This window comes from Erithacus rubecula (assembly GCF_903797595.1).
Source record: "Erithacus rubecula genome assembly, chromosome: 16".
Classification (NCBI taxonomy): Eukaryota; Metazoa; Chordata; class Aves; order Passeriformes; family Muscicapidae; genus Erithacus; species Erithacus rubecula.
Genome location: NC_136668.1, coordinates 7,062,023 through 7,309,529, shown reverse-complemented (window position 1 = coordinate 7,309,529; position 247,507 = coordinate 7,062,023). Strand labels below are relative to the sequence as shown.

At 48.4% G+C, this 247,507-nt stretch overlaps 11 protein-coding genes across 34 annotated transcripts; 6 read left to right on the top strand and 5 right to left on the bottom strand.

Moving 5' to 3' along the window:
* Positions 1 to 4,212: 4,212 nt before the first annotated feature.
* On the bottom strand, positions 4,213 to 10,713 carry LOC306809057 (protocadherin-10-like). Its single transcript, XM_079320171.1, has 4 exons — positions 7,243 to 10,713; positions 6,043 to 6,101; positions 5,850 to 5,938; positions 4,213 to 5,644 (listed from the first exon to the last, which is right to left on the bottom strand). Exons 1-4 carry the CDS (start codon positions 9,715 to 9,717, stop codon positions 5,397 to 5,399), a joined length of 2,871 nt encoding a protein of 956 aa, XP_079176297.1. The 5' UTR covers positions 9,718 to 10,713; the 3' UTR covers positions 4,213 to 5,396.
* Positions 10,714 to 19,415: 8,702 nt separating this feature from the next.
* Positions 19,416 to 29,117, bottom strand: ZMAT2 (zinc finger matrin-type 2). The gene is made up of 6 exons (XM_079319511.1): positions 29,009 to 29,117; positions 25,182 to 25,275; positions 24,617 to 24,740; positions 23,499 to 23,572; positions 21,688 to 21,833; positions 19,416 to 20,226 (listed from the first exon to the last, which is right to left on the bottom strand). Exons 1-6 carry the CDS (start codon positions 29,024 to 29,026, stop codon positions 20,083 to 20,085), a joined length of 600 nt encoding a protein of 199 aa, XP_079175637.1. The 5' UTR covers positions 29,027 to 29,117; the 3' UTR covers positions 19,416 to 20,082.
* Positions 29,100 to 34,602, top strand: LOC306808686 (histidine--tRNA ligase, cytoplasmic-like). The gene is made up of 12 exons (XM_079319501.1): positions 29,100 to 29,343; positions 29,424 to 29,543; positions 29,787 to 29,882; positions 30,668 to 30,793; positions 30,948 to 31,055; positions 31,470 to 31,568; positions 31,863 to 31,956; positions 32,082 to 32,209; positions 32,291 to 32,533; positions 33,247 to 33,363; positions 33,671 to 33,817; positions 34,013 to 34,602. Exons 1-12 carry the CDS (start codon positions 29,146 to 29,148, stop codon positions 34,067 to 34,069), a joined length of 1,533 nt encoding a protein of 510 aa, XP_079175627.1. The 5' UTR covers positions 29,100 to 29,145; the 3' UTR covers positions 34,070 to 34,602.
* A 59-nt stretch (positions 34,603 to 34,661) lies between these two features.
* Positions 34,662 to 46,725, top strand: LOC306808687 (histidine--tRNA ligase, cytoplasmic). Its single transcript, XM_079319502.1, has 13 exons — positions 34,662 to 34,820; positions 35,481 to 35,570; positions 37,227 to 37,346; positions 37,525 to 37,620; positions 38,340 to 38,465; positions 40,400 to 40,507; positions 42,173 to 42,271; positions 42,739 to 42,832; positions 42,958 to 43,085; positions 43,167 to 43,409; positions 44,963 to 45,079; positions 45,450 to 45,596; positions 46,218 to 46,725. The coding sequence occupies exons 1-13, from the start codon at positions 34,740 to 34,742 to the stop codon at positions 46,275 to 46,277; spliced, it is 1,509 nt and encodes a 502-aa protein (XP_079175628.1). The 5' UTR covers positions 34,662 to 34,739; the 3' UTR covers positions 46,278 to 46,725.
* Positions 46,726 to 52,926: 6,201 nt separating this feature from the next.
* On the top strand, positions 52,927 to 57,357 carry APBB3 (amyloid beta precursor protein binding family B member 3). 4 transcript variants are annotated; one of them, XM_079319499.1, is made up of 12 exons: positions 52,927 to 53,112; positions 54,030 to 54,220; positions 54,528 to 54,604; positions 54,825 to 54,882; positions 55,064 to 55,204; positions 55,544 to 55,671; positions 55,882 to 55,996; positions 56,083 to 56,170; positions 56,306 to 56,389; positions 56,518 to 56,633; positions 56,735 to 56,917; positions 57,005 to 57,357. In XM_079319499.1, exons 1-12 carry the CDS (start codon positions 53,064 to 53,066, stop codon positions 57,224 to 57,226), a joined length of 1,452 nt encoding a protein of 483 aa, XP_079175625.1. In that variant the 5' UTR covers positions 52,927 to 53,063; the 3' UTR covers positions 57,227 to 57,357. The 4 variants fall into 4 exon arrangements, with proteins under 4 accessions (XP_079175625.1, XP_079175624.1, XP_079175623.1 ...); XM_079319498.1 differs by having other exon boundaries at positions 55,544 to 55,996; positions 56,735 to 57,357; XM_079319497.1 differs by having other exon boundaries at positions 52,987 to 53,112; positions 54,825 to 55,204; positions 55,544 to 55,996; positions 56,735 to 57,357.
* On the top strand, positions 57,284 to 58,957 carry SRA1 (steroid receptor RNA activator 1). The gene is made up of 5 exons (XM_079319509.1): positions 57,284 to 57,438; positions 57,687 to 57,812; positions 57,978 to 58,192; positions 58,366 to 58,474; positions 58,581 to 58,957. Exons 1-5 carry the CDS (start codon positions 57,414 to 57,416, stop codon positions 58,772 to 58,774), a joined length of 669 nt encoding a protein of 222 aa, XP_079175635.1. The 5' UTR covers positions 57,284 to 57,413; the 3' UTR covers positions 58,775 to 58,957.
* Positions 58,958 to 59,592: 635 nt separating this feature from the next.
* LOC306808682 (ankyrin repeat and KH domain-containing protein 1-like) lies at positions 59,593 to 158,318 on the bottom strand. Of its 19 annotated transcripts, none has more exons than XM_079319488.1 (38): positions 157,917 to 158,307; positions 143,359 to 143,512; positions 123,476 to 123,632; positions 122,049 to 122,196; positions 121,101 to 121,248; positions 119,797 to 120,030; positions 118,279 to 118,373; positions 115,602 to 115,839; positions 115,221 to 115,412; positions 113,683 to 113,792; positions 105,418 to 105,505; positions 104,683 to 104,810; positions 104,379 to 104,522; positions 103,640 to 103,742; positions 94,442 to 95,185; positions 87,618 to 87,763; positions 87,379 to 87,490; positions 86,479 to 86,624; positions 84,879 to 85,021; positions 83,873 to 84,086; positions 82,478 to 82,653; positions 81,543 to 81,705; positions 80,347 to 80,442; positions 79,940 to 80,056; positions 78,827 to 79,001; positions 78,189 to 78,642; positions 77,685 to 77,762; positions 76,798 to 76,944; positions 75,344 to 75,454; positions 73,711 to 73,860; positions 71,788 to 73,406; positions 67,061 to 67,255; positions 65,734 to 65,988; positions 64,638 to 64,813; positions 63,556 to 63,720; positions 63,058 to 63,104; positions 59,953 to 60,126; positions 59,593 to 59,821 (listed from the first exon to the last, which is right to left on the bottom strand). In XM_079319488.1, exons 1-37 carry the CDS (start codon positions 158,193 to 158,195, stop codon positions 59,973 to 59,975), a joined length of 8,001 nt encoding a protein of 2,666 aa, XP_079175614.1. In that variant the 5' UTR covers positions 158,196 to 158,307; the 3' UTR covers positions 59,593 to 59,821; positions 59,953 to 59,972. The 19 variants fall into 19 exon arrangements, with proteins under 19 accessions (XP_079175614.1, XP_079175615.1, XP_079175598.1 ...); XM_079319489.1 differs by having other exon boundaries at positions 67,076 to 67,255; XM_079319472.1 differs by having other exon boundaries at positions 65,734 to 65,985; positions 67,076 to 67,255.
* Positions 158,319 to 158,427: 109 nt separating this feature from the next.
* SLC4A9 (solute carrier family 4 member 9) lies at positions 158,428 to 171,370 on the bottom strand. The gene is made up of 19 exons (XM_079319896.1): positions 170,606 to 171,370; positions 168,457 to 169,099; positions 168,162 to 168,319; positions 166,463 to 166,547; positions 165,966 to 166,202; positions 165,822 to 165,897; positions 165,361 to 165,610; positions 165,009 to 165,183; positions 164,644 to 164,777; positions 164,258 to 164,529; positions 163,509 to 163,564; positions 163,231 to 163,413; positions 162,976 to 163,089; positions 162,228 to 162,389; positions 161,924 to 162,102; positions 161,604 to 161,676; positions 160,658 to 160,726; positions 159,625 to 159,798; positions 158,428 to 159,259 (listed from the first exon to the last, which is right to left on the bottom strand). Exons 1-19 carry the CDS (start codon positions 170,872 to 170,874, stop codon positions 158,963 to 158,965), a joined length of 3,606 nt encoding a protein of 1,201 aa, XP_079176022.1. The 5' UTR covers positions 170,875 to 171,370; the 3' UTR covers positions 158,428 to 158,962.
* A 2,109-nt stretch (positions 171,371 to 173,479) lies between these two features.
* HBEGF (heparin binding EGF like growth factor) lies at positions 173,480 to 179,904 on the top strand. Its single transcript, XM_079319510.1, has 6 exons — positions 173,480 to 173,637; positions 173,850 to 174,020; positions 175,927 to 176,104; positions 177,983 to 178,138; positions 178,252 to 178,344; positions 179,425 to 179,904. The coding sequence occupies exons 1-5, from the start codon at positions 173,595 to 173,597 to the stop codon at positions 178,322 to 178,324; spliced, it is 621 nt and encodes a 206-aa protein (XP_079175636.1). The 5' UTR covers positions 173,480 to 173,594; the 3' UTR covers positions 178,325 to 178,344; positions 179,425 to 179,904.
* A 1,647-nt stretch (positions 179,905 to 181,551) lies between these two features.
* PFDN1 (prefoldin subunit 1) lies at positions 181,552 to 212,698 on the top strand. 3 transcript variants are annotated; one of them, XM_079319514.1, is made up of 4 exons: positions 181,552 to 181,707; positions 181,897 to 182,063; positions 196,891 to 196,975; positions 212,530 to 212,698. In XM_079319514.1, exons 1-4 carry the CDS (start codon positions 181,675 to 181,677, stop codon positions 212,611 to 212,613), a joined length of 369 nt encoding a protein of 122 aa, XP_079175640.1. In that variant the 5' UTR covers positions 181,552 to 181,674; the 3' UTR covers positions 212,614 to 212,698. The 3 variants fall into 3 exon arrangements, with proteins under 3 accessions (XP_079175640.1, XP_079175641.1, XP_079175642.1); XM_079319515.1 differs by lacking the exon at positions 212,530 to 212,698 and adding an exon at positions 203,010 to 204,379; XM_079319516.1 differs by lacking the exon at positions 212,530 to 212,698 and adding an exon at positions 199,069 to 199,334.
* A 2,088-nt stretch (positions 212,699 to 214,786) lies between these two features.
* Positions 214,787 to 237,654, bottom strand: CYSTM1 (cysteine rich transmembrane module containing 1). Its single transcript, XM_079319517.1, has 3 exons — positions 237,518 to 237,654; positions 226,253 to 226,494; positions 214,787 to 215,225 (listed from the first exon to the last, which is right to left on the bottom strand). The coding sequence occupies exons 2-3, from the start codon at positions 226,473 to 226,475 to the stop codon at positions 215,119 to 215,121; spliced, it is 330 nt and encodes a 109-aa protein (XP_079175643.1). The 5' UTR covers positions 226,476 to 226,494; positions 237,518 to 237,654; the 3' UTR covers positions 214,787 to 215,118.
* Positions 237,655 to 247,507: the final 9,853 nt, after the last annotated feature.

The following is a 247,507-nucleotide window of genomic DNA, read 5'->3' as shown; positions in this document are numbered from 1 at the left end:
GGCACATCTGGAGCTATTTAATGATATTTTCTCTTGTAGGAATTATTGAAATGGATGGATTGGATGTGAAGACCTTAGTGAACCTTCTGGGAATCTTCATTCTCTCTTAATTTCTTCTGATGCATTTTTTTTTCACCTGTTGTTGCAGATATTCCTAGCAATGAATTAAAATAAATATCTCATCAGAAATGCCTGCAGATCCTCTGAATGTATTTCTGATAGTTGACTGCACAAATGTTTTATTTTTCAATCCGTTTAACATGAACTTGTTTGCCTTGCTTCCTGGCCCTGGAGAAGCACTCTGAATTCCAAATGCTGAAATAAAAATCCCTGCTATTGTTTAAAACATGCAAAAATGTATCATTTATTCAAATGTAAGATTTGTAAGTCATTGAATTTCATGGGAGACGAATCATTAGTCAAAGTGCAGGCTGCACTAGGGGTCATATTTAATTTATTTTCCAAGCCTTCATTCGTGCTTTTTGGTCCAGTGTGTCATAAGTTATTCAATACACAAAGGTGTCTACTTATGTCTCAAAGTAATTAAGCTGATTAAGTCATATTATCACTAACAAGAAGCATTAATTCCACTTGAGTGAATGCTGCAAAACAGAGCCAGTGACATTTCCACCACTTAAACTGAAAACACATTATAGGCTAACAGGGAACCAAAAGCTTCCCTCAGCCCTGGCCTGTTCTTCCATCTGATCTCTGCGGAGGAGTTGGCAACTGATGTTTTCAGAGCAGTGAAAAAGGAAAAGGTGCAAAGGAGCAGAGAAAAGCAGCACGTGACAACCATGCAGACACTTTTCGGTGTGGCAGAGGCTAAGTTATTGTGACAGAAGCTAAAGGATATTTATTTCTACAAAACATCTACTGAGATCAAAAAGGAAATAGGAGGAAGGGATCCAGCGAGGAACAGGCTGCTCTGTTGGTGGGTTCAGGGAGACACTTGAGAGGCAATTTGAAAAGAAGTCTGGATGGATCTTGACCCAGTCTTGATAAATTAGGGCGTTTCAACATGGAGAGGAGAGGAGAGGAGAGGAGAGGAGAGGAGAGGAGAGGAGAGGAGAGGAGAGGAGAGGAGAGGAGAGGAGAGGAGAGGAGAGGAGAGGAGAGGAGAGGAGAGGAGAGGAGAGGAGAGGAGAGGAGAGGAGAGGAGAGGAGAGGAGAGGAGAGGAGAGGAGAGGAGAGGAGAGGAGAGGAGAGGAGAGGAGAGGAGAGGAGAGGAGAGGAGAGGAGAGGAGAGGAGAGGAGAGGAGAGGAGAGGAGAGGAGAGGAGAGGAGAGGAGAGGAGAGGAGAGGAGAGGAGAGGAGAGGAGAGGAGAGGAGAGGAGAGGAGAGGAGAGGAGAGGAGAGGAGAGGAGAGGAGAGGAGAGGAGAGGAGAGGAGAGGAGAGGATAGGAGAGGAGAGGAGAGGAGAGGAGAGGAGAGGAGAGGAGAGGAGAGGAGAGGAGAGGAGAGGAGAGGAGAGGAGAGATAAATTCCTAGCATCTTTGGAGGATCATATTAATCACTGAGTGCCAGACTGGGCTGGATCTGAGGCTCCATGCAGAGGCTCCAACTGCTCCTCATAGATTTTGGCTCTGTCCTGCCCTCTGGGAGCTGAAACACACCTGTACCCGTGGCTGTCCCCAGCCTGACCCAGCTGTGTGCAGAGTGCTGTGTCCATGCTGAGGCTTTCTGGGGAATTTGCTGGCTGCTTCTTGATTCCGTGCCTGGCAGATGGGAGGAGAATTGAGCATCAGCCCCTCTGGGTCTTTCCCTCTGGCCTCTTTTCTCCCTACACTGGATCTGTTTTGTCTCTCTGGGATACATTTTCAAGTCGCTACAGAGGTACAAGTGATGTTTTCATCTGAGCAGTCTATTCAGGAGCAGAGGAGCACAGCCCCGGTTTGTGCTGGTGCCCAGAAGCTCTGTGTGCCTGCCTTGCATGGCCTGGAGCATTCTGCAGCCAACTGCACCACATGGCAGCTTTCCCACTGCCCTAGAAGCAAATCTCAAGCTGGCTGGCAGGTCCCTGAAAGCCAAATTTGCCTCTGGATCTCTGAGAGAGCTGGGACGTGTGAGAGGGGCATCCAGAGAGTGTTCTGCTGAGCACATCTCCAAAGGAGCTCTCATGCCCAGTGCATTACCAGGCTAGAGAAACCAGCTAATGCTCATCGGCTGTGCAGGAGTGTTAGCACAGGGAGAGTTGTAAAAATAACTAGTTGTAGGGCAAAGACCTTGCATTTTTAATGAGACCTTGTCCCTGTGGGAGATCTTCAAAGGAGATCTCATCTATCAGATGGACGATTCTGACCAGACATGCCCTTTGAAGAGGGATAGTAATGTTGTTGAATTAGATTTATGCAAGTCCTCTCTTCCCTAAAGCAAGTCCCTTTTTATTGTCCTTTTTATCAATATGGTGATTGAAATGAAAAATTGAAACTGAGTTCTCTTCAGTGCAGGTTTTCCTTCAACTAAGCAAAAGCAGATGCTAGGGGATGTGGGGTGTTGTGGGCTGAGGGCTGTGCTGCTCAAATCCCTTTTGGAAGATGCCTGAACTGAACATGCAAACCTGGGGATCAGCAAGAAATGCAGATGTGTGTGTGTGTGTGTGCGTGTGTGTGTGTGTGTGTGTGTGCGTGTGTGTGTATCTGTCTTATCCCATGGGTTGATGGTCAGGAGTAATGGAGAGAACATGGAGGCAATTCAGTGGGCATCAGAGAACCTTGGTAATAGGAATTCAAAAATGCCAAGAAAATACACTGGAGAGTGGCAGGGGAGGTGTCAAACCTGTTCCCTTGGTTGCTTGACCCCATGATTTTCTGAAGACAGAAATGAAAAATGTCACTGTCAAATGCCTGTGGTTTTTGGGGGGTCAACTTTGAGATCAATTTCCCTTTGGCAAGCCACACCTGGGAATCTGATACAAAGCACCACTTTCATGTTTTCATTTAGCTCTTGGATGCCATGAAAGATGGGGTGTGCTGGCTGCTTTTGCTGTGTGAGCTGAAGCACAGGGAGCAGCTCAGCCCTCCTGCAGCCCCCAGGCTCTCTTCAGAGGGGCTGCAGTCCTCTCCCAGTGCCTGACCAGCACCAGCTAAAAATACAGGGGAGATACTGCCAGAGCTAATCCAAGGGAGATACTTGCTGCCCTGCAGGGACTCAGGTTCATTTGATGCTTTTATTACTTCTTGAGGCTGTTATTAATCTTATTGTATCACTTCACATAATTCCCTTGTTCTTTTGAAGCAGTGGAACAGGCTAATGCTGTACAGAGGTCTCAGGCAGTAGCTGTTTGGGGTTCTTTTTCACCCTTAACACTCTCTGGAGACCCTTGAAGAATGCACTTGGCAGCATAAAATCCTTCATCCTACTGTCTAATTGGGAGAGGGAATATTTCATCTACCCGCAGTCAGGCAGATGTGAGCTGGGACTGAAGTCACCAGAAGCAGCCAGGTCCCTTTCATGTCCAAAGCACTGTCCTCCTGGGCCCCTGACTCCCACGGGGCCCCTTTGAGTGCTCCCTGCTTCCACTCAAGAGCACCTTGCCCACTTGTAGACAAGGACTTTTCTGAGTTAATCCCAAAAGCTGCATTGCAGCCTCCCCAAACCAGCCACCAAGCAAGTCCAGGCTATGAGAAGGACAACCATGGCCTGGCCACTGCAGGACTTCATCTGAAGGCCAGGTGCTTCTCACATGAAACCAAGAGACATCCCACCAACAGATCCAGGCTTGCCTATCCCCAGGGAACTGGCCCCTACACCTGGCACTGATCCAGGTTATCTCTGTGGCTCCTGAGGCAAGCTGCTGGGTGCCTATCCAGGGGAAAGGGTAAATTAACCACAGAAAGCACCCTAACAACCACGAGTTGTTCTGCCATTAGTGCCACACCCAGCCCCTCTCCCCAGCAGCACCTGGATACCCACACCATGGTGCAAATTCCCCTCTGCCTGGGCTGGAGCATGGAGAAAGGAGCTGTGTGACAATTCCAGCTCCTTCTGGCTATGACCCCAAAATGCTCCTGAGTCCAGGGAAGGAGAGAAGGGACCTTCAGGCCCCAGAATCCAGATGAAGTGAATAAAATGAGCTCTCTGCATAAAAGGATCTCTCTGCTCCAGAAGTCAGAAGGACAGATGTATTTCTGGGAGCTGGGAGTACTGCTCCAAGAGCTGGGCAGCAATCCCTGCTGCTGTGTGCAACTCAGGGACAGCCAGGAGCCAGGGTGAGCTATTAAAATACAATTTATTGGTACAAATCAGACATAGTGAAACAAACTCAGTTTAGAAAGAGCTGTCATGTTCTGCACAGATGGATTCAAAATGAACTGTCCCATGACCGGAGCAATTGGCAGTGCTGACAGACAGACTGGTGGACAGGTGCAGGGTGCACAAGGCAGGGGAGAGACTGTTCTGGGGCCAGAGTCTTGCCCTTGGGGGCTCCTGACTGCCAGCTAAAAGTTCTCAAAGAGAAAAAGGGCACACTTGGAGATGTTTGTCCTGTGCAAGTGGGGCCCCCAGTGCACCAGTCAGTGTAGGGGTTCCTCCAAGCATTCAGGACTTGGGGAAAATAGAGGTCTGAGTGAGGGCAGGGGCTGGAGGGAAGAGTCTGCCACCTGTGCTGGGGTCACTCCAATGGCTGGAAACTGTTTTACTTTCAGATGATGTTGCCTTGGGCTAGAGAGCTGCCCAGCAGGGCCTCACCTTGTGCATCTCTCAGGGGCTTAAGCTAGCAGTTCTGGCCATCCAAGTAAACGTGTGCACATGCTGTTCCTGGAACAAAAGCTGTCTCTGCCCTGGACCTGGGCTATGTCCAGCCCTGCCAGTGTTGGGTCAGGGTTTGAAGAGAAGCACTCATGGGCTGGGTTTTGCACTCACTTCCCAGAGAAAACAGACACCAATTGCTGCTCTAGACATGCAACACATCCCACTGCATCTCAGGGGCAGAGCAATGGTCACTGTCCCAGTGTGTAAGGTCAGGCTTGGCTGAACCAGGCTTGGTCTGCATACACTTTCCATGGGACAGAGATACAGGCATGCAGCTCAGTACATTCACACAGCCAGACAAGACAAAGAAGTGACAATGTTTACAGAGATGAATGGTCCCTAAGGGGACATGGGAATGGGAAAACTCAAGGCAGATTTGCTTAAATCTGGTCATATGGACCTCAAACAGCACCTGCTGCCAATACAGCTCTGCAAGATGAGATGGGAGAAATTCCCCCTGCCACCACCCCCCAATCCCTGTAATTTTCAGTCTCTCACTCCTTAAATCCTTCCCACATGCTCTCTTGAGCCACTCTCCCAGCAGTCTCAAAAAGTCTTGAGTGGTCCATACATGGAGGTGTGTGCTGTGGGTGGACCTGGCAGCTGAAATAATGCAAAAGATTCCAAGGATAGAGCCATCCAGGCTATTTCAGGTCGTTGTTGATAACCACATTGTCATGCATATCACAGTAAGTTGTCATCTTCTTCCTCTTGCCAAAGGTGGAGAAGCTGTTTTTGTTCTCCCGGCCTGGGAAGAGGGGCCCATCCTTGCTGGAAAGCAGAGTGGGGGTGCCTGGGATGTAAACGTTGTGCTGATAATCCAGGGCTGGGTACAAGGGGCTGTACTGGGGTGTCCAGATGCTGTTGGGACCTGCTGAAGCCTTCTGAAACTCTGGAGAAAAGATGAGCATAAGATTGGCTCAGGTCACATCCACATCCCAGGATGCAAGTCCCATGTCACCAACCTCCATCCTGGTTCCTGGACACCCCTTCCACCCACAAAACTCCAGCACTGCCAGGAACAGGGATGTGATACCCTCACTGCACCTCCAATAGTGACCAGAGGGTCTTCCCAGCCCCAGTATCCCAATACTAACCAGAGACAGGGGTCACCAATGTGCACAGCCTCTCGTGCTCCTTCTGGAGGGCTCGATGGATTTCCCCCACATCTTCCAGGCTCTGGGAGCTAAAGAGAAGAGACTGGTTCAAAACTGTGTCAAACACAACCTCCCCATTCCCATATCTCCCTTCCACCTGCTTCCTCTGCTCCCCCAGTGCTGGATTCAGTACCTTTTCAGGGCAGCTCGCTGTGTGCTTGAAGGCAGCCAGTCTGTGTTGGGCTGCTTGGCCTGGAAAACACAGGGAAGAGCAAGGCTGGTTACTGGAACCCTCTGTCAATCAGTCCTGGGACCCTTTGTCAAAAAACCCAGCCCTGCCAGCACAAGGCTTCAGCAGGCAGGGATTCAGCACCACATCTCCACTTTCCCTGAGCCCTTTGTAGAGAAGCAAGCAGCAGAAATATTCCTGTTTTGGGGAAACTGAGACAGCATTGAATCAGCCTGTTCCTTTCTGGCCGTTCCTCACCCTCCTGAGATATTGGGGTGGTTTTGGGCTTCTCTTCTGCCTCTGGGAGTTTTAAGCCTGTCACTCTGGGGAGAGACAGGTGGTTTTCCTATTCATGCTAATTTTCAAAAGCCTTTTTTACATGTGCAATATTTACATAGCCCACATCTGAGGCACCAAATGATGAGAGATGCAGAAATTGGCTGCATGCTCGATGTCCCAGGAGGGTTGCAAAAATTGTAGGAAAATCTAATTAAGTATTAGGGAAGAGAGTCCAGGGGTGCAAGCAGATACGTGGAGAGACTGTCTTGGCAGAGAGAAGGGAAGGGTTGGTTTATTAAAAGTCAAACGTAAGTGGATTAGACGCCTCATCACTCTCCATCCTTGTAATCGTGTTTTGGAGAGTCTTTCATTGGGAAAATTAGACATTCCTCACTTCAATACCTAACAAGTGTTGACATCAAAATCCTGCCCCAAAGACCCCACTCCCTGCTGCTGGCACAGCCTGGTGCAGAACAGCAGCCAGGCCCGGGACACTGCAGCCCCTGCCAGCACAAGGGAAGCAGAGCAGCAGCGATGCTCAGACCGTCCCAGAGTGAATTCCTTACCCACGCAAAGGAGAAGCCGCCCCCACCATCCCACCGCCCCAGGGCACTGGAGCATCTCTGCTGCCTCTAATGGGTACAAAAGACGGTGAGAAGGGATTTCCTCTCGCCTCAGCCGAGCCTGGCGCTCCCCCGGTAATTAGACCCGTCGGGAAGCTCGGTGGAGATCCCGCTGCCTGACGGCTCCTAATTCCCGCACTGATCAAAGGCTGCGGTTATTCCCTGGGAGGAGCCGTGCCTGGATTCCCTCGTGGCAGAGGCTGAGGGAGGGGGCTGGGGGGACCCGCGGAGTGCTGCTAAGCACTGCTGGGCATTGTGTTACCTCTTTGGAGACCTGGAGATGCTGCTCGGGCCGGGATCTCTTCCCGGGATCTTTCTCGTTGTTTCGGGGGGGGCTGCAGGGTTTGAGGAACATGAAGTCGCTCTGAGCAGACTCGGGACCAAGGCAGACCTTGTAGCAGTAGCCTGGGGGGCCGCCCGCAGGCACATCAAGGCAGGTGGCAGCCGTGGTCCCTGCAGGGGCCTGTGCCGTCAGGTTGGAAGTCTTCAGGCCATCAGAGGAAGGTCTGGACACGGGACAGCAGTGGCAGCGAGGCGGCGAGCAGCTGTCCCCTTGGCGGGAGAGCCGCTCTCCGCGGCAGCGAATGGCCGTGAGAATGAGGATGGCGAGGAGGAAGGTGAAGGAGATGGAGCCCAGGGAGACGAGGAGATACAGGGTGAGTGGGGAAGATGAGGAGGCCTCTGGAGGGAGGCTGAACTCGCTGAAATCGGAGAGGGTCTGGGGCATGGTCTCCACCACCGAAAGCAGGAGGGACACAGTGGCAGAGAGGGCTGGCTGCCCTCCATCCCGCACCTGCACCACCAGCTGCTGCCGGCTCGCATCCTGCTCCAGAAAGGAGCGGAGGGTGCGCAGCTCGCCCGTGTCGGGCGCCACGCTGAAGAGGGTGAAGTCAGTAGCCTGGAGGAGCTGGTAGGAGAGGCGAGAGTTCAGCCCCGCATCCGCGTCCACCGCCGACACCGTGCCCACGAGGTAGCCAGGCCGGGCCGATCGCGGCACCAGCTCGGTGGCAACGGAGCCGTTGCGCGGCATGGGGGAAACGATGACCGGAGCGTTGTCATTCTGGTCCAGCACAAAGATGTGGACCGTGACGTTGGCAGTGAGTGGGGGAAACCCCGCGTCCTGTGCTTGCACCTGGATCTGGAAACTGCGGATCTGCTCATAGTCAAGGGAGCGCAGCGCGTACATGTGCCCGCTGTCCGAGTTGATGGACACGTAGGTGCCCACGGGCATGCCATGGATGTGCCCATCGGCAATGGAATAGGACAGGTAGGCGTTCTGTTGGCAGTCAGGGTCTAATGCACTGACGGAGCAGATGGAGGCACCCGGTGCGTTGTTCTCCATCACATAGACACTGTATGAGGGCTGGAGGAAGCGCGGGGCGTTGTCGTTCACATCAGACACGGGGATGGTGAGGGTGCTGCGGGTCAGCAGCGCAGGCGAGCCCATGTCCCGCGCCGTGATGCTGACGTTGTACTCAGGCACAACCTCCCGGTCCAGGGCTTGCGTGGTGACCAGCGTGTAGTAGTTCCGGAAGGAGGAGCGGAGCTCGAATGGCACATTTGGGCTGACCTCGCAGCTCACACGCCCGTTGTCCCCAGAGTCCCGGTCCAGAACGCTGATGACAGCGATCACAGTGCCAGGGGGGGCATCCTCCAGCACGGGTGTGGACACGGAGGTGAGCGTCACCTCTGGCGCATTATCATTGACATCGAGGAGGTGCACAAGCACCCTGCAGTGCACAGCCACAGCTGAGGGCCCGCGGTCCTTGGCTTGCACGTAGAGCTCGTGGATGCTGGCCCGCTCGTAGTCCAGGCGGCCCTTCAGCAGCACCTGCCCACTGCGGGGCTCTACGTGGAAGAGCTCCCGGACGCGAGGGGGTGCGTGCCCACTGAAGGAGTACTCGATCTCCCCGTTGGGGCCCTCATCCAGGTCAGTGGCATTGAGCTGGATGACCAGAGTGCCAGCGGGAGCATCCTCAGGAAGGCTCACACCGTAGGAGGGCTGGTCGAAGGCAGGCACGTTGTCGTTGGCGTCCAGCACCGTGACGAGGATGTGCGCTGTGCCCGAGCGCTCGGGGACGCCGCCGTCCAGAGCCGTGAGCAGCACCCGGTGCACGCGTTGCTGCTCACGGTCGAGGGCACGCTCCAGCACCAGCTCTGCAAACTTGCTGGCATCGCTGCGTGTCTGCACCTCGAGTGAGAAGAAGCCATTGGGGCTGAGGCGGTAGGTGTGCACAGAGTTGGTACCCACGTCAGGATCCTGGGCGCTCTCCAGTGGGAAGCGAGCACCGAGCACGGCAGACTCGGCCACCTCCAGCACGTATTCTTGCCAAGGGAAGGTGGGTGCGTGGTCGTTGATGTCCAGCACCTCCACCTCGACGCGGTAGAGCTCCAGAGGGCTCTCGACGAGGAGCTGCAGGTGGAGCAGGCAGGTCCCCCCGGCCTCGCACACCTCCTCCCGGTCAATCCGTTCGTTCACGAAGAGGATCCCGTTCTCCAGGTTCACCTCCAGGTGCTGCCTGGCCCCGGCCCGTGACACGATGCGGAACCTCCGCGCTGACAGGGTGGACACATCCAGTCCCAGGTCCTCACCCAGGTTGGCCACGAAGGCTCCGTGCTCCAGCTCCTCCGGCACGGTGTAGCGCAGCTGCCCCCGCGCCGGGGGCCCGGCCATCAGGAGGAAGAGGAGGGTGCGGAGGAAGAGCTGCCCCCGCCCGGAGCCTGCCCCGGCCCCCATGGCCCCGCGGCAATCCCGGGGACGAGGAGTCGCACCCGCGCCGCCGCCTCCTCCCTCGCCTTCGCTTGCCTCTTGCACTTTCAAAGAGTTTAGGGCTCCCGGGGGCGGCGGAGGAGGGCCTTGCCCGGAGCTGCGGGGCCGAACCGCGGCCACCGTCAGTCGCTTAACCCTTTCTTTGCTGGTCCCCGCAAGGGGCTGCAATCCGGGTCCCAGTGCCACAGCAGAACCTGTTTACCGGAGCCGGACGCACCTAGGGAGGGGATCACCTTCGGGCAGATCCCGTTAACGGCGGTGAGAGCTCCAGCGAGACCGATCTCTGCCCGGGGCAGCGGTATTACCCCGCAGATGCTGCGTTCGTCCCCGCGGTAGATTAAGAGGAGCCCAGATCGCGGCTGCTGCCAAATCCCCCGGCCGCGTCCCCAGCCGTGCCGGTCCTAACCTTTACCAGATGGTTAAGCCCCTCCAGACTTGATTACATTTCCCTGCACACCGTTTTCCTTGTAATGCGGAGTTTTTAATTACAGGAGCAGGGGGATTACAGCCCTGGATAAAGCTGAGCCCATCAGCGCGGAGGCACAGAGACCCCCCCCCCCTTCTTTCCCTGCCTCCTTCCCACCCCTCGGCACCTCGCTTTTGCCCACAGCTCCGCGTCCCAAATCCGGCTCCCCCAGCGAGCACCCCAGTGTCAGCCCCCTCGGGCTCTCGGGGCGCGATCCTGCCCAGATACCCCGGGATCTGCCTCCCCACACCCCCAGCGCTGCCCCCACCGCGGGCACAAACTTTCGGCCCCCCGCGGAAGGCGAGGGGGAGGCGTGAGCAGAGCGAGCCGAGCGAGCCGCGGGTTCCCCGCCGGCACCCGAAGAGCGACAGACGGCGGCCCCTGCGCCCCCCTTCCCCTCCCCGCCCCGGTACCGCTCACGGTCCCTCCGCTGGCCGATCCGTTCTCCCCGCAGACCCTTCTCCAGCCGCCGCCGCGCCCGGGCAGCTCCGTGAGTCGCCTCCCACCGTCGCCGTCCCCCGGGGTGCTCGGTAACGGGACGGGGCGGCCGCTGCCCCCGCCCCGCGGCTGCTCAGGGTGCGGATAATCCCCTAACGATCCAGTTAAAGGCTCGAAGGGGCTCGGAGCCGCTTTAGCCGGTCACTGATATTTCACCGCCTTTGTCTCTGCTTATCGGTCCCCGTTGGGAAGGGAACCGCCGGCCCAACAGCTCCCCCCACCTTGCTCCCCACGGGGACCCGAGTGGGAAGCAGGATCCAGAGCCACCGGGAGACCGGAGGAGGCAGGAGGCGGCGGAGCTGGCGGGGTTTGTTGGGCTGGGAAAAGGATGTGGTGCCTGGGAGTGCAGCGAAACCCACGCGGGACGTGCCGCGCTCGTGGGGTCGCCGGTTGGGGAGGAGGGCAGGCAGGGGCGGTCGGGTGGAGGGAAGGGAGCGCCTGGGGCACGCGTGGGCTCGGGCCGCTCACGGGTGGAATCGGGACGGCTCCGGGTAAGTGAAGCCCAACCTGCATCGGCAGCACCGGTCACTACCAGCCTGTCCCCCGCGCCATCTCCCACGCCAAGACCACCCTTGGCGGCGGCGTTGTCCCCCCCGCCCAGATCTGTTTCTTTCTAATCCCCCTCCAATCCCCGATTTGCGCCCCCCTGCCCGCCCCCCCTCCTTCCATCACCGCCCAGCCCTCCCGGAGCGGACACCCCCGGGCGGTGGGATGGAGCGGGTCGCGCTCCTCCGGGAGCCCCCTCGAGCGCTACTCAGGCCAGAGGGGGATTGAGGGTGGGGCTGAGACGGGACACAGAAAATTTCGGGGGTCTTATTTCATTCTCTCCAGTCCTTTCCTCGTCTCCGACCAAACGCATTCTGCAAAATCATTGGAGCGGCTCCGGTCCTATTGTTTGATTTAGAGTAAAATATTCACCACCACCTCCCGCTCCCCCAGGTGCACCGGCAGGATCCGAGCCCCCCGCGACTCCCGCCCTTCTTCAGCTCTGCTTGGTAATGCAGCCCCCACCCCCGCACATCTTAATCGCTGTTTCCTTGGGGGGAACCGTGTCATGTCCCCCCTTGCTTCCCTCCCCTAAGGGACATCACAGGATAGTCCCATTCTGTTCATTTTCTTCATCTCCCTAGACCTTACAGTCTCTTCTAGCTCCCCTCCCAGACCCCACGATTCCAGGGGACCAAGGTCAAACGGGGTGGGAGGGTGGAGGGGTTAGGGAGAACAGACTTGTTCCAAGGATCCCTTTCCTGAAGGAAATGGCTTAGGCTGGGGGTGCTGCAGAGGGGTGAGGAATCCACAGAAGAGCTTTTTATGGGGGAACATAGGAGAGGAGGGTGAGCAGCAGGATGGGGAGGATGCAATGGGGACAGTGCGCCACTAACACCCCACCTCATACCCTGTAGATTTTAAAGCCCCTCTTGTGGTGCAGAAGAGTGTTCAGCTGCCAGCCCTGTTCTCTCGGGGTAGGGAATCAGGATGCAGCTAGGAGCTTGTTTTTGGAAAATGCTGGAAGCTAGCAGGGTGTATGTCTCTCTGAGATGCCTTGGCACAGGCAGGCGGGTGGCCAGTTGCCGCAGGTCAGCACTGATGTGCCTTGGCAAGGCCAGCTGGAGAGATCAGGGTGGGATGCAGCAGGAGATGCCGCAGGTTGAGCTGCCTTGGAAAAGTCACGCAGAGAGCAAAGAACCGGGGAGGGGGGACCATCACTCAGCTGCCTGTGGGCACTAAACCTTGCCCAGCCACCACTGTCACTCCATTTTCCTGCCTGCTGCGTTCTGGGGCAGCAGAAGGGGCTGCAAGAAACGCTGTCCCTGCCAGACCACACAGCCCTTCCCCCAGCTCCCCAGGGCGCCCGTCTGCCCAGCCGTGCATGTGGCTTCCCTGCTCCCTCCTCGCTCCAAGCGGGAGCAGTTACAGATTGTGGTGCCCAAGAGGGCAAACACAGTTGGAAGGGAGGGATCTTCTGCTGGGAATGAGAGCAGCCCTGCCCCTGCAGCTGGGAAGTCACTCCAGGGTTGCCTCTGTAGGGTCAGGTGCTGGGGATTTGTGAAGCCACAATGCTCTCTGCAGCAGGATGCCCTGATCAGTGCTCCTTCCGCTCCAAAGCTTTGGTTCTCTACCTTCCCTTGGGAGGAAAACCCATGCCCTGAAGGGGATGGTGGCTGTCTTGGCATGTTTATCAGGGCTGGTGGGCACTCTGCCTGCCCTGTGTGCTGGGATGCAAGATATGACACATGCCCATCTCCTTCCAGAAATGCACAAGGACAGGATGAGAAGGTAGAGGCATGACCTGGAGAAAGGAAATTCTTATAAAGGAAAAAAAATCATTACCGTGAGGGACCAGGAACCAGACTGGGTAGGGATTGCCATCCTGGAGATCCTCCTGAGCTGCCAGATCTAGTTCTGATGCCCCAGGGTCCTCCAGATGTCCCAAGAGAAAAAATCCCTTGTGAACTTGGAAAGTCCCAGTCACTGAGCAGAGGTGAGTAGGTCACCAGGACAAAGGAAAGAGCACCCCAGAGAGCTCAGGCTTCCAGATCACAGGTCCCAGATTTGTCAGGAGCCACTTGTCTTCCCAGGCACCATGCCCAGGGCTGGATGGAGCAATGAAGGATGCCAGGACTCTATTCCCGTTGGAAGTCCTTATCCATGGGCTTTGCTCTGTAAGGTGTTGGAGTTGCTTACCACCCTTCTCCTCCTCTGCAGAGGTGCAGGAAGAATGTTTACACCAGGCATGACGTTCATGAAGGTCCAGGGCATTTGTAGGTGAGAAGATATTGAGGTGACCAACCCAAGGCTCACTTCTGGTTCTTTTGGCCAGCCACACATAAGGAGAATTCCCCCAGTTCCTTTGTCTGGGACAGATGGAAAACTGAAACAGCCTCAGCTCTGAGCAGACCCTCTGTAGCTGTCATCTCCTTTTGAGCCTTTTCAGGACATGGGGCCCAGTCCTGCTCAGCCTCTGAGGGTGGCAGTTCTGACTCCCTGTAGGACACAGACTTCAATGGCAGCTCAGGAAGCCAAGGCTCCCCTCCTGTTCTGGAGGGTGGGGGAATTTCTTGGAAACCTGAGCTGCCAAAGGAACTGCTGTCAAGGCAAAAGAAGGGGTGTGTCCCCATTATCCTGAGAGCTAGGACTACTCACCTTGCTGTGGGCATCCCCTTAGAGGGTCTCCTTAAAATGTCCAGAGGGAATGTCTCCTTTCTGCTGGGAAGGACAAAGGAACAGGAGACCTGGAAAGAAAGGTGGGCAAGAGTATATGATTGGGGGAAGAGCAGAAGCTTTGTGAAAGAGGAGGTGACACCTCTCCTCTGTCAGGCACCAGTGTGACTGGTGTTGGAATATTATGCTCAACACTTGCGCCTGAAGTTCTCAAAGGTTGAAAACCTGATTTAAAGCTTGGAACAATACCTGACAGGGAGAAGTGTAAGTGAAACTGCCTGAACTCTGTGGAGAAAGAAACCAGAAGAGAAATGATGGTAGGGCCAGGGAGGTGTTACCAGGAGGAAATGCTTTGGACAGTTAGAAGGAATGCAGAGCCATGGCTTGAGCCTGACAGCTTCATGTATTAGGAAATGAGAAGGGATCAAGCTTTTGGTGTCCACAGATCCACGTGGAACAAAAGATTCCCAAGTTCCCCAGTGTATCATGACAAAGTGGCAATAATGGGTCTGGGAAGAGTGGCTCTGATCTCACTTCCTCCAGCAGAGAAGCCACTGCAGCTCTTCCATTCATGTTGAAGCTGGGACTCCAGTGAGGAGGCCAAGGGGCAGAAGTAGAACTGGATGTTTCCTCTCCCTACAGACATCTTGCATCAACACCCAAAGAAAAACTGCAGTTCACGTTGAAGTCCCACATCCCTGGGATAGGTTGGTGGTTTCAGAAGAGAAAGGCATGAAAAGACATGTTCTCCTTTATCCCCATTTCTAAAATCCATTTTTTCCAGTCCTGGACAGCTATGGGGGTGTTTCCTGCTTCCCTGTCCCTTCTTTCACTTCATTTCTCTGTCTCCATTCCCAGGATAGGGACCACCTCTACCCTCCCACTCTCCCCTGACCCGTACCAGGGACTTTGTCTCCCTGAGACACACCCCACCATCCCCATCTTCTCCAGGGAGCTCTGCAGATCCTCCAGGCCTCCCTTTTCTCCCCCACCAGCCCTACTTCTTTCCTCTCTGTCTGAGAGATCAGTCATCGAGGGTGTCAACGCACACGCACCCGACTCCCCCGGGAGGATGGGGAGCTGGAAGCTGGGGGTGGTGTTCTGCTGCGAGAAGGCAAAGCTGCCATCAGCAGCCGCTTTGATCTGGAGACAATTACAGGCGAGTGTAGGACCCTGCTCCACTCAGCCAATAAATAATGGAATCTGTGTGTTGACACAGACAGATTTCCCCCAAACTGTCAGGGAAGGGGAGACAGTGAGTGAACGGGAGCCCGAGAGGCTGGAGGGAAGGGGAGAGAAGCAGGAAGGGGAAGGAATGAAGTGGGCCTGTGGGAAAACAGGGAGAAGGGGGAAAAAAAGAAGTTTGGGAAGGCAGCACTGATGAGAGGAGCTGGGCAGGGTGGAGAAGGAGCCTAAGGAACACATATTTGTAGAGGGGAAGGAAAATCAAGACAGGAACTGTGGGTGGAAAGGAGGAGGGGGGGAGCGCTGCATACGCAGCTGGAAGCAGAGGGGGAAAAAAATCTGAAGGTGGAAAAGAAAGAGAAGGAGGAACAAAGGCATGGCAGTGTCCCCGGGGCTCCCCGGCTGCCTGGCAGATCACACGCTCTCCGAGCAGGGACCATATTCCCGCAGCCCTCTGCAGAGCGGCCCTGACCCCCCCGAGGCGCTCAGCACTGCGGAGCCGGCCATGGGGAGGCACGCATCACTTGGTGAAATGGTGCCACTGGTGTGCAGCCAACAGCAGAGATTTGCTCTGAGATCACAAGTCCCTGAAAAACCTCCTGCGGATGCCCCTGTCCCCATGCTCCCCCTGCTCCTCCCCATCTCCCTCTCCCTGCTCCCTCTCCAGCCTGGAGCTGTTTGTTCGCTGGCTGGTGATGGTTTTGTACTTCGCTTACGACAAAGCAAAACCTCCCTTGTGCTCAGGAGCCCCACACTGAGCCCAGTAGAAACCATCCAATCTGGATGTGACAACAGACCTGTCAGTGATGGGGTGGCACTGGGGTTGTCTCCTTCCTCCCAGTTTGGAACACTCACTTGCCATATTTGTTCCCTCTTGGCCCCATCTGTGGTCTGAGCTGGCTCAGCCCCAGAAATTGAGTGTGTGGAGTATGGCCCAGCTTGCCAAGGTCTCCAGGCCAAGCACCACTTCACTGTGGGTGTCCCTGGCTCCCAGCTTGATCCTTTTTGCGAAAGCTGGCATCCAAGTTGGCTTCAAATATCTCCCAACCCAGATTCTCTCCTCTGTAAATCTTCACCTTGCCCTAACTCTGCCTCCCACCCCTTCCTCAACCAATGCCCAGAGAAGCTGTGGCTGCCCCGGGATCCCTGGAAGTGCTCAAGGGCAGCTTGGATGGGGCTTGGAGCAACCTGGTCTAGTAGAAGCTGTCCCAGCCCATGGCAGTGGTTTGGAACCAGCTGATCTTCAAGGGTCCTTCCAACTCAAACCATTCCAGGATCCTGTGATTCCTGTTCTCTTTTGCAGCTACCTCAGCTTTAATCAGGAGCTGAACCTTTACCCTTGCTCAGAGCAGATTCCCCTTTGAGGACACCTTGTTGTCCCCACTCAAGGAAGGCAGGACAGGATACAGACTGGGCCAAGCATTGACTGATTCAGGTGGCTCTCAGTACACAAGGTCTCTACAGAACTGGGAGAGGCAGGAATTCTGGCTCTGGAGTTGTATGGGGTGGTGCCACAGCACTGATGGGAGACCCAGGAGCTTTGACAGAGCAGGGGTTGGTGGCACAGACTCCCAGCACCACTGTACCCAGCAGGAGGGAGGGTTCCCAGGGGGATTGCCTATGGATGTTGTTTAGCTTTAGCCTGGTAAATGGCAGAAACACCCTAACTGGGGCAGTAATAGCTTGTGGCCTGAGCAGTGGGAGGACTGGAGCTCCTGCCAAGTGCTTAAATCTTTTTGGATATAAAACTGGTGTAAATGGCTGAAAAAACAAGTCTTTCTGCTAATAAAGTCACAGGGAATGAACCAACTAGCCCAGATAGGGTAACACACAGGGTCAGGCTGGGACCCCTTCTCCAGAATCACTTCAGGTCTCCAGTCCCAGTCATTTACTGGGATGGTGGGAATGCTTCTGCTGCTTGTCTAGTCCCAAGTAGAATATGTAGAGAGTGAGGGAAAGGTGGATCAGCAGGAGAGGGCAGGGTTGAGAAGGTGCCCAGAAGCCTTCCAGGGTGCCCAGGAAGGAAAGAAAGGAGAGCAGCTGGGTATTTGTGCTCAGCCCCTCCATGATGCCTCAGCCCTTCATCCCAGGATGAGGCCAGGGAAGATGTCTGGGAGAGAGGAAGTAGAGGTAGCAAGACAGATTTATGTTTTAATGGGGTCTGCTGTGGTGCCTGAGTTCTTCTCCAAACACTGCCATCACTGTTTAGTGGGATGGAGATGAGGGAGGCCAGCTCAAGCTGAGCACAGTCCCCAACCTTACTCCAGGTCCTGCAAGACACAAGTCATGAGGAACTTGCACCTCCGTCCAGGCACTGGGAACAAGCACCAAGCTGGCTTCAGGCACCTCAAAGCACTTTCACATTGAGAGCAGGCAGGAACATCCCAGCCTTGATGAGCAAACCATGCAAAATGTCCCTCCTTATTCTACCAAATCCCAGTTTTAACTTGTGGAAGAGCTAATGAGAACCAGTAGGGCCAGAGCACCCTGGCCTTGTTCACTGGTGAGAAGGGGAGCTGCAGAGCTGGGTCTTCTCTCTCTCCAAGTAAAACCACAAGTCCTGACCCATATGGGTACATTCAGCACCTTAAATACAACATGGAGATAGTAAATGCTAACAAGGAGTCATGGAGAACCACTGCTCCAGCACTGGGGGCTGAGAGCCAAGAGTTAACACCTTGCTGAGCAGTGGTGGGAGCAAAGGGTTAACACGGCTGGTACAGGGAATGTTATCTGTCTCTTCTCTAAATATTATTTCCTCCCATGAAACCAGCTTTTCATCCTTGGCTAGAGGCAGCTCCCGCTGCTGGGAATCCAGCAGGAGCTTGTATCTGCTGCTGCACACACCACTGCTCCCAGCAAGCTGCCGAGACAAAGAGCTGCGCTCCCCCGGCGCCAGCAGCCCCAGCGTGGGGAGCTGGGGCTGGGGCTTTGGCCCCAGGGTGCAGGTGGCCTCGGGATGGGCTCGGGGATGACAGGCTTTACACCAAAGAGGAATCTCATTATTGAAAGCACTGCACTGTGGAGGGATTTCCTCCCTGTCTTGCAGGGACAGGCAGGACCCGGTGGCAGGAGGCTGTGCAAACCTCACCACCACCCCAGGAAGGTTTCTGGGCGGGCTGCTCATTTCACACCTTGCCCCTTGGGTGTGCCAGGATGGACAAGAAGATCAGGATACACAATGGGAAAATCAAGACAACAGTCACCAGCTCCAAGGTCACAAGCTGGAAAAGATGAGGGGTGCGGGGCAGCCTCTGCCCCCTTCTCAGCAGCACCAACTGAACAGCTGCATTGAGGGGCCAGGTGCCTGCAAAGCTGGTGGCTGGAATAAAATGGCTGCTGCTAAATCTTCTCTGAAACATCCTAAACTTTTAATGTGTATGAATCCACGGCAGCATCCCTTTCGCATCCCGGAGGGCACAAAGGCGCGAGCGTCTCCGCTCTCCCATTCAGCCAGAGCCACGTGCTGCAGCCTGAACAGCGCTAGGAACGTGGCTGGAATGAAAGTTGCCCTCCCAGCCCGTGTGCTCAGAGAGCCAAAGTCAAAGGATTGCCAAGTTAAAAGGGTCAAACCTCCAAGGACAGCTGTATCTGACTGGCTATATATCATTTCAATAGCATCTTCAACGGGGATTATAATCTGAATTGAAGCGGAAAGACCTGAGGCAATGAAGCTGTCAGCAGGCTAAGATTAAGGAATTAAAACAGCAGCACAACATTACAGGATTTGTTCTAGATGTATTAGAAAGAGCAGGCTAAACACTGCAGCCTTCCCCAGGCTGGAAATTTCATACGAGCACGGAGAAGGGCAAGCACAAGGATTTCATCAATATACATAAAAAGAGAGAGGAGAGCGAGACAGAGCTACCAAAACCCAGCCATGCAAAATATAAATCCTAACTGCAGACGGAAATGAGTCACACAAGGTTTGACTGAGGTAAATAAAAGCAGAAATGAAGTGGATTTAGGGGAAGGCAGAGGTGAAAAGACACTGACAGCCAGTAGACAGGAAAAAAATGGCCCTTAATATACTAAGGCTGGTAAAACCTGGAACACAGCCCAGCCTGTCTTGGATTGCCTGATGGGAATGAAGGTCCCCAGCCCTTAACTCCCTTCCCTTTCCATATTCTTACACCCATCTCCAGAATTACTTTAAAAAGCTAAGAATGATGGCAATGGCTTGCCTAGGGCAGCTGGGAACTGAGCCAGGAAAGAAGGGCACACACCCCACCTCTGCCACCATTGGGGTCCCCAGAAGGCCACCCCTGCTCTGTGCTGCTGGGAGACACCAGCAGCTCTTCTCAGTGGAAAAAGAAGCTCTCAAAATAAAGAAGGCAAAAACCCCACCAAAGGACCCATTAGAACGTTCCATTTATTTCTGGCAAATTGTACACACCTTTTGCTCATCGGCTCTATCCTAGACCAGCCATGGGGAGGAATTTCTCCCCTACCTTAATGATACTGAAATTATGGGATAAAACACAAAGAAAAGGAGGGAAGTCTCCCTTGCAGATAAAACAAACAGAAAAGTTTCAGCAACCCAGACTCCATGCAGCCACCAGCTCTGCTCAGCACAAGCCATAAAGATGCACCTCTCACACTGCTTGCTGTGGCACATTTCCTTCATTATGAGCCTAAAAGCAACTGAATCCCTCCCAGCATCTCAAACAGCTTGGGTGACAAGTAGGGCCTGGTTGACAACTAGATTAATCCTGAACCAGGCCACCTGTGCAGAATGTGCACTTTATTGACAAAAAAATGTACCCAACAGAGCACTTCCCTGCACACACACGGCCACAGAGCAGCTGAGCAGCCAGATCTAGGACACACAAGGAGAAGGGAAGCTAATGAGAGGCAGAGCTTGATCTGCAGCACAGGTAGAGCATGGAATCGCTTTTCAACTCTTCCAGCCAACTTTTACTGGGAGATTTACATACAAGTCCTCAAGTCCTTTGAAGAGTTATCCAGAGTTCCCTGGGTAAAAACAAGCTGTTAAGAGAAAGAGAAGAGTCCGGGGCTGCTCAGTGGCTCTTTTTGGTTGAGCCAAAACCAGAGAAACCCATCACAGCTGCCATTTCATCATCCTCTTCAAAGGTCAAATCTTCCTCTGCCCGCCTCTTCTTCTCTCTCTGTTTCTCCTTCTTGTAGGCTTTGGCCTTCTCCTCCTGCAGCAAGGGACACAACAGCAAAATAATTTACACCTCCTGAGCTGAAGGAGTTTTGAGACACCAGGTACTGCACAATTAACACAAATCCTGCCCACAGTAGCCAAGCTGTGCCTGAGGAAATAAACAAACAGCAGAAATCCTGGCCTGCAGTCTTCAAGGAGGAAATTCACCTGTGAATCCAGACCACCCCATTTCCAAAAGCAGAGCCACACACACAAATAGACAAAATGAAATGTTATCAAACTCTCTTTTCTGAGCAAACATCACAAGTTTGTCCTGGAATCAAGGCTGAGACAAGAAGGAGCTGGTTTGAAAGCAGGAGGCCATTCCCTTGTCCGATGCTTCGTGCCAGTGACTGTGATGCCTGCTGGCTCTCAGCCTGGCAGAGTGACAGCTGCTCACTGCAGAAGCTCTGAGCAGCTTTGAGGGGGGTTTTGGCATCAAAGAGTTTGCGCTGCTCTAATCAAAGTGTTTTTCTCTGTGAGGATCATGAGCCCTGGAACAGAGCCAGGCTTGTACTGGGTGACACCAAAGCATGGCTTCAGCTCTCAGCTCAGCAACTGCTCCCACCATTCTCATCACTGTCCACTGTGCTCCTGAACACAGCCATGGCCCGGAGAAAGCTACAACCAGGAGTTGCTGCTTTCTTTTCTGCCATACATTGACTGGCAGCAGCTTTTCAACCCATGGCACTCCCTTTGCTCCTGGGACACCTCTCTCCTATCCCCCAAACAGATGGGGCTCAGCAGAACCACAGCCTGCCTGCGAGCTGAGCATGTGGCTGCTCTGTGAGCCGCCCAAAGAACTCCCCTGTGGTGAAGCAAAGTTTTTGGGCAGGGAGACTCAAACAGGCAGGGATTTGTAACCTTGGGTTATGTGGCTGCTGGTAGAGGAGAAGCACCCATAAAAACTTCTCAGCTGTCAGAAGTTTGTTGGGTCTTCAAATAATTGATTTTTATGTTTATGAACACCTATTTGAGAGAAATTCGCTGTCCTTTATCACCTCCTCACATACTGTGCACAACAGCACGCTGTCCACAAAGCCTTTCTGCACTTGGGGAGGCCACACAGAAGCAAGTGCCCTGTGGAAGGGGATTCCAGCAATCCTAAGGGCTGTGGAAGATAATGGATGAAGATGCTGATCTGCTACTGGACCACACAGGCTCCAATGCAACTAGCGGCAGACAAAAAATGGACTTGTGCTGTTCTCAGTGGAAATCTGAACCATCAAAAGTTATTCTCACACAGAAAGAGGAGGAAAGGGTTGCCAGGGACAGCAATACAAACATTTCAAAAGCAGAAAAACAAAACTTCATGCATATGAGAAGAAGGAGCAGATGAGAAGCCCATGCTACCAAGAACAATGTTTCTGAGGAACAAGAATAGCAATCAGGGTTGATTTCCTCCAAAAACATGTTTCTGGGGAGCTTTGCTTCCTCAGTTGTTGCCCAGACTCACCTCCTCACGGAGTTCCTTCATCCTCTCCTCAAAGTCATAATCCTTCTGCTTCTCCTCCATCTTCTTCTTGTTCACCTCAAAGCGTTTCTTCACCTGGTCCAGCGTGGAACGCTCCACCCGCATGGACATGCCCAGATTCCTCTGGTCTGGAGGACACGAGTGGAATCAGCAGCGCTCAGCAACACTTCAGGGTTCTGCACAAAGTCTCCATCTCTGATCCCAATTTAAACAGCACAGCACCACCTTCCTGCCTGACTCACCTGAAAGCATGTTCCAGGGCCAGACTAAGGATTTCTTAGGCTGGGGAGGTGGGCTTATTCAGATACTCCCTGTCATGTTGGTGCTCTGACACTTCAGGAAATTTAATCTTGGACCAGTGGAATAAAGAAGAGTTGGAGTGTTGAAAAAGGAGCCAGAATAAAACTGACAGGCTGGCATCTCTCAGCTGTGGGCAATGCTAAACAAGACATGAGTGGCACTCAGAGATCCTGATTACACAGGACATTTCTAGCTAAAGCACAGAATATAAAGTCAGGCCTCTGATTCAGTGGCTCTTCAGAGCAGATTCACAGTTTTTCACTTGTGGGTAAGCCTATGCTGATGAGACCACCCTCAGAAATGCCTCCAACCCACCTTCCTGAGTGGATCCAAACAGCCTGTTCACTCCAGCAGCCCTGCACAGGTTAGTCCCAGGGATGCAGCAACACTTGGAAAATTAAACTAAACACCAGAAATTTGTCAAAGGGGTGCCTAGAACAAACAGACTTACTGACTGGTTTAAAAGTTCCCAGACATACTCATACTAAGGTATTGTGCAACCAACCAAATTCCAATCCCAGCTCAACCCTACAACTCATGCCCATCCACACAGCCATGCCAGGATTTTTGATTCCAGATTCTCTCATATGAGCTTCTTGCTCATCTCCCAACATGTCAAACAAGGCATGGCACTTTCCTCCCATTTACATAAAAGCACAGTTTTTTAAACACTGTGTTTTCTTTTCTCAGCTACAGAAAACCAGTCCTCAGGTTTCTTCTGAACCTCCTGCTCTCAAACAGTCCCATATACTGGTCCAGAGCACATACATCCCTGCCTTTTTCTAAAGGGGTGATTTTCTGACTTCCACAAGGAGCTAAAAACACCTTCAAGAGCAGGAACACCATTCAAAGTGTGTCAGTCTGTCCTGCTGCTCCTTTACTTTTGTCTACATTCCCCACTCTCTGAACAAGGAGAAGCAATATCCACAGTCAGATCAATGAGGATATAGTCCTGATCCACACTCTGGAGCTCAGGTCCCAGCAGTTCTGAGCTTTATACTCAACTTCTACAAAGAGAAGTTTCTGATCCAAAAATGGGCCAGACCCAGATCTTTTATTTATCTAAGTACTTTGTTACAGTTTCAGTGCTCTAAAAAGCCTCTCTCCAGATTTACAGAGAAGACATCATGATTCGGGGGGGGTGGACTAGAGGACCTCTAAGGGTCCTTTCCAACCCAAACTATTCTAGAATTTTCTGACCCTGGGTTTCTCACAACACTGACATGATGGATGAGGAAAATATGTCCACCAACCAGAGTACACCAATCACTGCTTCTGCTGGGCTTGTTCCATGAAAGTGGTCCAGCACTCCAGAAAGTGTCAGAAGACAAGGGCAGCACCTCCACAGCTCTCATGATGAGCTTCTACATCCTGATCTCCTAAGCTTTCTGATCCATGGGTAAGTATTCAGGCCTCAGACACGGATGATGCACAACAGGAACAGTCCCTCCAACTCAACCAACCCTCCAATAAGGCAAAGACATGGTCCTTACGTTTTTTGCCGTTGATGTGATCCAAGAAGTTGATGGAATCTTTCACCACACAGTCGCATACATTACAGTAATACCTGTCAGGAGAGACAGAAAAAATGAACCCCAAAGCATGGCACAAAGCTCAAGCCACAGAGCAGCTATTTGAGACAATCTGCATGTCACTGGGGTGCAGGATACTTCTCCAAGACAAGAGGGCCCCAGCCAAGAGCAAGGGAAGGGCACACCCAAAGGACAGGGCTGCCATGGAGGTACTGACCCCTGTACCAACACCCCTCTGATATGACAGAAACCAAATTCTGAGCTGCTCTGCAAGATACCAACCACAGCCCCTCCCCCTTCCAGTGACACCCCGCCAGGTAGGATGGACTTTGTGACACAGCCTGTCCTCCCACAAGGCAGGGCTGGCCAGCAGCCCAGGTTTCCACTCCCCAGCCTCTCACCTGGCTGCAAGGTAAATGCTACCATCCCAATCACCCCACAGTGCAACTCTCAGACCACAGCTCTGCTTTCTGCTCATTTTAAGAACTACAGAAAAAGTCCAACCAGGGGCTGAACTGCCATCCCTGGATGCTGGTCAGGGCTGCACATCTCCCTGGCACTACTGCCCAGGGAGACACTAACAGGTTCACTCCTGAGGTGACACCAACTCAACACATTCTTTTCATGCTTTTGATGGCTTATGGTGAGCTCAGAACCCTTTCAGACTCTGGTAGAACAAAATTCTCACAAGCAGTGGCCAAACACTGTTCCTAAGAACAGTTATCTGGATGTTTCTCCCATTCCTAGTGCACAGATAGCAAATTAGCAGCAGTCCTGGTCTCAGTGCAAGCAGGCCTGGTTAAAGACACCCAAGCAGGCAGCAGACATCTGCTTCTGTTGGTCCTACAGGTGGACAACACTGATACCAAGGAATAATGTCCAAAGGGGCTCAGCCTGCTGGGTCTCTTCCAAATGTTACACCAGAAGACACAGTTTAGGTGTAGAAAAATGCAGCCCCACCTTCTCAGGCTTCAAGCACAGGACAGCAGCTCCTGGTCCCCTGAGAGGGGTTCCTGCTATGTTACAGCTTCCCAGTCTAACCAGCACGACTCTGAGACTTCAAAAAGACCACAACATACCCTCCCATCTCTGACTGAGGAGTAGTTTTGGTGATGACAATGGTTTTCCCCAGCTTGGACTCCAGATCCACTTTATAGTCTCGGTGCCGCAGCAGTTCCCTTTTGACGGGCTGAGCTGGTTTGCCTAAAACATAAACAAAAGGTTAAGCTTGACATGCTGGATTTCATGTTCCCCTGGGTACAGAGGGACCTGCTGGGTACCTGATCCATGCAGAAAATGCACCTTTGTTTTTAAATCAGTAAGGGATATATTTTCCTCCTCACTGTTTCCTGGTTCCTATTAGCACCAGGTACATCTCTGACTTGGAGTAATATTCTGAGATCTTGTTTCCAGCAACTGTTCCCCTCCTTCCCCAAAGAAGAGTCAGTCCCTGGAAAGGTTCCCAGTGATTTCTTTTGTCAAAAAAATATTCTCAGTGGCAAACAAAGGAGAAAGGGTAGGAGCAAGCCAGCTCTTTTCCTTTGGGATTTGACTTCTCACTGCTGTCTCCCTCCCAAATTCCAAGGGTTTGGGAGCCTCACTGCCAATCCAGCACAGCTTGCCTGGAGCCAGCACACTGCTCACCATCTTTCTTTTCCCTCTCCTCTGTGAGGCGCTTCTCTGCGAGTTTCTCATATTCATCCTTGTCCCACTTGCGGCGGAAGTCCAGGTTCTTGGTCTGGGATAGAAACAAAGTTCATGAACATTTATTATACAGTCTGATCACCTCTGAGGGGGTAAAGAGGAGGAATCACTTGGCCTGTGAGGCCAGTGCAGCAAATTAGGAGAATTATATCCCTCTGTCCTCTGTTTTCCATCCAGGAATTGGGGATGTGGTTTAAGATAATCACTCTCAGTATGCCTCTAGCTACTACTATAATAATTTCAGAGCACTAAAAGAAGAAATGAGTTGATCTTAACAGCTCCTGAGATGATCATCCAGGCTTTTGCCTTGAAAATCAGACTCAAATGGGACTGAAACTGATGGATCTCGGACCTGGGAAATGTCCCCTGACAAACACAGCAGGAGGACTACACCTCCTTCTTCCAGAAGTCAGAAGAATCCAAGCTGTAATGTCAGACAAGGAAGCTGCAAAACACAGCCCAAGCTACAGAGAGTTTGATTACACTGCAGGAGCAGTGAAGGCTGTGCCTGTCTGCTCTCAGCAGTGTCTCTATATGTTGCAGCCATCAGAGTGCTGAGTTTGCCATGAAATCACAGGCACCAGTGTGGGATTTCCAAATGAGCACATGTACAAGCAAACCAGAACAAGCTCTAAACCCTGTCTGTCAAGGCAATGCTTGGAGGTACCAGGGAAGCACCTGTACCAAATGCACAGGTTTTGCTGTTCTGCTCCTGCTGTTTCACATAGGGAAGGATAGAAACACCTCCAAGGCATGCTGGCCTTTTGGGAGCTCCACAGAACTATCTGGCAGTGACAGGATACATTAATAGAATCCTGGAAGGGTTTGGGTTGAAGGGACCCTAAAGATCATCTTGTTCCACATCCCCTACCAGGGGCAGGGACACCTTCCACTATCCCAGGTTGCTCCAAACCCCGTCCTACCTGGCCTTGAACACTTTCAGGGATGGGGCAATCACAGCTTCTCTGTGCAACCTGTGCCAGGGTCTCATCACTCTCACAGGGAAGAATTTCTTCCCAGTACTGAATCTAATGCTGCCCTCTGGCAGTGGGAAACCATTCCCCCTTGTCCTGTCACTCCATACCCTTCTTCAAAGTCCTTATCCAGCTCTCATGGAGCCCCTTTAGGCACTGGAAGATGCTCCAAGGTCTCTCTGGACAGAGACAGGTGTTCAGTCTTCCCCAGACTGAGCAGCCCTAGCTCTCTGTCTCCACAGCAGAGGGGCAGCAGCCCTTGGAGCATATCCATGGCCTCCTCTGGGCTCACTTCAACAGGTCCATGTCTTATGCTGGGGCCCTGGAGATGGACACAGCATGTGCATGAAGACAGGCTGAATTCAAGTGAAGCTGGCATTGAAGAATACAAAGAATACTTTTTTTTGGGTGGATTTCACTCAACCCCCAATGCTGAGGGCAGAAGTGATCGGACAAGAATTCCTATTCCACTCACATCCACTCTGAGCTCAAGCTCTTCCCAGCATTTGCCCCATCTGCAGCTCAGGCCCCTGTACCTGGGATCAGTCACGGTTTCACTCATCCATTCCTGAATTTCCTGAGCAGATAACCCTCCTCTGGATAGAGCTGCATTTCCCTCAGCATGGCAGGGAGAGCCTCTCAGTTTCACATTAAAGAAAGGACAAGATGTATTTAAAAACACCTCTGGGGGAGAACGACCCCCCCCACTCCCACCCCACCGCCTTCTCCGTTCAGCCAAATCAAGAATCCAATCACAATCCAAAGGACACAAATCCCATTTGGAGCTACAGCAGCAGCACAGCCATTTAAAGTTCTCTCCTCTGGCAATCCTTCAAATGGAACGAACAACTACTGATAGGGATGAAAATGCCTTGGGGAGGCGTAGAAAAATTCTCATTTATTCCCAGAGCTTCTTAAGCACTTTAAGGATGTCGTAACAGGTTTTATTAACCACCCTGAGCAAAAGAAAAGAAAATATCACTGAGTGTAAATTAACGTTTGGGGGTATTTTCCAGACTCTCCTGCATGCCAGGCATTATCACAAATTGTAGCTGGTGGGAGCCTGCAGAGGGGGAGGTTTATTAGCTGCTTCTCTTTCCTGTTGCAATAAAAGGAAAAGAGTCTTTTGCAGCTCTTTTACCAATCTGCCTCATGCAGGCATGGGGAAAGAAATTAAACTAAACTGCGTGACAAGATCTTGGTTGGACAGTATTTGAAGGGATGTTTCTGAATTGCTCTGGTGGAGGCAAACGGGCTGCAAGCCCCCAAAATCTTTATCTCAGAGCTGTTTTTGGTGACAAAATTAATAACCCAAAATTAATAATAAATATTAATAACCAGAAGTGCCCCACAATCTCCTGTTCCCTCTGGAGATGGACATCACATGTGCCCAGTATCAGCACCAAAGCATGTTAAACAACACAGGCTCAACCTAAGCCAGGCTCAATCCAACAGCCTCAGCTGACAATAAGCCACAGGCTGACATTCTGCTCCTGACCTCTCCCACTTCATGGAATCAATGGTTTGGATTGGAAGGAACGTTGAAGATCAGCCAGTTCCACCCTCCTGCCATGGGCAGGGACACCTTTCACTATCACAGGTTGCTCCAAGCCCCATCCAGCCTGGCCTTGAACATTTCAAGGGGTGGGGCAGCTACAGCTTCTCTGGGCAGTGCCAGTGTCTCACCTCTCAGTAAGTGGCTTCAAGGAAGGAAAAATGGCCAAATTCCCTCAGAAACACAGCCCCTGTGCTGCTGATAGCTTTGGGATGTCACTGGAGGTGTTCAAACAGCCTGGTTCTCCAGTCAGGCTACACCTGCAGCATCTACCTTATCCATCCCATTTTAACACAGAATAATTGAGGTTGGACAAAACCTCCAAAATCATCAAATCCAAGCTGTGACAGATCCCCACCTTGTCACCCACTCCAGAGCACTGAGTGACACATCCAGTCAGACCTTGAATACCTCCAGGCATGGTGACCACCAGCTCCCTGGACAGTCCCTTCCAAGGCTGAACAGCCCCTTCTGGGTAAAAATCCCTCCTGATTTCCATCCTAAACTTCCCCTACTGCAACCTTTGAGGCTGTTTCCTCTCATCCTGTCGCTGGTTATCTGACAGCAGAGCCCAACATAGAGCAGGCTGCACCCTCCTGTCAGGGAGTTGCCGAGATGTTTCTCCACCGGGACAGGAAAAAGGCAAGCGCACCTGCCGAGCCATGGCCCAGCCCCTGCAGACGGGCGGGGGTCCCTCCCAGGGGGCTGAGCTCAATCTCCTGCTCCCCGGCTGGACAGGCGGAGCTCTGGCCCCCGGCTGGGAGGATGAGAGAACCACTGCGATTGGAAAAGTCCTCAGAGATCACCGAGTCCAACCTGAGACCCAACAGCACCGTGTGAATCAGACCAGGGCACTGCGTGCCACGTTCGGTCGTGTCTTAAACACTCCGGGGACGGGGACCCCACCGCTCCGCTGGCGGGCGGGATCGCGCTGGGGCCACCCAGCTTCCAGCCCTCAAAGTATCGGGGCGTCTCGGGAGAACCCCAACCTCCCACCGCCCATACGAAAAGGTGTAAAGAGCAGGGATGAGCCCCCTCCCAGCCCCCACACACCCGCCCTCCGCGGCACCCCCGGGCCCGCCACATCCCTCACCCCGCGGCCTGGCAGCGGCCCCGAGCGCGGAGCGGCGGGGCCCTGCCCCCGGCCCTGCCGAGCCCGGTATGAGCAGCAGGGGCGGCCGAGGGCACAGTTCGAGGGCAGCACCGGCCCAGAGGGCTGCCCCGGCGGCGGCACCTACCCCGCTGCCCGACGCCATGGCGAGCTCAGGGCACAGCACCGGGAACTGTCGCACGGCGCCGTAAAGCGCGGCCTCCCGCGCAGTCACGTGTGCCGCCGCGGTCACGTGCTGCCGCTCCCGGTGTCCCGGTGCCGGCCATGCTGCGCCTCGCTTCCTTCGCCGCCGCCGCCGCCCGGTGCCTGCCGGCGGGGCCCCGCCTCGGGCCGCCGTGCCTCGCTGGGAGCCGCGGCAGCTTCGCCCGGTCCCGGCTGCCGGCCGGTGACCGAGGCCCCCTGTCCCGGCAGGTGCGGGCGGCGGCGGGCGGCGAGCGGGTGCCGGTGCTGAAGACGCCCAAGGTAAAGGCGGGGAGTGGGGAGTGGGTACCGGGTGTTTCCCCGCGCCCTTGCCTCTGACGGCCGCTCTCTGTCCCGGGCAGGGCACCCGCGACCACGCACCGGCGCAGGCGGCGCTCCGTGAGCGGCTGCTGAGCGCCGTGGTGTCCTGCTTCAAGCGGCACGGCGCGGCCGCCATCGACACCCCCGTGCTGGAGCTGCGGGTGAGGCGCGCGGGGGCTCTGTGCCCCCTCTGCTCCCTCCTGTGCACTGGGCAGTGCCCCCTTCCCCGGGCTCCAGGACAGGATTGGGAGCTCCGTCTGAGTGGGGCACGGCCAGGGCAGCTGCACGGGGCTGGAGGGGGGATGTGTAATGCCCGGTATGTGGGGACCAAGGTTTGTGTCCCATCTCGGGTGACCCTTCACCCCAGAGCCACTCTGGTCACCAGCCCCATTGCCCTTCTGCAGGAGGTGCTGGTGGGGAAGTATGGGGAGGGCTCGAAGCTCATCTACGAGCTGCAGGACCAGGGAGGAGAGCTGCTGGCCCTGCGCTACGACCTCACCGTATCCTGTGCTCCCAAGGGGATGGTGGCACCCTGAGGGAATGGCGGCACACCAAGGTAGTGGCCACCTCTGCCTTCAGGAATCACTCTTACCCTGGCCTGCCTTCAGGTCCCGTTGGGGTGATGGCAGCCCCCTTGGCCATTCCAGCTGGTCTGGCTGTCATTTTCATGACTCCACACCATCCCTCAGCCAAGCCAGGGCCCACAGAAGTCCCTTCCTGATGTGGACATGCACCAGTATGCTCCACTCTACTGGTTTTATCTCCTCCCAGTTACAGTCCCCACCTCTGCTGTGCCCATCTGGAAAGGTGTTTGGTGCAGTTGTCCATCCCAGGCCTTCTCAACTTCCACATCTCAACAAAATCTCTTTCCTTCAATGTCCATATAGCTGTGCCATGCATTGAATTCACACTGATCACACTGTGAGAGGCTGGAATGATGAAAGAGGGTCCTTGTGTGTGTGATGTTGTCACACTGTGGGTCTGGAGGAGGAAATGGAGCTGTCCCAGCATTGAAGGAGCTCAGGTGGTTCATTTTACTCATCCTCAGTCTGGGAGATAATCTCCCCAGAGGTCATTGTTATAGAATATCACAAGTTGGAAGGGATCCACAAGAATCACTGAAGTCCCATTCATGACCCTGCACAGGACACCCCAAGAGTCTCCCCACGATTGTGACAAAAATTGGGAAACAACTGGCAAAGGGAATGGGCAGTGAGAGGCTTTGAGGTTCAGCTTCTACAATGCTTGGGATCTCCATGTTCCATCCTTAACTCCTGGGGCCCAGGTGCCCTTTGCTCGCTACCTGGCCATGAACAAGATCACCAACATGAAGCGCTACCACGTCGCCAAGGTGTACAGGAGGGACAACCCTGCCACCACCCGGGGCCGCTACCGCGAGTTCTACCAGTGCGTGAGTGTTGTGGTGGCCAGTGCTGCCACCAAGGCCACAATGCCAGGAGGGTTTTCCCAGCTGGAGGGCGTCCAGCTGCTGCAGAGCAGCAGGGTGTGCCTGGCTAAGGCCTCTTGGCTCTGCCAGGAGCTCCCATCACTTCTTCTGCCCCCAGGATTTTGACATTGCTGGGCAGTTTGACCCCATGATTCCTGATGCTGAGTGCCTGAAGATTGTGCATGAGATCCTGAGTGACCTGCAGCTCGGGGACTTTGTCATCAAGGTGAGACTGGGCGGGTTCTCTGTGCCACAGTGGAAAGAAGGTCATTGTTCTGTGGTAGTAGCTCTGCCCGTGATCCAGAAGTTCATCCCACCTCTCTGCTTCCTCATGGTGTATATGCAAAGGGTAGACTTCAGCTTGGACATGCCTTGAGCTGGGAATACTGAGGCTGCAGTCAGCAGAGTTCTCTCCAGACTGTGTTCTCTAACCACAGTCTTCTGCAGGATTCCAGCAGCTGACTAGATCCATAGAGTCATAGGATGGTTTTAATATCTCTATAACTCCTCTTCCCGTGGAATTTCGGTGCTGGGGAAAAGGCACAAGGAATTGCCAATAACTGCACCTTCTCACACACTAGGAAAAAATGAATTACATCAGGGGGTGCCCTCAAGGTCAGTGTGCCTCTGCCTCCCCCAGGTCAACGACCGTCGGATTTTGAATGGTGTGTTGGCTGTCTGTGGTGTTCCAGAGAACAACTTCATACCTGCCTGCTCCACCGTGGACAAGCTGGACAAGGTCAGCATTGGGCTCATGGGGAGACACTTAGGTCTTGGAATGGATGTCTTAGGCTGGGCAATCTTGCTGTGATGAGTTTCACAGCAGCTAAGATGGGGTCTGTGAAGAATTTGGGGAGTTCTTGGGCCTGGTTAAGAATAAAGCCTGTGATTTGTTAAAAAGTCCTGTGAGAGAGAGGCATGATTAGTGAGATTGCTGACTGTTGCTCCACACAAGTTGTGCACATCTGGGCTGATGGAGGCAGCAGGTGAGGAGAACATCCTGCAGCAATTGATGCCCTTCTCTCCCCTATAGATGCCATGGGAAGAAGTGAGGAGAGAAATGGTGAGAGAGAGGGGGGTCTCTCCTGAGGCTGCAGATCGCATCGGAGAGTATGTCCAGCTCCATGGTGAGCACCACCTTGGCCTTGTTCTGGTCTGGGGATGGAAGGTGCAGGGCACACAGCCAGCTGGCCAGGGCCTTGTGCCAGGTGCTGCTGCCCTGGCACACCTGAGGCATGGCTGGTCCCCACAGGTGGGCTGGACCTGATCGAGCAGCTTCTCCAGGACCCAAAGCTATCCCAGAACAAGCTGGCCAAGGAAGGGCTGGGGGACATGAAGCTGCTGTTTGAGTACCTGACCCTGTTTGGCATCACAGGCAAGGTGAGGAGCTGTGGGGGCAGGAGGGCGCTGCCCTGGCGGGCCCCGAGCAGCCGGTGACGGGGCGGCCCCTGTGCCCTGCAGATCTCCTTCGACCTGAGCCTGGCGCGGGGCCTGGACTATTACACAGGGGTGATCTTTGAGGCTGTGCTGCTGCAGCAGGACAACGAGCACGGGGAGGAGCCGGCCAGCGTCGGGAGCGTGGCTGGAGGCGGCCGCTACGACGGGCTGGTGGGGATGTTTGATCCCAAGGGCAGGAAGGTGCCCTGTGTGGGGGTCAGCATCGGCATCGAGCGCATCTTCTCCATCCTGGAACAGAGACTGGAGGTAGGTGATGCAGGCAGTGCATTGGGGAAGGCTCTAAGTAGCAAAATGTTGTTTATTAGTGGTCTCCAGCTCCACAGTCCTCAAGAGAAAATAATTTTGGGAGAGAGGGTGGCTCTTCCCATGCCAAAATATTGATCAACAGGTGACAGAGTCCTTTTCTGCAGCCTATTGGGATGCAGGTGTGGGCAGCTGAGGGCAGCATTCCCTTGCAGATGTCAAGGAAATGTTAAGAGACAGCCTTGAGCTCTGGGCCTGGCTCTGAGCTTTGTGCCCCAGTTACTCTGTTCTTGTGTCTTGCCTCTGAAGTTTTCTGTCCTGGGGATTCTGAAGTAATGAATTTGGTAACAGTTGGGAACTCACTCAAATAAACCCCAAGAGGGCCTCTGTGGAGATTCATCATTCTGTATTTGGTTCCAAGCCTATGATTCCTAGCAAGTGAAGCTGAGGCAAAGTATTTGTACCTGAAGAATGAAAGGAGACTTTGGAAAGCTGTCCTGGTCTCATCCAGGAGGTTGGCCACGGTCCCCTAGGAACAGCAGCACACAATGAAGTAGTGTGACACAATGCAGAATCTCTGAGGGGCTCATTAAAGGCGCCCAGGTTGTCAGTTGTCACTGACTGAATTAAGGTCTGGAGATAGATGAGGTGAGGTGTTGTGAGCTGCAGGTTGCTATGGAGTCACCCCCATGGATGTCCCATGTCTGTCCCTTCAGGCTTCTGGGGAGAAACTTCGAACGACTGAGACTCAAGTGCTGGTGGCTACACCGCAGAAACACCTGCTTGCGGCCAGACTGAAGCTCATCTCTGAGCTGTGGGCTGCAGGGATCAAGGTAAAGGAATGACTTGGGCTTGCCAGTGTCCCAGGTGAGGGAGGGAGAGCCTGAAGGGAACTGTAGCACAGCAACACCAGATCCATTAGTTGTGTCTCCCCAAGATCTGGGCCTGTCTGAGATCACAGTCATTCAGGTTGAAAAAAGACCTCTAAGATCATCAAGTCCAGCCTTTAGATCTAGGCAGGCAGAGAAGAGCCCAGAGCAGTAAAGTGGTTGCTGCAGGGTTTGGTGCTATTGGTGCTTTACTGCAGTATTCATCAGAGCAAAGTCAGGTTAGTGATTCACCCTTCCCACTCCCTCCTAGGCAGAGATGCTGTACAAGAAGGATCCTAAATTGCTGAAGCAGCTGCAGTACTGTGAGGACACAGGGATCCCCCTTGCTGCCATTGTGGGAGAGCAGGAACTGGCAGATGGAGTCGTCAAGCTGCGAGATGTTGCAACAAGACAGGAGGTGAGAATGCCCTTTTACACCAGTTTTCCAGACTAGAGATTACTGAAGAGCTCTGGGTTTTCCCTCAGCCTTCCTTTGGGAGACCATTGCACCAATCCATTGGGTGACTACAGAAAACCAGTCACAAACTGCATTGTTATCCTCACTTAGTCCTTAAAAATGCTCTTCTCTAATGCTGCTCTGTTTTCTTTGCAGGTTGATATTCCCAGAGAAAAGCTTATTGATGAGATCAGGAGAAGGCTGGAGCCCTGAGGATTTCTCTGGCTGGAGCTGCTTGGCTGAACTGCTGCACAGTTGGAACCCTCCTCCAGCACCTCAGCCATTCACTGCCAGCTGCAGTCTGGGTAACATCCAGCAGCCTGGGGCTCATTGCCTGGGCTAAGGCAGTGAGAACAGAGGAATAAGAGGCATTTAAAAGCTATGGACGGTGCAGTCACCAGGTTAACCTTGTGGTTAGCTTGTCTGAAGGTCGGATTTGCGAGTTCCTGCAGTCCCTGTACCTGCACAGCCATTTCCATCACTGTAGGTGGTGGTGGCACAGATGAATGGGGTGCGGGTCAGTAGGATCAGGTGGAGCTCCAGATTTGGGAGGGGGATCCGTGGTGTGTTGGGATGTGCCAGCTCAGGAGTGGGGCGAGGGGCCGTGGAAAGGCGCCCCCGCCCTGCCTGGGCTGCGGGCGGGCGGAGCTGGGCAGCGCCTGGAGGAAGCGAGGGACACAACGAGCGGCTGCAGCAGCTGCGCAGACTGCGCCGCGCGTGGAGAGGCCGTATTTTTATATATTAAACAATAATAAATAATAATAATAAACCTCAAAAATAAACCAAACCGCAGCCTCCGGCTTTTACTTCCCGCGGTGGCGGCGCTGCGCGTGCGCGGCGGCAGCGCGGGAGTTGCGCATGCGCGGCGCGGGCGGGACTCAGCATGGCGGCGGAGGAGGCGGCGGTGCGGGCCCAGGCGGACACCGTGCGGAGGCTCAAACAGGACAAGGCCGATCCTGACGAGGTGCGGGGCTGCGGTATCGCTGCGAATGGCGTGCGGGGGGAGCGGCAGTAGGACTGGGGGCGGCGCGCTGGGACGGGCGGGGAATGAGAACTGGGGCGCCGGCGGTGTGGCGGTGTTGGGATGAGGACGAGGGGCTTTGAGGGAAGTGAGGGCACCGGGGCTGCGCTGGGAGAGCGGCTGGGCGGTGGGAGGGGAACTGGGAATACTGGTGCAGAGATCACTGGGCTGGGGGCATCGGGAAGAGGGGTGTCGGGAAGGGCTGAGGGTGCAGGGGAGACTCGTGGTGGTGATAGCGGTGTTAGATTGAAGGGAAGGATGCTTGGAGAGTTAGGATTGGGAGGAGGATGCTGGAAACTGCTGGTGCATGGAGCAGGAGCTGCTGGTGGTGGAGATAGCTGTGGATGGTAATGGAGGTCGTGGGAGTCAGGGAATGGCGGGGGTGTTTGCTTTCTGAAATAGGGGTGCTTGTATGAGAAGGGGGAAGTACTGGAGAGGGGCAGGGAATGTCCTCTGGTTGCTGAGAAACTGGGAATAGTGGGTGTGTTGAGGTTGTGGAGTCCAGGTGCGCTGGGAATACTGAGGTTGAAGGTATTGGGGAAGGCAGTGGGCTGAGCCTGGCGAGTGGTCTTATCCCCAGCTCTCTCCTTGCTCCATCCCCAGATTGCAAAGGAAGTGACAAAGCTGCTCGAGATGAAGGCACAGCTGGGGGCAGATGAGGGGAAACACAAGTTTGTGCTCAAGACCCCGAAGGTAACTCTCCAAAGCACACTGCTGTGCCCCTCTGTATGCATTTCCTCCCCCCTTACACACACCCAGCACACCCCTCACATCTGTGGGCAAAAGTCCAGCATGGCCACACCTCTCTTTGTTCCATTTCTGTTTCCACTTTCAGTTTTAACAGCAAGGGGGAGAGGGATGAAAACATCCTGTGACAGTATTTAACCCAGATATCCACTACCTTAGAGGCTCCTGGGTGCTTCTGTGATGTTCTAACCACTGCTGGTATGGTCAGGAAATTCCCTTCTTATCAAGCATTGTAGCTGCCCAGTGTGAGAGGGCTCATATCTGCCTTTAGTCTGAGGGGCTGAATAATCCTGTCTACTGAACAGATCTGGCCAGCTGTTGGAATTTCTGTGTCCTCTTGTGGATGGACTCTTCCTTTAGAAGTAGTTTTTCAGTCTCCAAGCCCTTAAGAATCGTGTCCCTAATGCAATTTCTGCTGAAATACTTTGTAATGGGATGCTTCATCACTGGCAGCTGATCAGAGACCACTTGCTTCCATGCTGTAGCATGGAGACAGTTATGAATATGTTCACAAACCAGGCTATGGTGATGCCACTGGCACAGGAAATCCTAGAAATATGGGATGGTTTGGGTTGAAAGGACCTTAAAGCTCATCTCGTTCCACCCCCTGCCATGGGCAGGGACACCTTCCACTATCCCAGGTTGCTCCAGGCCCCATCCAGCCTGGCCTTGGACACTTCCAGAGATGGGGCAGCCTCAGCTTCCCTTGGCCAATCTCACAGGGAAGAATTTATTCCAATATTTAAATGTCTCAAAACTCCCCCTTTGTCCATTTCATTTATGATAAGTTTTGTTAAACGTAATTGCAGTGTGATACCTGGAAAGAGGAAGGGTGTTTCACTGTTTAAAAGTGTGGAGAAGGGGATTTTGCAGACCTGCTGAGTGCCAGAGAAACTCAACTGAGTTTCCAGCCCATCTCAGGCTTGTCATTGATAGCTGAAGGCCACCTGAGGGATCTGTGGGAGGGGGTGCTTCCTTCTGCCTAACTGGTTTTATAAAGTGGAAGTTGGAGGTCTAGCTAATTAACAATGATTTATAAATTACTGAGAGTATAAAGATGGTCACAGAAATAATTCAGTGATCCATGACACCAAAGAAATGGAAAGGGTGCATGGCCCTGTGAATTGTAGACAGACATTTCACAGGTGCTGCATTTTGAAAAATTATTTGTCTCTGTGTTTGGAAATTGCAGAGCTGATGGTCATTCCACATTTTAAGAATGTGTCTGTCCTCTGTTTCCACCTTTGGGATGGCTCCTTGGGCAGGAGTCTGGCTAATAGGTCTGAATCAGACCTGAGGACAGGTCCTGGTTGCACTGTCAGGCTCTGAACTCTGACTGCTGGACCTGTTTTATCTCCTTTGTTTCCTGTACTGTGAGACTCCTGGCTTAGGTTTCGCTCCTCAGACCTTGGCAGACTCTGTCTGAGCTCTGTCCTGATGTTTTTCAACATTTTTTGTGCTGTTTACCAATATCTGGTGTCTGGACCTGGTCTCTCTGACTTTGTTAGCAGTATGGCACCTTCTTCATATTGCTTCAGGCATTTTTCTCATTTCATGCCTCTAACCCAAAGTTCCTTTGCTCCTTTTCCTCCCTGATGCCAGGGCACACGGGATTTTGGCCCCAAGGAGATGGCCATCCGTGAGAGAGCCTTCAGAGCCATCATCTCGTGCTTCAAGCGCCACGGAGCCGAGGTCATCGACACGCCCGTGTTCGAGCTGAAGGTGGGTGAGGACACTGCAGGCTGGCTCAGCTGGTGAGGCTCCTGCAGCTCAGAGTGTTGAGGCTTGAGTTTCCTTCTTCTGTTCCTAGGCATTCTCCCTTTCTCTCCTTGTTTTTTCTATGCTCTAGGGCTGATCTCCTGTCACTGAAGGTGCTGTTTGTTCCTCTGTTTTGTTGTAGGAGACACTGACAGGGAAATACGGTGAAGACTCGAAGCTCATCTATGATCTAAAAGATCAGGGAGGAGAGCTGCTGTCCCTGCGCTATGACCTGACAGTATCCTGCCACAGCTGGTGCTGAGGGGCCTTGTCTGTTCTGCTTTTGGGGCAGTGCTGTCCTGAGGGGGAGGGAGGACCCCAAACTGACAAGGAGAGCATGAGCAGGCAGTGTGGTTCAGTGGGTACAGAACCCTTGCTTGCTTATTTACTCTGCATTGCTTCTGGTCAGTGAAGGAATGTTAAGAATCATGGAATATCCTAAATTGGAAGTGACCCCAAGGATCTTTGAGTCCAACTCCTGACCCTGCACAGGATACTCCAGCCAAGTACCTGAGAGGGTTTTCCCAATGCTCCTTGAGCTCTGTTAGGCCTGGTGCCACAACCACTTCCTTGGGGAGCCTGTGCCTGTGCCCAACAACCCTCTGGGGGAAGAACCTTTTCTTGATAACCAGCCTGACCCTCCCCTGACACAGCTTCATGCCCCATGTGTGTGGAAGTACAGAAGATCTGTACCGAGTGTGGTTTCTCCCAGGAAGGGTTCCCAGGCCAGGCTGCTGCAGCACACAGCCCATGTGAGTCTGAGATCCAGCCTAAGGTGCTGGAAGAAGCCTGAAGGGACACTTGGAGGCAGCATGTGTGGAGACCCTGGGGAGCTGTGATAAGCTGTCTCTAGGCACTTCTTTGCCCCAGGGAGACAGTGAGGACTCAGCACTGCCTGTGACTGATAACTGGGGAGGATGATCCCTTCTTGTTCCCATCCTTAACTCTCTGTCTCAGGTGCCCTTTGCTCGCTACCTGGCCATGAACAAGATCACCAACATCAAGCGCTACCACATTGCCAAGGTGTACAGGAGGGACAACCCTGCCATGACCAGGGGCCGCTACCGCGAGTTCTACCAGTGTGTGAGTCTGGCTGGGGCTGGGCAGCACCTGTGGATGCATAGCACTGTCAAATAACAGCTGTGTTACCCTTCCCCGTGGCTGTGGGAAGCTTTGAAGGATCTACTCATGTCCTTAATGTGTCCTTATGAGTGTGAAGAACAACTGGAGATGTGACAGTTGTGACACAGGGCTGGCATGGTGTGGAACTTTGTCCTAAAGCCCCCAGGTGTCTCCTCATTTGCTCTGTATGGGAGAGCAGCTCCTTGCTCCATCCCACAGTGCTTGTTGGATGGGTGGTGGGGAAGAATTTCCTTCTGATCCCAAATCTGGCAAAAGTTCGGCTCTGGGTGTGTTAGCAGGACGTACAAACCAGGCAAGGCAGTAACATACGCTACTTCCCTTCCATGTTTACTCAATTTCAACTTCAAAGGAAGGGAAAAACCAGAGGCCAAATTACAGAACAAGTAACAAAGTAATTTCCTTCCTGGCATTCTTGTAGTAGCCCCAGGGAAGAGTTTTGCTCTGCTCTGCTGATACAGTCCCCAGGGACTCTTATTGCAAACAATTTTTTTTTGTTGTTGTTTGGGAATATTTCTACTTCATTATGCAACCCCTGGGAATACCTTCTTCCAGCTTTGGCTTGGTGATTCTTGTTTCCAGATGACTTTGGGTCATTGCCTCCTATCTCATCTCTTACTCCAAGATCTCACTCCTAGGATAACTAGAAATAGTCTTGTAATATCCAGGCTGAACTTATTTGTATCTGATTGTTTTCTTCCTCTCATTTAAAAAGTTCAGCTCTTAAAACAGTAGCTGTCCTGTATTCTTCCCCTTTCCCAGGTAAACATTGGAAATGTCCCCTCCTTAAACCACGTAAATCAAGCTCTGTTACCTTTTTCACTTTCTCTTCTTGGAGGTGTTTTCATTCTTTTCTGAGCTTAGCACCTTTTCCTGTAGCTTTTCTTCAAAATAATTCACCAGCCTGTTGGGTTTTTTTTTCAGTGAGGTTTCATCTGTGCCATTTACAGTGATATCATCACTTTCCTGACTTCCTGTACACTTCCTGTGCTTCCTCACCCAATTTTCCCAAGGATTGCATCAGCCCTTTTTGCACTCAGCTGATCAGGAATTGACTATGTGATCCCATCTCTTCCTGGACTTCCCCAGTTTATTTTGAGAACTTGGTGAAGCCCTGTTGAAATATATCCACATAATGAAAATTATTCTTGTACCTAAAATCTCACTGAAGACTTTGAAATTGGGGATTCCTAAACAGGAGTTGAACAAGGGCTCTCTTGCTGCTTCTTTGTTTTATTTCTCTCTGAAGACTGATGTTTCCAATTGTGGGAGACCAGCCTATTAAAGCATCTTAATGTTGAGCTTTGTTTCTTCTATGTGCTAGTTCTGGTAGTCCCTGGTGGGGACCACTCAGGGTTCCTGATTCCTTTTTCTTTCTTAGCAGTTGAAACTCTGGTTTTGCTTCTCTTGCCTTCCCTAATCATTAACTTGATTGGCACGTGTATTAAAAAAGCACCCTAAGAATCAATGTGAAACATTTGGCATTTAGTAAATATAATAATAAATTTAGCAAATGAGAAGCAGTTTTTTCCTCCCCTTCCTGGTTCTGTTTATTTACTGCTGCTCCTCCTTTCTGTTGTTTTTTGGGGATCTCTGTTTCATAGTGTCACACAGCAACTGCTGGGTCAGGGGAGCAGGTCAGAGTGAACAAACTCTTTGAAATGCAGTGGACATGAGATCACTGCTGCCTTCCATGGTAGAGGTCCTAACCCACATCCTGTCCCTTCTGGATTGAATCTGTAAAGGATAGTGCTCCCTCACATCCCAGTTCTGCTGGGTTTGTGTATAAATTGCTGTTAGCAGTTGTGTATTGAAGCTGTTTTTCTGCAGCTGTGCTGTGGTGCTGAATTGCTCACTGCCTTTTCCTCTGCCCCCAGGATTTTGACATTGCTGGGCAGTTTGACCCCATGATTCCTGATGCTGAGTGCCTGAAGATTGTGCATGAGATCCTGAGTGACCTGCAGCTCGGGGACTTTGTCATCAAGGTGAGACTGGGTGGGTTCTCTGTGCCATGGTGGGAAGCAGTGGTCATTGTTCTGTGGTTTTACACAGTAGCACCTCTTCCCACTCTAAGGCTTACCCAGAAGTTTGTCCCTCCTCTCTGCCTGGAAGCAAATGTGCTTCCCTTTGTGCTAAAGGTTGGATCTCCACTTGGATTTGCTTTGAGCTGGGAATGACAGGAGTTTTTCTGAGGCTGCAACTGATAGTGTTCTCTCCAGAACTAACTATGGTCCCTTGCAAAATTCCAACAGCCAGCTAGAATGATAGAATGGTCTGGGTTGGAAGGGACCTTAAATATAATCCAGTTCCATTATTCTGCCATGGCCAGGGACACCTGGCCCTAGACCAGGCTGCTCCAAGCCCTGTCCAGCCTGGTCCTGAATACTTGTAGGAATTGGGCAGTTACAGCTTCTCTGGACAACCTGTGCCAGCGCCTCACTGCCCCAATAATAAAAAATATCTTCCTAATATCTGTCTAAGCAGTGATTGTCATATTCACTGCCTGCAGTAAAACAGGTTCTGTTGCAGGATTCCTGCCCTTATCCCAGCTTCTGACGTCTCCTTAGCAGGCATCTGCTCGGTGTGTGTGGTGTTGCCTGCAGATTCCTGCCTTTCCACCAAGCCCTTTTTACAACTGAAGCATTTCTAGACCAGGAGTTGTGCCCTACTGTAGACTGAGCTTGCTATTTTCTTCCAGACACCTCTGTTCCCTTGGGATGGCACCAAATGGTGCTCAGATGTGTAAGTGAGGCAGGATGGGAAGGGTGCACAGGAGAGCAGTGGGTAGGAGTGCTGGATGCACAGGAAGGCAGTGGGATCTATGAGGGGCCTGGAGCTGGGCACTGCAGGCTGGATGCTGTGTTCCTGTTGCAGCCCCATGGGACAGGGTTTGGGTACTTCCCCTGGAACCTGTTTGGGTGAGATGAAGGAACTGGGTGTTTGGGCAATGATAAAAGTGGGGCCTTTGAGGATGAAGACACTCCTGCAGCAGGGAGCAACAGAATAACTTGCCTGTGGTTATCTTTGTCTCTCACAAGGCACTTTCTGGTTCATGTTGATGCTGGATTCCAAATTCCTGTACAGTTGCTTTGTTTCTGACTAATTGTAGATATTCTCATTACCCATGGAAGTGTTGAATCCAGCTGAGTCTTTGGCCTTAATTACATACTCTTACAGAGCATAATTGAGCTACAGAATTCACTATACTGTTATTAAAAAAAATCCTCTTTGAGGATTTAACATAATCAGATGTCCCTTTATCTTATGCTGATAATGTAGGGTAATACTCAGAATTCATCTCTTTGGCTGTGGTCTGTTCCTGAGCTGTTTTTACATGTCCATATGAGGAGACTCATAGGCCCTGATGGTTTGGTTTTTTTGTTCTGTTGAGTGGAGGTGTCTGTGGGTCTAGAATGAAATTTGATGGCTCTGCCCAGGCTTGGTGGATGTCAGTTGTGCTACTTGGTCTGTTTTGGGAAGCTCAGCTCCCCAAGAATGGGAAACAGAAATTACAAATAGTAAAAAAACTCCCTTGACAGACATCTCCTATGTTCTCTTCCATGCTTAAAATTACAAGGGAATGAAGCAGGACACTGCTGAAGCATCTGCTTGAGTTGATAATTCCTGATGTGCTGCTCCCTTTCCCCCAGGTCAACGACCGGCGCATCCTTGACGGGATGTTTGCAGTTTGTGGGGTCCCAGACAGCAAATTCCGAACCATCTGCTCCAGCGTTGACAAACTGGATAAGGTATGGGCTGGAGCCCCAGGCTGCATCTGCTGCTGCTGGAGTCTCAGGGAGTGAACCATTGTCCATGAGAATTGGCTGGAAAATGCTGCTTACTTTGGGGTTTTTCCATTACCCAAGCAATACCTCACACTTTTCCAGGTGATTCCATGACCAGCAGTGCTTTCCTGGGTGGTGTTTATGACTAAGTACCTAACCAGGGAAACCACAGCAGCAAGATTGCTTTTAGACTTGGTGGTTATACAATGCTAATATTTGATTCTGGCCAGAAATCAAACTAAAAGTATTTTTATAGAGTTGGGGTACAAACAGGTTGTGGAGAAGTATAAGAAATTGAGTTATGCACACACAACTGCTCTGAGAGCTGCTGCTTCTCTCCTGCACCTTCTAATCATGAGAATGGGATTCTGCCATACAGAGGAGAGCCTGTGACACTGATGCAGTAACTGATGCCCTTCTCTCCCCTACAGATGCCATGGGAAGAAGTGAGGAGTGAGATGGTGGGAGAGAAGGGGCTCTCTCCTGAGGCTGCAGATCGCATCGGAGAGTATGTCCAGCTCCATGGTGAGCACCACCTTGGCCTTGTTCTGGTCTGGGGATGGAAGGTGCAGGGCACACAGCCAGCTGGCCAGGGCCTTGTGCCAGGTGCTGCTGCCCTGGCACACCTGAGGCATGGCTGGTCCCCACAGGTGGGCTGGACCTGATCGAGCAGCTTCTCCAGGACCCAAAGCTATCCCAGAACAAGCTGGCCAAGGAAGGGCTGGGGGACATGAAGCTGCTGTTTGAGTACCTGACCCTGTTTGGCATCACAGGCAAGGTGAGGAGCTGTGGGGGCAGGAGGGCGCTGCCCTGGCGGGCCCCGAGCAGCCGGTGACGGGGCGGCCCCTGTGCCCTGCAGATCTCCTTCGACCTGAGCCTGGCGCGGGGCCTGGACTATTACACAGGGGTGATCTTTGAGGCTGTGCTGCTGCAGCAGGACAACGAGCACGGGGAGGAGCCGGCCAGCGTCGGGAGCGTGGCTGGAGGCGGCCGCTACGACGGGCTGGTGGGGATGTTTGATCCCAAGGGCAGGAAGGTGCCCTGTGTGGGGGTCAGCATCGGCATCGAGCGCATCTTCTCCATCCTGGAACAGAGACTGGAGGTAGGTATTAGTAGCTAGATTTTTTTTTTTTTTTTCCTCTGCCTTCAATCAGTTAGGATTGAAGCACAAGAGACAGGATTTTCATGTTCAGAGTTAGTTATTCAAAGGCAAACAGTCCAATTAAAAACTAACATATTATTTATATTTTTGACCCAATGACCAAACACCTGTGACCCACACTGCAGTACTTTCTATCCAACCAAAAACTCCTACTTAAAACCAAGAAGAAGGAATGAGAAAGAAGAAGAAGACACTGCTCTAGAACGTCCTTCTTGTCCCATACTTGTTACTATATTCTAAACCCCCAAATTCCAAACCCTTCACCATGTGATATTACACACTTTTATCCAAACTACACACCAGTGATCCCAACTCCATCACTTGATTTTGGACACCTCCAGGGCCTCAAGTCAAAAGCAGTGTTCTTTTGGGGATCAGTGTCAGAAAGGACAGAAGGTTGAAAACTCCCACACTTCAGGGTTCCAACAAGTAGGTGCCTAAGCATGGTTAATCCCCCACTCCAGCAGATGCTGAAGTGAGTGTACCTTGCCCCAGGCTTTGGAGAAGCCAGCCAGGCCTCTGCTGTGCTCTGCATCAGGAGTCAGAACCAGGATATAACCTCCAGTTCTCTCACCTGGCCTGGTGATATCTGGGGCTCCCACTGGACACAAGACCCTTCTTCCCACAGCCCTTAGGCAGCTTTAATCCTCAGCAAGGGCAGGTACCTAGGGCAGGTACCATAGTGTTCCCCAGTACATTAGGCATTGTTCTGCAAGGGAGGCAGCAGCCTCACACATCTATTCATGCTGCCTATGACACTACAGAGACCAGACAGGGATCACATGTTCCAGGGCAGGAACTGCAGTGCTTCTAGGGGTTTACCAGATAGCTTTTTCCTCTCCCCTCTCCTCAAAGTTGTACTGTTCTCTGTCCCAATCAATGGGTATTAAATGGCTCTTTGTGAGCTCCCAGAATGTGGCTACACATTCCTTTTCCCCAGAAGTCTGCTGTTCTCTCTTGGCAGCCAGACACAACTGGAATTTCCAAATAGAAGCTGAATTCCTCCCCCACCACCTCCAGTCCTGGCCAGGTTTGTTCCTTTGCAGGTGACCTTTTAAAGGCTGGTCCCTTCAGCAAGGCAGCAGGGAAATGCCACATGGAGTATGCAGCATCTGCCACAGGGGCTGATAGAGTGTTCAGCTTGCTGCTGTTTAACCCATAGTTAGAATCTCAGCTGTAGAGCAGGCAGCTGCCTGTGTCCATCACCTCCTGGGTGTGTTGCTTCTGAGCTGCTCGGAGCAAATATTTAGGAGGCCCTTGGGTGTGGAAAAATATCAGGGAAGCTAAGAAATATCAGTTAAGCACACATCATGGGGAAATTGATTCTGCTCTAGGATGGGATCTGTGGGATCTCCCTGACTCTGAGTTAATTTTGTTGATCCCTCTGAGCCCAGTCCTCTTCACTGCTAGATTGATGGAGCTGAGTGGTGACTGATCCTGCTGGTAGAATCTCGGGTGCCTGTGGCATTTTTTGGGTCTTGTCCCCACTGTAGGCCTCTGAGGAAAAGGTCAGGACAACGGAGACACAGGTGCTGGTGGCCTCTGCCCAAAAGAAGCTCCTTGAAGAGCGACTGAAGCTCATCTCTGAGCTGTGGGATGCTGGAATCAAGGTATGACTGGGTGATGGCAAAGTCAAGAGCTGCCTGGTTCACTCCCTATCCAGGAATGGACCAGATCTGGCTTTGCTTAGGGAAGGAGTTGTGGGCAGCAAACTGCCTTCCTGAATGGACCTTCCTTTTCTCAGTGTCCCAAATCATGGGCTCTCCAGGAAGGGCTGGGCAGCAGGGCTTGGTTAGCCCTATTGGTTAGCCTTGTTGAACTTGCAGTTCAGGATGGAACTGTGCCCAGCCTTCTCCATGAGTCTGTCCTGTCCCCACCACACAACCCCACACTCAGCAGACCAGTCCAGCAGTGCCTGGTTGAAGGGGTCCAGTGAAACTTCCAGTTTGATGATGGTGTTGTGCTCTGGCTTTTTCCCAGGCAGAGATGCTGTACAAGAAGAACCCCAAGCTGCTGAATCAGCTGCAGTACTGTGAGGACACAGGCATCCCTCTTGTGGCCATTGTGGGTGAGCAGGAGCTCAAAGATGGAGTCGTCAAGCTGCGGATTGTGGCAACCAGGGAGGAGGTATGGCCTGTGGCATGGTGGGGTTGGCTGTGTGACCCTTCAGCCCAGCTCAAACCAGCTCCAGACCCAGTGCTGTTTCCAGCAGCTTCTGTAACAACCCAGTTCCTTGCCCCATGCAGATTCCTGGAGTCATGAAGTGCTGTTGTCTGTAGCTTTGGAGTGTTTCCCATCCTGTGTGCTCCTTGAACCCCTCAGTTCAGGAGCATGGAAGGATGATTCATGGTGCTCTTGGAATGAGTGAGACAGAACTTGGTTTGCACTGAACTGCAGGGCTGCTCTGTGCCTGTTGTCTCAGGACAGATTCCAAAAACAGGCAGCACTGGAATCAGTACATAGGTCACTGGCTAAGATCACCTAGATCAGTAGCTTTGGAACCAATAGGAAAGTGTGGGAAGAGCATCATTCTCATAACCATTATGCAGGAAAGGGCTTATTGGGGTTGCTGGTGCATGCCTGCTCTTACAGGTTCAGCTTACAGGTGGCTGCTGCAGCCCACTCAGTCAGTCTCTGTAGAGAGACTGGTGACAGCTATGTGTGACCTCCTGAGACACAGGGCCACCGCTGTGGTGACATGCCAAGCTGCTGGACTGTATTAAAGCAACTTTTTGCTCCCCTGTGTAGGTGAATGTTCGCAGGGAGAGCCTGGTGGAGGAGATCAGGATACGAACGAGTCAGTGTTAACCCCTTCGGGCACATCTACTCCTTTGCTGGATTCCGGCTGGCAGATTTCCTTCTGTAAATGCCTTCAGCAGGCTGTGCAGCAGTGGGTGGGGTGTCAAGGTGACTTTGAAAGCTGTATTTATTCTTGTCTTATGCCCTTCATTCCCTGGTGGGAACCAAGAGGCTGCACTGACTCCTGTGCCGTGCCCTGGCTCTTGGGAATGTTGCTGGAAAGATGTTGTGGAAGTGGCTCTGGCAGACACCAGCCACACGTCTGCCACAGTGACCCATGGAGCCCCATGTTGGCAGCAGATCCTGGGGGTTTGGCTGTAGCTCCTTCTTCCTGTCTCTTTGAATAACCATCCCACCCCATCTATCTGCTCTGGCTGCAGGGGGTGACCTTATCCCCAGCAAAATGTAATGGCGCTGCTCCCAGAAACATAATAAATCTGTCTGTCCCCTGCTGTGACTCCTGTCTCCACTTGCTGCTCCGGGCAGGGATTTGCTCACCTGCCTCATTAAGCCAGAGCTGTTCTTTAAAGGTCATTGTGGATGTTTCTGCAGCTGTGATGTTTTCTCCTCCCTCTGGGCACCCCTGGTGCTGCCAGCCCCTGTGACAGGTGCAGAGCCCAGTGCCCACAGCCGGGTGGAGCCCCATGAGTGACCTTCCAGTCAGGGTGTGACAGCCCCCCCAGTCTCCTGTGGGTGGCTTGGGGTTCCCCCAGCCCTCTTTGCTGCTGAGCCATAGATTTTGCTGGATGTCCACAAACAAGGTCAGTTTTTAAACCTGTGGCTCCCTAAAAAAGAGTTAGACATAAATAAAACTATACATCTTTTCTGTGCTGAAAAGGGCAAGACGGGGGCATAGCAGGGAAAGCAAGGTAAGAAAGGGCTAGGAAAAGGTAGATCAAGGAGGCAGAGGCAGAACAAGGTAAGGGAAGGAAAATTAAGGCAAGGAAGGGGTATGCAAGGCCTCCCTTGTCGCGTGAGCTGATGGGTTCTGTGAGGGGCCTCGGTGCGGCGCTACACCTCCCGCCTCCACACGCATCCGCGCCGCCACACTGGCACCAGCCCTAGCTGTGCACCATATTTATACCCTCCTGCCGGCGCGGCGCAGCCAATCACAGCCTGTGGGCATGTCCAGCCCAGCCAATCCCTGCCCCGCTCTTTTCCCGAGGCCCGCTTTGCCCTCCGGCGCAGCTCCCGCCGCCGCTCCGGGAGCCGATCGCGCCCGCTCCCCGCCGTCCCCTCCTGCCCCGGGGAGAACTCTCGGCCGGGACCTGAACGGGGAGCCGCCGCCGGCCCTTCTCGGGCCCCAGAAGCATCTGCGGCGCGCTGCCGCAGCGAAGCCGCCGCTCCGCCGTGTCCTGGAGCAGCGTCTCAGGCGAACGGGGCGGTGGGGCCGGGCTGAGGGGCCCACCAAGCAGAGCTTGGCGGGACAGGGGCCGGATTGAAAGGGCGGCTGTGATTGGACAGAGCGGAGAAAGGCGGGCCGGGATTGGCGGGGCCGGGCGCTGCCTCAGCCCGGGATGGGCGGGGCTTGCGGTCCGAGGGGATAGCGGGGGGAGCCGGAGGCGCTGAGGCGGGGGCGAGTCCAGGAACCCTTCCCGTGCGTCCGGGCACCTCCGGGCGAGGCCAGGAAGCGCTCGGGAAAACATGGAACAGGCTGGCAAGGGAGGGATTGGTAGAGCAAGGCGGCAAGGGAAAGGAAATCAAAGCCACGGGAGGGGTAGGGAGGAGAAGGCACGCGAGGCATAATCAATGGAGGGACAAGGGAAATGCAGGGTAAGGTAAGGTAAGGCGGTGTGGGGGAGCGGCACAAGCTGGGGGCAGCACGGCTGGAAAGCTGCCCTGGTGGAAAAGCCTTGGGAGTGCTGGTGCACAGTCGCTGAACGTGAGCCAGAGCGTGCCCAGAGGGTCGGGAGGCCAAGGGCGTCCTGTACCTGCTGTGGTGTCACCAGCAGGACCAGTGGCCTCCTCTCTCTCCAGGGTGAGACACACCCAGTGCTGCATCCAGTTCTGAGCCTCTCAAACAGAGACCTTGAGGGGCTGCTGGATGTCCAGAGGAAGGAACGGGGCTGGGGAAGGGTCTGCAGTGCCAGTCCTCTGAGGAGCAGCTGAGGGGGCTCAGACTGGAGCAAAGGAGGCTCAGAGGGACCTTCATGCTGTCTTCAACTCCCTGAGAGGAGGGGGGACATCAGATCTTCTCCCAGGGAACAAGGAACAGGAAAAGAGGAAATGGCTTCAGGCTGCACCAGTGGAGGTTCAGGGTGGACATGGGGAAGAATGTTTTCCTGGGAAGGGTGGATAAGGCTGGAACAGGCTGCCCAGTACAGGAGTGAAGTCACTATCTCTGGAATTGTGCACAAAATTGGACCCAGCACCCAGTGCTCCAGTCTGGTTGACAAGGTGGTGATTGGTCACAGGCTGGATGATCTTGGAGGTATTTTTCAACTTTAATGACTCCATAATAAAAAGGGCAAGGAAGAGCATTGAAAATCACCTTTGCTGATCTCTTTTATTTAGAATGTTTAATTACGCTTTTACACATTAATTTCTGTTTGCAGTTACTCTTTTCTAAAGGTTGTGCATGTCAGCCTGAGGCTGCTGAAATAAAAGCTTCCAGCAGGGTTAAAACTGGGAGCACAAATAGTAAATATGAATTGAACCTTTTTAGTAAATTAAGCATCTATTTTCATCATTAAAAGGAAAACAAACCCAGATTTTTTTTCTTTTGTTAGGTGGCTCTGGTAGTAATCAAAGAAAAAAGAACAAACCTAGTGCAACACAAAATATGAAACCATACCATGATTTCAGATATTGTCTCAGTGGGCTGTTTGCAAATGCTTACATTTGTGGAAATTTAGGTGATAATGTGTTTTATCTCCATGGTAAAGCCAGTGGAGCTTCCTCTTCATAAATGCTGAATATAAATATATTGTGTAGTCTTCAACTTAGAAAATTAAATAGTGTCCTTATTAATAACTAAGTAGTAACACCAAACATTAATTCTTATCTGGTTTAAATGAAGGCAAAAGATATTTCTGTAGTTGAACTTTGATGCTGATGCAACATTTTCCCCCACATATTTATACAGCTTAAGGTTTACATGTTTCCTTGTAATGCTTTTTAGCACGTACCTCAAGCCTTTACTCATCATAACTATTAGGTGGTGGAACTAATTGAAAAGAGAGTAGCACTGCTGCAATTGAGGTCATTTAGATTTTAGTTTTAAGCAGCAAAAATATGCTTAGAACCTCTTGATATCATTTCACATCACTAGAAGGAATCCTGTGAATTAGCAAAGGAAAGCAGCCAATTAGTGCTGGTGATCCAGTGGATAAAGAGTTGCAAAGTTCTGATTAATTCCCTCACTAATGAGGTAGCTAAAGCTGTGTGGTGGCCTGAGCTGCTGGTTCTGGGAAGCATCAGAACTGTCCCCAAGAAATTAGATGAAGCCAAGGGCAACATTTACTCATACTAACACTCAACATTTTAGCTGTTGATTTTAAGTTCCTTTGAGAAGGTTCCTCATATTAATTGTTTGTGTTCCAGTGTGAGTGTGCTTCAAACTGGCAGGGAATTGATTTCCTCATCCTCAATCCCCACCCCCAGGTTCTCTGAGATGAATTAATGTGGGTGACAGCAAAATTTAAATGTGTTATCTCAGACTGTGTGAAGCAGCTTGAGAAATTGAAACTATGGATACTTCTGCACTCTGTGCAGAAGAGAGGTGTGAAATGATCAGAGGATATTAACAGCATTTTTAAAAAAAAACTTACAGAAGAGGTGGTGCTTCGGAGAACTCTGTGGGATATGGGATGGAACTGCATGTACCAATTAAATCCATAGTGCCAAGAGCTCACAGCATCTCTGCAAATCAGTGCTGTTTACAGAAACCCAACAGTAAAACAGAAAAGAAACGGAAAAAAAGAAAAAAAAAGGCTTATTGGAATTACAGTTTCAAATATGAAACTCTGGGATTTTTTTCTGCTTTTCAGTCTTGATTCCATAGATTTAGGGGGTAGATTTGCACCTGTCTTATTTCATCCTGTGGCCTCTTCCTTTCGTCTCTGCTTGACTTGCACAGCTGAGGTGGAAATAAGTGATGGTGAAAGCACAGAAACAGCTTAAACTGTGGTTTTTTCTGCCAGGTGGGGTGTTGGGACAGGGATATTTGATAACTACAGATAACTGAATCTGGGCTGCATAGCATGGCCTTGCTTTTCCAATAGCTGGGAGGAAGGTAGTGGAAAAGTAGAATTGCTCCCTAATATTTCACTTGATTTCTTTTATGAAGGGTTTTCATAACCTGAAAATTATTGATATGTCACATCAGAAACCTGCAGAATGAATGAACACATGAACCAGAAAAATTACCTGATGGAAAGTGGCTATTTTCTTTGAAGAAGATTGTCTTTTATCTTAGGAGCAGTGCAGAGAGAAACCTGATATGTTTATCCCCTGGAAATATGGCATATACAAAAGATCTGGTTAAGAGTCAAGTCTCCTATTTTGTTATCTTAGGTAAAACTGAGCTGGACCTGCTGAGATCTGAATCTGATTTCAACTGTAGAGTGTTTTCATGACGTTTAATGAGCCTCTTTAGGAGTCTTTTGATCTGCAATTGAAATATCTGAGAACCCAGACTGCTCCAGAGAAGCCATGTGAGTTGTTTTTGTATTTTTGAGGGAAATGTCAGAGGGGCTGAGAGATCCCCCTCATATTGTGAAGAGATCTAGCTGATGATTGTACTAGGAAGATAAAATTAAATCTTTACAAGGAGAAATCTTATTCTCCCTGTCCAGGATTTCATTATTCAGGCCAGAAGAGAGTTTTGGTTTCTAGTGCAGCACCAAAAATGACACTTGTCACTGTACTTCTACTTCAAGCACAAACCAAACCAAACCCAGATCTCTCGCTCTGCAAGGCCAACACCAGAAAATGATGAAAGTTGTAGGATTACAAGTTGTATCATACCTTTCCTTTAAAAGTATAATGGGTGTTTCCTTATCCTCATCCTTACACTTTCCTTATCTTTTACCTCTTGTGAACTACCAAAGTCTGCCCCACTCTCTCCCAGGCAGCTCTGAACAGGGAACACCACTGCACAGAAAAAATATTATTTAATGAGGGTCTAGGACAGCCTGCAGTGCTGAAACATGCTGCTGAGGCAGGCAAGCATATCTACCACTGCCTACACACCATCACAACATTTTTTCTCTCTTCTGTCTTCCTATGCTTGTTCCTCCCCTCGTCCCTCCCTTTCCCCTTCCCATGGAACATCCCATATGCCATTTTGTACAATCCATAGGTTCTGCTCTGCACCATCCCCAAATTCTCCTCCCTTGCTGTAAGTCTTATATCACCAGGGCCATCATCATCCTTAAGCTTCATCACATTGCCAAGAGAGAGTCGCTTTCACCTTGGTGGTTTTGGATGAGCCAGAAAAGGAGTGGGACAGTTTGTGTTGGGGTTGTTGCCTCCCATCTGATCAGCTGAGTGTGGTTTTTGTAAGTGAAATGTGTGTTAAGGACAAGGAGAGAGGTGCAGCAGAGGATACCACAGCAGTACCTGTCACCACAGTAAACTGGTTTGGGGTAGAGGGAAGCTCACTCCTGGAAACTGGAGAAGGTGGAAGTCTGGGAAAAGCAGAAGTCAGGGTGAGACCTGTGACCTCTCAGACACAGGGAGCCACAAACCTCCTCTGTTCTGCTGTGTGGGGTTGGGTTAGATAAAAAATGGCCCAAGGACACAGTGCTTGAATCAGGTGTTAGAAATCTGAGTAACTCTGGACAGATGCAGAAGAAGAAGCCTGTATCCAAAAAAGCAGCTGTCAGCGGGAGACAGAAATTATGGTGGACAACTGCAAAACTGGATTATGGGGCTGGTGCAATTCTCAGGTCAGGTAAGATTAAAATGCATAACGGAGAGGAGAGCATCTCACAAAATCAAGGGAATGTTATCCCATGGAATGCATGAATGAGGCCAAGCAAAGAGGCAATGCCTCACTGAAAGAGAGGGACCAAGCATGGAAAATTCATTCTGCTCATCCAAAAACTGCTCTGAAGAAGAAAAGGTGAAGAGGCCATGATGAACTTACTGGACAAGCCACCTATAGCGACCCATTTGGAATATTTTATCAGGCTGTAGCTTGGAAGAACTTTTTCCTGAGCAGTACTCAAGGAGCTCCATGAGGAATTCAGTTGTACAACAAATGCCTCCAGAGCTTCTGTCCCTGTGTAATGAGCATTAACCAGGACAGAATGGTAAAACGTCTCAAACAGGAGATGCAAAAGTCTTGGCCCCTGGAGAGAAGGGGAAGGTAACCAGCACGGACACCTGGGTGCCTTCAGCGCTGACTGATGGAGGCTGGACACAGGTGTGGGAATGGGCAGACCTGGGCATGAATGGAGAATGAACGTGGGATAAGTGAGGGTGGAGAGGAATGATGGTGATCTGTGGGAACAGGGAAGGGAATGGAGGAACCCTAGGAGTGGGTGCAGGGGAAGGGAACGAACCTGAGGGCACAAGGGGCTGACTGGGCTCTGCTGTCTATCGCACTCAGAAACCTTTCCAGCCCCAAAAGCCCCTTTCCTCCCCAGGAACACCCCAAGGGCCCCGGACACTCACAGCCCTTCCCCAGCTCCGTCCCCGCTATCCCCCGCGCCCCCCCGGCTCTCTCCAGCCCCCGCCCCCGGCCCGCCCCGGTCCCGGTCCCGGTCCCGCCCCTCCCGCCGCAGCCGCCGCGGCTCCGGGGCTGGGCAGGCGGCGGCGGGGGCGCCGCGCCGGGCGGGCGGCGGGGCCATGCTGGGCAAGGACTACATGCTGGCCATCGTCCTGGTCAACTGCGACGGTCAGCGCGGCGGGCAGGGCGGGCACGGGCACGGGCACAGCCCGCGGGGTCAGGGACGGCTGGCAGGACCGGGGATGAGCTGCGAGGCCGGGCTCGGGTTGCGGGGCCGGGGTCGCGCTGTGGGGCGGGGATCGCGCTGCGGGGCCGGGGCCGGGCCCCGAGGGTGGGAGCGGCGGCCGCGCCCGGAGCTGTCCGCGGTGCTGATCGGGGCCCGCGGCGCCCGGCCCGGCCCCGCTGCTTCCCGCCCCGCCAAGGTCGCCGGGAGCCCACCCGCTCCCGGGGCACCTCCATATCCAGGTCTCCTCACCCCCGGAGCATCTCCACCCTGCCAACCCGGGACCCCCATCCCCGGGAGCCCCGCTCGGACCCACAGCCCCGGCCGCTCGGAGCGCGCCGCCCCCGCGGGCCCGGGCTCGCTCCGGCCGTGCTGCGCCACGGGCTCCAGTCGGTGTCCGCGCACGGCTGGGGCTGCGGGGGCCACGGCTACCGCACCCTCCGGCTGCAGCCCGCGGGGCACAATCCGCTCTCCGGGCCCCGGCGTCTGTCCCGGGCCCTTTCCCGGCCGAGGCCAGGGGAGCACTGGGCTGGCGGCCGCGGGCCCAGCCCGAGCCTGGGCGCCCCGCAGGGTTCCCGGCCTGGCAGGCCCAGGCTGCCCCTGCCCTCTGTGCCCTGCCGGGGTTCCGCTCTGCCCTCGGGAGCCAGCGAGGCAGTTCCCTGCACTGGGGTCTGCCACCGCTGCAGCCACGCTGGCATTGTGCCATGCTCCCTTGCCAGGCTCCTCTCCCAGCCCATGTACCCAGCCACCCACCTAGAGGCCACTGCAAAACTCCTGCTGCTGGGCAAAGCTGTTGGCTCCTCAGGGCAGCTGGGGGATCTTCCTCTCTACCCCATGTCTCACACACTCTCTCTCTGCACAGACAACCTCTGGAGCGACCAGAGCCTGGAGACAGACCCTGACCTTCCCCCAAGCTGGAGGAAAATCTGTGACTCTCTGGGTACCTATTACTGGCATGTGCCAACAGGCACGACACAGTGGCAGCACCCTGCACGCACCACCGGCCCAGGAGGGCACACGGAGGCTGATGGAGAGGAGACACTCCAGGGAAGGGTAGGGAATGTGGTCAGGGATGTGAGGGCTGGTGTTGGATTCCACCCCGGCAGAATTCTGCTGAAGGGTCCTTTGGACTGGTCCAGCCCTCCCCTCTGTCTGTGTGACCCTGAAGTCCTGCTCAGCCCCATTCTGGGGTTAAGCCCTTTGAAAGGCTCCAGCAGGCCCCATCCTAGGGCTCATCCTAGTTGGAATCATCTTGACTACCCAAGATGCTCACAAGCTTGTTGCTGTCCTGGAAGAGGGGTCTCCTACCTGGTGCCTCCTGACTGCCTCTCTTGCAGCTGTCACCCCTTTTCTCTCCCAGGAATGCCAGGGCCCTGCAGCGAAGCACTCGGCGAAGGACCGGCCTATTCCCAGCCCCATGGCTTCACTGTCCCGGAGGTAGAGCTATCCTTCTGCATTGCTGGCTTGTTTGTGGGGTACCATTGATCCTTGACCAGTGCAGGGCGCTGGGCCCTGGTGCTTCCCCCCAGAGCAGCTGAAACCAGCACCCCCATGGGATGCTTCCCAGCTGCTGGTTCCAGGGCGTCCTGATGCTTCCCTGGGTGCCCCAGGAGCACGTGGAGGGAGCTTCCCCTCACTGCCCATCCCTCTTCTGCAGGCACTCGCTGTCTTGGCATGGAGATGACTTCCAGCACAGCGCAGAGCCCGGCTCCAAGGTACTGCACCCGCCAGCTTCACTGCCGCATCGTGGGCTGTGCTGGCACAAGAGGAGGAGGGTGGCAGCTGGCAGGGATGTGGATGGGAGCCAGAGCAGGGGTGACCACTCTGGCACGGCGAGGCGTGCGGGATGGAGGGGACTGTGCCAGTGGCACTGGACCCTCTCATGTCTCTGCTCAGTGCTTTGCTGTGCGCTCTCTGGGCTGGGTGGAGATCCCCGAGGAGGACCTGGCACCTGGCAAAAGCAGCATCGCCGTCAACAACTGCATCCAGCAGCTCTCCAACAGCAAGGGCCAGGGCTCTGCGGAGAACCAGGGCGAGGTGAGAGCCTGGGATGGTGCTGCCAGGCAGGGTCCCACCCCAGGGCTGCTGCTGCTGGGGCTGGAGGGGAGCAGGTGGTAGAGTCAACTCTACACAGAGCATCCATCTGATGATCCCAAGTCTAGAGCAGGTGGGTCTGACAGGGCTGTTCCTTGGAAACAGTGCTGGGTGGGTCCCCACACATGGAAATGGCAGCTGGGAAGGGCAGGGGAGGAACAGGGCTGACCCCACAGCTGGGGTGGAGTAGGTTGGTGGGGAAGGGGTTTGCCTACACAGAGGCTGGGTACTGGGGATACCCAGGCTGTCTGCCAGGCTCAAGGAACCACTGCCCCTCTGCAGGGCCAGGACCTAGTGATGATTCTGAAGAAGGACACCATGAGCCTAGTGGACCCCCTTGACCACAGCCTAATCCACCGCCAGCCCATCCTCAACATCCGTGTCTGGGGTGTTGGCTGCAACAATGGCAGGTGCCAGGGGCAAGGGCAGAGCAGTGCAGGGGCCAGGGGGGTGGCTCTGCCCTCTTGGGGGGAAGGCAGCCCAGCAGTGACCTGTCCCCTCTCCTCCCTCCCGACTGCCACCACGGCTGCAGGGACAGGTAAGGGGCCACAAGGCTGGGGGAAATACAAGCAGGGGGCTGCCTCTCTCAGGGTCTCACTGCCTTGCTCGTGGCCTTGCAGAGACTTCGCCTTTGTGGCCAGTGACAAGGACACCTGCGTCCTGAAGTGTCACGTCTTCCACTGCAATGTGCCTGCCAAGGGCATCGCCAAGGCTCTGCATGAGATGTGCTCCAAGGTGGGATGCAGGGGCCCCGCAGGGTGTGAGCATGGCTTGGGGATCTCGGGGGTGGGGGGCGGCTCCGGGACCCCCGTCTCTTGCAGATCGTGGCCGAACGAGCTGTAGCGAGCAGCAGGCTGCCCCGTGCCGCCACGCTGGAGCCCATTTCTGCCGAGGACCTGCCACTGCAAGGTAGTGGCATTTCTGCCACGGCCCACCTTTGAGCCAGAGCCCTCTGGCTTGTCTGGCTGTTTCCCCGGGTCCTTGGGGATGGTGGGGACATAGTGAGGGACAGAGGTGTAGCCCCCACCTCTCCCGTCCTGGCAGTGGATATCCTAGAAGCGGTGCGGCAGTCGATGCAGACCTACGAGGCGCTGTACATCGGCAGCCTGCCCGTGCCCAGAGCCATGGGTAGGTGCCGCTGCTCCCCCGAAGCTGGGGGACGCCCAGGAAGCCCCTCCATGCTCTGGGGCCGGGCGACCCCTGCCCGCACCATGCCCGCAGTCGGGGCCGTTGCGATGGAGTGTCCCTCTCCCCAGGGATGGATGTGTTGAACGACGCCATCGAGAAGCTGACGAGACGCCCTGGGCGGGAGAACTGGACGCCCTCCCTCATCTACGTGTCCGACACGGCCATGAGGGTGCACCCGGCGCAGGTGGGGAGGGGGGCTGTGGCCGGAGCGGGCACGGCGCTGCCCCCGGCAGAGCGCACCTTTGGGGGGCGGCAGGACTGGATGGGCCCGCGGGGTCCCCGCAGGAGCCCGAGGAGGCGGCGCACATCTGGGAGTGCCAGGTGCGGTACGTGACCTTCCTGGGCGTGGGCCGGGACGCGCACACCTTCGCGCTCATCGTGGACACGGGGCGACGCTTCCAGTGCGCGGCCTTCTGGTGCGAGCCCGACGCCGGCACCATCTCGGAGGCGGTGCAGGCCGCCTGCATGGTGAGCGCCGCTGGAGACGCGCAGCCCCGGGGCGGGCGGGGTGACCCGGGGGCCGAGACCCCCGCGCTGCCTCTCGTGTCCCCGCAGGTGCAGTACCAGAAGTGCCTCGTGGCCGCCGCACCGGGGGCGAAGGCGAAGAGCGCGGCTGGCCGGGGCCGGGCCGGGCCGGCGGCCGCGGGGGACGCTGCCCGCGGGGCGGCCAAGGCGGGGGGCGGTGGCGGCGGCGCGGGGGCCGGGGCCCGCAAGCGGGGACTGTTCTCCTTCCTGGAGGTGTTCCGCCTCCGGCGGGCCCTCCTGCACAGCCCGTAGCGGGCCAGGCCGGGCCGGGGCCGGGGCCGGAGCCGGAGGGGAGGAGCCCCCGGCCCCAACCCCGACCCGACCCCGGCCCCGGCCCCGAGCGCGGCCCCCGGCGGGGCGGGACAGGCGCGGCCCCGCCCCTCCCGCCCCGCCCCGCCTCACGGGCCGGAAGGGGCGGGGCCGGGCGTGACGTGGCGGGATGGCGGAGTCCTACGTGAAGCCGGGTGAGGGGGCGCGGGGCGCGCGCTGCACTTCCGGTGCGGGGGGGTCCCGGTACGGGACGGTGCCGGGTCTGCCCGGGTGGGGCCGCGGGGCCGCGCCCGGGATCAGCTCCTCCGGGGGTCCGTGTGTGGGGGGTCGCCGGGGCAGTACCGGCTGTGGGGAGCGCCGGGAGGGACGTGCCGGGGGGGTCTCGCCTGGCGCGGGGGCTCCCCGGTTTCCTCCGGTCTCACCGCGCCCTTCACTGCTGCAGGGAACCAGGAGCGCGGCTGGAACGACCCCCCCCAGTTCTCGTACGGGCTGCAGGCGCAAGCCGGGGGCTCCCGCCGGACCCCGCTCACCCGCCGGGCCCCCGCCCCGCCCGCGGGGGCACCCCCAGGTCAGCACCGCGGAGCCCCCGCCTGCCCCTCACCCTGCCCGGCCTCCCTCTGCGGCTCCCGGCGGAGCTCCAGGCGCCGCTCCCCGCCGGGATCCGCAGCGAACCGCGGCCCGGCTCCCGCAGCCGCGGTGCGGCTCTGACGGGCTCGGCGCCTCTGCCCCGCAGGTGCCCCCCCGGACCCGCCCAGTGCCCCCGCAGACGCCGCAGCGCCGCCGCCCCGGGCGCTGGGGCCGCCCCCGCAGGGTTCTGTCGGCGCTGCCCCGCGGGCCGAGGCCCGGCCGAGCGCGGCGCGCCCGGAGCAGGAGGAGTGCAGCGTGTCCGCCGACAGCGTCCTCGCCCCGCTGCGGGCAGCCCTGGACTCCTGCCGGGCCACGGTGCAGGTGAGGCTGCGGCCCCACCCTCCACCTCTGACCCGCGGGGCAGGAGGGACAGGGACGGCAGCCGGGACACCAGGCAGGGGCTGCCGGCTTCCAGGAGACCGCAGGGGGCAGAGAGCAGCCCCAGAGCTGGTAGGGGCACATCCCCCTCACTCCCAGCTCACCTCTGCTTCCAGAAACAAGTGTGCAATGACATCGGGCGGCGGCTGACAGTGCTGGAGGACGCGTGGGCTCAGGGGAAGCTGTCGGCACCAGTGAGGAAGAGGATGAGCCTCCTGGTGCAAGGTACGGGGGTGCAGGGGGCTGCAGGCGCCCCAGCAGCAGGCACTGGGGCAGAGGCACCGCCGGACGGTGGAGCCTGCACCCCTGACGGGGTCCCCTGTCCTGGCAGAGCTTCAGCAGCAGCACTGGGATGCAGCTGATGAGATCCACCGCTCGCTTATGGTGGACCACGTGAACGAGGTGAGCCAGTGGATGGTGGGCGTGAAGCGCCTCATCGCTGAGACGCGGGACCTGCCCACCGGAGAGACGGACGGCAGCGCTGACACCGAGCCCGCGACTGAGCCGGAGCAGGAGGAGCCCTGACACCGGGGACGGGGCTGTGGACTGTGAGCGGGGCAGCCCCTGCCCAGGGCCACCGGCAGGAACAGGGCCCCTGCTGCTGAGGCACCCCCTCTGCCTCCCAATCCTCATCCAGGAAAAGGGGATTTTAATCATTGCGACATTTTAGTGGCGATTCATTATGTTTAATAAACAGCACCAACCTGCCCCTCCCACAGTGTCCCTGAGGGTTCTGGCACTGACAGGTCCTGGGGCTCCCAGGGTCAGCAGGAGATGGGGGATTGCTGGGTGAGGCCATGGGGCTCTGGCCTTGGCAGGATGTTCTTGGATGTTCAAGTGTTCTTGTCAGGGGAAGAATTGGCAGCATCTGGGTGGAGCATTCAGTACTGTGTGTCCAAGCTGCACTGGCTGGCAAAGCTCGGCCCCTCATCAGGCAGTGGGGGGCCTACAGCAGACCCAAAGCCCAGCCCTGCTGCAGGAGGGGGCCAGAGAGACCAACGTGCCAACAGCCCCTGGCATGACCAGGGTTTGTGCTGCAGCCACAGCTCTGGCTCCCTCTGGGCTCCTGCTGTCCTGGCACAGCTCAGAGTTTAGTCTGGAATCCAAGAGACCTGGGTGACCTTAGGGACAGGGAGGTCCAGGGACAGACACAGGCCTAGTCAGGTGTTGTGCTATTCTCCCCATGTTCACAGGATGACCTCACCAGCTGCCTCCACCACAGCTGAGAAGAGATGCCCCAGGCCCTCACCTGCAGTGTCACCCTCTGCACCCTTCTGGTGCTGCTCATCTCCCCTCCCTGGGGGTGAGAACCCTGCTGAGCCCCAACAAAGACACACACCATGTTAGCACAGGGGTTTCACGGTGTTTATTGATCAAGCATGAGCTCCTAGGCAATTGCACCAGCCACTTGTGCTAGAGCCTGAGGTGTCACACGTCCATCCCCAGCATCAGAGAGGGCTGCAGCCAGCTGGTCACGGTGCCAGCACCTCCACGAGGCCCAGGAACAGGCCCAGCCATGGCCTGGAGACAGGGAGATGGAAACTCAGATGTCCATCTCAAACTGGTCTTGATCTGCAAGGGCATGGATGGATACAGGACCAGGGTTAGGATGGGGCTGGCTTGGCAGACATGGGCAGGCAAAGGGAGCAGGAGCTGGAAGTGGGGCCAGGCTGGGATCTGGCCCTGTGCCCCAGGCTGCTCACCTGGCATGGCCTCTTGGCTCTCATTCCGCTCCTTGAGCTCCTCCAGCTTGACGAGGCTGGACTGGGCCAGGGATGTGACAGCGGGGGTCTGGGGCAGGCAGCAGGGAGGGGTCCTGGCCGCGGGTGAATTCTTGCACTCCAGCAGGAACTTGCGGTCGCAGATGATGCGGGTACCTGCCAAAAGCGGGGGCTGTCAGGCACTGCCGGCCCTGGCCACCCCCCGAGCACCTCAGCCCAGAGCAGGGTGGGACCCAGCGCTCGGCCACGGCTCACGGACACATCTGCCTCTGGAGCCCACAAGGCAGCCTGGGACACCCATCCTGCCCAGCAGCTGTTCCCCACATTATTCCTCCCCTTCAGGCTCCTGGAGCTCTGCAGGATGCAGCACAGGGGGTCCAGCCTGCCAAGGGCTACCCCATGGTGGCCAATATAGGCCACACCTGTGCTGCCTGGAGAGCAGGGCCAGTCCTGGGGCACACAGCCTGCTGGTCAGGCAGCAACAGCTTCGTGTGGTGCTGTTCCATTGTCTCAGCCAGCCACCTGTTGCTCCCTGCAAGAGGACAACAGCTGGGTTCCATGGGACATCTCCTCCAGCCTGCTGGGTGTGCAGTGTCCACCCAGGGCACACTGCCTCTTGCCCATTGCCTGCCAGCAATGCCCGAGGTCACACCAGCCTGTGTGCCACATCCGCAGCCCTGCTGTTCCCTGCCCATCCCTCCCTACAGCCCAGCACCAGTTCTCTTGCCAGGCTCTGGCAGCAGGTGCAGCCCAGGGTTCCAGGGAGCCCAGAGCTGCTGCCTGAGGTGTCAGTGAGCCCAGAGCTCCTGCTGGGCACTGTGAACACCTTACACAGCCCACACCTGCCCTGGCCCCCCAGCACTGGGCTGGGCTCTCTCACCCCAGAGAAGCTTAACTGAAGGCACAAGATGGGGCCAGTGCCCACAGGGCAGGCACCTGTGGCTCCACCCAAACATGGACAGCTCAGGAATGAGGCACATGCTCCCCTGAGGACTGACAGCAAAGAAAAGGACCCTCTCAGTGGCTGACCCAGGGGTCAGAAGGGGGAAAGAGGACAGGTCTGGGGGCCCCCTGCCACGCAAGTTCACTTGGTGAACTCAAGTGGGCACAGACACTGGTGTTACACCCATGCTTTCCCTGGATCCAGCCAGCCTGCCCTGAGGGACCAGCACTGCACTCACCAGCCCCTGGCACTGCCACCAGCCTGCTCCCCAGAAGCACAAGGCCCTGCCTGTGCCCCCCTGTAACCATGGGAGAGTGATGGTCCAAACTTTGAACAGGATCTTCCTACAAAATTTTGTGGTTCCCCTTTCCAGTTCAGTGGAGGCTGCTGGGGCCACTCGGATCTGATGGCCAGAGCAAGTGCCCGTGTCCTCAGGGAAGGAGTTGTGGCAGAACCCAACAAGGGACCTGTGCAGGAAGGGCTGGGGTGGCCAAGGCTGTTCCAGGGACAGTCCCATCCCCATCCCGGGTCTTGCCCCTTGGTGTCACAGAGTAGACTGTGCCACCTGCTCTGGAACTGCAGCTCTCCAGTATGGGGAGACAGTGGCTCCCCAGGATGTGGCAAGAGGAGGTGGCACAGAAATGGACACTCCACCCCTCCCCTGCACCTCTCCCCCAGAGCACACACCTATTGCTCCACAACACTGCTTGTCTGAAATACAATTGCTTCTGACACCCTGCCCAGAGCAGGGCATTGGACTGGAGTGATCTTTAAGGTCACTTCCAATACAAACCTTTCTGTGTCTCTGATTCTATGTGTATCTCCTTTGGTGTTGGCACTACCACTGGGGCATCAGCAGTTCAATTTTTTTTGCATTTCATCCTCAAATAACAGGAAAATATCTGAATGTGCCATCCAGTAGTGCTTCTGAGGTTGATTTGCCTGTCGTACGTGGCTAATGCTTGTGCAGTTTGGGTTTTCAGTACTTCTTTTTGCTTTTACTGGGGAAACTCTGTTGCTTCAAGTAAGGATTTGTCTGGATAAGGTGGAAGAAGGTGAAGTCTCCACCTGGTCTGACATTGATTCATTGGATTAGACACGATGTGCTGTGGAGTTTCCTGCTTAAGGAATGGATCCAACGTTTCATGCAGTTACTGCATTGCTTAGGAGGAAAAGCAGAACTAAGCACAGTCCAAGTGCAGAAAGTGGAGAACTGGGTCAGTAGTTAATATTCATCTTAAGCAGTGTGCAAAAATCCTCTTCTTCACAGAAAGGACTTGAGGAGCTCTTAGCAGATTTACAGCATTACAAGAAGCTTAGAACTGAACCAATTACATTTTCCTCTAATGGGAAGCACTTTTCTAAGATCTGTTTCTGGACAGGTGAAGGAGCTCTGCATTCACCCAGCACTGTTGTCAGCCATTCTCTGCAGCCCTGAGCAAAACCTGATCTCTCAGGTGACCACCTGCCAGAAGCAGCAGAACTAATCCAGAAAGTAAAAAACCATAACACAGAAGCAGGTTCACACCAATAAAAGGCTCACAAGTGGCAGGGGCAAGGACTCTGCAGACTGTGGCTCCAAACCCTCCCAAACCTGCCTGCACCCACGTGCTCAGGGAGATCACCAGGCACAGCAGCAGCTACTGAGGACAAGAACAGACAGCCCTTTCAAAATTCTCACACACAACCTAGAAATGCTGTTTGCCTTTTATTGAGTATTCAGGTAAATATTTCACATTAATACAGGCTACATAAAGTAGAGCCACTATACCACATGAAATTTACTCAGCTTTTCCTTTTAAGTCTGTAAACAATCATACAGGTATTTACCACCCTAAAAGGTTGAAATCATGTATCAGCTAGTTCTCTGCTGCATACAAGGAGCATTCAGTAGTGTTTAGCCAAAAGCACTAGTTTTGTCTGATTTTTAAGTTTGAAGTGGCTAAACTAACTGGAGAACAGAATCAGTTTGTATAGGTAAGTCAATTTGTTCTTATACAATGGGCAATTGAGATTCCATTGTTACAGCCCACAGAAAATCATTTAGTTAGGCACATGAAAAAAATCCCCAGGGTTCTTCAAGGTCATAAAGATTCCCAAACCAGGCTAAAAAAGGACAGACCCCCTTAAATCAGTTGACGTACTTGAGATGCATGTTTCCAATGTGAGGTGCCCAGGTGCCAGGCCAAATCTACAGCAAGAAATAAAAAGACAAATCTATTATAAAAACAAATAAAGGTTCCTTTAACAGTGTTTTACCACTGAGGGCAAGCATAAGGCTTCCCTCAAAATACAACCAGACTGTCCAAAGACAGGAGCTCTCCAACTCTGGCCAAGGTCTGACTGACAACCTGCAAGGTGCCAAGTATGGATATAAACCCTCTCACTTGTACCAGTCCATTACCTGGCTGAGAAGTCTTGAAATGCTGCTTGTTTTACCTGGAAGTTTTGGTACCAATAGCACCATGGATATTTTATGAATACACACACACACACACAACAGACTGTAGGGGAAAGTCATGCAAACAATCTTAACCCTAGTTTACAAAAACTGAAAAAAACAAATGTGTCACCCAAACTGGGTAGCACAGCACCTTATAAAGCCCCAGGAAAGCACATGTGGGAAAAGGCAGCCACACTACCTGCTGAGCATCAGTACATTCTGTTGAGTTCTGGACAACTTTGATCATGGGATTCCAGGCAGGATCTGGAGTATGGAGCCCGTTAAAGAGGGGCCCTCCTGGGCCATCTGCCAGCTGGGGGTGCGAGGGTATCAGAGTGCCACCGTACATGGAGATGGGCAGGCCCTGAGGGGACAAGAGAGCACGGGTGAAGGACATGGGGAAGGGTGGCTGTAGGACCACAGAGAGCCACAGGTAATGCTCCACTACTGGCAGGAATCTCAGCACTGTCAGGAAACACTGTGGCAGAGTATGGAACACAGCAATTTCAGAGCTGGAGTTTTAGCCAGCTTAGCCTTTTTTCTGAACTTACACCTAGCAAAGGCTGCAGCACACACAGAGTTTTCAGATAAGCCCACAGAGCCAGGCCAGCAGCTGAACACTGTGACCTCAGTGTTCCCTCCTCTCTGCAGCACAGGATAGCTGCAGTGCACACAGGGCTGCACTGAGCCAACCAGTCTGGGTTGAAGATTTTCTCTAATTCCTAATGGCCATCTAAAATAATTTTGCCTGTTCAGAAAGAGCAAGTTGCAGAGCAGCCTTTTGCAATTAGAAGAATTCTTTTCCTATGCATGAATGGCTCTGCTTTGCCATGCAGATGCCAAGACCACATGCTGTGGCTCTTTCTGAAATATGCTGGGAGTCCTCTCCTCCTGCCACTGCCCTAAGGAAGGTATGTGGTATTGTGGCCATGATTTGTGCTGAAAGCATTAAGCATGTAATCACCCTCAAGAGCTGGGCAAGTTTTGTGAAACGTTTCCAGGAGACTGAACTTCTGAGAGATGAAACACTGCAGAGTGATGAAGACCTTCAGCTACTGACCAGAGAATATCTGCAACCTACAGATTCTGGCTTTGTTTAGACCTGCCTCTAGGCTTGGGCACCTATTCTAGTCAGTTCTGGGATGAAAGAAGGTTCAGAACTGGGGTGACAAGCAGTGGCAGCAGAGTGACACACGCATATTCAGGGTGAACAGGTAGAACAGGAGGATGTAATAAAGTCAGACCCTGGTCATTTCATAAATCCAACTCTCTGTAACTTACTTTAGAAAAATCCACAAAACTATTTGGCATAGGTTGGTGGAAAATATTCGAGGGAGCCACTATTCCAGAATCATCTCTCTCCATTGGCTGATGCTGAGAAAACGTGCCCGGGTCCGACAGCTGCTGATGCATTGGATGACTTCCCATGACAGGCTGAGACCAACCTGACAAACCTTCTGCAAAGAGATTAACAATGGCTGATTAAATTCACTGCAGACACTTGAGTAGAACTCAGCAGCTGCACACACCTAAGCACCCAAAGTGTCACCCAAAGGCACCCTGAAAACACACAGCCACAGAGGGATCTCAGGTATCCAGACAAGGGTGGAGAAGATGGGGACTACCACAACTGTGAGTTCCACAAGTCCACTGCAAAATGGCTAAAATCCAACAGAGCTCTCAACACTACCTGGTAAGCACATACAAGCTTTTCTTGAAAACACACAGCAATGCTGAGACATGAATTAACCAGAGTGTGGAGGGCTTCACTGAAGCATGTAACAAATGCAGGACTCAAATATTTGTATTGAAAGTTACCAATGGAAACACTCTACACCTCAAATGCTGCACCTCCTCCTTTCCACAAAATCCAACTACCAGGAAACTGAACGTAAAACTTCAGCTGTTTCAAAGTCATTCTTTGGGAACCAAGGCTGCCTGGAACAGAAGTTATCCCATACTGTTCAAGAGTCATGAGGAAATCAATGCAAAACCCAGCATCCACAGCTCTGTGTCCCTGGGTGCATCAGCTGCACCTCAGCTGACACTGTAAAATTTGAGTGGAAAACAAGAGAGAAACCTGGACAGAGGGAGCCAACAGTCAGGGCTGGAAACAGCCCCCTTAGCAGATAGAAATTGTTTACTCTAAGCTCTGCATCAGAGGACTCTGTACGAGGTCTCTGCGCCATTTCAGGCTCCCATTGACCCAGGCGGGGTGAGAACCACCAGCGTCAGGAGGGGGAACCACAGAGCTTCCACCGACCTGAGCTGTCCCACCAGCTCTCCCTCAGGATGTCCTCCACAGAGCGTGGAGCTTTCCTGCTCCTCTCCACCCCAGTCCTGCTGAGAGGCAGTTCCCTGCAGCACAGGGACTCACCAGACACGCTGTTGACCCCGAAGGACCAGATGCCGCTGTGGCCCACGGGGGCAGTGAAGTTGGTTCCCAGGGGCGTGGGCGTGCCGGAGCCTCCCTGGCGGATCCTGGCGAGCCGCTCCGTCCCGATGGGAGGGGGCACCTTGCGGTCCTGGCTGGCGTTACCCGTTTTTGGCTGGCCCAGGTTAGCAGGTGCAGAAGCAGCTGAGAGGGGCGAAGATGATCCTGAGGAAACTGATGGAATAGGAGATTCACCTGCTGAAAAGAGTATTTCTCTTGCTTAATCACACACAAAGTAGCAAGTGCAAATACCATCCCACTTATTTCCCCAAAGCAAATCATAAAATGTTTTAAAGGCTTTTTTTGGCAAGCATTCTTCAAGTCTTTCACAGAAACTCTGTCTAGAAATTATTTTAACTCTAAAATCAACATTATAACACAAATGCTTTCAGCCATCACAATCATGATATTCTCATGACGTAGCAGAGTATCTAAATTAATTACAAGGAAGAATAAGAAACATGGAAGAGTTTCAGGAAGAGGTGAAAACATCAGCCAAAATACCATAAATATCTAAACAGCCTGGTTTTGGTATCCACCACTTCCAGCAGAAGAGAAATCAGACAGCTTCCCAAAGCCACAGGTGTGACCCAAGAGCATAAAGTCCCGCCAACTTCAGAAGTGTCACTGACTCTCCCTGGGAAATCCAACTTCCTTTGAGCACTCATTTAACATTTTAGTTCTTAAACTCAGAGTGGCAATGAAGTTGCATGCAGTGACATGAAAAACTTCTTCAGCTAAGATTCTGAATCAAAGACCCATGTTTTCTGTAAAGCTACTTCCATGTTCTTTCCATTAGGAGGAAAATCCACTGTTACCTTGGATGATGCTTAGAGATTTTGGAGCATCTTAAATATAATTCCAGATCCCAATTAAAAAAAATATAGGAAAGGAAAAAAAAAGAAAGAAAAAAGGCAACTAAAACTTTAAACCACAGTAAACATGACATTTTCACCTAATATTGCACTCATACTACTTAGAGAGGAATCTTTAGCTTGGTGTAATCACCTCCACTCCCCCACAGCTTCATGCCCTCTACTCTCAAGAGCCTACAATGACTCTTTTTTGCCCAAATACGCCTTTAGTAATGCTACCAGAACTAGTGGCATGGGAAAAACCCCACAAAATAGCACAGCTTGGGATTTGCACGCCATCCTCACAGCTGCTAAAAGCAATTGGAAAGCATTTTGTGCATTACTGGGCAAGTTCCCCTCAAGTTAAAAATCTACTAAAGACAATAGCTATGAATTTATAGTTAACTAAGACAGACCCATGAAGTTCCTACATGAATTTGTTGCGCTTGTCCAAGGATGTGGTGAAAAATGCTGTCTGTTAAAGCTGGGAGTCCCAACAGGCGCTGGCCCTTGAAGGTAAACCCGTGCTCCTTGTATGTTTGCTGAAAAGCCTGTCAAAGGACCTGAAGAAGAAGTTGTAGAGCTGTTGGATGGATCTAGAGAGGGTAAGCCTGAAATAAACATAAATTTGATTAAATATCTCTCTTTGGGTACCTGCTTCAAAGCACCAGAGAAAGCTAGTGCTCCAAATAAAATTAAAGCATCTCATCACCTTTGGGGGCATCTGCACATGGTAAGGTCATTTTACAGGTGCAGGATTCTCCCTTAGAAACCACAGAGGCATCTCTGGTTTGGCCTCAAGTTTTTATAAAAACAGCCATCCCTTTGGCCACTGAAAGAAAATTTTCTTAGCAGGGAGGGCAGAGCAGGAAAGTTGGGAGTGGCCATGATCTTTGCTTACAAAAAGCCACACAAATCCAACAGGGATCCAGGGCTGTGTGAAAGTCCCAGGGGAATCCAGCACCAGGGAAGCAGTTCTCTGCAGGATGGGCTTTGCCATCCCATAGGTACCTTCATATAGAGAACAGTCAGAGCACACTGTGGCCACAGAGACAGGGCTGGTGTGGCACAGCACCACTGGGGAGGGGGCAGCTTCCTCCAAGAATGTGAGAGAGGAAGAGAGAGATGGAGAAAGAGTTCAAAGTCCCACAAAAAATTACTAGCAATGGTGAATTACAGCTTTTTTTTAATAAGCCAAAGCTTTTAAGCACTTTTCCAAAATGTTGTAAAAGCTCTTTTCACACATTATTACCTGAAAGCAGAAATGGGCATGGCGGTATGTTCACCTGAGTTTAGGGTTTAGTTTCAAGGGCCTATTAAACAAGATTAGTTTCAAAACCATTTAAACAGTTCCAAATGACCACAACCAGGACCAGCCTATGTTGCTGTAGAGTGAGGTTGAAGGTTACATGTACACACAGCCCACCACAAACAGCAGTGCTGCCAGGCAGTACCTTAGGCCAGAACCTAGAGGGGCACCTTCCAGTGCCTGGGTAGTTCCTGAAAGCCAGGTCTTTTCCCCAGTATTATCAACTGAGTCAACCTGATTTACTCCTTCCAGAAGTGCCAGATCCAACCTGCTCACATGGACAGAAATGATTTTTTGGAGTTGAAGGAGGTGCTTTTCTCACTAACCCAAAGGTTGAAAAGAGAAATCTCCCTTATAGTGAAGGAAAAACACATCCCCCTGCTGCTGGAACACGGGGTGCTCAGCTGAGGGACTCCCAGCAAGGGAGGACATTCCTGGGTTTGTCACAGCACAACTCCATGGCTCTGAGGAGGATGCCAGTGCCTGTGGCTGCAGTGTGGTTGAGCTGGCAAACCACACAAGGTCTGCCCCAGACAGAAGGGTAACAGAGCTGCCCATGGGTGCTGCTGGGTTCCCAGACAGAAAACAAGGCAGGGATTGTGACAAAGCAGCTCTCCTGCAGGAGAGGGATGCCCAGCTGTCTTCTGATGGCTCAGGAGGCTGATGGGTACACAGCTTTTGGATACACAGCCTGTAAAGTGCAATGACTGGACAGTCAAGACTGCTTCAGCACAGCTGGATATGCTCCATGGGCTGAAGGGAGTGTGACAGCCAGAGATGCACAAATCCAGAATCAGGTCACAAAGAACACTTAACATTATCTTGTCTTTCATAAAAGTGGATGAAAGCCTTCACCTGATATTAAAAATAGCTATTCTGAACAGCAACTTACCAAATCCTGACTGCAATAATGAGCTACCTATTTGTGTACTTACCAACAAAATCAGGTTTCCTAATACTAAAATTTTCTGCAATACCTTACTCTGCACTTACCTGGGTTACAAACTCTAACTCCTCATTATGCTCTGAATGCATAACTGAGCTTTTGAGAGGAATGTATTGATCTCACACAAACTCTGCTCAAAATTCAGCTTATCAAAGACCCTAGGCAGATGTTGGTTACTGAAATGTTACTTGCACCTTTAGAGAAAGTGCCTCAACACTTGGTCACTCTGTGTGAAACAGACTCCAACCATTTCATGCTGTTTCATACTCATGTGCTGCTTCCTAAGCTGGCATATTTCAAGTTTGTGACACCTTTTAAGAAGCAAGGTCTCCAACTCCTTAAAATACAGAGGACAGAAGTAACAAGTAGATTTATTTTGGCCCGCTCCTCTCATGGTTGGGCTAAGCCTGCCCTCAACTGCAAACTGCCAGGACAAGAGACCTAAAAAATGTGAGACAAATAGGCCATTTCCAGAATGGATCCACAGGCAGTGAGATCTGCAGAGATATCTGTGTCTGATACCTGATGTGTGCAGAGACAGCTGTGTGATATTCACCAAAGGAACTGGTAGATGAGAGAAGACTTGAGCTGCAGCTGAGCTCACCCATGAACAGGAAAAGCAGACTACCTGAACTTGACCCTGAGGTGAAAACTGGTTAAGAAAAAGCTGGTTTAGTGCACAGCCAAACTATATTAAACCTTCACCAAATAAGTTTAGAGATGATCCCTCAGAAATGCTGATTTGTGGAAAAGAGAGATCAGAGGATGGGTGTCCACCTGCTCTGAGGCCATGACAACCCCTCTGACCCCCCTGAATTGCCAGGCCAGGCCCTGGCTGCTCCCTGTCCATTGTGCTGCTGCTGGCCAGAGCATGAGCAGTGATCAGTCCTTCTTCCCCCTACCCCCAAAATCTCATGAATCCTGTCACCAAACCCGTGGAAACAGCCATGGAAGTCCCCAGTTCTGCCAACCTGTGGGACAAGGTGAATGAGAGGTGTGGACAGACCCTACTTAGCTCTGAGGAGAAGTCCTCAGCCTATTGTGCTCACTCCTTTCCTCTCTATTACACCTTCCAAACACCCTCAAGCTCCCTTAACTCCCCTACTCCTAGACTCTGGAAAAAAGGTGACCAAAAGCAGGATGAAGTAAAATGACATTGAATGCATCAACTAAGGACCTGACTAATCACATTCTGCCAGACACAATTTTAGCAGCACACTACCTATTTGCAGTTTTTCTTCACTCTGCAATATCCTAATTAGATCCTAACTCAGTAAAAGTGTGTTCTGCCCAAATATTTTTGAATTTCAGTTGAGAACTTCACACATATCTCCCCCAAAGTTAACTGTTGAGAGTTTTCCATGGCTATCTACCTAACCTTTCTAAGGACAGAAACAGATTTACACTGTTTTAAAAATACCTACAGTAATTTAAAGATATATAAAGTATGTAAAGTAGAAACAGGAAATTTTTTTCCATTACAAACAGATGATCTTAACATAAGGGAACAGCAAAATACTTTGCTGCTGTGGGAAGTCCCAGTCACCCATGTTTGCACATGCAGGGTGCCATCCTCAGGGAAATCAACAGATCCCATTTGCCCTAAGTTTCCTTTCCCAGGAATTATTTCAGCCATCCCCAGTTTAGAGCACTGCAGAGGAAAAGCTGAGCCATTGCCAAGTGGTTCTGGAACCTGTTGGGGGTCTGGCAGCTCTTTATTAACTGATGAACAAGGTTCTGTTACTTCATCTTACCCACCTAGTTCTGCTTGCTTCACTGAGGCTGGATGTGGCACAGAGTTCTAGGTGTGCCCTCACTCTGCAGAGCTATGTAACACAAATTTAACAATTGAGAAAACTACAGACAGAGCAAATACCCCAGTTTTGTAGTTAAAGCCAGTCAGAAAGAAGCGTTCTGGTTTGCAAAAGTCCTGCACATTTGTCAAGCAACTGAGAGAAAAAGGAATGCTGAAGATCTTCTATTCCTACCATTACATCTTCCAAAAGCTACCTTCTCCTTTAATCTGAAAGTGAAACTACTTGACTTGTCCCAGCCCAGCATTCAAGTCCTGAAGCTTTAGCCCAAATATCCAACACACACTGTGTGGGCAAGGATGACTCCAGAGCAAGGCTCTCCAGATACCCAGATTCAGAACACCCCACAGCCACTATGGCAAGAACAAAAGGGTGGCACAGAATAGATCTCCCAGGGGTCCCTTCCAACCAAATGGGTGCACTTGGTTGTTTGCAACATAGTTTGAACACTGAGAAGATAAAAGTCCTGCAGGCAGAGCACAGCACAGGCAGGGAGCGCAATGTCAGTGCTCCTAACACATTTCAAACAAATCCAGATGTGCTAATACAGCTATACTGAACTTCTGAATAAAACACCCCATGCAGTAGCACACCAGTGAGCTTAACAAAGCAAGCTTATTAAAATCCCAGAGCCACATCAAGTACCAAAAGGCACAGGGAGTTTCCCCTCACCGAGTCAAGCTGGAGTCTCACACACAATATGGAGCACCTGCAGTCAGTCACTGCTGCAGCTGGAACCTCCAGGAGTCCTCAGGTTTGGTGTCACCCCACACTGTGCTCCATTCCAACCCAAAACCTAAAATCAATGCTACACTACAAGCAAGTGGGAGCATTCCTGTCTCACACAGAGGGCAAGCAATGCAACATCTGCAATCTTCCCAACTCTTGAGAGCCTAGAAGAGCTGAAGAAAAGAAATCATCCACTTTTTAAAGAGCACTTGGAAAAAACAGGCTATCCTCATTACATTATTTTTCTCCACCTGTCATTTGTAGACTACTTCTCCATCAGTATGATGATCAAAGTGCAATGGTTGAAGAAATAATTTTGTCCAGATCATGACCTTAATGACTTACCTACAGGACTAGTTGAAACCCGTTGGGAAGGTGGCCTGAAACCAGGAGCCTTGGAGTTGTCGGGATGGACGTTTTCCACATGTCCTAGCACAGAGTTATTCAGAAAGGTAGACTGAACAGTGAAAGACGGGTCAGCTGCTGCTCGGGTAGAGAGTGGACAGTCTCCCCATGCTTGGTTAGCTGGCACCTGGTTGCTATCAAAAAGACTACTAAAGTGATTGAAGAGCGTTGCTGGCCCAAAGGCAGGAGGCAATGATTTGTTTGCTGGGTTAATGTGCATCTGAGAACCGTTCATAACGTTCATGGCTGACGAAAGCTGCACTGCAGCAGGTGGACCTTGAGAAGGTGTTAAAGGAACTTGATTTGTAACAAAAATAGACTGAGGATCTTGATGGAGGTTTGCATTTGGTACCACTGAATAGAAAGAACCTCTGGACTGCATCCTGTGAGTAACTCGAGGTGCTGGTACAGCTACTTGAGGTAAGTTACTGTTGTCCTGATTATCTGCAACAACGGACCTGGGCGACGCTAAGCTTAAAGGAGCAGTTTCTGAGCTGGATGAAAAAGGCATCGACATGGAAGGGCTGATCTCAGACATGCTGGTTGGCAGAATTTCATCCTGGGCGTTGCTGAGCGGTGCGGGGCTGCTCGCCGGGCGCGTCTCGGTGCCCCCCGAGCTGCTGCTGGCTGACACGCTGCAAGTGCTTGCGGCTGAAGCTGGCGGGCACGCGCTGGTGGGCGGCTGCTCGGGGGCCGACACCTTCTCCTTGGGCGCGGAGCCGGCCGAGAAGGAGTCCGCTTTCAGGGCAGAATGCTGCGCTTGCGGAGCAGGAGGCGGCAGAAACGCTGCGGGCACTTGCCCGTTGTTTGGGGGGGCAGAGGAAGCTGAGGGCAGAGTGCTACAGGTGCTCGTCACAGTTGAGATGGCTGTGGCTGCAGCACTCGTCTTGGGGACGCACGTAGCAAAGAGCTGCTTCCTGACCGAGGAGGGAGTCCGGTTACTGGTCACACACAGAGGCTGGCTGGAAGCAGCGACAGACGAGGCCGTGACGGGACAGCTGGATGTAGCTAACCCAGGAGACTCCGTCTGCAGAACGTTTCCGTTCTGACTACCTGCACGACTTGAACTGTTATGCTTTGGAGAGCTGTTCGTGCTGCCAGGGTTAACTGGTCTCACTGGGAATGGTCCCCAAGTGTTTGGTGAAGGTGAAAAGGTTCCTCCAAATTGGGCCATAGGTAAGCGAGGGTGCCGGATCTGTTGCATAGTTTGGGCAGCCAGCAAGGCAAAATGAGGGTGAGAATAAGCAAGAGGAAGAGACACCGGAAAAGATGAGCGCACGTTGGCTGGGACATTCTTGTTTAATTTGTTAGGAGGCTGGAAAGTAGATAGTGTTGATGACTGCGATGTGACCAGGGGCGGTGCTCCGAGAGGAAACGAGTTCTTGTTGGAAGCAGTCGCAGTGCTGACTCCAGATGAAAAGTTTGAGTGGATTGATTTGGTACTCGAAGCAGGTGTTCTTATATGAGTTTTAGGAATCAAGTCTTCCAGTTCCTTGGCAGGATCTTGAATAAGGGCATTGATGAGTTGCACTGCGTATCGCGTGGACTCTGTACCTCCCCTAGATTAAACACAAACAGATTTATCTTTTGCAAAAGGAAACCCCACCTTGCGCAATGTTCCGGAGCTTCAATCTTACACTGATCTCTAAGTCTATTCTAAGTTCACTGCAGTAAGTTACTTCTTGACTTCTGTGTATCTTAAGGATTATCCCTGAAGTCAACTGTCAGCATATCTTGGCAGCAGGAATGTATGTTCTATTCTAGAACAAAGAAGCTAAATAGATCCTGCCTTAGAAAGCAAACAAACTTTTCAATAAATGACACTGTGAACTAACTCAAGACTTTCATTTTGAGATACCGTACCTTATAGTGATCATTCTCTCTCCATTCTTATCTTTTTGCTTATCCACATCAATGTGGGCACCAGTGACATCTTGAATTGCTGTGATGTTGCACCCACCTCTTCCCATTATTCTAGATACAACAGAAGCTGGGACTGATAATTTCTTTGACCTGTATCACAAAGATCAGAAATCCGTGAAATGCATTCAATCTTTGAAGACAGACAAAACCCCTCTGCTGTCTGACAATGGCTGAAGTAATATTCTTAAGTGGTTTTATGCTGACCCTTTCTTCACCCTTTGGAGCCTCTTTTGAAGTTCCCCACTCGAAACACTCATCATCCTCAGTACCTGACAAGGATTCTCCAGTAGCATTTATTCCACCACTATTGTAACACAGATATATGAGCCTCACAGTACTTCAGAACCCTTTTGAATTTTATCTTATCTTGGGTACCTCTCCAAAGTGACACAAATCCTTATCAACCTGAATCTATGCAAGCAGCATTGCTTCAAATGTAAAAACCCATGGCTTAACTATTTTGACTACTTATAGCAAGGAGAAGGTGGCTTTCCAGTGTTTTCCCAGTGATGAGTTCTGTAACACCACCTACATCCACAACCTTTTAGTATCCTCCTTTCAGACCTCAAGATCTGGAAGTGCAGCGTCACCAATAAACAATGGTGGGTGAAAGCAGGTGAGGCTGTGCAGTGCTGTGATTTAGGGAGCTGCTGGAAGCCCCTGTGATGGCAGCCTGCAATTACAGAAGCAGGCTCACTGTCATGCCACAATGCTGTCACCAAGTCAGTTCAGGGTTTTCCTGATTCCCATGGTACTGGTGGGTCAGAGCAAGCACACGCTATTGGGAAGTGTCAGAACACAAGCTCTGCTTGCACACAGACCTCAGCTGAGGTCTCTGGGCCACCATTGCCCCCAGACTTCAGGGTGTGTGTGACCTCTTGCACCCATAAATTGCTTTCAAGCGTGCTACTGATGTGCACTGGCTTGATGCTGAACTATCAGAGAGGATTCAGAGGGGTTTCAGAAATCACAGCAGTGACAGGTACCCACCACCCTGTGGGAAGGCTGCCAACTTCACCTAGCTATTCCAGTCTTGGAAATCTTTAAGTAACTGAATCCTCAGGGAATTGTTTGTCACTTAACAGGACTTAGAGGAAACCTGTTTAATTTTAAACACCTAAACACATGGAAATGTTCTAAAGCAACACCTCACGTTGCCAAGGTGTTATTTCTTTCCCCCATTCCTCCCAGGACAGCACATTACTACACTTCCCATCCCCAGAACCCCCAGTGCACGCACCCAGCTCTATCCCAAGGCTGTTTCATGCTTTGGGTTTTCTTCCCCATCTCCAAGGCTCCCCTCTCAAGACAGACATCACAGCTACTCCCTCCCCAAAGCTCCATCATCACCTAAGTTTCAAGAACACCTGTACTGCTCACAGAGCTCCCGACTGCTGCACCTTGGTCTGCTTCCACCCCTGCCCACTGGGGACCTCTGGCAACCACTCATGGAGGCATTTCTCTGCCAGGACAGCCCACCCTAGTGCCCAGCCCCCTCCCACCCATCTTCCAGAGCTGTTTCCCTCCCTCCCAAGGGTGATGGTTTTGACCTAGAGAAGTGCCCCAGAAGTACCTTTTAGCTCCGGAACAGCAGCGCCCTCCTCTCTGCAGCTGAAATTGCTCAACTGGTGTTGGCTGCAGAGTGTTGCTGGGGGGAGGGTCTTTCAAAACTCTGCCCACTTGCCTGTCAGGGGCAGAAGGGATGCTTGCATTGGTTACTCTGATAGACACCCCTTCAAGCTGGGGGTCACTCACAGGGAGAGGGAAGGAGCATTCTTGTTGAGACCAGGAGAGGCTTTAGCAGAGGGAGCTCCTGGGCACAGCACCCACACATCTATGGGCACCAACAATGCTCTCTGGAGGGACATGCTTCCATCAGTCAGGGCACAGCAAACACCAGTGCAGAACACTGAATGGAATGCTCTCCATGGCATTCCTCAGGAAAGAGGACAAGGCAGGTTCTGGATGCAAGTCTAGAACACTGCCAAAGCCAACACAAGAGCAGGTAACACGCATGTGGAACATTTGGGCTGAGGCAAAGAGACTCAGAAATCCCAGGTCAGAGCGGGGTCAGGGCTGTCTGAGGGGTTCCTGCCTGCACCATTCCCCAGGTGGTGGCCAGGCTGCCACCACACACCCAGTAAGATCACTGTGGAGAGCCTCATTGGTGACCACAGCAAACAACTCTTAAGAGTTCAAACACATGAATTTTCATATTAAACTGCCTTTTTAACCTTTATTAAGAACACTCTGTGTATTCCAGTAATCCAAAAGCACTAAGCCCCCTGTACAATTATGTTCTTTGCACACAGCCTAAAATTTACCAAAATGGGCACATCTGCCACCGCAGAACACAAAAGCAGGAAGGTTTCCTAAGAGAACCCAAAGCAACTGACACTGGTATGTCCTGCTATATTCCTTTTGGATAAAGAACAAAAAAAGCAAAGCCAGATCATTCTAGTTCCAAGCAGTAGACAACACAAAGGTTACAGAAGAGATACTGGGGTGTTAATGGCCATACAGTAAAACCCAGTACATTTTCAAAGGAAAAGATTGCTTTATAGTAAAACTTTAAATCTCACTGTATCTCTAAGCACTCACTGTCAGGTAACACAATTTTCCACTGAGTCAGTGATCAAGGTCACTTCAAAGTAAAATGAATTTTATCCTTGAAGTGGCCATATGCCTCTCATCTACTCACATCCATTCAGCCTTTAGTTCATGGGCAATCATCTGCTGTAGGGCTTTTCACTGCCCTCTGCTCCCTTCCCCCACTAAAGTCACGGGTTTTCTTTATTTTCTCATGCCAGATACAATGTTTATGTCATGTTCACATTAAGTTAGCAAGAAGTTACTACAAATTAGGGCTGCAGTTGGTTTCCCCAGCACTGCAAGAGAAAGTGGAGTAGATTTTCCTATAGGTTAATTCTTCAGTTATATAATCTTGCTGGACATTCTGTATTTGAGAATAATGTACAAGCTAAAAAGCTCACAGACAGTTTTAAAACATAGTAATAAAATCTTTACCTTCTAACCACTTCTTTCCAGCCTTCTTCTCTTTTCTGGCCTCTTTTTGGGCTGGTCAGATTCAGCTTTACATTTGGAGAGGTCAGAGGCAGGGAAACAGCCTTATAAGTGGTCGACAAAGAATTCGAATGACCTTCACCATCAAGTCTGGGAACAGAAAGGGGCTGATTACAAATTACAGAATAAACTGTATCTCAGCATACAGTTTACATTCCTGCAGCTTAAAACTGGTAGCATGAAGTGTTTCCAGAAGAACCACCTCTAACAAGGAGTCAGAAGGATGCATTTAACTTGTCCTGCTGCAGTGAACTGCAGCAAACCTTGGATTAAAGGTCCAAGGCAGAAACAATCTATGTCTGAAGAACAGAACAGAGACAAATTCCAATTTTTAACACTCCTAATGGGAGCCTAAAACAACATCCTATAACCACAAGGGTTGATAAATCCACTCATTCTGCCTCTGACTTGAATCTGGGGAAAAATAGGTAAAAGAAAAATATCCTCTCTTCCCACTCCCAGACAAGTGTCTCGATCAGTCTGACAACAGCCCTGTCTCACTGTCCTTCTTGATGCCACAATGTCTGTGCTCTTATTGAAGCTGGCCTCTCTGTCAGCCCAGTGACCTGCAGATCAACCTCCCTGCCCTCTTCCCTCCCTTAGTGCAGAAAACTGAAAGAGAGAACAAAACTATGGGGGATCTGACTTGTATTACTTAGATGTAAAAATAAACAAAGACTACAGACCCATACATGATCTATGTTTTCTGACCAATGACCTCTTCAGAAAGTGCTGTTGTAAAAGTTATCAGCACATTCCCAGGCAATTGCATGACCTTTTGAACCATTTATGTGGCCCCTGGAAGTTCCCTGACTTGTTCTGACTCTCACCTCTGGCTTGACAAGGTTATATCAAACTGGCCATCAACCTGGCAGGTGAAATGCTCAGAGTCATCAACTTCCTCTCTCCTTAAAAGAAAGAGATTGCAAGTCAAATGAGTTAATGATGAAACCATAAAATAATCAAAAGGTAACAAAACCACTTCTGTATGTGGATGATAAGCAAAGCTGGCACTTCCTTATTAAATTCTCTGCATATTCACTTTTAAGGTCTATTACAACAAAGCTGACAACACAACATGGATGCTTAAAAAGAGCAGAGAGAAAAGGCCATTTGGCTCAAGTAGTATTAAAAACTAGCCAATGCCAAAAAATCTTGTTCTTACAAGATTTTTAAGAGATTGTGTTCAACAAACTTAACACACCTATGCAAATAACACAGCCTCAGTCTCTCTAGGCTCTGGGAATGTAAAGCTGGTGCAGAGCTTAAGCTGCAGAAAATTGACACAGGCATAGGTGGAACCTTGTGAAACCACAGGGAAGGAAGAGTCTCACCTTGTTGGTGTTTTGGAAGCAGAGGTGCTGTTTTTTTCTTCCTGAGAGGGGATGAGCAGTGAGGCATAGCGCCGCTCCGAGGAGTTCGTATCCATGGTGAAGTTCAGCTCCTGGCTTTTCCCTCCACTGCTGCTTTCACTATTGCAATCTGTGCTATCCAAGTTATCTGAATCGCTGTTCCCACTTGCACCACCACCTCTTGGTTCTCCATTTATTTTGTTTTTATCTGCTTTTTGCTGTGCTAGAGATATATGCTGATCTGGCAAAATTATCTGCATATTCTGAGGAGTCTCTTTCGTTTTATTTTTCTTATTTTTTCTGTTTGTGCTGGGGGTAGTCACCACATTAGCTCTCTTCTTCCCAAAGGCATTTGTGAAGGTAGTTGAAGTTGCAGAAATTCCAATTGTAGTTGTTGTAGTTGCACTTGGAGGCTCTATAGGAACTTCTTGCTCCACTGAAAGAAAAGCAGTTTATATACAATCAGAACCCACAAAATAGAGAAATCAGTGTCCTCACTGAAGACTCTACAGCTGAAGTTATGCTCCTTACTGACTATCTTTCAAACAGATTCCTTTACCTTGATGGTTAAAGATGGCACTCCCACAACTGCATTGTTCATAAAAACATTTGCTCTTTACCTTCATCATCGTTTTCTTCTTCATCATCATCTTCTTGTAGTTCCAGAGTTTCCTTAGGTTTGTTTTCTTCATCTTCTTCTTGTTTTCTTTTTTGTTCCTCTTTTTTCTTCTTTCTCTTTTCCTTTCTTTTCTCCCTTTTGGCTGCAAGAGCTTGTTTTCTGCTCTCCTCTCTTGACTATGTAGGAGAAAAGAATCCAAATTTAAACATTTTCACACAGATTAACTTATACTTATAATTCAGATCTTCCCTAGAAATCTGGGGGGAAGAAGAAAGGAGAGAGTCCAGTGAACTAGAATGACTTTGGCAAATACTGAATCATTACACAGAAACTGGACCGACCTTATGCAACATAGGACTAGCTGATCCCAAAACTTCTAAGGAATGATAACAAAGTAAAAACCAAAACAGAAGTACTAAAAACATACAGTTTTGCTGGAAGATCTTTCCCTCTCAGTCCTTTCTCAAACATTTAATAAACTCAGCGATATTTTTGGTGTGATGTTCATATCTTTGATTCAAAAGCCAGTACTTAATGGCTCTAGTTTTAATCTTTTTTTCTTAAATATATGGAATCAGTCATCTACTGCACTCTTTGTGCACAGCAACTGATGTGTGCTTAACAAGTCCACAACTTAGAAAATTCAATAAACTAATGTGGAACTTGTAAAAACTGTAAGAACCTCCATTAAGAGAGCTCAATCAAGAATGTCGTACTCTAGAACCATTTGCAGTATTCTCAGCAGAGAAACAAGGGGATTTTCTCCACTATCTGCTCAACTCCAAGTCCATAAAATTCTTATGGACTATGATTTACACCCACAAAAACACACCATGAGACTGGACACCTCCCTTACTCACACATCCTCTGTGCTGAGGAGCTCCCAGAGAGTTACTGCCTAAGGAACTACTGGAAAGTCCAAGCTTTCCTAAAAAGGACAATGGAGTGGCTGAAGCAAAGTCAGTTCTAATTTGTCAGCCTCACTTGTATGATAGATTAAGGGAAGGAACACAGACACAGTCAGAGCATGAAGACAGCCTGAGAAGCATCAAATGCAGCCTAGAGATTCACACACAGTTCAAACACAGTTACACAACAGCAATTATCTACTCACTTTTTCCAGGTCTAGCTCTTTCAGCAGTATAGTTGCATTTTTATTGGCTTCTGCAGCCTGCTGGTCTTTAGCTTTCACAATTGTCTCTACACACTGGTGACACTTTTTCAACAGGTCCTGAAATGCAAACTTGTCTTATTACCATCATAACAACAATTTAGGAGAGAGGCTTGCTCTACAAACATGGGATTAGCTCCCCTATTCACCAGCATACAAACTATTTCACACAATGGGATCTAATGCTGATTTACTTTTTAAGTGCTGTATTAAAAAGGAGACACGCAAAAATCTCCAAAACAGATATATGTGAGCAAACATGTGTATTCAGTTTTTGAACACTTAAGAATTTCCCTTGGATATTTTTGCTGGAAATTCAGGCCAGGCTCTTGTCCCCAAGTCCAACTCACCTTGTCTGTGATGGTCGCTATGTAGCGCATGCACTCAATGTCTGAAGGAAACTGGTTCACTTCTTTCACCAGGAACTGAACTACTTTCACATGCCCCTAGAACACCAAAGAAAATTCTCATCTTTTGTTTACAACTGGCAACATTCATAATCAAAAATACAAGTTTGATATCCTTAGTTCTATGCAAAACACTGAAAATAACAAGAACATTTTTGGTTAAGCTGCTGTTTGGGAAGAATGGCAGTTTCTGCTTGCTCAGTGCTGACAGCACAGCCACTGCTCTGCTTCAAGGTGGCAAAGACATGCTCCTCCACAAGTTACTTTTTATTTTAAAATACAAGGACCAGAGGCAGATCTCCATGGTTTTAGTAGCAACCAAGACACAAGACAACCCTCTTTAGACACCATTTGTCACCCAATCCACTCTCTTGCCACTCACCCCATGGAGTTGACTTAGACTGTTCAATTTCAGCCTATGTCAGATCAGTAAACTGAGCCACCTGAATGCTATCCTGGCAAGCACATTGCTCTGCTCCCAGGGTACACTGTGCAACCACACAAAGCACCCCAACTATTGCTTCTGAAGTTATGTGAAAACAAGGCAGTGTCACAACAAGGGCAAGCTCAGCAGTTTTGTTTGTCAAAAAAGCCACACATTTATTTGCTATTTTGTTAAAGGCAAAGCAGCTACAGCTAATAAGTTCCTCTGCTTATGCTCCTTGCATCCAACACCACAACTGATGGAACCATCCCAAAGCAGTGTTCTTCCTGCCAAGAAGAGGCAGTGGGTGACAGAAGAGCTGACTACACAGTGCCCCATCACAACAGATTAGGAACAGAATGAGAGAAGCACAAAGGAATCAGGACGGCTTATTGCAGACTGGTATTGTGTTCATCTCCAAAGCAGGACTGAAACGAGCAGTACAGACTGCAGAAATATGGAAATCTCAAACAGTCGAAGATTTTGCACAGTGTACAACTGGAAATGAAAATGCTAACATCATTCATGGAACTAAGTTTTTCAACTCTCCAAAATTAGATCTCTGTGAAGTACAGTAATTATGACTTTGAAGTAGGTATTTTATCAAAGTAGTAATTTTGCCACGTTATATTCGATTCTTCCAAAACCAAGCACTCGGACTCAAGATGAAACGAGAGGCATTGTTTTGAAAACATAAAAAAAGCTGGTCTCCTACCTTGCGAAATGCTGACATAAGAGGGGTGATTTTCCTGTTATCTGCAGCATCCACATCTGCCCCTGCTTGCACAAGCAGCTGCACCACGTCGTAGTGGCCCCCGTTGGCTGCCAGCCACAGCGGGGTGTTTCCTTTCTTGTTGCGAACATCAATGTGTGCCCCTCTGAAAACACAAATCCAGGAATGGCATGAGTAAAGGTGGAAGTCAGAGACCAAGATCACAAAACATCAGAGTACAACCTGGACACAGAACTTTTGTAACTGAAATACAGTTATGAGATATATATGAGAAATTCTGTCCCTGAATGTTGCTGTTTCATCTGTAGAGTAGCGACACTGGGAATATTTAAACTTCCCTGACAGAAATGAACACATTTCATGTCACCTACTGCACCAGAGATATGCAACTAGTAACCTTTAAATTATCAAGTGTGGTGACTACCCACAGTCTTTTGAGATTTTAGCAACACACTGGGTTATGCTTGAAAAGCTCAAGAGCTACTTCCAGGCTTTGCCCCCTAAATGACAGTGAGGAAATTCTCATGTGGGAGTTGCTGGATTCATACACAAACAAGCTGTCCAAGCCAGACACTGTCTGCCTGCCTTTGGTCCCAGCTGCCTGCTTTGCAATAGTGAGATACTCCAGGGTAACACTGAAGAGTAGGGGACAGATTTAACATCCTATTTTCAAAGCTTCCCATTCCCTTTGCTCTCAGGTGCATGAGGTAATATGAACAAGAGCAGTATTACCACAAAGGAATACAGAACAAATATACCACTAATCATTAGTCATAACAGCTTGGGGTTGGAAGGGACCCGAAAGCTCATCTTGTTTCAATCCCTGTGCCATGGGCAGGGAAGTCACCCACGAGATCAGGTTGCTCAGAGCCCCACCCACTCTGGCCTTAAGCACTTAATGAGCAGAAATGATTTACCGATTAATGAGGAGCTCGCAGAACTTGTAGTGACCCTTATCGGCTGCAATTGTTAAAGCAGTATCTCTCGAGGAAGGCACAGGTGGGGCATTCACATCTGCTCCTTTATCAAGGAGAACCCTTCCAACCTCTGCATAGCCTCCTGAAGCTGCTTCCATCAGAGGTGTGAGACCAGTCTGTGCAAAGAGAATGAGTTACTCTGTGAAATCTGCACAATATACTTCAGATAAGACATAAATGATTCCTACAAAAGGAAATCAGATTTTTATTTAGCTGCTTATATTTAGTTTAGGAGCCTAACTTCAAGCAGTCTCTTCCTTAAAAATGACCCCAAAAACCCAGACAAAAAATCCCCAACAACAAAACAAAACACCCACACGCAAACCAACCAAACAAAACCAACCCAAAACCCAAACACTCTTGGGCTTTGACTTATACAAACCCAAGCAAACTGTTGACTAAGCACCACCAGATACCTGTCTCAACAGCAAATGCAAAGTTTATAACAACATCTCTACAACAGAGGTTAGAACAGATTCAAATGAAGACACAAGTGTTTCTACAAAAATACTCAGAAACTGGCTTTATAGCTTTTCTCTAGCCTCCCTTGGCACTGAGACTGATCTGGGCCCAACTTAGTTGCCAGGTCAGACTGTTAAAAAAACTTACACCAGCTGCTAACATGCCCAACTGACCATTTGAGAGCTGGCTTTTATCCATATCCCCTTTTCTCCAGCCACAGTCATTCCAGAAGCAGGCGGGGTAGACAGACACAGCAATTATTTCAGCAGCCTTAGGAGTTACCAAAAATTCCTTTGTGCTGGGGAAATCAGTCTGGCTGTCTACACAAGCTTTAAGCTTGCTTTATGGCAGGAGACACAAAGCTGTCCCAGAGCACCAAAGGATGGGACCTGTGGAGCATTTCAGAGGCACAGAAGGTCACAGTACTGAAGCCACGGGTTCTACAGCAACGTAAAAGCTTTACAAAGTTTGACTGCACTACTCTGGTTGTAGACAAGAAGTCTGTTCTATATGAGAATCACAAGCAACACTATTCTCTTCCTGCCTAGACTTCACTTGCATGTAAAAATATCTGTAGCTGTTCTGTTACTGAGTATCACGTCAAGTTTAAACCTGAAAAAGTCTAGACAAGAGTCAATCTAAGTTTCATTATAAACTCAGAAGGACCAGTCAGCTTTTCCCTAGTGCAAAAAATACATCATCACTGATGCTGTTTTTATTTTTTAAAAGAAACCACACTTATTTCAGAACATTTAAGTGCTCTGATGTAATAACTCCTCTAAGCCCAGAGAGGCTCAAAGTTAGAGGAAAATTTGAAGAAACTTGATGACTCAGAGGCAGTAAGTCATAAGGAAAGGCATATCCCCCACTTACCTTTGCCCTGTGCTCGACATTGGCCTTCCTGTCCAGGAGCAGACTGACCACCTCTGCCCGGCCCTGGAAGCAGGCCAGGGTGAGGGCTGTGTTGCGGTTGGTCTCGATTTGGGCGTTAATATCAGAGCCCATATCAAGCAGCAGCTTCACGGCAGGGACGTGGCCATTCATAGCAGCCAACATCAGAGGAGAAATCCCCAGCTTGCTGCCAGTCCTAAGGGGAAAAAACAAAACTGCAGTGCCCACGGCTGAAGAAAAGCTCTGGGAAATGTAAGTGTATCCAAGAGCAATAAAATGTTTTGTTGAAAGTCAGAAAGGAACATATAACCCACACAAAATATGGGCACTGACCTAAAATAGTAGTATTTTTAATTGATTAGGAGAAACCACCAGAGGAACTATATGCAATAGACAATTGCAATTTATAAACAAGGAAAACACATTTCAGCTGTTAAGACATTCTGATGGCCAAAGCAGACATAAGCCTTAAGCTGCATCTGACTTTTTCAAAGAAAAACTTGCTTCTAGCACAGCTGCAGCTTGAACTTTCCCTAGTTAAGAGTTCTCTTGATCTGTCTAGTGTTAGAATAGATGCAAGTTTTTCATTAAAATGAATAGAGAGCAAGCTTAAGAGAACTGCTGTGTAAATTTGTTCTCTGCCTGAAAAAGACATCTTCAAATAAACAGAGCTGCCCTGAGCACTTGGCTGCTTCTCTGACATGGTTCTATTGGAAATAGTTTGACTTTTACACCTCAGAATGGTGGAAAAGGGAAAAAACAGGTTTGCAAACTAAAATCCCTTAAAATTTAGGTATAAGATAGATGAAGTTTGTGATAGTAAAGGATTTAAAAGCACTAAGATAACATGAACTTAGAAGCCATCAGTGTAAAAAGATTGTTGCAAGGTGGTCTGAAAACACCTGAGATTCCAACCTGTGCATCAGGATGGAGCCAAAAGGGAGTGCCTGTGCCACACTGCAGCTCAGCTGGCCACATGGTACATTACCTGGAATTAATTTCTGCCCCAGCATTGAGAAGAATCTTGATGATATTAACATAGCCACCAGATGCAGCAAGGCTTAATGGCGTGTAATCAGACACATTCCTGTGTTCTTTATTTGCACCCCGGGCCAACAGCAAATCAACAACCTGAAAAGACAGAAAAAGCATTAACAGACACTCCAGGGAGTGAGAGGATGCCATCACAATCTTTCCAATGTGCAACCAGTTTCCTATGTCAACAGATAAGATTCCATAGAAAATCTCCACCCTCTTCTGCTTGACCTTTCCCTATCTCTGTACAGCCCCCACAGCCCATGAACCCAGCAGATGAGCACTTGTCTGCCAGAAAGATTGTTTCACCTAAATGAAACTGCAAGGCTTTAAAGTGAAGTCTTCCTGGGAATCCTAAGTTTGAAAACATTAAATCTACCCTATTCCCATAATGTCTCACAATGTCTGAGCATCTCTTTCAGAAAAACTCATCTCACCACTTGAATTCAAACGACACTTGAGCCAAGTTTGACTATCTGCATTATACAAACTTAAAAAAAAAAAGTGGTAAAAATCAGAGTGACTGATGTTAATGGAACCAGGATGAGGAAGGACTCCTCTATCAGAAGTTGCTTAAGAGAAATAAAAGGGGAGAAAATTAAAACATTTTCATGATGTACTGTACTTAAGTGGGCCTCAATTTACTATTAACATAAGCTAGGTCATTTCCAAACAAGCCAGATTAAAAGGCTCTCTTGCTAAGCCAGAAATATAAGAGGTAGATTCTGGCATAAAGAAAAGAAAAAAAAAAAAAAAAACAAAACAAAGAGGAAGAACAGAAGACTTCAGTTGTTCAATATATAATGCTACTACAACAGGCCATGCTGATCTTGCCTTTTTTTATGAGAAGCACTTTTGCTGTTAAAGACCTGCAATTCAAAAGTAAAATAGAAACTTTCCAATTTTGGCTAACTATTTTAATCCTTATATTAATCTACTCCAGAGCTCTTGGCTATCTCCATGCCATCTTCTAAGGTACTATATATATATATGACTGAAACAGGAAGGATTTCAGAAATCTTATTTGGATAACAAGACACATATACAAATGTGACAGAACTCAGAAAGATCCTTAAAAGACAGACACAATGTGTCTTGCATTGAATCTGTACTTAGCCCTGTGCATTGTCACTAAAGCCACTACTGCCCACACAAAATCCCAGTTTTCCTCCTTGTGCCTGCACTAGCTGTTTCAGGTTTGAAAACAGTGAAGATGAGTAAGGGAAGTGCTCAGGGAATAAAGTTATTCAATAAATCTCTGCCTCCCTCATAGAAGTACTTACCATGTGAGGATACACTGACTGAACAAAGACCACAAGTTATCACAAGTGACTGTGACCACTAACTAACCAAATTGGGATAGACAAGGGAGAGAAGAAAAAAAGTCTTAAATTTCTTCTTCTTTTCTTGGAAGAGGAAAAACCTTAAATTAGCTACACTGAAACAGCTAAAAAACTTTCCAGAAAAAAAAAAAATAAATCAGATGTAACAACAAGAGAAGAAACCCAATAGTGTACAAAACCCCTTGAAGCCCTGTGAGGGCAGGTGTGTACCTCCTGGCGCCCCCCGGAGCATGCCAAGGAAAGCGGAGTGTCCTTCGTGCGCTCCGACTGCGCCTCTATATCCCCACCTTTGTCCAGAAGGATTTCCACAACACCAACATGTCCAGCAGTTGCAGCCAGAATCAAAGGTGTAAAACCTAGTAACAGGAGATTGCATTAAAAAGCAACCTTAAGTGTCTCATAAGTATTATTAAGGAGCAGAAATGCACAAATGGATTCACAATGACTTCTATTGACCACATCTCTTCCTCAGACTGGGGGTTTCCTGCTGGATGCCACAATCTCAGAGACTTTCTCAACCCTCTTCTGACCCTGTCACATTGAGGCTCTGATTCCAGCCAAATGCTGCTCAGAAGAAATTTAAACAGTGCTTGCAGTGATCAGCTTGGATTAAGTTAAGTTCTGACTAACTCCTCTCCTTGGAGAAGTGACAGCTTTCTGCATAATTACTGCTAAATTAAGCTCCAACCAGTGACCACATCTGCCCTGCATGTGTTGCTGACTGCCAGTGGTCAATGTGAGCTCCAACACATGTGGCATGGTGGTTTAGTTCTCTCAGCTCTACAAGATGTGAGATTTTGCTGAACTCTGTTCCTGAGAACAATGATACCCAATCTGACAATTGCCACCGCTCAGCTCTGACAGCCAAGACTGGCTGGTTACCCCCATCAGCTCCTCCATCCAGCCTGCTGAGCTCATTTGTAGAGGGTGAGTAAGGACAGAAGTGCCTCACATTTCACAAATCTGCTTAAGATCCCACTCAGATGCAGACAGCAGCTCACTGGCAGTGTATGACCAAAGTGACTACGTGAAGTGCAAGAATGCAGTTTGCATTTTGAAATTCACTGTTTCAAGGTACAGTTCAGGGTCAAACTGTGCTATGTCACTTACCCTTCTTGTCTCTGTGTTCAATATTGGCACCACGGGCGATCAGCACAGACACGAGCTCCTCGTGCCCCCCTGCACACGCCAGGGTCAGCGCAGTGTCGTGATTACTTTCAGTCTTCACGCACAGGAAAGAAAAAGAAACAGATGTTCAGAAATTCAAAACAAAGACAACTTTAACATTTCTACAACAGTACTAGACTTTTTTAAAGCAAATCCACTCCAAGCCAACCTCAACTACTCACATGTGCATCGATGTCCACGGATGGATACATGGGGAGCACAGACTGTGGGGGCACATTGCTGGCTGCCTGCGGGCACGGCTCGGGCGTCGGCGACTCCGTAGTGTGTGAGGAGCTGGTGGAGCCACTGGGCACTCTGCTGTTCACAGCTGAAAATGAACACCACGTTATTAATCCACTCTTAGGAATGTCCTATTTTATATGAAAAATATTAAGTTCCATAACAGTGCAATGATCTAATAATAAAACAGTAATGGGGGAAACAAATGAAATGTTCCTAAAAACAAAAAGCAGCTTTGAGGCAGTTAAACAGTGTAAGCATCGTCTCCAAACTGTGATAAGTTAGAAAATAATTTTATTAATTAGTCTGTATGCATTACAAGTATGAATTATGAAGGTGATTAGTTACCCTTTCCTAATTGTAACTTTCACTGTTAAAAGGAGTTCAATCATATGCTCAGTTTAAGCAGGCGAATTACTTATCACTAACACACAAAACTATTCAAAAATATAGTCTTATTCTGCAATCCCAAATTTTTTCACATAAAGGTTAGTGCACACTTAGTCTCCAGAGAGAGTTTTCAGAGCAAGATGACTCACAGAAACTCACACTATTAATCATGTCTCAGAGTTAAACCAACCCAGGAAAGCAGAAGGGAAGCAGACAGAAGGGGGCAGTCAACAAAAATAAGAAAGCTGAAAACTGTCTGTGCTCCCTAAAATTTATTCTGATCGATGCACAGCCTGTAAAAGATGTCATCTTGAAGATCCAGCATTGCTCAGGGACACAAGGAATGTACTTTATCTTATATATTTTTTTAAAATACATAACAAGCAAAAAAATTAATAATTGAGAACCAGATTTTTTTCACCTAGTTTTAAATCAACAAGCAGAGAAATCTCCCTGGACATCCACTGCAGGGCCAGGACTCCAGCCTGCCTCTGTAACCTGATAAGAGTCCAAGTGGAGCCCAGATCTCTGTAATCAGCTGGGATTGCCTCCAGGAAGGTGTAACACACCTACACACTGACTCCCTGTGTGCTTTAGCCTCAGTAATTCCTGCTGATAGAGCAGCTGGATTTGACAAGAATTATCACTGCTGGGTTGCCCAATGTCTCTGTTGTGTAGCCTCATTAGCTGAGCACCTGGTGAGCTTCAGTTACTACAAAACATACAGGATTTAGCAGCATTCCTGGAAGAAGCAGCTAAAGGAAAACACTAACAGCTACAGGTAAGAAACAAGCAGCAGCAGCATTTTGCTTTTGTCCAAGTGTTAAAAGAAGATGAAGGATGAACTCAAACCTGTGTATGACTGAGAGAAAAAATTTTGCAAACCAGTTCAACCTTCCTCATTCCATTGACAGATAACGTACCAGCAATTACTCACAGGAAAATGGTGTAGATGAAAAAGTCTTAGAAAAAGCCCCAACATGATCATTAACAGCACTAATTCAGCCTATAGAGCTGCCAGTGCCTGACAAAGAAACAGACTGATGCAGGGCAGGATGGGTCACTTCCATTGGCTTCTGGAAACATGGCAGGGGGGTTCACTGAAATTTGGGGAGGTTCCATTTTCAGATGTATTTTTTAAGCAAACGCTTCTCCTTGGTGCATAGGCAAAACCAGCAATAACATTTGGTCACCACATTTAAGCAATGAAGTACCAGATCTGAATTCCTGCTAGAATCTTCATGAGCAAACCAGATCTGTATTAAAAGTTTCAAATACAAAAACTCACTATGGATTATCATTTACAGCAGCAAATGAGCATTAATTAACATAACATGATTCTTTTCATGCTTAATGCATTGAAGGGCAAGATAATAACTGGATTTCTACAGATTACTCCTTCCAAAATACAGACACCATATCACCCTGTTAAGGACTTACATGAAATCAAGCTGGTCCTTCCCAATGGAAGATACTGGCTCAATTTTTTCAGCTACACATAAAACCACATGCATGTGCTGTGCATGCAGAGCAGGGTGTGCAGAGGGACTCCACTGGAGCCAGATTAAGGGTCTTAAAGTAATTAAAGTAATACATTCAGTGTTCCTTTCACAAGTTCCACAAATTCTCTGTATTTCACAACCATGACTGAAAATATCTAAGTATTTCTTGCATACTTTAGATTTTCATCATGTCTTTGAAACATATGAATGTGCACTAAACACTTCATGTGCACAGTAATAATATTAAACATGAGAGAGAACACCAAAGGCAGTAGAAATAAAGATAAATGCTGCACTGATACACTAAAATCTGGTTTAAAATAAAATCTAACAAATATTCCTACAACACTCACCAATTATTCAACCCCTGTATAACTGCTGAGTTTACAAAACGGCAGGAATTTAAAAAATGCTGGTTTTTATTTCCTCAGTGTAGTTGGCAAGCTGGAGCCATGGAGCAGCAGTATAATTTGCAGTCTGTGGAGCAGAAAATGCCTGAGAACTTCTGCCTCCAGTTTCATGGGGCTGATTTATCTCAGCTCTAGATACACAGCAAAATACAGATTTTAAACTTGAAAATGACCTTCCAGCAATGGTTCCAACATGGCATTAACACAGAACATCTGTGGTACCACAGCTTAGCAGCACTGACACTGCTTGCCCTTTACTCCAGGGAAATACCAATTTTGTGACAGAAGCTTTAGATATGTCCATAGACTCCAATATTCAAAAGACTTCCTTATAGAAAAAAAAAATTATCCTACATGCAACAAAACCCAGGTTTCTCATGCCCTAGGAAGGGTTTGCAATGTTCCAAAGGGTCTGTGTTTGTATGAGTTGGAAGCTGAATGCTGGCCTTTAAAGACATGGATGACTATTTTCAAAGTTAGGAAAAAATATTAAAGGAGTAAAACAAAAAGTAAGAACTTGGTATTTTATCCAGATACAACTCTGGAGCATTGACAGCACCTGGAGCAAGCAGCTCTGGAGGAGATTTCAGCTGCAGGCTGAAACTGTGGCTTACCCAGCTGCTGTCATGACAGAGCCTTGGCATTCAGGAATGCTGGACTTAGATTTCAGTTCCTCTTTCCTCAAAGGAACTGGGATTTTCAGGACAGAGATAACCATCCTTTTTCAAGCCTGAGCAGCTTTTCAGCCTGTCCAGGCAGCTTCTCTGCTACTGCAGAGGCTTGTGCACATTGGTAACTGCAGCTCTTTCATGGTTCACCATTCCTCAGTCCAGTTTGTCCCAGTAACCAGTTTTACTCCAAACACCAATGCTCAACACAGCGACTCAGATGTCACCTTCCAAATCTTTACCTTAAAATACCATAATTATGTATCAACAACTGCAACCAGAATGTCAGAACCAAACAACAAAGTCTCTCAGAACACAGCTGAAATTTCAGTTTGGAAGCACCAGCTCACAGGACGAGTGGGACAGAAAAGCACACACAGTCTCTTGACTAAAAATACCCATTGAGCAAAACAAAGAAAAACAAAAATATTCCAACTAGACACAAACCCCAGCAACACACAAAAGTTTCTCATCTTTAATAACCTAAACCAGAAAAAAGCCTCAATTCAGATACTACAACTAAAAAATTTACAATGGCAAATGCAGAAGGTGAACTGAAATAAAACTCCAAATATGCAAGACAAGATGCTCCAAGAAACCAGATAGATATTGAGTAATGGAAATGATAGCTGTGTTCCAAATTAATATACTGGTTTCCCCACTCTAAACTGCACCAAGTCTGTCTCTTTTGTAAACCTGGTTAAAATTTTGACTGCAGTAAGTCACACTTTTAATGTACTATTAGGTGCAAGACTTTTACAGTAGAGCATCAAAATAAACTCCATTACAAATAAAACATTCTGGAGTGAAAAGAGCTGCTTCAGTTTTAGGTTTTAACTGACTTTCCAAAAGGTATTTGGTTACTTCTGTGTAGTTCTATGAAAGAGGGGATGTGTGCCATGACTCACATTGCACCTTGACATCCACCACCTAAACACCTCACAGCTGACACATCCTGCCAGCAAAATTGTAAGATAAATACACAATTTATGTATGTTGTCACTGTTAAGTTTGTCAGCAAAATACAAATTTGTAGCTTTATAGAAATTGAAGTTCTCCCTTAGAACTGGTCTCAGATAAGGCTTGGAAAAATTTGCCTTCTCCATCACAGAATCCCAGAATGGTTTGGGCTGGAAGAAACCTTAAAGCTCATCTCATTCCACCCCTGCCATGGGCAGGGACACCTTCCAACATGCCAGGTTCCTCCAAGCCCTGTCCAACCTGGCCTTGGACACTTCCAGAGATCCAGGAGCAGCCAAAGCTTCTCTGGGCAACCTCAGGGCATCATCACCCTCACAGGGAGGAATTTCTTCCCAATATCCCATCTAACCCTGCCCATGGCAGCGGGAAGCCATTCCCTCTTGTCCTGTCCCTCCAGACCCTTGTCCCAAGTCCTTCTCCTGGAGCCCCTTCAGACACTGGAGGCACTCTGAGGTCTCCCCTGAGCCTTCTCTTCTCCAGATGAACATCCCCAGCTGCCTCAGCCTGGCTCCAGAGCAGACAGGCTCCAGTCCCTGGAGCATCTCCATGGTCTCCTCTGGATATCACCACTGCTAAAAGCAACACTAAAATGTTTTTCAGGGCAGAGGGAAAAATAATTTCTGTTCTTCTGAAGCAGTCTCCACCCAAACTGAAATACTCAGAATAAAAATGCTCATACCTCTTCTAAACCCAGAGTCACCCACTAACATGACTGCAGCTCCAGCAGTGGGATCAAGGGTAGCCTTCAAAAACATGAGTGTGGGACACAAGCTCCCTAAAACTCAGGCTTCCCATGCACCAGGCACAGGCTCTGAAGCATTTTACCTGGCATCTGTAAGTGGGCATATAAAAACAGATCTTGTAATAGTTTTTATTGCTCAAAATTCTCTATAAAATTAAGGACTAATGGGTAAGCTTGTGGGAAAAGTGCATTTTAGATATGGATCAAAGAGTTTGTAGTATGAATAGATAAATGCATAGTTTGTTTTTACATGTCTTTAAATCTGAGATATAGTAGGAATATAATTTACATGGAGGCCACTTTTACACAGTCTGGATTTACAAAGTGAGAAAGATATCTATCTTCTGATGAATTTTTTTGGAGGGGAGGGAAGCGAAAGAAACTTATGAATTTCAGAAGAAAATATATTTCAATAAAGCAACATCAGCACATTTTTGCAGAAGCCTCTGGAACTCAGTATCTAAAGACTCCTCAAGTTGCATTTATGTAAATGCAATTTCTAATGCAGAAGAAGGTGCTATTTTTAGTGATTTTTGAAATAAGTAAATCTCATGTCTTAGCAAAAAATGTCTAATTACTTAGCAAAACCGTAGTTGTTTTCAGAAAGCAAACCAATGTCTATTCAACAATGTCTATTGCAATCTTTTTTCCCACAGCACAGTTCTCACACTCAGCTGGACTGCAGCACTTTTCACAGTGGGGACAGAGTCTGTGGCTGTAGAATAGGCTGCTGACCACGAGAGGGTACAGACTCCATGGCCTTGTGCCAGACATGTTCAACTCTCAGCAACAGCAACTACTCCAAAAATCCCTTGTTGACTATGTTTTGTGTTCAAATTTTCCTCATTATACACTCCAGCAATAAAATTTTGAGTAATAAAAATTGAGAAAGTTTTAATGTTGGCTGAGTATTCTGAAGAGCACCACAGAGCAGGGAGAGAGGCTTGCCATGCCAGAACAGAAGGAACTAAAACTGATGCTCTATAAAACAACTGGAATTACAGCAAGGAGAAGATGGGAGCTGGTACAACCATCCCACTACTCCACCAACTCTGGGCTCCATGGGAGGTTGCAAAGTCACAAGTGGTCTTGACTTGCATGAGCTTGATGCAATTACCATTCCAAAGGCTCCCAGGAATGGCTGGCCAAAGATCTCACTGCACACTTCTACAAGCCTTGACATCAGAGGACACGGCAGTGACTACGAAACGGGAGGGGCGGGGGGAGACAGACAGGAAAATAATGGGCAGGGGTACAGCCACAAGGTACAAAGAAAAGTTGAAAAACACTGAATAAAAAAACCAAAACTACAGACCAAACAACACTGGCTATATCCTACATACCTCCAGCAGCAAACCTCAATCCTAGTCAAGTCCACGAAATGAAGACACCCAAAGTGATCCCTGTTTCTGCACAAGGGGACTCACACAACCCGATGTGTGGGCATTCCCATTCCTCTTCACACCAACACGTGGAAGGATGTTGGGGTTTCTGCTTTTCATCCAGCTAACAGGACATGTTTTTGCCATGTGGAACATCTAACCAGCAGATATTCCTGTACAACACCTGGGGTTTAGCAGGGATTCTGCAAACACAAGCCATCACAGAATGGAGCGGTTGTGCACGGAGAGCAAGGAGAGGGACGTGTTTGTCCATAAAAGTGACAACAATTTGGCTCTTTCTAGAGATGGCTACCACATTGAAGAAAGTCACTGATAAGCCTGCACAGAAAATTCTACAGAAGATATAAATCTGTCATGTTTTTGGGTTTCCTAATGGGCACTACTAATTACTCATGATGAGGCTTTTTAAAGAAGCACAGAAAAAGATGAGGCCAAAGGGGCTAAAATAGGTGTCCAGTACAGGAAGTTTTGCACTTTGGAAACAAAAGATTTTTAAAAGTATCATGTTAGAATTGGAAGTCACTGTTAGAATTAATAGCACTAATCAGGAACTTTATTCTCAAGCAAGTATTCCCAAACTGGAAAACCCCAAGACGTATTTGGAGGGAAGGAGAGAGAGGGAAACTGAGCACACAAATTAATGCAAAAATAGGTATATTTCTTAACCCACCTGCTATTAGGTCATCAAGAGTGTCGGTAAGCGTCTGTGCTGGAGTGGCAACCATTAATCCGTCTGGTTCTTGAACTAAGAGCCCCTGCCCAGCAATTTGCTGCTGCTGTCCTACATTCTGCTGATTCCCTAATGCTTTCTGAAGTTCAAGAGACTCTGTCCCATTATAACCTAAGTTACCAGAAAAATTACATTGCGGTGCTGGCAAAGGCTGGATAGGGACAAACTCTATTTGTTCAGCAGGTGGTGGAGACTGGTGTTGCTCATCATCTTTAGACAAGATTGTGTCAACCTGAGGTAACCCTGAAAAGTTATCCTCTGGCAGACCCTTATCAGCTTCCACTTCTGGGAAGACCCCTGTAAGTGAGCACTGCTGCTGCAGGGCAGGTGGTGTGTCTGTCTGACCTTTGGTCTCCAAATATTCTTTGGTAAACTGCTGTTGGGTTTTCATCTGCAACTGCCTTTCCACCTTCTGCAGCTCCTTCAATATTTTCTTCTTCTTCTGTACTTGTTCTTCTCTGTTCTTTTTAAGTTCTTCAATCTTATCTTTATTTAAAGGTTCACCTTGAATTAATTCCAATGATTTAAGTTGTGCTTTTTCAATAGCACTAATTCTCTGTCCAAGTTCATTCAGCTTGCCTTCAGTCTCTTCTACTATGCATTCCAAAGGCTGGTATGGGTGAAAAGGTGGCAGTAGGTCCTTATCTGCTACCTGCAGGGAACTTGACTTCTGCTTGGATGCACCTAAGCACATGAAAAATGTTTGAAAAAATGCCATGCTGAAGATACCCCAAACCTCCCCTCTCACCCACCAAAAATAATGATAATAAAAAAAAATAAAAAAAATCTTTACAACTAACACTGCACATCTGTCAAAGCATAGAAAGGCAAACCCTACACTTCTTGTTAAGACAAGAAAGGACAAAGCAGATAGATGGAATTTTCAATATTTGATCCTCATATCCCTTTGAGCACAGCTATGTTAATGTTACAAGGAACTTTGACAATTTCTGACATAGGTGACAATGCACTTAGGAAGGGGAATCAGCAAGAACAGCAAGGCAATTTACATGATTTACTGAGTTCCCAAAGTTCTTCTCTATGTGCTGCAGAGCTTAAAGTAAGAGTATTTTCCAGAGGCTGACTTCCAACAGAAAGTTTAGGAGCAGAAAGACTCTATGGTTGAGAGCAGACTAACCTGACAGTAAGATGATACTTTGAATTAGGATTTCTCCAAACATTCACATTATAAGCAGAATCCTGCCACTGCAAACTTAGTGCTTTCAAATGGAGTGTGAAGTTTTAGCACCTTTTAAAAAATTCTGGGACCAAACTAACAACTTGCTCACTTCCTCTTCCAGTAACAAATGAACAATTCTGTTCATTAAAAAGACTTTACAAATAACCTTCACCAAAGGCCCACCAAACCTGGGCAGCCCTGTCCCAATTGCTGACTGTCTTCAAGCAACCCATGACTGCTTTCCCAAGAGCCACATCTGGGAAACTCTAGTCACATCTTACTGAAAGGAATCTATTAAGTGCTGAAATTTTAATTATTACTTCAATGTCAGAACTTTAATTAAAATTGTGAAAGGTTTTAGCCTGATTAAATAATTTTTTACACTAATACTCCTTTGCTTTACCCAAACACTGATATATAAAGCCTTCCAAAAAAAAAAAAAAAAAAAAAAAAAATAGAAAAAGAAGGAAAACTTGAAGTTTTACAAAGCAAACTCACATAATTAATCTTTAAAAGGGGAACTAAAATGATGTACAGTTTGAGCCATGGTTTAATAAAGTTACCTAAACATTACACAATTAAGTGGAAGTCTGGATGCAAGAACTGAGTTGTGGATCAGCCACCAGCCCTGGAAGGATTAAGTTTCCTGAAACACAGATTTATTTCTCCCTGGGCCATCCTTCACCAATACATTAATTCACAAAAAACTTCACTTTGCATTGCTGTCAAAACAAGAGTCACATACACCTCACTTTGAAACAAATCCTTTTTGGAGGAACTAATTGCAAACCACACAAACATGAGATTTTTCCCTTATAAAGAGAAAGAATAAATATGAAAATAGAATTGAACCAACTCTGTACTGCATACCTTCAGCACACTTCTGGGAAAGCAAACCAGATCTAATTATATGAGGAAGAACATGAATTCTGCTAATCCCAGGGAACAGCCCAGAATCCCATAGCCACCCTTTGACAAGCCCAGGAGACAGCCCAGCATCCCAAAGCCCCTGGAGCCTCCCTTCAGGATGCTCCTCCTGCAGCTCCATCCTCTGTGCAGGTCAGCAGCTCCAGCTGAGCACCTCTCCCCACCACTGCTGTTACTTTGCCTCTGAACCATAAGTGAGTCCCCAGCCAATTCTAAACAGACAGTGAGGAATTTGGGGAAGTTCAGCCATTCCTGGCTCTCTGCTGCCTGTGGCTCTTCAGCCTGAGCTTGCTCTAACCCATGGCCTCTTTGGCTTTGTCATGCACTCTGGGGTTATCCTTTAATTTTAACAAGTATAATTTACAGGTTTTTGAGACCACTCTTGAGAAATAGATTTGCACTCACCAAAAAAATCTCTGAAAGGTTTGTCTATATCATTGTTTTGAAACTAAGCTGTGCTCTGTAGTTACAGAAACCAAACTGCAAATGAACCCTGCCTTCAGCTGAGATGAGAACCCTCTGCCCTGCTCTGCTTAATGTCACCCCCAAGGTTCCTGTGACTTTCATTCCCATCCTCACACAAGGCATTCCCAAAACCAGCAGCTCTGGACACCTATCACTCTAGGAAGGAAAACTGCAGTACAAGGAACCTCCCAAGAATAAAGTATCAATGTTGTCCTTATCAATTAAGTCTGAGCTGGGGAGAAAACAAGCCTGCCATGGGAAAGCTTTTCCAGGAGCACATGATGAAGGAAAAAGCAGGAGCACAACCCCACCTGGAGAGCTGGGCTGAGGAGCCACAGCTGTGCTCAGAGAGCAGCCCCAACCAGGAATCATCACAGAAAGGTGGCACAGTTTCTGAAGACAGGTGCTAGGAGACCAGCTGGGCTCTCAAGTTCCAGAAAAGGTACAGAAATTTACATTAATCAGATGCTAATTAGATAGCAGGGCCACTTTCCAGGTTCAAAATCACCCTTTCTATGCCAGGAAACACTTGCAACCTGCAACTGGAGATACTGGGAGAGGACAAGCGGTAGGAAGAAAGATCTGCTAAACCTGACATGTTCACCAAAACAATCAGGTCAAACCAGAGGTGGAGAAGCTAATATGCAAATATTGGATATAAAAAGTAGCATTTCCTGGTTTATCCAAATCTCCTCTATATTACAATATCCTGAAAAATACCATTCCCATTTTAGTACATAATTATGAACACACGCTTTACACTTTCACTTTTGAAATACATAAATACAATAAGATTTAAGAATCAAATCACAGGCCAGATCTTAATCATGTCAACCTTTTTTAAAATTTTATTTTGTACATTTATTTTCTGGGGGCAGCATCAGTCATCTACACAATCAACCTACTACCAAATTCCACCTAGAAACATTAAGCTGTCAATCTGGCCTCTAAAGCAACTATTTTCATGACTTTCAGAAGACTTGTTTAATGTGAAAGTAAGTTATTTAGACTTAGAAGTCTATAAGAATTTATTTAGAAGATGACTGAAATCCAGGTGTTGCTACACAGATGCCACCTGCCACCCAGTATCATGATTACAGGGAAAAAAAAGATCAGGAAACCCAGTGGTTCTGGGCATGCTAGGAAAAGACACAGAGTAAAGAAGGGACTGATTCCCCAATTATTTTGTGAACACTATCACCAACTGCTCTTTTATTTGCATTTCCACATTCCTACAAGTTCTGGTCCCTACCTTGTCCAACTCAGCCTTCACCACAACTCCTGCAGAGCATGCACAGATCTTCAGCCAGGTTTCTGAGCAGCATTTATGATTCAGGCTAAGACCTACTCTGCCCAAACACAGCTTCCCATCCACTTCTCTGCAGGAAGTGACAGCTGTTTGCTATGGAAATTTCCTGTACTTCTCCTATACATTTAAGATCATCTCCCACAGATCTGTTGTAACAGCCCTCTCACCCCCATGAGCCTCTTCCAGGCATTACTCCTGGTCTCTTGAGCAGGCAGTAACATGCAGAGAGGACACTATGACCAGGTTTTAATGCTTCTGACTGCAAATAACATTTAAAGTCCCTAAACACTGTGAGCAAAAACTTGGAAGATATCTTTCAGTTGTAGTCCTCAGGTGGCTTTCTCAAGCAATTGAGTTCTTCTAATTTAATTTTTCTTCTTTGGTATTTATACACTTGCTGCCAACAAACAAGTCTGATACCGTATTTCCTCATGAGTGGTTATGATTCTCAAGGAAGTTGCTCTTCTAGCTCTGATTTATAATCCATAGGATGTCACTTCTCCCAGGAAAGAACTAATTTATATGCCTTTCAGTTGTACTATACTTTATATCTCCTTAATTTCTACTGTCATTGTCAAATGAAAAAAAAAAAAAGTGGATTGAAATCCAAATAGTAAAGTCCAAAACATTTTTTCCAGCAAAAAAAAAAAAAAATCACAGTAACAAAAAAGTCAGCTGTGTGATACACATTTGTATATTCAAATACATCTTCTATGCTGGAGACCCTGTTACATAAATCTGTGTGAATCACCATGTCATTTGTGTGCTCTATAACAGAATTCCTTGTCCATTGTTCTTGCACTTGAGATTTCTTTTTGTAAATCTGATTTCACTCAGAAGCTGAGAGTTCAATTTGCAGCCTGCAATTAAAACTCACCAGCCTTACCAACATAAACAAAATGAACTTAATACTGAATTTTCATAAAAATTCTGTGTTGAACTATTATTTGTATTAGTAAGAAACTCATCTCTAAGGATCTGGAGAAACAATCATTTGCTCCATACACACACAAATGCAAAGTACAATATTACATAATCTCGCTAATTTGGAAAAAAAAATAAGCCTACATTTCCCAAACAAATTCATCTGATGCATGATTTTTCATATATACTGAATTCTTCTTTATAAAGAAGAGGTTAATTGGTAGAAGGCTGAATGATGAGTTTGAGTATGTTCACAGTATCCCTCCTGGAACCATGGAGTCATTTTGCCAGTCTTTATCACTCCTGCAGCTGTTTCTATGGAAAATTGCAGGGAATAGGTTCAATGCTATCAAACAGGCAATGGCTACACAGCTGAAACCAAGCCAAGCTGAACTCCATTTTCAGCCATTCAAAAATTTGAGTTTCTTTCCAATCTTAAGTCTTCTTCCCAAGTTTCCTCTGGTGGGTTCATGGTATGTAATTGGAAAACTGCTAAAATGTAATTGAATTAGTTGGTGGCAAGCAGGTGACTGAAGCTTCAAAGGAGCAGAATTTCACAAACCACCATGAAAAGATTGTTATACATTTGTGCTCCTGGGGACCTACACGTGTCTGGGTGTCAAATCACCTGTCTGCACTGCTGAGGATTTGCAGAAAAAAAAAGACTTTAAGCCTACAAAGAAAGTGTTAGTAGAGTTCAGAAGTCAGGAGACATGGATGGTGAAATCTCCCTTGGGAACCCATCCCAGATATCTGGGCTAGTTGCTGACTCAGACAGGAAGTTTCCAGGAGGAAATGGCAAGAGTTGATCAGAAGATATTGAAGCACTTTAAACCATGAACAGGCAGCGGGGACTGTGCAGTAGAAAAATCTGGTAAAAATCAGAATGCAAAAACTGGAAAAGCAGGAATATCAATTTGCCTTATTAATGTTTTTACCTTCATGAAAGTCATTTAACTTCCTAGTTTTACTGTTAACTTGGCCCCTATTTTTATTAAACCACACAATGCATAAGATCTCTGCTGGGATATAACACTGAGTATCAGGCATAGAAGTCAGATATCAGAGTAAAAATAGTTATTGAATTTGTATCTATTGAAGTTACATTGTTTTTCTTCCCCTTCTCCATGCCATCAGATTGTTAGATTTAGCATGGGGATCCAGGAAATAGCATATGTTGAATATCTGAGAAAGCTTAGAGATTCCAAAAGTACCACAACTTCAGGGGAGCTCTGGTCTCCTTCACAGGGACCAAAGGCAAATGTGGGCAGCTTTCACCTGAATAAGTCTATTTGGTCTTGTGTAATTCTAAAAAAAACCCTGCACCCCAAATGAGAATTACTGCAAGTTCCTGCCCACTTAAAAATGACACTAGAAAAGTGTAATGACAGCACGTTGACAGGTTTTAAGTACTCACTTTAGGCCAATGAGTTCATTTGTAAGCATAATTTCAGAGTAAGTATGAAGTAAAACAAATCTGCAGAAAAATTTACTGAAAACCTGATACATCATTCTCCAAAACCAGATTACTTTGAACTTTGACACGTTTAGAAACACCTGATGTTAGTAAAAACATTTTGACTAAGAAAACAGCCCTGCTGTTTTCCACAGGCTCCCTGAGCATCCCTTGCTGTCCCAGCATGTTTGATGAGAATCTAGACCGTGCTCTGTGCACATTGCTCAAGGCTCTGCAGGAACCATCCACTTGCATTTACAAAGTAGAGGGGATTATCAACAGCCAGTTTCCTAAGAAAACCAGCAGCATTGCATTGGGCTGGGCTCCAAGCCCCTCTCCCAGGGTAGCAGGTGCAGGGCCATGTGGAGCTGCATTGGACAGACCCTTGGGCCTGTGCAAACAGCATACTGGGGTTTTGTACCCAAAAACCTCTTTGTGCTGAGCTGCTGCACCACAGCTGCTGCTGAGCAAAGCTGTCCTGTTCAGCAAGGGCAGAATCCACCAAGGAAGGGATCTCCTGCCTCTCCCCATGGAAGGAAAAAGAGCTGGGATTTCTTTTACATGGATACAACATGCACATGTGAAATGGAATGCATTGAGAACAATCCTTCCTAAGCAAGTAGGAGCTGAGGTCGGCTCAATCCCATAACTAATTCTGCTCCTTTTTTCACCTGATTTTTCTTTAGTTCTTTCCAAGTTACTGTCTTGGTGGGTCACCTTTATCTAAGCCTCTCTAGATCCACTGTTACCTCTGAAATGTTTCTCTTTTCAGTTGCTAAACATCAATATGAAATCCTCTGCCAAAGCAATTATTCTAATGGTAATGAACCCATGTGTTTCCATGCTTTACTGAAGAATAATAATACAATTCCAATTTAGACCATAAATTCCTCTCAAAACACCTCATGTCATATCTGAATTTTAATAAGAATACTTAAATGTGTTCAAATTTTCCATCTGACTTGCCAAGAAGTCTTCAGGAAACAAATTGTCACTATTGCATTTCTTGCAAAACTTGAACAGGTATATCAAAAAATCTTATTGTGCTAAAGTTAATGAGGCAAGGTACTTCTCTCCTGCCCCTCATTAGTTCACAGCTCATACAAAAACTCAGGGGCTACTTATAATTGAAGGCAAGTAATTGTTCTGCCCCAGATAAACAATTTTGTTATGCAAGAACCTGACTGCTCTCCTGCCTCAGGAATAATAAACACCTCAATACATCCCCTCTATTGCCCCTCCTCTCCAAGAAGTTTAGTGAAATCTGGTGAATTAAAGCCACATGTGTGTAACAAGTCACTAATGGCAGTTCAGCATAGCACACCAACTCTGCACTGCAATGAGCACACAGCATTTAGCACAAAAATACCATTTCCCCCTAAAGATCTAAGAGATGCAAGAACTTTGCACAGTTTTGGGGAATGCTTCATCAGCCTGATGACACATTTGGGATTGCTGCATCTCCTGCAACACAGCACAGATGAGTTTTGCTGACATGCATGAAGCATGTCCTGAACCCCTGTGAACAATGAGATCTCCCTGTGCCAGTCCCAACATCACAGAATTGAAAAAAACACACTTAAGGATGTACTGACATTGGCAATGAGGTGTTAGTAATGACAGCTGTTTCCTAATCTACAGTCAATTATTTGCTTTTCATATTTGGATTAAATAAAACAAAACTTTTAGCTTTTAACTTCAGTCTTCTGACTCAGCATCAGCTAATCCCTTACTGATTCCCATGCACCACAAAACGTGCACCCAGAACACTCCCACTCTGCAGTGTTAACAGGCATTGAACTGGAAGGGCACACATGCTGGTATGTAGCTTTCTGGTGGGTTATTTGAACCAGAAGTTGTATATTCTTTTCATCTGTTTGGTATTCATTTTTTCTGAAATCCAAAATATCAAATGTTTCACATCCTAAGAAACTGAGACACCAAGTGCATCTGAAAGGTCACACACATGGCATATGCATGGAAAGGGGCACAGCTGCACATTCAGACACCAGCAGGTACATGATGCTTTTCCCTCTTTATTTGTGCCCCTAAGGGGTTTATGTTTGTTGGTTTGCTCTAGAAGTACTCAGTGCTTCCTCAAACAAAGGATTCAAGCAGATCCAGCCATCAGAGCTCTGGATACTGTAATGCTTAAGATCCCCATCCAAAACTGAAGATCATTAGGAGCTGCAGTTTGTAACTTTGCACTTGAGAATCTGTTTCTGTTTCTGAGGTGACTTAGCAGATAGGAAGCTTTTGTTACAGAATCCACAGCTGGAAACAAACTCCCTACTTGCAATTTAATATCTGCAAGGAGTTTTAACCAATCAGTTTGACCATGTTCAAAGCAAAAACTGATGTTATGATTAATTGCAAGAGAACTATTACTAATACAACAGAAACTCTCCTGTAAATAGATCTGCACTGGTATTTTATAATGTCAACGTGTTTGCATTTCTACTGATGGAACAGAAAAAATTAGTGCATCAAGTTCATGGATAACAGCTGCAACTATTCTAGAAGACCAATGGACAGTATTCAAAAGTGAACACCACACCTAGAGTACCTGAATGCTTTTACCTGTCTGCACTATTGCAGTTACCACAAGTATTTTCTTCCACAAAAAAATGGAATAAACATAATTCTAATAAATGAGAATAAGCGCAATAAGGTTAAAACAACCAGTGTTGCTATACTGTAGAATGCAAGAAAATAAGAAAAAAACTATGAACTATATAAAATAGCTTTAAGTTATACTTCATTAGAAGTGTTCAAGAACTAATGGAATTCACTACACTATGCATAAGCTCTAATAAAATGGTCCCCATTCTATCCATTTCCAAACCACATATATTCTCTGAGTGGCTACATACTGACCTTTCACCACTCCCAAGAGAGGTGGGGAGTTCTCTTGAGGGGTCCTGTCAGGCTCCTGGGGAGGTACAACCATAGCGAGTGTATGCACCGGGACACGGGGGACCTTGAAACAAAGGCACAGACACACACTCAGGTAAAAATACCTTCTGGCACACCAGATCTTCAAGTGTTAGTACAAAGGTACAGAACTACAGCAACTCTTCTCAACTGTGTATTCTATGCTACCTCTTGGTATGACCCTTGCTTTTTTGCTGGGTATATGTGAAAGTTAACTGTGCTACTCTGTGCAAGATCCCAGGCTGTGTTGGCTGGAAAAGGGTTTATTCCTCTAGGCTTTTGATCAGCTAACTCCCCTGGAGCTGCCTCTTCAAACTGTAGAATTCTGAATTTACACAATACATTTTCTTTTCTATAACAAACAGAATCACTAACACCATGTGAGGGGTGTTTAGAACTGATGAACCAAAATACCAAGCAAATGCAGGAAAGAAAGCAACATCCTTTTGAAATCCTAGGTTTGGGACTATCCTGTCCAGGGACCAGAAAAGGGAACAAAGGTCATGTGTTCTTCGGGTCTCTGCAGGTAGCATCAACCAATTCTCTCACTCTCTATCATTCTCATATGAGCAGAGTTTTTAACAATTCTTCCACTACCTACGTTCATTTTGAAATTAATTACTATGCAAGTGTTTCTTCCCAACACTGATGGTGCTGTTTAAAAAAACTCCTCATGCCTTACCTGAGACTGATCCTGAGATGGAGGTGTAAGCTGGGACAAGTCTGCTGCAGGAACTGACAGAACATTGTTTGGGTAATCCAGCAAGTAGGAAACAACATTTGTGTGTCCTCCCTTGGCAGCTTCAATGAGCATTGTTGAGCCATCCTGAAATGAGATTTTGGAAACAAAAACCACAAGATGAGTTTTGCTCCCCCGTGTAGCAATCCCATATAAGATACAATTCTATGACTTAAATGTACTATTTCATAAATCAGCCAGGTGGTTCTTTCAGAACCTATGAAACATGACAGCTGCAGGTGAATACCTTGAGCCGATGAGTGGGATCTGCTCCGTGAGCCAGGAGAAGCTCAACCACGGCCAGGTGACCTCCAGCACAGGCCAGGGACACCACTGTGTGATCATTGTTGGCTGTAGCCCTGTTCACATTGGCACCTAGTAAGAGATGAGCTTAGAATTAGGCACAAAGAAATTCTTGCTAGAAGAAAGTATCAACAAGTATGGTATTTTGTGGAACAGAGACGAATTTTACTCCTGTAATCCAATTACCTCCTACACACTTCTAGGGAAAGAGCAAAAGGGATTTTGACTAAGTGACTGACTTCTACACATCCTCCTCCTCACCTTGTAAAGACAAGGCAGTTGCAACAGCAACAGTGGGCTTGTAAGTGTTAAGTAAGGGAACACATGGTGTAAGAAGCACAATTCCAAATGTTCACTCTGAGCTCTGAGCAGCATCACTGTGGTGCAGTTGCTACTGTTTCAGACAGTACTTGATGTGCTTTTATGAAGGAGGAAGTGCTTTTTTCAAGAAACTGAAAATATCTGCTGTACTTCAAATTAATCTATACAACAGAGCAGGAAAAGTAACCAGCAAAATATTCATTCTATCATAAACTACATTAAATTAAAAAAACCCTTAGGAGTTCAACAAATGCTCATATACACATAACCAGAATAATTCTGAGTATGGATCACAAACATGAGGCATTGTAAAGTGGCATTTTTAGTTTCTTAATTAGTTATGCAAACTAGCATTTACCTTTGCTAATAAGGAATTGCACGGTGCATAAGTGACCAGCTCGTGCAGCCTTCATTAGTGGGGTTCTCCCACCTTCAGATTCGTGCTCCTAGAGAAGAAATAAGAGATGTATAAATGGGCAAATATTGTACCATTGTTTCAGCTTCTGAAGTATCTTGTGATGGGACCAGAATTACCCATCTGAGTAGATCTATCTCACAATCAGCCTGTAATAAACTGACTAGTGTCAATTTTCATGTTACCTAAAATACTAAATCACACTGTTAAAAAGGACTAGGACCACATCCATATACCAAGAAGTTTTCATATGTACACCCCCTTTTTTATTTCAGTGTTCAAGTGCATAACATACATGAGACCAGTAAGACCTTGCTTCCTCCTCAGAAAGAGTGGAAGATTTAACAGAAATGTCACCCAGGAAGTTCACAATAACCATGAACTGTGGTGCCACAGTCCAGCGAGCTGCCACACCTCAAAACTGCAATAATACCTTGAGCACACACAACATTTATAAAACATACTGAAGAGGATCAGAAATAAAAATGAGACAAATCACTGCAGGTCATAAGAAGTCTCTAAGATGATTGGAGAATACAGCAGAAAGCTGAGAAAAGGATAATACCAACAAAAAAGGGAATGAGTATCAAGAACAATTTTCTAATTTAAAAAGTTTCTGAATACTGGAAAGATGTGATTGAATACGACTGTGTTAGAGCAGTTACAGAACTAGACAATGTGCCTGCTATGTAGACATGATCAATACCACAAAGAATGCTGAGCAATGATATCAGAACAAGAGAAGAGAACATCATCTTCCTGGGAGTGTTTGTATGTGCTTGTTATATTCAGTATTATACTATTCAAATTACATTCAGTCTGATCAATAATATACTAGGAATATGTGTTTTTTAATCAAATATCTGAGAAGCCAAGCTCTAAATTCACTCTTTACTTTGTAACTGTATGTACACCTCATAGTGAAAGTTAACATTTAGTACTGACAGTGGATCACACAGCTACTTACAAATACATTCAGACAAGAAGATTTGACAGAACAACTCAATTGCTTCCTTCATCGTTTCTGTATTCCTGAAAATGCTGCATATGGCCTTTGACATATGGCTTGCTTCAGTTGCAAGCTGCACATTAAGTTAGATTTTGTTCATATACTTGGAGAAAAAACCTCTTGACTGGATCTTCTGTTGGAGACTGGCCCCCAGTCCAAGCCCATCCTTCACTGTAAGAGGTTACATTGCCCCTCTCCTGCTCTGCTCCTCAGCCTTCACAAGAACTTTGTGTTACTGTCCACCACTGCTAAATCCCACATTAGAGCTCTGATTTCTTTGCTTACTCAGCAGTACAGCACACAAGCAGACAGCAAATCTTACAGACTTACTACTGAAGTAAATTTTTTTTTTTTTCATTTAACAGATTCTTCTCACAGGGCAATGACTGCTTGGATGTCAATAAATACCTGCTTCTGGACTGTCTGCATGGCAGAAACATTTGCAGGACATGTAAAGCTAATTATGTTAACATGTGGCTCTATGATTGTAAGAATTAGTGACATGCCCTTGAGTCCTGATGCTTACTCTGGTATTTGGCATAGTTTTTCCTTCCACAGCCACTGCCAAGAGATCCTAAAGAGCCAGAAGCCACTGTGTGCCTGAAGCACAGCAAACCAAACCTCTGGCTCCACCAGCACATCACTCCCAAAGAAGCTGTGGATGCAAAGAATTCCTGACCAGGATCTGGACACTGCTGCTGGACTGTTTCACACCAGTTCCAAATCCTTACTGATGCAAAGATGGCAAGATGCAAAATTTATTTTAGGTCACCTTAACTATATTCAAGGTAGTGAAAAGCATCCTATATTGCACTGAGATGTAGCAGATAACTGGCAGTAAGAAATAATTATTTGCAACATTCTGCCTTCCTAACAGACTTCACTGTTGGAAGTCTCAAACACGGACGCCAGGAGGTTTCCTCATTTAAATGCAATGCAGTGACTCTGCCCAGTTTAACCAACTGTCACTTCCTCAAGCAGGCAGAGCTCAATCCTCAGCTACTACACACTTCCAAACCCTGCAGCACCATGCACACCATCAGTCCAGCCAAACCAAACCATTTGGGTGCCCACCTGCTGTAGATCTTCAAAACTTATGGCATTTTGATGGCATTTTTCACATTGGAAGATAGAAACGCATGTTTTATTTTAAGACAAAGTTAATTCTGACTTCAGCACTCTCTATAGCCCTAATAATGGTTATCAAGCAGCATCAACTCAAGCTTTATGGGAAGATATCTAGGACAAGCCAAAATAAGAAGCTGAGGCAGTGCAGTGCCTTTGTCTCCTCACATCCTGTCTTTTTACCTAGAATAATCAAATTTCAAAGATTATACCTATCTATACCTATCTCTTTTTCAGCTGCATTAGATAATCAAAATCAGGAGAGAGAAAATAAAAGTTGTTCCAAAACATCCTCATTACCTTTCCAAAGTGCTTTTCCCTTTTATTTATATGAAGTGCACACAGATGTTTATTGTGTAATATCTAAACCCAGTAAATTGTCTCCAAATAGAATCCCCTTGCCTCTCTGCACTGTAGGGCTCACCACAGCATCCTGTCTCTTGTCACTGCTCCAGCCCTGAGGAATGTGGAAATTAGTGCAATGAGGAAGAGGAAGAAGGAGAACACCTCTGCCACATTTGGAAAGCCATTCTCTAAATCCCTGGGTGATGTGCTCTCCTGCTGATTCTGTTGGCATAGAAAGAACACCTGAGAAGAATTTTCTGTGGGTTTGGGTAACAGATAGGAAGGGAGGGGAAAGTGTTACCCAAATCAGGTAGGAGTTTACACTGTCTGCACCTTTTCTACTGGACTCAAAGAAGAGATGAGATTCCAGTCAGCAATAATTTATTTCCTTTCTAGACAAATCAATACTTCCAAGAGCAGAGCAGAAGCAGAGTCATCAGAAGCATCTTATGACAATCACTGGTATTTTTTTATTCTTCCTTTTGAGTTCCCTGGTTTAGGTAACTTGAAGATCAGCTACACAAAGGCTTTCCCCACACACAATTCTTCTTGGTTCACAAATATTTATGGTTACATTAATCTTTAGGAGAGTCCTTTCTCCCCAATGTCGCATGTTATTTGAACATTCAGGAATAAAACCTGTATTTTCAAAGTAAAGCTCCAACTTTTCAGCTCTTTAACAAGCCTCCCTCATCCATGACAACAGTGAATATTTAACAGAAATCTAATTATTATTTCAAACAAAATGATCTAGAGAAAGCTTCTGATGCAAAAAAAACAGTCCCTAACACTTTGCTGATTTTCAAGACTGAATTCCTATTTCAGCAGCTACCAACCTACCACTACTAAATAACTTCCTGAAAACTCAACTAGGCCTCTAGTTTAAAGTAAACACTTAAGAATGGAAGCTCTTAGAGGAAACAGATTTATGAGGGCTGCCATCAATGAGATAACCTGCTGCATTTGGGAAGGTTGGGATATTATTTTTTAAAACCAGCTTTAGAAAACGCAACAGAAGGGAAAATACAGAATAAGAATGCCCCATCTAGTCTGCACAGTGAGTCTCCAGATGTTTGAAGAGACTGAGATGCCTTGAAGCCATGCTTATCCTTAGCCTGTATCCTGAGGCAGCTAACAAGTATCAAAGGCCAACCTCACCTGCCCAGCTCTATGCCCTCCAAAACTGATTTCCTAAAGTCCTCCTGCTTGTCCTGCAGAAGGAAAAAGAAGAACTCACTGCTCTTGCTCTACAAAAAAATGCTCCTGGTCATGAAGACCTGGAATGTGAACTTAAATAGGATGAGATCCACCAGCTGAAAACTGGTTTACTGGCATGAGGCAGGCAAGAACAATGGTAACACCAAGCAATGAAGCCCTTTTGAGTTCAAACTCCTACTATGAGCCATTCAGATCCACAAAGAGAGCACAAAGGTCAGACACAGCATCTTTTTGTTCATTAATGGCAAAACAAAGAATTTCATTGTACTTTGCACAATCCAGAAAGTGCAACAGCCAAAAAATGTGACTACAAAAATGAGGAAAAATGTAACACCACCTTGGATTCCTCACTGTAACAGCAACACAGCAACCTCCAGAGTAGCTGAATTCAAATACAAGACTGGCTGCTTTTGGAGATTTTTAAATGGTGCCTCATACACAATGCATAAACCCCCAGTCTGTCACACACATCAAGGAAAGTGAGTTTTTAATTGAGGAGCCACATAAGTGTGAATGATGCTATCACCTGAAGGCAAAACAATGATCCCTGCCATGACAGAAACATGTCTGTAAAAGCATTGTGTCATAGGAGAAGAATTAAGAGGTAGTCTGGTATGCATGTTTGGGGGGTTTTTGCAATTAAAATTATGTGGATGCCAGGTAGTCAGTCTTAGTTTTCTAAGCAAAGAAAGATGTGAAATCTTAACAAGTACTGAATAGTTTTGGGAAGACCCTAACAGTGTAAAATGAGAAAAATACAAGGATGAAGCTGTCTTCATGAGTTCTCTTCCATCTCTTAATTTCTGCACAAAAGCACCCATATATTTTGTAGGAGAAAGGTAAACTCCATCACTAGATCAACTCCCTGTAGCACAGCCTCATGTACAGCTACAAGAGGATCCAGGTTAAAAAAATCCCAATTTAAAATGCTTGTCTGTATTTCTCAGCTGAGAAAAACTGAGATGATCTCACTGTCCAAAAAAAAAAAATTATTTTGTTTGCAGTTACATTGAAACAGACAAAGATGCAACCACCTTGTCAAGAGCAGTGTTGCCTTCAAAAGGGACACCAGAATCTCCTTTAATCCAGGTGTGATTATACATCAAGAGAGAACAGGCACCCAAAGCAGAATATCACCTCTCATTAAATACCATCAATACTCATTGTGAGATTTACAGTCTTTAACCTGGTTCCTGTGGGAACATTTATGTACCTCCCACGTCTCACCTGAGACAACCCTCGAGATGAAGGTAACTGCTGGGAAAGACAAAAGAAGAAATTGGAAAGAAAAAAAGAAATCTTATAGGAAAAATTATCCCTCTCACCTTTGAAATGAGACAATCCTTGCCAGACTGATAAACAGATCTATTACCAAAATGCTGGATATTTTTTCCTGAAGTTACTAAACCATATTTCTGCTTTCAAAAAATGCTTTTATTAATTTGTATTTCAGAATTCCAATCTCCAAACTTTTACTCACATAGATCACAAAATCTAAACTAGATTAGATTTTGTGACCTAACCTAGTTTGGTTTTTTGGGTTTTTTTTTTGGGGGGGGGGGGTGGTTGGGGTTTTTTTGTTTGTTTGTTTTTTTGGGGGGTTTTTTGTTTTTGTTTTTTTTTTGCTGTTCTGCCCCCATAAAGGTTGCAAACAAGTAAAATTTACATTTGATCCAGTGGTAGGAGCTCAAGCTGAGACCCTTGGAAGTCCCTGCTCCTGAAGGGGATGGGAGAACTAGAATGTAACTATGGCACAGATGGGATCACAGGCTGAAGGCTTCAGATGTGCCTCAGATTCAGTCATTCATACACTTGGCAGAAGTGAGCTGATTTCAAAATGCATACATTAACAAGAAAAGGTGCAGGCCTGCCAAATAGCTTTGCTACAGATTTTGACAGGCTAACTTTGTAAGGACATGGAAAGGATTCCTTAAAAAAGGGCATCAGAAAAGCACAGAGGAATTGTTAGCACACCAGACTTGATGAACAATTAGTCACAAGGAGACAAATCCATTGAAGTACCACAGAGGGCTGAGCAGATCTCCAACAGACAGATGAACACTCTGCCACTGCTCATTTCTAGTACTACTTGTCACTGCAGAGCCTGAAGGAGAAATGAACCACAAGCTGAAGAAAGTTCATCCCAGCCATCATTTTTTAAAAAATTTCCTGGTGCTTACAAAGCCACATTCTTAATGAATGTAACAGAACTCTCAAGATCTTCACTGGTGCCTGAACTGAATGGCATATTTGATACCTAGGCCAGAGGAACAGTCCCTGAGAAGCACCAGCTCCTGTTTTCACTTGCCAGAACAACACCAGTTTGTGCTGAGAGGTGTTGGTAATGGTGACTCCCAGTTCAGACAAAACTCTATAGGGACTAGAGTAACTTTTCATAAAAGAATCACAGAATGGTCAGGGTTGAACAGAACTTTCCAAGACCATCCCACCCAACATCCCTGCCATGGACCAGGACACCTTCCTGGCTGCTCCTGTTTGATTTTACTGTTTAGGACACAACCAGTATCTTCCTCAAAAAGAACTGCTTTCCAACAGAAAAAGATGTTGCATGTCTTGCTCCTCTGAATTAAACCTCAGGGATAATGGAAGTTTCTGGAAAACAATGAAGCATCAGTGCAAGCAATCCCAGGAAAGAGGGACTCTGCAGGATGAAGAAGGAAGGAAAGAAAAGCAGCAAGAGATGTACTTTCTTTTGCTGTGTATGAATACCAGCAGTAAAGCAAAATTAATTGGACAAATGTAGACAGACCAGCTAAATGACTAAGTCCAATTCTGGACTCCCTAGGACAACTTAAAGGAATCATCTAAACTCATTTGAATGAAAATTGAAATCTAGAAGAACAGTCTCCCATGGTGCTGCCAAAGAAGCTTTTTCATACCCAGAAGTAAGGTAACAGCCTCCAGAACTCTCCCTCATGACAAAATTTGCCCATAACAAAAATAACAAATCTATTTGAAACACCTCCTAACTTCAAATAAATCAAAACAACACAAGAGTTTGAGCAGAAGCTGCTTCAAACCAGAGGCACCTGCTATCAGCATTGCTACCATTCTGCAGGCACTTCCCAATTAACTTATAATCAGAATTCAAAACTGGCAGATTTACATTGCAGGTCTTCCTTTCAAAGCAATTTTTCTTTGCTTCCTTACTCTCTTTTCCTTGCCTCTTCCACACTTTCACTGGCAGTACAAGAAAATGCAGTGAAATAAAGCTTTACTTTGGAAAGGACAGAGATTGTTCTCTGCATTACTGAAAAGTTGATGCTGATGGCCACAAGCACTGTTCACCTTACTGATGGGAGGGGGGAAATGATAACTCCAAAAATTTGCAGTGACATTTAAGCAGCAAATCTTGCATATTTTAAAGTTTGTGCACAGCAATTATTTTTTATTTTTTATTTTTCATTTCAGGCTTTGCTCCCCACAATGAAATACTCAATAGGTTTTACCTTTATATAACCAAGTATTTCAATATTAAAAAAAAAAAAATCCAATAAATCCCCCCAAACCTATCCTGCTTTTACTAGAGTAGCTGGTTGATGTTTGGTACCCAACACTGAATTGAGCTAAATGCAGTAGGCATGCCAAAATTCCCATAATCCCCCCAATAATATGACTTTTCTCCCTGATAAGAACAAATGAAGCAGAACACTACTGACACTACTGCAGAAGAATTAATAAGCCCCCCAAAAAAGCAAAGTCTCAAAGAAGACTGGAAAGTAATAACTTCATTAACATGCTGATTTATCAGGTTCAATGATAAATTTTTCTGGCATTCTTGGTTTTTTAAAAGGAACAAAAATTTCAAAATACCCAACCAAAACCCCAACCCACCCCCAAGCAAAATAAAACACATAGAAGTGAATACATAGGGGAAAAAAAAAAAAAAGGAGAACACTCCTCCTAGGCAACCAAAATAAAAATCTTTCCAGTTGAGCCTTGTTTGACATAAAGCTCCTAAACTTTGGAAGACTAAACTATCAATTGTTTTTACTAATTACAAATCAAATGTTATTTCCCTGTAGCTGGTTTTGGTTTTCCTGCTACATAATAATAAAGCACAATTACATAAACAACTTAGTTTACATTACAGAAAATGAACATGAGTAAAGCAAAGTGCTAAACCCAAGAGTTATAAGAAAGGACATCAGATTATGCTGATCATTTAAAAGACACTGCTTTGTTTGGGGTTTTTGTGCAGCAGTTTGCATAAGTTAGGACACTAACAGTGTTCAAAGACCAACACTGACATAGAGCAGGAGTTCCCAATACTAAAACATTTTAAATTCAGAGCAGATTACCCATAACTTTTATTTTGTAGACCAAACAGAATGTGGAGGCTTTTATAAAACCTTCTCTCATGCTTCTTTTCAGACCACATATGAATCTCTGCTCCTAAGCTTATCACTCTGTTCTCCAAGCACACAGGCTTTGCCTTTTGGTGCCAAAGACCAAAGCACTTTGCCCACAAGATGCAGCAGAAGCCTTACCAGATCAGCACCAGCCTGAAGCAACACATCTGCCACATCAGTGTGTCCATTTTCACAGGCGTAGGTCAAAGCTGTATCTCCCGTTGCTGTAGTGGCATGAACATTAGCTCCTACAAACACAACATTTTTTCATATTGGATATGTCCTTAACAAGGATTTCACATCAGATAAACACCAAAATCTCTAATAACAGCTGTATCCTATTGATCAACAGCCTCCACAGTCCAAGGGCATTGCTCTCATGGCAAAAATTGCTCTCATAGTGAAAATACTCCAAGGAGAGGGGGTAAGCCAAGGCTTGGACAAAGCATGACTGACAATCTAAGCAGCTAAACCTGTATGCTCACTTATTCCTACAGTTCCTCTACAGCAAGAAGGATTTCAGTTGTTACATCAAGTAAAAGGAAATCCAGACAGTTTTTCAGATTATCCATTTGACCTGGAGCTGTATGCCAAGGAAAACCAGACTAAATGCACATCACTGAATTAGTACTAATGCAACAAACCCATATACTTCCACAAATTTCCCTTCTTTCCTGTTCTTTAAAATCATTTTGTTGAAATAATTTGTCTAGCTTCATATCCACCAGCTCTGTGAAAACTATGCATGACTCTTGATATGTAACACATTATCCTTAAATAAAGAAATACCAATGTGATTAGCCATTTTCTTATTTATAAGGTGTGAGGTATAATTAGAAACTTTGATGCCAAAACAAGGCTCCTTAATCAACTTTCTACACTATCAGCAGTGAAGTGCAGGCAGTGAGCGTTCCAAGGGAGCTGGTGACAGGTGTCACAGGCTGGTGTCATTGCACCAAATGGCACAGTTGTTACTGTCCCTCGATGAGCAGGCAGCTTTACTTTCTAAAATTACAAATCCAGCCAATTTTATGCTTATTCTTAGAAAAGAGCATACAAATAAATCACCTTCCACAACAAGGAAGATATTCCCAAATACAGCTCCTTTTTCTTCATTATTTTAAGCAGAATACTTTAGACTCTACCAACTTTATAAACTGAAAGATGAATATCAAAGCATCATTTTACCCCAAACTCCAGCAAAATTTAATTTTTACTAGTGTGTAATGTTGCTCATTCGTCACAGAAATTCAGCACATTCCAGAATCTGTCTTCCACTAGTTCCCAGCACACCATTCCTAAAGAACTGGTTATTCAGGGGGCCTGAATGCAGATAACCAGGCTTAGTCAAAGCTGGAGTAGCAAGCAAAACCAAGCATTATCTGTATTAAAATGTTGTCCTAGATGCAGATAGCTGGGAACAATGTTTCTAATGAATGTGGGTGCTTTCTAGATACAGAACAGGATCACCTGCCCCAAGAGGCACTTTCCTCTGTTAACAGTATCAAACAACACTGAGGTGCAACACATGCCTGCTCCTTCTTGCTAAGTTATCTGAGGATATTATTTCTTGTTACAACACTGCTACTATCAAAAGCCCAGGCATCTTCCATATCACATAAAACACATCAAGTCCATGATATCTGTGGGCTTAATCACTTGCTCTGAACACATACCTGCTGCCAGCAAGTATTTCACCAGTTCAAGATGACCTTCTTGAGCAGCTTCCATCAAAGGTGTTGAGCAACCAAGCTCTATATCAGCTCCTGCCTTAATAAGGAAGTCAGCGACTTCAGAAAAGCCTCCGCAGCAGGCCAGGGTCAGGGCTGTTTCCTGCGTTTCCTCTGTCTGTGCGTTAATATTTGCCCCTGGGGAACAAAACAGCCATCACTGACCTGGCCACACTCAGGCTGGGGAGGTGAATGCTCATCACCCCCACAGCAGTTTGGGTGTTTGAGCTCTGCTCTGGGGGTACAGCAGAGCAATCTGCACAGGACACCTGTTGGCCATGGATCACAGCATGTCCTTCTGAGAGCTACATCGCCACGGGATCTCACCTTGTGCCAGCAGCAAGGCCACCATCTCTTCGTGGCCTTCCCGGGCAGCTTCCATCAGAGGTGTGTAACCTTCATCATTGACCTCCTCCAGGTTGGCTCCTCGCTCGATCAGGAGCGCTGCCAGCTCCACGTGCCCGCCACAAGCAGCCAGGGTGAGCGGGGACTCGAAGGAATCCGCGGGCATGTTCACCTGGGCACCGCTGTCCAACAGCAGCCGTGCCACCTCCACGTGGCCATCCTGCAAGCAAAGGGCAGCCCAGGATCAACACAACTGGATCACTTGATGCTCTACTTGCAACCCCTATCACACTGAAAATGAGCCTACAAAGACAGGCCTTTTTTACCTATCGTGGTTTAATTATGACAGTTATGGTAATACTCAGACCTAATCAACATTTAGGTTTCCACCTGCATCTAAGTCAGGTTTAAATGCATGAGGAAAAAAGAGCTAGATATATATTGGTGTTTCTGTTTCTTGAGAGAAAAACAAGACTTAATTGTCCAGCACAATCTTTGAGACATAACATACTAGAGGTAGCAAACAAGTGCCATAAGCAATAAACCCACTCCACGACTAAACCTCAAAACAAGCATCAGAAAAAAACATATTCTTTGTAGTAGTAGTTGATTCATGACTTCTACAGACAAAAAGCCAAAAAAGCCCCAGTTGGCAAATTCTAGACCCTGGAAAAGATACCTGCAGAGAAATTGAAGTGGGTAACAATAAGGCAGGTAACAGGAGAGAAGACTTGGAAAAACCCTTAAAGGTGACTGAAAAATGCCTTGAGGTGAAGCCATAGAAGAAGAGAATTAGGATTGCCAGAGCAGTCTGAATCCTTACCAATCAAAGCACATAGAAGCATCTGTCAGCTTCTCAAGAAAGTATTGTTAAACTTCTTAGTTACTTTAAACAGACCAAGAACCTAAAATTCACATTTCACCTAAGATGTAGTTGGTAGAGAGCCACAACATCAGCAAAAGGGGAAAGCTTAAGCTGCCCATGAAGCAGGTCTTGGGTAACCTGAGAAGGACAGCAATCAGGGGTGCACATTAAACACAGGCTGTTGTTCTGGGAGGGCTGGCTAGAAGCCCACAGCCACCTCATTAGAGCCATTACCCTAAGTGTGGCACTGTCCTGACCAAAACAAACTCTGAGGCACTTACAAAAGAATTGGTGATCAGACACCAGACATCCCAGCAACCTGTACCTGCTGCATTCCTTAGATGGAAAGAGATGAAGACTGGGAACAGTCACAACAATTTGGTGGAACAGCTCCCTTGTGCAAGGGTGCAGCTGAATGATAACAAGAAACAAATTCCTTGTTATGGAGTTGGGACTTCAAAGGCTCATCTTCCCTTCTGCTGCTTTCAAATGCCAATACACTCTCTGTAACGTCAGAACACCCAGTCTGAAACACCAAAGAAATGAAAATACGCAGGCAAACCTCACAACTCTCTCCCCTAAGTGAGGTGCTTCACAGCCTGCAAATCAAGGCAGCCCTTGGATTGTTTCACCAGGAAACTAAGAAAAACAAAACAAAACGAAACAGAACAAAAAAAACCACCAAAAAAAAAACCAAAAAAACAAAACCAAAAAAAACCCACCAGCCTAAACAGAACAGCAGGGCTAATTAACCTTTAGCCAGAGCTGTGCTGCAATCTCCTTTAGGTGACAGCATGCACCCACTGTCCTTCTGAATTCCTTATTGGCACCAGGCTCTCCTGCAGGGAAGGCTATTCAAGGATACAATTACCAGCTCACTATCTGAAGGCTTGGACACAGCTCCCCACATTACAACCTGACCTTGGGCGCTTGCATCATCACCTCACAACTGCACTGAAAGAACACTTGATCCTCCAGCTCTCAGCAGACTGGAGAAACACTGCAGCTATCTTCCAAGGATTATAGGCTACTGGGAGAAAATGCAGTTTCTCTCCTTTTGCTGTGCTTCCTACGGAAACAAGGTCCCTGTTCTTCCTTCAAAGAAGCTCCCAGCTTGAAGAAAAGGTCACCCAAGATCTCTACAGAAATGGTTGCAGATATGCATTGACACAATAGCACACTCTCTATTAAGATGATGCTCTTAGATAGGGAAGTTTTTCCTCAATGGCTGCATTGAAATTATGTGGACAGTTGCTAGAGCACGAAGGACTACATTATTTATCAAAATAAAATGGTAGGCCAAAAGAAAAACCTCACAACCTCATTTACAGAAACCTAGAAGAGAGCAAGTCATCTGTCCATGCAAAGCACTTCCGGCAGTGATGAACAGACAATTGTAAAGCATGAATCATGCAGCTCAGTGCACTTCTGGAAGGCTCATTCCACGACACACGAGAGACCTTATTTATAAAAACAAAGGTGGAAAACACACTAAAAAATAAAACAAAACCCCAAACTAGTGACTTGTACTATGTCACTGCACTGCAGATTAGTCACCCCTGAACTTCACAGAGTGCATTTAAAACACATCACCCCTCCAAAATGAGGGTATTTTTTCTTTTTGAGCAGTTAGACTGAGAAGCTGGTGGGAGCTACAGTAAGCACTTTTTTACAATAACGACCACACATTTCCTTGCAGCCCCCAAGCAGCTCTTACCCAAGGCTCACTCTATTTTATCACCTCCTGCATTCCTCTCCCCCCAAGGAGGGAGCAGAACAAACAAAGGTATTTACCATGCAGGCCTCCATCAGCGCCGTGTGCATCTCATCTGTTTTGTGCTCCTGATCAGCTCCAGCTTCAAGCAAAAAACGAACCATATCTAAATGGCCTTCAAATGAAACAGATCAAAATAAATAAGCATTCCACATCATCAACTTTTAGTAGTACAGACAATAAACTTAAAGAAATCATTTGCATTTTTACAGTTTGCTATTAGAATCTTTACAAGTTACAACTGACAAACATGGCTTTTTAAAGTACCCTTTAAAAAATACCAATGCAAAGGAGTCAGCAGGCTTCAGAAAGCCTTTCCCAAAGACACTGCTCAGCTGTGAGATGGAGACAGACCTGTCTAATTCAAGTTTACACAAGAACCTTTCCTTGTGTCTTCAAGTTACAAAACTTTGCTTATTTCCTATTGAACTGTACAGAGACAGATCATTTAAGAGTTCCAAGGCATATCATATCATCTTCATCATATTATTTTTAAAAGCTTCTACTGAGCTTTACCGAAACTTGATTTAAACTCTAGTACAGTTTCTGTCATTTTAGAAATTGCCACTTCTAAGTTTTTAGCCTCTTGATGAGCATTCTTTTCTGAAGGAAGACCTAGTCTTACATAAACTGACAAGAAAGCAGTCAATCATCTTGTCAAAGATAATACAGAACATCTGTCATTCAAGGTTTTACATTCCATGACTCAGTTAGGTCCTGGGTCAAAAGAAATAAGAATGACCCTCCAACACATTCAGGGGTACTATTATTGGCATTTCCCTGTAAGGAACTATCATATGCTGTAGGAAATCCATGACAAATCTACATACAAGTCCTCAGATAGGTTATACATAGTATGTATCCTCAATCCTAACCACAGAGCCTAAAGTTACTGTGGCAATAAATCCACATCCTTAGTTTCTATTTGTAGAAAAACAATGGCTGGAAAACAAACAGTAGAAGCACAGTGGATCACGGATCACCACCGCATTGTTAATTTACATAGAAACTTTAAAGAGCAAAATAAATTAAGTCAAAAGTCCCTAAAAGTTCATCATACTTAAGAATTCATAGACATTCTCCCAAATTACACTGAAGGAAAAGAATCCAGTAATAATGGAGGCATTGCCTCTCCATCAGATATTATAGAAACACACACTCCAACTCTGTATTTTCTGAAGAACCAACAGAGATGTTTTCAGAATTCACAGACAGTTGGTGAGGGAACTGAGAATGAAATAGGCAATGTGGTAGTGGGTAGAAGGAGGGAATGGTTGGTTGTGTGTCAAAGCACAAGTTTGGACATAGTCAGTTACAAGTTTTCATCTGCAACATGTCAAACACATCCACCACATCTGGACACAAGCACAGACTTAATGCCACTACACAACAGAGGAGCATTTTGTGACATTGAGCTTAAAATCAAAATCCAGTTTTACAAAACTTTTCCAAAGATATTTCAAAGTATTACTGAAAGCTTTAACCAGATAAATCCAAGCAACCAAATCTCAACAAAAATACCAAACAAGAGACAATACCTTTATAGCATGCAAGTGTAAGTGCACTTTCTTTGAACTCATTGGAGTGAGTGTTGATTCCTGCACCATATTCCAGCAATACTCTTGCAACCTCAACATGCCCTGCACTGGCTGCTTCCATCAGGGGGGTATGTCCATTCTCATTGTGGTCTTCTATGTTAGCACCAGCTTTCAGTAGCACCTTCACCACGTCCACAAAGCCCCCAGCACAGGCATAGGTGAGAGCTGTGTTTCCTGCAGAGGAGAGCTTGCATGAGAGCCCTTACACCACCCACTCCTAACACGGGGAAGGAGATCAGTGGTAACAGCTCAGAACAAACCCAAGTACATCACCAAAGCACCTGCCTTTCACTTCACAGCAATGTTACTCCAGCCCATCATTCCAGGCTGGGTTAAAAATCACAAATAACTGTAACATGAAAGTTTTAATGCCAAGCCAGTATTACAAATCAGGTTTTTTTCAAGTTTCAATGTTATGTTTCCTACTTTAGAACACAAAATTAGATCAAATAAACACTCACAAAAAGATCAATGAGTAATTTTTACTGTAGTGTTGGGGGGTGGTTTTTTTGTTTTGTCTTTTTTTTTTTTTCTTAAAATTCTTTCCTGTAATTCCTTGAAAACCTTCTACTGGCTGGCTGAGAATAAATTTATGATTTAAAACTCTGGTACTATAAGTGACAGACACTCACATATGGCTCCTGTTTTAAATGCTACAGTCAATTTTAAGGTAACTTTGCTTAACATGGCTAAACAGAAAGAAAAGAGTATCTCATAGTTTGGACACATGACTTGTTTGAACATTTGAACAAAGCTTAAATTCTGTCTTAATAAACAGAATCCAACTGCAGAATAATGCTGTCAGTGAGGTTAGTTAAGCTGTGGTCAAGAACCAGCAATATAGAAAACATTCAATGCACTGAAAGAATTTTAAGTCCTCTTTGGTAAAAAGGGACAGACAGAAATAACTGGTGTTGATGGGATGTGTCCTGCAGTCATTACCCAATCACTGGGTAATGTGGATTATACCAATGAGAAAAGATAAACTTCATGTAGTTTTCTTGTTCTCTAACACCAGAGTGGTTTTTATAGAAATAATGCTTTCCATTAGAATTTGTATTTAAACCTATCTTTAATAATGGCCAGTTAAGACTCCAAACACATTTGCTACAGATCTGGTCTATTCCTAACAGCTCCTGTCACGTTTTCTTGGGATGGAAGTGTTAGACAAAAACACAGATGTTCAGAAGAGCTGTGTGCTTCATGTGCCAGCCTGACTAACTGTGCTCCTGCTCCCCAGTTACCTGTGGAGGACTGTGCATTGACATCTGCACAATGGACAAGGAGGAGTTTAACAATATCCACGTAGCCTCCGCTGGCTGCTGCCATCAAGGGCGTGATGTCGCCTTTATTCCCTCGATCTTCAACGTTGGCATGCATGGCTAGAAGCACCTAGGGGAAAAGTTCACTACTGTGAGTAAATTGTAACACCCAACCTTTTGTTTTTAGTTCAGTGGGGTTTGTGAGACTCACAGCCCAGTGCCAGCCTCAGGACCATTCACTGTTACTGCCTGCACTGGGTTCTGTTGCAGAAAATCCTGAGTTTCTACATTTGTTCATATCTAAGTTCCAGTAAAATACTGACATTTTTCAAATGTCACAGGGCAATTCACTGACCAGAATGACAGCACAGAAACTGTCACCTGCAATAATGACCAGGGCACCCACAGGTCAAGCTCACAGGTGAGAAGTTCTCTCTCTGTCCCATGTTTTCACACCAAAATGTGAAGTTGGGTATTTCTGAGAACTATCACCTAAACATTTCAAAGTGGCTGCCCTTAGACACAGAAGCAATATAGGTCAAAATAAACAAAAATTAATGCACTGTTGATACAAATGTGATTTTAAAAAAAGATTGTGTGACTGAGACATGAGCTTTTAGAAAGTAATCAATTGTATGCTATTTTAGATCCTCTTGCTTGGCAGAACTACACCAGAAAAGATGTTACATCACAAAACACAGGAGTCATTTCTCAAACAAGTCCCTTCCACCTAAATGCATATGTGAGTGCCTTTTCCATTATAGAAACCCAAACAATAACTGGAAACCCACAATATGCTGTATTTGGTGATATTATATTGAAATAATAAAAAAAATACAATAACCACAATAGCTAAAATATTTACCTATCAAAGAAGTCCCTCAACCAATGCTTCACAAATGTTTAGTTCTAATTGTATTTGTTACTTACCTGTGCCAATTCATAATATCCTGCTGAGCAGGCCAAGCAAAGCAGACTCTCCCCTTCTTCAGTGTGTTCATTTACACTCCGTCCTTCATCCAGCAGCTTCCTGACAGCATTCACATCCCCATCGGAGCATGCTTCTGCCAAACTGCGACTGCAAACACAGTTACAACTCAAAATCAGTCAGCTCAAAACACCTGCAACAGCTGGGCAGCTTCCCTACAGAGTCTAAGTAAAGACTCTTGACTTCAGTGCTAAGCTTTACTTGAAAATACACCTTGCATACATATATTTTTCAAGTGTATTTCCATAGGTGAAATGGAGAGAGATACTTTCCTTATTGTCTAAATTAGCTTGTTCTCATCAGTTGCTAACTTGTAGTATGCTCTCATACAGACCAGATGCAGAGAGGAGTGCTCAAAGCTGGTTTTTGTGGTGTTTGCAAGACAGGAGCAAACCTCACTGATGCTATCCCCACTTCAGGCAATGCCAGATACACAGAGGCTGTGACCATGACACAAACTGCTGACTGCAGGTGCCAATGCAAATGCCTATTGCAGACAAAGCCAAAAAGTCAGCAGCCAAGTATCACAGAAATCACTAATATAAATACTGCAACCATACAAATTTCAGTAATTACAAGAGCAATCACTTACTCTTCTACAGCTAAGAACTTCACCTTTCTTGAAGGGAACCCACTCTCTGGTATACAGAGCAGCAGATTAGAAAATAATTTTTTTTTTAATTTTTTTTTTTACTTTTCTCTTACCCTGTGAAGCCAATAATCTGATGGGATTATACCTTCAGATGCAATCTGCTTCTGCAGCTATCAGTAGAACAGCTCCATGACCAAGTACTAACTATAAAATCACCAGAATTTGAAATAGAATCCCATTCCATAGCTGACCAGGGATGGTCAGTATAATTCACTAAATTTGGAATAAAATCTCACTCCACACTTGGGGAACCAGGGATGGTCAGTACATACAATTAACTGAATTTGAAATAAAAACCCATTTTGTAGTTGTGGATCCTGGTGGTGGTCAGCATGTACAATTAACTGAATTTGAAATAAAATCCCATTCCACGGCTGGGGAACCAGGGGGTGGTCAGCATGTACAATTAATTGCATTTGAAATAAAATCCCATTCCACAGAAGGGGAATCAGGGGTGGTCAGCACTGAATTTGAAATAAAATCCCATTCCTCAGTTGGAGAACTAGGGATGGTCAGCACATACAATTAACAGAATTTGAAATAAAACCCCATTTTGTAGTTGGGGAACCAGGGATGGTCAGTACGTACAACTAACTCAATTTGAAATAAAACCCCATTTTGTAGCTGGGGAGCCAGGGATGGTCAGTACACACAACTGACTCAATCTGAATGCAAAATGCCATTGCCCAGGAGGGAAGCAGGGTGCTCAGTACATACTTGTCCACCTGCCCGTTGCTGTGATTGTTCTCGGCTCTCATCCGCGTCAGCGCTGCGGCCGCCTCGTCCAGCGCGCAGCTGACGGACGACGTCAGTCTCCGGAGAACCTCGGGATCTGCGAAGGCTTTGCCATCGGCAGTGGACAATTTACCAATTCCTTCAGTTCATCAGTCGGGTTAGTATGAAAGTCACACAAAAGAAATGCAAAGACACTGTTTTAGAGTTCAGCCACATGCACTATTAGTTCAAAATCATTTGCAAACATGCCAGATAATTAGCTACTTAAAACTAAACTATCTGCTAACATTTGCCCATGACCTGAATATTTAAGTAATCATAATACAGCAGTAAAATCCCATATCTTTCAACTGGCAGCTTTGTTGTTTGTGTCAAAGTCTCAACTCATACCTTTGAAGAACTCTGAAAACCCCCCAAAAAACATCATATTGGAAGAATAAGGATAAATCCAGACACTGAAGCCCAAAACCAGAAGTTTGGGAAACAGGCTTAATTTAATATTTTCTGAATGTAAAGAATTTTTCAATTTAAAACACTTATTACCCCTTTTCCATTCAAACAAAAACAGATTGAGCTCTAATACATCCTCTTTTTTTAGGAGTAGAAATAAAACTTTCAAGTGTATTACTTGAAATTCCCAGTAACTTACTACTCTAAACTGCCCAGCTCTAGCAATAGGAACAAAAGTTATGAAATGAAATTTCAAATATTTTAAGTGTACTTGAAACCAATGCCTCTCCTTCACAGACATAACATAGTAGAAACGCTTAGATTCAAGGAACTTCCTTACCAGTTTCTTTTTTTTATAAGAGTTTCTTTGCTCAGGTTTTACTCCTCATGGTTAAGTACAGCCTATTTAACATGTGCCAACAATCACTGCAGTGTGGGTAGGACATGTATCTTCATGTACAAATGTGCAAACAGCACAAACACCTCCCAGCCACCCACAAAGAAAACCCCAAACATAAAACAATCAATTTCATGTGCTACAAAAAGTGAATAGTTACTGGTTTACAGATCAGCCACCTTCACCAGTCATAAATCAGTAACTTTTAAATTCCTTAGCTGCTAAAAATGGCCAAATTAGATACAAATATCTGGAAATAAAGCACCTTACCCCTCAGAAGATTTTCTCTTTGGTATGTGCATATCTCTGCAGGTTTGATTTACACCACATTTCACACAACCCACCTTGTAATTATTACAGAATAAATCATATTTTAAGTTTGAATACTGTCTTCAGACAACGTGTTTCCCCAGTCTGAGAGATCCAGTTTGTTTCCTGATAATGTGAGAATCAATACTTACCAAATTTCTGCAGCCTAAACCTCTTTATGCCAGCACACACCAGGTATCACTGTGACTTTACCCTGCACAGCTGGTGCAGTGCTCCAAGTGCTGGCTGACCACTGGACGTGGTGCTGGCCATGATGGAGAATGTCTCCCCTGGGGTGCAGCAGCTTACTTGGCTGATGGAAATGAGCTATGGAGGTTCAATGAGCTGCTTAAGAGACTTGTGCACCTCCTCCCTGGCTCCAGCATCCCAACATCTGGATCCCTTCAGCACTGTCAAGGGGCTATGAAAACCAATCTATAACTAATTGTCCACACTGCAATGACCTTGATCTGTCTGGGTTGGAAGCCTGGCTAGTCCAGAGCAAGCAGAGTACAAAAAATGAGGAGCCATGGACTCTTGGAGGCCACTGGCCACATGACCCCTTTCACCTCCAAACTGTGGCCTGTTAAATATAGCAAGGTTATAAAGGTTATAAACAAGCCCCAAATGCCACAGCTCACATTTGTGTATTCGTGTAAACTGGATTGCTGGTGGTGTAAAAGGGTTTAAAAGGAGCTGCCACCTCTGCAGCTGAAGCAGGTGGGACAGTGGGGGACAGCCACTGCAAAACTGAGTCAGGACATCAATTTAGTACCAAATACACCAAGAAAGTGAGAGCTTTTCCACAGCTCTGCTTCCCCAGGATGGCTCAGGGAGTAACTGCTGAGATGTTTACACGAACTATTTCTGGTGGCAGTGCTGGCTTACACTGCATTGCAGTGTACATAAAGCACTGCTGAAGGAAACACAAAGAATTAAGTCTTCACAACTCAGCACTGAGGCCTCATCTGGGACTGCTGCTACCAAAGCTGAACACCGTGGTAAACAACATGGAAAAGTACTCAGAGAAATCCACAGGACCCCTGAGCAAAGGCTAAAAATGCACAGATTTAGCTTACAACACAACTGCAGTTTCCTTCCACTTTAAAAAGGTCTAATTGAAGGAGCTGTTAACAGCTCTACTGTTGACAAAAGAAGTGGAAAATACAAAGTACAGCCAAAAGAAACCAACCCAAAAAACTACCAAAACACCAACAGCAAAACCCAAAAGAGCCCACATGACCTGGCTATCTCCATCATTCCAGCTCACCAAGGCAGTGGAACTGACAGGTTACCTGGACAAGCAGGACCTACACTTGATACCTTCTCTGTTTGAAAAGTTTATGGTGGCATTCATACCTGGGATTTCTGAGGGCAGAAGTCACACCACAGATCTCCTGTGCCTGCTAAAGCCAGGTGAGCTTGACCCACTATAGCTCTCCTATTCCAAGTATCTGTTGCCATGGATTATAGCTGGTGGTCTCCTTGCAGGAATCACCAACCACAAGTCACTGGCTCTTCCCTCTGGACAGTCAAAGTGTACTTACAGCTCACTCCAGTTTCTGACTTTGTTCCAAAAACTGAGCTATAACCACACCAAGGCCTTTCAGAGGGTAAGTGGAAGGTGCCTTTTATTTACCTCACCAGCTAGAGCTCAACCCAGGTGCCATCCCCAGCTCTTAATTTCTTATTTTTATATTGCTCATGGCAAAACTAAACAACAGCCATAGAAGACATCAGAGCTGACACTTGTTTGGCTGGCTGGAGTCAAAGGGAGACAGATTACAAGAATTACCACTGCAGACACACATTCATTCACTCCCCTTTTGCACACTATACTCAATAATTTACTATATAATAACAATTTGAAGTTTTTATTTTGCTATGATTTAGGATGACTATGGCAGAATCTCAATTGCTGTAATGCTCATGTGTCTTTTAATCTCCAATTTACCTAATTTTGTGCCCAAACCACTTGTTCTTGTGTCACTTTCATACACACAGAGACTCTGGCAATGTGATTTACGTGCAGGATCTTGGCCAAAATTCTTCTTGCCTCCTCCCATCCAACAAATACTGAAAGCATCCTCAGGATCATTCTAAGCACTCCAACACAAGAGTGATCACAATTTTTCACATTATTACAGTCTAATATATTACTAATCTGACACTACCTGAACTGACCCCAAGGTCAGATATTCTGCACTTCCTGGAATATTACACACAAGCTTCTATAGAGGCCATCCTTTCCATTTTTTCATGGACTGACCACCATTGTAGGTTGAAGTTTGATAAGAGAATATGTGACCCATTGTTTTGTATTGAGAACAGTCCACAATCATTAATTGTACAGAGGATCTTTCTAATGCAAGGTTACAGCTTAACACTAAAATTATGAAGAATATGTTCTTAAGCAAGCCAAAAGGAAGTGCCTTCATACAACATTAGCTGCCATGCAAAAAAGTTGAATTCAAAAATAGGTTGGATAGAATTACTGTAAAGCCTGTGCCTTCTACCAAACCTAAGAAGAGTGGCCCTGAAAGTCACTATTTAAGGATATTCCTGAACATTAGATAACTGGAAGAATAGAGAGTAGAGACACTTTCACCTGTACTGTGATGTTCCTGTTTTTCCCTCTGCAGAGAAAAGCAGGGCCTCTGCAGGGCCCACACATCTTCAGATAAGAGCCAGACACATCTTCACCTCTTCTGTAGTGGGCAGCTCTTCATCTGAACACCTGCTGCTGGGGCCATGTGCCAGCTGCTCACAAACCTGGCAGGAACAAGGCCAGCAGCACCAACAATGGAAGAGGTGACTGAACTCAGGGCCAGATATTCCACACCTTAATGCCATATTACTGAACTACTATTTAAATTAGCCTGAAGTTGATTACAGAGGTGCATTAGAACAAGGAACTCACCTTTCAAGGGAAAAGTTTGCTCATCAGATACACACCTATACTCCTATAACTAACACTCCAATTTCCTTGTTGACTTTCAGACTCATCAGGGTATTCCCACCTTGTAACTACCAAGGTTAGAGTTTCAAGGCAACCTGAAATGAGCTGGTAACTTCTCAGATCTGAGTTTAACAAGTCAGAGATACAGATATTGCCTCAAAAAAAAAAAAAAAAAAACCAAAAAAAAAACAAAAAAAAAAAAAAAAAAAAACCAAAAAAAAACACCAGTAGGTTTGAGCCTTTGGAAAACACAGTTAAGTCCCTCATAGGACACACTCTGAGCATCAAAGGAGACAACTCCAAAAAGATCAACATATCCAAGAGATAATGTCCAACAATCCTCACAAAGCCTTGCAGATTCAGTGGTGATTGTGTGCTTTTCCTGTCAGCTCCAGCACACTTACTTACATGTTCTAAGACACTTTGGAGGACATTTACTTGTAACACATTCAATTTATGCCCTCATGTTCATCACAAAGTCTAAACCAAATTTCAGCTTGTACAGAATCAGCTGGGGGTCCTTAAGGGCTCACACACCCTAAGGACAGCCTGTGATGGAACTGTGGACAGCATTAAAAGGCCCAAAGAAGAAGAAAATGAGAATCATGGTGCAGAAATGTGTCCCTTATCTTTTTCCCAGTATGTCAGAAATCTGCTCTAATCAGCCTGGTGTGTAAGTAGCACCTCAAACAAAGTGAGAAGGGTTCAAGGAAGCAGAGGAACTTTTAGGTTCTTTACTGGAATCTCCATTCAGAGGAATGGAGAAGTTCTAGACTGTGCACACCCTCATGCCAACAAGCAGTGACCCTCCCAGAAGAGGACTGACTCCAGCACATCACAGCTGCTACCACACAAGAAGGCAACAAGCAGAACTGAACACACCCTGCTCTGTAAGATCTGGGATGGCTGAGTGGCAGTTGCACGTTGCCTGTGTAGCTAGCAAAAAAGTGTGCACTTGGCTCCTCTCTGATGATGTCTAAATATGTTCCCCAAACACATATTTCATATTACATCCGTTTCAGAACCAGTAAACCAAAGAAAAGCATCCTCCATTTGCTTTTAAACAACAGTCCAAAGCCAAGCAAACCAAAAGAAACAGTCTTTAACGAGTTTCACTGCATTAAGATATCTAATGTGCAGCACCAGAATGAGGGACATAAATATATTTACAATTTTTTGAATGTATTTAAAATATTTGCATGTAGCTTATTGTATACTGATTGCTCAGGCTAAAGTCCTCAAAGCAAAAGCCACATATTGAGTAGTGCTCTTCAGGTAAAAAAATTCGAAAATACTAATAATTCATTTGAGTGCACTTACCATTTAAAATTCACATGCTTTTAAAAACTGACATATAAAGTGTTGTTAAAAAAATCTAATTCACACTAAGCTAAAGAACATTAGAATTACAAGGAAAGTCTACTTGCAGCATAAGGAGAATAACTGCTATAAGTGAGAGTATAGCCTGAGCAATGCCAACTGGGATTTTGGGGTGGTTTTTTTTTGGAGGAAAGCATTATCTAGAATGCTTCTCCATTTTTCAGTGGGTCATTTCAACACTACTATTCCCAGGCATAGAACAGTTTGATCTGGTAGGGATTATTTTAGCTTTGTTTTCTAAAACACTAAAAAAACTACATTGAGGCTTTCAGTGTTTCCAAGGCAAGCACACGCCTTTGGAATCACTACCACTGAAAATCACAGTTATGGTCTGACCTCAGCTCAGCTCCAGAGCAATGAAAACTCACTGTACCTCCATCAGACCTGGTGGATCTGCACTTCACACATCCTTTTATATACACATGGTACAAAATTTTCATTATAAAACTATTTTCCCATCTCACCAAGTGCATGACACAAACAGAACTCACTGGCTGCAATTTTAATTTTTCTACTTCTCAATTAGTATTTGGACATGCTAAATAAAATTCATTTAGCATGAAATTAAGAGCTACAGCTTGAGGGGTTTTTAAAAATTTTATTAATTAGTATTCTACAATATTTCATGTGTCACCATCACAGTCCCCCATAGATTTCAAGAGCAGCTGAGTTCTAAATTTCTACAAATCATATTCCTGACAGCAAACTGTGACACTCAACAATGACATTTTCAGTGCAATCTGAAAAATCATGTTCAGATCATCTGCTAAGCATTTTCTGGCAAAAGCAGAAATTTATTCACCTGGACTGCATTTCATGGTCCTTATCTCAAAATATCCCTTGTTCACAAATCCACACTCTTAAACATAACAGGAAATCACCTACAATATACACCAGCAATTTACAAGTGAAAGGGGATGTCTGAAAAAACCTAAAAGGGCACTACAGCATACACACACCTTCAGAGAAAACTTCCACTAATTCCAGCTCCCAGTTTTCACTTACTTGACACTACAAACTTTTAATATTACACTTGCATTTGCATCTATTTCAATGCTGGCTCCTGTTCCCACAAGTGCAATCTCCACCATATTCTCTCCTCTTTCCAGCACAGCAGCTGTAGCAGCAAGATTTTCCTTTTCCAGAATCAAAAGCCAGGAAGTACTTCTCCAGCCACAATTAGTTCTTACTGTTATTTCAGTAACATTTTGATGGCAAGGGTTCCTTTTTGAGATTATCTCCTTTTACATTACTGTGCTCAAATATCTCACACTCTGAAAACTAATTTTGAATTCCACACAAACACAAATCCTTGATTAGCTAGTCAATATTCATTAACATTTCTTTTGAGAAATTAGATTCATTAAGTTTCAGTTTATAAATTTAGATTTCAATTAGTCTCAACGTCACTTCAATAAGGATTACCTAGTCAGGGAATTCACTACCTCAGCCACCAACTTCCATTTTTAGTAAAGCTTGGAAGCCCAGTAAGCAAATTCAGCAATGATAAACAGCTTTACACAGACTTAAGGATGTTTCTAGAAAAATCCCAATCTTCCCAAAGAATCTGCAGTTTCATTTAACTCCTCTCCACCAAATCAATCCACCCCATTCCTTTGTTTTTAGGATGCAAGGAAGAATACAGGTATTTGACAGATATAGACTACCAGACATATTTTAGCTAGGAACACTAAAATAAAAGAGTGGTTTAAACCTTGTAGCAGAGATTTGTTAACATAGGAGAGGTCAAATAGGACAGAACAATACCAGAAAAATTATCTGCAAAACTACCTCTCAAAAGTCCTCATCTTATTTAAAATCCTGACCATGCCAGATTTTGCTACAGCAGAACTCTCAATTTTTCTGTCAGTTTGATTTTTTTCCAAGCTTTCATTAGGCATCCATTTTCTCCCAGGTATGAACATTAAGTTACCTTTTCTAAAGCTAAAATAACATGAGCTTTTCTGTGCCAAGATAACATTTGGCCACATCCAGAAGGATGACTTTGTCCTTCTTTTGTCCTCTTGTTTCTCCCACTGCCCTCACACTGGGGGAAAGAAGAGGGAGTTTTGTCTCAGCACAGGAAGATAAGTCTGACCAGCAAAGGATCTTTCTAGACACTACCAGAACTGGTGAGAGAAAACCATGCAGGAACAGCAGATTACTGCCTATGACAGCAAACAGCCACTAAAACACCTTACCCACCTCACACACCTTCCCATCACTAATTCACAATGCTTGTTCCCTAATCCAGAGTCTTTATAAAGAAAGTCAAACTTTCAATTTTTTCAATATTTTGTTTCTATCAAATCTCTATCAAAGAAATATCTGCCTTAATACAAGGCAACAAGTTCCCAGATGCAAACCTCAACATTGCTGACTCCTTACAGGAACCATGACTTCCAGACACACTCATAACATTCATCCCATATGTGCAGAAAATCAAGCTGCTCACTCAAAAACATGCACTTGATCCATACATATCACATGTAGTTTATATGGAAGTATCACTAATTACTTTGGTATCATAATATACAGATGAATTTCAGCAGCAGCAAACAGCTTTTCCACCCATCTCACTGCAGGTGAGCATCTGGGAGATAACTCCTAATCTTGGGTCACCTTGGATTTTAAAGGAGCAACTACAATCAAGACAGAAGCAATATTAGAGTGGAAACAACTGCCAGTTCTGTCTGAGAATAACTATTTCTACCAGCTCCACTAAAATGTTTGGCTTTGTTCTGGCTTTTATTTTTTAATGCAAAAAGCACTTCTCCCCATGGGTAACTAAAACCTTCTTCCCAATTTGTTTTTGATTGCAAGAAAATATAAGATTTGAGAAAAATATTTAAAACACAGTACTAACTTTAATTCAAATTATAAAGGAAAATAATGGGATTAAACAGTGGTTTATCTATGTGACTCCAAAAAACCTGAATTTGATTTGCTGCTTTGCTGGGATTAAATGAGAGTTACATGGATATCACAATTAAATAGGAGCTTAGCACTTCGTTTTAAAATTTTTTTGAATGACCAAGTCAGGGATTTTTTTTTTCCCACCCTTGACACAGATAAAAGCCAGTAATACACACCCAGAATGATTTGCCACAGCAGCAAAACCACAGTGAGCTACTTGGGTGCCCAATGCCTTTTCCCTTGCCAGTCTTCTCTCCCCTCCCTTGCTATCTCCTCCACACCTCCCCTCAGGGCTGCAGCACCAGAGAGTATTCAACTCCATTTTATACTTCTAGACTTAAAACAAATGCTCTTGTGGTTGTATCATGCCTGCCAGCCTTGCTTTGATTAGCTAAGGGAAAACTTCAGCCACGGGCGGAATTGTTCGCCCGGCTTTGTTTGGCTTTGAACTGGACACAGTTAAACGGCAGAGTCAGCACATCTCCCGAGCCAGGCAGTCACCTGCTCCCAGCCTGCCCAGCAGAGCGTGAGCACACACATCCCAGCACATCCCAGCACATCCCAGCCCACCCCAGCCCATCCCAGCACATCCCAGCCCATCCCAGCACATCCCAGCACACCCCAGCCCATCCCAGCACATCCCAGCACATCCCAGCCCATCCCAGCCCACCCCAGCCCACCCCAGCCCATCCCAGCCCATCCCAGCCCATCCCAGCCCATCCCAGCCCATCCCAGCACATCCCAGCCCATCCCAGCCCATCCCAGCCCATCCCAGCACATCCCAGCACACCCCAGCACATCCCAGCACACCCCAGCCCACCCCAGCCCACCCCAGCAGCACAGCACCGGCCATGGGGAGCTGCCATCACTCAGCCAGAATCACAGGAGCTCCCCTCAAATTCTGAGCTTTGGACACCAGCTCAGACACTCCTGTATGTCAAGGAAGAGAAGAAAGGATCTGATTGCTGCTGGGTGCTTATATGAAGTAGTTTTAAACCCCTAAGTTAGTCCTAGGGAATTCATTTTAAGCTAGGATTGTAGTGCATACAGTATTTACCCATACAACTACAAAGGTGACAACTTGCTAAATGATCCAGAAGCAGAAATTATGACCTCTGTAAAGAAAGTTACAAGGTCTTTACTTTGTGCCATCAAATATGGAAAAATGTACACACTTTATTTAATTATTTTACAGAGAAATATCACAGCTAATGGTTGGCAATTATTCTTCATTTCCTGGTTCCTCCTTTCACGGCTTATCAGAGAGAAACATTTTCTTATTTCAGGTCTGACAACTGCTTGGCTCTGAGAATCTTAAAGATACATGTCAAAGAGCTAAGACTGCTACTGAAACAAGGGAAGGAGGAACGTGGAAATGGCACTGTCCACTGTGGGAGGCTAGGGAGCAAAGAAAAACCTCACATATCCCTGAGAAACATCAAGAGAAGAAAAAAAATATTCACGCTGAGAAAGGTGCACAGAATTCCTGTTCTCGACTTCTAGCATTCTAACTCAGCTCAGTATTCCACAGCTCATCCTCTTTAGGGTTTGTGTCCCTTGAAAACAAGTTACTTTACAGACTCCTACCACTGGGATAAGGGGAAGAGAGTGGAATTACTTTCTTCTTTTTTGAGTAACCTAAAGGAAGGGAAAGTATCCCACCCCTGTGGAGACTGATTCCAGGATATGACCCCCCTCTGCACAACAGAGATGCAGGAAGGCAAGAACTCAAGTAACCTTGGAGTGCTATTCATAGACAAACAGCCCACTACAACTCTTGTCAAAGTTTCTGGCAGTCAGTGGCAAACTGAGCCCCAATGGGCTATAATTGCCTTTCTGAATCACAAAGTAATTTTGACTCAGTACAGTGTTCAGTGACTATCTGGGAGAAAGACATTTGAAAATACTACTACATTTCAAGCAAAGATCTAAGAGCAAACTGAGTGCCAGTAATATCACTGAGCTAACTCAGAATCCACAGAGTTTTAGCCCCCAGTTTATGCTAATTATGTATGGCAAAGCAAGCCAAAATACTGTGTATTTTCAGAGAGTGATGAAGTGCACCACTTCTTTAAAAAAAAAAAAAAAATCACCACACTAATGGTGTATAGCACAAACTAGTGTATAAATTCATGTCTCAAACTGAACATTTGAGAAACTCTTCATAAAACCCTCTTCTCTGCCTAAAATGATCCACAGCCTTTCAGTGTACTGTCATCATTATATACATGCTGCATAACCAAAGATCCTGAAAGTAAGACCTCCAAGAACACCACAGTAGGTTGGAGTACCAAACTACCAAAAACAAGGATATTACAGTATTCAGAAATAAAATAGGGAATTTAATTATGACCCAACTTGAAGAAAGAACACACCTATCCACTGCTAACACCCCTCTACAAGAACATCCTGGGTGGGGGGGCCATCCCATCTATTTAATTTTTGCAGCATCCCCTTGCAGTTTTAAAAACAAAAGGGAAGAGATGCACTTTCACCCAGCTCCATGTCTCTGAAGCTCTGGTGCTTCAGATGGCAGATTTTGTCCATCAGAGGTCACAGAATCCAACATGTGCCATCACACAGTGAAGTTTTACTGAGCTTCTTCAGAGCACAATGCAGACAGAAACTATAACAAGCATGAATCCAATGGAGGGAGTTGCTTCCAATAGTGAGTATGGGAAAGTCCAGTCAATTAAAGTTCTACCAAAGCAAGTATTTCCTCCAGGTCTTTGCTCTTAATCTGTGTAAAGACTAAAATAAAGTTGCTCTTTCTCTTTCTAGAGATGGGGAGGATCAGGTACTGGGTGCTTTCATTATAAGTGAAGGCTAACAGCCAAAAGCACAGCCAACAGTGCAAATTTATCCTTTTTTTCACTAGCAATCTTCCTACTTTCCATCTAGAGGCTTCCAAAACATGCTGCTTATTTGGTTTTGGCAACACTAGACAAAACCTGCTGGAAGTCAGGCCAGGTTGGTTAGAACATTCTTGCTTGCTGGGGTCTCCTTGCTACTCAAAAGCCAACTAATTCTTCGAAAGCAAAGACACAATTTTAGCCTTTCTAATGATTTTGAGTTGAGAAAGTTTTTTTTAAAGAACTTATTCAAACATGGGTGTCAGAAAAAAATACATATACACACACATACACAAGAATAATCAAATGCACAAACATGGAATAATTTATAGAAGCTCTTCAGAAAAGTAGTGGTAGATTTAAAGACAAATTCAACTTGCAAGCCAAAGGCAGAAGACAGACAACAAATGGATGTATAAACAAAACACAGCTTGCAGGACAGATGAAATAACACTCCTCTCTCCATGCATCAGTAGAGCTCAGCTTCAGTAACACGACTCATTTGGGGCATAAAGTTATGAAGAGCAGAGATCATGTACAGAGACTCCAGAAGAGAACAAGAGCAGATGAAAGCCTAAAGAACATCAGCTAAGGGCAGAGGAAGGTTAGATGTTATTTAGCAAAAAAAAAAACCAAACCAAACCAAACCAAACCAAAAAAAGCCCACCAAGAACAAAAAATCCCCTAAGATAACTGAGGGTGATATCAGTCTGCAAATCAGCTGCACTGGAAAAGGGAAACTGAACCTGGATAGATGCATTAAACAAGCACTCAAAGCCACTAAAAAGCATTGACTGCTTTACTACATCTTCCTTCTCTCAAAGCTCTCCCAAAGGCAGTGCTCCCTTCACCCTTCAGTGACATATTTCAGTACATAACACTGAGGACTGGCAGTCCAAAAAGCCTTCTCAACCCAAGGACTGCAGTGGGCTTGGCTCTGGAGCTACCAGCACTGGAGATTGTCTGTCTAACCAGTTCCTAAAGCCACCCGTCAGGAATGGCACCAGCACAGCTGAATTTGCCTGGGGAGAAGGAAGAGAAGATAAAACTGAATCTACTGAGACTTTTCCAGACAAATTTTTGAAAAAACTTTCAAGAAGTTGTACAGAATTTCAGAGAAAGGTGATGCCTATATGACAAGTCAACAATTCTTGGTTTGGAGGCAGGTTTTCTTACATGGGGGTCCTTGAAGAACTGCACTGTGCATTTTGCTCCCACAGTAACTTATTTTCTGATAAATACAACCAGGTAACTTTATGCAATGTAATAATTTTTTAACATATCCCAGCATGCATTGAATCTTCAAGTATTTAAATAATTCATATTCACAAAGAATACAACCTGCCTTTTGTGCAAGGTGTTTAACGTATTACAGCTCATTTTAAATAATGAGATTTAAGTTCTTAGCTTTCAAAGTGAGGTCAGTAAAACAGCACAAAATAATTTATAGCAGCAAATGCTGATGCTTATACCCACTGTAAAAAAAGCCACTTGTTTCCATAAGTAGTATCAAAGATGACTGGAATACATTTCATATATTTTGTTTTTCATTAATCTGGTCAAAACTAGCCTGACTTTCTAGAAATAAGCAGAACTTAATCATTCATGCTATGCATATACTGTATTACCATTTGTTTTCTTAGAAACTTACTTATAATTATTCCTAAATATACAACAGTAACATTTTGTCAAAGTTGAGTAAACAATTAAAAAACTCAACTAATTCATGTATTACACTGCAAAGTTTTGTTAACTCAGTAAATCTGATGCTTCTGACACTTTAAAAGACCCCAAATATTTGATGAGAGTACAGAACTGACAGAAGTGTTATAGACAGATGTGTTCCAGCCCACCCCAAGAGGGTGTCCCCAGACACAGAACATGACCAGGCTGTTTTGGCAGCAAGCAGCCCTGCTCCAATGCAATGACTCCTCACAGGACACTTCCCTCAGCTCCAGGAGGAGTGGCTCCACATCCAGACTGCCAACCTGATTTACCAGTTAGTCCAGTATGGAGCTAAGTGGCTGGCACTGGTTACTGTCACCATGCTTGAATATTAAGCTCTAGAACATTAAGGAAAACAAAAATCCCAAAAAGGGAAATCTGATTGACTGATTCAGATCCAATCATCTACACAACCCCAAAGCACCCAGCCAATACTCAAATCCTCTTTTGAACACTTCTAAATTCTGATTTGATCACCATATGCTAAAGAAATTACATGACTGACAAATGCAGACAACAAAAAAAGGAAACATAGATTTCGAGTCGGTGTAATTGAGGGTTTTTTAAAATAAACTACTAAGATTCTTCTTGCAGAAGATACAAGCCAGAAATTGAGGATTGTCTCCCTCCTCATTCCTTCCTCACTCTCTCCTGACACATTTCAGGAGGAGAGTCACATTCTGGTGAACTCAAACTCCCAAGAGCAGTAACTGCTGCATTTCCCACTGCTCCCTCCCAGCACCACACCACAGCCATCTGCTCAGAGAGGAGCAGGGACTGGGACCAAAGAGAACAGCTCTGCACTGGGCACATCCCATCTCAATTCAGGCACTACACACGACTGTCAAAAAAGCTGCCTTTTTGATTTTCTCCTGCCCAAACTCTCCCTACATTTCTTTTGGCTGAGGCTACTGCAAATACTAATATTAAGTCCATCCTGAAATCAATACTGAATGGAAAAATGTTTTTTAAGCAGCAATAATATGTTCCTCATATTGTAACAAGATAGCAAAGGTTGTTTTATCTTACAGAAGAATCCAAGTTGCATGAAAAACAAAATACAGCAGAAGGAAAATAAAAAGGATAAGCTGAGTTAATAAAAACTATATCCACAACTGAAAAAAATCTCGTTAAAAGGATTGCACAAATTGTTTATGGTACAATCATGAAGAACTTGCTGATTACTTATGACTATCTCTGACATACATACACAGATATATATATATATATATAAATATGTAGGCAACTTGAGAGATTGAGGAGAACCCTGGCCAATTTTTATACTTCACAAAATAAAACTGGTAAGTTTTTGTCTCGTCTCTTCCCACTCCCCATCCCCTCTGAAGAAAAGTTAAAGTCATCTTTGCCAAAGAACTCCAGAAATAAAGCTTTCAGAGCTGGTAGGGTAACCTAGCCATCTGATACCTAAAGGCAGCAATTTAAGTGTTATGACAATGAGACTGCTCTTCACAGCAAAATCCATCTGGAAAACAGCTAAAAAATATGAAGCTGATACATTTAACACACTGTCAAAGCATGGAAGTTAATTTGACTAAGAGCAGGATTAGAATAGATTTTTTTCTAATCTAAAAGCTACTACAACAGAAAAAAATATTTAAATCATGCAAAATCTCAAGAGAGATATTATTAATAATTAAATTACATGCACACAATCCCATTTATCCAACTTACTCAAAAGCACCAACAAATCTGTATGTTTCACATACCATTTACTCCTTCCCACTCTGAATCTTTAGATGGTGAAGAAAGAAAATGAGTAAATAATTGCAATGTGCCAATATCTCAAAAGGCAGAAGCTTTCCAGTTAACAAGACACTGATTTCAGTGGCAGGGCAGCTTTGATCTCTAAAGAAACACCTACAATGAAGCCAATTCAAACTGTCCTCATGAAAACTGTTTCCCTTATTTGGTCTGTATACCACATCCATATAACATCAAGTATTTTAGATCAGATCAAATTATGGTGAAAAGCCTTTCCTGGTTTACAATCAGTGACAATAACTGAACTAAGGTAAGATTCTGGCCATATTGAAGGAGGCTAAACACACTTCAAATTTTGCAATGTTTTTACAATAAAGCTATATCTTTGCTCAAATTCCAGCAATCCTCTCTGATTTCATCCCCAAAAAAGACCCTGCTTCTCTTTATTTCATAGCACCAGTGCATATTAAATATGCATTTGCTGTATTCCACAAGCACAGAGGTGCAACCAATAAACTGACAAACATCAATCTGTTTTCTACAGACCCCACTTCTACAGCTTCGAGTGGAGCTTGGACAATCCTTCAGACATTCAGTTTCTAATGCCCACCTTCATTTAAATCACAGCTTAGTTACTCATCAGCCCTAAGAAAAGAAACACCAAGTCCACACATGAATCTTAATCACCACAAAAAACCATGATCAAAGAATTTCTCTAGCCCAGTCCCTGACACTTTCTGAGGGTTCCCTTGGATGCAGGATGAAAGCAAGCTGTGCCTTTCTGGCACTGCTCTTTTAGACTACAGCTCACTCCCTGGTAACCCCTGTTGTTAGTGAATAATGAATGGGTTCCATCACATCAGAAGAAAAAAAAAAAAGGTTTGGTTAATAGGTTGGCAAGTGAGTAAATAGAAATACACATACAAAGAGGAAAGCACTCCATTTCACAATTGCTGAATCTATTTTAACCTTTTGGTTTATCTTAAAGCAGGTAGATTTCATTTGGGCTCATTCATTTTATGATCTGTGTTCTATATTTCTGCTAAGCAGGTGATCACTTCCACTTTTTGCCTTTCCCAGTCCCAAAATACACAATCTAATCTACCACCATCACCCTACCAGCTTTTCCAAAGAGCAGTGTCAGGCCTGAATGAACTGTTGAAATTCACAGGTATTAACAGACACACATTATTAGAAGTTGATTTCTCTTTCACCATTTAGATACAATTAATCCCTCAGTCTCAAAAACACCAAACCATTGTGAGGGTCTTCACCCTTTCTCCTCCTTTCATCAGGAAAGAAGGATGTTCATAACTCTCCTCCCTGTTTGAACATAAGGATGGACTGTTCACATGTTTCATTAAACAAACCTTTGACTCAATATTCTCCCTCTCAAAATATTTTCCTCACAAGCCTCTTTGCAAACAATACTGTGAGTCCTGAAGAACTCACTGCTCACAGAACTCCCTGTGTAGATACTCAACAGGAACATCACGTCCTCCAAAGGCAGCTAAAGTTTCTTTACCACTTTCTTCTGCACCTTTTTTTTTTTTTTTTGCTCATTGTGTTTCAACATCCAGATTGAGAAGGAACACACTTAAAATCTCTGCTGGTAGGGACACAGACACTCAAGCTATTTCCTCAAATCAAAAAGCAGTTCAGTAACACTATGTCATTTCCCAGAAAACTCAGCCAAACTATGCTAAAACACTATCAACAGGGTATTTTAACTGCAGGGATTAACATTTTGACATTTCACAACTTTCTGTAGAAATCTGTGTTTTCAGTGCAGAATAAACCAAATGGGCATCCAGGATTTTTATCTGGCCATGAGCCTGAACCAACACCTTCCTCTATCCTCTAAAACAACCTCCAGAAAGAAGACTGCTCAACACAAGCAAGTCATCTCCTCTAACTGATGCTGAGACAAGTTGGGAACAGAAAACGAAACGGGTGTAACCTGTTGGAATTTTCCCACTTTGCCCTTTTACCAACTCATGTTGAGGACCCAAAGGAACCCTCCAAGAAGTGCAAGAGCTCTCAACACACTAACCATTCATTCCCAGTAGCAAAGAGCTCTCATCTCCAGCTGTCAACTACTGCCCCTAAAAAGAGCATTTAATAGACTTTGTTACTGAAGATCTACACAAGAATCATCAATCTTCAGAGCTGAAATATTATTTTAAGAAATCAACAGTACCCTAATTAACAGTGGAGTGAAATGTTTCTAGTGCAGAACAGGACTCCACTCTCAGAATACTAATAATCTCTTTAATTACAGCTTGAAAAATGGAAGCATCCTCCAAGCAGGATGGTTCTCATTCCATAGGTTATTTTACCTATAAATCCCTTCTCTCCTAATAGGAGTTAAATTGAAGGAAGATATACAAGACTTGGTTTGTTTAGGTTAAAACTTGCCAAACAACAGGATTCAATTGTTATAATTTATCTTCAGTTTCTGAAGGTGGAAACAACTAATATTTACAATGATCTCTTGGTCTTCACATTGTAGAATGATTTATTGTGAAATAATACAAACACTGACTGTTGTTTAAAGGCAGTTGTTCATTAATAAAGTGCTTGTTCTTCCACCAAATAAAGTGTGCTTGTCTAAACTGAAATTAATCAGGCAGGTTTTCAGAGAAAAACAAGAAATCTGTGTTTGTGTGCACATGGATATGCACATGTGTGCAACTGCTGCTATGCCAAGAGGGGTGAGACACAACCCTCTTGCTAGATAGAAATTTGGTTTAAGGCTCTCACCTTCAACATCCACAATTCTTGAAACAGAATAAACAAGTCCAACAAGCAAGTGAAAAATATCCAGCACTCTCATGGTGGGCATATACAACCTATAGAAACATTTTTAAGCAGTTCAAATGACCTCTGGCTTCTACACTCACCTGTGCAGCAGCTCTCAAATCAAGACAGCTACTTACAAACAAAACACAACTCCTATGAATCCTACAGGACACAATAGCTGAAAACCACTTCTGCACTTCTGTGTGGAAGAACAATATCCCATGTGGCTGCAGCAGCTAGAATTTACCTTCCAGAACTAATAAACAACATGTCCAGGTGAGATTTGAGCATGAAAGGATTCAGGAAGAATGAGCAAAACTTGTTTTGCAAGTCATGCTTATTAAGATCCTAATGACACAGCCACAAACTTGGCATGTGAGAAACTCAAAGAAACCCAAGACACTGAACAGAAGATTGATTTTTCTCTAGGCTGGAAAGTAGAATCAAGCCTATCACAAGGGGATCATCACAACCAAGGCCAAGGTGTGCCTGGAAACTACAGACAAGGCTTTAAATGTGTTTGAGCCATAGTTCTGCCATCTACTTTTCCAAGTCATCCTTAATGCTGAGGAACAAGCTGTGACTAAAAAGAAGAAATCACTTGCTTTTGCCAAACTGCAAAATAATTCAAAGGCCCAATACTAGGCTGCCATGATGGAAGCCTAGAAGCTCATTTAGAGTTAAAAAGGGTATTTTCAGCCAATCCAGTAAAGATATTAGAACATCTCCCAAAACCACTAACTTCTTTTTCAATAAAACTTTGTCATATTCTGGCTTTTATTAGTGAACTACCAGATTTGCAGCATCTTCTTTAGGTTAGTCTGATATTCTTAGTGTTCCAATCCACAGTGGGAAAGACAAGTACAACTTAACTAGAGAGCTTTCCCCAGAGTAATTTTACTCTTTTGATCTCACACATTCATCAAGTGGCATTAAACTTTGTCCAGTCTTTTTTGAGAGGGAGATGAAGTCCTCAAACAAGGGCACTCCTTTTTGATTTGCTCTTCTTTCCAGATTCATTCTGCTCTGCTCCTGTACTTGGTAAAACCAACACATGGAAACCTCAGCTAAAAAACAAATTATCTAATCCTGGGGACAAATACCCAACTACTGCCAGAAATCTGAAGACAGTATTCTCACAGATGTTACAAGCAGCCAAGGTACCTCCTGCATATGTCAAACACTGTGAGATCTCTGTAAGCACTGCAGCCCCAGCATTGCCCCACAACACCAGCCAGATCCACTAGCAATTTATAAAATCAGAAATAGACTTTGGGACACAGCAGCTACCAGGTACATGAGAGGAACTGATTTTCATTTTTAAAAGAGCTTAAAAAGAGATTAAATTATTCAAATTCCCTTAGTGCATGGAGTATCCCAGGAAAAGCCTGTCTTTCTGCAAAAAAAAGTTTGGTCCTCAAGACTTACAGCAGATAGGCTGCTGCAACTTCCTGCTGACCAAAGTTGTGCTGTGCTCTAAGTTGGGGTTTTTTAAAATCCAGAATGCAAAGAGAACCCACATTCCAAATCCCTGCCCCTTTTGCTTCCTCAGAATAAAATTCTCCTTTAAGACTATACACAGTTTAGCACCTAAACACCTGCAAGTAAGTGCTGTTCTATGTAGCACTTTAAGTGTTCCAAAGTAAGGTCTGAAAACTCCAATTTCAGCACACCACTACAAGTCTGAGTACACAGCTGTGATGATCAAATGGGATTTGTTTCAAAGCAGGGGGTTTATATCTTTTTGTCCTTGGAATTTTGAAACTAACAAATAATTTCTAAATCCATTACAAACACCCCAGTCACAAATTGTAGGAGGATTTGAATTAGTCAAGATTTCACTCTTAAGCTAATCAATGTGGAGGCAACTATGTTCATTAGGTCTGGTTCCAAAACAGGAATGTTTAATGTGTATTTTCCAACAGTAATATCTCAGAACTACAGAATGTGAAAATGCTTTTGTTAAAGTTAAAACAGTGAAAAAAAAATATTTTACCTGTAAATTTCTGGAGTAATGAATTAATAGTTCTATATTGACCAAAGCAGCAGGAAAAAAAAGTTCATTTTAGCAAGTCTACTTCCTTCTATTCTTTCCCCATTAATTTTCCCTCTGGTAACATATGTAATCTCAAGTCAATGAAACACTATTTAATTCAAAATATTTTTTCTAATTTTGTATGTACAGAAAGAGTGGACCAAGCAACCTGCAACACTTGTAAGGGTTATGAGCTTCTTTTCCATGTTCTGCTCATCACAGGAAATTTCCACGAACATTTCACTCATGTTAAAATTTATGTGCTGCCACATCTGTTTAAAAGTCAGGCTCAGAAAAATAATTGTACAAGGAAAGTACCTGCTGCCTCCAGTAAGGCTTCAAGTCTTGCTTGTGTTTCTGGATCCACAGTTCTCAAGTCCGCACCTTCTGCAGCACTTGATAAGAATAACTCCGATGTGGTTTTAAGTACTGGGTTATCAAGATCTTCTTGGTCCAAAATAAATGATTCAACCTGTTTGCCAAGTTAGAAAAAAAGAATTTTACCATTTTTGAAGCTTTAAAGTAAATCTAAAGTATTATCCAAAAGATTCATATAAAACTAATCTAACTGTGCTATCATAATTGTGTTTTAACTGCCAAGAACACAGAACAAAACTAGAAAAAACATCACTGAAGAAGTAATTAAAAATCACAAAACAACAACAAAAAAAACCTGCATTAAAAACATATTGCAAAAATTACAATTTTAAGCATTTTAAATACAGCAAGGTCAAGTCAGATTAAATACTGAATAAGTGTTATGCACATTAGCACAGTTAACCACCCAAGCAAGCAGTCACAAGAGGTTGTAACATCTTTGCCACCAGAAGCTCATCTGCCATGTTATTAATAAAAGCCACCAGAGGCTGCAACATCTTTGTAACCAGAAGCTCATCCACCATGTTATTTATAAAAGCCACCAATAATGATTTTGGTACAGCTGGACCTATCTGAGTGCCAGGGAAAGATGGAATGTTTTCCCAAGATGCCTTTCACCACTTTTTTAAAAGAAATTTCAACAGACATAGCACAAAGATTTTGTTTGTTTTGAGCAGGAACACAAGAGTTGACCAAAACTCAACACCAAAAAATCTGTCTCCAAGCTGGCACTCAGCATTCCCCCAGTCTGCTCTGCTTTGTGGACAAGAACAGATCTGCAGAACGATGAAGCAGGCAGGTATTCCAAGTGAGCAGCAATAATGCTGTCCCACCAGTGCCCCACGTGACCTCCCAACACAAGTCCATGCAATTTCTCAACATAACACACTGCAGCTTTATGACAGCTTGCCAGAGTAAACAAGGAGGATACCTGACTCACACTCTAATGAGAGCAGAGCTACATTTCAGAATCTCCCAAGCTCAGACATAATTTCCTCTATTTTCAGTAATATTTTAAGGCAAAACCATTATTCCATAATTAGATGCTGTGTGTTATCTGTACCAACACTATTGGTACCTTAGATTTGCTGTAGAAATGAGATATTCCTGTTACTCAGCCACTGCTGCCCTCTCCCACTTCATACCCCAGTCTCATCTTCCTTTTTCAGTTTCCCCTAAAATACTTTCCCCTATTTTTCTCACTCCAGCAGAAAACTACCATCTTGTTTCCCCTGGAAAGGGAAAATTAATACTTCATAAAAAATCAAATCAGGCCATCTGCAAATTCATTAAGTGCTCCATTGTGTGAACAATGTTAACAGGATCTGGGAGCAGCACAGCTATTCCAGAGCAACTTGGGTTTGCTCATTTCTTCCCCTTTTTGATATGTAAATGGCTGTAACACTATTCCCTGGTGTCCAAGCCAGCTCTGTGTGACAAGGAAATGCTAACATAGGAATAGAAAGGGAATCAGGGAGCAAGTGTGACTTTTTAGGAACACCAAACATGAGGCCCACATCTCAGTGGGCATTTGTCATCCTGGCCAGCTTACAGATAGTGGATCTTGTGAGCCAGACACAAATATTAAAGGTAAGGCAGCAGGCTCTCATTTGGTGCTCAGAGAAGCAAGATTTCTGGTTTAGCCCAAGCAACGGTCCTAAAATAAGGAACTGTCATTGCAAGAAAGAGCTGAACATTAAACAAGCAGAAAATGAGTGACCTAAACCAGTGACATATATTTGTACTATAAACAAAGAAGAACTATTTATCACTCACAGAAAATGCATCCCTACAGTAAGAGTCCCCACAGCACAACTCAAATTCCAGCTTAGTCCATAGCTTAAGGACTCCCTGCTTTCATGAGCTCTGATGCAAAACTGACTTCTGGGAAATTTCACTCTTACCTACATGAGCACTTCAGAGCTTTTCATTTTTTTCCCACAAGACTACACAAGGCATTAATATAATGGAAATATTGTGCCTATTGCAACATGCTTGTGTGATCTGGTGAAGGGCAGAAATTCCCACTGTGTGTATATGACCATTCATTAGATACAATTAAGAACTAGATACAAGAAATTTTATTAGATGCTTATTTTTCTTTGTCAACTACACCACTACATTTAACAGCAGTCCTCCCCTTTGAGGACATACCAAAAGGAGTAAAAATGTCACCTACCACTGAAGCAACTGCACTTGAGAACAACAAACACTGCAGAAACACTCAGTGGCTCCTGGCAAGCCTTAGGGTTCAGCCTTGGGAAGAGCCAGGCAATCCTCAGCCAAGGGAAGCACAGCAGCCTTGCAGCAGCCTGCCAGAAGCTGTCCTGCTGCAAATTCTAAAACTTCATGGTTTTGACACTTTGGGAAAGATATGGACCATTTTCTCCCTGACTGCTGCCAGCTCAAGCTCACTGGGATATATTTACTGGATATTACAGGCAACAATGCACCTCTTGAACCTAAATTAGTGTTAATCCATTCACAAATACTCAGCTTGCAAGGAACCTCTCTCCCCCCAACAGGGAATACATTTGCCTTACAGGAACCCCTAAACAAGTCTGTCTTTTTAACAATGATTGTGAAAACACTACTAATTAGAGCAAATCACACACACAGCTTTTATTTAAGAATACAAGTTGGGTAGTACTGGTGCAGTCTGCTCTTTTCATCACTCTTTTTAACTCTTCCTGCCTTTCAACTTTTCTTTACATCAGCAACTGTACTTCCAGAGACCTTGCACATCTAAAATCTCACAAAAAATCTTGCTTAATATACAATACTTTCATCACAGTTTTGCATCACAGGAAGGCAGATGCTTTCATTATTACTACACATGTTGAGCATCAATTTTTAGGTTTTGTTTTGATTTTTAGTAAGAACTTAATAACATACCCACAATACAAATAGAACTTGAGTGTGAAAATACTGCAAATCCATATGCAAAATGTTAAAATAGCTGCACCACCAATCTTTCAGAATAAACTTCAATGTATTTCCAAGTCATATTATCTGACATTTCTGCAAATCAATGCAGTTTCTCATACACTTAGACAAAACTAGAGAGAATGAACAGTTGGATATCTTATCACTAATAGCAGAGTGAGAAATTACCTAATTGATCAGATGTCTCTTGTGAATGGAAGTGACCTACAATGATCACTATTAATAATGATTTAAAAAAAAAAATCAAACTATCACAAATATACCAAACAAATCTGGCTTTTTAAACAAAAAATAAATGTCATTAAAAATCAAAAGAAGCAAGTAAAAAAAATCCAAACATATTTCATGTCAGCATTTATGGAAGACATAACACACTGCTCATGTGGCAAAATTTAGGCACTCTGCTCTATCCTAATCAGATCTGCAGCAAAGTGATAAAGTAACCAGTCACTGTGCTATTTTTGGATTATTTTGCGAGCTGCTTTGGGCAGTTCATAAGCATCTTACTTGGGAAGGCTCATTAGGAACACATGGAGTCAAGATGTTATTCTAAGTGCCAAAACAATTTCACCTTCCCAGTCAAAACCTGAGAAGCTGCACGGGACTCTGGGGCAGGGCTTCACCACACCGTGTGTCTCGTGCTCTTCCACAGCAAGGATGGACCTTGCCTGAAGTTCTGCCAAGGACTGCAGCAGCCTCACAGCTCTGCAGATCCAGTTACACCCCTGGTCCCTCCCTCCAGAGCAGCTACATCACAGCAATGTGGCCTCAACTCCATCAGTGTTGATGTGTTTACAGCAGAACTGAGTTTCCTGCAGGTCAGGGGGATGTAGAGGGACTTTGCAGGCACCAACATCACCACTAACACTGGTAATTCTGGTGAGAGAGACAATGACAGGCAGGGTTACAACACATTTCTAATATTAAATCTAAACTGATCTTCCTTATGTTGCACCACTGCAAAGTACTTTTCCCAGAATAGCCTGGACCTGCTCACAAATAGCCTGCTGACAGGCTCCAGAGGATGGAAAAGCTTCCTGGGTAGCTGTGGAGCACCATTCTGTCCTCCTCCTGCAGACACAGCTCCTTCTCCTTCCATTTGTGCCACACCAGTGCTCCTGGGAAGACTGAATTTACAAAATGTGTTGATAGGAAAGAGAAAGGTGCTGTTAAATTCTTTATTTGAATTTGCATTTTTCAGGAAATGCTTGAACTATGAACATTTTTTTTCGGGGGTAACAATATTCAATGCTCTTCAATTTGTGAAGTGTTTACAAATAATGAGGACCCAAGCTCTTGACTGGGACTCCTAAACTCCTATTTTTTATGCAAATAATGATGATTGCCTGAATTTCTCTTTTGTTAGGAAACACTTCCTAATTACTTCTATAATTCCATTTGGACATTTTCACTCCATAATTAGCAACATGTGCAATGCAGTATTAGGGTCACACTAGAAATTCTTGTGGATATTTCTGATAAACTCAATTTCTAACAGTCTATGTTGTCATGTCCTTTATTAAACTGAATGCCAATACTGGGTTAAACTTGCAATCCTGCTCTAAAAGTTTTGGGGAATAGTGATAGGACATAGCACTAAGACTGAAAATTAGTTTGTATTTCAAATTTGACATCAAACCCCTTTAAATACCACATATAAAGGATGTCAGCTATCAAAACCATTAAAAATAACTATTCCAATGAGAAAGTAAAGTGAAGGACTTTGTTCCTGACATGACACTCTTAGATGCTCCCTGCAACAATTAAGTGCAGCACTACTCCCTTGGTGTGGACTTACCACCACCAAAAAGCCTGGTTTTGATTTACCAGAAAATGCACTTTCCAACACTCCTTCCCCTGCCAGCCCAGCCAAACATTTTTGCACCTGCTTAAGGTGCCTTCCTGCACAATCATTTCAGTTTCAAGAGATGGAGTAAAGGAAGAGAACAAACCCACACAATAATGTGGGCATTTTTTACAAAACCTTTCAGTGGGGTCTCAGGACACTGTCCTATCTTGGCACTTGAAAGCTACTGAAAGAAAATAAACATTTCAGGGAAGTACTCTAGTGTCAGTACCTAAAAACAATCAATGGGAACATCAATTCAGACATAATTGATGATATACAACCACACCTACTCTGTTTGGCTTGAGCTGTAATTTCTGAAAGCAGTTTCTTCTATTAAAAACCAGAAGTTTCAGCTCATGAGGACAGCAGCTACCATGACCTGTGAATCACCAAGAGAGCATTGTCCAGCACTATGGATGCTGTGTATCCAGCCTGGGGGGTACAGGGTGCTCAATGGAGAGCATGAAGTACCTAAAATATCCTTTCCAGCCACTGCTCACCTTGTGACAAGTCAGGCAGCTGACAGACACTTTCATAGATTGCCTTAACACATCAAAAAGGGAGAAAACTCATGGGAGGAAACAATTTTCTACCACTTCACCGAATTTCATGGACTTACAAAGGGGTCTGACAAGCTGGAAGATCATTCTTCTGGGAACAGAAAGGCATTAGATCACCTCAGTTCCCTGTGAGCCATAAACCTGACCATGGCACCACCTTAAGTGGAGCTGTCAGTGCTCAGCACCTGCAGCAGCAGCTCTGTGGGCAGGGCATTAATTGGGAGGGTGGGGAGAAAAGGGGTGCAAATCTGTTTAGCTCTGATTGCAATAGGAAGCTGACTGACTGGAGGCAGGATTATCTAAAGGACAGCCTTTATTCCCATAGATATTAAGCAATTCCCAGCTAATGAAACAAGCAGCTATAGGATCTGGGCTGTGATGAGCTCATTTCAGAGCACAGGTTCATGTTGCAGAGGCTGCTATAGATACAGTGTAAATACAGGTGGCCACAACCTCAGGACTTGTAGCTGCAGGAAAAAAAAGGCCCTCACACACAGACTGTGGGCTAGGAGTCCAACATCCATACACAAAAAACAATGTTCTTGATGTTTGTGAAACAGCAGGCAATGAGCAAGGACTGACATCTTAAAGGCTGTTTCACCACAGGGTCTCAAACGTGGCAAACCAAGTCACCAGTCAGTTTTCAAAATTGCAGCTGCCATTTGAAACATGCAGATAAAACATTAAATCAGAATTAATGTTTTGTATTACTACTCTTCCTTTCCAGAGATTGCTGATCCTGGTTTTCAATTTTCTTGCACTCATACTGAACCATAAGCAGAACCTGGACAAGCAGCTGTCAAATGGTTCATGTCAATTTAACCACTTACCTGATTTCTCTCTTAAGCAAACAACTGACACTATGTGATTGAAGTAGTTCTGAATACTACAAACTACACCCTATCACAAGGCTCTGGAAAAGACCTGTCTGATCTAGGGATCTTCCAGAAACAAGAACACTACAATTTATTTTTATTAAGACACTGTTTCACAATAAGCAACATGATTGCACCCTGTTAACCCTCACAGAATTAAGGTACAGAACACACAGGTTGACTCCTCTCGGTACAACAAACTGGCAATGTTACAAATTTACTCTGTATAGCAGAAAAGAATCATCTACTCATCTCAGTAAGCACTGAAAAGAAACAAAGAACTGCTAAAACCAGCCTGTAAATCTCACATACTCAATATATTGATATACTCAATACTGATTACAAAAATACAAATACACAAATAATTATTACTATATTTTCCCTATGTACAAAACAACCTTCTTGCAGCAAGGAGCTGTCATGAAAGAACTGGAACTGATAACTGAAGCTTATTCAAAATTCACATCAATCCCAGCAAATCAACAGCCAATTCTTGACATGTACTTCATACCAAAGAAAACCTTTGAAAGGAGACCAGGAAACTTGACTGAAATAAGCACCACTGGCACCAAGCACTCCTTATTTTCACCTATCCAATCTCAGTCCACTCTAAATCATGTTTTCAGTGCTCCATCTTCCCCATGTGCTCCAGGATTTCCTCCTCACCTGGTTTTTATACCTAATATTCCCATAGAAAGAGCCTCTCTTCTTTCCTCACCTTAAACCAAGAAACAGCTGGTGTAACTCAGTATTTGATTTATTAGAATATAAAACAGAATTGTTGCATCAATTTAGCCAGGGCTTTCAGGATGGTGTCCTTACTCAAGTATTAAATCCCACACATTAAAACAAAGGGAAAGCAACTTTTAAGACAGAAGATGAATAGATGCATTTGTCTGCTGATGTAAAAGTTCACACCCAACCAAGATGGGAAACATTCAATGCTACCTTCTTGGAAATGACCTTTTAAAATCTCTTTTCAATCCAAGGGGACAATGCCATAGAAAAAAAAAATTATACAAGTGGATCTTGAATACAATAGTAATTCAATAGTCTGTTTCCAGGCCAACCTATACATTTCAGACAGAGGAGTCTCAACATTTAAAGTGACTAATTAAGCTATCTAGAAGCTTACAGCAAACTGAAAATCATCCTGGGCTTTCTGCCCCTCTCAGAGCCCAAGCTAGTGGCAGCTATTCTTTTCAAGGCCTGGATAAACAGGTCTGTGCATGCTGTCCTGCTGCCAAAGCAGCAGAAACCCCAATGCAACTCCTGAGCCATCACTTAGTCATTTCAAAGAAACTATCAGAGAGCCCTGGCTAAGCTATGATCCACTGAAAATTCAAGATGTAGCACTACAAGGGCTTAAAAATTTAACTATTTTATAAAAACAATTAAAAGAGACATTTGTCTAAGCTGTTGGTGGATTTATCCTAAGAAATCCTAAATGCCAAACATCCAGGTGAGACCCCCTTTTCCCTTGGCTCCCTTTCAGGCTGTGGAGGAACGTCTGCTCTGAAGAGGTGATGCTCAGAAGCCACCATGACCAAAGACCACATTTTGGAAGCAGATAATTCAGCCCCAAATGCTGATGTCCCATCTTCCCTTGGTTTGAAATATGACAGACTCACTACCTACCTACCATGTGACAATGTTAATTTAATTCATGATTTTGGAAAGGGAAAAGTTCAACAGGTTTAGAGATCTTCCTAGAAGAAAATCTTAGTTAATTAGCAATCCCTATGTTTTATTAGGTAAGGGAGAATAACATCAGGGACCCAGCTAAAACCAAATGCTAAAACATGAAATGTTAAAAACATCAGAGATGACTTTCTGCTGGCCCACTGTCCACCAGCCAATAAAACATCATCTTTTTTTTTTCTTTTTTTTTTTTTTTAATTAGGGAGTGTTTTCTGCAGAATGGGTATGCAGGAAGGTTCCTTTGAAAAGCACTCCTGGCCAGAAGGGCCAGTCACACTTGTCTCTTCTCAGCTACCACAGTATTTGGACAAACACACCATCATAATTCAACTGTGAGTAACCCCTCTCAGTCTACAGCATTTTTTTTTCTACACATTCTGGGATGCTTTGGAAGAGCTAAAGATGAAAATAATTTTGAAAAAAAAAAATCTCAACTCCCTCTTGAAACCAAAGGACCAAAGTTAGTAAGGGTTCTCATCTCACAAAAAGCAGGAAAGAAGCAACAGGATCCAGCACAGGATCAATTATTTTATTTATATTTTATCATAGTAAGTGTTTTCTATCTGCACTTGAGCAGAAGATACAAAACACTGCAAAAACTGAGAAAATGTTCTAGTATCTTATAAAACTCTCAAATACTCAACATTATGTAAGAAAAAAATTCTTAACTGATAAGTTGCAAGAATAAAAAGAAGATACTATCCTACAACAGGATGTATTTCCATAAATTTCACTTGCTCAGCATTTTTCCAAAGATATGCCAAGTAAAACCTCTGCACTTTCACAACAAAAAGGGATAACTACTTGTTGAGGAAAAAACCCCAAACTATCTGCATTCTATTACAATATGCATTGGCATATATTAAGAACTATAGCACATCATCCCAATTAAATTAACCCCTAAATCCAATCCTGTGCCCCACTTTGCTAGAGGCAGTATGGGTTTATAACAAAGGTTGCAACCTTGTTACTGCAGTCTGTTGCTACAAAAAAAAGGAGTATTTGTATCATGTCAAAGTAATCACTAGTTTATCACAGCCCAAGGTCATATGAGGTATCAGTGAGAAAGTTTCTATTTGAGATAACCTCTGAGGCCAGGCACTGCTCAAAAACCTCCTAAATTTACTTAAGCACTTGCAGAAATCACTGATTTCTGAGGTTTGCTTACAGTATCCCATTCCAGCAGAAGGCCATTCCCAGTAGGAAGATAAGCTTTACAGGAGGCCTTTGGTTGGTGCTTGCATGGCACCTGAGCTGCTGCTAGGGAAGAAAGCATCTGCAGGAGACAAATGAAAGAGAGAGGCTTCCAAGCTTCACTTAAACTGTGCTGCAAAGAGTCCTCAAACAAAATGCAGGAGTTATTTTTCTTGCTTTGTGAAGTTTTCAGTGGGAAAGAAACCTAAGGTTCTTTTTTCCTTGTAAGTCAAGGCCTGCCTCTGTTTTAAATCCAAGAATCACTTTTATTCCCCAATAACAGCTTAATGCTTTAAGGGAATCTTCATATATGTTACAAGAACTCAAAATTACCTACTAAGATTGAAGCCCTGCAGCCTCCTCACCTGCAGGGTCTGAGTCCCAGCTGTGGACTCCAACAAACACCCCAATTCAGTCCTGGAGCTGCTCCCAGTTTTAAAGGCCAGGCCACATGTGAGCACAGAAAAAGGAATGCCTGTGTATTCCCCTTCCCTCAACACTGACCCTTCTGTCAAGTGACTGTTGCAGGGATGGTTTGAGCTCTGAGCAGAGGACAATGTCCCCATGGCACCATCCAGCTGTCCTTACAGCTGGATTTCAGCATCCTGCAAGGCAAGGAAAGGACACAGAAGAGCTGCCCAATATCAAGCCCACAGAGGAGCAGCTGGGTAGCCCCAATTTAAATCAGAACACAAGAACTCATGATTCAGCATTAATGCCCAAGCAAACCTTTCCCACCCCCCACCAGACTGCAACTAGTTGACTGGTGAAACCTATGTGCAAATTTGTACCTAAATATAGATGTTCTGCTAAAAATGGCAAATCTCTCCTTACCAAGGGGTTGCACTGCATATTTATGTAATTATACAGTAGTATTTCACATCTTTACTTTCTACACCTATCATTAGAAAACAGTTGCTGACATTTATTTTAGGTCATGTACTCAACTGGGTCAAAGCTGCACTAAGGGAAGACCCAAGTTCTGCAAGAAACCTTAAAAATCAGTTCACTGTAAAATGTTATTGAATAGTATTAACCATAACTACACTGCTTCTTTTTGGTTACCACAGGCCAGACTTGCAAAGTTATCAAGATATGTACCATAATTTTTCTGGAAGTTAGATGCTTAATCAGACTGGGAATAAATGAACAACCTACTAACCAGCTCTCTGCATCCTGAAGAGTCACCTCAATACTTCTGGAAACCTGAACATGTTATCCTTTGATGTTTTCTAATCAGTGAGTAATTCCTGGAAGAAAATTTTACATTTTCTTCCATCTCTTACCTCCTCAGCTTTGAAAGAGCTTGTCAAAAGAAAAACATCAACTGCTAAACTGAAACCTACATTTTTCAGGGAAAAGGCTTTTCTGCTTAACACTATCTACCTGAATTTGCATCCATTTTTTGAATTTCTATTCCTTATGGTAAAGAAAATGCTGCTATTTTCACTGTTTCTAATACAATGAAAATTAAAGTGCCTGAGCGTTACATTAACCTCAGAAGTCAAAACATGCATTGTGCACACCATTTACAAAGCAGATCCACGTTAGGAAGGTTCAACAATGCAGCAATGACTTCAATAGACAACACTGCTAATTTGAAACAAACTACATATTTACTCTGAATTTCAAACCCAGTTTAAAAATTAAGAGACCTCAGATTGCAGGGAGGGGGGGCCCCAGACAAAATCTCCAGGTACTGAACTGCTCTGGAGTGCATGCCATTCAACTACTCATCCTACTCCTTGTAGGAGGTATGTTATGTCTGATTTTTAATTATGCTTTATGTAAATATCCCCAGAGGCTTATGCAATAGGTACAGGCTTAAGTAAGGCAAGCTGGTGGAGGCAGCTCAGGAGAGGGAAGCCGAGAGCTGAGCTGACTCCATAGCCAAGGGCTGGGTGAGCTCCAGTTGCCATTGAAGGCCTCCAAAGCCCTGAATTACAGAATATGAGAGATTTGCTACATTTGTACACTCACTGCCAAAAGCCACTTACTGACCCAAGCTCCCAGATGCCCTGGTATTTCTGTGGGCATCGCCAGCTTCTGCTGCTTGATTTACAACAGCTCGGCAAAAGCACTGACCCCCAAGCACCGACACAGCCACGGTTATCACCTGCCTCACCTCCTGCCTTCCACACTTTGCTGCTGGGAGGGTTTTTGATGAGGACCTGCATTTTCTGTGGCCACCAAAGACCCTGTGGACGTGCACTGATCAGCACAGGCCTCCCAGCACACCTTCACCTTGACCTACAGCCCTCCCAGCCAGGGCGGAGGAGGCTGTTTAATGCTTGTGCCTTTGGCACCACTGTAAGTGCCAGCAAAATTCACAAGGAGTGGTAATAATACACTTAAAGTCACACCAAAAAATCGCACTCTAAACAAGTTGCAGGCTGTGTTCACACCCTGATCAAGCTTAGAAGGCAACTAAGCAACTATTTGCACTGAGGTCAAAACCACCTCATTTCTCAGGCTGCAGCCAGCGGTGGAAGTTTCTCTGAGCAGCAGGAGATCCACAGCAGCATTCCAGTTTTACACAGGAATAGCACAAACCTCCTGGCCTCATCCCTCCATGCCTAAAGACATGCTTCAGCTTGCAATTGTTTCTATTTGCATGTGATAATTTTAACTGGTAATTCTAGAAAATATTTTGCACAGCTGCATTCAAATTTTACCTTGTGGACCTAATACAACTCATCTGTATAGGATCCACTTTAGACCTTGGTTTCCCAACCAAGAGCCTGGTCACTATCATAGGCAAGCACTGAGCTAAGAAACCAGAAAGCTTCAATTTTCTCCCAGTTCTGCAAGCCAGGATAAATGGGGCACACCCTCTTGACCTGTAAAATGGGGACAGTACTCTCCACTGTAAAGTAGAGATCTGATCTAAGAAATGCAATATATTTTTCAAAAAGGTTAGGTTAAAATATATTGCTCTTCTCATTCTCTAGATAAAAGCTTCATTACATTGGTCGTCCTGCACTTCCCTGATGATTTTCTTTTTGAACTAATTTGCCATTTTGACCAGTCCAATTATTTTAGCGTATTAAACTCAGACTAATACAAGGATACAAAACCTAAATTATTACTGCAGACATACAGCAGAGCATATAGAATATTGTACCATGATTTTTACAGCTTCAAAAGTAGAAGCCATGAAGAAAAGAACAAATCAAGGCAGCATGGCAAAAACTTTTTTTTTTTTTTCATTTTTTAATTCTCCCTTTTAGTTCTCACTAATTCCACCCACTGGTAATAGCTGAAGGCATACACCCAAATCAGTGACTCATGACACAAGACCACAGTCCAAACAGTGACTGACTGGCTTCTCAAAGCAGCACTGTTCAAGAATTGCACTGTTCTATCCCTGGACCTTAACTGCCTTTTCTTTGCTCAAAAAAGAAAAGAAAACAAACATGCAAAGAGAAATACCCACCACTGACAACAGGTGCTTCCTTAGTTCTCAGGAAAAAAAAAATTTAAGGAAAAAAAGAAATCCCCTTGGTGCTCCCAGCCATGCAGCCCAGCCTAAGCACATTCTTCCCACTCATGCTTCTTCCCCAGGTAACTCTCCACAACCAGAAACACAAGACAAAGGAATTCCCCAGGCAATTTCAGCTTTGAGATTAGCCCACCTCCTCCATGTGTGCTGGAAAACTTCAAGTATTTCACTTCCAATTAATTTATTCTATTCCCTATTTTAAATAATGTGCTTTTTTCCCAGGTTTTTCAAACGAATCAATTAAGAGGTGTTTGGGAACCTTTATTTTTTTGACCTCAATGGCAACCTCCCAGACACATTATTTATAATAGGCTGTCTTTCTTAATACTTGCTATTAGTCAAAAGAGTGCTTAGTAAACATCCTAGCTGTCCAATCTTCACATCCCTTAAATAATGGGGTGGGTTCAAAAGGGATAAGCTTTCAAAGTAGGACTCTGCTCACCTTGTAAAGAGCCACAACCACCCTGATATAGCCCACTTCCCATGTTCTGTTGCTACTGCTTTGCATCTTCAAAGATACATTAAAATGTGACATAAAAGACCCCCTAGAGAGCAGACACTTGGATTACTTGTGCCCTGCTCTATCTATGGTAGGTCTTCCAGCTCCCCCAAACAGGTATGTACTGATTCCATATGGGACTGAACGTGGATGTCCAGGACAACAATCACACGAGGAACGTTCACATACAAGTGCTCATCTGCCTGATCATTAGATTTTGAGTTGAGTTAAACGTCCTGCTGTTAGCAACACTTCTAATGTAGCTTAGGTGGTCATGGGCAAAATGCAAATGTGGATCTGCATCAGTTTAATCACTTTTTTATTCAGGTAGGACCTGGTTCAGGTTTCAGGAGGGCTGTAGAAGAGGTGGTCACCAATGACAGGCAAAAAATGTAGCCACAGGAGGATGAGTGCAGGTTCTCCTCCCTCCATCTCTCCAGAAGGAACAAGGACACATCCTAAGTACTATTGCTTGGCCTCCAAATTAAAAATGGTATGTATCATCTTGGCTATTTTCTTCCTCCTCCAGAAGCCCAAAGGAACTGCAAAAAGCCTGCAAGCAGTAAGTAGCTACTTTCTCCTGCTTTCCACTAAAACTATGCAAGGGCTGTGATCCAGCTGTGATCCCATCTTTTGTTAAGAGACTACTAAGGAATGAAGATTCACCCTTTGGTGCAGCAGTGACAGATAAAAGCCTTCATTTACCTTCTCTCCCTAGGCTACATAAAGCTGCATTAAATGCCAGTTTACAGGTCCAACAACGCTCCATTTGGGTTGGGATAAGGCCCCCGTCCCTCCTCCACACCCTCCCTTCCTTTAAACCTCTCCGCAGGTTTGGAAGATCAAAGGAAGACACCTCCACTACCCTCTTCCATTTTGTTGGGCAAGAAATATTCCTATTGCATAAAAGAGAGTGTGTATAGCTATATCTACAGGAATTTATCGGTGGCTGGGAACCCCGAGTCCAGGGCAGCAATTGTGGGGCTGACGGCTTCACTTTGTTCTCCATCGGGTGCAGGATCTCGCCTCCCCCTCCAAACCTGCTCCCAGGTGGAAGCGGCTCCTTGAGGTCAGGACACATCCTCACCGCGCTCCGCGGTCGCTGCGCGCAGAGGGCCCGGCCGCCCCCGGCCCTTCCCCGGGGCCGCCGGGAGGCGCGGCGGGGCGAGACCCCCGCGCTCGCTGCCTCCTGCCCGGCCCCGGGCCGCGCTGCCGTGCGGGGACCCGCCCATGGCGGCGGCAGGCCCGGGACGAGCGGGTGCGGTGCGGGCGGTGCGGCCGGCGCTGCGCGGCGAGCGGGAGGGCGGGCGGGCCCCGGCCGGGCCTGTCAGGAAGCGGCGGAGGGGAAGGAGGGCGGGCCAGGATCGCTCACCTCGGACACCTCGTCCTCGTCGCTGCCGGAGCCGCCGCCGCCCCCGCTCCGCAGCACGGCGGCCGCCAGCTTGAAGTCGAGGGCGGCCTCACCGGCCGCGGGCGCTCCGGGGCCTCCCGGCCCGCCGGGCCCGGCCTCCCCGAAGAGGCGCACGGCCCGCAGGCCCAGCGGGGAGGGCCCGGCCGCGGCGGGCGGCTCGGCAGCGGCGGGCGGCGCGCGAGGCGCGACCGAGTCGATCTCCTCGTCGGCGGCAGCGGCGGCGGTGCCGTCCGTGAGCATCGCGCTGGTCCGGGCCCGGCCGTCTCCGTCCCCTCACGGCACCGCGGCAGCGCCACTAACTTCTCACACCCTACCCGGCCGCGGCCGCCGCGCCGCCCCCCCGCCGCTCCGTGCACGCCTATTGGGCGCGCTCGGCCGAGGGCGGCGCGCTATTGGCTGCAGCGCCCGCCACTCAGGAGCGCGTCACGCGCTCCCAGCATGCTGCCCTGAGAGCGCACGCCGAGGCGGTAAGAGTGCGCCGCCCCGCCCCGCTCGCCCGGCCTCGCTTCCTGAACTTTACGAGCTACGATTGGTTCTTCGGGACATCAATCATGTGCCTTGGCGGAACTGCGGACGCCGATAGGGCAGAGGGACTGTCGATCAAAGAGCATCCAGGAATCACGATTTTGATTGGTCAAAAAGCACATCGCTCAAAACCCACGGCGTCTGGCGTCTCTCGATTGGCTCCTGCATGCCCTGGGCCCGCCTCCCCTTCGAACCTCTCTGAAGGACTCCGTCAGCGCCAGACATCGTCACATGCCCGCCTGTCCCGAGCGGTGATTGGGTGGTGCAGCTGCCAATCTAAGCGAAGGGCACACCTCCTCCATGGCCTCACCCCCTCTCGGGTGCGGGCCGCCATAGGCTGGGCTCTCTGCTCAATTGGCCACGCCTACCGTGACGTCACCACGCGGCCACGTGGCTGGGGGGTTTCGGGTCCCCCGGGGATCTCGGGCCCGCGACCCCCGGCCCGGGGCGATGGCCCCGCACAGCCCCGGCCCCGCCCCGGCCTAGTTCACGGACAGGTTGATCTGCGGTCCCGGGCGCTGCAGCGGCTCGCACTGTGGGGGGAGCAGAGGTTTCGGGGCTGGTACCGCGCCCACCGCGGGTCCCCCCGTGCCAGCGGCTCGGCCCCGGGCGGTTCTCAGGACAGCACCGACCTCCTCGACTCTGCTCCCCTGCTCCGGCCGCTCCCGGGGCTGTGTCCGCGCCGCCCCCGGCCCGGGCAGGGGCCCGTCCAGCCAGCCCAGGTCGTGCGGGGAGAAGACGCGCTCCAGTCCCTTGCGGATCCCCACCAGCGCCAGCAGCTGCGGCCGGGCAGGCACGGGTCAGCCTCGCTGGGGCCGGGGGACAGGCAGCACCTCGCTGTCACCTCCCTCTGTCACCCCAGGAGATGCCATGGTAGTGGCCTGTCACCTGTCCGAGCTGTGTCCCATACTTGCCCGGCAGTGACACTCAGCCTCTGGTGACAGCCCTGCGGCCCCAGACCAGGGGGACAAGGCTGGTGGCAAAGCCGCGCAGTGGCCCTGGAGGGGCCCTGCCAGCCCTCGGGTCTGAGCACCCCCTGCAGCACCCTCCAGCGCTCATGTTCCCTCCAAAGGATGCTCAGGGCAGGGTGGACAGCACCCAGCCCGGCACCAAAGCAGTGCCGCCGGTTCAAGGGGTGTCATACCATCACTGGGAAAATAATAGCGGCCACGGTGGACTTGAGAACCCAGAGCAGGGCCAGGCAGAGCAGCTGGACGATGGTGAAAAGGTGCACGCGGCGCAGGGGCACGTGGCGGAGGTAGGCAAGGTCTGGCTGGTGCTTGGCTGGCATCAGGAGCAGCCGCACACGGTCCATGAGCTGCAGGGACAGGATGGCAGGGGGGTCACACCTGTCCAGCTACCTCCCTGTAGAGACCAGGGCCAGCAGGATGGAGTTTCACTATCATTTCTGCACTTTAGCCCTCCTGCCCCCTGTGCTGACCCCCAGCTGATGCCTGGGCCAGTGAGTTTGTCTGCAAGGCTGGGGAGTCCTGGTGCCACTGTCACCCCAGGCCAGGGGATTGCTTTCCAGGCAGACCTCTAGAAAGGACTAGCTGCCCTTACAGAGTTAATTGAGAGATAACACCCCTTGGTCCCCCTCACTTCACAAGAAGCTGCTGCAGCCTCCTCCAGAGCACAGCTCTGGGTTTCCCAGGCAGAGGGAGGGTGGGAGTTTCCCAGCCTGTCATTTGAAGCAGGGTAATTGCAAGGAAACTGTACTATTTAGAGGAAAAAGTGTGTGTGGATAAATCTGCAATAGGGATTTTTTTCCCCCTCCATTGGTTTCTCAGGAAAAGAACAGAGCTGGCACACAAGCAGCAATGCCAGAAGCAAAGGAATGTCATGTCCCCGCTCTGCCTGCAGCTCCCAGGTGAGGAAATCCCTGTGGCTCTGAGAGGAAGTCTGTGTTATCCACTGGTCCCACTGGTCCCACTTCTCCCAAAGCACCTGATCCATTAGTGCAAAAGTCTCTCCTGCTTCTCAGCATCCCAGAGCCCTCCTTTGCCCTAGAAAGGTCCCTCTCTCTCTGCTTGTCCTGCGCCTGGTGGGAGACAGCTCCGTGCCAGGCTGAACACCACAGAGAGTTAAAATCCAGGCTCTGCTGTGCAGTGGCAGCTGTTGCTGAGCAAACCCTCTCTTTCCCAGCAGCACCCCCTCCCTGTGCAGCCCTCCCTCACCTGGATGCTGTTCAGGGCTGTCACCCCCATGTGCAGGAACACTCCATACAGCACTGGCATTGGGATGTGCTGCAAGACAGTGGGGTGGGGGATCAGCAGTGCTGTTCTTGGGGATCCTGCTCAGTGTCCTCTCATATAAAAGAGTACATGTGTGTCCACAGCCTTTGCCTCTTTTTCCCCAACAGCCCAGCCTGGCCTTATGGAATCACTTGAGGTTCACATGAGCTCACGTCCCCCATGGTTCTTTTGGATGGCATGTCACCCCCAGGTATGTCACTGCACCTCACCTTGGTGCCATCTGCAGATGTGCTCCATCCTGCTTTTTATGTCTTTGGTGAAGATATTAAACAGTATTTATCCAGTAGGAACACTTGGAAGACACCACTTGTCACTCATTTCAATTTGGACATTGGGCTGCTGACTGTAAATCTCTGGACATGACCATCCAACCAATTCCTGATCCATCTAACAGTTCTTCCATAAAATCCAGTTTGGAAATGAGGGTACTGGGAATGTCCCATATGTATGAGAAGAGCCTCAAAGGTGAGGAAAGAGCTCAAGGAAAAGAGACCTGCCTGCCCACAGGTAATCCAGGGCCACTGGAGGGGTTTTTCCATGGCAGTGGCAGCAGGTGAAAGCCAAAAGCAGACAGGTCATCCACATGGCAGTGTGGAGAGGAGGTGGTGGGGGGTGTTTGGGGGAACAAGGACTCCAATACACATGGAGAGGATGGATAGGTGACATGGAGCCACAAGTGCTTTGTGTGCCAGCTCCCAAGGCACTGGAGACAATCCTTGGTGCAGTCCTTACCCACACAGGGCACAGCTCCCTGCCTGCCAGACAGGCTTGCTGTGCTGCTTTGATGGGCCACGGTGAGGACCTCCAGCCCTGCAGAGTACAGCCACCCCTGCCTAGGAAAAGAGGCCACCCCAGCCAGGCTTCCTACCTTGAGCACGGGGGCCATGAAGACAGAGACTCCTGTCAGGATGAAGACAGCCAAGCCTGTCAGCCTCTGCTCCCTGTGGGTGGCAGCACAGGTGTCACAGGTGCCTGGGGTCTCTTGGGAGCCCACCCCCCTACCTGCCCTTCTGGCCCCCAAGGTCTCTGCTCTTTGCACTTTTGATGGCCACAGAGAAAGGGGTCAGCTGTGGGGAGATCCCCAAAGCCAGGTCAGATGGAAAGTGTGGGCATGTCCATGTCCCTGGCCCCTGACCCCACAGCCATGGGCAAGGGGTTGCCAGAGCAGGACCCAGTCTTGTTGTTTACCTGATGCCCAGGAACTCGGGGTGCTCGCCAGGGGCTGAGGTTGCACTCTCCTTCCTCAGACTCTCCATGTGTGCCAGGGAGATGACAGTGGCTGAGACATACCAGGGGAGGCCGGTGACAGAGGTGACAACCATCAGGAGGGAGACACAGAGGAGGTCCAGGTGGAAGCCTGCTCCTTTCTGCAGGGGAAAAGCCAGCAGGGCTGGGGGCATCTTCCCACTTTCCTGGCCAGTTTGGGGTTTTGCTCTCCCCTGGCTGCTTCCATGGGGCCAGCCAGGCCCTGGGTTCCCTGTCCCCTGCTCACCTGCAGCTTGTACTCCCTGCGGTTAAGAATGACAGCTGTGATCTGCTGGTCCATGAAAATGAGGATGGTGACAAGGACAGCAGGCACTGCAGACACCAGGCAAACCCACCATGGGTTGGCTCCAAAGGGGAAAATGATCCAGCCTCGTGCTGGGTTTGTGGGCTGTGGAGAGCAGAAGGGTCATTGCAGTTGCCACCCACTTGTGGGGTGTGTGGCACAGCTGGGTGATGGGACCAGCCCCAGGTGCCCAGGCTGGAGCCCTACAGGCACCCAGGGATACCCCACCTCGGGAGTGGAAGAACATCCTCACTCATCCTGGGGATGTTGCTGGGCAGAGTGACCCATCAGCCCCCCACAAGGACACCCTGGCTGTGGCAGAGCAGGGTGTTGTTCCTGGACACCACAAGCCAGGGGCTGGGCATGTGACAGCAGGTGGAAGAGGTGGCATTGTGCAGCAATGATGGTGAGCCTGAGAAGGTGGTGGTGAACACTGGCTGCTCTGGGGCACTGCCAGCTTTGCTCTACACCCAGGGTGAGAAGCCCAGAGCTGAGTTTGTGGCTCTTGCTTCAGTGTGATCTATATAGTCCAGGACTGAGCCAGGTTATTTATGGTGTATGGGACCACCCATATATGCACCCCCATAGGACTGGAGCCAGTGATGAGAAGGACAGTGAAAGTACAGTGGGATAACTACTGTGGTGGGCACAGACCCACACCCTGACAGTGCTGTGCCCACCCTGCTGGCACCTTCAGCTCACTGGGGACAAGGAGCTTGGGGGTCTCCAGGCCCAGGACAGCATCGGCAGCACAGGAGGCGAGGATGGCCAGGATGACAGCGAAGTCGCTCACCAGCTTCCTCACCTGCAGATGGACAGGGCTTGGCCCAGGCTGGCAGGAATGGGGGCTGCTCCAGGAGCTGCCTTGGGATGCAGCACCCCCAGAGCCATCCCCACACCAGTGGAACAGGTGGCCACGTCACTGAGGTGGCTGAAAGATGCTCACCCCCATAGGGAAGTAGCGGCTGCTCCTGAAGTGCTTGAGTGTGGTGCAGAAGAGGAAGGTGCCACCAAAGAGCAGAAAGGAGATGAGGGTGACATCAGGCACATACTGGCAGCTGGTCCCCAGGAGATGCCCCCCTCGATCCAGGCACTGGGTCCTGCTCAGCCCTGCTGGGGTAGCAGGAGGCTGCAAGGACAAGGTTGTTGGTGAGGAGGGGTCACACATGGACACCTTGGGCCCACCCCAGTGCCTCACCTGCCTGCCTGTAGCAGGGGCTGTACCTGCTGGGTGGCCAGGGGTGAGGGCAGCAACGTGTCATTCTCTGCAAAGCTGTGACCTGCAAAGTGACAGGGATCAGATTGGTGCTGGTTTCATCAGGATGACTGGGATGATGCTGCCATCAGGCTGAGTCCTGAAGCTCTTCCTGAGAGCTCAGGGTGCTGTATGGGGCCCCAAGGCACCTCTGAGACCCTGGCTCTGGCTGATGCCCAGGATGCACCAAGGTGGGGGGATGTTCCCTGTGAAGGGCTTGGCTAAAGCACCTGACACTCAGAGGCACCACTGGCACCACCCCAGGCTGGCCAGCACTGATGTTTTTGTCACATAGGATTGGTCCCATTCCCAGGTCAGTGTGGGTCATGTAATTTCCAGGGTCATGTCTTCAAGCCCCAGAAGACAACCTCTGGTTTACAGACTGGGCTGGAAATAGCAGAGCAAACCCATACAGGTGCCCCTTTCTAGCCTCTTGACATCCCCCATCCTGGAGGCATAGGAGATGGGCCAAGGCTCTCCTTTCTCCCTGTAGTGAGAAAGTGCCCTGGTTCCTGGGCACTTCTGGGAGGCAGGAATAGGTGGACAGACTGTATGGAGGGAATTGGAGGACACTGCAATGTGACCAGGCAGGTGAGGATGGGATTAAACAGCCTCCTCCTCCTGTGCCTTCCCCTATCCAGGCAAGAAACAGGTTCCCAGTGGGATCCTGGGGCAGCAGCTTCCTGCTCCCCACCCGCCCACGGCTGCTTGGGCTCACCAGGGCTGGACAAGTTGCAGGTGCAGCTGTAGGAGGTGACGTTGTCCAGCCGGTACTGCCAGTTGATGGGGAAGGCATCTGCCAGGCTCAGCATCTTCTTCAGGGAGTCGTAGATGAATATCAGGCTGATGAGTGCACAGAAGCCTTCCTCGGTGAAGCGGGTGAAGTACCTCACCAGGTGACTGGCCTCAGTGGCCACCAGCACCACGCCAAAAAAGGCCACCCAGAGCCCAATCCAGAGGCGGAGCTCCAGGTAGTCCAGGCTGTGATCCCTGGGGGAAAGGGTGACTCAAAGCCTCACCAATGACACCTGCCTGGAGTGATAGTGGCCCATGCCCCAGTCGGGGGACAGTGGGCTGAGGATCCGTCTCTGACAGTGAACTCACTGGCTGAAGGAGAAGAGGAGGCGCTCAAAGACGAGCACGGGGCCGGTGCTGCTCAGGATGGTCAGGGGTTGGCCCGAAAAGAGGCAGAAGATGAAACCAGCAAAGGCTGTGCCCAGGAAACTCTCCAGCACCCCCTGAAATGCAAAGAAGAGGTGCCAGGTGCCAGGCACAATGCAGGGAGGAGGGCTGTGGGCCTGTCCCCCCAGCAACACAGGAGAATACAGAATCAGTGCTGGGGGAAAGGAGGCAGAACACGGGCAATGCTCAGGATGTGCTGGGGATGCTGGCAGGAGGTGGGCACCCAGCTGGGCACTCCGGGCTGGGCTGAGTAGGGTTGGTACCAGGCACCCCATGGCCACACTGACCTGCATATTGGCAGTTGCGTCCCCCAGCATGCCCCCAAAGGTGATGGCATTGGTGACTGTCGCCAGGTAGATGTAGAGCACTGCTGAGAGGCACTGAGGGTGCAGGGCATCAGAGAAGTCACTGCCATACCATGGTGCCTTCCTCCGGATGTCTCGCAGCAGCCCCCCAAAAAGCCTGGGGTGGAGGATGGAGGTCTCAGAGCAGACCCCACAGAGAGCTGCACAGCAAGGATTATCCCTTCCCCTGGATACAGCAGCTCAGAGGAGCTTGGGCATGGTGGCCCCATGAGAACCAGTGATCTGCCCCAAATTCAGCACCCTGCTGCACCTCCCACTGCCCTCCGACACTGACCTGCCTGTCCTCTCCAGCTCCTCTCCAGAGCGTGGGTGCCCTGGGTGGCCTCTGTCCCCAGCTGCTGTCATGTGCCCATTACCATGTGGCTGCTGGTCCAGTGCGTCCACAGCAGTCCTGTGGCAGAGCAGAGTCTGAGACAATAGGCTACAGGTTGGGACACTCAGGACCCAGCTGCATTTAGGGGTCACTAGGACAGGAAAAGGAGAATGGAGAGAGGTCAGAGGTGCAAACAGGGCTTGTGTATCCCCTGATAATGGAGAGGAGAAAGATCAGAGGAGGAGACATGACAGATGGTGATCTTCAAAGGTTTCTTCCAACTCAACCATGATTTCCTCTGGTGAGCTCTGGAGGCTGCCCTTGCAGGACTGGTTTTAGTGGAGGAGCTGGGCAGAGCCTAGGGTGTCCTCCTCAGAGGTTGACTTTCACATCTGAGTGCTGAATCCCAGTGTTCCCATCACCTCCCTTTGGAAAGGATTTGCCATCCACTGCCAAGTGGGACAGGAGGACTAACAGCAGGGGAACCAAAGCAGGGACCTGTGGAGGGGTTTGGCTGGGAGGACACCCCTGGATCCTGGGCAATTTCATCCCCATGGAGATGGAACTTCCAGTGCCACAGACAGAGGTATCCCTGCAGGACCCTGCAGAGGGGCTGGCAGGGGTTGGGGTGCCCTCCCTGCAGCCCACCTCCTGCGTGGAGATGGCAGATGGCTGGGCGGAGGAATTCGGGCACTGGGGTCCCATTTCCCAGGGGGAAGCACAATCAGCTCGTCCAGGAATGCCTCTATCCCTGTGATGAGGTCCTCTCGGTGCTCAGCCTGCCAGGCAACCCTTTGGAAGAGCTGTGGGGAGATGCTGTGGTTTAGCCACCATGCCCCTGCATTCATCCACTTGTTACCTTCCTCCCAGCCTGCAGCCATCACCAGCAAACAAACCCACCCACTTCAGGGCAACAGGAGCCCTACATCCTGCAAAGCCACCCAAACTTTTGCTTTTTTTCCTGACCAAGAGATGCTACCAGCTTGCCCCATGCTCTGCAGCCTGCAGAGGAGAGGAGTCCTGGTGTCCCTGTTCCAGACCCATCCCATCCATGGGTGCTCACCTCATCTGTCAGCAGTGTGGCCATGGCCCTGCCGACCTCATGGTAAGCTTTCACTTTAGGGGGACCCAGCAGGATGAAGAGGAACCTGTGGCAAGACAGCACATCTCCAGAGCAGCCCTCTCCCCCCCACAGAGAATGCTTCTCTAGAGGGGACCATGGGGATTTAGGGATGCTGGGGATGGTGGCTGGGCAGGTCTGGGGGGCTTTTGCCACCTTAAAAGTGTGGTTGGGGGCAGAAGACAAGACACATGTCTGCAGTGTCTGCTGCCACTGCATGGCAACCTCACAGAGACCATGGGACACCAGAACCCTGGCTGGATCACGAGGATCTGCAGAAATTCAGACTAGGAGCTGTGGGGGAATAGGTCTTTGGGACAGAGGATGAGAAGTCCTCAGCTAGATGTCTGTGGCATCATTTTCCTGGGAATGTTTCTCACAGGCAGGATGCTGGTGTGTTAGGGAAGAAGAGTTTGCCAGCAGCACGGGCAGCAGGTTTGACAGGACTCTGGGGACATGGGAGGAGACTGGAAAGAGAGCTCAGAGCCCTTGATAAAATATGGTAAAAATCCCACATTTGAGAGAATGGTGCAAAATCTCCACAGGGACAATCCACACAAATGTTTGAGTCCTCCACACCTTTCAAATTGGCAGGAATGAAAGCCTGAGATTGTCAAGCAGTTCAAGTGACTGTACCCTGAGCAAACCTGCAGAGAGGGGGCAGGGAAGCTCCTCTGGCCATGTAAGTGGGACTTGACAGAACCCTCAAAGGCTGGAGCCTGCTCCAAAGGGATGAGAGGTGAGAGTTGCCACATGGGATTACTTTCACCCAGGCATCTGCACCAAGGCAGTGGGAAAACCTTAAGACCCTAGAGATCGATCTGGCTGACAGACAACCCTGAGGCAGTGGCTGCACCTGTGGAACAGCCTGGCATGGCCGGCAAAGGGGATGGCACCTTGGAAAGGGGATGGGTAGGGATAAGGTTTGGGGGAGGAAAATGCAGGGCAAGGGGTTATCATGAAATCCTCAAGACCCAGGGGCATTCACAGGGACTTGCCACCCAACTTCAGCAAAGGAGAGAGCAGCAGGTGGGTGGATGTCTGTCCTGCTCCTCCCAGCTCCTGGGGACGGGTGCTCTGGGCAGAGTGACCAGGAGGTGGCAATGTCCCTCTTGATCCCCGCCTGCTTCCTCCGCGCACTTCCTAAGGAAGTCCTCAGCTGAAGGCACCCTGCTTGTTTTCCCTCACTTAGAGGATGCATTCCTCATCCACAGGGAAACCATGGGGACCTCCTGCCTTGCTTCTCTTCCCCACCTCATCTCACCACTCAGGAGATCAGCGGGACAGCAAGATTCTCCTAAAAACCTGAATCCCGCCCCCACTGCCAGGCCCCACGCTCCCAGCGGTGAGTGGAGAGCATCCAGAACCAGCTAAGGACAGGGAATGCAGAGCCCAGTGGGAATGACCCAGGGGATGTCCCTTCCAGGCTGCCCAACAGGTGCTCCACACTCAGCCCGTTCTGGAGTGCTCCTAAGGAACTGGGAAAAGCAGGAGGGGAAGCAGTGAGACAGGATTCTGGGAATGCACGTGGCACTGGGTGCCATTCCCTTTGCTTTGGACAAGCAAAGACTTGTCTGGTGTGGGAGGAGATAGGGACACCGGGCCAGGGGAGGGCACAGGGCCATCGGCCGTGCTCTGTTACCTGCTTGGAAGAGAAACCTCAGCCAGTGAGCCAAGGGACACCCCACGCCTGAGGCGAATGAAGGCAGCAAAGGGCTTTTCCAGGAATTCAACTTCTCCGACAGCAACATGGGCTGCTTCGGCCCCCGGTGGGACCTTCTTCTTAAATCTGTTTCTCAGCTGAAAGGAAAGGGATGCAGCAGATTAGGATGCTGTGGCTGAGCATTCAGAATGCTGCAGCTGGTCCCAGCCCAGCTCCATGTTGCCATACCTGCTCCTTAAGAGGTGTTTTGGAGACCTGCATTCTGGGCTCAGACCTGCCTTTGGCTTTTCCTGCAAAGTAAGAGAGGGAGCAGAAAAATCATGTGCAGGCAAACAGCCATCATGGTGCTGGAGGCAGTGGGAGGATGCCTGGTGGGACAGCTGGGTTTCCTACCTCGACAGGGAGAGAGGCCAAGCTCAGCAAGGAGCTGCAGCAGGGATTTTGTGGGTTGATGCTGTGGCTGGAGGAGCAGGAGGGCTGCCAGGCACTCTCTCTGTGCAGGCTGCAGCTCTGCTTCTTCAGGCTGCTCAGAAAGTGCTTTGTCTGCATCAGGGACAGGGACAGCTCTGAGTCCCCCTGGTTCACTGCCCACTGGGGAGCTGCCCAGGGAAAACCCCCCTGAGCTGGAGGAGCAGACAGCCCCCCCAGGTACCCAGCTATCATTCATCAGTGCTGTTCTATAGGCACCTCCTGGTGGCCTGTCCCTCTCTGGTGACCAGCCCATCCCAGAAAACCACCTTTGCATTCCCCATGTACCGATTATTTCCTTGAAACTGGTGGCATCCAGATCCAGGAGCATAGTTCCCTTCTGCAGACACATCCTCAGCTGGAACAGGCTGTGCAGGGGCAGAGCTGGGATATGGGGTGCACTCCAGCGCTCCCCACCATCCTCCACCTTCTCCTCAAACTTTATCCACCTGCCCAGGGAGATGTGTGGGGTCAGTGGCAGGGTAGGCCCTGTGCCTCGTGCCAGGCAGCGGGAGCTCGACCTGGGTCCATCTTGGAGCTTTGCATGGGGCTGGCACAGGCAGGGAGGGGTTTGGGTGGCTTAGAGGGGCCTGCAGTTGGTTCACAGTGTAGGGGGAACTGGGCAGACAAAGTGGTGATGCCCCTATTCCTGCAGACCCACACCTCTCTAAGATCTAATCAGGGGAATTCCCAGCATAATGAGGTGACAGGATGGTTCAGGTTTGAAGGTACTTTAAAGCTCATTTTGTTCCAAGCCCTCTACCATGAGCAGGGATACCTTCCACTAGACAAGGTTGCTCCAAGTAACATCCAACCTGGCCTTGGGTACTTTCAGGGATGGAACAGCTACAGGTACTCTGGGTAACCTGTGCCAGAACCTCACCATCCTCACAATATCTTCCCAAGATCTCATCTAATACTCATCTCTGGCAATGGGAAGTCATTTCCACTTGTCCTGTCACTTCAGTCCCTTATTCCAAGTCCTTCCTCCTCTCTCTTGGAGCCTGTTTAGGCACTGAAAGGGTCTCTAAGATTTCCCCTGAGCCTTGTCTTCTCCAGGCTAAACAACACCCCACCTCTATCATCCTGTCTCCATAGCAGAGCTGTCCCAACAGAGCTGTTCCAGCCTTTGAATAATTTCCATGGTTTCCTTTGGATGTGCTTCAACAGGAGCTGGATGTAGTGCCCCAGGGCAATCTCACACAAAGCAGAATAGAGGCAGAAGCCCCTCCTCACTCTCCTGCCCATGATACACTCGGCTTTCTGGGCTGCAAGTGCCCAGTGCTGGCTGATGTCCCATCTGTCACTCACCAGCACCCCCAGCCATTTTCTGCAGGGCTGCTCCCAGCCCACCCATTTCCCCAGCTGTGCTGGGGCTGGGGGTGGTCCTGCCATTAGCAGCGCTTGCTGGAGTCAGAACAGAAGTGTCTTGAGCTGTTTCCACGCTCGGGCCATGCCAAGTATTTTAACGCCGGGCACAGACAGAGCTTCCCTTTGTCCCCGTGGGTGGGCGCGCAGCCGCGGGGCGCTGGTCGTGCTGCACGGGCAGAGCGTGCCCCGGCACCGCGGGCTCCTGGCAGCGGCTGCCGGCCGGGGACAGCCACAGCCCGGCGGCTCTGGTCCCCACAGACCCTCTGACCCCGGGGGGAGAGCCATTGCTACCCCCAGACCCCTGTGGGCCGTGTCCCCGTGAGCCTGCCGGGGGGTGGAGGGGTGCTATGGAACATCCCAGCACCGGCGTAGCTCCTGGAGCCTCGGAGAGGCAGCAGAGAGGAGCAGGAGGAAGGGCGCTGTGCCTGGCCTGCCTGACATCCTGCCTGCTCCCATGAAATTAAGTCAGCCCAGCAGAGGCAGAGCGCTGCCTTGGGGCTGAGGCTGCAGCACGGCCAGCCTCGGGACATGCCCTGGGCTCCCAAAGGATGGCCCAGCAGCTTGGCTCTCGCAGGAGTGCCTACCTGACCATCTCCCTCCATTCCAGCCCCGCCGGGGTGCTGACGAGCTGGTTGAGCTGGATGAAGAGCCGCGGGCAGGTGGCGTCCCCCCTCTCCTCCCGCTGCAGGGCGGCACCAGCTGTCCGGGGCGCTGTGGCCGTGCTGGACGGGAAGATGCTGCAGCCGAAAGCCTGTGAGGGAGCTCCAGGGTTGCTGCAGTCCAGTCTAGGCTGTGAGCAGTTGTCTGCTGCCCGAGGAGCCGTGGCACCCATTCTGGGCATGTGGGATCGCATGGCCACTGGCACCAGCAACCACAAGCGTGAGTTCCCGTCCAGCACTCACAGGATCCCACTCATCCCACACCTTATAACAGCTGTGAACTGGTTTAAACTGGCCACAAACCAATACACAGGAGCCAAGCCCAAAACAACCATCTCAAAATAACAGGGTCAGTCCCACAGGTCCCAGTATGGTTGTATCCTGCCACATCCAGCTGCCCACACGGGCCAGGGACCAGGAGACCCATCTGCCTCCTGCAGATGACCTGTGTGGACAAGGATGTTCATGGGGATCAGTGTGTTCCCAGCACTGTCTGCACCCTGCAAGGTGTTGGTGAGGGGGTGGCAGGGCCAGCCCTGAGAGCTGGTGCAATATCAGTGCCCGTGCAAGGGTGATGAGCCCATGGCAGGAGGGGTGACACAGCCCATGGCAGTTCCTCCTGAGAAAGTGGATACAGGGACATGCTCTGGGGAAGGATGTGGCACCACTGAGCAATTCCAAAGTGAGGAAATGAAGGACTGCGAGTGGCAGGGCTGAGGGCAAGGGCTGGGAGGGCTTCAGGGCTGTGCTGGTTTTCAGGAGGCTTCTGTGTGAGCTGCAGACGGTGAGTGGATGGAGGGGGAAGGACGTGGGCACAGCAACAGCACCCTGCAGGAACAGGGACAGGGACATGGCAGGGCCTGCACAGCGCTGCCAGCAGAGAGCAGCCACGGTGCTCGCAGTGCCCATGCCCATGCCATGCCCACTGCCACCGCCACCACGCTTGGCCCCTGCAAACAAACCGCGGGGCTGTGTGCACTGCAAACACGGCGGCGAGACTGCAAACACTGCGGCTCTGGCACGGGCTGGCTCTGCTGGAGCCCGCTGGACCCAACAGGATCCAGCCCCAGGAGCAGCTGGAGCACAGCCAGGCACCACCACGGCAGAGTCACGTTTTGGGAAGGTGTGGGTTCCTGAGGTCCTGCCTCGCAGGAACTGAGGCCGAGGATCTCCAGGGAGTCCAGGCTGTTTGCTCTGTGATACCAGCAGGTACCAGGGTGTGTGGAGGGGTGCCCTTAGCAGGGGTGGGGGCCATGGGGAGACCCCTGGCAGAAGGACCGATCCATAAGGAGCATCCGGGATGCCTTGAGGCACCCAAACCTTCCCCGGGTTCCCTCCTCCTCCTGTGGAGGCTGCCTCAGCAGCATGAGGTGTGGCATGACTGGCAGCAGGCACAAGCAGGGAGGCCGGGAGGAGCTGCAGGAGGTGGGCAGGAGATGTGAGAGGCTGTGGCAGGCAGAGGGGAAGAGGCAGCAGGAGGCAGAGGCAGGAAGCAGAGGCAAGCAGGATCAGCAGCCTGCACACATCCCCCTCACCCCTGACCACTGCCAATCCTCTGTGCCAGCAGCCTCCCTGGCAGTGACGTGAGCTGGTACCTCCTTCTCCTGAGGTGCCAGGGCAGCTGGCAAATGCTGCCCGCACACACTGCCTGCACATGCCCAGCCCAGCCTTGGGAATGTGGTGGGGGACTGGCAGGGGCAAAAAATTCCATCTCAACATGGGGATCTCACCAGGAGCCAGTGTGTAGGACTGTCCAGGGGCACCGCCCCTCACCTGTGCCACCATCTCACTCCACTGCCAAAGGCTTTGGGCTCCTGATGGCCGGAGGAGGCGGAAGGAAAAACATCCAGCAGACAATTGCAAAAGTCAAGTCTGAGCAAGAAGGAGGGTGTGAGCGGGGGGGGTGCCAGATCCGGTGGTATTCCTTGGAGACGGCAACAACAATGGCAGGAATATTTGCTCATGCCTAGCTGAGCCCAAACCAGCCATGGGCTGGGGGATCGGGACCTCGAGGAAACAGCCAGGGGCCTCTGCTGGCCCAAAGGAGAGAGGAGCAGGACCCTGCAGTCGCCTGGCGCTGACGTCAATGACATTTTTTGCTCTGTCAACTGTGCTGAGGATGGGGCCAAACACAGCACACGGTTGGCAGCATGGTGAAGGGAATTGGGAAGCTCTAGCAGTGCCCAGGCATAGCAGGCTGGGATAGGGACAAGGGACAGAAGCTGGCTGGGGGGATGTTGTGAGATGAGGCTGTGGCTCGATCGCTCGGGCTGCATAGGGGCACAAAGGAGGCCTTGGATACAGAAAGGGTCTCTGCTGCCTTCTGTCCGCTTTGTGAGTGTCACCCCATCCCCAGAGCCAGGAAAGAGGTGCAGCCCTGACTCCCGAGGTCATGCCTCTCACCTGATGCTCCCCTTATGAGCTGCACTCACTCCCCCAGCACGCTTGGGCCATTTCAGGCACCTGCCAGCTGGGGCCTGGGACCACGGGGACCTTCGGGATCCTCCTCCTCTCCCTATGGCTGGGGCCACAGTTTCCGCTGGCTCCGCGCCCTGCAGAGACCCTTTTCTTCCCGGGGTCTCACCGCCCAGCCCAGCCAGAGCGGAGCCTCACCAGGGCGGCGGTGGCTGTTGGGTCGGTCCCTGGCTCGCCTCCCGAGGGAGGAGAACCCACTGATCCCGATCCCGATCCCGATCCCGATCCCGATCCCGATCCCCATCCCGATTTCGGCCGGCGGGACGCCCCCGGGGGCGGCGGGGAAGCCCTTGCAGGGGGCGGGGCGGGGAAGCCCCTCCCCGCCCCGCCCCGCCGCCCGCAGCTTTCTACCCGCGGCAGGGCCACTGTGCCCGAGAACGGGCATTGCTGCGGCACCGAGCGGAGCACGGCAGCGGCTAGACGTGTGTGCCCGTGGGTCATGGACGGGCGGGCGGTGCTGATCCAAGCGCTGCTGGCGGCAGGTACGGGCTCATGTGAGGAGGGTCCCGGGTGCAGGCAACGCATCCCAGCGCTGTGCTCGACTGGAGGGTCCCGAACATGTGGGGGGAATGCTCTTGGGCAATGCGGGCTAGGCGATCCTGGGTGTGGGCAGACGGGAAGATTGGCCCCGTCCCGCGTGGGGGGTGCCGGGCAGGACAATGTCAGCCCCCAGTCCTGACCGCTCTCTCCGCAGTGTGCTCGGCGGCGGCGGGCGGGCTGCGCCGGGACGAGCTGCACAACGAGGTTCTGCACAAGGGCGGCGGCGGAGTGCCCGTCCCAGCCACGGCCCCGCTGCTCGGCGGCAGCCCAGAGAAGGAGGGCGGCGGAGCAGCCTCGGGGGACGACTTCAGCGAGCTGCCGAGAGGTATGGACAGGATAAGGGGTCTCAGGGTGGGGCCGGGGGCACGGGACGGTCTGGCTGGGGGCAGCTGGTGTCGGAGAGGTCGCGAAGGTGCCGGGCTGATCGTGGCTCAGTCCCGTGAGTGCCCCGGCAGCAGCTCCTCTTCCGCTTCGGAGGGACTTGCAGTGGTGGGTGGGGGCAGTCCCCAGTTACCGAGCCCCGGCGGCAGCACACCCGAGTGAGAATAGCCCGTGGGAACAGCACCAGCACGGGGCAGTGGCACTCCTGCCAGGGTCTGTCCGTGCTCCTGAAGTCCCCTGCAGGGCGGCTTCCAGGGGGTCCGGGCTCTCAGCTGCTTGGCCGGGAGGAGACAGAGCCCTCGTGGCGGGGTTGCCGTGTCCGGGACCCGCGCTGGCCGGCCGGTGGTGGCCGCGGCGCGGGGACCGCCGTGAGTCACCGCCGCCCACGCGCGGCTGCTCCTCATTCCGAGGCAGGGCTCGTCAGCCGGCGGCCCCGCCACGGGGGCGGTGGGGGCACTGCCGCTCTCTGGGGCTCCCGAGCACCCCCGCCGGGCTCCTTGCCCCGGGATGGCTCCAGAGAGCGTCCCGGGTTTTCTCATGGGGGTTGGACGGGGAGCCGTGGCGGGCTGAGAGGGTGGCATGTCCCTGTGCCTCGCACACGCGCCGTGCCGAGGGCAGTACCTGGCATCAGGAGCGTGCTCTGTTCCCTACAGCTCACCCTCCCATTTTTCCTTGTTTTCTTTTTCTTCCTGACTGTGCCAGCAGACTGTGACAAAAAGGTGGCAAAACCGGGCTGAGCTACTCAGCCCCGGGAAACGCAGCAGTGTGGGTCGGCTGGCTGTGGCTGGGAGATAACCCTCCGTGCAGGGGAGGCAGGGGACGGAGCTGCTGTCTGCCTTATCCGCGGGTTTCTCCGAGCCGCAGAGTTTCCTGGAGTATCGGTTTTCTCCAGGCGCAGTGTGGAGGATGTTGAAATAACTTTGCTAGGTGTGCAAGCGGTGTGTGCCAGCGTGAGAGGCGCTGGTTCTGTCAGGAAGTGGCTGAGAAGGAACTGGGCAGGTTACAACTTGTCAGGTTGGACTCTGCCGTGCTGTCCTCCCCGAGCAGCCCGTGGCTTTATTCACCGGGGTTACTGAGCACCATAGCTCGGAGGGAACTAAAAAAAATCCTCCTTGCAGCAGTGAGTGCTCTCCAACACCTCAGCATCTAGTGAGATCAAGCTGGGAGCTGACTTTTTTGGCATCTGCACTCTTTAAAAACCATTTCGATACCCTTGCTAGTGTTGGGCTGTATCTGGGTGAGGAGCTTGGTGCTCTGGTTCCCACCAACCCAACAGGGGGCTGGCCTGGCACCAAAAGCCGCTGGTTACCGTGCTGCAATTAAAACATCCCATTGTAATTCATGGGAACGATGCCCTCACCATCTCCTTGGCACTACAAAACCAAAACTTAAGGCAGGCTCGCTCTTTTAATCCTGCCCTGGGGTGAGTAAGGCATCCTTGTGCCCACGGGAAGGAGAGTCCATCAGAGTCATGAATAGGGTCTTAGAAAAGCCTGTGCTTGTCAGGGAAATAAAGGCCAGATAAAGGGGCAATTAGCAGTGTTCTGTATTCAGTGGAAACTGGTGCATATAATAGCAGCATTTGACATGTATAAAGCTCTGTTCCCCCTGCCTGACTCCCTTCTTTCCTTGAGAATTGTTCTTGTGAATTGGAAAGGCCATGATATTTGTGAGGAGCTGAAAAAAAAATATTCCCCCCCCCCCCACCCCAGGCTCGGGGGCAGCTCCCAGCACAAAGGGAGCCAGGGCTGAGCAGTTGTGGCAGCCCTGGGATATGGCTTTGCCTTCCTTTTGGTTGGCACGTGGAGCTGATCTGACTGCTGTTGTCTCCTTCCCAAATTGTTTTTCAGTTGCCTTCCTGTCAAAGCCTCAAGGCCTTGTTACTCCCAAGAAAAAAGGGAACGGCAATAAAAGAAGAAAAGGCAAAGGCCTGGGGAAGAAGAGAGACCCGTGCCTGAGGAAGTACAAGGATTTCTGTATTCACGGCGAGTGCAAGTACATCCGAGAGCTGGGGGCTCCCTCTTGCATGTGAGTTGTTGGTGTGTGCCTGTGCAGGGGAGACTTAGTCATGGTTCTTTCAATTCTCCAGGCCAGGCAGACGAAAAGCACAGATATTTTTAGTGCATGCTCCCTACCCATGCAGGGACAGCTCTGACTTGGCCTCTTCCTTGTACTTCTGGAAGTGTCCACTTCTCCCCCAAAACCTGTCACGGCCTCAGAGCCAGGGTTCCCTGCTAGCATGGTGGGCTCTGGCTGAGCTGGGGTCTGCAGAATGGTGTGTAGGGCTGGCGTCTGGCAGCTGAGGGCTTCTGCAAGTCTGATGTGGGAAACCTCTTCCTGACCCTATCACTGTAAATCCCCCAGTCTGAGATGCCAGGGCCCCTGCATCTCTTGGGGCACATCAGTGCAGGTGGGAGGAGCATCTCTGCCACGCTCCCATCAAAGCAGAGTGGAGGCAGCACCTTTGAGGACATGCTGCCAAAGCCATGGCTGAGCTGTCCTTTGGCCTGATGAGAGACAGGGCTGTGTACTCCTCCTTGCCCACCCTCCTTGGGTGCAGAAGAAGTAGGGAGATGAGGCAAGTGGAGGAGAAAGTGTTTGCCTGCTGCTGGGGTATCTGGATACAGCACTGCTACTGCAGGAAGTACCCCAGGGTGCATATTTGATCCCTGCTGACGTGGGCAGGACTTGAGCTGGCAGATATATAAGAGGCTTTGTTCTTCACTATCAATCCTCTGAGCCACCCAGCCTTGAGCCCAGGGAAGATAATAGCTTCTTGGCTTATGGTGCCCACAGGATCTGCAATCTGCAGGGATCAAGCTCCACAGAGCTCCTCTAACTCCCTAGTTTCTTACTGTTCAAGCTGAGGCTTGTACATGGGCTCAGGACTGCCAGTGAGGGAACATCTTTGCAGGCTGTTTGGGTTGGTGACCCAGCACAATGTGGGTTGCAACACCTCAGCTTAGGTCTGGGACAGCCAGGCTGGGAGAGAACCTGGGACACAGGCAAGCAGCAGGGGCTTGGAGGCTACCTGCGTCTCTTCAGCACAGTGGTCCACCCCTGGGTGGCATCTCTTTGAGCCATCAGAGCTTTTAGTAACAGTGGCCAACTTCCCCAGTCTCCTCTGATAAAGAGGCCTGTGCTGCCTGGTGTCACCCCTGTTGTGGCTGTTCTTGGTGGTTGGCTGTGCCTCTGTCACAGGGTTTCCTGGAGTGCTGCTTCCTGGGGCACAGGGTAGAATGAGCTGAGTCCTGCACCTTTGCCTTGTTCCCAGCCTTGCTGCTGTGCCTGGAAGTTGATGGTGGCATGTGGCATTGTGAGCCCAGGAGGAGGGCTGGACTGAGTCTGGCTTGGAGATCAGCCTGAGGGTCAGTGGTGCTGGATATAGAGGGATATATTTATCTGGTTGCATCAGTGTGATGTGGCTCAGGGAGGGCTGGAAGCCTCCCAGCCTGTGTGGAGTGTTATTTCTGTTACATGAGCAACCTCCCAAGTCTCCAGGGATGGGACACCTCTGAGCTGGCAGGGTGTGCAGGGACATCCTGCTCCATGGGAAATGCTGGGCCAGTTGCCTCACTGCTCCCTTCAAACTTCCAGAGGTGGTCTGGGCAACCAGTGTCTGCCTGATGGTGACTGGGAAGAGCACAGACCCCAGTGCCTTCTACTGGGGGAGAGCTCAGCTTTTCTAAGAGCCTTCACTAGGTGCAGGAGAAGCTAAATTGAACAGTACAATAGAGATGATGGTAACATCAGACCTCCCAGCTCAAGGGTGTGGGGACTGTGGGGAACAAGCAGGGTGCTGGTTAAGGCTGAGCACAGAGGCATTGCCTTCCTATGGGGTGTGGGGGACATGAAGACCTCCTGTCCTTTTTCCACCTGACCTTTATGAGTTTCCTCCTTTCCCAGATGCCAGCCAGGCTATCATGGAGAGCGCTGCCACGGCCTCTTGCTGCCGGTGGAGCACCCGCCCAGCGCGTACGACCACACCACAGCCCTGGCCGTCGTTGCTGTTGTCCTGTCCTCCCTGTGTCTCGTCATCATCGCAGCCCTGCTGATGCTCAGGTGAGTGGGATGGCACTGAGCTCTCACATCTGTGTCTCTGGGAAGATTGGGTGCAAGAGGAGGGTGGCAGGGGTTTCTCCATGCCCTGAGCATCCCTTTGCTTGGCTTCACAGGTGTCACAAGAGGGGCGGCTACGATGTAGAAAACGAAGAGAAAATCAAGCTGGGCATCACTGTGAATCACTGAGGATGCCAGGTGCTGGCCAGGTGAGCCCCTGGCTGGGCATGGGGCAGCAGTGGGGCTGCTGGACATCTGGGGGCTCTGCTGTTTGTGCTGGCTGGGACTGTTGTGTGGCTATCTGGCTCCTGTGCCAGAGCTAGGCAGGAGCTGAAGGCAGCCTGAATCTGGAAAAGAAGCTGGCTGAGAGTATGGGCTGCCCTGTGGGGCTCTAGTCTTCTTTTTTCCCCTTCCTGATGAAACCCTGTCCCCTGGCACCTCTATCATTCCTACATCCTTCTTTCTAACCCCAAATCCTTGCTCTGTGCTGGTTTTCCATGCTTTGGGGATGTTTGGTAGTAAGGAAGCTGCTTCTGTTTGGTTTAGTTTTTTTCCTCACTCATTCTGCTCCCTCACTGACCCTCTGAGTCACTTCCCCTCCTTAGATATTGTCTCTATTTATATACATGTGTAAAAAACCCCTTTCCTTTTCATTCCAACTCTGCTTATTACTTGCACAGAAGCAGTGCCTATCAGCTTGGCATGGGGGATATTGCTGCCAGCCCATGTCATGTTCCTCTGGCTGGGCTGGGGTGTGTACTCTGCCCCAGGGGTGGCTGCAGGCCCGGGTGCTGAAGATCTGTCAAACTTCCTCTGATCTGATCTAAATCCTGACGTTAGATGTGGTCATACATATTGCAGCTACTTCTCTTCTTTAAAGAAAAGAAAAAAAGAAAAGTCATTGTTCTTTGTGAGGATGAAGTAATGCCTTCGGAGAATTTTGGTCATGTTCATCACAGTGTTGGGGGTGGGAGTTTGAGCTGTTTTGGAGCTGAATTTTCAGGAAGGATATTAGGCACTTTCCTCACTGTCCCCTTTGCCCTGGTAATTACTGGGGTGGATGTGTCCAGGCGATGTGCTGTGGTCCCCAGAAAGGGAAACCTGGTTGAGTACCTTTGCTCCAATCCTCTCGGGTCCAGCCCGAAGGGCGGCGAGCGGCTGCTGGCCTTGGGTGGCCACAAGGGCTCTCCTCGTGGGGTGGGTGTGTGGGTCGGCACCTCCATCCCACCACGCCGGGAGCTCGGAGCAGCTCGGATCGCGGTGTGAGCTCTCCCGCCTCTCTCTTGCAGGGGTCGGCACTAATGCACTTCTACCTCCTGGAAGAGGCGAGACCGCGGCGCCAGCGGCACGGGGCTGCGGCACGCTGGGGGCTCGCTGGAGCGCCAGGACGGCACCGGCGGGGCTGCGCGGGCAGAGGCGGCACCGCGGCAGCTCCGCGGCCTCCGGGACGGAACGGGCTCGGGAGCGGCGCTGGCCGGGGCACAGGGACTCTCCGTCCACTGCAGTGTGTGCCGAGGAACAAGCTGTGAAAGGGAGGAGACCGGGCTCGGGGCTTCCTTCGCCGCAGGAGGGGGGGGGAGGGTAACAGCTATTTAACAAGATATTTTTCATTTTAAATTATATATTTATTTTAGATAAACTGTACATAGTATTTATATTTATTGTAGGTCTGGCCCTGCATCCTTCATGTATGTCAAGATGACAGGGTCAGACCTCACTTATTTTTTAAGTGCAATGTAATATTCTAATAAATAACACTTTGTAACAAACACTTGGATTGTTAATTTAATCGTGGAGGCGGGAAGGAATCAGAATTCTGCATTCAGCACCAATTCCACGCTGGTGGGGGTACTGCCAGCAGCAGCAGAGATCCTGAGTGTGTGGTCAGGGCTATGGGATCAGCTTGTGCCATCCTTGGGGAGCAGTGTGTTGTAAGGGGCTGGGGGCCGGATCCATCCCAGCTTGGCCCCATGTGGATTGTTTTGGAGACTTTCTTCATCTTTGCCAGCTGGTCTTTGGGAGGGGTGTGATGTTTGTCTGTTCATCAAGCAAATCTGCATCCAAAGCCACTCTGGCCACTGATCCATTCAAATGGGAATGGTCCTTGGTTTTAAGGCAGCATTTGGCATTTAGACACTGGCACAGGTTGCCCAGAGAAGCTGTTGCTGCCCCTTACCTGTAGAAATTCAAGTCCAGACTGGAATGTGGCTTTGAGCAACCTGGTCCACTGGAAGGTGGACTGGATTGTCTTTCTGACCAAATCATTTTATGCTGGTTCAATGCTTTGGAAAAAAAAAAAAAAAAAAAAAAAAAAAAAAAATAAAAAAAAAAAATCCTGAAGTGGGCTTACACTCATCTTGAGAGGAATCCCAGCTGTTCTTGGTGTGATTGCAGGTTCCTGGAGCTGAGCAAGTAGCACTTTATACAGTGGGTCAGGAATAATTCCTTACTTTGCAGTAAAAATAACCTCCAAACCAGTTCTTTCTTCTTCCCTGGGAGGAAGTGAGAGCAGGGGAGTTGCTGGCTCTGCTGGAGAGCCTCGAGGCAGAGAGAAGCCAACAGGATCCTGGGCTGCATCCAAAGGAACATGGCCAGCAGGTCGAAGGTGATTCTTCCCCTGCATCATGTACAGTTCTGCTGTTACCAGCCTAAGAAAGACATGGAACTGCTGGAGCACATCCAGAGCAAGCCATAAATTTGGTAAGAGGAGAATGGATGATCTTCTCTATGAAGACAGACTGAGAGAGCTGGGGCTGTTCTGGTGAAGAAAAGGTTGAGTGGAGAACTCATTGCAACCTTTCAGTGTCTCAAGGGGCCTCCAAGGAAGCCAGAGAGGCACTCTTCACCAGGAACTGTAGTGACAGGACAAGGAGTAATAGGCACAAATTGAAAGAAGAAAAATTTGGGTTACATATGTTACATTTTGAGGGTGGTGAGGGATGGGAACAGGTTGCTCAGAGACGCTGTGGCTGCACCATCGCTGGGAATGTCCAAGGCAAGGTTGGATGGGGCTTAGAGCAGCCTGGGATAGTGGAAGGTGCCCCTGCCCAGGGCAAGGGGGCCTTGGGATGAGATGATGAGCTTTCCAGTTTCTTAACAGTCTGTGATTCCCAGCTAAGGCAGGGATAGTTCTCGCCGTCTGGCCACTCCGGGCCTTCACCAGCCCCGCGCGGGCCGGGCCGGGAACACCCACGGGAGCCCCCAGCCCGGTCGGTGCCGGTACCGGTCCCACAGCGTCCCCCGGCCCGGTCGGTGCCGGTGCCGGTCCCACAGTGTCCCCCAGCCCGGTCGGTGCCGGTGCCGGTACCGGTCCCACAGTGTCCCCCAGCCCGGTCGGTGCCGGTGCCGGTGCCGGTCCCACAGCGTCCCCCGGCCCGGTCGGTGTCGGTGCCGGTGCCGGTGCCGGTCCCACAGCGTCCCCCGGCCCGGTCGGTGCCGGTGCCGGTGCCGGTGCCGGTCCCACAGCGCCTCCCGCTCGCGGGTGCGGGTGGAGCCCTGACTGTCCCCGCCCCTCTGCGCAAGCGCCCTGCGCTGACAAGATGGCGGCGCCCGTGGATCTGGAGCTCAAGAAGGTACGAGACCCCCGTGTGTGTGTGTCCCTCTTTCATCACCCCCCTCCTTGTGTCCTACCCTTCCAACGTGTCTCCTGTCCACTGTGTGTCCCCCTCCGTGTCCCGGCGGCGCCGGCCGGTCCCCTCGTGCGCGCAGCCCGGGAGCCGTTGTGCCCCGCGCTCCTCAGCCCGGCGCTCTCCCCTGGCCAGGCGTTCTCGGAGCTGCAGGCCAAGGTGATGGACACGCAGCAGAAGGTGAAGCTGGCCGACCTGCAGATCGAACAGCTCACCAAGACCAAGAAGCACGCACATCTCACCGACACGGAGGTGATGATGCTGGTGGACGAGACCCGCATGTACGAGGGCGTGGGGCGGATGTGAGTATCGGCCGGAGCGGGGACACCGGCTCGGTGCGCCGGGAGAGGGGCCCTGAGCTCAGGAGGGACCGTGAGGGGCTGGAGCGTGCTCAGAGAGGGATAATGCTGCTGAGGAAAGGTCTGGAGCACAAGGGCTGGCTGGAGGAGCTGGGGGCTCAGACTGGAGAAGAAGGGGCTTGAGGGGAATGTTCTTGCTTTCTTTAACTTTCTGACTGGAGAGTGGAGTGAAGTGGTTATCAGGCTCTTCTCCCAGTTAACAAGTGATGAGGGCACATAAACTGCACCAGGGGATGTTTAGGTAGGTCATTAGGAAGAATTTCTTCACAGAACGGGTGATTAAACATTGGAAGGGGCTGCCCAGGAAGGTGGTGAAGTCACCGTTCCTGGAAGTGTTTAAGGACAGACTGGACATGACACTTAATGCCATGATCTAGTTGACAAGGTGGTGTGGGGTCATAGGTTGCACTCAGTGACCTCAGAGGTGTTTTACAACCTGATTGATTCTGTGATTCTGAGACCCCCATCCTGAGTCTCTATGAAGCCCTCAGGCTGTTGCCCTGGGCAGGAGGCTCTCCCCCTCACAAAGAGCATGTCAGCTTTCTGTCAGCACATTCACTTGTTTCCTTTTTCTCATTCTCTTTCATTTTTAATTTGAGCAATCTGCCTGAAAATGCAGCAAGGCTTATTTCTTTAGCTCTTGGGGTTAGGTACTGACTGCCTGGAAGAGGGGCTGTTACAAATTACATTGGTATTGTGTGGTTGTGCTTGGTGACTCAGCTCCTGGCCCCAGTGCTGTCCTCTGGCACCTCTGGGGAGTTTGTAATTTCAACTAGCAGAGTTGGCATTTGTGAGAAGGCACTCACAGATCTGCCCAGTCTCAGTCATTTCCAGTGTAGTTTATGTCCAACTCCTTGAAAACCCCCTGTACATAGTTCCTGTGCTCAAGGTTTTTCTGGCACAGATGTTTTACAGAAATGTCCTGTGCAATGTCATGCCAGGGAATTGATCTAATGTCATTGTTTGGATTTTTTTCAAACCCTTGAAAGCTTCTGTGTGTTGGATGGCTGCCAAAAGAAACACCTTATACCAGATTGAGGTGTTTTGATTGATTTCTGAAATGCACTTTGAGATTTCACCAGCCTCTGATAGAAGACCCTATAAAGTGGTCTTTATACTGAGAGGTTTCACCACATAGAGTGGTTTCAAATCTGAAACACATGCTTGCTTGACAAATATCACACTAGATTTCTGCATTTCTGATTTGAGAAATAGGATTTTGTCTCATGTGAGTTGGGTAACAGTGATGACAGCCCAACTCGGGATGTGGTTTGTGAAATCCTGGATCTGCTCTGAGGGCTGCCAAAAGGGGTGATTGTATCGACCTCTTCCCCACCCTGTTTACCCCACCTTCTTTGTGTCAAAGTGGGTGATCACAGGACTGAGCAGTGAGCCAGGTCAGGCTTCAAGTCCCCTCATCCATCAGCCCACAAAATCTCCAGGCTGAGTTGTAGGGAGGCAGGAGTGGGAAGCTAGGAATGGTGTGTACTTTGTATTTTGCTGAGAGTTTTCAGGGAATTTGTACCCAGGCTAATGGAGCTGTTCAAACTGGCTGGGTTCCTGCTAAATAAACTTTTCCAAGTAGGAGCATTAAATGTTGGGCTTGGTGGGGATGCTGGTGACATCAAAAAGAGACAGATTCTGGTCTCTTGGAAGAGGCGACTGATTGACCCAGGCAGGCTGTAGATGTAACAAACAATTGTGTTTGGAGTAGTCATGAGATGTCTCAAAAGGCTTTTTTTTTTCTGTTTGGATTTGTCACAGAGCAGACAGATGAAGAGTAAAAGATAATTCTGTAGTCAACATGTTTTTCTAAAGCTTTTTCAAAATTTGAAAGTTCAGAGTGCCTTTGTACTGGAGAAGTCTCTCAAGGTACTTTTGAAATGCGAGCGTGTCAGTTTTTATCATTAAATGATCCTGCCTGTGAATCACATGGGGGAAGCAGATGACATTTCATCACTGTCTGAAGTGCATTTCTGCTTCTGTCTCCTCCTTAGGAGTAAGACACCTTCTTGATGTGCTGAACCATTTTCCCTTGCTGTGTGCAGGAGCCCCAGTCTTCTGGGGAGTCCTGTCTTCCTCCCCTTTCCAGACAGGTGCGAGGCAGCTCAGGCTCCTCGGGGATGGCAGAGGCACCAGCAGGAAAATATTTGCATTGTGATATTGTTTAAAAACTGAACTCTTCATGGGCTTTGTTGTATTAGTCGCTATGCAAATACAGATTAAGAGAGTGTTCTTCTTCTGAATGCTACTCATTAATTCTTTTTTTTTTTTTTTTTCTCTTTTTTTCCCCTGCTTAAGCTGGATAGGGTATTTCTGTGAGCCCTGCCTCTCCTAGCCTTGGGGCTAATGCTGCCCTGCCAATTGGCAGTGATGCTCTGGTGTGATTTGTGTCACATCCTGGTGCAGAGAGCTTGCACCAAGTACACGAGGAACTTCCTGGAGCCCACTCCAACCCCTAGCAGAGAATTTATTGCTGAAACTTGGGCTTTTGGCAAAACAGGCTAAAGCAACCCTTGAGCAGGAGTTGAAATCCAAGGGCAGTCTGGCATCTGGTGTTCCACTGGAGACCAAAGGAAGTGATCACTGTGGGTCTCCTGGACATAGAAGCCATGCTCTGTGAAGTAGATTAGCAGATGTCCTACATGGACATGAGTTTGACGACCAAAGGTGTTATTTGTGCTGTCTTAATATCATTTGGATAGTCCAGCATGGAAATACTGGAGCTCTAAAGGGTTTCAGTTATCCAGGAAGGGTGGAGATTTGTGTCACTGTTAATTCTGATTATCAGGGTTCTTCTGCTTGAGTAACTAAATGCTGGAAGTAAGTTTTGTGCTTCTATTCCTGTCCTTAACTTTTTTTTTTAATTTTCTTTTTTTTCCCCCCTCTAACCCATCTAAGCTGCTACTTAGAATCTGTCCTCTGATAGGGTTTCTGTGTTTTTCTGCCAGCTTGGGTGGATGGACTGTATGCAAAGGGCTAGCACGTACCCTTCTGTAGGACAAGATACTCCAGGTCTTCGTGGAATTTAAAGGCTTGAGGAACTATGGTGACGTTCTGCATCCTGGGAGGAAGCCTGCCTGCTTGGGTACTTCCTTTTGCACTACTTGGAAAGCAGTTGTGTGGTTTTTATTTTCTGAACCCCTATCCTGAGTCTCCTTCCCTCCCAGAAGACTTTCCCTCCACTGCTGATGAATGTGAAAGTTTCATTTGTTATTCTTGTTCCTCAATTTTGGGTTTTTTTTTGGGGGTTTTTTTTTTTTTTTTTTTTTTTTTTTTTTGTGAAATCTTGCAGTTTGTTTAACATGATGAGGCCTTACTGAGCTCCGCATGTGGGGCTCAATTAACTTTTGCTAAAGCTATTTTTGGTTTGACAGAAGAAATGTCAGTGCCACATAGTATGAGCTGATGAATTGCTGTGTACTGTACGTATCTTTGAGGCTGGGATCTCATCTGGGTGATGGCATCTTGCCAAAAACATTTCAGTTCTGTTACTTCATACTCTTTTGAAAGGCCCGTTACGTAGCTTGAGACAGCTACCACTGTGCTGGACTTCTGCTTAAGCTATTTGTGAACTGATATCATCGTGTTGCTTTGAGAACTATGCTGAATGTTTAAGCTTCAGAATTCTGTCTGAATATTTCAGACCTTTCCCTTTGCATTCTTCTAGCCCATAACCTGGACAAGATCCTTATTTACAGAAGAAAAATGTCTGGCACTTGGTGTGGGGCACAGTGAGAAGAGTGCTGCAGTTTTTCATGCTGTGCCAAAATAGACAGTCAGTTTTGGTTTGATATTGCTTTATCATCAGTTTACTTGTGCAGCAAATGGGAGAACACTTAAAAGAGAAAATATAAGTATAAATCAAGCAAATACTGTAGCACAACTTTTGGGTCAAGATTTTCTGCAAGCATAATATATTATTGCAGCTGTCCCTATAAAACAACTTTGTGCCATTACAGTATTTTATGGGACAGCTGTAATAACATGATTTTGAATTTTAAAATTTTTTTGAAAGAGTGGTTCAGATTTTTGGTGGCTGAACCGTATGCAGGTGAAACCCGAGAGAATGAAATGTTCTTGATGATTCCTTGGATTTAAATGTGTTCTTGCTTTTACTATGATTCATGGTTTTGTTTGTAGATGAGATCAGTGACTGCAAGCTCTTTGCTGAATCCCCAAAGGCAGCAGTGTCTGCTGCACATCACTGGGTAAAGCTGCAGGAGCTGCTTTTTCACTGTTTGTGTGTGTGAGGTGTGTGTACCAGCACAGAACTCAGCAGCTGCCCTGTGCTCCCCACTCACATGTCAAAAATCTCACAAAGAGCTGAAGGACACCCAAGGCTTAACCTTGCTGGCTGAGTTGCTAACTATAGGCTGGAGTGTGAAATCCGAGTGGCTTCTCCCGGCCCGGCTGGTGGGGAGGGGGCTGGAGCCTGGCTGCCCAGGAGCTGACAGCTGCTGACACCAGTCCCAGGGACCAGCATGTTGCTTTCTAATATGTGCTTCATAAACCTAAAGTTCTTGCATATAACTATTGGAAAAGCGAGGATTTATTTTCCACAGTAAGTCTGGCGTGTGGAGCTTGAAGAAAACAAAATTTGTGTCCAGCTGCTTGACCACTGCACATTGAACGAGCTGTTGGGAGCTGGTACATGAGGAAACAAAGGCTAAATGGGCATGAGCCAAAAGGTTTTCCATAACACAGTTGGTATTTATTTCAGGTTTTTCCTGATTTTGAACAACTCACTTTTGTTGCAGCCCGAACAATGATCTTCACAGTGTTGTTAGGTGTGAGTGGGCCTGTAAAAGTTTGGAAGATCTTTTTAAAGAGCTGTTATAGAAAGCAGAAATGAGAATGATGCATGTGGGGTGATGTAGTAATTTTCTGTGCTGCTGCCTGTGAAGTAAGGGGCAGGAGTTGGTTGTTGTCCCTTTCCTGGTTAATTAGGAGCATGAGAGGAGCAGAGCTGGTCCGTGGACTTTGTGGTTACTGCTGGCAGTAGTGACATACTGGGAATCTGGACTCCTGGATTTGGTTCCAGCTCAGAAAGGGACCTTGTTCTCTTGGGCACAGGCTCCTTTTCCAACTGACTGATTTCCAAACACATTCCTTCCCCACTGCCCTCCCCCATCTTAGTTCTTGATCTTATTCCTGCTGCCCAGGGCTGCTCATTTGTAATCTCCTGGATATCTTGGTCCAGTAATAGCTCTTCTGTCCTGCTGCTCTACATAATTTCTCCATGCAATACTGAAACGTCAGAGAAGAAAAGATTTCCATGGCTTGTGTGCAAGATGTCTATCTGCCCCATTCTAGGAAACAGCTGCATTTCTTTAAAGAATCAGCTTTAGGCAGAAAACTTGGACACGCCAGATAAGTCAGTGTTTGTGAAATACATAAGCAGAAGAAAGAAGGGTATTACAATAAAAATACTAGCTAATTTAAAATAAAAATAGGTCTTTTACTTATCCCTACTGGAAATAAATCTGTTGGTTATAGTCCCCCACCTACTGCGTGGGTGTTCTGATAGAAGATTAGCAATACAGCTTTTCCTCTTGCTTGTCTCCCTTGCCTGAGGACATTTAACTCTTTAGGAATATTTTTCTATTGGGACTAGGATTATGATATTCACACAAGTCTGTTCCATTCTTTTCTTTATCTCTAACTTTTCCCTACCTGTTACCTGAACAACACAGAGGAAGGAGCTACTGAGTAAACCTGAGATGAAATCTAAACTGAGAAGAATAAGGGTCAGAAGGGAGACTGAGTGCTCCTGCAGGCTGCTCTTGGTGCTAGAAGAGGGAGTTTAATGTGCTGTGAGCCAGAGGCAGTGTGCTGTCATGGAAATGCCAGAGCCTTCAGGAAACTCTCAGGGCAGCATTTGCAGGTTGGGCTCCTGTGGATTGAGGGCTATACTAAGGCACCTTGGCTTTGTCCCTGCCAAAGAGAAAGGGAAGCTGAACTCTCTTGCAAATACAGCCCATCTCTTGCTTCAGTGGCTCAGAGTTCTCTTTGGATGTGTGCTAGACAAGTATTAAATATTCTGAGGAGTTTATACTGCTCCTGCTTTTGTGACTTGCTGTGCTATATGACTTTGCAAAACCGTTATGGAACCTGACTGGCTGATTTCTGAAGTTCTCCAAGCAATTAAAATGTCACTCTGGTATTCTGAAACAGCAAGAACTTCAATTTAGTTTAATATTTAGTGGATTTAAAGTACTGTATTTTGAAACTTTTTCCCCATTTCCTGAAGAAAATTTTGGAATTGGGTGAGAGTCCTTGGAGAAATACGGAATTCTAGAGCACTTCTTCCAGAATACAGGGCTCTTTGGTTTAGAGGATGTGGTTTTCCTGCAGCAGAGAAGGGTGGCCAGATCACTGGCCCAAAGAAGTTCTGAAATGTCCCTGCTGTACTCCTGTCTTGCTTGGAGATGCCCTTGCAGATGTGGAGCCAGTGGATATTCAGCCAGCAGGACAGGGTGTGACAGGGTACTCAGGGCCCACAGCTGTCAGATGGAGATGCCCAGTCAGTGTCTGAGCTGGGATGTGAATGCCAGCATAATATATAAATTATAGGTGGAACAGCCTTAAAAGAAATAAGAAATCTAAGTCTGAACATCATGGGCTTGTCACCTGTTCAAAGCGTGAAAGAAGGAGAGGTTCATTCATGACCCCTGAATTAAAAATCTAAATTAAATATGAAGAAACCAGTCCCAGGGCATGAGAACTCCATTTTACACAAGTTTAATTCAGAGATGCAAGAACCAAAGTGCTGCCTCAAATCTTAAGCCAAATGCAAGACAACTTCTGTCTTGAATTCTTACTTTGTTTTCTTCAAAACTATTTGCTGAATTAATGGAATGTTTCAGCCAATTTTGCAAAAAAAAAAAATAAAAATTGTTCTTGCAGATTAGGACACAGCAGTGTGGTTGTTTTAGTGCTAGCTAATTTAACTCCAGAGTCCAGAAATATCTGTCTATTAGTGTTATGCTTGAATTCTTTTGGCTCGGTTATCTTTGTGTCCACTGCTGTGAAGTTTTCTGTTGTGCTTTGATGCTTTGTTGTAGCAGGATTTGGGATGTGCAGGAGCCAAGATTGTGCTGTTTATCCACAAGTTGGGTCTTCCTCCTCACTTTGCATTTCAAAGATTTCCTCCCAGGGAAGGCAGAAATCCCTTTTCTTTCTTTTTTTTTTTTTTTTTTTTTTTTTTTTTTTTTTTTTTCTTTTCCCCTCTTGCAACTGTGGATAGATTTGCTTTTCAAATCTTGGATCCTGATTTTACCAGTTTTCCTCTACAGGTTCTTAGGGAAGGGCATAAGTTTGTCTGTCAAGAGTATAGCAGTGTCTTCATGTCACTTCATTTGTTACTGTGAAGTTCACCTTTTGATCACAGAATGTTTATCAATAAGAAAAAAATTAAAACAGAAATGTCTTTAGGATTATTTACCAAGGTACTTACACCAGCATTTCCTTGTTTATGTTTTCCTTGATGTATATCCATGTGGTGTTGTAGTTTTAATGTTTTTTTTTAAGCATTCTTCCATAGGAATCTGTGGGGAATTCTTAAAAATAGAGCAGATTTTAGAAATGGATCTTGACTTCCTATTATTGGAAGAATTGTTTCTGTTTTCTGCTTCTTGCAACTTTTAAATCTGGTACAACCCAGACTGCAAAAAATCTATTTGAGGCACATGTGTGGTGGTATGTTGTAGTCATCTGAGTTCCCTTGGCTTAAATAAGCCACAGATCATCATTGCTACATACTAACAAATTATATTAAATCAAAATTAGAGGACAAAACCACTAAATTGGGAGTATAGTGAGGAAGAACCACTCATGGGGATTTCAATTGCACAAACTGCTGTTGTTCTTGCAGTGTTTTCCCATATGGATTTAATCTCAAATGTTATGAATTCCTCTATGATAGAGAGGAGGAATTTGCTTGCTTTTTTTTTTTTTTTTTAATTCCATTTATGTCAATTGAGCTTTCAAAAAGAATTTATGATGCTCATTAAAAGCAGACCACAGTACTATTTTCTTATTTTGGATTGTGCTATGTTTAATCCACACTTCGAGGTATATTCCTGATGTCTTTTTTTAAAGAACCAAACATGAACAATGGTATAAATCTACCATCTAGTTAAGTGTCTGGCAATGCAGAAACTGCTGTTTGCAAGCTGTGTTACTATCTTGGCTTGAGGTAATGTAATATGCTGGAGCTATTGAGAGATGCCCCCCAAAAAAAGTGAAAGCTCAATGTAAACATGGCCTGAAGTGCAGCCCCAACCCCTCTGTGGGGCTGGGCACGCCTGTGCCAAGCTTTGAGGAAGCAAAGGGTGTGGAATTCTTTGCTCAAATCCTTTAGCTCCTTAGAGTAAATAGGTTTATGGCTTACAAATGTTCATCTGAGTAAAAGTTACCCTTGTTGGGGCCTATGTAAACCCAGTTTGGCCGATGTCCAGCTCAGCTAATCCCAGTCTCTGCGTGCTCCGGTGTGTCAGGCTGGCTTTGCACAAGTTGTGCTGCACACTGGGGATGTCTGCTGCCCAAACAGCTCCTGGTGCTCACCCACCTCTCCAGAGCAGCAGTAAAATGTCATGTGAGCTATAAACTGCTGCTCCTTGGAATGTATTCATGTATGATCCTCCCAACACGAGCTGCGGGATTTGTTTTGCTTTAAGGTATGTGGGGGGAATAGTTAGGGTCAGCTATATTGAGGTGACCCAGTGAGACAACTGACCACTAAAATAAATGCAAACACAGGAAAAGTTTCAACACATCTGTTCAAACTCCATCTGTCCTGAACCAGTTCCAGTTAAGGCATATGATCTGTTGATGGGAAATTCAAAATCAGGTTGAAAAAATCTGAAACCTTTAGACATGAAGGGTGGCAGCACAAGCTATAATTAGTGATGATTTTTTTTTTTTTTAATATTGCTTCCTTGTCTTGTTTGCAACTAGGTAATTCATCTAGAGTGACTGAAACTGGAACTTGGAGAGGTATAAACTGTGCTTGGTATGAACTGCATAAAGAATAATTTACAGAAGCACCAGCAAGTCCTGGGAGAGTAGAAGAGGACTGTTGGGTGCTGGCAGTTCTGCACAGCTGGCTCTGGCTCAATCAAGCTAGATTGCTTGGGATCAGCTCCTTGGAAGCCTTTCTTCCACTGGCTTTGAACAGTACTTAAAAAGCAGTAATCCCCTACTGAGTCTGCTGAAAGCTTGAGTAGCAGTGCAAGTTCAGAATTAAAAAGCGTCTTTAAATAGAAAAATGCATGACTGGGCTAAGCCAGACTTTTCTCACAGAGTGGTCTAATGCAAGCACTTGGTTTCAAGGGGCAGGACATTCCATGTAAACACTGCTGTAATATACCACAACATGTTAAGTTGTTTAGAAATCCAGTAAACTTGTTCAAATAATGTCACATCTTTGCACTAAGTTGTTTGTTTTCTTCTCAGTTTTTGTAGAGAGTTTCCCAAATGGAATGAGAACCATGTAGCTGAAGTTACAGTGACTCTTTGTGTGAGCTGGGAGCCAGGTGCATGGACTTATAGATCTGCCATTCATCATTATTCTGGCAAAATAACACTGGACATATGTACCTGTAAAATTGTGTCTGTCTGGAATTCGGCAGAGAGCTGCATACCCATCTTGGCAGGGGAAAAGCTGAGGCTTCTCTTGCTACCCTGATTCTTGGAGGGATCTGTGTGGAGCCAAGTGGAAAGAGCTTCTTTGCAGACTGTTTGTGAGGGTGTCCTGTGGCCTGTTGTGGGGCTCCTTCCCTCCTGGTTTGAATACTTGGACATCTTCCACAGACAAGCCAGGCAGGAGGAACACTCGGACCACATTTCCTAACTCTGAGGGCAGAGGAGAGAGAGGCTGCTCATGCTCAGGACAGCTGCCTGCCACTGGAAGCTCCAGCTGTAAAGGCTGAAGTTTGTTGCAGTTGCAAGTAATTGAAAGTAGGGATTCTTCATGGAAAACCTGAACTATGAGCATCACTGTGACTCCACCTTTAATAACTTTAATGACTTGTATGTCATAATGAAGAGTGGCATGTGCTGAACAAATATCTCCATAACCTCATTCATTAAGAGGCAAATCTTTCAGAATCTAATATTATGTCTCAAAGTCAAGTAAACAGCACATTTTGGTGCAAACAGGCTGAGTTATGGAATTACTTACACTGGACATTCATCAGTTTGTGGGTGTGTATGTGTGACACAAAGGAGCAGACAGATGATGAAGTGGGCAGCACTGCTGACCTTAACAGAGTCTGAAGGTCATTTAGGCCAGAGCATTGAGAGTGCAATATAAACACTGATCAAATGAAAATTATAATAGAAAATTAGAATTGTGAGGGAGTAAGAGATCCCTTCCCTAGAAAGAAACTAGCAGTGTGCCTCAGAGAGTGTACATAAACCACTTTCTCTGCCTTAGGGAAACAAAATTCCTGGTGTGGAGCTAGCAAAGGGAGGAAAATAGAAACAAGTGGGAATATTTAGAGCGAGGTTTCTCTTTCTGTTCCCTTGTGCTCTATTTTTGTTCTCATATTGCATTTGAGAACCAGCAGTCACTGGGAGGCCGAGCATGTAGGTGCAGTCGATTGGCAACCACTTGGCTCTGCTCCATGGAGCTGTTCTTGTTGGCAGCCCAGGTTTGGCTGAACACTGCTGTCCTCAGGGACCCCCCCCTCCTCTACAGCTTTCATTTCTAATTTTCTTGGGGGTTTTTGAGTTTTCGCCATAATCTATGGACACTGGAAAAATTATAAGCAACTTCTGTTCTATTTTATTTTAGCCATTCTCTTTGGGTGGCCAGGTGAGATGGGACAGACTTGTCCATTCTGACCCAGATATTTCTGGTGTTAATGTAACAACAGTGGAAAAGTTTCTCTGTGAAGAGGTGATTGTTACTAAACTTTGTAATTGCCACTGTGCTGCTGAGTATGTTTCTGAATCACTGTTTCATGTTTGATAGTGTAGGTGTCATGTTTGACAGGTCTCTGAGTGTGTGCTGTGACTCTTCACTGAGAGCAGGCGGATACAGGGGAGCTCTCATATCTGCGAGAAGGACTTGGTTTGCTGCTTGTCTTCTGTGGATTAGCTCCATCCCAGTTCAACACACAAACTCTGGGAGCTTGGAGCTTCCCATGAACTCCAGCAGAGCTGTGAAAGCAGCTCTTGGGTCTGTATTAGCTGTGTCACCTGCTGGGCTCTGCACCACTGAGCAGAAAGATTCTCCTCGGCTCGGTGACTCTCGTGGGGCCAGCTCTCAGCTGGTGGTGAACCTCCAGGCACTGAGTTAACTTCATGTGTTTGAAAGGCTTGTTTAGAAATTCACTCAGGGAAGAATTAAGTCATCAGAATGTACCGTGCTTCTTTCATGAGCGTGAAAATCTGTATATAACTACATCTAACTGAAACCAGGTAGCAGAATGACACTGCCCTGTTTCTCCAGCTTGCTGAGGAAAAAGCCTAAAAATCATCATGTTGATGTATTAGTTGTGGTAATTGGAAAAATGAAACTTAGATTCAATTTAAATTCTGGTTTATTAGAAGTGCCCTGCAGCACTTCTTAGCTAATGAGCAGAACAAACTTCTGCTTTTTCCATGTGCTGCCATAAACCACATTATTTCCTTAGGTAAAAACTTTGGCCAAAATCTCCATAATGTGTGTATCCAAACTAGATGCTAAAAACCTGCTTTTTTTGAGTCCTGCTTTTGTTGGAAAGCAAAGACAGATTTAAACAGTTAACTGTGGATGTGGATTTATAGTTCAGCTTTCAAAGACCTGGCTTTGGCAGCTTCCAGGGTGGCACCTGAGCACCTGAGATGGAGAACTCTGCTGTCTTGCAGCAGGGAACTCAACCAGGGGGCTTTAAGCAGTGCTAGTGAAGACCTGCAGGATGCTGCTGCCCAAGTCAGGGACATCTGGTCTGCTTCTGAGCAAGTTTTTGAATGGATACAGGTTCCAGCCCACTGTTTTATAGCAGGCAAAATTGGGGTGGTTGTATCTGTGCCCAGCTGCCTGCATAAGTCTCGTCAGTGCTAATTTCAGCCATCCAATTTTAATTTGCTGTCACTTGTCTGCCAGAGCATTGCAGGAGGGTGGGAGGGAGGATATTTTCCCTGATGACTGCTGTTGACATTTGCAGAATAAAAGTGAAGTCAGCCAGTTGTTTGTTGGAGGTTTTGGTGCCTGTAGCAGTTCTGAGCCAGCCGGGATCGCCCAGTGCCTGTCACCCAGCAGGGACCTTCCCAGCTGCAGCATGGGGAAAATTGCTCAAGCTGTGTTGCTGTTGAACTTTGTTTTTCAGACCAGGGACGTCAGGGAAACCAAAATGATCAATCTTCCTGTACAATTTGGGGAAGCAAATGAGAAGGGATTGTATTCTTCTTTGCTGCCCCCACAAAAAAAGGAAATAATTCAGGAAACGTTCACATACACAGGCAGGCTCAGGGAAACAGTGACGTGGGAAGGGACTGATGGCTTTGTGTACAGAAGGCATCTTGCAGCTTTGGTTTTCACTAATGGCAGCTACTGCAGAAGAAAGCCAAAATTTGAGTTTACAGGGAGTGTGTGTGAAGGCTGATGTTTTTTATTCTGGTGTTGTATGCCTGAGGTAAGAACATCAGAATGATGTGTTTACTGGTGGTCCTGAAAAGTACCTCTTCTCTGTCTGGATCCAGGCTCTGTATCTAATAGCAATGAAAATAACTTCTTTCCTAGAAGGATGGTCTAGATTTTCACAAACCATCTGTGTTGTTATTTCAGCAGTCTGCTGTATGCCAGGGCCCCAGACCATCCCCTCTGTGTGCAAGTGAATGGTGGGGACACCTCCCAGTGGGAAGGGGGTTGAAGGGACAAAGAGAGTCTGAGTGAACTGTGTTGGTAAGAACAGGAGCAGACAGAGAGGAAAGATGATGCCAGCAATAAGCATGAGCCAAGACTGGGAAAAAAAATGAGAAAGATTTGAGAAAATTGCAACATAAAAGATGTAGCGGAAGTTCCTGTGGAGAAGAGGAGGTGAAGCGGAACAGGGGAAGAAGTGGGAGGAGGAGGAGGCGCTTCTGTGTGCAGTTAATAGCAGCCCCAAAGAGAGTTTTAATTGGAAACCTATTATAATTATCCACGCTTTTCCTCCCATGCATTTCAGGAATGTGTGTGGCAGGTACTTTTCCTTTTGGCTGGGTTACTGATGCAGAGGACACTGGGTTTGCAGCCAAGTGGCAGATCCGTGTTTGTGTTTACCAGGCACTGAGCAAACATGTTAATAATGTCATTTGTCGTGGGAGATGACTCTGCAAACTGATTCCAGGTTTTTCTGTAGCAGACGGGGAATGCACTCTGATTCTGCCCTGTCTAAAGCTGCTCATTTTAACTGTTTGAAGCATGAGCTGTTGTCACCTGGCAGGAAGACTGACCCTAGTTGGTGCTAGAGGAGACCTTGACCTCGTTGGTATGACCCATGGAGGCTCCTTCTAAATCCCCTGAGGGACTTTCTAAGTAGGGAAGGGGGTGAATCTGCAGCTTGTACATACTTTATGTCTGGAAGGATGAAAAGCAACCATGGAGGGTTCCTAAAATTCGTTTGAACTTAGTTGTCCTTTACCTCCTTGTGGGATGCCAGTGCCACGTGCTTGGAGAGCTGCTTTGAATGCTGGTGCTCCTTCAAGGGCTGCTCTGAGTGAGGCAGGCACCTTTCTACTTGTTGGCAAGCAGGACTCAGGTTATGGATGCATCTTTCAAATCCCTTTGGCAACAAAACAAGTGGAAACCAGTGGCCACAACTTCAGTTAAAAGCAGCCACTTCCCACCTGACAGAAAAACCCTTTGGCTGGTGAAAGTGTAGAAATGTGGAGATCAGTGAGGGGCTGAGTTAAAGCCAAGGCTTGAGAAGTGGGAGTTGTGAAAGTTTCATAGCTTTTGCTGAAAGCACTGTCTGTTTTGTCAAATCACAGAAGGGTGTGGATTGGGAAGGTTCTTCACAAACTATCCAGTTCCACCCCCTGCCATGGGCAGGGACACCTTCCACTAGATCAGGTTGTTCCAAGCTGTGTCCAACCTGACCTTGGACACTTCCAGGGATGGGGCAACAGCTTCTCTGGACAACCTGTGCCAGGGCCTCACCATCCTCAGTCTAGAACATTGCACCCCAGTGTCCAACCTAACCCTGGCCTGTTGCAGTTTGAAACTCTTGTCCCTGGCCTGGCATGACAAACCCTGTAAAAAGCCTCTCTCTGTCTTTCATGTAATTCCCTCTTATACATTGAAAAGCTACAGTAAGGTCTCCCTGGAGCCTGTTCTTCTCCAGGTTGTATAACCTGAACTCCTTCAGCCTTTCCCTGTGGAAAGCTTTGGTTTTATTGTGTGGGTTTGTTTACATTGTGAGCACTAAACCCTTAATAAACAGCTTTTACCTGTCAAGAGTCTTCCTTAACTCTGTGCCATCAACTGATTTAAATCCCTTTGAAGGGAAGGTGCTGACAGACTCCCCTTGGTGGCTGTGTGCCAGAACTGCTTCCAGATCATTCAAGGACACTGAATGATAGAGGGAGATCTCTGTGTGTCCATGTTCATCCTCCCAGAGCATGGGTGAGACTGGTGAGCCTTTGGGGCCAGCCTGGTGGGCTCTGGGAGCTGTCAGAGCTGTCAGTGTCTCTGTCCACCACTTAGCAGAGGTGGCTCTAGTTTGACTTGGTGCACAGCTGGTGAGCACTGATGTAAAAGGCACCCAACTTTTTGTCTCTTCTTTTCTGTTTGTAGGTTTATTCTTCAGCCTAAAGGAGTGATTCATAATCAGCTCTTAGAAAAACAGAAAATAGCCGAAGAGAAAATTAAGGAGTTAGAGGTAAGTTTTTAGCAAGTGATGATGAAACTTAAACATGAAAGGTCAACAAGATGCTCTTTGCTGCATCTCTTGTTTCTATCTGGCACTTTTCATGCTGAAGGATTGTAACTAGATGAAACAGAGAGCCTGTTACAAGTAACTTCTACAAAACTCAAGTTACTTGGTTCCTTTCCTAGATCTACAAACCAGTAGGGATTGATTGTTTGCTCTATGCCCTGGTATGAAAACTGGGAGCGAGGGATTCAAATGAGATTAGTAAGAGCAAGGTCTAAAACAAGCAAAATTATGTTTGTGTGCTTATTTACAGCAGATAAGTGATGCAAATTTTCGCCAGTGCTGTGGGTATTTAAAGGTTACACTGGCTCAGAACAATTGCACAAATTCATGGAAGAGAAATCCATTGAGAATTACCAAATATGTAGAAATGGCATCCTGCTCAGGAAGTCCCTGAGCTAAAAATGTCTGGAGGGTGGGAAAGTATGAGAGGAAGTACCGTGTAGGCCTGCCCTGTCCTTACATTCTGCCCTTAAGCATCTGCTAGGGACTGCTGTTGAAGAGCAGATCTGTGGGGAGATGGGACTTTGTTTTGACAGTGTGGTCACACACTTCTGTGTTCTTGTGCTTATCTGGTTGGAGTATTCAAGGCAGAGAAGGATATCTAGGAAATAGAAAGTAGTGTCTGCACAAGTTCCAGTGTTCAGGCAGGCTATCTAGAGAATCTTGACTATCTTCTTGTGGCTACGTCTACAGCTTACAGTTCTTCTGAGAAGAAGTGCAAAATGTACTTTGCCAAGGCTGCTAGTGTATATATATATTATTTTAAATTCTTCTAAAATATCATTAATACAAACCCCTGTTTCTTGTTCTTTGAGGAATGACAGAGGAAGCAAAGACCAATTTGTGTCAAGCTGCCTTTCCCATCTGTTATTGTTTTGGAGAAAGTGATGTGGACACCAAATAAGTAGGGACAAGCAGGAATAGGAAGTCTGTGTTCAAACTCACTCACGCATTTCCTTCTCTGTTGTCTCCTACTTATTGTAGTAAGCAGCAGTTGAGTCTATGTTTTTTTTAATCCCTTCTTAAAACTCAGTCTGCCTGAGAAGCTGTGGAGCAAGTCCATCCCCAGATGTTGTGTTGCCTGTGCCAGACTCTAAAGAGGTTTCTGTTTCTTCCCACAAAAACTCTTTTTGCACAGGTCAAATGAGTGCTCTGTGGACAGGCTATGTATCTAATGGGGTGTGCAGGCAAGGCATAGTCATTTTTATGGTTATGTGGTAAAAGCAGTTGTATCCTTGCTCCTTTGGAACCATCCCAGATGCCAGTGGCTTTATGCAAAGACAGCCCTGCAGCTGGGGTGGAGGACTTCATGGCAGCACCTCTGGGTTTGGAGGCAGGTGGAATGTGGCTGGCAGCACCTCTGGGTTTAGGGGCAGGTGGAATGTGGCTGGCAGCACCTCTGGGTTTGGGGGCAGGTGGAATGTGGCTGGCAGCACCTCTGGGTTTGGAGGCAGGTGGAATGTGGCTGGCAGCACCTCTGGGTTTGGGGGCAGGTGGAATGTGGCTGGCAGCACCTCTGGGTTTAGGGGCAGGTGGAATGTGGCTGGCAGCACCTCTGGGTTTAGGGGCAGGGAAATGTGGATGGCAGCCTGTTTAAAAACTGCCCCTGGGGTCCCTTGCTGCCAGCTCCATTGGGCTGTGGTCAGCTTTTTGGCTACTGTGCCCTTCAGCTGTGCCATCTGGGTTTCTTCCTGTTCCTGGTGGGGAATTATCTCCTGAACTTCCCGATCACCGAGTTCAGCAGAATGGGTGGAATTTCCCACAAATTATAACCTTTGCTGTTCTTATACAAAGCCTCAGAACTGGCTGCTTCACAAATGTGTTTTCTGCTTCGTTGCTGAATCTCTGGTTATGGTCATTGAGTTGAAGTTTCCAGCAGTAGTGACTGTCTCAAAAGGTGGTTGGAGTGGAAAGGTGGCTGCCACATGGGTTAGTTTTTCTTTTCCATCATGAGTAGTAAGGCTCAGAATGCCAACACATTAAAAAGTTTGTGTTAAGTAAACATTCAGCTCATCTTTTAACTGATCTCCTTCCAGTTGGCTGTGGCAGTTTTGTGAAGAGGGTTTTCCTTAGGCCTGGGATTCCCCCCTGAAGAGGACAAGCACTTAGGCTGATGACTGCTGGAAACTGAGATTTCAGGGGAAGTACCTGAGTCCAACTCAGCGAGCACTTATCACAGGAGCAGGGGATTTTGCTGTCCTGAAAACAAGTTGTGACCAAAGCAGGAAAGAATGTGAAACTTTGTGACCTTGTGCTTCCACTACATCGTTGTAAAATAAATATCAAACCAAGAAAGGTTAAACATCTCTCCATTCATTATTAAAACTGGAAGGGTTTTAAAGCTTAGGTTTATATTTTACATTGTTAACTACCTTATGACTTACTCACATTTCTCACTTTGCACAGCTGAATCAGGCTGGTCAGAGAAATCCCCCAGTACCCTATGGTGTGGCTGATCTCACTGCACATGTAGCTGAGCTTGAGGCAATTGTGCTTTGCTATGATGACATTATTGCCAAGGGATTGTGAAATGTGTATTTTTTGATATATGCCTGAATCTGAGAAATGCTCTCTCCTCTACCTTGGTGCCATTTGCAGAGGAACACAGCACAGAGGGCTGGGTTCACTGCTGAGCTCTTCTGAAAATCCATCCAGCTGTGTAGCAAGGAGATTTTCATCTACCTGTTCTTGAAACTGTGTCTTTAACTCACTTCAGAGGTGTGAGCTGGTTTTGCTGACATTCACAGCTGCCAGTGGAGTTTGAAAACTGTGAGGAGTTTTGTCTCTTTTCTCCCTCTGACACACTCCACTGCAGCACATGATTGCAGTCATTGCCTTCCCCTCCCTTCCCTCTCATGGGTTTCTCCACTGAACTCCATTGTATTTTTCAAGGCAGCATCACAAAATTGATGGGATACTGCTGGTTTGGGCCTCCTTGCAGCAAGAACAGCTAGACCTTTCCTTGTTAAGGGCTGGAACAAGCATTAAGGGCTGGGAAAATAAGCACCAAGGGGTCTGGGTGTGGATGAGGGTACAGTTAGTTATTCTGCAGAAGTTTTCTGAAGAAAACCAAAGGTAGCTTTACCTTGCTTGTTAAAGCTGCATGCATCTGTGGTCATGAATGTATCTAAGTATATATATGAAATCATAGAATGGTTTTGGTTGGAAAGGTTTGGATGACTTTAAAGATCATCTCACTCTAGTTCTCTGACATGGGCAGGGACACCTTCCACTAGACCAGGTTGCTCCAGGTATGGGGCACCCACAGCTTCTTTGGGCTACCTGTGCCAGGGCCTCACCAGCCTCAATTAGTAAAGAATTTATTTCTAATTTCCTATCTAAATATCCCCTCTTTCAGTTTGAACCCGTTGTTCCTTGTTGTGTCATTCCAGTTCCTGATGGAGAGTATCTCTCTGGCTTCCCTGTAGGGCCCTCGAGGTCTTGGAAGGTTCTATAAGGTTTCCACACCACCTTGTAGTCTCCATGCTGGTGAGCCCCAATGTTCTCAGCCTGTAAACTCCATATGCATCTGTGTGGCATTTTGAACTTCACAACTTGTATCTAATCCTTTGGAATCCAAACACACTGCCCAGGCTTGCTGGCACAATAGCTGTGCCTGCTGGCTTACCCAAAACTCCAGAGATTGGTGCCATCAGCTCCCTCACACACCACCATGCTTCACAGGAGCCATTGGATTTTTCCAGTCCTGATACTATCAAATTCTTGTTGTGTTTCACGGTGCAAGGGGTATGTGTTAAATCTATTTTGAAAGCATTCTAAAGGGATGAGCACAGACTCTTTTTAGCTCAGCAATGTTTGTGCAGTATTAGGAGAAAAACCAAGTAATGTTTTTCTTCCCTTGTTTTTAAGGAAACATGATATGTGAGGGGTGGAACAATGCTTTGTTTCAGGAAATGTTATCCGTTTCCATTGTAGGGCTAGATGGATTCTGTTTTTAAATGTGGCATTTTAAAAGAACAAACTCTGTGATGTTATAAAGACATGGAAAATTGATTCTTCATTAGGGGTGGAGAAAGTGATTATCACTGTGTGCTTTCTCTGATAATATCTGATAGTCCCCTTCTCTCCTGCTATATTCAGCTTGTTTAGTTGTCAGGCGTTGTCAGACTAAATTGCTAAAAATAACAAATAAGGGGGAGGCTGTGCTGGGCAGCTCCGTCTGCTGCCACTGAATTTAGCTCCTTCGGGAAAAGGGCAAAAGCAACCTGCAGCTTTCTGGGTGAATTGGATTTTGGTTTTCAACTCTGACCACAACATAGCTGTGTGCTTGTTTCCCAGGCAATTCTTTCACATGCCTGTGGGAGACTGAAAGTTTACTGCTGCTGAGATAAAGGGTTAGTTGATTTCTTCTCAGGCTGCCTGGAGTAGAAAATACAATCAAGAAAGCTGTAGCTAAAGGCTTGATTTCTAATTCAGAAATCCTTCATGCGAGCCCTAAAACACCATGTCCAATTTCCCTATCTCATGCAGAAAATGTCTTTGCTCTCCTGCCTGGTGGAGGGAGGAACACTGTGCTCTCAAACACTGCAGTGCTCCATGTTTGAAGCCTCAGGTGATGTTTGCAAAGCTGGTGAAGTTACACAGTGACTGCACTGAAATGCCTTAAGGTGATCACTGACTTCTTCCCCGGTGTTGACTGAGCACAGTGGCTTCCATTTCTCTAAGCTTCTTTTTCTGGGAGCTTTAAAATGGCTTTGCTGCAGCCCTGAGGCAGAGAGGTGGTGCTCCCCCCGTGATGAGTCAGCTCTGACAGTTGCCACAGCGGTGTTTTCTTCCCCTGTGGGAGCAAAGATTTGGGCAGGTGGGGTGTGGCTGGGGAGAAGCGCTGCAGCCTGGGGCAGGTATGGCTGGGATGGATGGACCTGCTCTGGTGGCAACTCGCCTTCATTTTTTACTGAAACCCTCAAGCATGGAGGCCAATTCTGTGGGTGGCTTTAACGATGTGAAAACAAGTCTCCTGAGATTTGTGGTGCTCTTTGCAGACCACGGAGCGCTCATCAGAAGGTAGCAATTGTTAGGCTGTTCCCAAGTTAGACCAATTTCTTCCAGGGATTTACAGCGCAGAAGTTCTCATCGCATGGATTGCTTTGGGGTAGGCCAGTGCCCAGGAATGTGTGGTGGGCTTTTTAACTAAACAGGGGGAAATAAGGAATGCTCCTGTTTGCTTTGGAGAGGGGAAGCCTCAAGAATAACTCTCTGTGCATCAGGCTGGAGCAGATTCTACTTTGGATGAGGATGCTGTTCCCTCATTCCATTGCTGGCATATGAGCACGTAGCGGGGGCAGGATTTTATACACAGGTTGTCACTGAAGTTGCCCCTTGCTTGCTGTAGAGTAGTCCCTTTGCTTGCTGTAGAGGGGGGCAGGACACGTAATGTGGGGACAGGTGGAGTATGGAAGTGAGTTTAATATGTAGGATTAGTATCTGGGCTTGTGGACATTTGTAATTGCAGACATTTTAGGAGGAAGTTTTGGGATCTCTACAAATGGTGGATATTAGGGTGAAGATAAGGTGCAGACTCTCAAGAGACTCTTGGTGGGGACCAGGCTAGGCAATACCCAGCATCTTGCATGGCTTTGGGTGTTGGAAGCAGCTGTGGGTGTCTGGGCAGGTCCTCCTGGACACACATTTGGACTTGGTGACGTTCCTGGGAAATGTGTTTCATCTTGACTCTTGGCTGGTGTCATCCCACAACCGAGTCTGTGCCCTCACTGAGGGTTGCTCCTGTATTTCAGGCTGCAAAGCTGCAGGCTTAGCTTGCTTTTTGAGGACATGGGTGGTCCAGCTGCCTGCCTGTCAGCTGTGGAGCATCCACAGGCACTCCCATGGGAGAGCAGAGTGTAGCCTGCATGGGCAGAGCTGTTACCAGCAGTCTGCCCTCCATCAGAGCCTTGTTTTGAAGAAGGGAGTAGCCAAAGCTCAATTTTTTCCCCTTATAATTCTGTCTGTCTTAGAGGGAGGAGAATCTGTGTTCTCATTCCTGGTATTTTGAAATGTAAGCTATACTGAGCAATGAGGAAAATAGGCTTCAAAATGGCAAAACATTGAAGAGGTTGAGAGTGTAATGGGGACAGAGTTAACATTACCAGCACAAAATCCTGCTTTGTGGAGAGGCCCTCTGACATTGGACTGGGGCCACACAGTTTAAGGTAAATGCTGGAGGAACTGGGGCATAGCTAATGCTGCTCTAATTCTTTCTGTTCCCAAAACTGACTCTGCTGATGGTTACATGAAGAACAGGCCTTCACAGCTGTGAGGAATCATTCACTTCACTTCTTCTTAATGTTTAGAGCCTCAAGGCCTGTCTTGTTTGTCAAAAATGAGGGTGGTAAAAAGATTGTATTCTTACAGCTGAACTTCATGGGTGTTTCTCTGTTATGTGACTGTCACCTTTCATCAGACAGATGGAAATCTGTGTGCAGCCAGCACCTTGCAGATTTTAAAGGCAGCAAGTGTTCCTCAGTATCTGCAGGGAAGGATCTGTTTAAAAGCTGGCTCTTAGTCCTATGTTAAATTTGTTAGATAAAGATCAAATAACAGTATGTTCTGCTTTGAAAATTGTGTAAGAAGCTTGTCATGTGTTAAATAGTGCACAAGTCACTGGTTGCAAAACATAATGTTGGAATCTTAGAGGCACATGGGAAAGAAATTCTCACATTTCAAAGGGGAGAGGGTGGAGGGGTCATCTGCCACCTTAGGCCTGGGATGGCTTGTAAAAACTAATGTCTCACCACATTTTTGTGAAGAATGGTTGTGGATAATGCTGATTTGAGTGCAATGACGTGTATTTATATCATCACATGTGTGTGGGTATGCAGTGGCAAGGCTGGATCTCTCATTTGGAGCAATCATTCACTGCAACAGGTTTTCAAACTCCCAGATTTTTGCTAACAGTTGTTTAATTAGTAATTCTTTGTTAGTCTTCCCTGTACTGCAGACTGCAAAGTAAGCACACAAACCAGCTGAGAGGGCAAAGGCTTTATGAAGGAAGAACTGGAATTTGATGACTTTGCTTTCACTGTTCCTACCTTTATTTTTGGGTGAATAATTGTTGATTTAAAAAGCAAGAAAATAATTAACATGGGGTTGTTTGCTTCCTTTTAAGTCCTTTAGAGGCTATTTGTAGACATGCTTTCAAAATAAAGGCATCTCAGAACTTGTTTTAGGTTTTTTTTTCTGGGGAGGGGATTACTCTTGATTAAAAAATCCCCCAACAACTTAACAGGGAAAACTTTTCAAGCAACTCTTGCCAGTACACTCACATTCCTTTGTAATTCAGAGGAAAGTGAAACACATTGTGCATTAATAAAAACCCACTTCTGCTGCTATGTCTGAATGGTTTTGTCCATCCAGGAACCTACATTTAGTCATCTGAGCCTGAAAACATCTCTTGTTTCCTCTGATTAGCATTAAGCTGCCTGTATGGTTACACTGAAATCATTTTAACACCAAGTTGGTTGATAAGTGTCATTTTAGAGCAGGGTCTGATTCATTGTCAAAGCTCTCCTTTGTGCTTATGGCTGCAGAAGTATCCAAAGCAACGAGCTGAGCTGGATGTGGGTCCCTCTCCAAATTCCTCCTTGCATGAGTAATAATTAGTCACAAACCCAGCACTGCTGTCCCTGCCTTAGTCACCAGGCCCCTGCAGTGGCTCCTGGCTGCTTTGTGCCAAGCAGCTCTGGGGAGGGGGATTATCTGTGCCCGATAAACCTCCATCCTGCTTCCATCTCCTCCTCCATCTCGCCTGGGGAGAACAGGAAACGATTATTTGGAGAGCATGCTGCTGCCTGTTGGAGGGCTGACCCAGCCCTGAGTCAGCTGAACAAAGCCACACCTTGCTCCCAGGTATGCGGGGCAGCCCTCGTCAGCTTCCTGCTGTCCCGCTGCCTGGGCCACCCCTGCTCCATCCCTCATGGGATGGGGGCATGCAGCTGCTCTGGGTTCAGGGCTGTCTGACCTGGGTGGGGATGCTGCCTGCTTGGGAGTTGACACCATCTTTTTGTTGCTGATTTGTCTTTGAAATTTATGGAAATGATTTTTCTTTTTAAAGCGGCTTTGTTTGGCCAGGACTGCAGGAGCTGAAAGGTGTGGTGTGGTTTTGCAAAAGTCCTCCTGCCAGGAGGAATCCTGATGACCCACACCAGATCTGTGGGACCACAGAAACTGAGGCTCTGGGTGAGGGAACTTACCACATTTTGCAAGAGGCAGTTTGGTGAGGGACGTTTCCGCCGAAACAGAACGTGGGGGTTTTCAGGATCTGTGTGAGTTTCCCCTCCCCGAGTTCTCTGTTTGACCTGACTCTGCTGTCATAGTCTGGTTAGGGCACAGTATCTGACCTGGAGCAATGTACTCCTGGAAACTGCTCTAAATGGGGAATTATGCCAAGAGGGGGTGTCCCTAAAGGAATCCTTTGGGTTGATAATATATTTCTGCTGCCACCTACTGAAAGGTTCCCATCAAGTTGCTTTTGTAGCAGTTCACATCAGGCTAGGGTGCAGGAGTTCACTAGAATAATCTGTCATTTCCCACTCACCAAGAGCAACTGCCTCCATCTCTTCTGCTGGGAGTGCTGTCCTGTGCCTCACACAGTGAAGTGCTGCTCCCACATGGCTGGGCTTGGGTACAAAGGCTGGCAGGCAGCCTGGCTTTCTGCCCCTTACCTTGCCTCTTATTCTCTTGAAGGCATCAAGTGTGGAAGTTAATGGGGGCTTTTCCAGCTTAACTTTTTCAGAGTATGTTCCTCGAGCTGCTTCAGTAATGATGGGGGGAGCCCAGCTGGTTGTCCTGTGATAGGATCAGTACATGATGATGGTGGATTTGCACCAGCAGTTCTTTAGGCAGGTGCTTCTAAGTTGGCAAATACAGTTGTATGCTTGATGTTTTCTCTTCTGCACTCTAACCCAGGTAGTTCTGAAGTGACTGTGGGTCAACGTTACCTTGTGGAAGGAAGAGATGAGAGAAAACCCAAGGGTCTGAATCATCACTTCTCCTCTTAGGTGTATGGCATCACACTTCTGTCAGCAGCTGTCGTCAGAAACCAGCTGGGCTCCCTTCTTATTCTAGGTCATTCATTCTTGAGCAAACTCTGGGCAACTTCCTAAGGCAATAACTGCTTGGAAAGTCTTGAAGTGTATCTAAATATTTGGCGGTTGCTGTAGAGTAGTAATTCCCAGTGTGTACATGTGCCACAGTGTTGAACTGGGTGAGGACCAGTGCTAGGTGGACCCATCAGGGCGTAGGGCTGCCTGCAGACCTACCCCACCCCATTGCTGGTGTCCACTGTTGCAGCTTCTCCTGGAGCAGGAGCAGCTGGGTGCTGTTCAGCAGGTCCACCTACTTCCTTCAGGGGTTCCAAGTGAAATCCGCTTAAACAGAGCACATGTCCTCAGCACATCATCTTCCATGAGCTTAGTCTGACCAAAATGTTTGCCTTGCCCAGGGTGTGTGTGCCAGGACTGGAGTGCTGCTCTATACAGGCAGTTTGGGCACTGGCAGCCCCTGAACAGCAGTGGTGGCCCCAAGAGTGAGGGCAGCTTGGGCTGCTGCTGCCTGGCCCCCAGTGCACAGTTTGCCATCCTCCCAGGGAAGATCCTTCTCCAGTCAAGCATGTGCTCCCAACTCTAGGCTCAGGATCTGCTGATTATTTTCCCACAGAGCCCTCAGGGAATGCCAAAAATGGTTTGAGTTAACTTTGGGGGATAAGGAAGCTCTTGGCTAGCCACAGGTTTACTGAGGTGTCACAGGATGAGTTGTCTCAGGACTGCCGTTTGAGGCACTGCATCATGCCTGAAGACTGCAGCCTTCCTCAATGAAAGCCTTCTGAGTGTGAGAGTGGGATGCCAGAATCTGGTGGCTGGTAGCCAAGCATGCTGAGAGCCATGGGAAGGGAGGCATTCTCTGGGAAGGGACCTGCCAGCTTGTTTTTGTCCTCGCAAGTTGGGTGTAAAACAAATTCATAGAAAAACAGTTTAGAAAACAAAAAAGGGAGAAAAAAGAATGGGCTGAAATGAATAGGCATGTTCCAATACTAGATCCTTAAATTTCCATGGAAACATTTTTGTTTGGGCTTAAGCAAATCTGTGTTTGCAGGTCAGAGGTTGAAGCTCTTTCATTTGCAGAGGTGACGTGAGAGGAGTGGAATTTGAAGAGCAAAAGTCGATGTTGAATGATAAAACATGACTTGACACAGGAAACTCACCTGTGAGGGGGAGGGTATGGCAGCATGGATGGGCAGGACTGCCCTGTCAGTTCCCTCTGGGAGCACAGGGCTGTTTGGGCTCTTGGAGTGGGTGGGAATGCTGTGCCCTGTCCACTGAACCACGAGCTCCAGCCAAGGCCCTGCCACACACAGGGCTCTCCCTGAAGGCAGAGGCGTCTGAATCACAGTGCTGGGGGGAGGACAGTGCTTTGATCATCAAAAGCCCATCCAAGAAAAGCTGATTAATAGTTTTTTCTTGCTGTGGAATCTGTGGATGCTGGCTCTTTAATCTGCCAGGAATGCCAGGTCCGGGTGCGTCATCTCGAGCAGCATTGAGCTCCCCGGCAGCGTGATGCAATGGAGGAGGTGGGAGGCTGGAGCAGGAGGTGACTTCCCGCCGTGTCAAAAGGCCACGGGCCACTTCTGTTAACCACAGCTCCTTGTCTGCTTTGGGGTGTGAGCTGTAATTGTATTTGCATTCAATCTAGTCTTTCCACAGCTGCTGCCAAAAGCAAACAGTGCGGAGCTGCTCGGGGAGCAGGCGCTGCTGTGATGGGGAGTGAAGGGCAAGGGAGAGCCCAGGAACAGGGTGGTGGCAGGGTTGGGTCCTGTGTGGTGTTTGGCTGCAGCCACCCGTGCCAGGGCACAGGCTGGCCACGCCAGCACACCTTGGGCAGGAGCCTGCACAGCCAGGGCTGGCTCCTGGTGGAGTCTGCACCTCCTATGCCAGCAAACAGAGAGGCAGCTGGGGCTGATGGAAACCCCAAAGCCATTGCCCCCACGGGGATGTGTTGGCAGTGGGCATTGCATCCCCTCAGGCCCACTGCATATCAATGCCCTGCCCTCCCTTCTCCTGGAAAGCAGGGCTGGGGCTGGTGGTGCCTTCCCTGCCAGCCCCTGCAGCTCTGTCTGTGCAGCTGTCAGCTGGTCAGCCACCATTCCTCCTGGGAAGGGTTCCTGGGAGATGGATGTGCATTGCCTGTCGGATGGGGCTGTGTGAGTGGTCAGTCCCATTTTTGGCTGCACCTCCACCTGTGAGAGATAGTGTTTTTAGTCCATGTAGGTGTACTGCACCTCTTGCCCCACACACCTTTTTTAGGAAGGCTTCAGGAGGTGGAGAAGGCACCTGAGAGTTGGCAGGGGAGAAAATGGGCCAGGTTGGTGACAAATCTATACTCAGGGGTAGGAGAGGTGCAAAGTCCAGTTTCTGAGTCCTTTAGGATGTGCTGGGAGGCCCAGCTGGTGGCATTGGCTCTGCTGCCCAAGGAGGGATCTTCTTGCCCTCCATCCTGGTGCCAGACAGCTATTAGCATGGCAATTCTGTTTCCAGAGAGCAGATTTAGGTGAGAACATTTCCTTTGGGGCTAGTTTTGAGACAGATCATCAAGGCTGTGGTTTGTCCTTTTCCCAAGTGCTGCAGCCCTTCCTGCCAGGGGAAAGAACTGTTGTTGGGAATGGTATTGCCTTAAAGGAATTAGGAAACCAGACTGGGAGGCATTGTTTGCACTGGCTTTTGGGGGCATCCTCTGTGGGTTTGCACCTTGTCAGTGTTCTGCTGGTGGCCCAGACCTCACTGGGCTGTGGCAGCAGCCGTGTGTTGGTCTCGTGTCCCAGTGCAGGTGGCAGAGCTCTTTCTCTGTGGGGCAGAAGGGGGATCAGGGGGCTGTCACCACAGAGGAGAGAGTGGATGAGAACGAGTGGATGGCCTGTGACAGGAAGAAGTGAGGATGCAAGAGCATGCCCTGGGCTGGAGCAGGTCAGCAGGCTCAGTTTTGGAGTGCATATGAAGTGTGTTGTCCACCTGCAAATCCTGCTACCTTCCCATGCACCCTCTTCCATGCAGCCTCCAGCTCCCCTTCCTTGCTGTGGGGGGGAGAAGCTCCTCCAGTGCTGGACCTGCAGCCCTGGGTGTTCCTCCCTGTGTGACTGAGCTGTGCCTGGGTCATGGGAACGCTCTGGCCTTTCTCCGGCAGCAGCGGGGGCTGGCAGGGCTGGCACTGCTGCTCAGAGGCTGTTCCTCTGAAATCAGTCTCAGTAACATCCCACAAGACAACTTTGTAAAACAATTCTCTAGCAAGTGGCTGTGGGAGTTGTGATCCAGGAGGAGGAACCGGCCCCTTGGCTGACACAGCAGCTGCTTCCTGCTGTGCCCTCCAGGTTTCCTTGTCACTGCCTTGCCACACTCCTGGTGAGACTGCAGGGGCACAGCAGTGCTGCAGGGTCACTGCCAGCCCCCTGGGGAGCCTGCCCTGCTTGTCAGTTGGAAGATGGGGCTTTTCTGGGATCTCAGTGTCATGTGTAACTTCCCCCTGCTGCCTTCTCAAAACCAGTCTCCTTTCTCTGTTCTTCCCTGGAGCTCTGTGGCTCAGGCAGGGGCATCTGGGGCTGGTTTGAGCACCAACTTTACCTGTCCAGGGGCCCACAGGAGCTGGGGGAGAGTGGGGGGCAGTTTAGGGCACTGGTGTGGTGAGTGAGTAGGAGCTCTGGTCAGCAGCTTGCAGGTCATGCAGCCACCAAAGCCAGAGGTGCAGGGCCAGTGTGCTGCTGTCCCCTTGGGCTGCTGCTATGTCCCCTTGGGCTCCCGACTGGTGAGCACTGGAGCTGCAGATGTAGAAGTGAAACCAGAGGCTTCAGAGAGCAGCAGCCACCTTTGGTTTCACAAAGCACAGTTTTGACGTTGCCCTGGGAATTCCCACAGGCTGCACTTGCCATGGCACAGGTAGCAGAGGATCTGCTGGTCTGCTGGAGCAGCAGACACATTTTCCCAGGGAAATAGATCAGCTCAGTGGATGCTGAGGTGAAGCCAACAGCCCCAGGCTGGCCCAAACCAGGGGCTCAGAGGACACAGGGTTAACTCTGGCTGTGAGTGCAAATGAAAGCTGTGAGCTGGAAGCTGGAGGTGGGGTTGTGGATGCAGGGTGGTGTTCAGGGAACAGATACCACGAGGCTGGCAGGTCTGGCTGGACCGGAACAGTCTCCAGCATGAGTTGAGAGCGGTGCTGCCGTGTCTCCGGGCTCTGTGTGAGTGGGCAGAGCGTGTGTCAGCCGCTCTCTCGGCGCTGCTCCCTGAGAGAGACAGAGTTTCCTGTCTAGACCCCGGTAATGGGGAGGAGGGGTTTGCACACAGGCTCCTGCTCCTGCTCCCGTGATTACCACAGCAGGAGCCGGGCTGCAGTTCCCCCTTCCTGGGGAAGAAACACCGCGCTCCTGCCACGTGTCTCGGAAAATGTGGCGCCCGTCTGTGCTCGCCTGCCTGGGACCCGGGCTGTGGGCTGCAGTGGGAGGCAGCCCTGTGCTGGCTCTGGCACTGCCTGCAGGACAGGGACAGCTCGGGGAGGCTGCAGCCCCCGGCTCCCCTTGCAGGGGTTCTCTTGATGCTCGAAGGGTGCTCCTGGAGCCCAGACGTGGGACTCCCTGGAAACTGCTTCTGGGAGGGAGTAGAAGTACTGGGACCAGCCTGGATTTTTGTGCCTCAAAATCGTGCCCTACCTGGGACTGCAGGTGCTGCCTAAGTGCAGAAATGGCCTTAAACCCAGGCCCTTTGCCATGGGGAGGGCAGAGCATGTCACTGTGCAGGGTGGGCAATGTGGGTTCACATGTGGGTGCTACTCTGCTGCATCAGGGTCCCTTGTCCTCATGGGAGTGGGGCCCACATGGGCACCAGCAAGATTTTCTGATGGATATCTGAAATTCTGGGCTCTCCCAGTCCTGCTGGACAGTGTGCCTGTGGAGAGCTGCCCGCTGGAGCTGTGCCCTGCTACCTGCTGGGAGCAGGAGACTGAGGCAAGGGAGAGGACAGGAGGGCAGGACCATTTCATGCACTCATTTCGTAGTGTTAACAAAAAGCTATAGTAAAAAATGAGCCCCTAGAAGTCAGCTCTACTGCTGCCACCCTCCTCTTGTCAGCAGAGTGAGGTGAAGCTTCCAGCTACAAGGGCTTTTTGGGCCTGTCTCCTCTTGCTGCCCTCAGACTCAGTTCCCTGTGTGTGAAATCCCTCGACGTCTGTGTGGGCAGTGTGGGGACAGTGACAGTCCTGCTCGTATGTCACTGAGTCACTGCCAGTGGGAACCTGTGGCTGCTCTTCTTCTCCCTGTGGTTTCCTCAAAAGCAGTTCCTGTAAGCAAAAGGACCCCACGTGCCTGAGGAAAGGGACAGGAACCCTGGGCCATAACCCTGGCCCTGGCTGTCAGGAGCAGCCTTTAGTAGTTAAATACAAACCCTTCAGCCTTTAGCAGCAGGGCTGGGAGAGATGTTCTCATGGCAGGGACATCCAGTTGAGAGTGCAGCTGTGCCATGGCAAGGGGACAGAGGGGCAGTGGTGGCAGCAGCAATGCTCCATGGGCTAATGGATTTCAGCATTACAAGTGCCATGGGCTCACACAAGTCAGGGGGAGGCTCTCAGGGCAGCAGCACCTCTCTTGGGTTTGGGTGGGCTTTGGGGCCCCTGCTGCAGTACTGATCTCCTGGCACTGGGGAGGTGACTGGTAGAGCCTCTGGCAGGATGCTCTGGGCAGAGGCCTGGACTCCTGGAATTTAATACCAATCCTGCCAGTGCTCATTGGGAGCTGGCATGGCCCAGAGCAGGGCTCTACATGGGCAGCACAGGAGCCTGTGCTGAGGAGGAGACTGTTGTGTCTGTTGTTTGGATACTCAGAGAAAATAGTCAAAAGAGCCAAGCAGTGATTTTTCCAGCCACAGAGGAGCACCCAGACTAGCAGGAAAAAACGCTGCATGCTGAATTCCTATCTTGGGATGCATGGTTTGGGGCTGCTTCCCTGCCAAGCCCAGCCTAATTAGAGATGATTAAGGAAACACGTATTTGGTGACGATGCCAGGGAATTGCTGATAGAAAGGAGGATATAGGATTAGAAAATGGCCCAGTTGGGAAAAAGAACCTTTTGTGCCCAAGGAGTGAGTTTTGCTGTGTCTTTATAGGGAGGCTTTGGCATGTCAGTCAGTCCCTCCAGGTTCCAAGAGTTTTAGTATCTGATTAGATTTCCTTCCTTGCTGAGGTTTATGACTTCCACTTTTTGCAGTGCTGCTGTTGCAACAGCCCCGGCAGCCCTGAGAGTTCCAGGGGGAACAAAATTCAGTCTGTGTAAACACTGCCCTGCCCCTGTGCCTTGGGAATGCTGTCCCCACATGGGACACCTGCAGTGTGGTGGGTGCCCCAGCCAGCACCAACAGCTCTGCCTGGGTGGCTTTGGGCCCTGGTACCCAGCTTTGTGCTGGCAGGGCTGGGGGGATCCTGACTTACCTCTGGTTTCTGCCTTGCAGCAGAAGAAGTCGTACCTGGAGCGGAGCGTGAAGGAAGCAGAAGACAACATCCGGGAGATGCTGATGGCGCGCAGGGCACAGTAGTGGCAGCCCTGGGTGGCACCCCTGCCTGCTCTGGGCTGACCCCACACCCCCACCCCACTTTAATAAAACAGTGCTGTGGCACACAGCACGTGTCTCTGTGCCTGCTCTCCCTGCATGGGTGTGATGGAGAAATGGGGTGGTGGGAGGAGTTGGGGTGAGGGGCCTGCAGAGCATCTCTGCTGTACATCCCTGCTACCCTGTGGATACCCACTGCCTGGTGTAGGCACTGGGGAATGTCCTGCTGGAGAAGGGTGGTGGGGGAAGAGGGAGGTGGGCAGGGCTGGCACAGGCACAGACACAACCATGGACACGGACACAGGCACAGACATGGGCAGGGGAACTGGCTCAGTCCCAGCCAGCCGATGCCAGGAGGTCATTGCCACTGCTCCAGGTCACTCTTGCAGCCCTGGATCATTCCCTGTGCCCCGTTCCACTCCTGCTGTCCCGTTCCATTCCCTGTGCCCCATTCCACTCCCACTGTCCTGTTCCATTCCCGCTGTCCCGTTCCATTTGCTGTACCCCGTTCCATTCCCTGTATCCCGTTCCATTCGCTGTGCCCCGTTCCATTCCCTGTGCCCCGTTCCATTCCCTGTATCCCGTTCCATTCCCTGTGCCCCGTTCCATTCCCTGTATCCCGTTCCATTCCCTGTATCCCGTTCCATTCCCTGTGTCCCGTTCCATTCCCTGTATCCCGTTCCATTCCCTGTGCCCCGTTCCATTCCCTGTACCCCGTTCCATTCCCTGTGTCCCGTTCCATTCCCTGTATCCCGTTCCATTCCCTGTGCCCCGTTCCATTCGCTGTGCCCCGTTCCATTCCCTGTGTCCCGTTCCATTCCTGATGTCCCGTTCCATTCCCTGTATCCCGTTCCATTCCCTGTACCCCGTTCCATTCCCTGTATCCCGTTCCATTCCCTGTGTCCCGTTCCATTCCTGATGTCCCATTCCATTCTCGCTGTCCCGTTCCATTCTCGCTGTCCCGTTCCATTCCCTGTGCCCCGTTCCATTCCCTGTGTCCCGTTCCATTCCCTGTGTCCCGTTCCATTCCCTGTATCCCGTTCCATTCCCGCTCCGTTCCCGCCCGGCAGTGCCGGCGCTGCGCTGTCGGACATCGCCCCCGCGTGGCCATTGCGGGCAGTGCACCAGCCCGGCCCCGCCGCTCTCCCAGCGCTTCCAGCAGCTCCTGGGATCTCGGAGCTCGGAGTTTCCAGGTCCCGCTGCGCCTCCCCGTGCTGTCATCCCATAGACACACGTGTGCTCTCACACTGGGCTGTCCCTTCGTTGGCCTCATGCTCCCACCCCACCTCCTTCCCCCCCACGGAGGGTGACCCAGGGACTCCACTCCTGATTCCAGCTGCCAAGCTGGTGACAGTGACAGGGAAGGTGACAGTGCTCATTCCCAGGGCAGGGACCTCTGCGAACTAGGTCGCAGACCTGAGCTGATGGCTGCAGAGGGGCAGCCCCCAGAAGAAAGCTCCTGGGGACAGGGAATTGCAAGGGACTCTCATCAGCCCCAAACACGAGCTTGCCCCAGAGAGGAACCCCGAACTGCCCTGCTGAGCCCAGAGTGGAGCTGTGCAGAGGCCCCAGGGTGCACAGCCAAGGCACCCCTGGGTCATCTCCAGCAGAGCCAGTGTGTGTCAGCGCACCAGGGTGGGCTTTGCTCCCAAGGCTGGGTGAGCAGCAGGGTGGGACACACCCCATAGAACCAGCAGCAGTCTTTCCCCACTTTTCTGGAGATAAAAGCTTTTTATCCCTTTTCTGGCCAGGCATGCCATGGAACAGCTTCAGCTCTAAATCCTCAGCACTAGATTAATCCATGGCTTTTCTCTTCTTACCCATTAATTTACCTCCCATAAGCCTCTGCTCTGCAGCACAGGATGATGGATCACAGCCTGGGACCAGCCCTGCCCCAGGAGCTGCTGGTGCACACACACAGCAGCTCAGCCCATGCTTCTCCCACCTCTGCTGCCCCACAAGCTGCTGGAGAGAGCCCTGGTTCCAGAAGAGAAAAAAAAAACAAGGATAAAAACCTGACTGTGCTGCCCTGTGTGGGATGAGGAGGTGCCATACCAAGGACTTCCACCTACAGACTCAGTGCCCACAGGAGACCAAAGACAGCACCAGAGGGGATGCCCACCCTGCAGACAGATTTACTGAAACAGTCGGGACCTAGTGAAGAAAATCAACTGTTGGCTTTAATTATTGCGTACATCTTCATCTCTAGGGCTAGGAAAATCTCAACCGGTAAATATACATTTCATCAGAATGCCTTTGGCTGAAATACACCATTAGCACATTCTTCAAAGTTACAACAAAAGTCTTAGAAACGTTAAAAAGGGATTCTTTTTCCTTTACTAAAATAAAGGAGTGCACCCCCCACCCCGACAAGGCGCTAGGACGGACAGACGGGAACTCTTGGCTGTGCAAAGCAGAGCGTTGATTACAGTAACAGAAAGAAGTCGGGACAGGAGTGGGGAGGCTGCATAGCGCTCGGTGCGGGCGGGGTCAGGTCAGCATGTCCCAGAGGCAGCAGCAGCAGAGCGCGGTCCAGCACGCCGTCAGGCAGGCGCTCTCGCCCGAGTCGTCCCTCCGCCGCTCCTCCACGACGTACACTGCGGGACAGAGGGGGGTGGGCACGGGGCAGCGGCACCGCGGGCGCAGCCACAGCGCACACGGAGGGGACAGGAGCAGGTGTGCTGTGCAGTGGCCCGGCCCCAGGCCAGGGGCGCAGGCGGTGCCAGCTGCCCCAGCCGCAAGCACATCCGCAGCCGGGCCGTGCAGAGCCGCACGGCTCAGCCCGCTTCAAGGAGGAGCTGCCCCCAAACGCTGCTCCAGCCTCAGCGCACACAGAGCTGCCTCCTTCCCTGGCTGACAGGGCAGGGAGCAGCCCTGCACACGAGGGGACTCAGCTCTGCCAGCTCAGCACCCGAGGCCCAGCCCAGGAGGGGGCAGTGCAGTGACCCCCCCCGGCCAAGGGGCTCCAGGTGCTGCCTCATGACAGAAACCATCTCTGCCCAGAAGCTGCTGGGATTTACTGCACCCTGCTTGAGCACACAGGAGGGAGCCCCAGGTTTGTGTGGATCTCTCCAGGCAGGGTCTCCCACCTGAGGCCATGTGCTGCTTGCTCTTTGTGCAGCTCCTGAGGCCCACCAGGACAGAGGAGCAGTTTATCTTTGGTTTCTCCTTGCTGAATGCAGGCTGTCACACCCAGAACTGCACCAGGCTGAGGGCAGGCAGGTGTTTGTCATTCCTGACAGCTTTCTTGGCTCTGATTGTTGTGGCCTGTGTGGGAAATGTACCCTCACACAGGAGCCCAAGCCAGGCAGGCAGCCTGTGCTGCACACACGGTGCTGGCAGGCAGAAGCCTGGGCAGGACACAGCTCATGGCACTGGCCTGGCCCTCCCATGGGCTTGTTTGTGCCCAGGAAACCATTCCCCAATCACTACTTCAGCTCTGCAGAGCAATGGGTGGAGGATGATGTGCTCCAGCTCACATTATACCAAAGCCCTGACAACACCAAGTGAGGCAGAGAGGGGGAGTCCAGTACCCACCAAATGTCTGTGCTTGGGGACAGCCTGTGCCTGAGCCTCAGGCAGTCTCCCTGCCAGGAAGAGGAATAAAGGAGAAGACACAAGAAAGAAGAACAGAGAGACACAAGAAGAACGGCAAGCCCAGCTCCAGGGGAGCCCCTGCGCAGCCTCAGCACAGCACTGCTGTACCCCCTTCTCTCACCATTCAGTCAGTGCCTGCAGCCCTTGCTCCAGCAATGTCAGGATGGAGGCCTCTTCTCCCTTCAGCCCCAGGAGCAGGTGGCAGTGCTGTGACAGGCTGTGCTGGAGCAGGAGAGGTGCACACACTCTCCTCCCTCTGGAGCTGCTGTCCCAGCCTGCCCCTGCAGAGCTGAGGCTGGCACATCCCAGCAGGAGCAGAGCAGGGCCCCATGGCAGCCTGGATCCCTGTGCTGCACCAGGGGGAGGCTGCACCACCTCCTGTGCCCAGGGCCAGCCTGGGCTGCTCACAAGGACTGCAGGACAAGGTCAGTGATTTGTGAGCCTGGCACCTGGCTGCCCCCTCCACCCCCCTGGGAGGGTGGATCACAGACCCATCCCATTCTATCCCAAGGGGAGTATGTCCCATGGCAGACAGGACTTTGGTCAGGCCCCTCCCTCCTCTCTGCCCTCAGCCCCAAACCTGCACTCAAAGCCATGCTTGGAACACTTGCAAAGAGAACATGGAGCCTTGTGAGCCCTGACCTTTCACAGCAGCCTGTCAGCAGCTCTGCCCACTGCCTGCTCTCCATGGACAGTGACCCAGGGGCTTGGTCTGGGCTTTATTTTCCAGGTGGATCCAGGAGTTCTAAACAAGGAGCTCTGGTGTGTTTATTTGCTCTAAAAAGGTCCTGTTGCAATCAGTGCAGGCAAAACACAAACCAACTGCTCTGAGAGTCCTGTGTAGATGGTGACATCCCCATGCTGGAGTCCTGACACAGCTCTGGATCCCAGCCAGCTGCCAGGTTGTCATTCAAGCTGTCCCACCTCTGAGCCATGGGGAGCTGGATTGCTGCTGTCACAGCATTGCCATACCCAAAACTGAGGGCCCCAGTGCCCTGAAACATCCAGATCCACACCACAGAAGGAGGCTGCCCTTTACTAGTTGCAATCAGCTGTCCAGGACTGCAAGAAGCATTTGCCTGAAGTATTTATGATTAATCCATTAGAAGTTTTAAGCCAAGTGTCAGGGACATGCCAACGAAGCGTGTTCAAGGCATGTACAAAGTGCTGTTATGAAACACCTGCTGAAATATTAAACAAAATGGCTTTTCCAAGCTTGGGGCTGTGCAGAGGGAGCTGGGTGCTCTCACCAGGGCTGCTCAGCTGACTGATGCTGCCCCTCTGCACAAGTGGGTCACAGTGTCCATGGGCATCATCCTGTCCCCATCCCTGCCAGCCAGTCCTCTGGCACTGCTGCTGTGGCTTGTGCTGGAAGAGAGACAGCCACCCCTCCTCACAGTTTGTGAAGCTTCCTTTGAATCCACATCAGCTTCAGGAGTTGCAGCTTTGTTGCTGTCACCACACAAATTGCCAGAGAGATTTTAGCCACCGATATACAGCATTAACACTAAACAGCTTTTCTGATCTGAGTGTGGGGCTTGCAGAGGAGCAGGACAGCTGAAGGGTGGTCAGCTGTTCAGCTGCAGCTACCAGAGCACACAAGCTGAAAACCAGCTCGAAGCCAGGCTGGATGAACTGCTCCCAGCCCAGCCTCTCACCAGCCTAGAGACACCCTACACCAATCTGCTCATTTTGGGCACCTGGCCATTGGCTTCAGGCACTTACAGAGTGACACAAGCACCCAAGGGTGGCAGCAGCTTCACCCACTCCTCCCAGTCCATGCATGTGCTGTACACACACAGTGTCTAACCCCCAAACACCATACCCAAATCCCTGAAAGCATTTAGTTGGGTAGTCTTGCACAGCCTATTACTGATGTCAAGTCCCCCCACAGCTTCCCAACTGACAGGAGGACTCCATTGACAGACATCAAGTTTTCTACTGGGATACCTTTGCCAACAAAACCCAGAATCTCCCAATGAAGGGAATTGTGGCTTTTGTGAGATTCCTCAGTGCCTGAGTGCCTCCAAGCTAAAGCCACCCAGTTTTCTATGGTGAGCCATACTGGGACCTCACCACTTGCTTTGTGCCTCTCTTTTGGCCAAGGTTGGGTACTCCAACCACCTCCTAACAGCACAAAGGGTCCTCATCACTATGAACAGAAGCCTGGTGAAGAAGAGTAAAAAAGAAGAGAAGCAAGGGTGATTTCTCTTGGAGGCACTAGACAGCACTCAATTCTAGGCTCCAGTTTTGAGGGTTTCATTGTTTTTCCTAAAACAGGATGGGAGAAAGTATAAAATGAGAGACCTTCCCACCTCCTAATCAGCCTTAAAGAGTATAGAGCACAATGAATCATGCCTACCCAGAAAATGCTATCACTCCCTGTAATCACTCAGCAGTGGCCTGCACAAACCAGTGCAAATAACTCCCACTTTGTTTTTAAAACAAATACTACAATACCTTCTTATTTCATGTACAGTCTACTTTATCTTAAGTATATACATTTTGTTTCTTCTCATACCTGATTGATAGGTTAATCATTAGCTCCATGAGGGAAAGGAATGAGCTGTACTTTTCACCTGGTTTGGCATAAATTAAAATCATGACCTTAGACTGCAATGCCCCTTATTGCAGTATTTTAGTGGCTTTACAAGGATTGCAGTACAAAGGCACTGGCTTTGATGCCAGAATCAGTCCCAGGATCCAGATACAGACATCACTGTCAAGGTATCACCTTACCTGCATGGGGGTAGTGATGGTGCCTGAGAGTCCCTGAGCTCCACAGCCCTTCCAGGAATCCTGCTGCACACCCCAGGGGCCAGGCCCTTGCCTGGGTATCTCAGCTATGACAGGAATGACAAGCAGGCAGAGAAGCCAGCAAGGAGCAGGCTCAGTGCCTGGGGAGCAGGATGTGGAGAGCACAGCCCAGCACCCACCACCCTCTTAAGGTGGGAGGGCTCCCATCCCACTGCCCTGAAGCTGACTCTCCTTTAGCTCCTTTGGCTATGAGGCAAGGCCTGGGGCACATGAGAGGAAGCAGCAGTAAGTAATTTACCAATCACTGCTTCTGCAGCCCCAAAATCCTGCCTGTGGCATCAGTGGCTGTTTGCCATGGTAACAGCTGGTCAGAGCAGAGTATTACTTAATACCACAGTCTCATCTGGGAGGGAGTGCACAGCAGAGAAGGGACCCATAAGCCTCTTCCCCCTTGTCAATTAAGTGGGTTTTATCACAAGCCACTTCTGCACCAAGAGCTTTGTTTTCTCTTTTTCAGTGAGCAAGAAGTCTTGCTCACCACCACTCAGAATGATTCTGTGCTGCTGCAGCAGATTGCTAAGTCAGGTCAACATGTGCATCTGCTTTTACCTTCAAATCATTCTCACCCAGCCAGGTCCTTGGAAAACTTTTCTATTCAGGATGGAGGCCAGGGAAGGGAAAGTCAGCACAAGTGCATCTAAGGGATGTGGAAGTGACAGCAACAGGAAATCAAATGTCCCTGAGCCCCTCTTGGAGGTGCACACTATGGTCTGCAGACCCAGAGCTGCAGGAGAAAGGCAGCTGTGACCTCCCAGACATCCACTCCTCCTGAAATAAACCCCTCACAGGCAGCAAGTGCAGAAGAAGAGATTGCAGGACTGGGGAACAGGGACTAAACTTTCATGTGAGCTGCCACCAAGGCTGCTCTCTGAGGCCTCCAGGGCACAGATGAGATCCAGCTCTCTTGGCAAGGAAGGCATTTAATTGTTCTTTCTCCTCTCTGGGGGTATTTGCTCATGCCTAACAGCTTCAGGCCTCCTATTTCCCAGCCCCCCAACTCCTTCCTGCCCAGAGGCTTTCACTGTGGACAGTCCCTACTGACACCACACTCAGATTTCAGGAAATACCTCAGTACACTCCTGAAACAGATACCAGAGCCAGATGGAAATTCAATAGCCCAATTCTAAGCAAAAATCTTCCAAAGCTGCAAAATGCTCAGAACAAGTTTCACAACTCCCAGCTCCAAACACAAATGGCTACTGCCAGAGCCACCTGAGCAAAAACCAAGTGTCAGGGAATGAAAATACCACAGAGTACAGGCAGTTCCACCTGCAAAGCCCCTCTGCCACCCACCCTCTGGGCTGAGCCAGCCTGGGCTCAAGCAGAAACAACTGATCTACAACTACTCACACAGGTATCAGAGCACACGCCTGGGTTCAGCAGGTTTGGAAAATTCCTGCCCTTCTGTTCCTGTAAGGCTGACAGCTCACCCTGGAGAGCTGCTTCAGCTTCCAGGAAGCTGAACAGGCCACACATTTCAGGGAATCACTGTGCAGGCAAGCCAAGCCAGCACTTTCCAGAGCCAGCGCTGCACTGGGCAAAGCTGTTCCCCTCTGACACACCAGCCTGGCTGCCAGGCACGGGTTAGGGCTCAGCAGGAACACCAAGATTTTCCTGCAGCTGAGCTCAGGGCTGGAAAAGATACTGTTTCCTCACCTGAACACACAGGGATGGGATTAAGAGATCCTGAAGATAATGGAAGTGATACTAATCAGCATTTATGGTGTATCAGTGTGACTGGGAAGGATTCAAGCTCTCTAAAAGGCACAAGCATTCCTTACAGGAGTCAGCACACCTTCTGTAGAGTGCTCAATGTCAGCAGCCATCAGCCAGCTCTCCAAAGCACATAGCCCCCAGCACACAGGTTAAAAAGTATACAGGAAACATTTAATGACAAACTTTCCCCAGCTCAAATGTACAATAATACAGGGCTTCAGACCCTTCAGGCTGCTTCTAGACTACAACAGATGAGAGACATCTCCCAAAACTACAGATTTTGAGAACTTCCTCTAACATTTTTTTTTTTTAAATCAGTAAAATTTTAATTTAGTGTTAAAGCAAGATGTTTTTAATCTAGACAGCTGCAGGGCTAAGAACAGCACAGTCCTCAGCCTTTGTCAGTGCTCACACTGGCATCAGCATCAGGTTAACAAGATCTGGCTTGGAGGGATTTACACAGCACAAACTTCACCTTACAAGGGTCTTGCAGGCGTGTTCTGGGTGATTGACCAGAGGAGGGACAAAGCCCAATTTGAAGCAGAGGGAACAGGCCCCAGTGAGATCCTCCTTGTGCAGCCCCAAGTACCACAGTCTGTGCAGTGCTGGGAAAAGGGTGTGCTTGATCTGCTCCTCACCCAGCCTGGTGCTCAGCTGACAAGGACTGGAACAGCAGCCTTGTTAAAATCAGCCCACACTGGAGCCTTCTTGGCCTCCTGAGACCAGTTTGTCTGAAGCATGTTTTCAGATACTGGACCTGAATTGGGAATAACATTCTTTGCATCAGGTTTTTAATCAGATTACTCCCTATTTGGAGGTGAAAAGCAGTGAAGGTGAGGTGAGGCAGCAGCCCCAGGACTGCACTGTTTGCCAGCCAACAGCCCCTGCTGTTTGTGCAGCCAGGGAGAGAGGGAGGGATGATACAGCAGTCCTGGAGGAGAGAAGGCTGGGTTTTAAAGCACACTAAAGAATGAGAAGCAGATAAGAGCACAACTGCCAAGTAAGTGTTTTTTTTTTTTTTTTTTTTTTTTTTTTTTTTTTTTTTTTTGGCAGGACTCCAGCATCTGGAGTTGCAGCTCCTGAAGGTACAGGAACAGGTAAACTAAATGCTCTGACTGACTACTTAAAAAGGGCCAACAGACAGAGAGAAAGCCTGTCCTCCAAATTAATTCCTGCTGGGGAAGGCTTAGCTCCAAATGGTTTGGGAAGCAAGGGGGTAACCACTGAAAGGCCCTGGAGAGCCTCACCAAAATGATTCTGATCCCCTCCCTTCCACACAGAGACAGGCAAAGAGGGAAAAAGCCATCCACCCCTGCAGCAGCAGGCAGTGCCTGTATCTAGGTGACCTGTTTATTCTGCAGCTGGACAAACATCAGGAGGCAGACAGCATCACTGTGACTATTACTCTTATCGCAGTCGGCTTTGCTACAAGTAATCAACTTCCAGAAATAAGATTTCCAGCCTGTGTGTACAATGGCTCAGAGGCAATCCTGAGCTCTGTTTGCCCTCAGTGCCTGCTGACAGAGCCTGGTTCCCTTTGGCACAGCATGGAACAGCCTCATCCATTATGTTGGCATGTATCAACAGGGAGTGGAGATAGAAATAAAAGTGGTAAAATTGCTAACATCACCTGCTTTTAAAATGAGTACATCACTTTGCACTTTGGCTCATTCCACTTCTTTTTAAGGCATGCCATTATCAGCTGCATTGCATTTCACCTCTCATTTACATAGACAAGAAAGTACCAGCTGACCAGTCAGCAGTTACTGTGGTTTCCTTTGATAACAAATAAAGAAAATACTGGTGGGGAAATGAGATATCTTCTGGAATGAAGTATCTTCTTCCCCCCAAGCAAACCCCTACTGAAAAGAAGAACCTGCTCCCTACACAATGCTACACACAGGAACCACATTGTAAAGCTGTGTGCTTCCCAGCTTTGTTCTGGTGCAGGCAGGTTCCCTCTAGCCACACCAAGCACTGTGTGGCACATCCACCCTGTTCCAGGAACTCAAACCTGCATGGGCTTTGTGTGGATGGACATGGAGCCAGCCCTCAGCCTTTGCAGCAGGAAAACTGCAGCCAGGGATCAGCACATCAGCTCCCAGAGCTGGGAAACTGAATCAGACACCCTAAAGGATAATGTCCCTCAGGTTCAGCATACACAACATCATCCCTAAAGGCAAAGGGCAAGTTGTTTATTTCTAATGAACAACAGCCAAGTCAGTTGCCAGCCCTCACAAAATGTGAGACATGAGGTTCCTTTGGAGACTTTGGTATCAGTAACCTGGTTGAGCCTAAAAGCCATCCATTCAAAAAACCAAAACCATGAGGGCTTCTGTGCCACCTCATCAAGTCATCAGTGAAGCTCCAGCTTGCTGCTCCTTCACATGGAGAAAAAAAACATGCTTTGAGATCTTTCACACCTTTTTGAGGTAGCTGGGGTGACTCTGAGGGGGTGCAAGTTTGTACCCCATCCCCTCTGGGAGAAGGGGCCAAGGAACACTGGGATCAGCTGACAGGGAGACTTCCCTGTCCCACAGTGCCCTAGGGGGGTGGCCACATGGCAGTCATATGGCCACCACCACTAAGTCTTAACACATAACCACAAGCTGATTTCTGCAGCCCAGACACCCTTGTGGCTGGCTAATCCTGCACAGACAGTCCAGAGGGGAATACAAGTGTTCTCCTTGTTCAGAGCTGCTCTGGGCTGCAGCTTCCTCCAACAAGCCTTTAGTTTTGTCCCCATATTCAATGGCATATTGAAAAGGTGCCTTTCTCATCTATTTGTTGCAGAGTCCCCCCTCATTGAACAGCAAGAACTTCATCTTTCCTACCCTTAGCAGCACTCAGGTTAAGCTGCTTCCCTGCTACATCTCAGATGCAGCTTCAATAGAGAGTGAGGCACGTGAGTTGTTTTTTTTAGTTCTCCAAGGGCCAGGTGAACAGGCTATACCCACTGCTACTCCTGCCAGGCTATGAATTAAGATGAAAAAACATCATCACCATAAAATGCTACTTTACCATCAGATTCTGAGAGCTCAATAGTAATTATTTCCATCTGTGTGATCCACTCAAGACCAAAATATGATACATAATTACTTCCACATATTAGCATTAGCACATTGGCTAAGATCTACAGCATAAGAGCCTGCTTTGCAGCTTGCCCACACAATAAAATAATGTAAAGCATAGAATTTAAAGTATAGCAAATTTCCTAGTTTTCACTGTGGACATACATTTCTTCAGAAAAACTAATGCACTACTTGGAGTAGCTTAATTTATTAGATTAAGCAAAGTCACGTAGGAGAGCAAAACATCCTCTCTGAAAGGAAAGCATCACACAGTAGCTCTTCACAGATAATTGTTTGGAAACACCACAGGAACTGACAAGCCACATGAAATCACACTAGACCAGCTAGGCTGACTGCAATGCCTTGATTAAATTTAGATGTCAATTTCTTATATTAGAAGTTCAGCCACACCAACAGATACGCAGCACCAGTGTAGCACATTTATAAAAAATTGGCTTTTTTAGAGACATCCACTCTAAGCTAGACACTCCTGGGTGTCTTAAACAAAGCCTCATTGAAAGCTCTTTTACAGTGTCAGAGGACAAAGATCAGGTTTCAGTTTGACAGACTGGCCAAAAAAGGAGAAAGGGGGTGGGGTGGGGAAGGGTGTTTAACAGAAGGTGAATGAAGAAAAATAAAGCTTTTGCAGACAAATGCAAAGTTATAGCCCTGACTTCACTTTGCAGACATTAATAAGCATGTTTAAAATAAATGGGGCAGGGTCAGATGGATATCTAAGAAGAAATTCTTCCCTGTGAGGGTGGGGAGGCTCTGTCACAGGGTGCCCAGAGAAGCTGTGGCTGCCCCATCCCTGGAAGTGTTCAAGGCCAGGCTGGACAGAGTTTGGAGCAACCTGGAATAGTGGAAGGTGTCTCTGCCCATGGCAGGGGGTTGGAACAGGCTGATCTTTAAGTTCCTTCCAACTCAAACCATTCTGTAATTCTAACACTTTTTTACATCTACTTCTGCAAAAGCAGAGTAAATTAGACACTCCCAAGGTGGGTGCAGAGATCACCTGTAGCTGCAGGAAGGCAGTTCAAGGACAAGACTTACCAGAAGGTTTTCCATTTATGGGTTAGAGAGCTGCTTCTGCAGAGCTGAAGTTGTGTTAGCTTAGGTTTAACAAAACTAAACCTCCTGCTGAACAAGCCTGGGCTCTCAATGAAAGACACTCAAATGCTTCACTGCTTCTCCCTTCCCATTTTCCAGCCTGTTCTTTGTGCTGTCCACAGGTTTGTGAGCAGAGCAGAGGACATTCAGTGTCATCAGTTCCCTGATCCAGTTTGAAATGAGATCCTTCAAGCTACCAAGGCAGCAGAACTGTCTCAAAACCAGACTGTCCAAAGCTACAGCCTGTCTCCCTTCAGCCTCTGCCAGCACATCCCTTTCTGTGGCCACAGCAAAAAAGCAACACTGGCACCAACCAAAGATGTTAATATGAGAGATAGGGAGTTTTCCTCTGCTCAGTACTAAGAAACATCTCTTGGTCACCTCAAAATTCCAGGAAAAACCCTGAATACAATTCCATGTGGTGGAAGTGGTGGGAAGCAGCATCACCATGCTGCTGCCTCCTCCTCCTTCTCAAAGGCAGGGTTCTCACTCTGTTACAGAGGAAGTTGAATTCATGATTTGCCCTCAATTCAGTTTCTTATTCACTCACACCAATTGTTCATTGCTTAAATTTGGGCCCTCCTGATAGACCCACACCAGACTATTCAAACCCACTGAACAGTCCACTTCTCTCAGCTTCTCCTCACAGAAAGTAGGAGAAGCTCTGGTCCTTTAATCATCCTCTCTGCCTCTGCTCTGACAATTTGAGCCTGCAGCAAGCCCCAGGAGAGCTGTGGGTGCCAGGGCATACCAATGTGCCATATTGTGGGGATACAGCACACAGATGGACCAGCCAGCTGCCAGAGGCAAGGTGCACCATCCTCCCTCCCTTCCCCAGAAAGCTGTTTTTTTCCACAGAATGATAGTAACTTCAGAAAATACCAAAATGCACAGGAATGAGTAGATCACTTGGACAGATACTGATGGGCTCAAGAAAACAAATACCCATTAATTCAGTATGAATTATACATTTGAATATTATAAGCTTTAACTGTGCAGCCTTGAGCTGAGACTTATCAACCAAGAGACAGGTGGGATGAGAGTTGTGGCAAACCAAAAGCCTGTGCAACAACCTCAGCATAAGGATTCCCTTGAGGAATCAGCACTAAGGATGTTCAGTAACAACCAGAGAGAGGACTGTGACAGACACTGCAGCAAAACAGAGCAGGAAAACAAGCAGTAAATAAAATCACCACTTCAAATAAATCTCCACCTCCTCCAAGGCCATTAGGGCCAGGTGCTGGTGAGCACATTCCTTGAAGGTCAGTGTGCACTGGTGAGGCAGAGGAGTGCCCTGCAGCTCTGAGGCATACCTGTGTTTTTGGGCCCGTCCCCGTAGACGGGTCCCGGCGGCGGCGGCGGCGCGTTCTGCCATCCGTACTGGGGGTATCCTTGGTAGCCCGGCTGGCCTGGCTGGTAGGGCCCGGGGGGGTAGCCAGGGTAGGGGCCGGGAGGGGCCCCTGGCTGCTGTGCATAGGGTGGGTACGGGGCGGTCGGGCCCGGGCCGGGGTACGGAGGAGGATTATCGTAGCTCATGAGGGATGCAGAATCTGTCCTGCAAAAGAGGGAAACAAACAGGACAACTGGTTTGCTTTTGTCAGCAAATTTATTTTTAACCCTATCACAGGAGCAGGGATGGAGTTGAAGTGATTTCTCTAAGGGACACAAGTTTAGCTGAGCAGGAGTAACATGCTGCTTTCCAACCATGCATCAGCTAGTCACCTTAAGACCTAAGTCTTGCAGCAGCAAAGCAAAATCCTCTGCTTCCACTTACAATTAAAACACTTTTAAGAGAGATTTAGAAGCGATGACTTCATGTTTCTGTCAATACTGGAAAGGAAAATGATGGAAAAATACAGCCTGTTCCAGGCATATTTGATAGCTCTGACAGGAGAAGGAATGAACACAAATGTCCATTAAAGTTCTGCTAATTGATAAAGCCTCCAGACCAGCACTCTGGAGCAAGGCTGTATGTGAATAATTTCCTGATGACTCTGTACCCCAGCATGCTGTGTAGTCTTCCAGTCATACACAACTGAATCATTAAGCAGCCACAAAGAATTAGAGCCTTGGGCTCAGCCTCATTCAAAAAGCAACATTAAAGACACTTCAGAGAGTTGCTGCTCATAAAACCCATGTCATGTACTACTCATAGCACAGCCATCGAAGATGAGACTGTCACAATACTGCAACTTTAATGAACCTCTGAGCAGCATGACTAAGCAAACCATTCCTTACATTAGGCTGGTGGAGCTTCCTCCTGTCTGAGAAACAGAAGTTTATGTTAATATCCTATATGCTCAGGAGCCTTTCTGCCTGAAGCTGCTGTGCCCTGCTATTTCCTTCCCCTATTACAGGGTGCAGACAGTTCCTTTTTGCTAGACACCTCCTCCCACATGCCACAGGGAGAAATACCAGGAGCATCATTTGCCTTGGCCAGGCTGGGCTTGCAGCAGGAGAGGCTGGCCAGCAGGATCCCCTTTGGATGGCATTGGGATGGGCATGAAACCGGGCTGGGCTGGCAGCTCAGCACTGCCTTCCCACTCTGGGGGACAGGCAGCAGAAAACACGGGGGCACCCCAAACCATGGGGGCACACCCAGGGCACCCGAAAGCACGGGGGCACACCCGGGGCACCCGAAATCGCGGGGCACGCAGCGAGCCGTGCGTGACGCAGCGGCGAATTTCACCTTTGCGCTGCCCGCAGAGCCCGCGCGGTGCGGGGCAGAGGCCGGGCGGGCCCAGCCCGGGGCTGTTCGGCCGCCGCAGCCCTGGCAGTGAGAGCGAGCTGTCTGTTTACAGCCTGCTGCTCCAGCCGCCTGTCCCTCCCCGAGGAAGGATCCCAAGGCTCTCGCTTGTTGACACGTTGCTGCTGCCCGAAGGTCGCCAGCACGATGATGACGATGATGCCAAGTGGCACCGCGGGACTCTGCGGCGCACACAGCCCGGCTGATCCCACCCCATGCCCGGGATCCAGGCGCTGCTCCAAGGGAACAGGGCTGTGGTCCCGCCCAGGAGGACACCGAGAAGCCCTTGAGGCTCACAGGCTGCAGCTGTCACTCACCTGAATTCATCCTAGCGCTCCTCTTGGTGTGCCAGGCACAATCACAGAATCACAAACATGCTGAACCGGACAAGGATCATCCATTTCAATCCCTGCTGCTGCACACACACCCCTACAATCCCACCCTGTGCCTGGGAGCATTGTCCAAATGCTCCTGGAGCTCTGTCAGCCCTGGGGCTGTGACCATTCCCTGGGGGGAAGAACCTTTCCCTGATATCCAACCTAACCCTGACACAGCTCCAGCCATTCCCTGGGAGCTGTCACTGGTCACCAGAGTGAAGAGATCAGTGTCTATCCCCTCCCTTCCCCTCACAAAGAAGTTGTCCCAGCTAACTGTTAGGGCAGTGCTGTACTCTGCAGATGACGTCTTTTAATGGTTTGTCAAGAGTTTTAACTGCTTAACCAATGCCAAGGATTACAGGAATTTTATTTATGGTTTGTTTTTTTTTCCCTACTGCTAGGCCAGCCAAACCACTTTACTGCTCCCTTTAAAACTGACAAATACAACATACACTTAACTCAATGCTCTTTAACCACTGCACTGCAATGCAACACCCCTACCAAGTCTCCAGCAAGGAAATTCTTCCTTCAGGGAAGCAGGGAAAAGAAGGCAGCAAGCCCTACAACTCACTTCAATGCAATCAATTAGAGAACTGGGACATACCAGGCCACTAATGTTCATCTAACCCAGAAAATCATCCCAAAATAACACCTAAAAGCAAGTTTCCAGGGAAGAAAAAGGCCAGAGTGAGTGTGTGCATACCCACAGACCACTGCATGTGGCAGAGTAACCATTTGGTGCCCAGACATGGCACAGGCAACCCTGTGAACCCCCTGGTTTGCTCAGCTTCCCTGACCCAATGTACAGCTACTGTGCCTGCTCCTGACACAAGGGGATCCAGGGCACTGCTGTCTGCCTTGTGAAAAACTGCCTCTTGCCCCACCAGGGTCTCCCTCCTTAATTTAGGGATTCATCAAGCCAAGGAGGTGGCATGTGGAAATGCCCTGCTCCAGATCAAACAGCCCCAGCCCACTGTCTGCTCCTTGGGCAGGTGATAACCTCTCCATCCATGCCCCCCTTCTCTGTTCAAGGGTGTAATTTCACACCCTAGGTACAAATATTTGTGTTTATATATACACACACACAAGGCATTCAAAGGCAGCAAACAACAGACCATGTTTTGTTCATAAACTTTAAGAACCCCCTGGGCTTAGCTTGCTTTGATGAGTACTGTCCAGCTCCAGCAGACTCACCTGGATTACTTCAGTTTTTTAGTCCTTCTGCCCAAGATGATGATCAACTCAGCCCACCCTTTCCAAGGAAGGTCAGTCTTCCCTTCTGTCCCTTCACATGGATCAACTCATTTATCTACATTCAATACCATTGATATTTTTAGTGCTGAAGGAAGGTTTAACAAATGCTGTGATTCTTCAGCTGGCTGCGAACTTAAATTCAGTCAGTAGATAACAAACTCAGCCATCCCACTGCTTCCCTACCACAGGGACTCATGCTGGGACTCTGGGGGCCACCCTTTTCCATCAGGACTGGCCATTCACTCCCTTTGGTAGCCAAGCAGGGAGCCTGCCTGGCCTCTGTGCAAGCACCCAGCATGCCAGAATCCCTTTGGAGCCAGTGGAACCACACAGGTAACAAAGCACCTCTGCAGAAAGGGCTGAGACAGGGATCAGGTGTACCTGGCAAAGCTCAGAAACCCCTGAAAGAGAGGGGTAAAAAGAGAGCCTGGTTAAAACCAACAGCCATGGAGATGAACAAAAAAACCTGCACACCAGCAGCTCTGCAGAAATGCCTGTGAAATGGTCATAAGGAGTTACAAATCCAATAGCTTGAGCAAACAGGGAAGTGGAAGCATAGGGAACAAGAAACAACTACTAGTGCTCTTTGTTTACCAGCTCTGTGTTAACCATGTCAAAACAGTTTTTGAAGAGAAGGCAGGTTTGGAGTGGAGGCAGTAACTGAGATTCCATCTGCTGATATGGGAGAGGTACTGAGGGGAAAACTGGCCAGAACCTCCTGACAGCTGTATAGGTGCCTGGGCAGAGAGAGCAGAACAACAGAACAGAGGAGAAGATGGAAATTAAGAAGAGCATATTCCACAATTGAGGGTAAAGTAACATAACTGAGATCAGGTAAGAGAGAAAAGAGAGTGTCCAGCAGGAACAACTTCAGAACCACTGGAGATTTGTCTGTGATGAGTGAGGAAACTCCTGAAGAAATCATCAAGACATTCAGCAAAGCCAGGTGGTGGTAGTGGAATCTAAGATCTCGGAAAGAATCTTTCCTTGTCCCCCAGTTTCACTGCCAGTCATTGCTACACATACACACATCCCTACTTGCCCTTTTTGAGCTGTGACAACACTGAAATTTCTTTCAGGCTCATGACCTCATAGATGATTTTACACATTTCCTAGCCCTATTTACTCACATGGGTATGTGTTTGCATGGCAGGGCTTTGAATCATGAAGCAGATACTTTCCAGAGACATACCTGAGCTCTTAGTTAAACAGATCACCAAGATTTCCTGTGGGTTCTCACCCCAACCAGCAATTCTGTGTGAGCTGCAACCAGGACCAACCCCTGTGAGGTTGCATCAGAACTGGTATCTGTGGCTCTCCTTGCAAAGCTCAAAAGAAAGAAGCTAACCATCAGTAAAGCCCTTTGTTTTTCATGGCACTGCAGGAGGTCCAGCAGGAAGAGCCACTGAGAGCTCAATGGTCCCTGCACAGCCTCACGGAGAGACTTCCTTGCAAACAAAGAGATTTTCTTGACTGTCACTAAGCATTTGCCCTGTTTGCTGCTGCTGAACAACAGAGACATTGCTAATCCATCTTTAGAGAATGGCAAACCATGTCCTGTTCCACCTTCCCATGCATCAGTACTTTTGCCAAGGGGCAAGTTCATCATTGTTTCCTTAAGTTATGGTCGAACTCCTTTGTTCCACACTGCTGAGTAAACACTATTTCCCCTATCCCAACAGCAGGATTTCATTTTTGAACAAGCTGCTTATCATACCCAGGAGTCTGCACCATTGCTCAAAATGTCTGCAAAGCGGAAGTCACTGAATTATGGTGTTGTACAGAAAATGCACATGACACCAATAGGTGTAAACAGGCAAGAACCACCATCCTATGGGAGAATATCAGTCCCTCTATAGCTGTAACCTGGCTCTGGCTAAGGCTCAGCAAAAGGTACAAGTACAGAACTGTAATGCTTTGCATTCACTACACACATATGTATATTTAGCTTGTCCATTTTGGCAACCAATCCTGAGAGAAACAAATTTCACCATAAGCCTTTGAAAAAATCTTCAGATTGCTTCAGACTTACTGCCTTGTATAAGGCCAGCAAACCAAGGCAGCTGCTACAGAACTAGTCAGTCACTGCTCCTGATCCTCCTCTTCCAGCACACTCATGAATTCATTATCTTTTTCTTTCCTCAGTCATCTCTCCTGAGCTGAAGACTGTCTGCTTCAACAGAGCCTGCAACATTCCTTGATTATTCTTTGCAGCCATTGCTGTGCCTTTTAGTGTCACCATTTGTCTAGAAGGAAGCAGGCAGAGCCTCTCTGCACAGTGCCACAGCTGTCTCCTGCTTCCCACCCCTTTCCCAGGGCAGCTCTTGCCATCCATCAAGCTAAAAACAGAGCTCAAGTTGCACTGTATGTAATTGCAATTGCAAGATCCTTCCAAGCAGGAATAGCTCCTGTAGAGCCTGTCACTGCACATGTACAGCTCACCACACTGCTCACCCAAGTGACAACACAGTCTCTTCCACAGTCTCTGAAAACAGCCTCAGTTTCAACCGGGGAAAGTCTCACCATCCACAAGTTGCCACCTCTAAAACTAGGAAAAAAGGAACAGGAAGCCAAATTTAGATGGCTAATGGCTACATCACTCCACAAGTGCAGCTCTGTGGCACAGCCTGGGGGCCTGGACAGGGAGGATTTTTGGTCAGAAGGTAACATGATGTATGAAAACAACCAAGAATGAGGTGAATAAGGGAAGAATGCTCTTCTGTCAGCACAAGGGGTGTCCAAACAAAGATCCTTCAGAGCCTGCCAAGATGACCCAGTTTCACCCTTTTCCCTCCCATAAAAAGCCACGTACAAGGCTGGTGCTCCCAAACATCTCTTGAGGTCAGACTAATTATGGCCACCATAATTACTGCCCAAGTGACTGAAGAGCAGTAGGAATCTGCTTCTACTTGTTGGCCTCTTGTTACTTTGGCAAAACTGAGGAGAGCACACATAAAACCATCTGTATTTTTACACAGTAGGTGTTCACAGCTAATCCACCTGCAAAGAAAGACCAATCCCTATGGACAGCTGCCTGCAAGTCAGATCCTTCAAATGCAATCCCCAGTGCAAGCAAATCCATTAAATAAAGAACTCTGCATGTGGAGTGAGAGGACAATCTAACCAGGGTGCTGAAACAGGGTGAAACGCCTTCTCTTACATAGGGACCAGTTCAAGAAACAGCCCTATGAAAACAAATGGGGGATTAGTAAATTAAACAAACAAACCAACCAAAGAAAATCAGCAGTCTGGAACACAGAAACAGAAAACCCCACAACAACCCAAAAGCAATCAGCAGATTTCTGGAATTTAAAGGCTAGAAGTTGGTTGTTTTTAGGACAGTAGAACAAGCACTGCACCTCGTGCTGCTGAAGTCAGGAGGAATCATACTGTGGGTATGGCAGGTATTGATTCAGCTGGTCTTTGCAGAGATGAAGATGGAGGGCAGGAGAGAGGCCAGACCCTGAGAAGGACAACTGGGGCACCCTGATGTAACCCACCCCTTCCAATGCCTGCAGCGCTAGGAAGTAGTTTTCCAATACAGAGCTCTAATGGAAAGTACATTTAACATCAACAATCCAGCTCCTGGCAACCAGCCTAGCATTTAAATTACATTTCATATGAGCAGTATCCAAATGAAAAAGAGCACAAGTGGCTTTTAAATGACACTGGCTCCGTGTTTCCCTCTTACCAGCTTATTTGTCAGCTCCATTTAGTAATTATATGAAAGGTACGTTAAGGATAAATTGTAAGAGATTCCATTCTTGCTCACTTTGCTTCCAGGAACAGCTTCCTCCCTGGTTTGCCCTCCCACTTCACCAGGTAGCTCCATCAGCCTAGATTAATAGCTGAGGGGGAACAAGAGCTGCCCCCACCTTTTCTGACAAAAGCTGTTTGAAACCACTTTAATTTCCAAAATGCAGGTCTAGGCAAAAGCAAAAAGCCCAGCTTTGTTGTGTAAAAGGAAAAGCAACTAAAACCCCACTCCTCTGCTCAAGTCCATTTCCTTGAGAGGTGTCCTGGACTCCAGGAACTCACAGTCCTTGGGAAGAAGGGCATTTCCTCAGGTTTACTTGAGTGGCTGCCAGGCATCTCCTGCACAAAACAACTGCTGCTGCTCATGTGGCAGATCAGGCAGCTCTGTGCACTGAACAGTGGTTTGGATGAACGAGCATTTCACCTTCCTCTGAGCCAGGTATTCCCTCCTCCTGGTATCCTCCAAGCCCAAGAGATCTGAAGTCTGCCCATGTGTGAAAATGGAAAGTGCAGTGATGTTTGAGGCTGATGCTGGTGTCTCTACAAACTGCCCCAGCTCCCCAGTCCCACTGTCTGCCCTGCCTTCTTGGCAAGACCATAATGGATATGCACATTTCCAGGTGATTTTGGCTTCAGAAACCAGGATTTGATCAGCTCTAAAGGGCTGTCATGCTGACAGTTTTTGCCTCAGAGGCAACATCCCTTGTGGAGCTTCACAGTCACAGATCTCCACAGAACTCTCACCAATGCACCCTCACACCCACACAGGATTGCATGCCAGGATTTTCCTTCTTCAGACAAATTGATGTCTCATCAATTGTTACCAACACTCAAACCTCTTCAGAAACACTACCTATTACTTATTGCCTGCCCACTATCTACCTACATGTTCTGCATGGCAGAAGGAAAGTATGAAGCAGACATTGTTCCTACAATAAAAGCATTAGTGGAAAAAAAAATACCAAATCCAATGCCCTGCTACTGTTACTACATTAATAATAACACGAACTGCGACCTTATGTCTGGTTTCTCAGACACCTTTGAAAGGTTTTGGAAAATCTTTAGATTAAATGTACTTTAACACCAGGAACTAACAATTATAAAGATGGAAAGCATCACTTCACAGTTCCTCAGGAGGTGTCAGCCACAGTACTTGCTGCTGATACACCAGGTGAGACTGCCCAGGTACAGCAGTGCCTTTGGCAAAACACACCAAAAAGCAAAGTCCTTTATACACAAATAATTTCAGAGAGAAGCATCAACATCTTGATTCCAGGTTTTGAATGTTTTTGAATGCACTGCTCTTGTTCAGGTCTTTGTATAATGTGTTGCCTTAGATAATTCCAGAAATGCATGACTACAATTTACTGTTAAAAAGATGTACAGACTGTTTTGAGGTGCAACAAATACCAAAACAACAAAAATCTCAATGAAAACATCTGATTGTCAGGTAAAACTACACCTGCAAATAACAGTTAAAGCAGGCAGCTTTGTTGGTCTAACTGAGAAGAGAATGGGAAGCAAATAGTATGACTGGCAAGAAAGTTAATAAGCACAGATAATATATTTGTATGTTATTCAGATGGTGTTTCTAGCAGCATTCCAGCCATGAAACAGCAACAGCCTTTTAGGATAACTTCCCCAACTTTGAAACACTGGTGGATTAAGTGGAAAATACTACCCAGAGCACATGATGATTTTCTAGGACCCCAGGCAGGAGCTCACTGGCAGCAGCATAGCTCCCAAGGCATGGTTTGTTGCTGTGTGCAGACAGAAATACAGGCATTTTCTACAGCTGGGATCTCATTACTCAGAAAGAGATTTCCATGATAGATTGGAAAATGGAATGAGACTGAGATTTTTCTGCCCTCTCCATATTTCTCACTTTTTCTGCTTTTCCATATCTTTCATGTGGATCTAGCATGATGCTTTACTTTGCCTGTAGGGCATATGCAAGAATCCTCTTTAATGTCTGCTTGTCACGGGCTACTCCCAGATTCTCCCAGTGGTCACCAAACCAAGAAAGCCTTTGCCTTACCCTGTCAGGGACTGAAAAACTTTCACACATCAGGGGGACCAAACAATACCTCAGGAATACATTATAACCCTAGTGTGGAAATAGCTCTGATATTTTACTGGCAGAAACAGCAGCTTTTGTCCAGCAGTGGTGCTGCCTGGCATAAGGAATACAACAGCCCAGATGCTTCCAAGGAGATGCATTCCCCAAAGCCCTCTGCAATCCCAGCCAGCTGTGGGCAGGCACTGGAGCACAGCACTGCTCCCTCCCAGGACAGCAGGGGGATGGCACTCCCACACCAGGGAATCCCAGCCAGGAAGAGCTCCCAGGGTACAGCTGGGAGGGTAGCCCAGCATTTGCCAGCCCCTCAGCAGGGATGTGAGGCCAAGCACTTCACCCCAAATCCTGGGGAAGCAGCCTTGGAGGCCCCCAGGCTGCCTGCCCGGCAGGATGCCAGGCCTGGCAATACTGACTGTCTGCCTGAATGACTTGGGCTCCTTCCTATCTTTCCCTATTCCCAGAAATGACGGTGCTATTTTCTACTCATTGAGCCATTGGGTTTGAGGTCAGCAGCAGGAAGTTGAGAAAGGCAGGATATGCAACCCAGAGAGTAGAAAATATCAATACTGACAGCAGAGAATGAGTAAACCTGTTCATTCAAGCCTCATTCAAGGCTCCAGCTCCCACGAGAAGTTTTCAGGGACCCCTGATAAGCTTCCAGCCGTGCCACAGGGAGATCACAAACAGGGGACAGGAGAAATTCAGACCTGTTTCTTGAAAATCCAGAGTTACACAAGTCTGCTCTGCCCTTGTAGCAACAATAACCAGGCAACATATTAATCTGATCCTGCACAGAACTCCCCTGGCCACAGGTAGTTCCTCTGTTTATGGCACAAAGCCCTCCAGACACTTCTCTATCACCCCAATTCAATGCTGTGAGCAGGAACATCTCTGCTTAAACTTACTGACCACCTCTGGTTTTCTGGGCACTGCCAGTTTTAAGTGTAACATGGACCTGGGGGGACACAGGGCAGCAGAACAGCAGAGCTCTCTGCTCTGACTGACACCAGAGCACTGACACACAGGGTCTGCTCAGCACAGAGCCCCCACCCATGTCACAGCCACTCCTTCACAGGACAGTCTCCTCTCCGACCTCTGCTGCAAGGACACCCACCAGCCTCTGCAGATTATCAGTTACAGCTCTCACACCATTCGGGGAATGACAAATCAGTATTTAACAAAGATGGCCTTTACAGCACATGAATAAGGGGCAGAGTGTAGCAGACTTGGTGCTGCAGAAGTTCCTGGTAAAACCACTATTCTGCGCAATGGAAGATTATTATCTAACATGCACATTAATCCCTGACTGTCCCCAAAAAGCACTGAAATACAATCAGAAAAATTTATAAAGTCTCAGCGTTTTCAGCCTCCTCCTCAGTCTACCTGATATAGTAATATTATTATTATTATAATCAAAATTTTCTAAGAAGAGTTACTTATTATTTAAGTAAGTGATGAGAAATTCCCCATCGGCAGCACAGCAGCACTTCCCACACCTTGTATCCTACCAGTGTATTTACACAGCACAAGGAGAAGGCAGTTGCTCAGCAGTCATTATAACTCACCCACACTCACTACCTTACCCAGACTTACCCTATTTACAACCAGGTTGTTCACACACGAGGTATCAAAAGCAAAAAGCGTGTCTTTTTTCCTCCTTTCAGATAAAGCTAGGAACCTGGACTGAGCGGGGCAGACCTTGGCAGTAGCCTGGACAGAGAGGGGCTGCCCACTGCCAACAGAAGAGGCAGCAGATCCATGCAGCAGAGCACAGGAGACGAGTGCTCTCCTTCCCTCATTCTCCTATTTCACCGTGACATTTAATTATCCAAATGAGGCGTCCTCAGCTACAGGAACAGAAAACATAAATCCACAACCACAGTGGCTTTTAAACACACGATGCAGCGCTATTATTTTTACTCCGAGTGCTGCCATAGCTCTTGCTGTACACCAGACAAGCCCAGCATCGCTACCACCCGCGCTCGGTTCTCGCACAGCCCCAGCCGGGCAGCCCCGCGTCCCGGGCAGCGCTGCAGCCGCAGCCCCGCCAGCCTGCAACTGTTCAGGCACCTTTGGGACAAAACCCGCACGGCCGGCGCTGCCAGGCTGGGCGGGACCCCCGGGCTGAGGGGGCTCGCTGGGCCCGTCCTGCCCCGACCCCTCCGCAGCGCTGTGCCCAGGGCGGGCTCCCAGGGGCGGGACGGCTCCGGCCCTTCACCCGGGGAGCCTTCCTCCTCATCCTCATGAGTCCTGCGCGGCCCCGCTCCCCCCACCCGCGCCGCGCCGCGCCGAGCCGAGCCGAGCCGAGCCGAGCCGAGCCCAGCCCAGCCCAGCCCGGGCCCCCCGGCCCCTCACGGAGCCCCGGTACCTGCGCCCTGCGCGTCTCGCGCCGCCACCCGCACCTGCTGCGCACCCCGAGGACAGTGACGTCACGGGGGACACAGGCCACGCCCACTCCGAGCTGGGCGGACACGTAACCGTCAGGCCACTCCCAAAGAGGGCGTGGTCACGAGGGCGTGACCGGAGGGAGTGAGCAGGGCGGAGCCAGGCCCTGTCCCGGTTACTGCCCGTGTCCGTGTCGTTGTCCCTGTCCTAGCCACTGCTCTTGTCCCTGTCCCTGTCCCAACTATTGCCCCTGTCCCTGTCGTTGTTCCTGTCCTAGCCACTGCTCTTGTCTCTGTCCCTTTCCCAGCTATTGCCCCTGTCCTTGTCCTTGTCCCTGGCGCAGCTACTATTGTTGTCCGTTTCCCAGCTCTTGTCCCTGTCCTTGTCGTTGTCCCTGTCCTAGCTATTGCTCTTGTTTCTGTCCCTATCCCATCTATTACCCCTGTCCCTGTCGTTGTCCCTGCCCCAGTCGTTGTCTCTGTCACAGCTACTGCCCTTGTCTCTGTCCATGCCCTGTGTCTGTCTCTGACCCAGAGACAGACCCTGTGCTGTCACTGCCCCTGCTCCTCTACCTGTCCCTGTCCGTGTCCCTGCCTCTGTCACTGCCGTTGCCAGCCGGGTCTGGGGCGCTGAAGCTGGAAGGACCCGGAGGCTCCCGGCCGTGCCCTGGGCAGGGGGTCCCGGGGGTGCCGCTGGTCGGGGCCGGGCAGCGTTAAACCAAGCAAGGACAGCGTGGTCAGGGTGGCACGGGGGGCTCGGGGCGCAGCCTCAGCCTGCTGGGGACCGGGGCCAGCAGCAGTGAGACCCAGGGAGCCTTGGTCCCCCCAGGGACCCCCGGGCATGGCAGGGGCTGGGCCGGACCCCACAGCCCCCGGCACCGCCGCTGTCGCTGCCCCTCCCTGCGGGGGCTGGACGGGACACCCGGCTGGTGACCGGACCTTTGCACGGGCGCTGTCGTCTTCTGCTGATAACGGGACACGTGCGCAGGAGAAGGTCCAAGCACAGAGCCTGGAAAGCAATTACGGGTTTGCCCAGATAAAACAGGTCAAGGACGCAGGTTGGAGTGTTCAGTCACCATCCCTGCCCCAGCACATGACTGTGACTCACGGTGGTGGCCAGAGGCGAGGGGACAGCAGTGGCCACCTGTGGAGTGATGCTGTGTCCGGGGAGGTGAGGTGGGCTTGGGGACAGTGGTGGGAATGTGCCTGGGGACAGTGGTGGTCCCCAGCATGATCCTGCTCCTGTACTGCTGTGCGTGCTGAAATCAGCTTCTTTTTACTCACCATCGATTTGTAGATCTAATCAGGCCAGCTTAATGCTGGATCCCTAATGAGGCTCAACCAGGAAGAAATTATTTAAATTAGTTACATGACATGCTATATTCTTGGGCAAGAGAAAAACAGGATACGCAGCTACTCCTGCTCTGTCTGAAGAGCTCAGCCAGTGCCTGAAGTGTATCCCAAATGAAACCTGTGGGCTGATGAGAGGTGTGGGAGATATTTGGGAGCCCTTCCAGGGCACCAAGAAGAGGCTGCCATTCCCTGGATGCAGGCAGTGAAGCACCATCATTCCCCAGCCTCATCTGCCCCAGCCATGCTGCCCTCCTCACACTGAATCACAGAATCATTTAAAGCTGGAAAAACCCTCTGACATCACTGAATTCAACCATTCCTCCAGCCCTGCCAAGGCCACCATTACACCATGTCCCCAAGTGCCACATCTGCACATCTGTTAAACCTCTCTAAGGATCGTGACTCCATCTGCTGTGGGCGGCCTCTTCTAATGCCTGAACACCCTTCTGATGAAGAAATTTTCCTCAATATCCAGCTTAAACCTCCTCTGGTGCAGCTCAAAACCATCCTCATCCTGTCACTTGTTGCCTGGTAGAGGAGGCAAACTCCCATCTTGCTACAATCTTCTTTCAGGGGGCTGTAGAGTGGGAGAAGGTCTCCCCTGAGCTTCTTTTTGTCCAGGCTGAGCCCCCTGAGCTCTCTCACTTGCTCCCCATCAGACCTGTGTTTCAGATCCTTCCCCAGCTCCATTCCCTTCTCTGGGCACTTTTCAGCACCCCAGCATCTGGCAGAGCCTCCACAGAATGGGAAAACAACCTAAGCAAGCAAGTAAGCAAGCAAGCAACCATTTAAAAAATCCTCTGGATCATTTTGTGGACCAGGGGGTCCATGTGGCTAATTGTGAAGGGTGTGAAGAAGAGGAGGGCTGGCATGGAGGGGGCAGAGGAAGGCACTGCACACATGGGCACGAGCTGGGGCTGCTGCTCCTCTGCCTGAAGCTGCAGACAATTCCATCCCGCTCAGTTTCCTCTCCCTACAGTGTCATTTCCATGTGCCTTTGGAAATGAAACTGCCCAGCCAGGACCTCACAGCAGAAACAATGCAAATTGAACTTGTCCTGGTTCTTGACTCCAGTGCCAGTGGGCACACACTGTTGTCCTGTTAAACATTAACTGGGAAAGCTGCTTGGAAAACATTGCTTGGCTTCATTAAAATCTTCAAATGACACTTGATGCTTACATATCCTTATGAGCAGTTTGCACATACTTTAAATACTAATGCAGACCAGGCTTTATGGCTCTTATGACTGCTCCAGCAGAAATTATACACTAATTTCTAGGTGCAGCTGTCTTTACCCTGGAAACAAGGCTGGTAGGGAATGCCATACAACAAATTGGGGTTTAGCTCCTACAAAGAGAAGACAAACCAGCTCTCCCATGGAAAAAGGAGAGGCAGGACACTGAGCAAGGACCTGTGGAAGGTACATTCACCCAATTTCCATCAGGTGTGTTAGCACATCCCCAGAAACCACCTGAGAGGTGTGGGAGAAGCCTGGAGGTGTTACACATGTTCAGCTGATGGGTTCACATGAGCTCCCACTCAGGCTTCACTGTCATGTGTGGTGTGGCTGCACCAGAGGGCAGGGAACTCCTGGGACACAGGAATGGAGTTGTTTGAAAGTGGTGTCTGAGATGGTGGAGAACAGACCAGGTTTTGCACCCTTTGCATTTCTACTGGTGTTTTTTCCCTTTCCTTTCTCCTGTTCCTGGACATGACCCACTGTTATTGGCAGATGTGGGCAGGGAGGTGTGAATGCTGTTTGCTGGGAAGCCTGTGCTGCCTGGAAACTCTGGTTTAGCAACGTTTATCTCCCCCCAGCCCTCCCCGTGCCTGGCAAACCCAGCGGCTCTATAATCAAAGCTTTTGTCTTTGTTGTTTACTTTTTTTTCTTTCTGATTGCCTGAACAACACCAGCCAGAGGGAAGGAGTTGACCTTGCCAAGGACGAGGGCAGGAGCTGGACCCAGACAGCACAACAGGCTGTGGAGATCAGGTGAACAGGAGCAGCAGAGTGCAAGGCCATTGCAGTGACTGCCCCCATTCCTGTTGATTTCACACCTCTTTCCACACACTAACTTGGTAAAGGCCATTTCAAAAGCCTTGTGAAACACCCCACTGTCTTTGCAAGAGCGTTCTGTGAGACTACAGGTTGCAGGCAGGGTTGGCTTTGTTGGTGGTTGGCTTTGGTGGAGGTGCCTGCAGGGCAGAAGGGGTCAGAGAAGAGATGTCCCTGTCCCTGTCTTTGTGACACTGCCAGCTGAAGAGGTCCTGCTCCATCCCCTGACTCCCACCAGCCTGTGCCTTCCTTCCTACTATGTGCCAGTGCCTCCACAAAAACACTGTTCAGGACCTTGTGAGCAGATCCAGGATCAAGGCAAAGCCTCAAAAGGAAAATGCTGCCTGGGAGAATAAAATCCCTGGATCTGCACCCTCTGTGTTGAAATCCCAAGCCCTGCCTGGGACAAAAGTCTTTCTTATCCATCACCTTCACTATTGGGAAATTTTCCTGACTTGCTTGATCAAAATTCATGGTTTGAAAGTTCAGACCTTCAGTGATCTGTGGCACAGGTCTGTTGAACAGTTTAAATGTCCCTTTGCATCTGTCCAAGCTCATCTGGGTGAACCTGAGCCCTGCAGCCTGAAAACTGGCCCTGTGAGAGAGAAGTGGTGGCTGTTCTTCCCTCCTTAGGATGAGTTCTGCTGTGCCTCCCACTGACTTACAAAACCCTCCAAGTGCTCCTGGTGTCAGCTGTCCTGTCTGCAGGTGAAATGGAGTGTTACTGGAGCCCTCCCCTCTTCACAGGGCTGGGAAGCTCCTGTGCAGGATGGTCCTGAAGCTGATCTACTCTTCTGCTCAGAGGTCCCAGGGCTTTGGTGCTGGCTCATTCTGAAGGTTTGGGTTTCTGCTCTTCATAACATTCAGCGTCCTTTGATCTTTACCTGCTTCATCCTTATCTCTCCCACTCAGTAAAGTAAGATTTATGCTGGTAGATAAGATAGGAAGGCTGTTATATTTGGGTATGGGGAAACAGAACTTCGTCAAGAGCCAGGCTGAGCATGATTAGAAAGAGAAGAGATCACCTGGCAAGATCCAAGGCTCAAGGACCCCCCTATGTGTGCAGGGGGAGCTGGAGCCATTGCTCTCCTCCTCCAGGCCAAGAGAGGCTTGGAATGTATCTCAAATCCACGGATGCTCCTTGCACTCCAGTGTGGCTGGTAGAACTGGGATGTGCTCCACTGAATTGACAGCTCTCAGTGCTGTTTATCTGGCACTGAGCAGGCTCCTGTGTTTGCCATGGGGGTCAGTTCCCTGACTGTATGTTAGAGTCTGGTGCTTGTTGGTGGCTGTTTTTGCTTTCAGTGCTGCTCTGGTGCTTATCACCTCCCTGGATCATGCCTGGGAACACTGATAACAGCCATGGCCATGGGCCTGGATGGGCAGGTGGCCAGGGCAGTGCTGTGTGTCTGTGCTGCCCAGGCTGGAGCTCCAGTCTGAACCTGGGACATGTGAGTGAGCCCACAAAGGAGCACAGATCCACCTGCAGGCTGTGGAGGAACCCATGCCATAGCAGGGGATGCCTGGAGGAGAATGAACCCTCTGGGGCCTGAGCTGGAGTGGGTTTGCTGCAGAACCTGTGACCCCAGATCCAAGCTGGAGCATTTGGTGAGGAGCTGCATCTCATGGGAAGGATTCAAGCTGGAGAAATTCTGGAAGAACTGTGCCCAGGGTTTGGACCCCAGGCTGGAGCAGGGGCAGCAAAGATTCCCTGCAGCCCCTGGAGCAGCCCACGGTGGGGCAGCTGTGTCCTGCTGCCTGTGGAGAACTGGGATGTGACCACACTCATGGGGACTCTGGCAGGAGCCCCTTGGTGGGGCCAGGCTGGGGACAGAGGCAGGAGTTCAGTGCCATGTTAAATCAGGTAACCTGGCCCAAAAGGACCAGGGATGGAGATGCAATGGATCTGTAAATTGTTGTAAGCCATGATTTGAGTTGTATGTTTCAGGAGTTACTATAACAGGCACCATTCAACCCAAAACAAGGAGAAGCTTCCCAAGAAGCTGTTCCAAGGCAGCAGTGACCTGCCCTGAGCTGCCTTTGGTGCCAAATGGCTCCCCTCACCCAGCACCTCTGCTGTCCTGAGTGACCACCAGAGCAGAGGGAGCTCTGAGTCATGGACTAAGTGAATTTAATAGGCATTTTTTTTAATGCTTTATAAACATTTTACACAGTGGCCTATGGACTAAGGGAATGATATCTGTGTGTTATATTGAAGAATGGGAAGGGGGTATTGAATGGTTGGTATTGAAGTTGTACTGAATAGTGTGGAGCCTGGAATGGTGTACATGGAATGGAATATGAGGTGGAATGTGCTGGGTTTGGCTGGAGTAGAGTAATTTTCTCCCCAGTGGCTGCTGTGTGCTGTATTTTGTATTTGTGCTGAATACAGGGCTGATAATATAGAGATATTTTTGTTATTGCTGAGCAGAGCTTGCACAGAACCAAGGTCTTTTCTGCTTCTCATACTGCCTTGCTGCCAAGGAAGTTTGGTTTGTGGTGGAGGTGGGGAGGAGACACAGGCAGCACAGGTGATCCCAGCTGACCAAGGGTTATTCCATATCCCATATTCCATACTGCAATTCCATGTTCCATTTGGGATGGCCTGGGTAGCCAGTGCAGAGTGGGATGTGTGTGGAGGATGGCACATGTCCATGTGGATGTAGGGCTCCACAGGCAGGTCAGGGGAGGGGAGGTGGTGCAGGATGAGGCTTCAGCAGGAGTTTTACCTGCATGATGGATGGGAAAGGGAGCAGATGAGCTTGAACAGAGGGAATTGGATCTTAGTGTTTGAAGTTTTCTGCTGCCAGCAGGCAAATCACCAGAGGAAAGATGGGGCAAGGCTATTTACAAGAACATGTAGTGACAAGACAAAGGGCAGTGGGTTCAGATTCAAAGAGATTAGGTTTAGATTAGATATTAGGAAAATGTTCTTTGCTGTGAGGGTGGTCAGGCCCTGGCACAGGTTGCCCAGAGAAGCTGTGGCTGCCCCTGGATCCCTGGAAGTGTCCAAGGCCAGGTTGGATGGGGCTTGGAGCAACCTGGGATAGTGGAAGGTGCCCCTGCCCATGGCAGGGGGTTGGAACTGGATGATCTTCAAGGTTCCCTTCCAACCCCAACCATTCTGTGATTCTAGGATCCTTTAGAGCAGACAGCTGCAGGTGTCCTGTGGTACCCGGGGGCCCTTGACTTCCAAAAAAAAGGTTGAAAAAATGTTGGATAGAAGGCAAAAACATTAATGCTTTCATAACAGTGCCTTGTGCTTCCTAAAAAGCATTTTATCCCAAGAATGCTAAGTGTTTTGCAAGATCTTAAATAATTAAGTCTTTGAGCAGTGCCACACAAGACACAAATATCTCCCTCCCTAAAATTCATCTGTCTGGGATGGCCCACACTGGGAGCCAATGGTCAGGAAAGGAAAGGAACAATTACCCAAAGCCCCATTGCTCAAGCTGCTCAGGAAATCCTGAGCTGGGGCTTCTCTGGGACACCCCCAGTGCTGCCAGGGGAGATATGAGCTGTTCAACAGCAGTTCTCTTCAGACCTTAATTTTGTTTGGGGTTTTCCTGTAATGATCCTGGTTTTGGCCCTGGAAAAGCTGGGCATGACCCATACCTGGAGAACAGTCCTCCCCTGTCCAAGGGCTCTGAACTGCATGAGTGAGTTGCCTCGAGCCCTGTGACTGATGTTGGAAGCTCACTGTGCCATTAATTGAGGTATTTGGACTCAAGCAATCCCAAACTCCACAGGATACCCACATGATCCTCCCCCAGCCCTTCTCTGGCACTGCCCCACAGCCAGCCCTGACCCCCAGGACCTGCTGAAATCAGACCCTTGTGGAATTGTACCCTGGGCACTGGCAGGGCCCTTCCCTTGCCCTTGTGAATCCATTCTGAGCTGTACATCCCATGGGACAGCATGTAGGAATTGTTCCTTGTGACCAAGGGCTGTGCCAGCCCCTCCCAGCCAGCCCCCACTGCTGCAGACTGACCTTAGTCCTCAGCAGCAATGCAGCAGCTCGAGGGCTCAGGAAAAGCCACCTCTGTCTCTGTAGGTGCTTGGGGTTGTCTCCAGCACTGGCTTTCCACCTCCAGCAGCAGGACCCTGGTCATTTCAGCCTTGTCTGTGCTGGAGGGATTTGGCACAGCAGCTTCTGTGCTTGAATTCCCCTTTTCTGGTGGGAACAGCATTGCTGCCATGTTGCAAAAGAGCTCAGAGAAACCTCCTGCTGCTTAAGACACAGGCACAGAAAGGTGATGAAGGGAGGGAGGGAGGTGAAGGCTGAAATCACTCTAAGTGGCAGCTGAGCTTTTCATCTGCTGCTCCAGTCCTGTGGCTCTGCAGCTGGGCGAGCTCTGGAGTTTAAACTTCCCAAGAAGGAATTTGGATGTGCAATCCTGACAGCATCCCACAGCCACAGGAGCCCCTGTGTCCCTGCTGGGACAGGTAAGGGGACAGGCCAGCTCTGCAGCAATGCACTGGCACCCTCTAATGACACAGCTGTGAATATTCAGGGGGACCTGGGTGGCTCCTGCAGCCCGTCCTGCCGTGCTGGAGCTGCTCTGCCCACAGCTCTTCTGGAGCCTTTGGTTGGGCAGGGCTCCCTCTTCTCCACCTGCTCTGCTCCAAATCCACACCTCAGCTCTCCTCTGGTACTGCAGATCCCCAGGGTGCAAACAGCAGGGAGGCAGCAGGGAGGGTTTGTGGTGGGCATTGCTGTGCCAGGTGAGCTCCAGTGAGCACTCTGCTCCCATCCCTCAGCCCCAGGAGCAAAGCCAGCTGTGGTTGCCCCTACACCACTGCAACAGGAGGGCTGGTGAGCCTGTGGCCAGGTCTTGTCAGCCCAGTTTTGGCCATGCTGCCCAGGCTGGCTCAGGAAGCCTCTTTACTCCCTTTTGTGCTGTCTCAGAGACACTGGCACAGTTTGCCAGCTTGGTTACATAGGCTCCAATCTCTCCTTTCCAGCCCACTCTGTGGCAAAGACAGAGAATGTGTCACTGCAATGGGATCACAGAATCATGGAACAGTTTGGATTGAAGGCAGAATTAAAGCTCATCTTGTTCCACTCCCCTGCCACAGCTTCCACTAGACCAGGCTGCTCCAAGCCCTGTCCAATGTGACCTTGAACACTTCCAGGGATGGGACAACCACAGCTCCTCTGGGCCTCACCACCCTCATAGGGGAGAATTTTTCCCAATATCTAATCTAGATCTCTCCTCTCTGAGTTTAAAACCATTCCCCCATGTTCTATCATTCTGTGCCTATATAAAAAGCCACTCTCCTTTTTTTATCAGCCCCTTTAAGTACTGGAAGGTGACAATGAGGCCTCAGCTCAACTTTATTCCAAATGCTGCAGAATCTGATGAGGACCTTGTCTTCCTGGTGACATTGTGCATGGCCAGCAGTCTGGGTGGGTTTCAGACATGCACAGCAGGGCACTGCAGGCTCCTCTCCAGCTGCCCCAGCCCCACCTAGACCCTGCTGCCTGACTCTGGGAGCCCAGAGGAGCTCAGTCTGCTCAGCAAGGAGGCTTTAGCCATGCTCAGCATCTCACAGGGCCTGATGGCAGAGCCTGCCACCATGGCAAACACAGTCAGCTCTTCCCCAGATGTTTTGCTGGCTGACAAAAGGTTTTGGTGCTCTGGAATTGAGGCTGGCCATGGGTCTCAGTGCTGCCCTGCCAAACTCATGACCAAAGTCAGCATCTTTCTACCTCAGCTGGGAGAAAGGGAAAAAGGGTGGGGAATGGCCCTAGCAAAACCAGGATTGTGGATCCTTGTACAAACAGGCCAGTGGGATCTTGAACAGTGAATTAACAGCCTGAGCAGGGCCAGGGCCAAGAGCTGCCAGGGAAACCTTTGTCTCCTCTGACAAACTGAGCTCTGGTCCATGTGCCAGGACACCCCTCCTCTCCTGCAGGAGCTGCCCAGTGCTATCATCCTCCCAGATGTGCCCAGAAACCTCTCCCCTCCAGAGTGGGTGGTTGTGGGGAGGCTGGGCAAGGCTGTGGGGACTCTCTACAAACAGGAGCAGATGGGATGGGAATGGGGATGAGAGAGGAACAGAATGGGTATGGGATGGGGTTAGGGATAGGGAGGAGGATGGGAAAAGAGTGGAGTGGGATGGGAATGGGGTGGGATGAAAAGGATGGGAACTGAGTGGGGTTAGATGGGATAGGGAAAGGGATGAGATAAAAATGAGGAGTAGATCAGGATGGGGAAGAAAAGGGGAAGAGGAGGTGAGAAAGGTAAGGAATAGGGTTGAGATAGAGCCTATAGACAGGACTGAGGAGAGGAGCTGGGCTAGAGCTGGGAAGAAAAAGGGGATGGGAAAGGGGAAAGGGGAGAATCAGCTCTTGTTCAGACAGCACACGTTCAGGCAGCAGCTCATGCTAGCTCAGCCACTCAGCCACAGCAGCTTTGGAGAGCACTGAATGCCTTTCTCTTCTGCTGCTGTCCCAAGGGCTATGCTGCTCCACCAGCCAACTGTACCAGCAGGTTTTTGTTTCACATTTATTTTCCTAATGGCTTGGGTGGCCTGAAAACTTGAGCAGTGAATTGTAACTG

Bases quoted from the DNA above. Each gene is read 5' to 3' on its own strand.
- LOC306809057 (XM_079320171.1), bottom strand. From the start codon at position 9,717: ATGGGGGCCGGGGCAGGCTCCGGGCGGGGGCAGCTCTTCCTCCGCACC. The intron at 6,102-7,242 runs GTAACACAATGC...TGTGTTTTCCAG, and splicing joins ATCTCCAGGTCTCCAAAGAG to GCCAAGCAGCCCAACACAGA. The intron at 5,939-6,042 runs GTACTGAATCCA...TCTTCTCTTTAG, and splicing joins CAGCGAGCTGCCCTGAAAAG to CTCCCAGAGCCTGGAAGATG.
- ZMAT2 (XM_079319511.1), bottom strand. The intron at 24,741-25,181 runs GTGAGCAGTGTG...TTTATGTTTTAG, and splicing joins GGAGAGGGAAAAGAAAGATG to GCAAACCAGCTCAGCCCGTC. The intron at 23,573-24,616 runs GTATGTTGTGGT...CTCTCCTGACAG, and splicing joins CCTCAGTCAGAGATGGGAGG to GTATTACTGTAATGTATGCG.
- LOC306808686 (XM_079319501.1), top strand. From the start codon at position 29,146: ATGCTGCGCCTCGCTTCCTTCGCCGCCGCCGCCGCCCGGTGCCTGCCG. The intron at 30,794-30,947 runs GTGAGTGTTGTG...TTCTGCCCCCAG, and splicing joins ACCGCGAGTTCTACCAGTGC to GATTTTGACATTGCTGGGCA. The intron at 33,364-33,670 runs GTAAAGGAATGA...ACTCCCTCCTAG, and splicing joins TGTGGGCTGCAGGGATCAAG to GCAGAGATGCTGTACAAGAA.
- LOC306808687 (XM_079319502.1), top strand. From the start codon at position 34,740: ATGGCGGCGGAGGAGGCGGCGGTGCGGGCCCAGGCGGACACCGTGCGG. The intron at 42,272-42,738 runs GTATGGGCTGGA...TCTCCCCTACAG, and splicing joins GCGTTGACAAACTGGATAAG to ATGCCATGGGAAGAAGTGAG. The intron at 43,410-44,962 runs GTAGGTATTAGT...TCCCCACTGTAG, and splicing joins TCCTGGAACAGAGACTGGAG to GCCTCTGAGGAAAAGGTCAG.
- APBB3 (XM_079319497.1), top strand. From the start codon at position 54,123: ATGTGCCAACAGGCACGACACAGTGGCAGCACCCTGCACGCACCACCG. The intron at 54,605-54,824 runs GTAGAGCTATCC...CCTCTTCTGCAG, and splicing joins ATGGCTTCACTGTCCCGGAG to GCACTCGCTGTCTTGGCATG. The intron at 56,634-56,734 runs GTGGGGAGGGGG...GGGTCCCCGCAG, and splicing joins TGAGGGTGCACCCGGCGCAG to GAGCCCGAGGAGGCGGCGCA.
- SRA1 (XM_079319509.1), top strand. From the start codon at position 57,414: ATGGCGGAGTCCTACGTGAAGCCGG. The intron at 57,439-57,686 runs GTGAGGGGGCGC...TCACTGCTGCAG, and splicing joins GGAGTCCTACGTGAAGCCGG to GGAACCAGGAGCGCGGCTGG. The intron at 57,813-57,977 runs GTCAGCACCGCG...TCTGCCCCGCAG, and splicing joins GCCCGCGGGGGCACCCCCAG to GTGCCCCCCCGGACCCGCCC.
- LOC306808682 (XM_079319471.1), bottom strand. From the start codon at position 158,195: ATGCTCACGGACGGCACCGCCGCCGCTGCCGCCGACGAGGAGATCGAC. The intron at 118,374-119,796 runs GTATTGTCTCTT...TTTCATTTGAAG, and splicing joins TACACTTGCATGCTATAAAG to GCCATTTAGATATGGTTCGT. The intron at 84,087-84,878 runs GTAATGTACCAT...TTTTCCCCTTAG, and splicing joins GGGGCAGAAATTAATTCCAG to GACTGGCAGCAAGCTGGGGA.
- SLC4A9 (XM_079319896.1), bottom strand. From the start codon at position 170,874: ATGCGATCCCACATGCCCAGAATGGGTGCCACGGCTCCTCGGGCAGCA. The intron at 166,548-168,161 runs GTAACAGAGCAC...GTCTTGCCACAG, and splicing joins GAGGTTTCTCTTCCAAGCAG to GTTCCTCTTCATCCTGCTGG. The intron at 159,799-160,657 runs GTGAGGGAGGGC...CTGTCCCTGCAG, and splicing joins CAGCCCTGAACAGCATCCAG to CTCATGGACCGTGTGCGGCT.
- HBEGF (XM_079319510.1), top strand. From the start codon at position 173,595: ATGGACGGGCGGGCGGTGCTGATCCAAGCGCTGCTGGCGGCAG. The intron at 174,021-175,926 runs GTATGGACAGGA...ATTGTTTTTCAG, and splicing joins CTTCAGCGAGCTGCCGAGAG to TTGCCTTCCTGTCAAAGCCT. The intron at 178,139-178,251 runs GTGAGTGGGATG...TTGGCTTCACAG, and splicing joins GCAGCCCTGCTGATGCTCAG to GTGTCACAAGAGGGGCGGCT.
- PFDN1 (XM_079319514.1), top strand. From the start codon at position 181,675: ATGGCGGCGCCCGTGGATCTGGAGCTCAAGAAG. The intron at 182,064-196,890 runs GTGAGTATCGGC...TTCTGTTTGTAG, and splicing joins TACGAGGGCGTGGGGCGGAT to GTTTATTCTTCAGCCTAAAG. The intron at 196,976-212,529 runs GTAAGTTTTTAG...TCTGCCTTGCAG, and splicing joins AGAAAATTAAGGAGTTAGAG to CAGAAGAAGTCGTACCTGGA.
- CYSTM1 (XM_079319517.1), bottom strand. From the start codon at position 226,475: ATGAGCTACGATAATCCTCCTCCGTACCCCGGCCCGGGCCCGACCGCC. The intron at 215,226-226,252 runs GTATGCCTCAGA...TCTGTCCCGCAG, and splicing joins GGACGGGCCCAAAAACACAG to TGTACGTCGTGGAGGAGCGG.